Source organism: Ambystoma mexicanum, chromosome 5q, assembly GCF_040938575.1.
Source record: "Ambystoma mexicanum isolate Mex_15411 chromosome 5q, UKY_AmexF1_1, whole genome shotgun sequence".
In the NCBI taxonomy this organism is placed as follows: Eukaryota; Metazoa; Chordata; class Amphibia; order Caudata; family Ambystomatidae; genus Ambystoma; species Ambystoma mexicanum.
This window is the reverse complement of record NC_090933.1, coordinates 190,775,409-191,063,766: the sequence shown is the minus strand read 5'-3', so window position 1 is coordinate 191,063,766 and position 288,358 is coordinate 190,775,409. Positions and strand designations below refer to the sequence as shown.

Sequence of the window (288,358 nt, the reverse complement as noted above, 5' to 3'; positions counted from 1 at the left end):
CTACCTGAATCTTGACATACTTCCTATGTATTGCCAATATTTAAAAAGGGGATCATCAAAACCCATGCAATTATAGGCCGCTGATGATTCTGGATGCTGATCAAAAGTTATTCACAACTATCCTTCTAAAACATCTTGAGGAATGGGCAATTAAGGCTGATAGAATGAAGAAATTCCAGGTTGGTTTTCGAAAAAAATAAGGGAACCTCTATGAATGGTTACCTGATTAGAATACTGCAGGATGCTAATTGGTGTAAAAATAAGAAATGTGAACATATATTTGTGGCTTCTATGGACCTCCTTACAGCCTTTGATTCTGTGAATAGAAACTTATTATGGTATAAATTGGCAAGGCGAGGGATACCACAGAGTCTTTCGAAATTGTTAATTCTGTTGCATAGTGACTCATTCATTCAGATCAGATTAAATCATGAAGGCGCTGTATCACAGAAGATAGTTACTAATACAGGTTTACGTCATGGTTGCTTTTTGGCACCATGCCTTTTTAATTTAGATTTATCTGATCTAGATGAAATGCTTGCTCCTGTAAGTTTTGTCTCTTCAAGAATTGCTCCTTTTAGCTATTCTGGTATGCTTATGTGGATGTAAGTGTGCTATTTGACACTACAATTTGACACTACACCAATAGGCCTACAGAGAATTATATTAGCATTTGCTACATACGCTCAAAATAATTTCCTAACTGTGAACCCTGGCAAAAACGAAAATATTAGATTTTCTATCTAAAATCAATAAACAGGAATACTTTGCTTGGTGGTTGGGCTCTCAGAAATTGATAGCTGTGAAAGTATTATGTATTTGGGCTTTCCTATTTTTAATAAACCTGCAAGAGAACGTTTTAGAAATGTTATAGCTAAGGGCGATCGTTTTGCCACACCGATGCGGGTTATCAAAAAGAAGTATTGCATGTTTTCTATCCAGCCTTTGGTGTTATTTTATGTGGGTAAAGTAATTCCCAAAGTAAAGTTTGGACTGGAGATAATGCCCGTCTGGGTGGCTGAGAAGGTAGAGACACCTGATGCCTTGATTTGGAGGAAAGCCTTGAATCTCCCCAATTGTGTACCTATTTCTTTTATCCGTTATGAGTTGGGTTTTGTAAGGAACTCCTGGTGGCAACAGTAAAGACAAACACAAGTGATCACAGTTCAAGGGTGTTTATTAAACTGAATATGCAGGTTGTAAAAACACCTAATTTAAACCTAAAGCTAAAATGCGGCAAGCTACGACCATCAAATGAAAAGTAAGGCAGTCCTAGTGGTGTCTTGTCAAATAAAAAGGGCCTATACAAAAAAACCTATTGCCAATTCTTACAACTAAATACCAAAAAAAGTGTGGGATAGGATTCACAAGAAAAAAGTGTTCACAAATAATAAGTCAGGATGCGGTAGTCAGGGTCTCCCTTCCCCACGTTTTGAGCACGGGACAAGGTGGGACTGCAGAGCACAGCACACGCTCAAGCTTTCCCAGCATGAGCTAACCATTCCGCCTTCAGGTATCAGGACCTTCGACGATGGTTAAGTCTATTTTCTACAAAAAGTCTCTTGCCTCCGAGGATCTGATGTGTTCTAAAATAATAAACAAAAGTTCCTTTATGCTTGCATGTTAGGTGATGCCTTTTCACCCCTGGATCCCCCTCTTCCGAGCACAGATTCCTCTTGTTCATCAGCCTCCCGCTGTCAGGTTCACTATGGCTTTTCTTGTATTCACAAGTCTTAATGTATTTTTAAACAGTTCACTGTGGACATCCCTTTGCCAGGTTCACTGTATGAGACTTCAGACTTTGCCCCCTATTCATCGGCATCCCTCTGTCGGGTTCACTCTTGCCAACTTTTGCAATTCACAAAATGCTGGATTTACTTCCCTTAACTTTACCTTCACTTGCCAGTCAAAGACTTTTGACTGTACAGGGGATTTTGCTAGACCCCAGTATGACCACTTTTACCCAAGTCTCTTGCAGCATTTCCAAGGCCTTCTGCAAAACTGTAGTTCTTTGTACTTTTCTTCAATAAGCGTGTTTCGCTACTTTTGTTCAAACACAGTTCAGTTCCTTATAGATTCTCCCCTCGACAATGGCTGTGATGAAACGCTCGGCTTTGCTTTTCTTGTCTCTGGAGTCAAGGCCGGTGGCACGATGTCAAGCGTCTCCCCTCGGCTTGGTTATCAGTGGAGGAGGGCCTTGTGTACCATTGACATCTGCTGCAACACATGCTAGCTATTGTTTGCAGTCCTATGATTCCTTCTGTGGAGGTTTCACAGGCCTCGCTTGGAGAGGGCAAGGTTGCTTCTCTCCTTGTCACCATCTCGTACGCACCGTCTTTCTCCTCCGCTTGAACTGCCATGCTGAGTTGGCTCTCTCATTATGCGGTCTGCCTTGCTCGTATTGTGCTCTCATGCTCCACCTTTTATCTGTGGGGAAGGGAAAGGGCCATCAGGTGTGTGTGTGCGATTCTGGTCAATTGCCTGACTTTGCCTGACCCTGGCATTGGGGCATGTAAGATAAATGACTTTGGTGTTTGTCCATCGTCTTTCGCAATGGGTGAAAGTGTTTGTGCAAAAGAAGTGGGGGCAGTGTTTCTGAATATCCTCTGTGGTAGGATGGGGACAAGGTGTTTGAAGAAGGGGGATACCACGTCTCATCCATCGGTGTCCCACTTCCACTCCCCGTGGACCCCCCATCAAGGTGATCCTCCCTCACTGGAGCACCCTCAGGAACTGGATCCAATAGCAATGGCAATGTCCTGGCCACCTGGATGACAAATCCCCGGGTACACCTTAGTTACCACCAGTTAGGGAGACACCTTCAAGTTTCTCACATACCCTTCCCTCATGCGATGTAGCCACATTTGTTTCACTGGGGAACCGGGAAAGAAAATCTATATTTCCCTGATTTGCTTCTTTTTCGTTGTTCCACCGTGAAACAATAGGGTTGTAGGTTTAGAAACCATTGCATGGCCCGAGGGTTGGAGTCTTTGCGTTGGCTAATCCAAACTAGGAGTGAGTGTTCTGTAACAAGTGTGAGAGTAATTGTTTTCACGTCGGAACAGTTTTCGACTGGTGAATAATATGGGGTGTTGCAAACCTGGGACAGTAAGGCTCCTAACTCTGTAAGGGAGGAGGCATCCGTCTGTAAGACACTCTTTGGAGCAGTCGACTACCTTCAGGATTGGGTTCTGGCACAGAGTCTGTTTCAAGGTGTTATAACACAGACCATCTTCGTGTTTCCAATGAGGTTTCTGGGGTTCTGCATTCTTAAGTTTATCTGTTAGGTGGGCTGTTTTATCCGAAAAGTTGGGGATAAGCCTACAGCAATATCCTATTAACCTGAGAAAAGCTCTAAGATCTCCTTTGGTTTTGGGAGCTGGTGTATTGAAGACGGCTTTTACCTTCTCATGTTGGGGCTGTACACTTCCATTTCCTACGAAGAAGCCAAGATATTTTACGGCTGATTGGCCAATCAGCATTTAGCTGGATTAGCAGTTAGGCCAGCGTTTCTGAGGACTTTCATGATGGTATAAAGATGGACGAGATGGTCCTCCCAGTCTTACTATGAATGACGATATTGTCAATATACGCTCCACAAAAATCGAAACAGGGCTGTAAGATTTGATCCATGATGCTTTGGAAAGTGGCTGGCGCATAGTGTAGGCCAAAGGGAAGGACATTGGAACAATCCTAGAGGGGTTGAAAACACTGTCTGTTCCTTATCTGGCCCGCACACAGCAACTTGCTAGTACCATTTAGTTGTGTTGACTTCCTCGATCGATATCTGTTTTAAGGACTTCTGGGAGTCTGTACAGTTTTAAATGCACCAGTTTACCTTTGGGTGTCCTAATGTAGTGGTATGTACCCTTCGCTCTTCCTGGTTTTTCTGAGAATATATCAGGAAATGAGATCACTACATATTTGAGCTATTCATGTTGATGGATAGATAGCTCGGAAGGAATAAGTCGAAGTTATCTATGTCTTCGGGAACCAGACAGGTTATCACTTTGGCATGGGTGCCTGATGGGTGCTCCTTCCACTCTTTCAAGAGATTTACATAATACAAATTGACTTTTTTTTTCTGTCCGGTTGGCACAGGTTCACTTTCATTGTACCTCATAGGGTCTGTGCCATTTGGAGACAAGTTTGTTTTCTGAGGTGGGTAAGAGGTCCAGTACTTTCTGTCCTATGGAGAATGATCTTAAATTCACTTCCTTGTCATAAGTGGTCTTTTGTTGGCTCTGGACCTTTTCCACATGAGTACAAACTAAGTCTCGAACCAAGGTCATGTGTTCTCGCATTCTGGTGGCGGTTTGCGAGATGGGAAAGGGGGCCTCCTCTCGTTCTTCCCAGGTTTCCCAGAGAATGTCCAGGAAATCTCTGTGGTCTCTTCCATAGAGCAACTCAAAGGGAGAGAAACCTGTGGACGCCTGAGGGGTTCTCATCACTGCAAATAGGGCTCATGGGATCTTTCAGTCCCAGTCTTTCAAGTCCTTGTCCACCAATTTCTGAAAAATGAATTTTAGGGTTTTATTGAATCTTTCTACCAACCCATCCATCTGGGGATGCATACAGAAGTTCGTAAGGTGGTAATGTGGAGTTTCCTTCTTGACTTCGGCCATAAGCTTACTCATAAAATTCCAACCCTGATCTGTTAGTATTTAATTGGGAAAACCGACCATGCAGAAGCATGTTAGAAGATGTTTAAGGATCTGCTGGGTGGTACTGTTTTGCATTGGGAATGTCTTGGGGTCCAATTATGTCCATAACAATTCTAGAAAAGGGGACTTCTATGATCGGCAGCGGGTTGGGAGGGCCAGGTAATGGGATGCGAGTGCTGGTCTTTTGACATATTTCACACGTCTAATAAAAGTTGTTATATCGACGTGGATACCTGGCCAGTAGAACTTTCCACTAATATGCGCCTGGGTTTTAGATTGTCCTAAATACCCCCCTCAGTAACATGGGTATGTGCAGTCTCTAGTACAACCTTTCGGTGGCTCTTGGGTATTACCAATTGTGTTTTTACTAAACCTTGCATAGAGGTTTTCCTTCTATAAAGCAATCCTTGCTTTAAGAAGAAAAAGGGACTCTGCTTCTCTAAGCCTTCTGCTTCCGAAATTGCTTGCAGAAAAGCTTCAGTGAGAGTTGGATAATTTCACTGAGTGAAGGCTAGGTCAGGATAGTTAGTGGGTTCTTCTCCTTTCCTTTCTTCGATGTTAAGAGATTATCAGCTTCTGCAAAGCCTACGTTACCTCTCTCTGTTTTATCTGGTTCACTTTCTTTAAACTGCGGAAAAAGAGCGCTTTACAAAATTCCCTGGGTAATTTGATCCCCCCTACGTACCTCAAAAGGGATCTTACCATAATTTGTAAGAGAACCTTCACATCTCCTCGGAAGTCAGGATCAATAACGCCTGCTAAGACGTTGATCCCGAACTTCCGTGCTAGGCTAGATTTTGGGGCCAATCGAATGTAACACCCCAGAGGGGGTATCAAAACCAGGTCTGTAGGAATCATTCCTCTTTTCCCATGGGGGTATAACAGTCTCCCTACTGCTACAGATATCAAACCCTATTGATTCCTTGATGGCGATGGAAGGGTTAGCGGCTCTCTGACTAAGTTTTTGAAATTGTAGGGTTCCTCAATTAGTTTCAATTGAGTCACATCCCAATCCTGACCCCATATGTAAGGAACTCATGGTGGCAACAGTAAAAAGAGATACAAGTGATCACAATTCAAGGGTGTATATTAAACTGAATATGCAGGTCGGAATAATGCCTAATCTAAAGCGAAAGCTAAGATGGGAGCAAGCTACGACCATCGAATGAAAAGTAAGGCAGTCCTAGTAGAGGCTTGTCAAATAAAAAGGTCTATACTAAAAAACCTATTGCCAATACTTACAATTAAATACCAAAAAGAGTGTGGGATAGGATTCACAAGAAAGAAAGAAGTGTTCACAAATAATAAGTCAGGAGGCGGTAGTCAGCGTCTTCCTTCAACCAAGTTTTGAGCATGGGACAGGGTAGGACTCCGGAGCACAGCACACGCTCGAGCTTTCCCAACACGAGCTAACAGTTCTGCTCTTAGGACATTCAGTGGTTAAGTCTCTTGCCTCCAAGGATCTGCTGTGTTCAAAAATAATAAACAAAAGTTCCTTTCTGCTTGGACGTTGGGTGATGCCTTTTCACCTATAGATCGCCCTCTTCTGGTGCAGATCCATCTTGATCATCAGTCTCCCTCTGCCAGTTTCACTATGGCTTTTCTTGTATTCACAAGTCTTAATGTCTTTTTAAATAGTTCACTGTGGGCATCCCTCTACCGGGTTCACTCTTGTCAAGACACTGTATATCAGGACTTCAGACTTTGCCCCCTATTCATCAGTATCCCTCTGCCAGGTTCACTCTTGCCAACTTTTGCAATGCACAAAATGCGAGAATCGCTTCCCTTAACTTCACCTTCACTTGCTGGTCAAAGACTTTCGACTGGGGGATTTTGCTAGACCCCCGTATGACCACTTTAACCAAAGTCTCTTGCACCGTTCCCAAGGCCTTCTGGTAACAGTAGTATCAACCACAGGGTATTCGGCTAGAGTTTCTCAGGCAGACACCTCTGTGGTGCCCGATTCCCCTATAGCTGGATTTCCCCTCTAATATGGAAATAACAGTTCTTTGTACTTTTCTTCAATTAGCTGATTTCGCTACTTTTGTTCAAACACAGTTCAGTTTCTTATCAATTCTACCCTTGACGCACTGGCTGTGATGAACCGTTCGGCTTTGCTTTTCTTGTCTCTGCATGAAGGCGGGTACCACAATGTCAAGCGTCTCCCCTCGGCCTGGTTATCAGTGGAGGAGGGCATTGTGTCCCGTTGAAATTGCTGCAACACACGCTGGCTATTGTTTGGAGTCTTACGATTCCCTCTGTGGAGGTTTCACGGGCCTCTCTTGGAAAGGGCAAGGTCGCTCTTCTCCTTGTCGCCATCTTGGTTTGTGCCAGCTTTCTCCCATTCTTGAACTGCTGTGCTCAGTTAGCGCTCTCATAGTGCAGTCTACCTTGCTCTTATTGTGCTCTCGTGCTCCACATTTTATCCCTGTGGGGAATGGAAAGGGCTGTCAGGTGTGTGTGATTCTGGTCAATTGCCTAACCTTGCCTTACCCTGGTGTTGGTACATGTCAGGTAAATAGCTTTGGTGTTCATCTGTCGTCTTTCGCAATGGGAGAAAATGTTTGTGCTGAAAAGAGTGGTGGGGGCAGTGTTTCTGAATATCCTACGAGGTAGAAGGGGGAAAAAGTGTTGGAAGAAGAGGGATACCGCGTCTCAGCCATCAGTGTCCCACTTCTACTCCTAAGGACCCCACATCCAGATGATCCTCCCTCACTGGTCCAAACCCAGGAACTTGATCCAACAGTGATGGCCATATTCTAGCCATCTGGATGACTGATCCCTGGGGATTAGTTAGGGAGACACCTTAAGGATTCTCACAGTTTCAATTCACTTATTTCTATATTGTGTTGGAAAGTCATTTGTCTAATGTGGAAATGTCCATATCCGCCAAAAGAGTCTTTATGTATGGATAGGCGAATGTTGCTTGACAATGACTCGAATGAATCAATGCGTCTCCTATTCTCAACTTGAACATGCATTGTTGAAAAGTTGGGTCTCAATTTGGAGATGATTCCAAAAGCGCTTTAGGAGGCAGATTGATGTGAGACCATTGAAACAATGCATACGTATAGTGAATTGGACCATCTTATATTTGAGCATAAGAGCATTGGCTTCCTTCCAAAATACCTCAGTCTTTCACCGAATAGAAAAATTTGAGACATGTTTATGAATGTGATTTTGTCTCAATATCTTACACACAAGTGAGATTAAAGTGAGATGGGGTTTGATGAATCCTATTCTTTTAACATGTCGCTTTTGTAAGGTTGCTGATAGTGTAGAAACTTTGAAGCATATTGTGATTAGCTCTTCCTTGCATTTTAAGCGGATTAAATATTTTAGACATTTGAGTTTTAAGTTTAATTAGAGTGATTATGAAGCTTTGTGGTCACTCTTACCAAGCACTATTTGCACTTTTTTCAATTTGTAAATGCTGTCCAATTGAATTTCGGTGATGGTTTGAAATGATTTCTTTTGAATTTGTTTGTATTGATGAATTTTAATCTGGAAATGTTGTATATGGTTTAATGTGTTTTTCTTGTATAGGTTTGTGAAAAGTTCACATGTTGAACTGTAACACTATACAACAAGAGATCAGAGTCTTGGCTGTGGATGCGGTGGGGGGAAAACCTTTCTTGTATTCAGGAGGATGATCCTGGCCGTAGTGACCATGGTAGTGATAAATTGATGAAGTCTCAGGTCGCTCTCGAAGAGGACTTCAAGACTGAAAACTTGGGATGATGAAGAGAGGCTGTTGTGGGAAAGGAAATAGGAGATGGAGAAAGGGTGCTGGCATTGGAAGCTGGAAGAAAGATAGCTCCCACATTGGAGAAGTTTAGCATTAGGCAGCATAGAGCTATCCAGTATCAGACAGATGTGTGACAACCGATGATGCATTCAGAGATAGCCGGGGTGAAGGAGGGAAAGGATAAAAAGATTTGTGGGTCATCAGCAAAGTGGTGGCATTGAAAGCCAAAGGATTGGTTGAGTTTACAGAGAGAAGAGGTGTACAGAATGAAGAGGAGTGGTCATTCGAGTGATCTCTCAGCAAAATAAAAAACACTGGCATTGGCATGAGGATCAGGTTTTCCACCAGATGGAGAAGGAATGGTTAGAAAGGTAGGGGTGTTTGCAACCAATTAATGGCAGTGCCAATAAAACCAAGAGAGGGATGATCCATGATGTAAAATTCTGTAGAGCGATTGAGCAACATGAGGAGTGGTAAGAGTGGTGTGAAGTTTACAGCAAGTTGGAAACACGGAAAAGAGCAGTTTCAATGGAGTGATCACTCTGAAATCTGGATTGGAGGGGATTACAGTGTGAGCATAAGGCACACTCAAATATTTTGGAGAAGTGCAGCAGAATAAAGGCTGGTCTATGATAAGAGGGGTTCTTGGCATCAGCAGTGGGTTTATTTGGTATCAGAATGATAGTACCTATTTCATCGAAGGCTGAGAAGTTACCCAAGGAGAGGGATAGGTTGAAGAGGAAGGTGAGTTGAAGGTTACTAATTCTTTAATAATTTGTGGTGGGAGGAAATCGATGGAAGCACAGGGCGGGTTGGCTCAGAGGAAGATTGGTAGGAATTCAGTGGGACAGGCGGGGAAGAAACAGGATAGTGAGGAAAGGGTGGCAGTTGTTGGAAGTGGAGAAGGAGGTTGACTGAAAGAGAGAGGAGGGAGTGCAGAATATTGCATATTTTTTGCAAACTTCATTGAGAAGTACAATGCAAAGTCTTCAACAGAGATGGAAAAGGGTAGAGAATGATTCTTGGGGTAGGGGCATGGCCTGGAGGGTCATGGATAGATTGCGGCGGTGAGAGAAAAAAGAGGCTATAATGTTTGGATAGCATGTTTATCGTTGGTAAGAAGAGTAACAAAGTGCTTTTTCTGCCAGTGGCAGCGGTGGAGGAACATAGATGTCCTTAGCCATTGGATTGCCAGAAAGAGTCATGGTTGGGAGTGAAGGGGGGGTCGTGGAGATATGTTTGCCATGCCTTTGGGTAATTTCAGAAGGAGGGGAGGTAAGGGGATGATGAAATGGATGCGCAAGCAGTGAGAGGGAGATCGAGAGAGCAGAGTAGTTAAGAGTGGGTAATAGAAGAACAAGTTACTCACCCCTGGTAACTTTCTTTCAATTTGATGTTCCTCCCACATATTCCTCATCTTATGATAATTATCTCTCCAGCTTCAGCTGCTACAGAAAATCTTTAGATGGAGGGTGCTGTGTGCAGTGTCATTGTGTCGATGCCCCTCGAGGGTCTCCGTTCGACATCATCATCAGTATAAGCAGCACATGCATTGTCCGTTGGGTTCAGTTCTGTTTTCCCCCCTCATGAAGAGGAATTACCAGGCGTACCATAGACCGTAGTCTCACAGAAAGCATAAAGTATAATAACATGTAAATTGTATGGCCGGATAGGCTGGGAGTGTCGATGAGGAATACGTGGGAGGGACATCCAATCGAAAGAACGTTACCAGGGGGTAACTTGTTCTTCCAATGGATTGTGTCCTGCCACATATTCCTCATCTTAATATAGACTCCCAAAGCAGTAATAATGTGGAGGTGGGAGTACCAATGAAATAATCATGGACTGAATGAAGGATCGCTTTTGCAAATTGTCCTCCCTGATTGGAAGATGAATCCAGGCAGTAATGTTTTACGAAGGTACGGATAGACGAACAAATGGCCTCTGAACAAATATTGATTAGGATACCTCTTTGAAGAGCAGCAGAGGTTGCCATTCCCTTTGTAGAATGTGCCCTTAGGCCTTCCGGCAGGCCTTTGCCTGCTAATCTGTAGCATTCTCCAATAGCCAGGATGATCTATCTGGATATGGCTTGTTTAGTAATCGCAAGGCCATTTTGGGACCAGTATAGCAAATGAATAATTGGTCATCTTGGCGAAATTGAGCCATTCTGGATATATAAAAACAGAGCCGCTTTTGGGTCCAGTCAATGCAAACTTCCCTCTCTTTTCCTGGATGAGGAGATGGATAGAAAGTTGGTAATGTAATTTTTGGTGACAAGTGGAAGTCGGAAACTACCTTCAGTAAAAAGGAAGGTTTTACCTTAAGAATGACCTTGTCTTTATGGAATACCCTATGTGGGGGTTTGCAGGAAAGGGCCTGCAATTCATTTACCCTGCAGACTGACATTACAATAAGCAAAGCGGTTTGTAATGTCAAGAGCCTTGAAGGGTATGAGTGTAAAGGCTCAAAGGGAATATATGTTACAAACTTTAACACTAGATTAAGGTCCCATACAGGGACATTGAATTGGATTGGTGGATATACATTAGTAAGGCCTTTCAAGAATTGAACAATCAGATGGATCTTAAAACATGAATCCTCCTCAGAAGAACGCTTGAAAATGGAAGGCGCCGCTAGGTAACCCTTAATTGTTCCAATCTGGAGCCCCAGATTTGCCAAATGTAACAAAAAGGAAAGCACTGTAGGTGTGTCACATAGAACGGGATCCACATTCTTATCCCTGCACCAGTTGCTGAACTTGTTCCAATGGCAACGGTACAAAGATTTTCTTGCTGACCTTCTGGCTGAAAGCAAAATCACCATTAAGTTATCTGGGAGGTCCCAATCCTTGTATCTCAGCCTTTCAGAAACCATGTGTGAAGTGCGAGTGTCTTGACCGCAGGATGGAGAACCCGACCTTCCTCTTGCGAGAGAAGATCCTCTCTTTGTGGGAGATGTATTGGAGGGCAGATGGACACGTCCAGAAGGTCTGGGTACCATGTCCTCCTGGCCCAATCCGGGGCAATGAGGATCATGGGTTTCTCGAACTTTCTCAACCTCTGGATCACACGAGGAATGATGGGGACGGGAGGGAACACATACAGGAGTGGAAACTCCCAGTCCATCACAAACGCATCCCCTAGAGTTCCTCTTGGAGGATTTCTCTTGAGTAAAACAGTTTGCACTTCCGGTTGACAATGGACATGAACTGATCCACTTGAGGGTTCCCCAAAGGGTGAAGATCTCTTCAATGACTTCCTGAGCTAGTTCCCACTCGTGGGAGACTGCTCTGCCTGCTCAGAGTGTCCACCGCTGTGTTCTGTTCTCCGGCTCGGTGAACTGCTGAAAGAGATTCCTTCTTGAATTGCCCAGAACCAGAGCTACATTGCCTCTCTGCACAGTGGTATTGACCCTAGGCATCCTCTCGTGTTGAGGTAGTACATGGCCGCTGTGTTGTCCGTCATTACAGGGAAAGAATGTCCTGATAAAGACAGCACGAAGGCCTTAAGGGCTAGTCCGATTGCTGTCAGCTCCAAAAGGTTGATATGTAGTTTGGACTCTGATGGAGACCAATGACGGCCTATTGTCAGATCGTTGGTGTGGGCTTCCCCACCCCGTGAGTGAGACATCCATCACTACCGTTATCTCCGGCCATGGTTGCCAAAAACAGTCTCCCATGAGAATGTTGTCTTTGCAAGCCCACCACAGAAGGTCCTGAACAACTCGGTTCGGAAATTGCAGGTGGTCCCACATTCTGCCTGAGAACTGGGACTACCGAGTGCTGATGCAGGATGCAATGAGACCGAGCAACCTCAGAAAATCAAAGGCGAGAAGATGCTGGGCACTCTGGAATTTGGTAACCATCTGCAGAATGTGGTGGGCTTTCACCTCGGGTGGCGAGGTTTTCCCCAGGGAAGTATCCAGGACTGCCTCAATAAATTGGAGTCTTTGGGATGGTATCAAGTGAGACTTCTTGTAATTGAGGGAAAAGCCCAGTTTGTGAAGAGAGTAGCAGGATACGCTGAGATGTTCCTGGCCCTCTTCAGGTGAACAAGCCCTGATCAGCCAATCGTCTAGTTAGGGGTAGACGTGAATCACACCTCTCCTGAGACTTGCTGCCTCCACCGCCACCAACTTGGTGAAAACCATTGGGGAAGAGGTCAGCCCGAATGGCAGAACTTGAAATTGATAATGAGAACCGCAAACCTCAGGTACTTTCTGTGCTTGAGATGGATTGGCACATGAAAGTAAGCCTCCTGAAGGTCCAATGATACCAACCAATCCTGGAGTTGGAGATCCTGAAGTATTTGAGAAAGTATAACCATCTTGAACTTGTCCTTCATGAGGAACTTGTTCAAGTTTCTTAAGTCCAAGATGGGTCTTATTCCTCTGTTCTTTTTTGGGAATCAGAAAGTATGGGGAATACCAACCCTTGTTCCTTTCCACTACAGGTACATGTTCTATTGCACCTTTCTCTCGCAGGCTCAAAATTTCCTGCAAAAGGAGTGGATCCAGAATTTTGAAAGAGTTGTTCCCCGGCGGATGGTCTAGGGGCCTTTTTTGCAAGGGAAGGCAGTCATTTTGGGCCATAGATTCCAGTGCCCAAGCATCTGAAGTAATGCCCCACCATTCGTTCAGATGCTGAGTAAGTCTGCCTCCCACTGGGGTCTTGTGAGTCAAGGCTTCAGAGTGGTTTAGAGGCGGCTGAAGGTAAGGTTGCCGCTGTTTGGGCTGACTTAGAACCTCTACCTCGTCCACCACGAGGGAATTTTCTCTGACCTCTTTGACCTGCTTGCCCTCTTCCTCTTCCAAATGAGGAGCAGAATCGAAAGGACTTACCTCTCCAGAAAGATGAGCCTGAATAGGGTTGTTGAGGCTGTCTAATGGCAGCGCTAAGGGATTTAGCCGCCACCTATGAGGTCTGCAGCTTTTCCAAACTCTCATCCACCTTGCTACCAAACAGCCCAAGCCATCAAAGGGAATGTTGAGTAGTCAATCTTTCACATCTAGTGCAAACCCAGACTTCTTCAACCACACAAATCTGTAGAACACTGTGCTAGCCGCCATAGATCTGCTGAAGCTGTCCGCAGTATCCGAACCTGACTGGAGACATTCACCCATTGCGTCCTTACCATCCTGGATGATTTCCAGGAAGCTGTCTCTTGCCTCTCCTTCTGGGATGTGGTCAGCCGCCATAGCAACACAGTCCTACATGGTAAAGGTAAATATAGATAATGTGCAAGTCACATTTGTCGATTTCAATGCCATAATACCTGCAGTGAAAACCTTTCTTGCCCGCTCTCTTATCATCCCTGTCAGGAGGGAGGGATGAGTAAGCCGACTGCTTGGTAGATGTAGCAGCCTGAACCACCAAGGTTTCTGGTGTGGGATGCTTAGTGAGATACGGTGCTATTTGCAGCTCTTCGCTGCTCGTTCGCCACTTGCCACGAGGTCATGCCGCATCAGGCAGGTAAGGAATCAGACCATCCCCACCTGTATTCTAACCTCACCCCTGTTACCACCAGAAACCTCAAATTATGTGCTCGCATTCCTAAGTCCAACTTCTGCTGCTAGCCACTCGCAACAAGCACCCGCAATTTAACACTATGCTCCCGGACTCTACCACCCACTTGCTACAAAGATGCCACTCTACAGGCAATCAAGGCCAGAGCCTCCCGCACTACTTGCACAGACATTAGAGTCAACTCCTATTTATTTGCCAATGAAGCAACGCACCCCACTGTTAATCACACTGACTCAATATTAAATGTCACCCCATATGCGCCCACTGAAAATATGCCCCCCAATGCAAAATCTGTGTTAGGCAAATCTACCACCATTTTGAATGCTACTGTGCCAATTGCTACTGCACGTGTGTCCACCACCACTGAAAATGTTCCCTCCAATGCAAAATCTGTGTTAGGCAAATCTTCTACCACCATTTTGAATGCTACTGTGCCAATTGCTACTCCATGTGTGTCCACCACCACTGAAAATATGCCCCCCAATGCAAAATCTGTGTTAGGCAAATCTACCACCATTTTGAATGCTACTGTGCCAATTGCTACTCCATGTGTGTCCACCACCACTGAAAATGTGCCCCCCAATGCAAAATCTGTGTTAGGCAAATCTACCACAATTTTGAATGCTACTGTGCCAATTGCTACTCCATGTGTGTCCACCACCACTGAAAATGTGCCCCCCAATGCAAAATCTGTGTTAGGCAAATCGTCTACCACCATTTTGAATGCTACTGTGCCAATTGCTACTCCATGTGTGTCCACCACCACTGAAAATATGCCCCCCAATGCAAAATATGCGTTAGGCAAATCTTCTACCACCAGTTTGAATGCTCCTGTGCTAATTGCTACTCCATGTGTGTCCACCACCACTGAAAATATGCCCCCCAATGCAAAATCTGTGTTAGGCAAATCTTCTATCACCATTTTGAATGATACTGTACCAATTGCTACTACCAATTGCTACTCCATGTGTGTCCACCATCTCTCCCTCGCTCCCCTCTCCCCCCCTCTAGCTGTTACACAACCCTATCTCAAATGCGCCATGATCAACGCCAGGTCCATTAATGCCCACGCTCTGGACATCCATGACCTCATAATCTCCCATGATCTTTATCTGCTCATGATCTCAGAAACCTCGCTACATGAAGCCTCCGGTCCTGCACTCTCCCTTGCACTACCTCCGGCCTACTCCATCATGAGACAAGGTCGCCTCTCTAAAGGTGGAGGTGTAGCAATCATTGCCAGAGATTCTCTTTCCATTAGAACGATAGAGAAATCCCCGCACAACAACAGTGACTACCTCCAAGTCAAAATCAACCTTTCTCACCACTGTACCATTGCTGTTCACATTGTCTATCGCCCTCCAGGCCCAATAGGTGACTTTCAAGCCTCTCTCATCCACCTCGTTTCAGACAACCTTAAAAAGAACTCTAAAGCCGTTCTCCTTGGGGACGTCAATTTAGGCCTCCTTGACTGCAAGGACTCAGCAGCTAAATCCCTTGACTCAGCCCTCAAGGCACTAGGCTACAAAAACACCATATTCAGCCCTACCCATACCCAGGGACAAACTCTCGACTGGATTGCACAGCACAACTGTCCACTGACCATCACTGGTAACACGCCCACCCCGTGGTCTGACCACCATATCATCACCTTCAGCATCCCCACAACCAGCCCCTCTACCCCGGCACCCCAACCCTTGCCATCCTGCCTCGCAAGAAGCTCCCGTCGCCTTTCCTCCAAGGCCCAGCCTTCAGACCTCCTTTCTCCACAGACACAGAAATACTTGCAACAGCATATGACAGTGCCATCAAAGGAGCCATCAACTCCATTGCCCCACTGAAACCCCTCAAATCCAAACCCACCACCCACTCCAACTCCTGGTTCACCCCAGACCTTCTCAAACTCCTGCAACCAAAAAAAGGTTGCACGCACACAATGGCAAACATCCCACTCGGACAATGATAAGATGATCTTCAAAGCCCTCTCTACCAAATACAAAAACGCAATCACCCAAGCAAAGGCTAAATCCTTCTAATCCAGAATCTCGGAGGCCCAATCTAGCACGAAAGAAATCTTTGCTATCTTCAGGGAACTAGAGACGCCCACTCCCGCCCCCCAGAATTTCATCAAAGACAAAGCCTGGTGCGACGAAATACAAACTGCCATGCAAGCCAAACTGAACCCTCCAAAGAAAATATTAGCCACTAAACAAGCCATGCCTAACACACACATCCCTGTCCCCCCGCCAGCATCCGACCCCCCCAACCTTTCTCTTTCAAACCCATACAGCAAAAAGACATCAACATAATGAGGAATATCAAACCCTCTAACTGTAAAGGTGATGCATGCCCAGCCACCCTCATCAAGGAGGGTACTCTGCCCAGGGAAGAGGGCAGGAGCCCTCTCCCCCGCCCCGAAGCAGCCAGCAGCACAGACGAGGCCCACAGAGACCGCCTGACTAGGTCTGAGAGGCCTGCCTGACCTCTCCATGCCGGGCGCAGCGCGGCGCCAAAACGAGGCTGAGACCGCCTCTTAGCTCGAACGAGCATCCGCCGGCAGGCGGATTCGCCGGCCCTCACAAAGGCCACACTAAGGCCTGTTGGGTGCCCGTGCCTCCGCACTCCACATCATCTGCCCAGGGAAGAGGGCAGGAGCCCTCTCCCCCGCCCCGAAGCAGCCAGCAGCACAGACGAGGCCCACAGAGACCGCCTGACTAGGTCTGAGAGGCCTGCCTGACCTCTCCATGCCGGGCGCAGCGCGGCGCCAAAACGAGGCTGAGACCGCCTCTTAGCTCGAACGAGCATCCGCCGGCAGGCGGATTCGCCGGCCCTCACAAAGGCCACACTAAGGCCTGTTGGGTGCCCGTGCCTCCGCACTCCACATCATCTGCCCAGGGAAGAGGGCAGGAGCCCTCTCCCCCGCCCCGAAGCAGCCAGCAGCACAGACGAGGCCCACAGAGACCGCCTGACTAGGTCTGAGAGGCCTGCCTGACCTCTCCATGCCGGGCGCAGCGCGGCGCCAAAACGAGGCTGAGACCGCCTCTTAGCTCGAACGAGCATCCGCCGGCAGGCGGATTCGCCGGCCCTCACAAAGGCCACACTAAGGCCTGTTGGGTGCCTGTTCGGAGCCTAAGGAACCAGGGACCAGGAACTCTGCCCCTACCACTCCAGAGCCACCATGAGCAGGAGCTCCTTCCATCTACTGCTGGAGCAGTAGCCAGCCCTGCCTGACACCAGGTATGTCACGAGTCCCTAGCCGCAGCACGAGCGTGCGTCTTGAAGGCAACACGCGGCGGATTATTTAATAATATCCGCGCCGCTCAAGCGTGTGGCCTTCTCCAGCCAGGATCTTCCCCATTATTGCACTCAGAGTGCATCCAGCCACCAATTGAAGCCCCTAGGTCCACACCATTTAAAGATGGCTGACCGTCGCATCTTCAGCCCTCCACCCGGCCCCACAACCCTGCAAACATTGTGATTGGCCCCTCTCCTCTACTGGGAGCCTACCACAAGCCAGCAGGCTTCGAACCGGCCCACCTCGAAGGCACTGTACACGGTGCCTATCTCTAGCCTGTATACGCCATCGAGCATAGGGCTAGATCCCCTGCCCATCTCCTCTGGGGCAAGCATACTGCCCCTTAGAGCAACCTTTTTTCCACTGCTCCAGCCAGCAACCTGAACTGCTTCAAGCCTTCACTGAACCCTGTTTTTGCAGTACGGTCTAACACAAACTACTTTCACATTGTGTTGTGCCTTATGGTCGCTTAGAGACCACTGTGACATTGTGTTGTGCCTTATGGTCGCTTAGAGACCACTGTGACATTGTGTTGTGCCTTATGGTCGCTTAGAGACCACTGTGACATTGTGTTGTGCCTTAGGGTCGCTTAGAGACCACTGTGACATAGTGTTATGCCTTAAGGTCGCTTAGAGACCACTGTGACATTGTGTTGTGCCTTATGGTCGCTTAGAGACCACTGTGACATTGTGCTGTGCCTTATGGTCGCTTAGAGACCACTGTGACATTGTGTTGTGCCTTAGGGTCGCTTAGAGACCACTGTGACATTGTGTTGTGCCTTAGGGTCGCTTAGAGACCACTGTGACATAGTGTTATGCCTTAGGGTCGCTTAGAGACCACTGTGACATTGTGTTGTGCCTTATGGTCGCTTAGAGACCACTGTGACATTGTGTAGTGCCTCATGGTCGCTTAGAGTACACTGTGTATTAGCACTGTGTATTAGAACTGTGTATTAGCACTGTGTACTAGCATTTCTCTGATTCTCTGCGTTAGTACCCTCACTGCAGCACCATTGTGCACTTACATTGCGTACTAGCTTCTCTCTGATGATTTTGTGCGCCAGTTCCCTCTAAATTCAGATATGATAACCTGGACCTTCCTCATTATGTTCCCATTCTGCCTGGTCCCCCATGACACCCCTTGTACAGGGCCACACTTTCGCTTACACCCCAATGGCCTCAGCAGACTAGCCTGCCCCAGACATTATCCCATACCCTGCCCCACCCCCTTCCTACCCAACATCAACCCCTTCCAGCCTACCTCCTCCATCGACTCTCATCGCACAGCAGACACCTCCAGCCCCCAAGAAGCATCACAAACTACTCCCATCGGCCAATCCACTATCACGAACCTCACTACCAGCAAATCCTATCCCTGCTCAGGCTTATCGAGACTCACCCGACTCAGATCCAGAACACACACACCCGTATCCTTCCTCAATCTAGGCAACAAACAAAATATAACCTTAACCAAATCTGCCCCTTCCTGCACACGCCCTACACTTCCGTCAGACCAGATATCACACGGCCTGAACGCACCCTCCCCCCGCACCCACATCAAAAAATCATGCATCACCACCGAAACCATCAAAGGTGCACTCATCAATGCGAGATCTGTAGTCGCCCATGCCCTAGACATAGCCGACATTATTTCCTTCAATGATCTCGACTTCATAGCTATTACAGAGACCTGGCTCCACCCAGCGTCTGGCCCCTCTCTATCACTTGCTATACCCAATGACTATACCATCTACCGTGCAGACAGACAAACAGCTAAAGGTGGTGGAGTAGCCATTATTGCAAAAAGCTCCATCAACATAAGACACATACAAAACCAATCACTGCCATCAGCGGAACTACTCACCCTCAAACTATACACAACGCACACAAGCACTATCACCATCCACCTCATTTACAGACCGCCAGGCCCTATACTATCCTTTAATGACGACATAGCCCTTTTACTCTCTGACAATATCAAACCTAACTCTCGACTACTCATCCTAGGAGACTTTAATCTAGGTCTCAATGATGAGAAAGATGACAAAGCTCACACTGTCGCCAACACAATTTCAGAATTAGGACTCACCCACCATATCACACAACCCACACACAACAAAGGCTGCATCCTTGACTGGATAGCTGACCTCAACTGCAACACTACCATCCTTTCCAACACTCCATGCGCTTGGACTGATCACCACCTTATTACCTTCACCATCAACAAAGGCACTCAAACACCAGGGCCTTCCTCCAATGCCACACCCACACTCACAAGAAACAACAAAAATATCACACTAGAGAAACTCCTCCCGTTACTCCAACCCATCATCGACTTCTCACCCACCATGACCAACCCTACTGAACTAGTAGAGTTATACAACACAACTATCCTTAAGGCCATAAACACCATAGCACCACTCAAGCTTCGGAAAGCCAAACCACGAGCACACCTCAATTCTTGGTTCACCCCCAAACTAAAAACACTCCGCAAATCCAAAAGACAAGCTGAATTAGCATGGAAACATCTTACGCACTGGCATCGAACATCTATAAATCAGCCATCATCCAGTCTAAAAAAAACATGTACAATGAAAGAATCAGCAACGCCAAATCTAATACCAAAGAGCTCTTCAATATCCTGAGAGAACTCGAATCACCCTCCCCCACTCCAGACACTTGTAACAAAGACATCCACTGGTGCACGAGCATCCAGGAAGCACTCCTAGGCAAAATTGCCACACTACAAGCCAAAATCCTGACAAAGAAAGAAAGCCTCACCCTCACTGATAACATCACCCCCTCTACACACACCCACACCACCCCCCAAAATGATGACAATAACCTCTTTGAGTTTTCCACCATAACCATCAAAGAGGTTGAAGAAATAATCTACTCTCTTAAACCGTCCAAATGCCAAGGCGATACCTGCCCAGCCCCAGTCATTAAAGATGCAGCCAAACAACTTGCTCCCTTCATCACTTCCCTCATCAACTCATCTTTCACCTCCAACATAGTGCCCAACAACCTCAAGGACTCCTGGGTTCTTCCTTTACTTAAGAAGCCCACCCTTGACCCTAATGTCCCCACCAACTACAGACCCATTACGACCGTACCCTTCCTACTAAAAATCCTCGACAGAGCTGCCTATCTTCAGATACAGAACCACCTTGAGAAAAATAACTTACTAGGACTCAGACAATCAGGATTCCGCCCCAAACACGGCACTGAGACCGCCCTGATTGACCTTAAGATACAGATGGACAACATTAAAGACAATGGTAAACTAGCCATCCTTCTCCTTCTTGACTTATCGGCCGCCTTCGACCTGGTCAACCACGACATCCTCTGCAAACATCTATCCTCAGCAGCCAAATTTTCAGATAACGCCAACGCATGGATCCATTCCTTCCTTAACAACAGATCCATGAGAGTCTACGCACCCACAGCCTCTGCCATCCCAGCCCCAGTCACTTGCGGTGTCCCCCAGGGCTCCTGCGTCTCCCCCACTCTATATAATGTGTTCACGAAACCCCTCTTTGACATATTGGACCGCTTGGGTGTCATCTACACCAACTACGCAGATGACACCCAAATACTGATCCCTTTAACAGGCGACTACTCCACCGACCTCACTGCTCTCAACAACATTTATTCCATTATCCAAGAATGGATGGCCAAGCATGGCCTATGCCTCAATGACGACAAGACCGAACTTCTTCTCCTAGGTTCCCAACCAAGACTTAATAATCTCGACAAACTCTATCAAGCATTCACTATAGACGGCAATAACATCATCGACTCTAACAGCGTCAAAACCCTAGGAATCTACCTCGACTCCTCCCTCACACTGACAAGACAGATCAATTCCATATCATCAGCCACTGCTTACACCTGTAAACTCATCAATGCCAGCAGACCTTACCTCTCACCATCCAACTGCATCACCTTAGCCAGAGCGCTAGTCCTTTCCAAAGTTGACTACTGCAATGCGTTATACTTGGGAACCAGTCAGAAAAACATCAACAAACTACAAGTCATACAAAACAACGCCTTGCGAGCAGCCCTGAACATACCCAAACATGAACACATTTCGGACGCCAGACGCACCTGCCATTGGCTATCCATACCACAAAGAATTGAATATAAAACCATCTCACTCACACACAAATGCCTAGCTAACCAAGCACCCAGATACCTATCCGACAATCTCAATCACCACACCCCAGCGCGCCCTACCAGATCAGCTCAAACACATTGCTTAAATATCCCAAGATTTAAGCTCCAAAAAGCAGGTGGCTCCAGCTTCCCCGTGCTTGCCTCCAAACTTTGGAATTCACTTCCACTCGAGCTGAGATCAGAACCTTCCTTTCACAGATTTAGACACAACACCAAAATTTGGCTTCTATCCAAAGAAACGTAAACTGCCTAGCCCTACCTTACTAGCATGCACCAAGACTGTAAATTTGTAAATATGTAATCGGTTTGTACATTTCTGTTGTATTATTCTTGTTGTATTCATCGCAAGCGCCTGGATGCCCTAGGGCCAGGCGGCGCTATACAAATAATAAACTAAACTAAACTAAACGAAGCACTAGCTCCTTTCCTGACAGCCTTTGCCAATCCTTCCTTTGCCACAGGGAAAGTCCCCACCTCCCTCAAGGAAGCCTGTGTCCGCCCTCTATTAAAAAAAAACAACTCTTGATCCCACATCCCCTAACAACTATAGACCCATCACCACTGTCCCCTTCCTCCTCAAAATACTGGACAAAGCAGCCTATCTGCAGGTTCAGCATTTCATTGAAGAGAATAAACTCTTAGGTCTCCGACAATCTGGCTTCCGCCCCAAATACGGGACTGAAACTGCGCTACTTGACTTGAAAAACCAGATGGACGACGCCAGAGACATGGGCAAACCAGCACTTCTACTTCTCGACCTATCAGCTGCCTTCGACCTCGTAGACCATGACGTCCTATGCCACCACCTCTATGCCACCGCTAAATTCTCCCCTGAGGCCACAGCTTGGATCAGGTCCTTCCTACAAGACAGAACCATGCAAGTATTCTCTGACTTAGCCTCCGCCTCACCCACCATCATCCTCTGTGGTGTGCCCCAAGGCTCCTGCCTCTCCCCCACTCTCTACAACATCTTCACACGACCCCTCTTCCTCATCCTCGACGCCATGGGTATCTCCTAACCAACTACACTGACGATACCCAGATCCTCCTCACCCTCACTGGCAACTATGACACTGACTCACTGACCCTCAACGACCTCTACAACACCATCCAAGCCTGGATGGCAGACAATGGACTATGCCTCAACTCTGACAAGACTGAACTCCTCCTGGTAGGCTCCCCCGACATGCTAAAAAATCTAGACTCCCAATTCAGTCATTTCACCATTGACTCCATTAAAATACCTGTCTCAGACTCGGTCAAAACTCTTGGTGTCTACTTGGATTACAACCTCTCCATGGACAGACAAGTCAACGCAATAGCCTCCTCAGCTGCGTACCACGCCAAACTGATCAACGCAGTCAGGCCCTTCCTCTCCAAAGAGAATTGCACAAACATAGCCAGAGCAATCACCGGCTCCAGGCTAGATTACTGCAATGTACTCCAACAAAAACCTGGAAAGGCTACAAATCATACAGAACAATGCACTCCGCGCTGCCCAAGGTATCACGAAAAGAGAACACATCACTGAGGCCAGAGAACTAGCCCATTGGCTACCAATAAAGGAAAGAATCTTCTTCAAAGCTTTGACACTGGCATCCACCTGACCGCCCCGGTCTACCTCTCACAAAGAATCCACCCCGTCTCCTCCTCAAGGCCAACCAGGTCACCATATACCAACATGCTCTCTGTGCCACTAGTAAAAAGAGCCAGAGCTGGAGCATCCAGCTTCCCTTATCTCGCACCATCTCACTGGAATGCCCTACCTCCCACAATCCGAGGTGAGCTCTCCCTCATTGCATTCCAGAAAGCTATGAAAACCATCCTCTTCACAGAAGGTCTCTTGCAGCACCATGTTTGCCAATAAACTGCCTGTAATGTAATAACCAAAGATGCATGAGCTGTAATGACTAATCTGTTTGTAGCAATCATAATGTGCCAACAACTGCTACCAATCCTGTACCCCCTGTAACTAAGTTCCTGCAAGTAACAGCGCCACAATACCCCTGGGCTGTCTGCGCGCTATATAAATATAAATAAATAAATAAATACTCCGGGTCACTGCTGGATTTTCTGCACTTCCTCGCAAAGTTTTCCTTTACTGGAGCCGCAGTTTCTGGTGTCTGCCAATTTGCATAGACCCTTTTCTGTAATGCCATGTGAAAGGGCAAAATTGGGTTTTTCTGAGGACCCCGGTCCAAGATGTCCATCATGTCATTCTGCTCAAAAGATAGAGTAGGCCTACTCCATCCTAAAAATGGGATAACCTTTCCCATACATTTTCTATACGAGTCAGCATGCTCAGTTGGGTCTGGTTGGCCAAACTCTAACTCTGGCAAGGTATCCAACCCACTGGCTGACTGAAATCTGGACTTATCAGATATTAGTTCCTCTGGCACATTAGGGGTGCCAACTGTAGTCCAAAAGGTGGTGTATTGTCATTAGGAGGTGGTTCCTCCTCATATATGGCTGACAGAGACTTAAAATAGTCTTTTTTTGGTAAAGGTTTGTAAACCTTTTTGTGTACCACTACAGACTTCAACAATGTCGAAGTAGTAGTAGTTTTCGACGATGGCTTTGAAATCAGTGGCGATTTAGTCAGTGTCGACTTTGGTTTCGGCGTCGATGGCTCCGACGCAGACGGCAAAGGCGTCAAAGTCGTCGACTTCTTGTACTTCTTCGACGGAATCCTAGATGGGGAAGGTTCCTGACTCGTCGAAGCTTTCCATGATTTCTCGTCAGATCAAGAACTTTCTTGATGCAAAACCGGCTTCAAGCTCAGTTTTGAAGATTTAGTCTTCGACTTCCCTTTGTTGTCCTTATGCGGAGCCACTGGGGCATGGCTTTTCTGCTTGTCCTTCAAGGGGGTCGAGGCCACATTCTCAAAGATTCAAAGCATTTCACTATGAAATGCATCCCATCTGGCAGGGGAATCCGATTTCGTAGGACACCCCATTACCTCCATAGAGGAATCACTGGAGGTCGATGATGACCTATGACGCCTCTTCTTGGCCTTCTTCGAAGACGAAGAATGGTGTGATATAATTCTCGATCGAGACCGTTTTGATTTTTTCCCTTGGAAGGATCCCTCGACTCATCAGTCTTTTTTGATTTCTTCGAAGGTAACCTCCCCACCGCCAATTTACTTTTACGCTGCCAGAGAGCCTTCTCGGTCATCGCCTGACAGGAGCCACATTCGGAGGTACAGTGCCTGGAACCCAGGCACCACAGACATACACGGTGGGGGTCAGTGATTGAAATTTCCGACCCGCTGTGTTGGCATTTCTTAAAGCCCGACTTGGGCGTCAATGGTGTCGACGAAGAAGACATTTTTCAATCGAAAATCACAATTTCACTGAAGCGCGCCGTAATTCTCTTAAGTGTTAGCTCGGAAAAATGGAACTGAAGCCAACAGGCGTTGCGTGCGCAACCTATACTGATGATGTCGATTGTCAAACTGAGGTCCTCGAGGGACATCGACTCGTCGACACTGCCCACAGCGCCCTCTGTCAAAAAAAAAAATCCAAAGCAGCTGAAGCTGGAGAGATAATTATCATAAGATGAGGACACAATCCATTCAAAAGAGGTGATTGAGGGAGTTCCGTAGGGTGCGAGTAGGAAGATTATGCATGATCACAAAGTGTGGAGCCCAGTTACAGGTGATGAGCCTTCATCATGTTGGGTAGGTTAAAGTCACCCATTATGATGACAGGCACATCTGCATGGTATTTTTAAAATAGTAGATTGAGCTTGTAGAAGAATAGATAGCGGGTTCCAGGTAGACAGTAGATGTAGAGGTTTGTTAAGAGGGGCATGAGGGATAGGTTGGGCAGAGATTTATTCACTGAGCAAGGAATACATTCAGATGAAGGTGGTGGCCAGATGGTGAGTCTCTGATGAACATAAGGCCATTGCCACAGTTTTAACTGATGCCCAGATCCAGTCCTAGAGCCAAACATAAAGTAATATGTTCTAAAGGTTTTATTACACTAGTGCCAAATAATAATTGTAAGGTATCAGGATGTCAGCAAGCTCAAATGAACAAGGTGTCAGGATCATGGCAAAACCCAATAGACGAGGTTTCAGTATGATGGTTCAATTATCTGGGGGTAATGCGAGGGAAGGACCAGGATTTCTCAAGCAAAAGGGGTCAACATAAAACAGGTTTTCCCCCCTCTTGCTCCAACCAGGTTTATAGCAAGGTGCGCCCAATGTTCCAAAGATCCAAATGTCAGGTGCAAAGAAAAAGTTCCAGTTATCCTGCGGTGCAAAACCAACAAATCGTCCACAATGTTTTCCCTCCTGAAGGAGGGTATCTTTCCCCTACCAGGGGTTCTTGAGGCAAAGGTTGCCTCATTATGTGCCCATCTGTTGGTAGAGGAGGCGTCTCAGATTTGTTGTCCCATGGTTCTATAAGTAGACTTTTTATTTCCATGGTCCTCCAGTTTGCTGCCTTCTAAGGGGCTTCTCCCAGTCAATGTCCTCTCGTGTTAGCAAGGTCTGCCTGCAAGATTGGGCCAAACCTGGAAGCTTAGTGGTCAGGCACTTTCTGATGGAGTAGGGTGATGAAGCATGGCCATACTTCTAACACTCACTTCTCCACATCATTTGCGGGATCTTCTGTGCCCGGACTACTCCTGGGCATCCTCCCTGCCCCTAGGATAGCCACACTTACTCATGCCTTCACCCTCCTCTACACACACCCTTGGACTGACTGGATCCTAAAGAACGTATCCATCCTCTCTCCAGTAGTTTGGGTCTACCTGCTTTGTACAGGTGGTGTTAACATCTCCCCTTTCAACTGAATATATATAAAATGGTAGGTAGGTCAAGTCGTCCACTCTCCTGACCATCATTGTAGAAATCAGGATTAGATTGCCTTTATTAAAAGTAAAAAATTACATTAGACACTGCACACACATGGTTTGAGGTGGCATGGGAAATGAAGGGTGTGTTTATATTACACACACTCCATAAGTGCACAAGGCTATATTGTGAATAATGTGTTTAAATAAATGAAGAACATAGCTCCCTGATAAGAAGGAAAGCACAGTGTCAGATAAATATGTATTTCAAAATGGATACTCAAGTGCAAATGGGTTCCAGAACTATAAACCATGCAAGAGGTTTCAGATAAGCAAGAGGGACTGATGCACTTGGAGACAATTTTTGACACCTCGTAGTGAGATAATTAAGTTTGTTAGGTTAAAAATGGAATTGGCATAGAAATCAGACAAAATATGATGGTTAGGCAATGAATAGAAGCTTATATACATGTATCTATGTTCTTATGGAGAAGGGTACGAAGTGTATCATACAAACTAATTTGAAAGCATAGCTGTATTATTTTGGCACCATAAAATAAGAGGATATATATTTTCCAGTGGTGTTAAGTACCAAAAAACCTGGCATAAGCTCAGTAAACAGATAAGGTGCAGACACTGATTCATGAAGAATGTCCTTGGCAGGAGTTGAGTGCTTTCATAGTTGTGTCCAACCAAGTCTAAAATAGGCATATTAATTTCTTGCGTCAGAGAAAAGCTGTGGATGCAGTTCTGCTAAATGTGGAATTATTGTGTATGTGTGATAAGTTATCCAATGGTAATGAAGGGATGTTTGCCCTTTGACTAACTTGGCCTTTCAAAAGCCTACCATTTTACAAGGTGCTAATTTGCATACAAGTGTTGCATAATCTTGAAACGTCTATGAAGATAGGTTGGATGTAGACATGCATTTGAGTATGTTCTTTGTTGCTGATGATTAAAGACACATGCTCCCAGGCGTCTGTTTTTCCGGTCTCTGCCTGGGGGATGAGAGCATGAGAATCCATGGATGTCTGATGGAGGTGGGGAACCTCCCTATACAGTTTTGTAGTCACTGATTCTGTCGTTTTCTCTCCCCTTCACATCTCAACTCTCTTTCAGTTTCATGTTTTCCCTCATCCTGACAAATGTAATCTCCTCTTTCTCCTTTAATCTTCCCTTATAACAGAACTCTCTGCAACTCCAACTTTCCGCTTCAGAAAGGCATCTCCTGATTTCCTCTTCAAGATGGCATTACCCTTCTTCCTCTCAGAAACAATATCTTTCTCCTTCCTCTCACCAACAATGTCCTTCTCCTTTGACCCCAACTGACCCTCTTGCACCTATAAGGTTCTACCTCCTGCCTCTGTTATCTTTCACTGTCTCCTTGCTTATATTCTCTTTTCCCTGCACAATAGTCCTTTCATCAACTCTCCAGATGCATCCATTGTTTTTTTCTCAAAGGTAGAAGCCCTCTGCACCCATACACTCCCTCTGTCTCCCACACAAAGTCCCACACCTTCTCCAGTCCATCGTTCTCTAATTTCTCTCCCCAACAAGGCATCCCCTCCTCCATCTAAATGAAGGTTTTCTCCTATAGACTAAACTCTCGCTGTGCTTATTTCATCTCACCACACACCAGAATCTTGTTGCAAGGCTCCACATGCAGGCACTATGCACTCCAGGCTTCCACACTGGAGTTTTTCAGGCTCTGCTGTCTTCCTTCCAGCTCACCCTGGGACCGAAACTCTCTTGAGCTAGCTAGCTGGCTGGCTGCCAGTTTTCCCTCATCTTGGGTTGGTGCTCTTGGACAGTTGTTACACCTGCACTGTGTGGGGTGGGCTCTTCTGTGACTGGTTCAGGGTTGGGTGAGCTTATATGGACAGGGTCCAATGTTACATTAAGGCCTGCTGCAACATTGAGTTGTAGACAAGCTCTGTATGTGTAGGAAACCTCTTCCTCTCTCGCTGCTACCTCAATCCCCATGTACGGCTTCCCTCTGAGTCGCTCCACTTTCCCAGCATGTAAATCATTGATCAAAAAACCTTCAGGTAAGCGTGTAACTTATATGGATACTTTTGTGACTCCTTAGCCACAGGGATTTCACAATAGTGTAAATCCTGTAATATTCACAGGAGCAGGACAATGAATTGTGTTTACATTTGAACCCTTCTGTTCAACGCAAGCTGTTCATTATTGTTCTTGGGTCACTTTGTACCGAAGGATTGTGCGGGTAAGTGCAGGGGCTATTCTTTGTAATTAATGCCCTTCTACGTACTGGGACTGAGGAAATAAATGTATCTCCTGGTTCACTGGTGAGTGTTGAATGTTGCAAGATGGGTTTATTAAAAGGGAAAGGCTACTTTCTCTGTGTGGAAAGATTGAGCCTGGCTCTGCTCTCCTTGCTGAACAGCCTCACACTCTGCCACATAACCAGCCCGCAGCTGGCTCCCACCACTGCTTCCATGCCACCCGGCCATGGATACCTTCCAGCCTTTACCAGGTGCCATTACCAGTCCCTGCTCACCCAGCACAGCAGGCTGCCTGGTGACAGCTTCTCCATTCACTGCCCGAGATATTCTGCTCTCGCTGGGCAGCCCAGAGCCACCAGTCAGCCCAAGAATAATACAACCATGGGCTTATGCGCCACATGGTGCCCTTTGTCCACGGCGGACAGCCCCCATTTGTGACTTGCTTTCTCCTGCTGGCACATCCGCCAGCCCGCTGGGACACTGGCACCTCCTGCGTGGATGATGACCTGGAAGGCAGTGTCTCTCTAGCTGCTCCCTCCGCTGCAGCCCCTCCTTTAGGTAACTCTGGAGAACCAGCTTGTCACCCAAATTAAGTAGCCACATGGGTAAATGAAGATGCTACGCCCAGTTACATGTACGTTAGTTCCTGACATAACACTGGCCATCCACACACACCAGTCTCATGTTACAACTGACTCAGTACGCTCCTAATATTCAACCTTCCATGGTGACCTAACCACATTCCACTTAGCATGACTCACATCAGAAACGAGCTACAACAGAGTCCATCTGGACTCAAACCTAAACATGAAAAAACATGTGTTGCAAATCAAAGCCTCTTGTGCTTAAACGACAACATTAATTAGGCAGATCAAACCTTACCTATCACCTGCCTATGGTGGCCAGAGCCCTTGTGAACCCAGAGAATAGACTATTGTAATAGTCTCCTCATAGGCACCTCCCAAAAATTACTTGAATGTGCTACAGGTGGCCCAAAATGGGGCTGTTAGAGCAGTATGTGGACTGGTAAAAACTGACCATGTTACTCAGGCCCAGAGATCTTTACATTGGTTGCTTGTCCACCATCGCATCACTTACAAAATGCTAACATTAACACACAAATGTCTGGCAGGAAAAGCACCTATATACCTGATGAAGAGGCTACGGATGGTGTCTGGCCACATGTTCTCTTTGAACAAACAGCCTTGATAAATTATATCAGCCAAGGCCCAAACTTATGAACTTTGAAGGCTCTAGATTCGACACCTCTGCCCAAGCCTTTGGAATTCTATGCCACTGGAATTGAGAACTATACCAGGCTTCATAAGCTTAAAAAAAGCTATTAAAACCTTTCTCTTTAACTCCAAAGATTAGACTCCTTTTCTTGAATCTTCTGAATAACCCGGATTATCTGATGCTTCCTTATCTGTGACCCCGGCTCCCCGCTTTTATGTTTGTGTGTTCTGTCTCCTGTTATACGTGCGCACTAGCTTACGGGCATGATGGGCTCTATAAAAACAACTTAATAATAATAATAATAATGAATGCATGCATAATGCTGGAATGAAGCAACAATTACGTCATGCTTAAGGGGTGTGAGTGGAATGTTGAATTCATGCTACGGAGGAGTGTTCAACGTTCGTGTTGGCAAATTAGCCAGTAAGTGAATGGGTGAAGCGCTGGACACCACTGCTTCGACCACACCCCAATATCTTAATCTTCAAGATTAAAAAAGGCTTTTTTTATACTTTGGAAACTGCAGATATTTGATTGGTCTGAACATACATTATGATATTTGCAAAAACGTTTAAAAAGCCTTGCTATGGACGTCAGGGCAGCAGCAAAGGGTTGGCCCTCTACTGCCCTCCAAAAGAGGTACTATCATTATAGTGGAGACCAGCCTTCATTTCCATCGCCTACCCTCCCTGGTGATAAGCAGAGCTACTATGCCACTTGCAAGTCCTAAGTAAACAGATTTTTGAACAACGTTACAGTCCATTTGGGCGTTGTTTTGTGTTGGATCTGTGATGAGGCCACTGGGTCTCACTAGCTCATCACTCATGCTATCAAAAATGGAGAAAGACAAAGCTAAGTGTTGTAAATAAACAGTGCTTGATAAATTTTAAAAAAAACAGAATGTTTGCCAAACATAAATATTAAGAGTGTAAGGATGGCCAAAAGTGCTGGATAATATTCAGCTAGGAATTCATATCTAATGTGCAGAAATATGCTGTGGATACCCTAGTTGGGAACTTGTGACTATGGACTGCCCCCCATTGTTTTCAGGGGTTACTCAAGTCAAAGTCTGGTGTTCAAAGAGTCAAACACAACAGTCCTGAAAGTCCATAACAATTCCCCAAGATGCAATAAAAAGTCTTGCAGTGGTCAAACAAAAGTAGCTTACAAACTCTTTAAAGGTGGCCACTTCTCGCCTCCTGCTGCACACGTATGGAGGGTAGTTTGTGCCTCCAGCACTTGTCTTGTCAGAGGGATCACTCACTGCTGTGCTCCACAGCTCTCTGCCAGACTAGAGTTCCATGGTCAGCTAAGCCTTTGCCTCCTAGAAATGCTCCCAGTTTTTCACTCACGTTTTTTTGCTTGGCCAAAGATCTTGCTGCACTGGTGGCATTTAATGGAGAAGTATGGCAATGAACCTAACTGACCACTTCTTCCCTCAATACTTTCTCATGGGCATGCCTCCTAGCAGCTCTTCTTCCAGCACCCTTTGTTCCTTCCGCTATTCTACGCTCGTTTACTTCTTGGTCCCAAATGGTCTATATCGCAATCTCCGACTTCTCGATTTCACCTCACCCCTTAACCGCAGCACATTACAGTTTTTCTTGGGGACTGGGGGGAGGCTCAGGTCTGGCCTAGGTTTCCAATAGTCTGCTGCTTCCTTCTGGCAAGCTCTCCACAGGTCTGTCTTGCGCTTCTAGTCATGCTTCCCGGATTTAGGTCTCCAGGATCTGCTTTCCTCCAAAATTCTCTTCCAAGGACTGTCAACGGCTGCTTGGGCTGGCTGGCTATTATCTAATGGCAACTCTTCCCTGGGGTTTCATGGTAATTCCTTGAATCTGTGTAAAAGGGGTGGTGTTAACTTTTTTGAGCCATGTCTTCCTCGTCAGGTGGTATCTCAGGAAACTGGCCTAAAGTCATAAGGCTCAGTCATAATTTTGGATTTCATACTGGCTTCTGCACATGGTGTGATCACATTCACTCCGAGTCAAGGCAGCCAGTTTTCCCCCTGTACATATTGGCAAGTCCAGGATGTTTTCTATGTTCTTCTGGCATCCCTAAGTCTGGGGAAGTGTTTGTCACATTGGTTTCCCTTAATGAGGCTTTAGGAAAGAGAAATTGAAACAGCTTATCTCCTGCTACTGTGGTCGGCTCGGGACAAGAATGCTAAATACATATGAGCTATCAGGGTTAATTTTTTCTTCCTCAGAAGAGAGATCAATGGATACAATGTATTCCAGTGAGACGCGCTAGCTTTCATAATGTTTTTCCTCAACAGAGCCATTGGGGGAAATAAAATAGCCACAATGGTGCAGGCTGCAGAAATATCTCCTTAAAGGGACCTACATTTTGTCTATGTTAAGGGACTGGGTCTGAATTCGGAGCTTGCTTTCATGGGTATGCCTTCACAAGGGACTTTCTGGGCCCTCAGTCTCTCCAGGTGGACCGTTTAGTGGCACAGATCTGTACATACTCACCCTTAGAAGTGCTGCATCTTCGCTAACCTTCAAAACAAAAGTAAAACTCAACATGAGCACTCTACAGAACTACCATACTTCCTTAGCGGTTTGTGATTCTAATGCCCATACTTGGTGATTGTCATGACTTAGAGAAAGGCAAACAGCCACATCTTTCTTACCCAAGCATACACATTGTTGTCATGGGTCTTGGATGCAGAAGAGAGGTGTTTTGTGCCACCAGGTTGTATGTCTGGCAATTATAAATGGTACATTTTATTAATATTTTCTTTGCATCTTACTCACCCCCCCCACACCCTCCAACGCAACTAATTGTAATCAATATTGAGGATCATCATTTGTTGCCGGATGGTGATGAAAAGTTTGGTTGTTGCGTTTTTATAACTGTAGACATTTGGGAGATGTGTTTTTTCACATTTTAACGCCAAGCTGGGTTCAATGTTAATATGTGGTGGCATATTTTTTGAAGAGAGGGTCCCTGGAATGCACCTCTTGACCCCTACTATAAGCATGGCAGCCCGAACAGTCAGAGATGCAAGATGCCAGTCACATTTTGGACAGCCTCCAGGAGGGTCAGTCACAACTACATATGCAAAAAGATATTCTCTCACACAGCTATTCAAACCTTATCCAGCTAACGTCATCATGGATCCAGATGCCTCAATGGACATGATCGACTAATGACAAATATCCTGCATTGCTGATGTCATTAGAGACACCATGACATAGTAACGTTGGCCATGAAGCACAATCACATCCATGCACAAAGTTACACAGACACACATGTGCACACACGAAGAACATGCTTACACAGTTCTGTAGATAGACAACAGATATATATACACACTGTCAAAAGCTTTTATTATTTTTTCATTAGCCAAATGCAGAAACGCAGACATCCAAGGCAACAAGGGATGCAGAGCAAGCTTGCAGCAGCTTACTGCAACTAACCATATGCAACTACAGGATCGTATAAGGAACCTGGAAGAACCACAATACTACTAACCTATAAGAAGAATAGCACAATATAGACATATAGCATAACTATAGTAGAATTACATGAAGCCACAGCCTCAGGACGAGAGAAGAAGCAAAGCAGAATTAGGCTGCACGCGGCACCAGGCCAGGGCGCGCAGCCAAGGTCAGAGATGAGCAGCACATTCCTAAGCTCAGAGACAAGAAGCATCTGCAAAACAGCAGAATAAATCCTCACTAACTGCAGACCAGAAAGCTCAATTTTGCGCTCTTCACCCACATGGTGCAGGCATTTATCCATGGTGAGAAGAGGAGCAGTTACCAGCGAAACAGATGAAAAATGATACATATATTGTTTTACAACGTTGCAACCCTGCAGGCACTCTGAAAGGCAAAGTGGTAATACGGACAGCAACAATGGGAAGAGTCTTTCTCATCACCTTATGAAGGTGCCCTCAGCGTTGAGAAAAGAGCTGGGTCCCGGCCTTAGGGAGATCAGCTGTAGCCAATCAGGGAACACAAATCCAGGGGTGGAGAGGGCAAGAGCCAATGGTAGTCCTGCAGCCATGCAACAACGTGATAGATAGTTTTTGGGGGAAGGGTCAGGCAAGCAACCAGGCATGCATGGGCCAGTAGAATAACCTCTATATGGGTGAGTTATAGACGATACCACCCCAATCACCCAATCAGGCAGGCTCTTAGGTTTTGTGGGGGAAGAGCCCTGATTTGTGATGTCAGGATGGAACAAACGGCTCTGACACAGGCTCAGGAGCTGTGATTGGTGGAAAAAGCTTTCCCGTATGATCCCTGTCTGTTATGGAAAATAAAGGACAGTCTAACTTACCCTTGGCTGAGCCCTCCATTTGTATGCTGGGGGAGGGTTTGTTGGGCCCAGAGTGCTAAGAAAGGTGACTGCGTGGTCTGAACCCCAGTCCTCTCTGGCATACCATAGACATCTTTGCAAGAGAAGCATACAAAATCAGTGCCAAGGAGGCATGTTAAGTTTCAACACTGGTTTCTACAATGTTCTGGAATGTGTGCATTAAAGGAGGGAGGAGCGGGGGGCGGGATGTAGTTCCCAGCTTGTGTGCAGAACAATGTGTGTGCGTGTACAGTGGCAAGCTATGTAGCTTAGTTTAGTGCGTGCGACAGGGTGCAGGGCATGACCCCGTCCAGGGCATGACCCTGTCAGGAGGAGCATGGGACTCTGAATAATCTGGGACAGGGGTACTACACCTGGGTGCAAACCAGAGCCAGTCCTGTAGCAGAGGCAGAGGTGGGCTGGGTCCTTAAATGTGCCATAATTATTAATGTTAATACCACCCTCTGAATCCCATCCATGATGACTCCCAGTACTCTTTCTGGCAATTGGTTCTCTTTTTCTGTTTCAGAGCCAAAACTCCCAGAATGCACCTTTGGAGCAACAAAGAAAACCGAGACTTGAACCAAGGACATGGAATCCAGAACACAAATGGAATGGACTGGGACGTTTATTGGCAAACAGATGACAACAGATGCCAGACCTACCAACCCCAGGAAAATGGTGGGGCAACAAAGAGCCCTCATCAACCTGAATTTTAAACAGAATTCACCAATATATTTTTAAAGTTTTGTCACCTATGTAACCCAGCCCCTGAGGTAAAGCGAATGGGTCACTTGGGAGTGGTTTAGATTGTGAGGAGAGCGGTACCTGGTGTATGTAATGTGAGGAAGGTGTGGGGGTAAAAGGTGGGAAAAACTATAGAGAAAAGGGGAAAAATTGTGGAAGGGCATTAGAGAGAAAGTGTGAATGATAGAGAGTGTACGGTAGGAGGGTGTCGAGAGTGTGCAAGACTTAGTGGAAGTAGTGTGGGCGGAGTGAAGCAGAAAGGGTGAGGTAGTTGTAAGACATAAGTAAAGAGTGCAGAAGGATTAGGACATAGATAGGGGATTGTGTGGGAGAGTGGAGTGGGAGTGCAGAGAGTATAGGGATGTGGAGAGAGTAGAGCTGAAAAAGGAAAAGAAGGATAGGAAAGAAGAGAGTAGATACATAAACATCAGAGAGACAGAAGAGGGAGCGAGAGTGGGAAAATAATCAGAGGGAGTGAAACATAAACGAGAGAGGGTATAGTAAGATCCAGGAGAGGAGGGAAAAGGATCAAGTGAGAGAACAAACAGGCCAGGTTCTGTGCTACTGGCACAAACTAGACATTTTGAATTTGTGGGGGGGAACGGTTAGGGATGCCTTAGGAGTTGCAGAGGGTGTGAGACGAACCAAGAGTCTGCCTTTAGGCCTCCAAATATTGTCAGATCAGATGTTAAGATAGTAGGTGTTACCGATCCCCCGGAGGAAATTAGCCTGGGATTAGGGAAGCCCAGGTTAGGGTGGAGGGAGCCCACAGAAAATGAGAGCCTTGCGACCCTTGATGTGACCCCACCAAACCACGCATTTGCATCCGTTTAATCAAAACCCTTGAATCATCTACCCGTTTTTGTCGATTATTAAAGCCATCTTTAACAAGTAGTAGGTTTCATTTGGATTGAATGGTGGATGTTTTGCTGTGCATAACAATGAACCCTTATGGTCCTTTTAATCGAGGTAACACATCATACGATGGAGGGGATGCAGAATAACTCTTACACCAAATAATAAAACTGACTCAGGAAGTTGGCAAAATGTAGGTTTTATTCTCAATTGTCTAAAACAGGGAGTTACAACAGACGTTGCACAGCATAGTCTAAAAGCATCTCATAAAAAAAACTTCTTATATAACATAAATTCGTCATGTATGTGACGTCATACTATGTGGCAAACCAAGAAAACCTATGTGAGATTGTGCTTGGTCAAAGGGGAATATCTAAGCATACTTTCCTTAAGGGGTTGGATTGTGATTGGGTCTCAACTGTCAGGTGGACAACTTATGCCCACCCCAAGTCATCTTCAACAGTTATTAAGTACACTACACATCAATGGCTCTCAAACTATAAGGCCCTTCATTATATGGGCTTCTATAATTGGTCAGCACGCTTGTACCCCTTCTGGAACAATCGATACTAGCAGCACGTAAGCTGGTACCCCAGGTGCTGGTGGGTGGACTCGACTGTGCCTCCCCACCCAATTAGCCCACCATTGCTCATGCTGTCTGCCAGTCAGATCATCTTTGAACTTGGCCCTGCAAAGTATCACTGCTCCTCGGAATAGAAGAGAGTATAGGCACATTCTTATCGTAGCTCAGGTCTGAACATCCACTCCCATTTTCATCCTCAGCTCACGTGACTGAACACCGTATTCAACCTGGTTTGCAGCATTTAATTGTCTTGAATTAATAAACTTGGCACTCATGATGTTCTTTCCTCACACCAGAACAAGAGCGGATTCAGCTTTTCACGTCCACTGTTCTCCAAGGATGGATAACCAGTTCTCCATTTCTTGACACCAAGCCAGACAGCCTTTCTTGGTCTTGCTTCGAGCTCCAGCTAATTCTTTGCTGCGACACACACACACAGTTATCCATCCTTCTTTCTCCATGGGCTTGAGCTTACTAAAATTGTGACATCGAATATCCAGAATCTATATAATGGCGGCACTGCCTGCAGTCTATTCACTAAGTATAGCCAGCCTTTATTATTCCTTAGTCTACTTGCGTTGCTGCATCTGTACAGTTATAAAGCGGCTTGCATGTTCTGCAGTGCTTCTTCATACGTGCAATCTTCATTTCGCATTTGAAAGTCTTCTTCTCGATTCTTTACTTCGTCATCAGGTTCTATAAGGTCTATGCATTCTCTACTTCGGCCACTCTTCTCAGTGTGTCATGCTCATTTCTTGTGACGTCACCAGCTCCTCTCTCTTATTTTCATATTCCTTAGGGATCTCCTCCAAGAGACTCATCTCTATGGGGGTAAATCATAGAGGGTTTTCTCAATGGATACCTTGTATAGGCACCATTACTGGTGTTGCAATTTCCGGCTTCCAACATATAGGCAAGATGGGGGCAGGGCTTCCTGCAGAGGCATTCAGCTGCTCCTCTACAATTTGCAAGTAGAAGGGATTATCAGGGGCAAATAATCTGTAGGGCATTTTAATTCAATGTATGGCTGTGTTACAGTCGTGCTTTAGGCTGGCTACTCATTGTGGGCAAAGCATGGCAATCTCCCCAGTCGGAGCTTGTCTACTAAGGTTGTTTTTTTTTTTTTTTTTTTTTTAACAGCCTCTTTAAAATATTTTCCAGACCCGAAAAAAGAGGTTTGTTTGCTTTAGCTATGTGCGATAAAAGTCCTACAATAGGGACAAACATGGAAACAATGTAATAAACTGAGTAGTTACCCTTTAGTCTGTTTTAAAAGTCTGCAATTTGTTAGTCAGAGATTTGTGCACCCATTCAAGGAAAACTAGAATTTGTCCAAGGCAGCAGGCAGAAATATCCATAAGGGCAGTGAAGCAATGTCATTTATATTCAGATAGTTTGACACTTGTGTAATCAGAATGGTGGCATCCTTTCTAGTAGCAGCGTGGAAGGTTAGGCCGTAGGTTTCAATGGAGCACTGGGTCTTTATAAATACCCAGGCATTCCACCTCCTTTATTTAAGGAGACACATTGCTGGGACGGTTTGCAGCTTTGATACATTAAGAATAAAAGCCTGCAGTGGGTGGGGGATTGCTGAGCAGCTTACAAAACAGCTGCTTACTGCTGAACCTCACTATGGCCACTCCTTCCACTTGTAATATGCCCCGGTGAAAGTAGACGGCACAGACAGACAGTGATTGGGTGTACGAGAAACCAAAGCACCGTTGGGTGTAATCTGGAATGTATCATCCTAAGGAGAGGAGCGCTTTTAGATTCTGAGAGCTGAGGCACCCCGAAGAAGCCAAGAGTCGCTGGGCCCGCTTAGCAGTACAGAATAGGTGGACGGCAGCACACTTTTACAGAGCCAGAGCTCCTGGCAGTGCGCATCCACCCGGGGCTGAATGCGAGAGTGGACAGGTTGGGGCCTTGAGTGGAATGGCACCGTGGCATTCATGGATTATGGGCCATGGTCCATGAGACACAGCACGCTATCTGTAGCAGTAAGTGGCCTGCACGCTGAAACCTCCAGAGAGAGAGCTCAGGATTGCACGAAGACTCTCATGAAAAGCTGGAGTGCTTGAAAAAAACAGAGGCAGACCAATATTTTCTCATTAGATAAGACAGTACGATGGGGTACACAGCGCAATAAAGCAAATTAGAGCTTTGGCCGACATTGCTACTGGACGGGAACAGCAGAGGAAGAGGAGGAAATACATATACACCCCCTCCCGGTCATCCACTCTGCATTTGAATATGGTAAACGCTTAAGCATAATCAAGCGCAAGTAGTGGGAATTGTCAGTGAGATACACTGGGCAAAATGAGGTGCTTTGGGCTGCAAGTAATGTGCCGACCATGAAGAAGAGAGACGGAGGAGCCAAAAATGCAAGAGTAATATGGAGGCCCATACACAACAGTTTGCTAGATCCTAAGCCAAGACTGGTGCCACAGCTGGTGACGCTACCGCCCAACACGTACAGCATGCCCTGGACCTGCGCCAAATATTAAACAGCATGCAAACTAGATCCACCTCTGTTAATGACAAGCTAGATGACATAACTAATATAGGTTCCCTACGAGCCAAAACGGAGTAAGAAAGTAACAGGATAACTGAAGCAGAGTCTAGAAACAGCACTGCAGAAGACATCCATGAGCTACAAAACCAAATGGGCAAAATGACCAAGGGTCTGAAGATGGCCCTGCAGCAATGCGATGACTTGGATTCATGTTTGAGGCACAACAATATCCGTATTATCAGTCTACCCGAGAACATAGGCCAATGTACTTTGGAGGAACTAGTTGAACGGCTGCTCTTGTCAAATCCTGGGAGACCCTACTTTCTCCAGCACCTTCGTGGTGTAGAGGGCACATTGTACGCCTGTGACTAGAGCAAGGCCGGGAGCACCACAGAGACCCATCATAGCCAAACTGATGAACTACAGGGATAAGATCTTACAATTGGCACAAAAGAAGGGATCCCCACTGTAGGACACAAGTAAAATGCCTATTTATTTTCCTCCACCCTCCCCCCACCCCAACCCCAACCTCTCTACGGCAATACAGGTGGAACGGAGATCTTTCGTAACTTGCAAGAAGATACTGAGAGAAATGGCGGTCCAGTATGCTATGCTCTTTTCAGCCAGACTGCAGATAAACTACAAAGACAAACCTTTTTTCATAATACCTGAAGAAGCAGTGAATGTTGTCAAGGAGAATATACCCATCCCTAGCAGTGGGAAAGTGGAAGCGGAGAGGTAACAGGCTGCGGAAATTGTGGGAGGATGACTAGAGACTACACTAAGGCACTGGGGTTATCCTTATGTGAACTGACACGGTTGGGGGTGTCTAAAGAGAATGGTAATAATTTGTCATAATCCATATACAAACAGTGTTTGCTGTTGAGGGGCATTCACCAAATATTGATTGGTTAAGGATGCTTTTTATGAATGGGTGGGCAAGGTAACAAGTTGAGGATACATCAACGGCAGTGGTCTACCTCCATGCTAGGATGCTGGGTTTTGTTGTGGGTTGTTAATGTATTTAGTGAGATTAGATGGGATAATCACCCTGATTGGGAGGGGGATGCAGGTGGAGTGGAACGGGTGCCAGAGGGGTGAAAAGTTATCAAACATTCGCTTGGCAGACATGTTACACCTCATTGATAAACCTGTTAGCGCAGCAATGTAGAGCCAATGGAATGGGATTTTATTGGGGTTCCACCAGTACGCCACAAATGAATGACTGAGGTTAATATATGGATCTATGTGATCACTGCACCACCCATAATGTCGACTTTCAAAATGCTGACTGCCATTACGGTGAAGCGCAGTGATCACATAAATCACTGTGCCCCCATTCCCCTACCCGCCTCCCCCCAACCCTCTTACCTCTTTGGGTCACGCTTCTATGAGTGCCAGTGTTGCTCCTCCATCCCTGAGACATGAGTTCTCCCTCATCAACGTGGGTCAGAACTGCCGCCAGATTATGCTTTTTTCTTTTAAAACCCCTGCAACCCCCGACCCGCATTGCATGACTTACGGGGCTCTGGGGACACCTCTGCAACCCCTGCTCTCCTTAGGCAGTGTAATGAGGGTCAGGATTTTTGTTCTGCGCAACATACTAAGCTGGAGCTTGGGGAATACAACAAAGTCCCATAAAATTAGGTCATATGTGACTAGACATAGCATCAATATCCTCCTACTCCAAGAAACGTATGCTACTGGCATTGTAAATAACAACTTTGCCAAATCATGGGAAAGCAACCGATATTTCACAAGTTGCTCGACCCATTCCAGGGGGGTAGTTACCCTAATACATAAGTCATTAAAATGTACCCATTTGGATCAGCATATAGACCGGGAGGGGCGGTATGCAGTGGTACATTGCAAATGAATGGATACCGAACTGTTACTGGTAAACGCATACAGACCTAATGTGGATGACTCGTCATTTTACAACACAAATTAGTCTTTTGCCTGATTGAATTGTACCCACTGATACTGACCATATGTGGGGGGGCATGATCACTATACGGGATTTGCAGATGAATCGGATAGGTGCTGCACCGTGACCTCTATCCAGGGCAGTGAGTAACATTACCACAAACATGGAGACTAGAGCTATGCCACGTGTGGATAACACTGTACTCATTTGGCATGAGACTACATATACTAAGTACTCCACAGTACACAACATAGATTCTAGAATAGACTTGGTACTAATTGCACAGAAGCTAGTGTGTCTTGTACGCAATACTGAGATACAGCCACATGCCTACTCAGACCATTCACCCCTAAGAATGAAGAGGACATTGGGAGAGAAGCGTGGGTGACGAGTGGCGTGGAGGTTCAAGTCAGCAGCACTACAAGATACAGTGTTTAAAGCCAGCATTGAGGACCACATTCGAAAATACTTTGCAAAAAATGATAATGGTACAGTGCTGGTGGGGATGGTGTGGCAGGCCTACCTACGAGGCATAGCCACATCTACAGAAATGGGAGTCTTCAAAATGATCGGGAGGGGTATCGCTACCTCAGAAATCAAACTTAAGGCACTAGAACTTGAATGTACATAGAACCAAGGCGTGCCCTGCTGGGAGAATTGAAAATGGAGCTAGACCACTTTAGGGAATATGCAGATAAAGAAATCAAATACTTTGCAAAGCCCACTGCCGCTAGAAAGTATGGGGAACGCGAGCATTGGTTAGGGGACTGGCGTAAATGATGCGACTGGAGAGAGGACCAGACTACATTCTGTTTCTACGGGACTGGAAGGGTCATACGGCATAAGCACACAGAGATAAATGCCAGATTTAGGAAATGTTGAGGCAATACACATGGCTTGCGGGCATCTAAGGAAGAAGATGGCATGAATGCCCTGTTAGATGAGATTCCCACATCAGCACTGTTGAGTGCAGCTAGAGACCAAACCAATATCTCATTTATTGTGGAATAATTGTTAAGGCCATCAATGCCCTACCAAGGAATAAATTCCCTGGGCCAGACAGCCTTACTCGGGAATTCTAATAAGAATTTGGCACACTTCACGCTACGCATTTGTTGAGGGTATGGGAGGAGTCCCTCTGAAACACATCTGCCTGCCTCAATGCAGGAAGTGACTATAATGGTACTACTGAATCCAGGGAAGCCTAGTAAAGATTGTGGATCATATAGACCACTCACTCGTTAATACAAACAATAAAATCTATGCTAACCGATTACTCCTTCTGATGCCACTTGTGGTTCATCATGACCAAGCGTGCTTCCTTCCAGGCAAGTCAACGGTACTGAATATACAAGGATTATTTAATATGTCCAAAACCTCCCATGAGGTAGCTGCTGTGGCGGTCTCATCAGATGCGTAAAAAGCCTTCCACATGGTCTTGTAGGAATTTCTATTTGCAACACTAATGCAGTGCGGGCTTAGAAACCAAATCATAGATTTTATAACACTGCCATATGCAAACTATGCACCCAGGGTATTAGTTTATAGGACTGTATCCAACCCCTTTGCATTAGACTGGGTGGGGGAGGGGGTGGAGACACGTCAAGGATGCTCTCTAGCCCCTTCATTGTTTTCAATAGCCATACAATGTTTGGTTGATCTCATTAGCGCTACACACCGGTCATCGGATACACATTACCTGATCCCCAGAAACCATCTCATTGCAGATGACATACTTCTGTGTATAGAAAATCTGCAAGATCATTTGGATCCTATCATGGATATCACGCACTTTGGGGAATTCTCTGGTATTCCGATAAATGTGTATCCCCTGACGGGGAATACAGTGAGACCTCAAGGTGCATACCAACTGAAACAGATGCAAGACCATACCAATTACCTAGGAGTCACAGAGACCAGGAGTAGTGAATTACTAAATACATATAACTACAGACATATGCAGATTTGCTTAAAACTAAACTTGGCAAATAGACGCATATACTTCCGTCGTTGTCCATGGTATTACCCAAATGTTTGTATTTGTTTTTTAATCTACCTCTCAGGGCTGGGCAAGCAATTCAGGTGGTAAGCTAGTGTCCCACAGTTACCAAAATCCTGTGAAACCTTTGTCACAACCCTATGTGCTGTACATAAGGAGGATTTTACATCCATATTGCAGGCAGAGCAGTCAAGAGACTACATTTCCGTGTGCTTCACAAGCCTGCCGGGAGGAAAAGATTCACACGCGAGCCGCACCCAACGAACAGCACATGTGCGAGCCGCGCCCACGCTTCCCCGCTTGCTATTGCGGCTGCAGAGGAGAACGGACGTGTTTCCCAGAGCTCTGCCCAGGGCAAGCCTACGCGGGGCAATCCGCCCGCCTGCAACCTTCACAGGCCCCGCGTTAGCCTACAGATAAGTGTTCTTGATTATTCCGAGTGCGGAGAGAAAGACTAACGAAGCGGCTGAAGTTGCAATGCTTGCAGACATAGTTTTAGCGGTTAGACCGCAACGCATGGCCGTACATTAACCCGCATGCAGAGTGCATTTAGGGGTGACTGACTGAGTGCTAGTACGTCCCAAGCTACATTCCGGGTGAAGGAACCCGAAAAACTATTCCCGACTCTCCAACCGGGCAGGGCAGGAGGCAGGTGTGCGGAGACACGGGTGAAGATAACCCGACTCGCGCACATCAGCAGGTTCCACCCGCTCATTGTTTGGGGTGCAACTTTAGCATAAGAACAAGTTTGGCCCAGCACACGCTTATTATTCTTTTGGTATTTTCCAGCGGACCTCGCTACAGAACATTCGGGGACTTCCTGACCGTGCTAAGGAGAACACGACTACGACCCGCAGCCAAGTGCAATTCTGGTTCTTTACTAAAGTGTTCGTAGTCTTGCTACTAGGTGTTATGTAATGACACAAGGTGCTATGTAATGATACCAAGTATAGTGTAATCGCGCACTTTAGCATGCGCCATCAGTAACTGCATGAAGGTAATGCAGAGTAAGACCATGCTAATCTTACCCTGGTAAACACTCTTACCCTGGTGAACCAGTCAGTGGTTAGAGCTCCAAGTAAAAGCTCCTAAGGTGTGGTTTCAAGCTCCACCAAAAAGGCCTCCAAGTACTGAGCAACGTGTGACTGCTGTGAATGGTATGAGTGTGCGGTAAATTCACCACAAGAACTACAGTGGAGGCGGCAGGAGCTGAGGAGCATCTTTCCCTAACTTCCCCATACCCATCCATAACCTCTCCCTAACCCTTTTCCCGGTGATCCTACAACCCTCTACCCACCCCCTCTAAGGACCCTAACCCTTTTTCCCTGGCAGGTTGCGGTGGCCTGTGTTTCCAATTGGGTCCAGGTGCCAAGACCTTACGGGGAGGCAGGTGGTCGTGCTGCCTCTGCGCCAGACAAGTCTGAAGACGCCTCGACACTACCTTTATGGTCAGGCCGGACTTCCGTTACCAAAATACACAGGATGCTATTCCAGTTCATTTGGTACTCTGGGGCAATCCGAAAGAAATGGGAAGTCATTGAAAAGCCCCATCATAAATAGGGGGGCTTCATGGGACAAAATTTCAAGCTATCCTGGATGGCAGCACAGGCTAATTTTGCCTCTTACTGGTTTGGAATGAGGGATTCATGTCAAGCTGAAACAGGCTGCAGAAGGTAGGGCCGAATTGAATACACTCTTGGTGAGCCGGGATTATAGAGATGAGTGCCAATTCGACTCAGAGACAACACTCATGGCGTAGCAGAAAATATTTCAGAAGACAAATGTTCCGACCCCCTTTCATGAATGGCTGCCACTCTGGAGATTCAGGCATTCCCCCTACCTGGGACCAAGTGATTCGGTCAGAGTAGACTGGGGTATCACACAATCGGAGACATGTACTTAGAGGGGCAGTTTATAACTTTGCTGAGTTGGAAAAGGGAGCATAGATGCACACCCACTGAAAAATTGCAATACTATAGGCTAGAGGCTAAAGGCATTGCAATTCTCCCTCCTAGAACCAGCAGAGAATGAATGTGTGGCATGCATTTCAGACTCACATGGATGTCGACATATAGTGGCAACCCTATAGAAGATGTTATGTTAAAGGATTTTTATACCGCGCACTATCACCACCTGCGTGGTCCCTTGGCACTCTGGAAGATCTGCAAAGCAAGAGGATTGGGTATCAGGCGTAGGTTATTAGGACTGAGTGGGAAAAAAAGAGCAAGAGAGCTGTGATGTGCCGTTGGCAGCTTCAGTTCAGTTTACACCGTTCGCTGCGCGTCTGTGTGAATTTTCAGTCGGCAGCCCTCGTGTGCTGTTGTGCAAGGCTATGTGTGGTTTGTGTCATTGATGCAGTGCAGTGAAGTGCGTGCAGTTTCTTGTGCTGTAGGTGGTATGGTTGCGTTTAGTTTTGCGTTTGAGGGGTGCATGTAGAGCCATGAGTTTTTTTTGTGGGGTTGGTTAGTGGCGATACTTTAACTTACCTCCTCAGTTTTGTCCGCCTGTGGCTGATATCCCTGCCAATGTCATACTTTGTGGTGTGCTACAATTCCCATTCTATTTTCTGGTTGTTTAGTGGTGATCCTTTCTCGGCACCCGTGTTCAGACTAACTGATGCATACATCAGTTTTACCCCCTGGCATATCCCAGTGTGCAGCAACCAGCGCCTCCTTGAGCTCCCCGGGCCCTATGGTCTGTTTCGGTAGCCACTGTTGCCTCTTTGATTCTAATGCCCTCTGTCTGTGGTTCAAATAGTTTTGTCCCATTTCTCTCCTTTGTTTCTGGTATTGGCCGCTGTGGGAACAGGTGCACCTGGATCTTCCTCCCCTTAAGAGGCCTCTCTACTTCCCTTCACGTCGCTGTGGTCTGGCCTAGTCCCCTGTCTTTGGATATGTGTGTTCATCACATGGGGCGTGGGTGTTGCTCATTGGTTTTCGTCTTATTCTGAGTCGAAGAGCCAGGTTTTTATACTTTTTCTGAATTTTAGATGGTTCTTCATAGTTCGCATTTCTCTGCGGAGGGAGTTTAAAAGTTTAACGGCTAGGGAAGAGAAGGCTGATCCACCATGTTTTTCCTAGTGTACAGTTTACGTTCCAGGTGGATGTCTGCGCTGGATCAGAGTGTTCTGGTCAGCTGGTAAATGGTGATTTTTCATTTGCATGAATTCTGCTCTCTGGCCGTGGATTGCTCTACGGACATGGTTTTGAATGCAATTTGTTTTTTGGCAGAACCTTTAGCGCTGGAATAATGTGGTTCCTTCGTGAGAGTTTGAGGAATAGTCTGGCAGCTGCGTTCTGTATACGTTGCAGTTTCTTCAGTAAATAATCTGGCATTCTGAGCTATAGGTGGTTGGTGTAGTCTATCATGGACATGATGTGGGAGACGATCGCCAGTGTTTAGTGAATGAAGGAGAGCTAATGGTAGAATCATTTTGATCGTGTGTAGGTGGAAGAAATATTTTTTGATTATCGTGTTTACTTGTGGTTCTAAGGTTAGCTCGTTGTCCACTAGGAATCCAAGGTTGCCAATTTTGGATTATTGCAAAAAATAACAGATACCCCAGTTAAAATCAGAGATGGGCTACAGAGATGGGAATAGTGATCACAGATGAAGAATGGCATAAAATGTGAACTCTTACGCGCCAGGTATCGATTAACACTAGATTGAAGCTTATACCTTTTAAAATACTTAAATGACTCCACTCCAGGGAAGCTCAGTAAGATCTACCTGGAAAATGATGGATGTGGGACTGAAGAAGCCGGGTATATTAGAAATAAATAAACAAACATATACATATGTTATGGGAATGTCCCAGACTCACTAGGTTTTGGCTACAATTATGTGCTAAACAGGCAAATATAGGGGCTTCTCAAGTTCTGGTGGCATCTAAGGGATGTCTATTTGGCTTGAGGGGTAGGATACCAGAACAACAGAGAAGGTTTTTAAATGTGGGGTGGCTGGTGGTAAAATGATGCATTCTAAGGAAATGGAGGGGCCAAATAGCAATGTCAGGGGAGGAGTTGCTAAGGGAAACAGCGTGGGCAAACGACTCATAACACTACAGCCCGACATTTCTAGGCCAAAGGATATCTGGGCTGACCTCCGGAATTACTTATTACTCAGGGAGGAAGTCCATATGCTTCCTTAGGCTAGCTCATATGGAAGTCGCTAGTAGTGAATGGTGGGAAAATCTATGTGGGGCAATATGTTGTTCTGGAGGAGCAGAACATAGACAAAAAGTGTGTACCTTTAGAAATGTGGTTGTATGCAACATGAAAATGTATCACTGGAATAATTGTGATTTGTAGTTAATGCCAAGCTTATAAAGTGTAAAAATAAAAAGAAAAAAACTGAAGAAAAGATCAAATCTGAATAAAAGCCTGGGGTTCGGGCTGATGAGCTAACTGTGCCATGCTTATGGCCTCTCCTCAGTTTTACATTATTAATTTTAGTGTAGCATAATGTACCATTGGTTTGATCGGGTCGTGTGTAAAATGTTGATTTTATTTGTTAAACTGTAAATAAATCCAATCTCACTGTGGTGTGAGGTAGCAAAGCCAGGCGGGGAGGTCTTGATTTATTCCGTTGATGGGTTGAAAGCTTGGATGTTAATCTTTTGCGGGTGCTCCCACTTTAGGTTTTCGTTTCTGTAAAGAGTGATGAGTGTAGTGATGTGTTTGGAACAGATGCCAGGCTCGCGTGTGAGTGGAATTCTTACCAGGTTACTCACCGTAGTGACCACCTTAACTCCTAGTCCATAGTCCCCTTTCCTCCATACTTGTGGGACATCTCTCCATCCTATGGGATGGGACCGGAGCACTTTGTAAAAAGCATCCACATTTTGTTCAAAAATGTGTCCCTCCTCTCTTTCCTGCGTGGGGCCCAGCATGCGACTGTAACCCCGCCCACCTTGGCATCACCCCACACATCGCCCATCGGTCCTTTTCTATCACCAGGTCAAAGACCCATTAGCAATAACAGAGAAACCTTATTAGAGGGGACGGCGGGTGGGCATATGGAGGAATGGGACTATGGACTAGAAGTAAGGTGGTCACTACGGTGAGTAACCTGGTAATACTCCTACATCCCGTCCCCTTTCCTCCATACTTGTGGGAGATTCCCAAGCACTCCTTACAGGAACTACGGGTGGATGGAAATACCCCTTACTGAAACAGGTTCTTCAGCACAGCCTGACCAAACTGAGCGTCAGCTCTTGAGCTCATGTCGAGACAGTAATGCTTACAGAAAGCAGATGGGGAGGCCCAAGTAGCTGCCCTAGCGATGGACTCCCAGGGGACATATTTCTGAAAAGCAACCACGGCTGCCTTGCCCCGCACCAGGTGCGCATGGATACCCTTAGGAGGTTTCAGCCTTTGGACGGTGAAAGACTACGTGATGCAGGCGGCGATAAACCTGGAAATAGTTGCCTTAGACGCCGGCTTGCCCTGAGGGTTATCGAAGGTCACAAAAAGTTGAGAACTCCTAAGCTCGGAAGTCCTGCCTAGGTGGAACTTAAGAGCTCTTCCGACATCAAGACAGTGTAGAGCTCTTTCAGCCTCTGAGGCAGGGTTCGGAAAAAGACCGGAAGGGAGATGACTGATTCAGATGGAATTCAGTCACTACCTTCAGTAGAAAAGCCAGGTTTGTCCGAAGGACTACCTGGTCCTTGTGAAAGACCAAGAAAGGATGCTCCACCGACAATGCCTGGAGCTCACTCACTCTCCTTGCCGACGTAACGGCGACCAGAAAGGACACTTTCCAAGACATGTACTTGAGGTCTACCGTAGCCATTGGTTCAAAGGGTTTATGGCACAGCGCCATCAGGACTACATTTAGGTCCCATGGTGGGTGCGGATTACGAACCAGAGGGTGGAGGCGTGTCAAGCCAGCAAAATGCCTCTTCACCACTGGGTCAGTTAGAGAATAAGAACACAGGTCTGTAGAAAGGTAAGCGGAAACTGCTAATAAGTCCTGCATGACAGAACATGAACCCCTGACTCTGCTAGGGAGGACACGAAGGACAGCACCGTGTCAATCGTGGCCACCCTCAGATCCAACTTCTTCTCCAAACAGCAATGACAGAACCTGAGCCATTTACTCCTGTATTGAGATCTGGTCGAGGGTTTCCTGGCTGCCTGGATAATGCACATGTTATCCACAGACAAACTCAGATGCTCTAAAGACTTGAACTCAGGCACCATGCCGAAAAGCTGAGCGATTGTGGGGAGGGTTGCCACATCTGTTCCCCTTGATGAAGAAGATCGGGAGTTACTGGTAACCTGATCGGCGGATACACCGACAGGTGTTGAAGTTCTGAGAACCAAAACCTGGCCGGCCACCACAGGGCTATCAGTAGAAGGGAACAGTTCACCGAGTTCTTCAGCTTCCAAATTGCACGGTGAACTAGAAGCAGAGGCGGGAAGGCGTAAGCTCTCATGTTGTGCCACGGAATCTCAGAGCATCCCCCAGAGAGGAGGCTCCCAGCCCCCCTGTGGAGGCACACTGAGGAAGTTTCTTGTTCACCGCCGTGGCGAAGAGGTCCACCTCCGGTGTGCCCCAACGTGAGAAAATCCATGAGAGGACCTCCGCCTTCAACTCCCACTCGTAGCTGACCACTGTCCGCCGGCTGAGGGCATCCGCTGTGACATTCAGCTAGCCCAGGATGTGCACTGCAAGCAGCCAGACACCATGAAGCACGGCCCACTCCCAAATCTAGATGGACATTTCCATGAGGGGAGGGGGGGGGTTGGGGAGACTTCGTTCCCCCTTGCTTGTTTATGTAATACATTGATACCACATTGTCCGTTCTTATGCGGACCACCTTGTTGAAAATGAGTGGTCTGAACGCCCTGAGTGATAGGAAGATCGCCAGAAGCTCCAAATGATTTACGCGCAGGAGCTTGTGTTGAGGTGACCAGAGGTCCGAGACCTGAAGAAGATCTAACGTCGCACCCCACCCCAGGAGGGAGGAGTCCATCGTGATCATCACCATGGGGACCGGGTCCTGAAACCCCATGCCCCCAGACAGATTGCTGAGAGATGAGCACCAATCCAGGACCACTCATGGAATCCGGAATCATTATCCGCATGGAATCCGGATCCACTGCCTGACGCCATGAATTCCGAAGAGCCATCTGGGTCTGTCTCATTTTGAGACGAGTAAGCGGAAGAGCCAGTACACACAAGGCCATGAGGCCCAGAAGCCTCTGGAACCACCAGGCCGACATGCTCTCCGACTGCGCAAACATCTGACACGTGGCCAACAGATCCGCCATTCTGTCCCTGGTCAGATACACTCTACAGTCGATCGTGTTCCAACGAAAACCCAGGAAGATCAGGTCCTGTGAGACCGTCATGGAGGATTTCCGCCAGTTCACTGACAGCCCAAGATGGAACAGGAGCTGAAGGAGAGACTGGAGGTTGCCCGCTGCTGCCAACGGACAAGGGCTGCGTAAGAGCCAGTCATCCAAATAAGGATACACATGGATACCCTGGAGACGAAGATAGGCCGCAATCACCAACATCATCTTCGTGAAGACACACGGCGCAGAGCTAAGGCCAAAAGGAGCACTCGAAACTGGAAGTGCTCCTCTCCCAAAGAGAAGCGGAGGTATCACCTGTGTGGATTCCAAATCAGGATATGCATGTACGCATCCTGAAGATGCGCAACACTGAGCCAAATCGCCCATCTGCAAAGAGGAGCGTATCTGGCTGGGCGTGATCATCTTCAATTTCTCTTGGGGTAGGAAAAGATTGAACTGGGAAAGGTCTAGGATGGTGCGCAGGCCAGACTGGTTGGGTTTGGGCACCGTAAACAGCCGGGAGTAGAAGCCCTCCCCTCACTCTCCAAGGGGAACGGGTTCCACAGCTCTGAGGTCCAGAAGTTTCCTTGAGGGAGGGTGAGTCCAACAGCTGAAAATTAGGGTTGAGGGGTGGGGTAGGGGGTAAAGGTAAGCGGAAGCCCGCTCGAGCGACTGACAAGACCCATCTGTCTTCTGTGATGGTCTGCCACGCCTCTCAATGAGACGCAATGCGTCCTCCCATCGGGGTCTCGTGCGAGTGCGGAAAACCCTCATTTGGCAGGCTTATCGGTGGCGGTGCCACCTGAACCTGACGAGGCTGAGGAGCGGGAAAAAAACTGTATGTATTGTCTACGGCGGTTATTCCCGCAGGAGTATCCACTCTGCGAGATTTGCAGTCAAGGAAGCCCCTAAAACCAGAGGAAGGTCGACTTTGCGCCAACAGTCTCTGGTATTTGAAAGGAGCTTTAACCAGAACAGACAATGATTTAGCCGTCTGAGTGTTATCCTTGGTTTTGGTGAGCTCTACATCGGTAGAAGAATGTAAAAGCTCCTTACCAACGAATGGAAGGTCCAACACCTTGTCTTGCACTTACTTAGAAAATTTAGTGGCATGCAGCCACGCCTGCCGTGAGGTATCAACCCCAAGCATCAGGCCCCGGGGTCTACGTGATGAGCCGTAGCCTCCAGGAGATCCTGGGCCAAGACCCTGGCATCGGAAAGGCCTCCTTTGAAGTCTTCCAACTTCTCGACCGGGATGTGCTCCTCAAACTCGGACAGACGTTTCCACATCCGCATGTTAGCTCCCGCCAATATCAATTCGGCGTTGGCCTGCATGAACTGCAAGGTCGAGTTGGCGAAGATTTTCCTCCTGAGGGAGTCGAGGAGCTTGTCCTCCTTTCCCAGAACCCGAGTAGCCGTTGTGGAAGAGGATGCTGCAGGCCTGGACTGGAAAGTGGCCGCAGCCACCACTGTGGAGGAGGGAGGCGGACAAGATGACAGGGCCACCTCTTCCAAAGAATGCAGCCTGTACCTCGCGTCAATCTTTTTATTGCCAAAAAGTGCTGAGTGTGGCTTTTCCCAGACTCTTCGGACCTCAGCCAAAATGTCCTTCTGCAGGAACAGGCCGGTACGCTCCAAAGGAGACAGGGTGAACGCCCCAGAAAGCATGCCCTCCTGCGGAGCGGGTGCCTCGGGCACCGGAACATCTAAGAAACTCATCATGTCCAGTACCCGGTCATGAAAGCTTCTGATAGAGCGGGGAAGGTCCTCGTTGTCCTGATCGCCTTGAGGGTCACCTGACAGGTCAGGATCCTGCTGAGCCGTGTCAGGCACTGCCTTGTCCACTGGGGACAATGGAGGCAAAGGCGGGAGAGCAGGGGGGGGGGGAGACACCACGGGCAAGGGAGGCGCTGGCGGAACCACCGGAGGAACCTGTGGAGCCTGCGGCGCAGGTTGACATATTTCCTTGAAAAGCCCTTTGAAATATTCCCTCATGGGGTAGGTGCACATAAGCGCTTGAAATTTACCGAAAAAGGCATCCTCAGGAGATTGTTTCGGGACCTGAGGAGGCCTCTCATGAGGTGGACAAATCCAGGGACGACGGGGAAGGGTGCCACACTGGCCCCTCAACCGTATCCACATAAATCAAAGGAGCTGCCCCTGCGGGCATCGAAACATTGAGCGGAAGAGGCATCCAGGCGTTCCAATCATAAACCGGCCGCACAAGGGACCTTAGGTTCACCCAAGAGACCGAGCCCTACACCAGAAGCCGATGGCGTAGTTGTAGGGGTAGCACCTAAAATGGCCACTGTGGTCGTGGCGGGAATGGGCACCATTTTGTCCTCATCTGAGGGGGAACTAAGTGAGGCAGGGGTCCCTGTCGATGGATCAGGGGTCTTAATCTTAGCCTTGACATAAGGAACCTCGGCCGAGCCGGTACTATGAGGCCTGGAATGTTTTTGTGACATACCAACCGCCAACTGAGCCTTCGAAGGAAGGTCCTCGGCACTGCCAGTAAAAGAAGAACATTGCGTCTTTGCCCCCTCAACAGATCTGGTGTCACTACAAGAGCAGGAACGGTGAGCAATCGCTTTCACCGACAAAGCCTTGTCCGGCCTCTCAGAACTGTTGGTAGCTTTAGCCTCTGTACGAGGGACCTCAGACCCAGGCCCGGTAACAGCCTTATCTGCGCGGGCCTCGAACATCCGTTCAGTAACTACAAGCCCAGCCAAGGCCTCGGGGCGCACCCGGGTTTTGTTTTTGAGGGAAGCCGAGAGAGGCCTCATAGCGAACTCCGGTACGCCACGACACAGTAGAACTGGGTCTACAAGCAGCCCCCACAGGAGGGGCCTCGGAGGGTACTCCGGTGTTCACAGGCCCCTTACACAGACCCTCGGAGAAAACTCCGGTAGAATTATTAGCCCCAACGGGCACCTCAGGGCGAACCCCGGTAACAGAGCGATCAACACCCCTCCTGGACCGAGAGGAACCCGGGAACGTATCCCCCGGCCAGGGTGCTCTGAAAAGTAAAGAATTTACCAGGCGTTTTTTCTTGAACGCCTGAAAATGTGAAGGAGGAGTTTGTCGGAACATCTCCTCCCACCACTCCAACCGACGTTGAAGTGCCCCGACCGAAAGGGAGTTACAGTAAAAACAGGAGTCCCAACGGTGTTCCGGACCCAAACACTAAACAAAGAGGATGGGGATCCGCCCTCGCGAAGCGACAGTGACACAATGAACAATCTGGAAAGTCTAATTTGAAAGACAGACTAGTAAACGAACGCTAGCGAGAGCCAGAGAGGAAAAAAGGGAAGAAAATCTTCCGAGGATGCCAAGTGCGTCTGGCCCCGATCGAGCGGAGAAAAGGACTGATGGGCGATGCGTGGAGCGGAACCAAGGTGGGCTGGGTTATGGCCGCGTGCCGGGCCCCGCGCAGGAAAGAGAGGAGGGACATGGATGCTTTTTACAAAGTGCTCCGCTCCCGTCCCACAGGACAGAGAGATGTCCCACAAGTATGGAGGAAAGGGGACGGGACGTAGGAGTATGAATGAATACTGTGGCATAGAGCTCCAAGTTGGACTTTGTGTCAGCTGGTGTGTACCCATATGTTTGTTTTCCTCAGAACCTGCATCACAAATGATATTATTTCCCCTTTGTACCATGGATTCTCCCAACTTGAGTAGACAGAACATACATCACTGAACACATACAACATGCCAGCAGGATTCGGGTACAGCGTAGCACCAAATTCACTTGGTGGCCTAAGGTGTGCCCTTCCCTTGTATCATTAGCTGGTGCGGTTTAATGGGTGTGGACAAGGGACAACCATTTTTACTTAAAGGATTAGGAAATACTCCAAGGTCTACACTAGTTTTATCTACCACCTTCTCACTATGGTGGTTCCCAGACTATCAGAGGGCCCTTGGAACACTTTAAGGAATGGTCAGGACAACGTTTAAACCTCATCTCTCTCCCGCGCATGTTTGAAAAGAAAACATTGTGGCTTTAAACCCCTGTTCCAAGGGCTGTAATCGGGGGATAATGGCCCGGCAGCCCAAGTTAACAGCCCGAGCGAAGCGAGGGCCATTACCGAGGGCTCGGGGCCGTTACTAACCCTCCCTGCACCGAGTTCCAGCACTTGGAATGGTGGCTTAAGGATATTATCACCCCGGGCTACCAAAGCGGTAACCTGGGTTGCTAAAAAAAATTAAGTCTTTTCCAAGATTGCCACCATGGAAAGGGAAGAGGGGCTCAGTATGGATGCCCCTTTTCTCTTTCCATGGCGGCCTGCAGGAGTGAAGAGGAAGGAGTGGCGCAAGTACCGGCGCCACAGAAGAACAAGTTACTTACCAACTGGTAACGTTCTTTCGATTGGATGTTCCTCCAACATATTCCTCATTTTAGATGTATTCCATCCAGCTTTGCTGCTCTTCGGAAATTTCTTCGGCAGAGGGTGCCGTGCGTTGATGTCATCGAGTCGATGGTCCCTCGAAGGCCTCCGTCGAGGGTGACATCATCGGGTGTATAAGTAGCATGCGTGGCGCCCGTTGGCCTCAGTTCTGTTTTTCCCCCTTTTTATCTTTGATCTTGTACTGTGTAGATTGTGCCGGCAGACAGGTATGAGCCTTGCGAGATTTGAGATGGCAATAACCTGGAAAAATCTACAGAGGGGTATGCTGGGAGGGCGAGGAGGAATACGTTGGAGGAACATCCAATCGAAAGAACGTTACCAGTTGGTAAGTAACTTGTTCTTCGAATGGATTGTGTCCTCCAACGTATTCCTCATTTTAGATAGACTCCCAAAGCAGTATGGACAATTCCTCTGGAGGAGGGGGTAGATTTTTCGATACCCTTAGATGGCTGAGTATAGTACTGCTTTTCCAAAAGTTAGCTCCCTAGATTGGGAAGCATCCAGGTTATAGAATTTTGAGAAGGTGTGTAGCGAAGACCAAGTTGCTGCTTCGCAAATGGATCTTATTGGAACACCTCTTTGAAGGGCCGGGGAGGAGGCGATGCCTCTGGTGGAATGAGCCCTTAACCCTTCCGGAGGGTCTTTTTGAGCTAGTCTGTAGCATTCTGAAATGCAAAGCACAATCCAGCGTGAAATTGTCTGTATTGTCACCGATTGACCCAGTTTCCTTCCTGTGTAACCTATAAAAAGCTGGTTGTCCACTCTAAGTCTGGAAAGTCTAGAGATGTAAAAGCTTAAAGCTCTTTTCGGATCCAACCTGTGCAATCTTTCCTCCTCCTTCAAAGGATGGAGGATGGTGGGGGTAAGGGGGAGAATAGAATGCGGGTAAGACAATTTTCTGATTTAAGTGAAAATCAGATATTACTTTCGGTAAAAATGATGGTTTTACCCTCAACACAACTCTGTTCTTATGGAACACATTATAGGGTGGCCCAGAAGACAGTGCCTGCAATTCGCTCACTCTTCTTGCTGATGTTATAGCAACCAAGAAGGCTGTTTTCCACGTTAGTAATCTTAATGGACGCGTGTGCATAGGCTCAAAAGGAGCACACATTAAGAATTTTAGGACTAAATTTAGATCCCAGATCGGTACTTGAAATGGGTAAGGAGGAAACAGATTAGTGAGTCCTTTTAAGAATTGTATTATCAATGGAATTTTGAAGTAGGAGCATTCTTCCAACGAGCGCTTGAAAATGGAAAGCACCTCAAGGTAACCTTTTATTGTTCCAATATTCAGACCTCTATGTGCTAGGGTCAGAAGGAAAGATAATACTTCCGGAATAGAACGTAGAAAAGGATCGACATTTTTTTCTCTGCACCAGTTGCAAAACTTTTTCCAACGGCAACGGTATAGAGACTTTGTTGCTGGCCTTCTTGCCAAAAGCAACACCTCCATAACGTCATCTGGAAGGTTCCAATCCCTCTATCTCAGCCTTTCAGATACCAAGCATGAAGGTTCCGCGTTTTGACCTCTGGATGGAGAACCTGACCTTCCATTTGAGAGAGAGAAGGTTCTCTCTCTGAGGAAGACGTACTGGAGGGCAGATGGACATGTCTAGAAGGCCCGGGTACCACGTTCTCCTAGCCCAATCCGGGGCAATTAGGATCATGCGGCTCCGAAACCTTCTCAGCCTCCTGATGACTTGAGGAATGACGGGAATCGGAGGGAACGCGTACAATAGTGGGAAATTCCACTCCACCACGAACGCATCCCCCAGGGCTCCTCTCGGGGGAAATTCCCTTGAGCAATACCTTTTGCATTTTCTGTTTATTCCAGTTACAAACAGGTCTACTTGAGGGGTTCCCCAAAGGGCGAAGATCTCTTGAATGACTTTGTGAGCCAGTTCCCATTCGTGGGATACCGTGCTCTGTCTGCTCAGAGCATCTGCCGTCGTATTCTCCTCCCCGGCTAGATGAATTGCCGTTAAAGAGATTCCCTCCTGAGTCGCCCAATACCAGAGCTGCATTGCTTCTCTGCACAGGCGTAGTGACCCCACGCCTCCTCTTTTGTCTAGGTAGTGCATGGCAACTGTGTTGTCCATCATTATCAGGACATTCTTTCCCCTGACAGATAGCAGGAAGGCCTTCAGCGCTAGTCTGATTGCCCTCAGCTCTAAAAGGTTGATTTGTAGTTTGGACTCCGATGGAGACCAACGACCGCTGATTGTCAAATCGTTGGCATGAGCTCCCCACCACAGGAGTGAAGCGTCAGTCACTACTGTGATCTCGGTTCTCCTTTTAGGATGTTCTCTGTGCAGGTCCACCATAGAAGGTCTTGTATGACCTTGTTCCGAATCTGAAGAAGATCCATCATTTGACCCGAGAACTGGGACCACTGAGTCTTTAGGGCCCACTGAAGGGATCTCATCCTCAATCGTGCCTCCGTCACCAGAAAAATGCAGGATGCCATGAGGCCGAGAAACCTAAAAAAGTCGTAAGCCTGAAGATTTTGGGCATTTTGGAATTTGGAAACCATCTGAAGAATGTCTTGAGCCCTCGACTTGGGAGGCGAGCTCTTTCCCAGGGACGTGTCCAATACAGCTCCTATGCACTGAAGCTGTTGAGAAGGTGTCATCTGTGACTTCTTGAAATTGAGGGAGAAGCCCAGTTTGTGGAGGAAGTGGCAGGTGACTTTCAGATGATCCAGTGCTTGCTCGGCAGAGCGCGCTCTGATCAACCAATCATCCAGATAGGTGTAGACATGAATCCCCCCCTCTCCTGAGGTGCGCTGCCACCACTACCATTAACTTGGTGAAGACCCTTGGGGCAGAGGTCAACCCGAATGGCAGGACTGATGGTGTGAGTCGCCAACTACGAACCTCAGGTATTTTCTGTGTTTGAGATGAATCGGCACATGAAAATAAGCATCCTGGAGGTCCAATGACACCAACCAGTCCTGGAGTTGAAGGGCCTGAAGGATCTGAGAAAGGGTAACCATCATGAACTTGTCCTTCCTGAGGAACTTGTTCAAGTTTAAGTCCAAGATGGGCCTCAATCCTCCGTCCTTTTTGGGATCAAAAAATACGGGGAGTACCAACCCTTGTTCCTCTCCGCTGCAGGTACTGGTTCTATAGCACCTTTCTCCAGCAGGGTTATAACTTCCTGCTGTAGGAGCGGGTTTGAAAGTTTCAACGGGTGTCTCCCTGGTGGATTGCTTTGAGGTTGCTTTAGAAAAAGGAAGGCAATAGCCTTGGGCTATTATTTCTAGAGCCCAAACATCTGAAGTTATGGCTCGCCATTCTTGCATATTCTGTGACAGCCTGCCTCCTACAGGTGTTTTGTGGTTCAAGTCCTCAAAGTGGTTTTGTGGCGGATGTTGCAGCTGTTGATGACAAAGAGGCTGGAGCTGGCTTAGCACGTTTTCCTCGTCCACCACGAGTGGCCTTTCTTTGGCCCCTTTGACTGGCCATTCCTCTCGTCTTCCCGTATGAGGTGTAATAACGATAGGATCGTCCCCTCCATGATTGCCCTTGCGCACGAAAAGGCTGAGGTTGCCTAATAGCAGCTCCTAAGGATTTTGCCGCTGCTTTTGAGGTCTGCAACCCCTCAAGTCTCGCGTCCGCCTTGTTGCCAAAAAGGTGAGACCCGTCAAAAGGCATGTTCAGAAGGCGGTTCTGTACGTCCGGTGCAAAACCCGACTTCCGTAACCACGCAAACCTGCACATTACCGTGCTAGTGCCCATGGACCTGCTTACACTATCCGCAGTGTCCAATCCAGATTGAAGGGATTCCTGCATGGCCTCCTTTCCATCTCTAACGATGGCCAGAAACCCTTCCCTTTCTTCCCCTTCTGGTATGTGCTCCGCCACCATTGCGATGCACTCCCATAGAGTGTACGAAAATGTTGCCAAGGCACATTTGGAGTTGGCAGATTTTAATGCAATGCTCCTGGCTGAAAATACCTTTCGTGCCCAACCATCCACACGCTTATCGTCCCTGTCTGGAGGGATAGACGGGTACGCAAGTTTGTTGAAAGCTGTGGCTGCTTGTATGACCAAACTCTCGGGAGTTGGATGCTTTGACAGATAGCCGGGGTCACTACTGGCTGGGCGGTATTTTGATGCGAAGGGATTTATTTACCGGAGGAATAGAATCCGGAGTTTCCCAATTTTTGGCCACCCTGTTTCGTAAGGCTACATGAAAAGGTAGTACTGGGTCTTCAGGGGGACCATGGTCCAATATGTCTTAAATCGTCCTGGACGAATTGGGCTGGTGGTCTAGCCCATCCCAAGTAATCTACCACCTTGGTCATTAACTGACGGTAAGATGGACTGGCATGCTCTCCTGGATCTGGTCTACCGAAGTCATTCTCAGGAGAGGTGTCAATGCCACTTGCATTGTGTAAAGACTCCACCAAATCCCTCATTCTCCTTTCCTCTGAGATCAAGCATTCTTGGACATTTGGGGTGCCATACTCCAATCCAAAAGGTATATTTTCCTCCTCAGATCTCTCCTGTTCCTCAAAAATGGAGGTCAAGGATTTGAAAAACTGCTTCCTAGGGAGAGGCTTGAAAACCTTCTCTGGGAGAGGAGGAGGAAGAGGTGTAGTACCAGGCTCTGAAGGAATTACATGTTTAACTTTTTCCTTCTCTTTTTCTGGCTGCCCTGGCTTGGTTGGAGCATTTGGCACCGAGGGTTTCAGCGTCGATAAAGGCGTCGATGACATAGTGGTCGTCGACAGGATCTGCTTCGAGGGCGTCGAGGCGGCCGTCGACGGTTTCCCCTTCGAGGTGTGATAGGTCTAGGACGGCATAGGTGACCTTGAGCGGTCGACTCGACTCGAGCGTTTATCGCTCTGCGTCCTGGAAGGTTCCCTATCCTTCCTTTTACGATCAACCGGGTTCAAGGGCGCGCGAGTGTCGGAGCGATGACGCTCCCGGCCGGCTTCCGAAGAAGGCGCAGACCGAGGCTTTGCCTTCTCAAACACCTCAATCATTTTGACCCTGAATGCTTCCCACTCTTCGGTAGACTAATGTTTTGTGGGGCATTTCTTTTTCGGAGACTCGTCCGACGACGAGGTGGAGGGAGACCTATGGCGTCGTTTCTTTGACTTTTTCGACAAAGAGCGATGAGAATCGCTTCGGGATCTAGGTCGATGCCTTTCGCGTCAAGGAGATTTTTCCCCATGTGGTCTCGACTCTACGCTAGAGGCTTTTTGATCCTTCCGACCTACCTGTAGCTTTCCTCTCCTTTCTCGCAAGGCCTTCCCCGTCATCGCCTGACACTTCGAACAGGCCTCCATGTCGTGGCCTTCCGAGACACCACAAACACTTGCGGTGCGGGTCCGTGATCGACATTTTTGAGCCGCACGACTTGCATTTCTTAAAACCCGATCTCGGGGTCGTGGTCGATGACGAGGACATAATTACTTCTCGTTATATTATATTTCTTGACCGAACTCCGAAGCAACGTACTGCAGAAAAACAGAACTGAGGCCAACAGGTGCCGCGCATGCTACTTATACACCCGATGACATCACCCTCGACAGAGGCCTTCGAGGGACCATCGACTCAACGGCATCGACGCATGGCACCCTCTACCGAAAAAATTTCCGAAGAGCAGCAAAGCTGGATGGAATACATCTAAGATGAGGAATACGTTGGAGGACACAATCCATTCGAAATAAAGGTAAGTGGGGGGGTTGGAAGGGACACAAAAATAATATAACGGGACAGAGGGCTGGGGGGGAAAGATGGCGGCAGGGAGAGCCGGCCATCAGGTGGGAAGGAACGCAGGATTTCACCAGAGGTTTAAGCCCGCCTTCCTAGCCACATGATTGGCTGGCTCCCCCTGCTAGAGTGCTAATGCACCGTTAATACAGGAATCCAAACACCTGCAACCAGGCATGAGCTGATGCGGGCAAAACTAGGCCTCAATCATAGTGGATACTGTAGAGGCTGCAAAGCTTGGCCTGCAGACCTTGCAATCTACAGAGAAAACCTGACCCAGAGGAGACAGCAGCAGAACTAGGACATAGCTTATCTGTTCAGGACTGAGGCCAAAGACCTTGAGCCTGTGTCTGTGCTCTACTTTACTTGAGCTGCTAACTCAACCAAATTAGCACTTTGATATAAAGACCCTACTTTGAGATACAGCCCCTCAGTTACTACAGCATACATCAGAAGATGAGGAAGGGTGCTGGTGCATGGCACTTTGTGTGCCTTAATTGGAGTGATAATAGAACTAGGATTTAAGAATGGCACCTAAACATGGCCTACTTTACTTCCACCTGAATCCGTTCTGTCCAAACCTCTCACGCCCCCCTCCCTCCAAACTCCTCCCATGTGCCCTTCCTCCCCCATGTGCAACACTGGTAACCAAATTGGCAGTGTAGGATCGGCATGCACCAAAGGGGAGGTTACTGGTAGTTGTAGTCAGCCTCCCTTCTTTGCCATGGCGAAGAGGACAGATGCTTACCATTGCTTAGCTTGTTAAGAAAAAGGTGCAACAAACTCCTATAGTGAAAGCAGAGCCCAATGACAAAAAAGCCACACAAAATTAGCACATCAATCTGAATGTCTGAAGTGGATGGTTGGTCAACTTCAATAAAACATTTTTTTTTTGTATGTGTAACACACACACAACGAACTTCATTGTATATTGGCGTGGATGACATCAACGAAGGCAGATGATATAGATCAGAACAGTGCCCCCGAGAATACAACAGAAGGTTTTCAGTGCTCGGCGAAATTGCAAGAGAGTTTATTGTCCTAAGTTGTAGTGATAGAGAATTCCATAACATGGGACCAAAGACAGAATCTTCTGTCACCTCGAGATGTGTAAACTGAATAAGGAATGATCAGCAGATGACTGTCACTAGAGCGTAGTTGTCTCATCGGGTGATATGGCTGAAAAAGTATAGAGGAGCAATGCCATTTATGCATTTAAAGATGATACAGGCGGTCTTAAATTTAACGCAATCGGCAGTTGAAATCCAATGCAGCTCCCGACGATATAGGGACACATTAGCAGATTTATTTAGCTTGAATATCAGTCTAACAGCCGCATTTTGTGCTCTCTGGAGCCGCTGAAGCAGTTTGGAGGGAATGCCCAACAATTGACTATTGCAATAGTCAGAGTGGGAACTAGTTAATGCCCCTACCACAGATGTATGATCCTCTTTAGGTATATAAGGGAGTGCTTGACGTAGCATTCCCAAGACAAAATGGACTGCTTTGATCTTAGCTCCCACCTGTGCTTCACAACCAAGATCTTCTTGCCACATATAGCCCAGATTTTTGATTTTCGATACAAATTGTAAACTTTGCCCAACAATGTCAGGATAGGTAACTTCTTGGCAGCGGTCAGCAGGTGTTTAGGTCAGAATAATATAGGTTCGGTTTTAGCAGCATTAAGCTGTAGGTAGTTCTTAGACATCCAGCTGCTCACATCTGCCAGACACTAAAGCAGATTTAGAAGAAGGCCGTTTGCAAATCGTACTCTTTAGCTAGTCTCTGAGCACAAAAAACAGACGTTGCAAACATGGGCGGATTATCTACGATGGATAATTTTCACATGAAAAGAAATGACAGCACACATGTTGCATTTGTGGGTAAAAAGTGTTCCTTGGGCTGAGCAGAAGATTCCATCTCTGCCGAAAAAGAAGTTAGAACCAATCTCGCCTTTGAGCCTCTAACATTTTCTGTGGCAGTAAAATACCAATGCTTTCACCAGTGACTGTTCTGCAAAATCTGGGTTTCCTCACAAAAAGCAGTCGCAAAGGGTAGACCATTTCAAGCTGATTTTAAAGCCCCGTTTTGGTGCAAAATATTTCTGTCATGCCGTTATCCTTTCAATTTAAAAGGTAAGTCTGCACAAACGCCTACATTGGGCCTACCTCAGAGTTTCCCCAGCCTAATGCTGGGAATCAATGCTGGACCTTAAAGCACCAAAACCATTCCATTGCATACATTCTAGTCATTGTATACATTCTAAGAGGAGTGGTGTGGGGAGTTTCAAATCTAAAAGATTTGGTAGATGTGAATAGGACTATCCCAGGAAGCAGAGCATGGAAACCAATGGCAGGAAACACTCTCCTTGGGTGGCGCATTTTTAAAAACCATGGCTATTGCACGAGAAAGCAAATGTCAGAACTTCTCAGCAAGCAAAGCAAACCATCAAGCAAGTACATTCCATAGATACTGGGTAACAGAAAAAAAGCAACAAGACACTGGATGGGCGAGACTAGGTTTGGGTTTGTTGGGACAACCAATGGGTCATGCAGGTGGGAATTAAGCACATCACTGCCATTTCAGGTCCTCCAATTTGGTGAAGCCTTTTCAAATCCTTGCCCACATAAGGAAATCAACCGTACTTGCAATGGTAAAATGTCACAGATGGAAGAACTGTCCAAATATTTTGATTTGGTTGAAGCTCCTTGAAGGTCAACCTGAAAGTGACAATTCCATCCATGCATCGGGGGAAGTACTGGAGTGGATACAGAGCTACATGTGTTGTAAACGAGTGTGTGTGTATGCAATGCCCAATGATGTGCATTTGGTGATAGATGGGCCTGTCAAGATGTTTTAGATTGCAGTCACATCCAAATCAGCCACTCCACTTCAAAGAAGGTGGCTTTAGTTTCCTTCTCATTTGACATATTCCGTTTTATCGTACCAGGATTTGAGAAGGGCAAGTTCTCCCATATCAGTTTTCCAACTATGGATCATATTTTAATTTTCCTGAGGCTGCATAAACTTCTGGGCACAAACACATACATTGTGAGACCAACCAGAACAAACGGAGAGATGATCGCTTTAGAAACAAAAGTACTGATGCCAAAGGGAAGTGGCCCTTTGGAGGGGGGGAAGGAGACTGTGCCCTACCACAAGGGCAAGAGGCACTCCTTGATGAAAATATTCCTTCTCCACTTGATCATCAAGTATCAACACGACCAGCAACATTCTCTGTGCATCTATTAAAAAAAAGAGCAAATATATAATACTGTAAATAAATCCACACAAACTTATCTGGTTACATTATCTTCATTTATTTGTGTTGCGCAGTCAGTTTAATTATTAGACACGATAGTTTTATAACAAAAAAAATGACTGGGTACAGTATTTTAAATATCAACACTGAAGCGGTAACTGACAATTCTAAACTGCTACCATTCGAGCTGGCAGGGTGAAACGACTGTGTAGCACTACCACAAAATACACACTTGTCTAAGTCAGTTTAAGTCCACTGTCAACAGGCAAGTTGACACTGCATGCATGCTGTGGTACTGCTTCTTCGGAGAATTACTGGCGTGCCATCGTTTATAACAATTACTAATAACTTAACTGTGCTCCATTAGTTTAAATTAGGCAACTTAAAAAAAAAAAAACACAAAAAACCCAATTTCCACATAAAATGTTCACGGGGAGGATGGTAAACAATTCAGACAGCACAATCAAAAAAACAAAACAAAAAAACAAATCAATGTACATTGCAGACAAAGGAGCAAACAGAACAGATCCTCCATATTTCATTCAACATAAATACACAAAAGCATACTGTTCAGAAAATATTTTTTAAAAATGCTCCTTCTCCACTTGCAATAAAAAGGCATTTAGGATTAATGTATTCCCCGTATAAAATGTTTCTGCTTTTGGAATTGCATGTCCCTCACCTAAAACCAGATGCTATATCCCTTCAACAAAAGAGAAAATAAAAGTACTGATTCTAACATACACACAACCAGCGTTAATGCTCCAAGACTTCAGACACATGATGTTTGCAATAACAGTTTCAAAGCCACACTCTGCAATATTCATGCAAGCATTCAACATTCAAAATTAAAACGTTTTGAAGAGGGTGAACCGAACATTCTCAAGCAATGTTAACCAACAATCTATTGGTCGGTACTAATAATGCATCAAACTTGGAACCAATGCTGGGACTTGAGAGGCAAGCTCTGAAGCAGGAGTATTTCAAACGTTCATGGACCTTGCCCCACATTTTATCTGGGTCTTGGCGTTTATCCCGTTGGAGGCTACTACTTTTTCAGATCTATGTCGGAGCAGCCTCCAACAGGTGGGATTTTACTGTCATCATGCCATCATTTTCAACATAAAACGATCTATGAAATATGATTGAATTATCTGCCTGTTCTAACACCTGGCTTCCGCCTCACAGTCATCTCTTAGTTAACCTCACATGAATAACGGGCTTCTGCCACACGGCACAGAAGGCCCGACTTCTAGCACTGACCGTTGTCACTCTTAACCCTTTCAGTGCCACCAGCCGACTTTATATGTTGTAAACACATGGGTCTCATCATAGAATGTGCATAGCTTATATGTCCAGGTTGCTCGCTGGAATTGGCCCTTGCTCTGGGCCCCAGTCTGTGGCGACTGGGCAATAACTTGATAAAGAGTACCACATGTCTGAGCAAAGGTAAAGATTATGAAATGAATGGCACATCGAGTAGTCTTAGGTGTGTGCACCTAGGTGTCTTTGCAGATTTAGAAAAATAGACATAAATCGGAGTAAAGTTGGGGATGCATTTCCAGGAAACTTCCAAGGCCAGTGGCTGTTCTCTACACCCAAAATCCATGTGCCCACAAATATTAGCTTCTGTTCAGTCCAGGAAAGCAAAGCCCTTCAAGATGGAAAGCAGAAAAATAGACACTGAATCGTTGTGCAATAGGTTGAGCTAGTCCCTACTAGAACCAACATTGTGTTTGCTTCAACTCCCTACCTATCAGTAAAGTGATCAGACGCGAGACTCAGGTGGGCAAGGTTGAGTTGTCAAATGTCCAGCATCCTAAACAGAAAATCTTTGAATGCTGAAATCGAATATTTTACTTCCAAGCGCTTCAATTTGGTCACGTTTATAAGAGCATAACAGTTTACATGTGTGCTGTTTGAGATCTATATATTGCATCAGAATTTGGAGAAACGGGTGGCAACTTCGGTGCTGAACAAAATTCCAAGTGACAATGAGGTGTCCACAGTTCCATTAAACTATACAGCATTAACCTTAACATGAAAGTGAGCGTATCTGGGTTCAGCAATAAATCATGTGAACGGTGCCAACTAGATAATCGCACAATCCTTTATCCTAACACGCTTCCACAAACTGAAGTGTAGAAATGCAATCATGCAGATGGAAACTGAGAATAAATCCAAAGTGAAGGACCAATATTTGCTTATGGTTTACCTTGATCAAGAAAGCACTGTTCTACAGGAGTGCTGCATAACCCTTGTGGTCAAACCAGCAACCACGCTATTTCAAATACTACATTGCTAATATCCTGACTTGACAGGTAATGTTCGTTTAAAATCCGAAGTAGTCCTTTGTGGTGCGCTTAGCCTCTCAACAGTTCCCTTTCAGTGTAATGATATTCCTTCCTTTACGAGTACATCTGAGATGGTAAACAGTTCAGAGTTAGTATTTTAGTATTTGTATTTTATTTATAGAACTCCTTCACCAACGCGCACGAGCAGTACAATAAATCACAGTAATGATAAAAGATTTTCAAAATGGAAGATTTAGGGACGTAACAGAAGGAAGATGTGCTTTTAGGTGACAGGGAAATATGAAGGGGTGGGAGTGTATGGATATCAGGTGGGAGAGCATTCCAAGACATGAGGCCTAGAAGAGAGAAAGGGTGAAAACGTAAAGGCGCACAGGAGGTTTAGGGGTGGTAAGAAGATGAATAGTGTTGAGAGTGGAAAGAGCGTGAGGGAGAATAAGGTGAGATATGGGAAGCAAAATAAAGAGGAGCAAGGGCATTACATCACTTGAAAACTATACAAAGAAAATTAAATAGAAGGCTGGAGTCATAGGGAAGTTGAGAGGCAGAGCAAAGAGAAGATCTAATAGAAGATTGAGGTGAGGTGAAAGTAGAAAAAAGAAGTTGAATAGCAGAGTTAAATACCGAACGGAGGAGAGTGAAGTGTGAGGAGGGTAGACCAAAGAGTAAATTAGCGCAGTAATCAAGTCGAGGGGAAATAAAGAGGAGTTTAGCAGCATGAAACCAAAGATAAGGGTTAAACACATTTACAAGCTGAAGAATGCTATAATCCAACAAGAAATCCTCTGCAGGCATCCTGATGCAAAATACCAAACATTCCAAGAAGCACATTTATTAAACCCAATCCTCTATGGACGGCAATCAAGCTGATCAATGGCATTTAGAGGGGAAAAACAGTTACTTTGATAAAACCTGTTTCAAATCAAATGGTTACATTTTGAAAAAAGGACTAGCAGCAGCCATTTCCTGAAAAGGAGTGCAGGTAAAGTGAGAAAGATCACTACTGTGGAAGAACTGCAAATCAGAACGAGCGAGGGCAAAATGCTTTAGGATGACCTACAGCATATTTCGCTAACCAATGGTAGTGCAAGCTATGTTCCTGTACTGTAACAACAGTGAACAAAACTGGCAAGACTTGTAATGATTTATCAGAATAAATTGAGAATAAAACAAAATGCTCACATTGAAATAAAGTAACAGGAACCTTACCTATAATTAACCTTCTATCGGAGAATAAGCTCCTTTTAATGGTCAAGTATGCAATGTCGCTTAATTTCTATATAACTGCAGTAACTGTCGAACCACACTCAGTTACTGTACTGCAGTCACTAAAGACACAAGTTGCCATATCAAAGCAAAGAGTTCTGAGGAACTAAAATCTCCATTCAATTAGGACAGGAGATCCAGCACACAGTTTGCAATGCTTACAAGCACAATGATCCAGAATTAAAAAGCCTAGCAGGACGCTACTCATTATGCTAACCTTCTGAGAGCAATTCATGCCAAGAAAACATGGCTCCTTACCAAATTAGAATCCAGAGGATGCGCTCAAGCTTTGCTATTGACCACAAATCTGAAATGTATATGGCTGCACAGCTGATTTCTAAATCAACCCTTTTCACTGCTGGTACATCAATGCTTTCCTATGGAAATTAGGATGTATACATGCATCATTTTGCAACAGTTTGTTGCACTGGCAGAGACAAATTCCATGGACATGTTTTCAAATATAGGTGTGAGGTATCGTGGTTTGAAAACAGATGCTCTTGAAGGTTTGCATCATGCCCGCTAGCACACAAGAGCGTTTAAGTGTAGCTGTTGCAATACAGCAGGGGCTCAGGTATTAACCTTCCCGTGGCACCCTCAGGTGATGAGACCCCACAGTGTGTTGGTGTATCCTAGCAGAATATGGTGGCCAGAATGGGAGACAGAAAGAAACAGTGGAGCTGGCACCCCTACACAGCTTTTCAAACCGTGTGACCATTGCTCATTGGCTGCTCAGCCATGGTGCGACTTCAGAAGACAGCATGCTAGACCGAAGGAAAAGAGCGGGCCGATGTCCTAAACATACAAAAAAAAACAGGCAGGATAAAACAACTAGGAGACCTTTACTCGCAAGTGGCATCAATGGAGGGCAAGAGGCACAGGCTGCAAGTCACCACTTCTACTGTGGTGCACATACTTTGTAAGAAACAGGAGGAAAAGAGAAATCCGTTTTTCTGTCAGTATTATAGCACATCTGGCAAACAGAGCAAAGCGTTGACTGCTTCAGACCTACGAGAGGGACGAAGACGGCACTTCTCTCCATCTGGGATGACCTAAAGACCAACGCAGACTCCAACACAAAGTATTCACTGATAATTGACCTCTCACAACATCCTAATCAAGAGACTGGAATAAATAGGGATCTAAATCGTTCCCATCTGAAAGAACAGAAACAGTATGGATAAAACCATTCAAATTAGTGCTTCTTCCACTTACGCACAATCAAAAAGATCCTACCATTCCTCTCCTTTACGCACAAAACACTAGCCATCATTTCCAGGATAGACTATGCCAAAAGCCTATACCTCGGAATACCGGATATCTACTGAAGAAACTGCAACGCATACAGAACGCAGTGGCCAGACTCCTCAAACTCTTACGAAGAGACCACATCACTCCTGCCCTAAAGATACATTAGCTGCCAGTCAAAAAACAAATCACATTCAAAACAATGTGCATAACTCACACAGCAATCCACGACTAAGGAGCAGAATTCCTACTAAAGAAAACCACCATTTATCAGCCAAACAGAACACTCGGATCCAACAACAACATACGCCTGTAACCTAAACCGTACAGAAGGAAAAATGTTGGTGGATCAGCATTCTCTTGCCTAGTGGCAAAAACGTGCAACTCCCTCCCGAGAGAACTACGAAACAAGAAGGATCATCTAAAATTCCCAAAACTCCTAAAAACTTGACTCTTCAAAACACATGCTGACTCGGACGAAAACGAATGAGCAACATCTACGCCCCTCAGAGAGAACACACACATTGCAAAACGGAGGCCAAAGAATACAACGACAAGTGCAGGAAGGTGGAGAGACTTTCAAGTGGGAGGGAGGTTACCATTGAGGGCCTTAACGAAGACTAATGAGAGAGATGGGAGTGTCCTAGGTTGAACCACAGACAAAGGACATAAGAGTTGAAGGGGAAAGAGTGGCAACCAAACAGATAAACCATGGGGACCACGTAGCTCAAGGGCACAGGGAAGAGGTCACAGGACCCCTTCCCCTGCCCTACCCTCAAGGGGCCCAGGAAGGTGACGGCGGCTGCACACTAAGTTATGCCAGAGGCCAAAACGATGTAGGAATCCATTATTCGGGACGCAGGGTGGACGGGGGCTGGAGAAGGGATCACCACTAAATAGCCCTGCAGACCACCCACACAACTGCACAGAATAAAAGAGGGAGATCCCACCCACCCCGCCTCCAGAGCACACCACAATACATGACTCTGGCAGGAGTGCGTACCACAGGCGGCCAAAGCAGAAGAGGTACAATGGAGCGCCACCACGAACCAACCCACTAAAAATCTCATCCATCTGCCTACACCTCTCAAAATTCTAAACATAGCACAACAGCACATGACATATACTCACAGAAAAGAATCACACATACGGTCAACGAACAGCGTAAACCGAACTGAAGCTACCAACAGCACATCACAAAGCGAAAAATTCACATGTTCACACACACAAGTGGAGGCAGCCTATAATTTACTGGATTGGCTCAAAGCAAAGAGGGAATAATGGACCTACGCTTTGGAAGTACATTTGTCACGACTGGGTTTTTGCCTTGGTCACTTAAGGTGGGAGATGTTTCACTAGAAGAGTTAAGTTTCGCTGGAAATAAGATGCTGGATGTGTATGATCTGTAATGGTTTATATGTTAAGACTGGATACAAGCAAAATACACCCCCGCAGGCCGATTTCGATATAAAAAGCTAAAAGGTATTTTTTTTGTGCACTACAAACAACTTGGGTAACACCATCTGTCTAGTATCAAAGAGTTACGTTTTTCATAATTTCTTCCAAAATCACTTTCGTATATGACATGACGTTTCAATAAGATGTCAAAAGAAAACCTACCATAACAAAGATAGTCAACTGAAAAGAAAAAAGAAAAAGCCTAAAAAGTATAATCGTCTAAAAGATCACGTAGAAACAATGAGGGTACTGTGGACTGGAGGGGAGGGGGGGTAATTTCTTTATTATCATCATTATTTTTTTAAGGATTTGCTGCCACCAATATGCCACCGTGATGAAATGTAAAAAGCGTGGTTATTCTAGCCTCCTCTCACCCCACCGCCACAGGACATGTTGCCCTCTTGAATCATGGCCGCCACTGTCTGAAGTCAACCTCAGTGTCCGTCTCTTAAAATTAAAAATATTATACTTTCACATATTTTAGACAGATTGTTCACACAATTATTGCTCGCTATGGATCCCCAAGTGTTCACTTCACTGTTTCTTTCGAAAGCTTTTTAGAAAAAAAAATGTTAACCTCCATTCTCATTTTTCTACTACACTTGAAAAACCACTTTTCTAGTTTCTATGTTTAATCCCGTTCTGCACGAAGCTACCTATATAATTATTTGTATGGGCTTTTGAATGTGAAGCACGGAATGCTGGCTTTCTGGGCCTCTTTAGTAGCCTCCCCCACGTAGCCACATAATTTAGCTTATACTATATAGGTAGTCAAGTTGCAGGTTAGTTAGCTTTGTGCCAGGTGCCATATCAAACTCATTGAGTAAATAACTAACACACCGGGATAGGATGGCATGAGAGAAAAAAAGAATACAGGTGGTCTGCATCAGAGGAAATTAAACAAAATATATAAAAAGGAAAAAATGCAGGGGGAATGCCTGAAAGCGCCCTTCATTGAATATGATGGAATAAAAACTGCGGGAGTGATGTAGGTTTTCAAAAGGGACAAGGTCATCTTGCACAGTAGCAATTTAATTCCCCACCACACATCAGCATGACACAGGCACCAATGGGACATCACTAAGACAAGTCTTCCAACAAACATGGTTGCGCGTCTGCTGGCCCCCACACACGCCTTTCCTCCGATGGGTCGCAGTCCTGTGACCAAACTGCGAGTGCAAGTGAACGAGAGTGCAAATGAGTGCGAGTGAATCAGACTGGTTAAGCACACCCCCTTAAAGTGGAACTTGGAACGCTTTGTCAAAAAGAACACCACAGATGACAAGTTTGCACCCTCTTCGAAGAGAGCTTACCAACAAGGTTTACAGGTTCGAAGTCATACCTTGAAACGAGGCAGCATCGCGGTGGCCAGCAGGTTAGGCAGTGGGAAATGCTGCACAAATTCCTTGGCCTGTCGGAACATTGTTTCAATGCATTCCTGACATCTCTACCCAGCAAATCACGCCTAAAGTAAGTGGACGCAGTTAAAGACGTGATGTCATTTTTTTTGAGATTTTCTAACAGGGAGACGGAAGTAACACGAAAGGCTTTGTAACAGCTGGACAAGTTTTCAGTCATGTACACATTAGCCACGTGAAACCAAATCGGGGGCCGCACACAGGCACAAGAAGTGTCTGGGTTTCAGGCATTGCTTGGCATGTTTGCACACAGATATGTCAAAATAGGCTTCTTCCAACATGAATTGTGGATTGTTACTGCACACTTGTGTAGGGTGGGGTCAACTAAATAAAGCAAGGCTTTACCAGGTTGTTGCTACCTCATAAGTAGTGTATAAAAAGCGTATTCTTTTGTTTGAAATAAGCCAGTGGCTTGCAGAGTGCCATTTTGTCCACATAACCTTCAAGATAATGAAAGGGCAGATATTACGGAGGTACAAGTGTCCCATGTGATGGTACTAATGCCAGTAAAGGGACACCTCAACCACTGTTCATGGAAATAAGAAACTCTGAATAAAAGGGTTACACCAGTAGTGCGACATGTTAAGACATCCTATATGGTTGCACATGTCCATATATGATCTGTGGAAACATAAGGAGAAGTCGTGGGCTCCTCCAAACTGGTGCTTACAGAATGACGATTAATAGCAGATATGCACCACACATGCACCAACTACCTTATATTCATGCTGATAAAACACAACGCACACTCCTGGATAGCATTTGAGAGACGAGGCCCTGCATAACTCAAAACATGGAAGCCTGAGGGAATAGGACCTGCTCAGAGACTAGTGTTACTTTCCATCTAAAAAAGATGGAGCTGAAAGTGTACACAGACAATGTTCTCACAGTCAAGACAAACAACAACCGTGTGCAAAGTTGTGCGTGTATGACTCTATACAGACACACACATATATGTATATAGATACAAGCAGTCAACACCTTGAATCAGGAAGTAACTCTTGTGATGGTCGCTTGCGGTTTTATGGACGAACTGGGAAAACACCTTCAGCAACTGGAAGCAAATTCCCCCAGAGAGTTCAGGCACTGCATGCGATGTGTTGACAAGGAGGGCGAGATAGGTTGCCTCAGCAGGTGGATGCTGTCCTAGTTACAATTGCATTCTCCCACTGTGGGGTGCAAAATAAGCCGAAGTCTTTGGTGCCACTTCTAGGGTTCTGCAGCTCCTGAGCAGTCTGGATGGTTAGCATTTACCTAAACAAGCACAGGTGTGGAGAAGCTTTCGGTCCTGGGCGAAGCTCCGTTCCCAGTTCAGGGCTTTAGTGTTGAAATTGCCCCTAAGACACTGCACATCTCACCAACAATGCAAAAAAAAAAAAATAGGATATCCGCCGCCCCCTTCCTCCGTCAGTCGCAATTACCTCAGCTAAAAACACAGTTTCTTCATTTTCTTACTACCTGAAGCAGCAAAGAAACTTTGCATCAACCATGTCCAATAAAGTTCCATTAAACAACAAATGGATGCTTTCCACACATGCTAGGGAGTCTTGTAACCGTCTTCAAACGAAACACTCTCCCTGAAGGTAACATGATTTTAACAAGACATTTTTCAAAAAACGTACATTTTGATGTAACATTTTCAAATTCTACTGAAAGTTCCTGGTGCAACATCCTAGTCCTCCACTCCTCCCATCGTAATTGTGGAGCTTTCTCGGCACAGGGAAAGACTGCACCATCCTTGCCCCTGCCCTCTAAAGACATTTTTGCAGTAGGTCAGAGGCCATTTTTTTAAACCTAGCAAGTGTTATTTTACAAACACAGTTCAGAAAGTACTTTTTCAATTTTCAAACGCATGCAACAGCCCAAGGCGATGGGTGCAGGCTTGCTGGTGGAGATATAAGATGTGAAAGACCCCATTACGGGCAGTCTGGCTATGTCCATCTTCTATTCACCAAGTCATGCATTTAATGCCCGAGCCAGCAATTCAGCACTGAGCGAAGTTTAAAATTCACACACAGGTCCCTGCAACAACTGTTCAGTCTTCCAACCTGGTCAGCTTTCACCATAAGGCAGGAAATAAAGAAACTGAGTGGTGGCGCAGGAGCGAAAGGTGAATCCCTGCAATGAGAGGTACCCCGGTGTGTCCGTTCTTTAAGTGGTTTCTTCGGCAGGTGCCCGCCGCTGCCGAGCTGACTTGGGTCGAGGTTGTGACGGAGTAGATGGCGCCTCTTGCTCTGTTTCCGATTCGGACGGCTCATGTTCTGCCTGCAGAGCAACGGTGTCCCCTACAAGCTCCCTCAGGAACTTGAACTTGGACAAGAAGAGCTGCCACACCACATACCAACCTGTGGAGACAAAAGGAAAAACCACCAATGTTACTCTGTGGATCTTGAAAAGCAAATTCCTTTAGCTATATAGCTTGGTGAGACTCAACAGGCAGGAAGACAAAGACGTCAAGGCTTCCTAATGGTAGATCAGTAGCTAATGCACTGCTAGGACAGGTATGGATTGCAATTTACCTGGCACCGGTTCCATCCGCCAAATAAACCTGTTCACTAAGCCACTGCCTCCCTGTACAGACAGCATGCACACCATGTCCTTGGAAGATATTGCTGTTTCTAATGTACTTCCACCCACAGAATTATCACATTGTTACTTTGTCCATGAAAGGGATTCTTACGAAACAAATAATATCAATATTACAACTATAACAAACCTGACATAGCGGCGAGTAAAATAAGGTTTTCTGTGAAGGAGAACTGCCATTCAAGGTAGGGCAGTATTGTCGTTTGGATTAGTAGCTTGCAACATGATATTTAATACACTTTAGAGACCCATCTCTCATCTAGTAATCAAGGACTAATCACACGATTATGAAGTAACAAAGAAAACAAACTTCTTAGACTTTTTCATTGCATGCTGGAAGACCATCCTTCATGCAGGCTTTGACATGTTTAAATCAAATGGCACGACAGGAATGCTCAGTGTGCAAATGACGGCATCATAATTCCTGGTCGGATATCTCGGGGGGTTTCATTGCTCACCGTGATCAACAGCCACACGTCTAGCCATGCATTTCATCCGTCCGCAGATATCGTGGTATTAGTTGGTCATGTTTTTGGGAAGACCACACATTTGGTGATGTACGCATGCATAGTGCAGCTTTGTTTCTTTAAAGACGTTTCCAGAGCTAATGTACTACAAGTATGGTGCGGTTCCAGTGGCTCAGTTAGAATGCTCAAGGACTAAGAGGCTTTGCCATTTCCAGATACAGGTTTAAACTTATTTTGCACCATACTTGTGAATGCAATGTTAATTGTTATACAGGTAATCATTTCAATAATTAACTTGTTATATTTGTATTGGATTCGAGCTCTCGCCATATGAACGGCGAGGTGCTTTAAACACGTTGAATGAAAGAACAATTTATAACATCAAATCAGGGATTGATGCCATACAAAATGGAATAGGTCTGCTGTGATAGAATTGGAGAGGATTACTCTGATTAAACAAAACATGTACTTTAATTAACCTTTTTTTTCTGAATACTTAACACTGTGTAAGTAGTTCTATTATTTTATGTTATTTGGCATTTATATAGCGCTCTATATATCATTGGTATGACCTCAAAGATCTGGTAGGTTGAACGCCCCTGGGGACCGTCGTCCAGGTCAGTAGAGAGAATAAGGTGTTGTAGGGTTCTTGGGTGCGCCAAGTATGTGTGCAGCTGATGTAATTGCCTGATGGTAGCTGCGTCCTAGCAATAGGCGTGGTATTATTGATATCATCTGAATGTGTGCAGTCAGGCGGGTGGACACCAAGACTGGGTTCTGGCTGCGTTTGGCCTGCAGGACGCTTATGAGAGCAGCTAGGCCGGTTTGTCATGAGATATAGCTGCGTTTTATTAGTGTGATGAGGTGTTTATGGGGTAATGTTCGTATGTGAGCAGCTAGGCCGAAATTGACTGAGGGGTATAGCTGTACTCTAATTGAGCGATGGTGTAGAGTAGAGAGTAAGCATAGAGATATGGGGTTGAGAGTTTGGGTTGAGTTATGATCTAAACATAAGTAAGTAAATTACAGAACTATCTCATGCTGCATTTTCTAGTTGTGAGTCGAGCGAGTGAGAGCAATTCTAGTTGTGTGATGATTGCAAGTGAGTCACAGTGTTATCTCAGGGGTACTTCAAGATGCGAGTTAAAGTAGGTTTCTAGAAGTGAATCAATCTAACGAGAACAATTCATAAGTGTGTTAATAAATGCCAGTATCATCACAGCGTGCACCCTATAGATTTGAATCAATGTAACAAGACCAGTCCTAGGAGACTGGCACAGGCAGGCAACGCAGGCTAGTAAAATCACAGTACTATCACAGTGGGCACTTTCTAAGTTTGGTTCAATGCAATGCCGATAGTTTCTAACAAATTTCTAAGTGTGAGTCATGGTAAGTGCGAGTCATGCTAAGGCAAGGCAATGCAATGCTAACAATTTTGTAAGTGTTGGTCAATGCAGTGCTAACAATTTTCTAAGGGTGAGTCAATGCACATAGCAACTTCTGTGTGCAACGCACACTAGTATATTCACAGTACTAACACTGTGAGCACTTTCTAGGTTTGGTTCAATGCAATGCTAAAAAGTTTGAAAGTGTGTGACGCAGACTAGTAAATGTGACGCAGGCTAATGTTCACAATTCCAACTAAATGTGGCACTTGTTAGCATTCACAATTCTGTGTAGATGCAACACAGGCTAATGTTCAAAGTTCCAACCAAAAAATAAAAAAAAGAGAAAGACCCAGGTGTCACAATGCAGCAAGTTTCAGAATGTAATACAGTAGGCTTAGTTTTAAAGTGGACAAAGAAGGTTTGATATACCTGTACTTGAGAGTAAATTTATAAAAGGGTGATTGCTAGCGTTCAGTATTCCCTAAGAGATTGATGCAGGTGACATTCGACCTGGCAGGTATGTTGTGAGGTAAGAAATGTAGAGTGGCAGGGCTTTCTGGAGTAGAGTGATTGCCCTACTCCCCACCCATGCCACACTTTGGTCGTTGTTGGTTGACGGCTGGCCGCTGGCTTCCCTCGGTTGGAGCCGCCCTTTGCCTTTGGCCCTTAGCCGCAGGGGCTGCACTGGCAGAGGGCTGCCCTGGGAGGGTCAGTTATGAGCATCAGTCTGACCATTGGGAGGGGGCGGGCTCCTCCAGCACAAATGTTATTTAGACCAGTCATGGGCGGGCTGGGAGGCGGGAGGAGGGTGGAAGAAGGAAGTGGGAGCGGGCAACGGGATCAGAGCAACGAGGGGGGCACAAAGGGGATTGGGGCGCAAAATACTAGAAAACAGGCCCAGGGGGTCCAGCTATTAAGTACACTCACCTGCCTCGCCACGATGATAAGAATGGAAGCAGTGTCTCACTCCTGGGGTCCTTACAGATGGCGCCCAATTTTTTAGTTACCTCACCCCGCCACCATCTGGAGAGCACTTCTCCTGTGTGTACTAAGTTTTAACGAAAGCTTTAAAAAACAATCTCGCCCTCCAGTCTGGGAATCGACCTTACTCCTAGTCCAAAGTTCGCCTTGCTCCACACCCGAGGGACGTCCCGTCCATCTGGACGGGACACCAGAGCACCCCAAGCATCAAAAACAAATGTTTCGTCCCTCCACCTCCAAAATGAAAGGCAGTACCTACGCATCTTGGGTGGAGGGAACAAAGTGTAGACTTTGGTTCAGTTGGAATGGATAATTAGCAGGACATCAAGGGTTTCACATGCAGATCATGCAGGTTACAATTTGATTTGAACACTAAAAATATTATAGTTCTGTTTTAAAACTTGGAGAATAGGCAAACAGGACCACACGAGTATTAAGTCTGTTCTAATGCTAAGCCCAAATTGATAATAGAATTTGGACGAAGGGAAAAATGATGAAAAAGGTCCACGGTTACTAGAAATTGGTGCAAGATGGAGGAGGTACCAGTTCTGGGAAGACTACCTCATTGAAATGGGGAGAAAGCCATCTTCTCCTGGGAGCAAGCTTAACCAGAGGCGACCCGACCCGTCTTCACAACATAAGTGGCACCGCAAAAACAAAGTGGAATGGTGAGGCACCCAGTAGAGCAGGCCAGGACACTTACACATGACATGTGTAAGTGTCCTGGACATTAAAGTGATTTGATCACTTTAATGTCCTTTGGGACGCCCAGTTATCCTGCTTATGCAACATGATGTTCAGAGGCTTTGAACCTTCTTGCAGAACTAGGACCTGGGGCATCAAAAGGCCAAGGGGTACACATAGGATTGCTCCATTGCTGCTCTTCTGAACGCTGCTTTATTCCAGTGTCTCAGAAGCAGTCAGAAAGTAGTCTTTAGGGCCATCAGAAACAATGTGAGATTTACCCTCACGAGAAAGGGAAGAATCTGCACCCCACTTAACTTGCCCCCTCGCTCACCTACGGCACTGCTCACTAGAAGAGTCCCTTCCAGCACAGAGTGCTAGCAAACAGTCTTTGCATGCTCATCACATGTCGCCAGGCACTTAAGCATTGCCCACAAACATAAGCAACAGGTACCCCTCAACAACTCTGATGCCAGACTGAGCGCAAGGACTCTCAACCCAAGTTAAAAAATTTTTTTAAAAAAAAAGGAATTGTCCATAGGCCTATCTGTACATCAATGCAGATCATGGAAAGCAGCAAATACCACCAAGAGCCTTCGCTTTCTGCTTAGCGACTTAAGGAGGTAGGCACATTTCTTCAGAAGTCTACACACAAGCCTATGACACATTCTAGCTACAATCAACTTATTTGTTTAGCACCAAGGCCATCACAAGCGACACATAAAAAAATCACAAATGCACCAAATTCAAATACGTCCAAAATATACCTCTTCTTAATTTCACTAAACAGTCCAAATATTCATAGTTTAATGAACAGCACATGTCCATTTAAAATAGGAAAAATTCCTTCGAGATTTAGCCATACAAAATTGAGGAGACAAGAGGACCAAAAAGCACAAGCAACACGGTCTTTGTAGACTCCCCTACTGGATGACAATGAGCACCCAATACCTGCCTCCATGCCTTCCATTTAAAGGTCGCAATAGCAACAATCACAACCTCTTGCACTGGAGAGAACACACTAATGCTTCTTCCGAGTTATTGTGTCCTCCCTCAAAAGAGGTCCAAGCGTGGTCGGTCTGAATTTATAATAAAAAAAAATATTCATTAGAATAGAATGGAATAGAATAAAAAACAAGCATTGGCAAAGCAAAGTTTGGGATTTTGTGAAGGTATGGGATGGGCATGGATATGATAAAATTTGGCCATAAAATTGCAACAGCTATAACACGGAGTGATTAACTGGTCATATGATGGCAGTACCTTGCAAATGCTTATCCAATACCTCAAGCCAAAACTGAGGCGCACTATTAAATACATTTTTGTTACACAGCAGCCATTTAGAGCTGCAATTAAGCCATTAACTCTCAGCAGTCTGACATTGGCAGGCTAAAGTTTGATGTGGCTACTTGGAGAAAAGTAAAACGAACAAATCAAAACAAAAAAGTCTCAGGAGGTGGCAATGGCCATAGATGGGGATTAGCATGTCCATGGGCTGTCAACGAGTGGATGAATACCCAAACATCCACAGGCTGTGTAGCCCACCTCACAGGTCATCTCCCTCCTACCGCTGCACATCGGCAGGTACGACCTGCTATTTTACTGCTGATTTGTTTCCTTTTAACACACGTATGTGTGTGGGAGAGAGACTGGGAACCCTGCCTGTTTTTGTACGGCTGATGCTGTTGCAGCATTTAAAACGTTATTGTTGCTTTCCTTGTATTGCTGATCCTCGCGGCAGGAAAGTGCCTGGCTTCCTCAGCCGACGTAGCAGACATGCTTTGCGGTCTGTTTTTCATATCCTTTCACTTAGTGGGAGGGACTGAGTTGTTGCGATACATGCATTCATATAAATGACTTGCCTTGGAAGCTCAGCAGACAAGTGCAGTGGGCGAGGGCTCAGCATGCCAAAGTCTAGCCCATCTGTGCTCGTCCGTACGCAGGCTGTGCAAGGGCTGCACTCTGTGGACAATGCTCCTTACCCCAAAGCGGATGGCTATCTGGATCGTAATGCTTTGGTATCCCTGGCCCCTACTAAAACTTTAAGGCCGGTTGGTTTTCTCAAACATTTTAAACGTGCACCTAGTGCTGGGGCTCTCCATTGTTCTCTATTAAATACTCGCTCATTGGTAGCTCATGCTTTGGACTGTTATGACTTGGTCAATACTTCTCAACCTGACCTTCTGATCCCGACAGACCTGGCTCCGTGCTACGTCAGGTCCATCCATAATTCAAGCACTACCCTCCAAGTACGAACGTGTCCATATTGATCGCCCCTCTATTATTCTGGGAGTTTGGGGGTAATGAATAGGGATATTTTTAAAACTTCTTGCACTATGCCTGATCACTCCTTGAAAAACGTATTTGGTTATATCCCATTTGCACACTGTCTATTCTTGTGGTCTACAGACCCCCAGGCCCGGATAGTATCTTCTGTACAGAGTTTCCTGCTTTTGCGTCTCTACTCCAACTGAAATATTCCAATCTTCTGATTGTGGGAGATTTTAACCTCCCACTCAGCACAACTAGTGCCGGGCAGGTCTCTAATTTCTTGGCCCTCATGTCCGATCTTGGCTTCCCTGAGGTGGTCGTTGACTCTACCCATCAGCTGGGCAATGTTCTGGATTTTGTCTTTGCCCCGTAGGGTTCTACTACCATTCTCCCTTCTTTCCCAGTACTATGGACTGGCCTTTTTGTGGTGACCTTTCTTATTCCACTACTGGGCTCTACCTTGCCCTGCTGAGCCTTGGTTCTCCAATTAACTTAGGGACCACACACTTCTTTGCAGGCATTCGGAGAGGAAGTGAGAGTCCGCTATCAACTGGCTGATAAATCCTCCTTTCGTCTTATTACGGCATCCTACTAGAAGCCCATTATCTTTGTCAAACAATTCTTTTTCAGTCTGAAGGTGGAGGCTGCCATCAATCAGCCTAAAGCACTGTGACTTGGTTCACTCCCTTTCCTTTCCCGCCAAGGCAGGATCACTGGCTGTACCCGGTCAGGATCTCTGTAAATATTCCCCACCATTGTTTCTTTTTCAAGAAGATTGAGACTATTCGTCGGAATATTAACAACACTGTTGGGCAGTCTGCTACTTCTCTTCCTGCTTTCTCTGTTACATCTAATTCTACTTGGTCTTCTTTTCCCACCTTTTCTCATCATGATGTTCTTACTGCTCTTACTGTTCTTACTGCTATTCATAAGCTTAAAATGCTTCACCTCTTGATCCTATCCCTCTTGCCCTTCTCAAAGAGATTTCGGGGGATATTGACCAATTGATTACATCGACGGTCAATACTTCCTTTCTTTCTTTCTGGATATATCCCTAATGCTCTGAAGCATGCGTTAGTCATTCCCTTGCTTAAGAAGCCCTTTCTTGATCCCTCAGTGCTTTCAAACTTTTGTCTTATTTCACTTCTTCCCTTTCTTATGAAGCTGCTTGAGTCCGTCTCCCCTCTACTTTCTTCCTTTCTTGAATTTTCCGGTTTCTTCAACTGTTTTCAGTCTGGGTTCCGCCCTGTGAGAGGTAATGAGTTATCCTCACTTCTGTGACTGACTATCTTGTTTGTCTGGTTGATCAGGGTGGTGTTGGGGCACGGATTTCATTAGACCCATCTGCTGCCTTCGTAGTGTTGAGCACCCTACCCTGATCTCACGGGTAGCGGCTGCGGGCCTGCCGGGTCAGGTTCTGGCTTGGTTCTGTGCCTTCTTGGCGGACCACTTTTGTCTGTTTTTCTCTCTCCCTTCTGTTCTAACTCTGTCCCTTTATCCTGCAGAGTCCCACAGGGCTCTGCTCTCTCTCCCACTCTATTCAACATTTATATCAGGCTACGTCTCCGCCTTATCCAGTCCAATGGCTTCCGTAACTATTCCTATGCAGATAACACGCAAATCATGGTCCATCTTGACCTGCTGCTCGGCTTAGGGGCTGCCTTGTCGATTTGGGTTCCTGGATGGCCGCAAATTGCATGAAATTAAATGGTAATCAGATGGGAGGTTCTTGTTGGCGCCTCCAGCCCTCCATCTTTCTGATCTGTTGAATTTTGGCCTACCTCTCTGGGACCATTCCCCCTGCCAACCTCTTCTGTTAAAAATCTGGGTGTAAAAATCTCCTCCTCCCGGTCTATGTGCGATCAAGTTGCCCCAGTCTGTAAATATGGACATTTTAAGCTTAAAATCCTAGTGAAAGTCCACCCTTTTATTCCAGTTCAATTTCAGGCACCTGCTGTGGCTGCTCTTGTTCTCAGTAACATCGATTACTTTAATGCGCATTATCTTGGTCAGCCTGCCTATCTTACGCATCATCTTCAACTCCTTCACAATGCTGCAGCCAGGTATGTCCTTCGTCCCCCGTTTGGGGTCTATATGTTCCCCTTGCTTCGTCAGCTTCATTGGCTCTGTCGAGAAGCGTGTCCTCTAAGTCGCTCTGCATTGTACACCGAGCCTTTTATAAAAATTGCACTGAATATATGCAGACCAAATCCGGCCCTTATACTCCTCTGCAGCCACTCTACTCTCAATCTGCTCTCCTGATCCAGATTCCCCGGGTCAGACTCTCCCGTATGGGCGGTACTACATTCCCAGTTGCGACACCCAAGGCTTAGAACTCCCTTCCCTGTGAGCCACTTCTGAGCATCTTCCGTTTCGCTGATCCTTAAAAACCTTCCTGTTCTGAACTCTCCCTCTTTTTCTCTCTCCTTTCTGCTGGTGAGCGCCATGATGCCTTAGGGTGAACGTGCGCTATCCAAGTTCCATTAACATAACATAACCTGTATTCCAATGCATTAGTTTTGGCTTAATTGTGGCACTTAAGTGTTTAAACAGCAGCAACAACGAGGAAAGGAGGTGGCAAGGTAAGAAACAACATGCAAGAGAAGAGGCACATTTTCCTTTCAATCCTACTACACTCTGTTCAAAGGAGCAACTTGGTCTGAAGAAAGCAGATCACTTAGTGAAACCATAGATTGAAAACATTATGCAAGGTAGGCAGACCTTACTTGCCCATTCCCCATAGACCAACAGTGGCTTGCACGGGGACCGAAATAAGGATTTATTGAGCAGGTGGTAAAAGCGTCTGCTTGGTATCCAGCATCATTGAGTAAGCAGGAGCTACATATGGGAATTGATAAGATAGTGCCTCGTGAGTTGCAAATCTAACTCCACACAAGAGGCCATCTATAACCTTTTCCCATTAAGATTTCAAGGTCTTCTTCTAGATGTGTCCTATGTTCCTGTAAACACGTTCCCAAACGCCCAAGGCTAATGTTACACAGCTCTGAGTATGGTACTAATCGGCCTGGGGAATACAAAGTAACTCCAGTTAGCCGTTGGTGTCAAACTAACCAGGCTCTTGTAGGCAACAAGCAGTCAGTTAATAGCTCCTACAAAGCTCAAGCCCTGTCTTGCAGTTGAACAGTTTAGATGGACGCATTTTGATTTTACTTAAACTGGTCATACTAGGTTATCCCAAGTACAGAAGAACTTGCCCTCTGCAGTTTAAAAGCAGATGTCTGAGGAACAATAACTGTACAAAGTCTGAATTGCAGCCACATGCATTTATTTATTGGATATTTGTAAGGTGCCCATACAACAAATGGTGTTTCAAGGGGCCACAAGACAAAAAAAAAAAAAAAGAGGTGGGGGAAGACGAGGGAGAAATGTAACAATTACAGTCCTACTAGGACTAGTGAGAGTAACAAGAAGTGGGAGGGGGAGGGCGGAGAAGTGCTAGGGTGGGAAGGGAAGTGCTGGCTAAAGAGGAAAGAGTGCAAGTGAAAAGGGGGGAGTCGGGAAGAGCACCACAGGCACTAGGCAAATGCTAAGAGATGGCCAGGAGGGCAAGTGCCAGTGACTGCATGGGCTGCTGGGGGTGAGGGTCCACATGCTAAGTGCGAGGAGGGGGGTGGCCTGGGCAGGAGGGCGGTGGCCTGGGCAGGAGGGCCTGGTGCCCAGTAAATCTCAGAGGGAACACGGCAGCCAGTCACTGTAGCAGATAGGTGTGTTAGCAGGAGAGGGAAGGAAAAAGAGAAAAAGGAGGATCTTGAGAAGCTTCTGGAAGTTAAAGAAATCCAGCTCAAGAGAGGGGCAGAGACCCCATTCCAGAGGGAGGCCCTGCGGCGGAGAGAGAACTACTGAACACTGTCTGCTTAGAGAAGCATCTGATCTGCAGAGTGTTGGAGCTAGTAGACTGAAGGCCTCTAGCAGAGAGGTATTTAGGCAGAGAGAGTTGGGTGTAGCATTGTCCCAGGCCCCAGAAAGCCTTGCGGATGATGCAAAGGGTCTTGAACTTGATCCTAGCAGCAACCAGGAGTCAGTTGAGAGATTTTAGTACTGGAAAGATGCGGTCCCTGGGCATGAGGTGAAGTATAAATCCTGCAGTCCTATTCTGGATTACTTGAAGGTGGTTGAAGGGAGGATTGAGGAAGAGGCTGTTGCAGTAGTCCAGCCTAAAGAGGACCAGAGCTCTGGAGAAAGTTTCCGGGGAAATGAGACGAAAGGGAGTATGCCTTTGAGGAGGTGCAGCTGATAATGGGCCTTCTTGCAAAGGTCTGCAATATGAGGAGAAAAGGGGGGTGGTCGAAGATGACACCAATGTTTTTTGCCTCACAAGAAGGTGAGGTGAGGGGACCCATAGAGGGTGGCCAGAGGGTAGGAGGGAAGGACGGAGCTGGGGTCTCAATGAGAAGGATCTCAGTCTTATTGGCACCAAGGAAGATATGATTGACACCATGCCTGAACAGCAGTTTGACAGTCAGGGCTGAGAGAGGGGAGGAAGAGGAGGGAGTAGAGGGAAGCTTGAAGAAGAGCTGCATGTCATCTGCATAACCCTGGAAGTGAGGAGAGGAGGAGATCATGTGGGCCAGGGGGGAAAGCTAGATGTTGAAGTTCTACAGCGAGAAGATCGAGCCTTAAGGGACGTTGCAGGTGAAGAGTGTGATAGGGGAAGAGGAAAGGGCCCAGTTAACCCTGGAAAGGTCAGTCGGAGAGGAATGAGGTCAACCCGATCAGAGGATACCAAGGGAGATTTTTCAGGGTGGCATAATTGGCCATGTCCAAGGCAGAGGAAAGATGAAGAAGGATAAGAACTGATGGATAGTTGGAATCAAGATTTGCGAGTTAGTCTTCACAGGTGTTCGGTATAGCAGTTTCCGTGCCTCTGGCTGCTCTGAAGCCAGACTGGTAGTTGTGGAGACAACCAACAGATTCAGTGTGTTGATCAGTTGGGAGATGACTAGCTTTTCCAGGAGTTTGCTCAGAACGAGTGGCAATTGGCTGGTCAGGAGAGGTCGGCAGAGGGCTTTTTGTGGAAAGGATGCACATGGGAGTGCTTGAGGGGTAGCGGAAAGGAGCCAGTGGCAAAATGAGTGATTACAGAAATCACCCAAGGCTGGCGCAAGCGAGACAATGTTGTCCTTGATCGTTCTGGAGGAGCAGGGGAGCATCTGTTTTAAGGAGACTTTCATAGAGAGGACTTGTTTAGAGACCTCACCCGGTACTATGGATGAGAAAGAGGAGAGTAGGAGGGGAAGGGGCAGGGGGGTCAAGGGAGGCCCGAGAGCTCAGGAGGGAGCAGGTAAGGAGGTAAAGGACAGAGGACAGGATGTCCTGAGTTTTGGATAAGAAGTGGGAGGCCAGAGAAGTGCAGTGGGTCAGGGATGGCAGGGGAGAAGTGGAGACTGCAGTAGGATTGGAGAGTTCCTTGCAAATTTTAAACCGTTTGCCTGTGTTGTTAGTGGCACCCGAGATGCAGGCTTGGATATGGGCCCTCTTCTTCGACCAGATGGAGTCTGTATTGCCTTTGGAGCAGACAGCAGGCCAGTCTGTCAGAGGATGTGCCTGATGCCCGCCACTTTGGCTCAGCAACTCTGTACTTGCGTTTCAGAGCGACTAGGCTGAGTTATACTAGGTGTTGCATTTGGAGGCAGGCTTCATGCAGATCCTCATGAGAGGGGCAAGGATGTCCAGGGTGTTGGTGATATAGAGGTGAAGATTAGCAAGGCAAGAGTCAAGGTGGGAGCCCGTAGTAGGAGTGGGAATGAAAGTGTTGGCAAAAGCAGCAACTGACACGCTTCATCTGTCGAATGAAGGAGAAGGAGACTGGCAGTGCAGACACAGGCTTAGCCAGGGAACCTAGGAGATCCAGGTGAGAGGAGGGCATGGTCAGACCAGCAGAGAGGTGTAGTGAGAGGGTTGGTTGGAGATGGGGATGTCTGCTGAGATGAGAGCATCCAAGGTATGTCCGGCTGAGTGTGTCGGACCAGAGGGATGAATGGAAAATGAGAGAACGTTAGAGGCTGTGGAAGAGTCCAGTGGCCGAATCAGGAGATTCAAGGTGAATATTGAAGTCCCAGAGGAGAAGGAGGTGGAGGCAAGAAGAGAAAAGGTGAGGTCAGCCCACTCCGAGACGAAAAGGGAGACCGGACCAGGGGTCCTGTAGATGGTGGCAAGAGTCAACAAGAGGGTTGCAGAGACACCAAGCCTGAAGACGAGGCATTCGAAGGAAGAGTGGGTCTGAGTGGGAATGATAGTAGCAGGGACCAATTGAGGGAAGCTCAAGGACACTGCCTCCAGACTGGTTAGACCTGGGATTAGAGAGGATCATATAACCCCCAGGGAGGAGTGCGTCAAAAGCAGTGACAGAGCTGGCAGTGAAACACGTCTCAGTGGGAGTAAGAACGTCATGGTCAAAGTCTTCAAGAAGGAGAAAGATATCAGAAGAGTGTTTAACAGCAGAGCAAGAGTTGAGGATAGCTAGGTGAAGCTGGTTGCCACCTTTGAAGGTCTTCCGAGGAGTGGTAGAGGGGTGTGGTACGCCCGCCGGTGGTGGAGAAGGGGGTGGCAGATGCAGGAGAAGAGAGGATGTTAATGCGAGACCGGAAGAAGGAGGAAGGTTGGGCTGAGAGCCCTGGGCCATGACAGTGCCATTCTGATAGACATTAAAGATGCACATAGAGGATGAAAAGCCAGCCAAGAGTACTTCCCATCTGGTACCACCATCTATCAGCGATGAAGAGAAAGGGGAAGAGAACAGTGACCATGTAGCCCAGAGAGAGAGCAACAAAGAGGATGTCTGGGACAGTCTGCCTAGAAGAAGTATTGACGTAGGTGTCAGTGATGGGCAGGCCTGGATTGGAGACCAGGAGATCTTTTTTTTTTAACTTTCTCCTTCCAGGCTTTGAGAGAGAGAGGTAGGATAGGTGATATCCAAGCAGTTACAGTAAATAGGAGAGATGGAGAGCACCATGGAGGGAGAGAGCAGAGAGATGAAGAGGGAGAGAGAGACAGAGAAACTGCGATGCACAGAGAACTGCACAATGCACGACAAAATCACTAGGCAGCCTAGCAGCAAGACAGTTTCAGACAAGTCTGGCGTATGGGACGCCCCCATGTGGGTAGCTTGATGCATGGAGTATCTCCACTTATTAGATGCTTGGGATGCTTCACCCGTCCAAGAATCTAGATGCAGTGCTGCGCTCTGCTTGTTAACAGCAGCTATCCCAGGTAATATTGCGTCAAAACCACCACTGTTCATCGTGTTGGCTTTTCCACGTTGATGGCTCAATAGGTCTTCAAGATATCTAAATCTCTAACTAGTTTGTGTCAGTGGTCAAACAGATAATCGCACTGTGGAACCAGCATATCACCATTATCCAAGTATGCATAATTAAAGAGGAATTCAAGATTTCAAAGCTATAGCAATACTAATTTACTTTAGTATTTAGTAGAAAGAGCACAAGAATATACTTCTCCAGTGTTTTCTGTAAACTGGTACCATTTGTAACTCTCATTGCTCTGCTGTCATGGGCCGTCACCAACATGAATGGTTGCTATGGCGATGCAGGAAGCTTGAGGTGCGGCCTGTCCCAGGCGAGTACCTGCGTGCCCCATCCAAGATGGTGAGACAGATGGGACACACCAGTGCGAACGTGCATCACCAACAGTACAGCGCTTCCGTTTTCTGATTCAATATGTTCCTGGTTATGTATGGAGTAGACGGCCATGGAATCTTGTGTCGCATCACATCGCTAAAAAAGTACCGCCTTGTTTTGTTGTCATGCTAGTACCTTCCTACGTTGTTCCTATGTCCGCCTGCTTTTCCTGCTGCTCTCCTACTCCTTCATATGTCCTTCCCTAATCCTCTGCTCTCTTGTCCTGACTGTTCTTCCACATTCTGAATCTAAAGTCCTGGGCCTTCCCTGGTTAAAGTCCACTGCCATTCTTCCAGTTTGCCTCACCTGCATCTTTCCGTGGCTGCATCCAAATCGGAAGACCTCCATCTTCCATCATCCTGAAAGAGGCCTTTCCCCTGGGTTTTCCTCTGTTTGGAGATTCATTTCAGACATCACCTGGTTTTGTGGGTCTGTTGCGCGGGCACTGTGGTGTCGAGAGAGGGTTGCCCCCATCTTCAAGAGGCTTGACTACAACAGAGAAGTCGGGCAAGTCAGGTCGCTGAAACACCATGACAACACTCCAGGACCCAGGTGAGCTACGACCAAAGCATCAGTGAAATATAAAAGGTATATGACAATGCAAAATCTTGAAAGGAAGATACAGGGTGTGATAGCCCCAAAACGTGATGGTCTTTAAAAGATCGTATACAGAATACTATTTTTTTTAAAGAAACCAACTGCATTTTATCACTTGCACTGAGCATAGTTTTTAAATTCTGTTCAGTGCAGTCAGTGAGCTAGCTCAGCCTTTGTCCAACATTGGTGCGGAACTCCTTTCAATGGTTTGAGACCAAAGCATGCAAGGTAAGCTCCTCGTCGTTCCAATGTTAAAATAGGAGTGCAATTAACATGGGTAATTAACCATATTAAAAAGTTTAGAAGCTGGAGGACCATGACAGGAACCACTATGTAAAAATGTTTAACTGTCACATATGCAATAGAAAAATAAACGTCTTTCCATGACTGTCCAAGCATAAAACAGCCATTAAGGTGGACTAGAGTGACATTCGTTCAATCAATCACACCTGCACTAAGCCGCCTTCTCAAAATACAGAAAGGGCCACAAGAGAGACTCTTAGGTTGCTGCTAAACATTGTTCCCCACTAACTTTTTATTATAAACAGTGAACAGAGTATAAAGAATAACTATTTTGAATGTATTATTCTGCCTCCATTTCTATGATATACAACATGTTTCAACTTCTACTTGGTCTACTGTCCTCTATTTTGTAAGAATCAATGTGATACAACCACAAAGTTGCTTACAATTGTTATCAACACTGATTGTGGACATATTGAGTTTTACTGTGCCAGTGGTTATGTTCTATGCATCCATTTGTCATTGTTCAATTGCATTTCTCACAGTTCAGCTATCCAATGTCAGTATCCCTATTGGAGATCAATGTCATACATTAAGCCGTCATAACATACTCTTGGCTGGTTTCCCATCAGACTGAGCAAAGGCTACTGTAGGTGAAACAGACAGTTTAATCCGGAGGTCAATATTCCATAGGTCTAGTGCAATATTTGATGCTATTTTGCTTATCTGCAAATACAATTATCTAGTAGTGCTGGTGGATCCAATTTGTGTCATTTATTCAATCCAAGGAAAGGGTCATTGTGTATTGACAGAGAGAAAGAGCAAGAAAGAACACACAGTTGTGTATGTCTATATTGCCAGAAGTTCTACTTTTTCATCATCAATTTAAAATTCTGAGATGTCCATTGATCAATCCTCCCTTATAGTTGAGTTCAAAGTAGAATATACTACAAAATAAAAGCAACCTCAAAACCAAAAACGTAGATTTTTACATTTTCATTACAATGTCTAAGATACAAGAGACAACCGGAACGTCTTTTTGCACAGACGTAAAACTGTGTATTGTGTGTATTTTGTATTAATATCTCTGCCTAGTAGAGAGATACAATATTAACATTTTTATTTAGGTTTTGCTGACAACCGTTTGGCCGACATCCCCTCTGATTGCCCAATACTTTCGCAAATTCCCAATTCTGTTCCTCATCTTGCATAGAAACATGTATTCCGCCAGACAAACCGGTCTAGATGTGTGCATCATGAGTGTCGATTAGTTAAATTCTTTCCTTTGGGTATCAATATAATCACGGCCATGAACATCTTGCATCATTATAACGCGTTGCACAAAATGTATTTGCCAATAGTTTGCTGGTGTAATCAATGTATATTATAGTCTTGTCCATGTTCAATACATTTTGTAAGGAATATACCAGTATATGTGCTCCGTTATCCATTTCACCAGGGACATACCAGGGTGTGCAGTTAGGCATTTCACTTACAGTGATTACTGTAATCTCCATGCATTTCACCAATTGACGTGTTTGTAGTCTCTAGAAAGCAACAGATTTCTAACAACCACTTTCCATTTGTAAATATCGATTAGCATCATCAATAGGTTTATTTTTGTCCTGCAGGAAGAAACCGTTATGCTCCCTTTTATTTGATGTTGAAAAGTATCAAAATCCATAAGTGTAACCAATACGGTCAATACGTGATTCAAGTTCTCTCCATACTTCAATTTGAATGTAAAGCATCAAGGAACCATAGATACTTTTTCTTTTGTTCCGTTATCGGTTTACTTCTTATACCAAAAGGAGGACATTGCGATGGGCAGTGTTCCTCACAGAACATACAACAACCCCTAAGGGGTACAGGTATGTTGCTAGTGTTCGCTTTGTGCATATCCATGGGTATGGTTTATAGGCTTATTGCATATACAGATTACAGTGCATAGCAATTTGCCTTTTGCAATTGTCCGCATTGTTTGCCACTTCTTTTTTTCTTGTTCCAAATTAGTCTACCTTTATGCCCAATCAAATGCTACTTCCATATGGCAAAACACAAGGAGAACAGACATTAAATTGGTGTTTTTCAGGTGGAACATTATTTATTTTTTATTGAAACTTCAGTTCGGCTATCACAACTATTCAGTTATGAAGCCTGACTTTTGTAACAAATAACTCATCACACCTGAATTTCATCAACAGAATCAACTAACTCAACGGGTCAAGTCAAATACTCGATGTTCATATAAAACTAAAGTGTCAACATTACTCTTTAAGTCAAATGAATATAAAAGTACAAATCATAAAGGGAACGAGAGACAGTCACTCATCCAATTTTCACTGTCCATAATTACTTTTTGACCACTTTCATTATAATGGAGTCTACGTAGTTAACCACCGGACAGAATGGTTTTATATCATGCCCTGCAATCACACGTCCCCACCAATTTTCCATGTCATTGTCCTGGGGTGCGTACAACCCAAGATGATAAGTACGTTGAGTACTCAACCAAGGGCAGACTGGGACAAGATGTTGTATGATTAAATGTCACTAACAAAATTGACATATGTTGTCCATTATGTCTTTGCTCTTTCGTTGCCACATCATTTCTTTAGTATTCAATGCATTTAAACAAAACCTCAGGAATTGTTCACGATAATAACGGGAGGGACACTGTCAAGTATCTGCATTGTTTGTTCAGTTTGTGCGGTCTCGTTTCAGCCTTCAATGTTGATTGCATTTTATTGCGTTGTTCTGTGTTATATCGGCCTTTAGAAGATGGTTTGCCAAAATCATCTTCCATTCCACTAGCAAGTTTTTGCTACCTTCTTCAGAGTTTATTGCAAAGATTTTATATGCTGGATTAAAAGAGTTCTACACATTTTTCTCAGTGCACTTAGAGATTTCCAAATTACAGTTGTATGTAAGGAATTCAATGATAATTCATAGCGTATGGCTATCACTGAGACATAACATGGTAAACTTGGAACACGCCGCCAGAATTTTGCTTCAAGTGTGTGCCAGAACTGCGGGTCCAAGTTCCATCCTGCCTCTGCTCCAATGGTTATCGCAGGGACTACCGTTTGAGAATAGACTATGATGACAGGTATTAAACTGAATTTCCCATATTCTCTGTTGATCTTTGCACCTTGAATTCCAAATTGTGTCATACGGGCTGCTAAGTCCAGCCTCCAAAGATGCTTGTTTAGAGAATTGTTAAACATTACTCCAAGATAACGGATGCAATTTACTGAATTCAAGGATTCATTTCCAATTGAAAGCTTTGTCATTCCTTGTCCCAGACGACCCGATAACCATTATTTTAGTTTTTTCGACATTTAATTCCAGGTCGTTGGAATACAAGTACTCATGTAATTTCTTCAGTAGCCGTTGTAACCCAATCGGCATACGATCAATCAAAACAAGGTTGTCCACATACGTTATGCATTTAATTTGTGTGTTGTTAAGTTTGGGGTGAAAAACGGTGAACTTGATCCAAGTACTTGGGCAAGTCTGAAATGAAGAACTTAAATAGCTCGGCCGCCAATGGGCATCCTTGAACGCCTCGGTTAGTGGCAATTTTATTTGAAAGATCTCCTTCGGTATTTAGTTGAACCTGAATTGATGTCCCGGTATGAAGAGCTTGCACCGGTTCTAATATTGATGGCGGGCAATTCCAATGCATACATTTCTTCCAGAGCAATCCACAATTTATTTTATCGAAGGCTTGGCGCATGTCAAGTACAATTTCTTCTTTGCCTTTAAGGTTTCAAGCTTTAGTGTATTTAGGATAAGCAGGTTTACTTTAACTTCTACTCCTGTTGTGAAGCCAGTTTGGCGATATCACCTTGGCGTTACATGCCCAGTTGCCAGTTTATGACTGAGAAAAAGAGCCCAGGATCTTTCCAATTGTATCAAGTAGGGCAATTGGGCGATAGTTGGATCAGCCCGACTGCCCTTCTGGTATATTGGAACGACCATTGCCTCGTGCCACGATTCTGGTATTTGTTTTGTCATATAGATCATCGTAAACAAGGCCTCAATGAAGACTGCCCATTGTGGAGCATATTTTTTCAACATCACATTAGTAATTAGATCGGGGCCAGCAGCATGAGAGTTCTTTAACTTCTTGATGGCACTCTCAATTTCAGACGAAGCAATTTTAACCTCCCAGAGTACCTCCCTAGTCACTGAAAAACCACACAGTTCTTTTGCAGGTTTCCGGTATAGATGAGCAAAGTTTTTCTCCCATTTAGCACAGTCAATTTCATTTGAGATTGAAGCAGGACATCAGGCGTTTCCTGCATTCAAGATGGTCCATATTTGTCGAGTGTTTTTGGTCACCAGAGTTCATCATTTCCGCTGCACAATTTTGTTGAATAATGATTTTGTGGGATTTTAGCCAATTTCTGTACACTTGCTGCCTTTGTTTAATTTCCATTCTTACTTCTTCTGTAGTTTTAGCGGAACCAAGATTTTCTTTCAGCGGTCTTACATCCCGGCGCATAATTCTCTTTTCGGCTGAGAGGATGGTACTTGACATGTGCTTATGAGATACCCCCATTGATCGTGACGAAACTATGGACGTTTTGAAGAGTCTCACTAACGGGGCATAGTTGACTTGCTGTCCTTTATAATGTTTAGATGGCTTTTCACCCAGTTTTTGGATTTGCGCTCCATTTATTCGGAGCAGATTTCAACCCAGCATTTGCTGATAATGGAATTTCAAATCGTCGTGGTTTTACACATTCCATCATACAGGAGAAACGCAATAGGTCATGATCGCTGTTAGGCATTTTACACACATTCAGATTTATCGTCTTTTCGGCCAAGTTTCAGGATACCCAAAAATAGTTTAAGATTTGTTGTGAGTCTGCACGGTGCCAAGTAGATGTCGGCGGTTAGTCACCTTTGAAATTATCATTTGGCAATTGAGATTCATTAGGGCTGTCATCCAAGCCTGTCCACGGGTGGTGACCTCGTTCTCATTTAAGGGTACATTTAAATTTTGCTCTATGTCGAATTTAAACCATGTACAATTTAGATCACCACACCAGACGAGATGCATTTCTGAATGTTATTAGGGCATTGTCCATAAGGAGAGTGATTGCTTTTATAAAGGACGGAGTGCTGATTTTTTGAGGATTCCAATATCCATTAATAATCAGCAGATGTTGGCGCTCAGCCACTTCTGTATGCAGTGATTGTAGAATAATTCCCTGAATAAAGGGGTTTGGATTAAAGGTTTTCAATGTCGATTGGGATTTATTTTTACTAACATCAAAAGGCCTGAGTAAGGACGACCTTTTTGATTTTTCACTGCTGGATTCAAGTGAGTTACGAAGCCGCCTCTTGATGGAGCCTCACATAGCCACGTTTCTTGAAGGCAGATTACAATAACCTTTTGTAAGTCAATATCAAATTCATTAAATAAATGTGTGAACCCTCGTGTTCCAAGATAGGAACTCACACCAGGACTCACACACCTTAGGTCATAGCTATTTATGGTCTTGATGGGGGCCAAATGTAGGCCTTGCTTGCACAAGATTACAGCCTTTTTGTCCAGATTGACTTGCCCTCGTAGAGTCAGCAAGCGATTTGTGTAAATCACCACGTCTCTGAGTAGCATCTTTCTCACTTGAGGAAATTGTTATTGAGCCATTGTCACAATTCACAGAGTCCGAGGGTTGAAGCAGAATATCAAAAGCCAAACGCAAGCAGCTCTTCGGACTCTCGCATAATTGTACTGCGAACTGAAGCCGAGGCAATATGTAGAAGAACTTGGTTGACTGTGCGTTCTGTTGAATATTCAACAATCTTGATGTCGTCAGACACAATAGTCTGCAAAGATGAATACATTTAAATAACTTTATAACGTTATTTCGGTTCAAATTGACATCATTTTGGATGTTTTGAAGTCGTAGTTTCCCAATTTGTTTTGTTGGAGAGATTGTGGAATTTTGATGCACCCTTGAGATATAATGAACCTTTCTGATCTTTTGAGTTAAGGTGGCGTTTGGGTTCCATCTTGATGATTGCTCAGGATTCAAATTTATTGTCTCACGATTTCTCATGGTTGGCTTTTCACAGAGCCATGCTGGAGCTTGAGTGTCGGGCCTTTGATGGGTTGTCATTCTCATAGCCCTGGGTAAAGAAATTGAATTGTGCTGCGAGTTCATGAGCACTGATTTCAACATCCTCGATTGAATCTCCTTGGTGAGAATAGGTTAAGAGATCACAGAGATTTATTTCTGACACAGTGGTGGAACTTGCGACACTTCCAGTATCAGACTCGCTTCTTCTTTTGTTTGGCAACGGAGCTACGCGAGATTTTGTTATGACTCTCGGTGGTTTAGAAATCGTTGTTTTAGCCTCAATGGGTTTTGTTGTTTCCACTCTCTTAGAAAGCCTCAATTGCTTTGGTGAGGTTGATTTCTAATGAATTTCTTTACTTTGATTTTCTCTTTTGCTATACATGGTCGTTTTCCCTAATTTGCGAAAGTGATCTCTGAGGACTTCTCTGTATTCAAAGTTAAGGATACGCCCATCTGTGCGTTGGTTTGATTTTGTGGTATCCACAAAAATACCAAAACAATTGGCAAGGCATGGGGTAGGGAGTTTCACGGCTGCGTTTTAATTCGGTGTATTGGATTTTTCCGCAACCTGTTCGGGTTCTTCGTGTGCTTCCTTCTCACTTGATGTCTTATTGCAAGTCTCTTCTGAGGAAATTTGGTCAGCATCGATAGCCACAGTTTGAGACTGAACTACAAATTGCGGTACCGACAGGGAAGCATTTTTTTTGTGTTGCTGAATGTGGTCACTGAGACACCACAGAAGAAGCCGAGTCTCTGATCGCCTGATAAATTGGTCATCGTGGGAGGATGAAGCACGCCCCTAATAGATGGTTCACGTATCGTTGTAGAAATAACACAACCTTTATCTTTGTTTGCACTAATTAGCAACGATGCATTTTTGTAGGAGACTACTTCAGCATGGTGGGGCATCCATTTTAAGGCGTCCATTAGACCCTCCGACAGTCATTCTGGCAATGATGCCTTGCAGCTAAATCTGTCAAGCGCTCTTGCCAGCGTCTTGTTAGATCTGCCTCTCAGGAGATCTGGTTTTGGAGGAATTTATTGAAAGTTTCTACTTTTTCAATTTTTTCCATTAGGGTCGAGATGATAGCTGTCAGATCCATAAGCGCCTCATGAAGGGATTCATAGAGTTTGGTAAAAGGAATCATAGCCATTGAAGATGCATCAAGCAAGCAAGCAGATTTGGGTAGCAGCCGCCGCCGACAAACTTGCTTTGTGTGTTGAGGCAGCAGGGCCATCTAAGCCAGAGTGTGAGCTGGTTACCGTATCCTCGAGCAATGAGGGTTGCTCCCTCATTTGAATATTTACGCTATTAGCCAGGTGTGGCATTTTAGTTGTTGCTGAACAATTTCGCAGCATACTGGTCGACACTTGTGGTGTTGTAAGCTCCCAAGTACGATCTTCAGATTGTTCATGGGTGGATTTTTGTTTTGAACGGTGCCAACAGCACAGTCGGGTTTTGTGGACCTCGATGAGTGCACTTTAGACGCAACCAGCGTCATTGGATCATTTTGAGCTCGTTTCACGTAAGCTTCCAAGTGTTGTTGTTCAGATTGCTTTGGTAACAACGCTGAACATTTCCTATTGAGTAACCTTTGTTCATAGGATGCGATCAGCTTTTTCTTTGCCACCAGAAAGTCATTGTCTAGTTGGGCCATTAAACGCATTTCGCGTGATAATTTAGGCGAGCCGGTGTTATATATTTCAGCACCGACGTGGACATCGATCTCTTTGTAGGTAAAAGCGCTCCATTCAAGTTTGGTGGAGGTGCCTCGTTTTGTTCAAGTTGAACATCATTCTCGACTTGTTGTGTTGGCTGTGTCGTGTCCACATTTGTTAAGTTGCCTATTGCCTCAGACAGACCTATCCGTTTTCTATTTAAAGGTAAGTCGTTGTTGGGCACCAGTTTTTTTACCTCCATATTCATGCTCCGAGGCTCTTCCATCGGCGTTACTGGAGGAGGAAACAGCTCTGGCATTTCCAATGCTCTGGGGCATTTTTTTCCATTTGCGCCGAAGAATGGAGTGTCATTTCTGATAGTAGGATCAATTATGTTGCTCATGCCAGTTAAGCCATCCTGAGTTACAAGTGGATGTGTTTCATACACGTTGTCAGCCACATTTGTATTGGCAGCGCTTGTATTCAAGGCTTCGATCAACTCCACATCGGTAACATTGAATGGAGAGTAAAAAACTTCAGGGCTTGTTGCCAGGGGCCACATTTGGTCTGATGTTCTGTCATTTGAGCTAGGTGTTTGCGGCAGGTTTTGTGAGACAGCAGTCAAACCATTTAGTGATAAAAGGCCACTAAAGGACCAAAGCGGGCACCACTGCCACTTCAGTCACTTCAAGGGCTTCACTTTCGCCTTCATTTGCCGTGTTCTGTACGCTAGGGTTTAAGTTAGTAGCAGCAATATTTGTAGTTTGTATGCTACTTAAGCACAACGTGCGCTCAATCATTTTATTTACCTCAACATTCGTAGAATCAGGAGGAGTGATTGGAATTTTGAGGTTCCACACCCAAGTCAGATAAACCAGTCACTGCCTCCATACACCTGCTTACCTTTGTTGGGATTACATCCACAGGAGCTTTCAGAGCGGTCCAAGGATTTAGCATTCGACGATTCTGTAAAGTCTTACTTCTTGTTAGGGGGCCCGTATTTGCAGTCATCAGAGTAATGACTACCCGCCAGGCGCCCGGGGAACGTAGCGGACTGTGGCAGACTGACTGCTTCACGACTCCGCGTGGGTTTTCAGTTTTTATAGGCTCACCTCCTTGATTAAAAGGGACAGTAGCAAACCCTCGTCGCTGCAGCTCCTTAGCAAAGATGACACACAAAGATCTGCTGTTGCTGCAACTCAATATCAAAATAGGAAAAACAAACCGACCAGCACCTAAATATACCTGGCGCTTCGAAACATTATATATGGATATATTTTGAAGTCACAATGGCTGGTATGCCCATTTGAATGTATAGTGTCATGACATGTACGTGTGTTAGTCTGTCTTTATAACAAAGTGCAAGTTCATTCCTTGTACAGCTGGATCAGAATGCAATTTAGAGGATTGATTTAGTATCACACAAGAACGCAAGTAGCACATGTGTGACATTATGGCATGCTTTTTATATCCGTTATTCTTTTTAGAATAGTCTATTCACTGGAATTTTAAATGTGTATAAATTGACAATTAGAAGTGGAATGATAAAATGTCACAATTAAAAGTACAATTTAGTGTCATCAATACATATACAAAGTACACTACGCATCTAACTTTGCATTACTTCCATGGTCCTAGTGTAGCACAAGACTGACACAGGGGATCATTTACTATTACCCAGTGCATTAAAAAAAGGGAAAGTGTACATATAGCAGTCTTCGAAATATACAACTCATTCACAGTCGCTTTTTTAAAAAGATGTCTAATGTGTGTTTGAAATCAAGACTTTGCATTACCATCTTCAGGACATTTACCGTCAGTACTGACTGACAATGCTAAAAAATATTTGTTCATATCCAACAAAATAGAGGGCTAGGAAAAAGAACAGGGAAACACAAGCCATGCCACAAACAAGGATTGCTGGAAGTCAAACAATTGTGACTTGGAAATAACTAGTGCTACCTGAACAGTGACCCAATATTATCCTGGTGGATGCTGATGGGCAGTGACCAAACTTTGAGATCAACACTACTGCAGAGCCGTGGAAAGCAAAGAATGACCATTGCTACTCCACACCATACCCTACTCATCTACCACTATCAACAGAAGAGGCAGTGATATTCAGTGTGGATCAAGTCAGCAATCACCACTGTTAAAGTTGCAATATTCTATAATCATGTTCTCTGCTTCACAGACTGCATTGCAGCAACCCGATGTATTCCCGTTGGAATCCATAGAGGCAACCTCTGAATTAAATGATAAAGAATAAGGCCATCCCTCAAGTACAGCAAGTGTGGAAGGAAACCACCACCTTTGAAGCAGAAGCCACTCGATTGGCTGACAAGTGTCCTTTGTGGGAACCACAAACACAATATTTGACTACTGCTGGCTTGAAATTCTTAAAATGCAACACATTGACATGTGGTAATAGTTGTGTCAAACCTTTCATTCATTTTAAAAAAGACAAGTAGTTGGAATAAACCCGAACATTCAAGCACTGCAGTCTTTCTCTGGCTAGTCCTCTGCTCTTAGCATGGCCAAACGTGTTTCATCTCTCTCTCATTTCGTCTCGATCATCTCAACCTAAGCACCTACAAAAATCCCTCAACACAATTCTCTCCTCCTAAACCCTCCTCCACTCTCTGCCAACTAACCTGCTTCCTACTTTGCCTCAGAAATTTCTATCATACAAAATACCCTCACTTTGTATCTTGGTTCCCCCACCTATTCAATTTTCTCCACTGCCCCTACCCGCCTCTCCTTTTCTTTCTTTACCCTCACAAACCCAGATGGGATTCTTAACCTTCTCCCCAGGGTAAACCCTTCCCATGCTCCGACCCCTCTAGTCCCCCCCCCAAATCAACCCTATAGCCCCTCACAACTAGTCAAACTCACAGCTTCCAATGTTGCTACACTCCTTTCTTCCTTCTTCAGCACCCCTAGAACACAACACTTTACCAGTATCTCACAAGTCTGACTGTCATCCCAACCCTTAAGAAACCTGGCCCCAATCCTGGATCCCAACTGTCGTGCAAACTTCCTCCCCATCTCACTTCTACCTCACTATTCCAAAATTCCTGAGTGTGTGGTCTTCAACCGACTCACCAAGTTCCTTGATGCACACAACCACCGGGTTCTCTTCAATCAGGCATTCAACCACTGCACTCCACTGAAACAGCTCTACTCAATGTAAGCAACCACATCTCTTCTGCCGTCACACAAACCTTTCTACAGTTTTTAGTCTTCTTGACCCCTGTGCTACCTAGAATACCACACTGACCTTCTCTCAACCCCATCTCTCCTTGAAATCAGAAATAAGGCTTTAGCTTAGTTTGCTTTTTATTTCGCGCCCAGACTCCAGGTATCCTGGAACAACCTCGTCTCCCCACCCACACCGCTCACTGTTGGTGTTCCTCAATGATTTGTCTGGGTACTCTTCTCTGCAACCCTCTATACTTCTGCTCTTGTCGCTCCATCTCTCATTTTGGTATCTCATATCATCTCTTCCATGATGACAATCAAACCTTTCCCTCCCTATCTGATGAACTGCGATCTAAAATCTGTTTCTCTACGCCATCATATATTGGATGGCGACATACTCATTCATGCTCCATCAAAACTGAAGTCCTCTACTTAACACCCAAACAAAATATCTCTTCCTCTCCTTCCCTTCTCATTGCCTTCCCTATTCTGTGTCTACTCACAACCTAGGGGTTGTCTTTGACCCATCTCAACTTCTCATCTCCGCATCTGCAGGCCAGATTCAACCTCCTGAACATCAGAAAGATAAGTCATCTTCCCTTTCAAACTGCCAAACAGCCGATGATCTCATTAGTCCTTTCTTGAATGGACTACTGTCCAAGTCTCCTCTATGGCCTACCTGACTATGCTTTTTCACCTCTGGATAAAGTCCTCAATTTCGTGGTCTGCACACTTTGCAACCTTCCTCGCTTTTCGCTTTACTCCTTCATCCTCTGCCCATCGCCAGATCTGCTGGCTATCTATGAAACCGATCCAAGTAAGAACTCCTTCTCATCCTCTTTAAAACTATTCAGGCACTTGCCCTGCCCTACCCATCTTCCCCTCGTATACTACGGTCAACCTTGGCTCATCCCCTTGCCACTACTCAAGCACCCTGCACTCCCTCTCGTTTCCGCTTTCTCCCTTTCCTGACTCGACTAACTTTAGAATGCTCTTCCTCTCCATCCATGTACCATTCCTACTCTCCCTTCATTTAAATGCAACCTCAAAGCCGTCCTCCTTTCTGAAGAATCGATGGACTAGCACAGACGCTACTCGCATCACCCAGCTTGCATCTATCCCTCCCATCATGGCTAGAAGTGCTGGTCTTTTGGGAGAATTTGCGTTACAGTTTGGCACAAAATGAAAATAAAGTGCTTTTCACCAAACCAATCCTTGAACAAATGGAATTGGAGTTTACTGTGTTAGCAATGGAAACGGTGTTTTAGAACAGGTTTTCTTCCACGGAAAGACTCTGTGCCCAAGAGGATAGCTCTATTGAAATGTCCTCCCCAGTCAGCCATTGTAGCAAAACTAACAGCAGATCTAAATAAAAATAGTGTCATGGTGCTAGAAAATGTTTTTTATATTGTAACAATATCCGGTTTAAAAACTGCACTGCAACTTAAGTGAAAAGAAGACAATAGTTTTCCCATCTGTAATCAAGAATTGTGGTTTGCTCAAAACATTTCAATGTATGCATAAGAAATTAAGAATGTTAGGTGCTTACTGATAGCAGGTGGAGAGATAATGGTTGAATAATAAATGTTCTGGTATTATCTTTGCATGATGTGAATTGTACATAGAACTAGTAATTTAATATATGTGAAATCTAGTGGTCCAACTCGTACACTAATTTTTATTATGTTAAAAAGTATTTGAATTGATGAGTCCCACGTTCCCATTGAAAAGGTGTGCAACTTTCATTAGTATCAGTTTGCTAGAAAGGAATCCTTGAGCCACTATGTAGCACATTAAGGGTGCTCGATGTTTAGTAATATGAGAAGACATCACAATTCTAATGTGAATGGATTTCTTATAACCATTTCCAACTGTTCTAACTACATTTCAACATCTTGAAAATAACTTTCCAGATGGATATTTGAACAATCATTGGCCTTGGATAGTCTATAAATTTAAAACAAATTGAAAATATGATAATTTGAAGTAATAATATTGAAAGAGGTATGTGAAAAAAGGCAAAATTACATAAAAGCAACACTAGAGTAGAAATAATTTGTGATAAATAGTTGTGTGATTATTGTATGTGATGACCATCAGCTATGGGAAGCCAAAGAGCATGTATACACTTCAATGCCAACCATTCGGCCTTGAGGTCTCTTAATTGTCAAGGGGTGTACAAGTGGAATGGCAGTAGCAAACTCTTCTCATGGTTAGCGACTATGCCTCACACCCACCACTCCCTCTCTTCCACCATTCAGGTAACAGGGTGGAACTCGCATCTAATAATACCTCTGCATGCTGAAAAGCAAGACGCCTTTCAAATAAATGATTATGGTGACCATAATGTCTTTTCGTATCCTTCCTCATTATTATTAATTGGAATTTATTAAGCGCAACGGTCGCCCAAAGGCATCTTGGCGCTAGAGGAGAGACAGATATCCAAGGATAAAGAGAGGCCAGCAGAAGGAGAACTGATCTAAAAGAGAAAGGTTTTCACAGCTTTCCTTTATAGAAGATGGTAGCTTGTTCCAAACACTGGCCGCAGCTGCAGAGAAGGAATGGCCACCTAACCTGGCACGATTAAAGGATGGCACAACAAGCCGATCTGCCGACGCCGAGCGAAGCTGGCGACTAGGAAGATAATGGACAAACTTAGAAATCAGAAATTCTGTGTTATGACATAGGGCGTCATTTAAGTGTCAAGTTCATTGTTTGATGCTTATCTAACAATCTGAACGTTATTGCTTTCTTCTTGCACTAAGATGTAAGCAGCAGCTGCATGAAAGCCCTCCAAAGCACAGCATATATTACATATTTTCTATTTAGAAGGCTGTATTCTAAAGTAATTAGGAAGTTATAGTCTACTGAAATCTTACAAAAAAATATAATGGTTAACTTTTAATCATATTCAATAAATGTGTCCATTCGTTATTTTAAATGAAGTTTGTGATGGCAAATTTAAGTACCAAGATGAGTATGGGGGACGTGGAAGTATTGATGTAAAAGATGATCATGTGCAATAGAGATTGCCCACATGTGTTCTTTGCACTAACTGAAATTTGTAGGAAGGCATACTGAATTGTTTTCATTCTGTATAGTTCTTAGGCAAGGGATTAACAGACTAGGATATCATGATCCCACCATGGTCGGGTGTTACCTTCTCGGACATACAATTACTAAAGGTTTGAAGAAAGAAAACTGGAGTCCATATACAGCCATTGATGACAGTCAAAGATTCTCTCGAAAACGTGACCATAAAAATACAGTATTACCCAATTTATTCGAATAAAACTGGGTAAACGTGTTCAAACTTGGGTAGTACAGTTTGTTTGCATCCCAATATACGGAACATGCATGAGGAATGGGGCTGCAGGGGTGTCCCCCCCGCTCCATTAGTCTGGTATATTAGGCTTTGGGGGTTGCAGGGGTGTACCCCGTTTCCTTGACATGGGAAGCGGGGGACTCTAAGGGTGGGGGTCCTGCAGCGTCGGCTCCGGCCCACGTTTGAGGGACAGAACCGACGCTGGGGGGCAGTTGAATGAGTACTGGCGACCGGGTAGAAGTAGGGCAGGGGGAATTAATATAGGGCTGCTTCAGGGGAAGGGGATTGGGGTCGTTTGACTGAAGGTCAAACAGAGTTGCGGCGGAATAGATAATGATACATTCTGCTGCAAACTGTTTGGCTTCGGTGAAACAACCCAGATCTAAAAATACACAGAAGCTTAGCATGCAAGTGGACAACAAGTTGCAACCTAACTATTTAGAATAAGGGTTTTGTTTTCAAACAACTTTATTGCATTCTACGATGCTAAAGTTTCACATTCAGTTCTGTATTCACAAGAGCATTGAAGCAACATGGACGAGGCAAGTATGTTTAAAGTGAATGATTTATATCTAGTACTTGAACTAAAAGGTGTTGATAAATAAATGGTGCCGCCGCCACGATGACTCAAAGTAGGACACCGACAGGGCCCTACAGATAAGCCACCCGCTTTAGCTCCATAAAAACAGACCCATCGTCCCACAAAAAGTGTAAAAATACTCCAGCAAAACTGGAACAAAAGAGCACAAAGGAGAGTGCGCTGTTTTTATTTACATAGATCCGATATATTTTAATCAGTGGAAAGAGTAGATCATTGCACAGAAGGTGCTAAAATATTACTGAGCTGAAGAGTACCTTTTAGGGGGCAAGGGGGGAATGCATTGTTTTTTATTTGCATGAATTTCTAGGTGTAAAAGAGTGGATTACAAAATATGCTGTTAAAATGCATTTTTCCTCTGCTTAAAAATATCTCAATTAGGAACTGGAAATACGTTTTACTCCCAAACAAAAGAGGTACAGTCAACTTAAAAAATTGGGGGAAAAAAAACGTGCACTTAAAAACCTTATCTGGAGACCTGAGGAAAGTAAAATCAAGTGGAAAAACGATCTGACAGTGGGGTAGGTGGTGAGGGGCGGGCGACTGAAATATTGAGAGGATCAATCAGAAGACATGTTGCATGTGTGACGGTGAGTGGGTGTGCAGCATACTAAAGAAACATCCTTATGAACTATTTCTGCTAACCATATTATTGATTATGCCGACTTCTTTGCAATTCCAAAGCTCAAGGGTTATTTGAAGTGTCTGCCAAGTTTAACAGGGAAAGAAATAATGTGGGTGGTTTGATGTCCTGTCTCGAGGGGACGAAATGGAAGTCAAACAAGTACAGGATTTTCAGAAAGGATATTTCACTTCATAATCAGGTCAGCTGCAACCAAGCAAATGTTTCTTTATGGCAGCATTAAGAAACTCAACAGTGCTCCATTACAAACATTTAGCAAATTATACCGAAATTAATTTTGCGATTTGGCAGCCATCTGAAAGAAAGACTACAATTTGTAGCGACGCAACATGACGTTTTTAATTCAAACTCGGGGAGTTTGAGAGAAACGCCTGTGGAGCCAAGGGGTTTAGTTATTACAGAAATGGGAACTCTTCTCTGGAAGCAATCTTAATCAAGCACCCAGAAAGACAAAGCTCAGTATTAGGATTATCTGACAAGCTGAAAAAGCAGCCTGCAGTAGGTTCTGTGAGGGGTCAGGAATGAAAGCTTGGCACAAAGTTGTCGTGGTTTTTGTTAAAAAGACATTTATTAACTTAAAATTGGTTGGGAAAATGCCTCTCTGACCTTGTTCTAAAGAGGTATAACCAAAAACGAACAAACAGTTTTTGTCAGGATTTCAGAAATCAAAAGCCACCCTTGTGTCCAAAACTTCCTATTCTGACCCTCACACAACAAACAAAATAAAGTGAGAAGAGAAATGTCTTTAACCTGGTATTTGCAAAAGTGTTCAGAAATGAAAAAGTAACAGCTCCAACATAAAACTTCTCCAAAGTAACAGAACCCTGGTTCCAGAGGTTGTCCCCCTTACCCTGGATTATTTTTTTTTAAATAGGAGGCAATTGGGCCTCATTACAACTCTGGCGGTCTGCAATAAGTGCCGGTAGCAACGTACCAGCACCCTTTCCAGGCTGCCAGATTATGAGAATGCCTGCAGGAGCCGGTGCTGCGGGCAGGTCTGACCTGCCAGGAGAACCGGCCCCTGCAGGAATAGTTTTTAGAGAAGCACCGGCACCATTAGTAACGGTGCCAGTGTTTCCATGTCCCCATTCCCGTGGAGTCCAATGGTACTCCACAGGAGTGGGACTTACAGTTCCAGCCGCCTGACTTGCCGGGCCTTATATTGTAATATCCCGGTGACCCTGGGATATCAGGTGGCGGAAAACAGAGTTATGAGGTCAGTGGCACCTTTTTGTAATAGTTCTTTGTGTCTCCTTAGCCCACAACAGTTCTGCTGGGTACAAAACCGTTTAGCTTTGTGGTTTCCTTCTTTATAAAGTTTCTTCCTTGTTCAATAAAAGGCTGCCCTTTTCTTGGGACTTCTCTGTAGGTGTGCAATTTTACTGGTATACTGCCCTGCCAGGACTTCTTATTTTCATATGTGTTTCACAGTCTCTTTACACTCACAATTGTATTTTCTTTCCTTGCTTAGGGATTTCAAAAGCTTTCAATGTTCACATTAAATTTCCCCCATATCGACATTCCAAGCATTCATACATTGTTAGGGGTTGCATTAGTATTCTACCATTTAGGTTTATCAACAATCTTCTTATTGTTTCTATTTTCGTGGCATTCCAAAGTTCAAATCGTGTTAAGCGTGGTGGTCCCCACTTTGTTTGGGCTGAATCACCTGCTCTGCCAGGCGTCTTTAGTCCCTTTCATGCTTATGTGGCAGAGGTCTCCCGTTCACCTTCCACTCTGGATTGCCTCAACGTCTCGCCGCTTTCTCCCACGGCTCTGCTCCTGTATGCCTTTTCGCCTTCTGGATCCCGTAAGGGGAATGCTGTGTCCTCAAGCTGCCAAGTGCCCAGGAATCGTCTTGTGGTTCCTGGCATTTCTGTGACCACTGCTTGCTCTCAACAATTATTTTCCTCCTTGCTGGCGAGACCCCCTGCTTCGCTCACTGGTGCCTTCTCAAAACAACTAACACGCTCATTGAGCCATAGGCTTCTGTTGCTATGCATCCTCCTCGTCTCAGCACTTTGGTGGTTATGGGAATGGAGTCCACTGATATGCACAGTACTTGGAAAACCTCTCTCAATGATTCTATATGAAGGGGAGTTAGAACTGGCAAAGGTTTTCTTGAAGATTTGACCATGTAGGCCACAGATGGGAATCTGGGCTAAAGGATTTCAGAAAAAGGTTTCTCCATTGTTCCCTAAAGGGCGGGAAAAGACCCATGGGTAAAAGGGGGTCCTTCTCATGGGTAAATGGGGGTACCACACCTCACCCAATGAAGCCATGACATCTCCCCGGTGGCTGTCTCCTCCCATGTGATGCTCCCTCATACAGCCGCCCCCACAGTCATGATCAGGTAGCAGCTGCCGCCCCCTGGCCACATGGGAGGAGGTTACCGCTGGAGTGTGGGGTGGGAATCTGTGATGACTCCATTGGATTCACCACAGTTCTCTAAACTAAATGCAGTTTCAAGTATAAAGAGTACAGCCACTTAATGGTTCAACTTCTCAGGTTACAGGGATACAGCACCCAGGCGCTTCTTGGCCACACGTAGCACCCAGAGCGCTACTTGTAATCCAAACTGCAGGATCTTTACTGGCCAGATACTTGCAGATAGGGTATTCTAGAATCACAGTTCACCATTAAGACAAGGTGCTGATAGCACTCAGTGTAAGGACATGATGCCACTGCCCATCAGCAAGTGATGCTGCCCCCCCTTTTATCCTGCAACTAAGTGGGTTCCAGCACCCAGCACCCCACCCCAGTCCTTCCCACAGCTGTAGAGCCTTCTCCAAGTGACTGATGGCACTCGAGAACTTTTTCCCAGCAGGTCTTCAGTTCAGGCACCATCCTCTGACTTTCTAGCATTTTTGGTGCAGATGGCTCCCGTGGGCCTGCTTCTCCTGCGGCTCTCTTCATTCCTCCCAGTTGTCTCCTTATTTGCTCTCCTTTCCCCAATTCCAGGCTTTGCTGCATCATCTCTGAATCCCCTCCGGCAAAGCCGATGCTGCAGGGTACATATTCCAGTACTCTCCTCACAGAAAGTAGGAACATCTTTCTGCAGATCATGACATTTCCTAGAGACAACAGGGTACCAGTGTGCACATCTCAAGGTTCACACCTTACAAACTTAAGGGGCGCCACCTCGCCTTATACCAGTGGTCTTAAAACTCCTGACACCTACGGCACTGATGGCTTATTAGCCTCTTTCCTCGAGCACCTTATTGATCCATTATAATCCTCACCAATTGATCTATACAAGCACTACTGTCTTTATTAAACCAAACACAACTACTATATTTGCCTCACTGAATTGCATGCTCAGGCTCTCAATCGATCAGGGATTAAACACTCCAGCTTTGGTTCAAGTATTTTGACTATCCACTAATTTCTACATGGCACTAGCTCCAACTCATTATAGATCGGGCATGACATATAGATGTCGGAAGAAGTACCACTGAAAAGCCGTCATCTTAGTTTTTCAGTAACTTCTTTACTAACAAGATCAAGCCTTGAAGAGTTTTTACCCTCAAATATGGATCGGAACTCACCATTAATTAAATGGATTTCTGCACATACTGTGTTGAACAAGGAACACATGTTAAGCGACCAGGAACTCAATAAACCCCCCTCTGCCCCCTGCGGGGTCCTTTATCAAAATGAAGCATTAAGTGCCTACCATAACTTTTGAAGATTTATCCAAATGACCACATATGCCTTTATACACTCTCCTCTGTTCATTTTTTCAACAGAGCAAGACAGGATACTACATTCAATGTTCTACCACCAAACGTTCGTCCTGTTGAAGGCCACCCAATTCTAAGCACACTAGTACAGCTACAAGTGGCCGAAAAACACTTGTGTTTGCATCTTCTTCCTCAGTGTTTAAAGTCATTGTTACTGTTTACAGTTGTTTAAAATCAACCCGTTTCTTCAAACTAGATTGTATGATCCCCCAAGACTGTGGGACCCCTTTTTTTGTGTGTCTTGCACAATATGCATTGACATCAATTGTTTAATTCATTCACCACATATACAGTTGCTACACCTTTTGTCCTGTGTAATCTTTGATTTGTCACCATTTCATGTACCAAATTATCTCTGTTCGTTGATCACAAAAATTAATTAGTGAAACTTTATGAGAATGGCATCCAATATAAACTTCGTTGAGTGATTGGGTTTTGTGATCTTGTTTGGACGCCCTGTTCAACTGTGTTCTTCACTACTTAACCTACCTGGGTAGATCAGGGAACTGGCAGGAGCCCTATTGACGGTACTATACTAGTACAGCACGTGGCTGCAGCTTTTTCTCCTAAAGACAGAACTGTATTCAACCTCGCTGTACTCCCGAGAACCATCCTGGAGAATGTCAACATTGTATCATATACGGATGAACATTATCAAAGATTACTGGGCACTTCCACCACATTGAACACGGACCAAGGAGTCCTAGCACAAGGTCTCTCGACAGACTAACTCGAGACCATAAATCAGAAAAAGAAAGAAATTCATAAGAACCGAGATGCATGTAAAGTTCAGGGTTACAAGTAAGGAAAATTCCTCGAGTGTTCTCCGATAATCCCAAGTTCAAACAGAATTTCAGCGGAGGGAGAAATAAATGTAGCCGTGACTGGCTCATTCTGGTCATCGATATGGTGGACGAAGAGTGTAAAAAACAGGGAGAAGAGCTAATGGAAATAGGAGAAGCGTTTCCTTGAAAATCTCACCATCCAAGATGCCAAAAAAACCGACGAAAATATTGGAAGAAGAAATTGCTAAGTTCAAGTCCATCACCATCGACAGAAAAGTACAAAAATGTAAGAAAGACCTGCTGAACTATAGCGAGGAAAAGACATTCCCCTAATAGCAAAACACTTTCTACACTGACCAACAGAAGGGAAGCCTCAATAGGCAGAACAGAGATGTCACTTTCTCAAGTACACCTGCATTGTCTAGTGACAGTGATCCTGGCACCTAGGGAAACGCCAGTAACAACTCTGGGCCTAAACAGAATCCTTTTTTTCAAAAGGGAAGACAGCGGGGGCGACCCAAACGGAGACCACAACCAACAGGTCAACATATGAGGACTCGACAATGGTACATGAACCAATGAATGAATATAGAATCCCAATTTTCTATTTGTCCAGACATTCCATCACAGGAGCAGAACACAAATTATTAGGAAAAGGCTTATCATTTGTCCCGTCAACCAAGGCAAGGGTTTTAGAGGTAGAGCTGGAGTTGAAGAGGTTCTTCAGAAACACCAGGCTAAAATATGTATTTGAGGTGTACCTCCCGGAGCAACGTACCACTATACCTGTAGAGGGCAACAATGTCACTGAGCCCTGCATCAACAGGACAGGTTTGCAGACCAAGTTAGTCTTCAATCCCCCACCTCAAACGATTCCGGCAGAGTTTGACGTATTTGAGAAGTTGGTTACAACAAACATCTTGGTAACTTGAAGAACAGTAACTACTATCAAGATAACCCATTAAAAGAGGAGAGAATTACTCCAACTTCCCTTAACAACAACAAAGCAATTACCATCAAACCAGCCAACAAAGGCAGTGGCATTGTGCTCCTCAACAAAGTGGACTATGAAAGGAATGTCTTTGACTGCTCTCAGACACTGCGGCTTACCTGAAATTAACCATAATCCAGGGGTACAACTTCAAGATGAGAAAAAGCTGGACACGCCATGCAGATGAACAACGCTGGATTTGTTAGGAAGAAAGTCTTTATGAATAAAATACACCCCAGAATCCCAGCTTTCTATAGCCTCCCTAAGGTCCACAAAAATCCAACTAATCCACTGGGATGACCGAGGGTCTCGGCTAGTGATTCAATTCTTGAAAATCTGTCTCTTTACACAGATTATTTTTCAGAAACCATTTGTCAACAAAATGAAATCCTACATCCAAGACACCACTGAAACTCTTAACATCCTGAGTAACATCAACCTACCAGAAGACTGCATCCGAGCAACTCTTGATGTTGAGGCCCTATACACATCCATTCCGCAGCATTAAGGTCTGGAAGAGCTGAGAACCCTTTTAGACTCAAGGAAAGACAACCCGGCAGTACCAACTTGCATTATTCTGTAATGTGTCAGACTTGCTATGACAGAGAATGTATTCCTTTTCAAAGACCAAGTATACAAGCAGTCAAAGGGCGTAAGCATGGGGGCAACTTCGCCCCAGACGTGGCCAACTTATACATGGCCCAATATGAATTTGGCCATGTCTACTCCAATACCAACCCATTCAAGGATAACATACTGGTTTGGCGTCACTACATTAACAACGTCCTCTTGGTCTGGACTAGTTCCACTACAGACCTAGGCCAGTTAATTTCACCATCCAGTGGGATTGCCACTCAGTTGATTTTCTCGACCAACACATATATATATATATATATATATATATATATATATATATATCTGGTACCACACTCAAAACTGAATTGTTTCGCAAAGCAACCGACAGCAATAGCTTCTCCAGCTACCATCTGGTGGGTTTAAAATACAACCTCCCGTACAGACAGTTCCTCAGGTTTACGAGGCACTGCACAGACATGTCCAAATTTGCACAACATGCAGATAATTTGCAGCAAAGATTTACAGGGTTATCCCAAGAAAGCTATAAGTACTTTCCAGAAGAGCATTGAAGAGACTCGACTTGTTCGAAAAATACGTGAACTTTTAGAAAGACTGGTTTGTGTCACCACATACAGCCCTCGGAGCAACATGATCAAAAGCACCATTAATAAACACTGGCACTTAATCAAGAACGCAGGGAGCCTCGCAAAAGAAACGTTTTTTGCTTTTAAGAAAAACCGCAAGCTCAGACAAAGACTGGTGCACACCTACATCGAACCAATCAAAATACCAACAGCAGGAGCTTTGCGGGGGCTATCACCCGTATCGGGCCACTATAGTGGGCAATGCATGGCCTGCAATTTGAAGGACGCTAAGGAGTATAACATTCATTGGGAGTTACACCAACTGTAACAGCATGTTAGTCATCTATGTGATTGAGTGCCCCTGTGGTTTGCTCTACATCAGCAAAACGATTAGAGCGGTAAAATGCACATTTCTGAACACTGATCATGCATCATAAATGGGAATGCAGACAAACCCCTGGTTGAACACTACGCTACAAAGAGACACACCAACTCAGTTCTAAAGTGGTTTGTCCTCCAGATAATTACTCCACAAAAAGAGGGCGAAGATGTGAACAAACTGCCTACCAGACTGGAACAAAAATAGATGCATCATTTAAACACAGTGAAAAATGGCCTCAACCATATGGTGGAGTGGAGACATTTCATGGGGACATCATAAAACACTTACTCCCCATTTGTACGGTAAGGCACCATAGACAACATAGGCATGGGGTACTGCACCATCCCACGGTTACTAGTTCCAGTGATAACTACAAGCTCCTTAGATCATGCTGGATCTCTTCTGTGCTTTTTGTTGTTCTGTCCCCTATGTATTTTCTGTGAACAACTGCATATCAGCAATTGATTTCTGTATAAGGACACGATCAAAAGGTTTTCTGTAAAAAAATTAAAAAAATGTAAAAATGTATTTGTAAAAACATGTACTAATTTTGAATCACTACGTTTCCATCAAAAACGGTGTCTGGGGTCCATGTAATACAGCATCAACACATCAGTGGCCTTCAATATTCCATATTCACACACTGTTTAGACCGTCTCTCACTGGTCTTTCACTGAGATGAGGGGGCCCCGCGATAACATGTGAGGCAACTTTACTGGCACTTTATAGCCATTGATTATACACGCCCTTGTTTGTCTAGAGTTTCCCATTCCTTGGCGATTCAATAGCTATATTACTTTTGGCTGGCATAGAAACCAATCCAACATGGCCACCAGGCAGTCAGGAACCAATGTCAAAACAATGGACGCATTGTTCCTTTCTAATACAACTCTGAGTTAATGTCACAATCTCCATTAGGCATACAGCACTTGCTCACCTGATCACGGTGGCATTTCTGGATCTTCATGCAACAAGGTGAGATTGCGATTGCACATCGTCAATGATTTCTGATAATGCCAGTAACAGCTGTCACCATTAACGTGGGTGCTCTCCACACCATTTTTTACAGAATGCTACGGAACTGGTCGCCACCACACAACTTCTGGGTACCCTCTCGAACTTTAACACAGCACCACTGCATTCAGCAATTTTGCTTAGGAGCCACAGAACCCTGATGCTTCTATCGGGTTGGTAACTATGGCTGGTACATTTACCAGCAGCCACGCGGTGCAGCCGACACTAACGGCACCGATCTCCATGTAATAAAATGAGATCATGATTGCACATTGACCCCAATAATGATTTATGACAGCACCAGCAACAGCTTTTACCATTAATGTGGGTGCTCTCTGCACCATCTTTAATAGCAAGCTATATCCCCACTGTGGCCACAACACTACTTCTGGCACCTTTTTAACCTTGAACACGGCACCATTGCATCCTGCTAGATTGCTTGCGAGCCCTAGACCCCCTGATGCACCACCACGAACGGGGTCACATTTCTTGGGATGGTGGAAATGGCGAACACCATTACCAGCAGCCACGAGGTGCATCCGACACCTACGGCACCAATGGCTTATTATTAGCCTCTTTCTTCGGGCACCCTATTGATCCATTATTACCCTCCCCAATTGATCTAGACAAGCACTATTGTCCTTATTAAACCAAACATAACCACTATGTTTACTGAAGTGCATGCTCAGGCTCTGCTATTCACTAATTTCTACATGGCCCTGGCCCTAGCTCCGGCTTAATATAGATCGGGCATGACAGACGTCGGAACCACTCAAAAGTCATTATTTTTGTTTTTCAGTAACTTCTTTACAAAAAATATCAAGCCTTGAACAGTTTTTCCCCTTGAATCTTGATCGGAACCCACCATTAATTTTGAAATTGATTCCTACACATACCGTCTTGAACAAGCAACACACAGTAAACGACCACCAACTCAATAACTCCCCCGTCCCCTGGGGGGGCCTTTATCAAAATGAAGCATTAAGTGCCTACCATAACTTTTAAAGAATTATCCAAACAACCACATATGTCCTTATACACTCTCCTCTGTTCATTTTTCAGCAGAGCAAGAATGGATTCTACATTCAAACTAAAATTGTATAATCCCACAAGATTGTGTGGGAGCCCCCCTTTTTTTAATGTGTCTTGCACAATATGTATAGACAGCAATGTTGTTTTTCCAGTTCATATACCACTTGTAAAGTTGCTACACCGTTTGTACTGTGTAATTTTACCATTTCATGTACCAAATCATCTCTGTTCCTTGATCACTAAAATTAATTTGTGAAACTTTATGAGAGTGGCATCTGTTATAATCTTCCTTGAGTGAATGGGTTTTGTGATCTCGTCTTGACACCTACCTGGGTAGATCAGGGAACTGCCAGGAGCCTTATTGACAATACTAGCATTAGAGACTGGGCATCCTCTGCAGAGGATCAGTCCTGTACTTAATCTCTGAGCTCGGAGAATACAATGTACAGGCCAGGGTAAGGCCTGGATGAGGAGTGAGGCTCTGCATCTCCCAAACTTGACTGCTTCCACGTAGCTCACAGCTTTGGCAATCCCCGGGGATGCTAACTTTCCTGGGATGCAATCCCCTCCAAGTGGTCAGATCAAGTCAGTCAGGAAGCAGACTGTCACACCTGCGAAGACATTGCCTGAACAGCTTCATTAGCAGTCACGTGAAAAGGGAGTCAAGTCTGTAGTGCTTTCATTGCTGCATGAAGGAAAACATTGGTAGGTCCCTTTGCAGCGGCAAAGGAAAACTACTGGCTAAATCCATTGCATGACCAACAGCAGATGTATTCAACAAAGGGAATATCAGACTGGCAGAGGAGGTGGATCTCAAGCCTCAGGTTTAATAAAATGATAACACATACATGATCTGCAAGTGTATAGAGCGAGGAGGGTCTATTAATTCATCCACACAAAGACCCATTTCTTCAGTAAAGAGTGCAATTACATAGTTTCTTCATACAAGCCAATCTAGTGGGCAAAAATAATACATTTCAGTAAAGCCCCTGGTAACATAATTGCAGGGTGGGGAAATGCACGTTTTTAGGTTTGGAGTCACAAAGCAGCACCCACTGTAGCCAAGAAATGCGCCAAGTAAAAAGCAAGGCAGATATTCTTGAATGGGTATATCAATGCCAGTGCTTTGGTCATGTACGATTCCTCTCCAGGCTCTTGCCACACAGGCGCTGGTGGTGTAGGACACAATAGGACATTGCATTTGGTCATCCAGATTTAGAAGGGTTAGGTTTGGGAAACCAACAGAATGTGAATTGAAGCAACAAATCTATGGCTGATTATCTCATTAAGTTGATTCATATCTTGCCAATAGGGTGCGTAAGTGTTACAAGTTGACTTGCTGGGTGAATAAATCTTCCTTTTCATTACTTTCTCTAGACAGTTAATTATTGCCCTTGTATAACAGCCAATAATAGCAAAACATGCATTTGGAGATGGGCTGCATATTGGCGACACTGGAGGGACAAAGTCTTGTTCTCAGGAATTTTAGAAGGAATAATGTATGCACACCAAGGAAAGCAACTCATGTTTATGGTGTCTTTATTCAACAATTAACATTGCGTGTTTAAATAATGTCACTTCAAGTTGATTTTGCAGCATCCTAACTTGGTGTAGCCATGCAACTTCTTCCTTGGCATCCCTCTCAACGAAGAGATATACCTCACCTGGAATATATTTGCTTATTGTTCAGGACATGTCATTTAATTCTACTGGATGCAGTTGTGTACATCTATGTTTCTGTACATTGGAATTGCAATGGTTGAACCACCCATGACTAGTTCAATTGATTTGACATGGCTTATTGATTTATGGGAAACCAACAATGCTCTCTTCAACCGCTTGATAGAAGAATATTAACCCATGGGACTAACAGTCATGCTTAATTCCAGCACAGCAGACTTAACCCTTCAATGTTCCAAGGTCAACAAATGGAGTGCCATTAAATTGGGTAATATCAGCTATCATTATAGCACTTATGAGCTCAAAGAAACCAGCATAAACTGCTATATAGAAACAGGACCATATATACAGATACATGCAGAGAGACACACAGGATATTTGTTCTATGCTATTGAACAGAAAGTTAAGCATGATACTAGACCCCCGGCACTGGGCTCCATCTCATAACACAGATTATTTGGTATTGTGCCATTCAGCTGCTGAGGTGACATGTTTTGGGCAGGTACGCTCAACTATGCCCTCAAGCCCAATAATGGAAGTCACGTTTTAACAGACTCGGTTCACCATGCACTTGGTGTTCCATACTAAGTTAGTAAAGGAAATCTAGATAAGGGCATATTGCGCCCTGGGCCTAGCGAGATGCCACAACTCACGGATGTTTCCTAACCCAGCAGAAACAGGTGCATGGGTTGCTGTTCGTGCGGAGATGAGAATTGCCTGGTATTTTGGTGCGGGACTGTCCTTGAGAGCAGAATCAAACTGCCACACAAAAGGACATTTCCTCTTAGGTATGGCGCAAAGCTAAACCATGACAGTAGTAGGCTCCTGTGAGTGGGAACAATGCCATACTACAGGTTATTTTGCCTCAAGCATTCTCAACTCAGTAGGAGAGTCTCCCACGCCCGTGGTCAACAGGTCAACTGGAAGATCCACTAGCAAGAGCTACCCAAAGTAGACATGATGCCAGTTAGGTTTCACGGCTTCATAACCAGCCTCTGCCGTCACTGCTGGAAATTCAACTTGACCATTTGATTTCGATTGGATCCAGTTGCACACATGGGAATTTGTGCATCTCCTGAACAGCGTTGGAGAAAGTTTCAGTGGCGATTTTTCTGTCCCCCTTCAACTCCAACATCAACCCCACATATGCAATCAGCATTCCCAGAGCACCAGTCTTTACCTCCACCCCTGTCTTTTCCTCACTACTCAAAGCCCTTTACCTCACTCATTATTTTCTAAGTCTGCAACCTGCTACTACGTTGGTGTCCCCAAAGCATGTGACATTGCAAATATACAGACATTTAAAACTTAAATGGCGACATCAGAAAAACGCACAGACAAGCAATGTAGTTGGCAGTTAGGTAGGTAGGTGACAAAGTGGTTTCTTATGGCTTGTTTGGGTAAAATACATTTACTTATGGAAAAAGCAGATCTAATGAGTGATTTTTGGTTGTAGTCCACATTACTGCTAGGCAATTGACTTGCTGAGAAAGAAACACTCGTCAGTACATCTCGCGCAAGGATTCCCGACGGGACTATACATGTATTTTAATTGTAAGTTCTACACATAGCATTACTGGGCTTCAGTGATGGTCCCTGGGTTTGGGACCGTCTGGAAATTTGTATAGCATCTTCTTTCGTTTTTAACCTAATGCGGAATGTGAGCAGCGCTAGATTTGTTAGGTTTTTGGCGACGGTCCCTGGGTGTGGTACCATCTGTAATTTCATCCCAAATTCCCTTCTCTGTACCGGTGCGTCCCCGATAGCTCAATGGTTCATGTGTTTACCAGTAGCGAGACACAGGGTTCAAGCCGCCGCTCAGGCTCGCGCCAGAATTTGAAAACATTTTCATTTGGGGCATGCAAGGGAGCAATTTCTGCCTCTGTTCCTTGTTTTGGGATTGTATGTATTTATTGTATCTTGCGGGCATTGTGTTTCGTTCTTGGCATCCAAGCACGCAATAGTGCAATGATTGGAGTGTGGGTCTACCAGCAGCCAAGGCAATTGGTTCAAGACACTGTGGTGCTTGACTCTTAAAGGGCACACACGCAGCAGAGTGATGCAACTCTGCGGCAGTGCACATAATAAACGGGGCGAGCCACGGATCGCCAGTGTGACCGTGGAGCCCGGACAGAGCATTGTGTCTAATGTGCTCTGTATGCCGAGGGGGTGCACAGGGCCGGAGGGGTAAACCGGCAACCGTGGCGATGAGGTCACATGGTCGAGCCGACAGGCGAACCCACAGGGCTGAGGTGGTGAGATTTGAGGGCACTGTCTCTGGATTTCCATGCCATGGAGTCGGCGAGTTCTAAGCAGACAGCAGCCATTTTGTCTACACGGGGTGGCGAGGGTTGCGGCTCCCGTTGAGAGTGCTTCTGTGCCTCTCACATTAATTCTTTGCCCCCCACTTACACAGGGGGCAACTTTCTGTTGCTGTAACCTGCATTTGAAATGTTTTTGGACACATTTCTCTTCACGATAGTGGGGAGGAGAGGGGTGAGGACTAGGGAATGGTTTTTTTCCACATTCCCTTTGTCCCATCCAGCTCAATTTTTGGGAACTTGGGCCTGTGCACTGGTAAGGTTATTCCATATTCCTGACTGTTTGGGCACCAGTGGAGGGGCAATCACTACAGCAAGCCTGAGGGTGGAGTGTTGGCAAATATTTGCAGCGTCAATTTTTGGAAACTTTGGCCTGTGCGCTGGGGAGCACATTTCTGGCTGTTTGGACATTAGTGGAGGGGCAATCACTACAGCAAGGCCGAAGGGTGGAGTGTTGGCTAATAGGTTCACGCTCAATTTTGTTAGTGTATTCTGCCTGGAGGAGGGCCAACCTGAGTTGCGGCCCCAGCTTACACGTGCTGTGTTCGTACGCTCACCACCATGGGTGACCAGGAAGATGGTGAAGGACCCGAGGCGACGGCAGGACCAGTGACCCCAGTGGGTGCGCGTGCAACGAGACAGCAAGGGGCGCTTACCGATGCACGAGTTTGATATTTCTGGGGCCCTGTCGAACGTTGGACCGGGTGGAGGCTCTGATAAACCATCTGCACAGGTACTTCTGGGCCACGGGTGAGACTGATGAGGATAGCAAAGTGGCCACACTTCTATACTCGCAAAGAACAGCAGTGCACGAAATCGTTCAATCATTACAGCCAGTGGATGCATTATACACAGCAGCCAAGAATACGTTGTGCGAGCACTTTATGCCATTGGCCAACACAGACTATGAGCGTTTCGTCATGTGTAGCACCAAACAGAAAGATGAGAAGTCTCTGGACACATTCTATGGCCGCCTGCGCCGGATGTCTATGCCGTGTGTCTGGGAAAACCCACATACAGGGCTGTTAGTCTGGCAAGCTGAGAAAGCAGGTGCTGCGGGAACTGGGACTCACACTGCCCTGCATACTGGAGCTAGGCCGATGCCATGAGGTGTCCGAAGTAAGGGTGTCAAAAATCGATGCAGCCATTCGACCAGGGAAGACGGAGGCGGTATGGGCCATGGGCTGAGGTCAAGGAGGGAGAGGTGCCTGAGGGCCAAGTGGTGGCCAGAGTGACAGAGGTGACAGCTCTCTGGAGTCATGCCTCAAGTGCGGTTAGGATCTTCCGCACCTGGCAGAATGCCCTGCGCAAGGAACGACATGTGGACGCTGTGGGACGTTAGATCACAATGCTGGATGTGCAGGGCTCCGTTGCCAGTCGTGGTGCAGAGGGGACCAGTAAGGGCAGGCTTCTTTAGACAACAGCGCCCACCCAACGTCACCCAGGTAGATCAAGGGGAAGATGGCCTGACTCACAAAGAGGAGGATGAGGAGGAAAACCTCTTCATATCCAGCATCAGTTGACCTGTTCTTGGATCTCCTCAGACCCTCTTTCCTCCCCACTCTCCTCACCTGATTCGAAGTCTTCAGATTGTAGGTGGAGATGGGCCAGATAATCCTTCTCCCTTTTGTGCGAGGTGTGCCTGCCACGGGAGGAAGCCACAGTGAATGCTTATGAATTCAACAATCCTGAGGCTCCTTTTCCGTGATCAGGCCGTGTAGAAGGGAAAAAGCCAACCAAGGCGGGAAAAACCCTTCTGCGGAGTTGTTGAGCCGAGTAACACTGACTGAAGTCGGAGCTTGCCCCGGAAGCTTGATAATGATCGGATCCCAGGAAGTAGGTGAGCCAGAGGAAGCAAGCTGGAGCTGGCGAGCAGAGCCAACCAGAGCAAAAAGCCCAGAAAGAGAGACAGGTAAGGTGGAGAAAGGCGCTCGCCGCGGCGGAGGAGCGCCGAGCGAGTGAAAACAAGAGGGAGATTACCAGAGGTAGGAGGGGCCGGCAGCAGAACGGAGAGGGGAAAAGTCGGAACGCTACAGCAGCTAACCGAAGAGAAAGACACGGCTAAGGCAGGCCGCGAAGTAAGAGCACTAGCGTCTACACCCAAAGAGAGCTCTGTGACCAAGCAAGGGGTTGCAACGCGACGACCGCTGGGAGTGCGATGGCCAAGTACCTCCCAGCGGTCGCCATATTAGAAACCACTAGACCCGTACCAGACGTTGGAGGAAACATAACAGAAGAACAAGTGACTTTCTTACCTGGTAACGTTCTTTCGATGGGATGGTCCGACGACGTATTCCATATCTATGACAGGTAATGTCCACAGCTGTGCTGCTTCGGAAATACTTTGGCATCTGCGTCCTGCGTCGATGACGCCGATGCGCCGTCCCCGAGGACCTCCCCTGACGGCCGACGTCACCCGATGTGATAAGTAGGACGCAAGACGCCCATAGCCTAAGTTATAGTTTTTTCCCCAGAACGTGTGCCACCAGTTTTCTGCCAGTCAGACACACAAGGCCTTGCAGAGCGCAAGCTGCAATCACAAAATAAATTCTTCAGCGGGGAAGGCAGGGAGGGAGCGATATGGAATACGTCGTCGGACCATCCCATCGAAAGAACGTTACCAGGTAAGAAAGTAACTTGTTCTTCGAGGGGATTGGGTCCTCCGACGTATTCCATATCTATGACAGACTCCCAAAGCAGTACCAAGCAAGGAGGTGGGAAAGAATTTAGAAAACAATTTTAACATGCCCAATCAAATTGCGGAATAGAGAACTGCCTTGCCAAAGGCCAGATCTTGCTCTCTGATGGATTCAAGGGAATAGTGACGTACAAAAGTATGGACTGAAGCCCAAATGGCTGCATCGCAGATGTGACGAATAGGAACTCCCTCTGCAGGGCAGTAGACGCAGCCACTCCTCTGGTAGAATGGGCCCGCAAGCCAGCCGGAGGGTCCTTACCCGCCAAGCGGTAACACTCGGAGATAGCTAAAATAATCCAACGAGACAAAGTCTGTTTTGTCACAGCTTGTCCCAAACGCTTTCCAGCGTAACCAATGAAAAGTTGATCGTCCACTCTGACCCGGAACATGCGCGAAATATAAAAGCTCAATGCTCTCGGAGGATCAAGCCTATGGAGCCTCTCCTCTTCCTTACCAGGATGTGGAGGAGGATAGAAAGCCGGAAGAACAACCTTCTGGCTCAAATGAAATTCCGAAACCACCTTCGGAAGAAAAGAAGGACGAACTCCAAGGACAACCCTGTCCTTATGAAACACAGTGAAGGGTGGCTTAACTGAAAGTGCCTGGAAATCACACTGCGAGCGGAAGTAACCGCAACCAAAAACACAGTTTTCAGAGTTAACAGCCTCCAAGGGCAAGAATGTAAAGGCTCAAACGGAGCACCCATAAGAAACTTAAGAACAAGGTTCAAATCCCAACCTGGCACCAAAAAAGGTGACGAAGGGAACACATTAGTGAGCCCTTTCAAAAACTGCGAAATTAAAGGAATCTTAAAATAGGAACACTCTTCAGACGAGCGCTTAAATATGGACAGTGCCGCCAGGTAACCTTTAATGGTCCCCACTTGCAAGCCCCTGTGGGCCAAAGAAAGCAAAAAAGACAGAACCATGGGAATGTCACGTTCAAAAGGATCCACATTCTGAACTCTGCACGAGTCGCAGAACTTTTTCCATCGGCAACGGCACAGAGACTTTGTTGCCGGCTGCCTGGCCGAAAGCAACACCTCCATCACATCTTCAGGGAGGTCCCAATCCTTATACCTCAACCTTTCAGAAGCCAAGCGTGAAGATTGAGGGATCTGACCTCTGGATGGAGAACCGGACCCCCCTCCCGTGAGAGCAGATCGTCTCGGTAGGGAAAACGACGTGGAGGGCAGATGGACAAGTCTAGAATGTCCAGGTACCACGTCCTCCGGGCCCACGCCGGAGCAATGAGGATCATCCGGGAACCGAACCTCCGTAACCTCCGCAGCACTTGCGGGATGACGGGGACTGGAGGAAACGCGTACAGCAGTGGGAATGACCACTCCACCACGAACGCGTCTCCTAAGGCTCCTTTTGGAGGAAATTCCCGCTCGCACTTCCGGTTGACACTGGAGGCGAAGAGATCCACTTGAGGGGTCCCCCAAAGGGCGAAGATCTCCAGGAGAATCTCCTGAGCCAGCTCCCACTCGTGAGAGATCGAGCTCTGCCTGCTCAGAGTGTCCGCTGTCTCGTTGTCGTCTCCGGCCAGATGAACAGCCGAGATCGAAACTTCCTGCTGGATGGCCCAGAATTCGAGCTGCATCGCCTCCCTGCACAGCGGAAGTGACCCTGCCCCCACCTTTTTGGTGAGGTAGTGCATGGCCACCGTGTTGTCCGTTAGAATCAGGACACTCTTTCCGCGCACAGTCGGCAGAAAAGCCTTCAGGGCTAGCCTGACGGCCCTCAGCTCCAACAGATTGATATGGAGTCTGGACTCCGACGGAGACCAACGACCGCTGACTGTCGACTCGTTGGCATGAGCTCCCCATCCCGTGAGGGATGCGTCCGTCACGATCGTCACCTCCGGCCAGGGCAGCCAAAATGGGGCCCCCTTCATCAGATTGCCCTCGACGGCCCACCACAGAAGGTCCCGGGCTACCGAGGGCGGCACCTGAACAGGGTCCTACAGCCTGCCGGAGGACTGAGACAACTGGAGCTTGAGTGCCCACTGCAAAGATCTCATCTGCAGACGAGCTCTGGCACCAGAAGAATGCAGGATGCCATGAGGCCGAGCAGTCTCAAGAATACGGACGCTGGGAGATTCTGGGCAAGCTGAAACTTGTGCACCATCTGCTGAATGTGAAGAGCCCTCACCTGAGGAGGAAAACTGCCCCAGGGACGTGTCGAGCACTGCTCCGATGTACTGGAGCCGCTGCGTTGGTGTCAAATGGGACTTCTTTAAATTGAGGGAGAAGCCCAGCCTGTGAAGGGAGTGGAAGGTGACGGACAGATGATCCAGGACTTGCTCGGGAGAGCTCCCCCTGATCAACCAATCGTCCAGGTAGGGGTAGACGTGAATCCCCCCTTTCCTGAGATGCGCTGCCACCACCACCATGAGCTTGGTGAAAACCCTCGGGGCGGAGGTCAATCCGAACGGCAGGACCCGAAACTGAAAGTGCGAGTCGCCAACTGCGAACCTCAGGTACTTCTTGTGCTTGGGATGGATTGGCACATGGAAGTAAGCATCCTTGAGGTCGAGAGACAGCAACAAGTCCTGAAGTTGAAGGGCCTGGAGGACTTGAAAAAAGTCACCATCTTCAACTTGTCCTTCCTGAGGAGTTTGTTCAAACCGCGGAAGTCCATGATGGGTCTCAATCCCCTGTCTTCTTCGAAATCAAAAAATAATGGGAATACCATCCCTTGTTCCTCTCCGCTACAGGCACCAGTTCTATAGCGCCTTTCTCCAGCAGGGCTTGAATTTCCTGCGCAAGGAGCGGATCTGGACACTTCAAAGAGAGGCTCCCTGGTGGATTGTCGTGAGGCCTCTGCTGAAAAGGAAGACAGTAGCTGTGGATTATGATCTCCAGAACCCACACATCCGAAGTAATGGCTTGCCACTCTACAAGATGCTGCGCCAGCCTTCCCCCAACCGGCGAACCATGGGACCTGGCCTCATGACTGAGTGGTAGCGGCTGCGGTGTTGCCTGAGGGCAAAGAGGCAACTGCCTGAGCGGCCTTGGCACCTCGAGTACCTTTGTTTCCACCTCTGGCACTCTTACGATGGCCTCTTTGACTGCTAGCTCCCCTCGCTTTACTGAAGGACGAGTAATAGCGAAAGGAACCGCCCCTACATTGCTGTCCCCTAGGACAAAAAGGCAGAGGTTGGCGAACTGCAGCACCCAACGACTTCGCTGCAGCTTTGGAGGTCTGCAACCTCTCAAGGCTCTCGTCAGCCTTGCTGCCAAAAAGGTGTTCACCGTCAAAGGGCATGTTGAGGAGCCGGGACTGCACGTCAGGAGCGAGCCCAGACTTCGGCAACCATGCAAACCTGCGCATTACGGTGCTCGTCGCCATGGACCGGCTGACACAATCCGCCAAGTCCAAACCCGACTGAAAGGCCTCACACATGGCATCCTTGCCATCCTGAACCATAGCAAGGAAACCATCCCGTTCGTCCCCTTCGGGAATATGATCAGCCGCTAATGCAACACAGTTCCACAGAGTGTGGGTGAAACGAGACAAGGCACATTTGGAGTTGGCCGCCTGAACCGCCATACCCCCCGAAGAAAACACTTTCTTTGCCCAGCCGTCAAAACGTTTGTCATCCCTATCCGGAGGGATGGTAGGATACGACGCCTGCTTTGCCGGGGCCGTAGCCGCCTGCACCACCAAACTCTCCGGGGTGGGGTGCCTAGACAAGTAGCAGGGGTCGCTACTGGCTGGACGGTATTTTCACAACAAAGACTTGCCCACTGCCGGGAGACTCTCCGGAGCAGTCCAAGCCGTTGCCACCCTTCTCTGCAGAGCCATATGAAAAGGCAAAACTGGGTCAGTGGGTGGACCGAGATCAAGGATGTCCATGAGATCATCCTGAACGAACTCCCCTGGGGGAGCTGACCAACCCAAGTACTCGGTAACCCGAGACCTAAGGCGCCGATATGAAGAATCGGCATGAGTGCCAGGCTCCGGCCGACAAAACTCCACCTCCGGAGAGGTGTCCAGTCCACTGGCATCATGCAGCGACTGCCTCAGGTCATCAAACTGGCTATGGCCCGAGATAAGCTCATCTGGAACCGTAACCGTAACCAGGGCGCCATCAGAGCCTTCATCACCCTCAGAAATGTACTCCAGGCGGGGAGAGGAAGACCTCTGTGGACCAAAGCAGTGCCGGACCTTAGCCATAGCCTTTCTAGGGGCAAACCCTCGAAAGGCGTCGAGGGCGCCGAACGAGTCGGCGCCGGCGTCGACAGAAAAGGCGTTGAGGGCGCCGAACGAGTCGGCGCCGGCGTCGACAGAAAAGACGTCGAGCGAATCGGCGGCGATGTCAGCTGCAGCGCCACCGGCATCAGCGGCCTCGACAGTCCTCGAAGCCGGAGCTCCGAGCATGTCTCTCGACAACCTAGGCGCCGACGACCCCCTCGGAGGCGGAGCCTCGAGAGAAATCATCGATGACCTCGGCGCCACAGGCGTCGACGTCTTCTTCGAAGACGGCACAGGATCACACGGTCTCGAGCGCGTCGAGGACCGGGACCTGGCACGGGCATGGCGAGAACGGCTACCCTTGTCCGAGCGGGACCTCTCCCGCGAGACGTGCCGACCACTCGAGCCCGAAGGCGTACGAGCGGTGTCTCTCGACCGGTGCTGACCTACCCCACTTGGAGGTGCGGACGGACCGGTGCCCTGCGATTCCAGAATCGCTAGCATCTGCTTCCCGAAGGAAGCCCATTCCTCCGGTGTCGCTTGCATGGAGGGATAAGCGACCCGCCGACGGGCGGAGTCCTCGGAAGAGGACGGGGAAGGCGACCTATGCCGGCGCTTCCTGGAATGCCTCGAAGAGGCGCAGGAGTGGCGAGACCGACTCCTGGAAGGAGACCCACCGGACTTCCGACGATGACACGGAGAGTCGCCCCTCGAGTCATCCGTCGAAAGCCCCGCAGACCTCGACTTCCGGGGCTTAGACACCCGGCCTACCGACAGCTTCTTCTTGCGTTCCCGCAAGGCCTTTGCCGTGAGCGACTGGCAGTCGACACAGTCGTCTGTATCGTGGGCCTCCCCGAGGCACCAGAGGCAGGCGTTGTGTGAGTCCGTGACCGACATCTTGGACCCACAGTCCCCGCAGTTCTTGAAGCCCGGACGCGGGGTTGATGATGAGAAAGACATCGCCACGAACAGGTCTTCACAACAAACCAAACAGGTTCAACGAACCGAGAATTGAAAACAGCAAACTCCAACGAGTCGAGGCGTACCGAGATTCACGAAGCGAACACGTTCACGGAAAAAACGGAACTGAGGCTATGGGCGTCGTGCGTCCTACTTCTCACATCGGGTGACGTCGGCCATCGGAGGAGGTCCTCGGGGACGGCGCATCGACGTAGGACGCAGACGCCAAAGATTTTCCGAAGCAGCACAGCTGTGGACATTACCTGTCAGATATGGAATACGTCGGAGGACCCAATCCCCTCGAACTATCTGTTCTGTCTCCCGTAGTGGAGCCGCCACCGCGGATGTAACCGCCAGGCATGTCGGCGGATGACATCAGTGCGCTGCGCACCACCACGAGGCAGCCATGGTGTCCCGTAAAGGTCAATGAATCAAAAGGTACTTATGCTGGTGGACACTGGGGCATCAGTGAACATGATGCCATGGTGGTGCTGTCCATGCTGCAGAAGACAAGAGCGCAGATATTCACGTTGGCAGAGAGCTGCCCATTCCATTGGCGAGAGAGTTTGTGGCGAAGGTCGAACATGGAGGGACATCCATCAAAGCTCGGTTCTATGTGACGAGTGTCAGCAGCAACACTCTCCTGCGCTGTGCAGCTGCAGAAGCATTGGGCATCGTAAGCTTCACATATGCAGTGTATGTGGAGGATGTACCGGGGCTTCTCGCAAGTACAGCCAACTCTTTGAGGGGAATAGGCCGCATGGACGGCGAACCTGTGAGGCTGCATAACGATGAGTCCATAGAGCCGATTGAGCTAAAGCACTGTAGAGTCCCATTCCATCTGCGGGACCTGGTGGACAAGTAATTGGATAAACTGGTGGCACAGAACATCATTGAGAAGGTGGATGGGCCTACCCCATGGGTGTATCCTATAGTGATTGCACGGAAGCCGAAGCAACCTGACCCGGTGAGGATTGGTATTGATATGAGGCTCCCGAACAAGGCCATCAAGTGAGAGAGACATCCGACGCCCTCGATCAACAATATCATCGCGGAAGTGCTTGGGGCTTGGTTCTTTTCGACGCTTGACCTGCATGCAGGCTATCATCAGGTGGTGTTACACCCAGACTCGAGATACACCACCACTTTTACCATGAACCGGGGCCTGTACTGCTACAAGCGCCTTAGCTTTGGGTAGTCATCGGCTGCAGATGTGTTACAGAATATCATTTGTGGGGCCCTGGGGATCTCGAGGGTGTTCTCAAAATCAGCGATGACATTCTGGTGTTTGTAAAGATGGAGGCTAAACACATGGAACGGTTGCAGGCGATGGCCTTGCAGAAAGAAATGTGTGAATTCCTGAAAAGAAAAACAGAGCTTTTCAGATTCATATTCAAGGAAGGGGGTGCGTCACCTGACCCCCAGAAGGTCAAGGACATTGTGGAGGCAAGGCCCCCAGATAGTTTAACTGAAGTACAAAGCTTCCTGGGGATGGTCACCTTTTGTGGCCGTTTCATCTGGAACCTAGCCTCCAGGTCAGAGCCCCTGAGAAGCCTCACCAGGAAAGATGCGACGTGGCAGTGTGGCCCGCTAGAACAAGCTGCTTTTAATGATGTGCAAGGGGGACTGATCGCAGAAGACACCATGGTTGTTTTTCAATCAGTCTTCATGGTGGTGCACGCCAGCCAGTTTGGTCTGGGTGCAGTCCTTACTCAAACGGATGCACAAAGAGGTCAGAAGGAGAGGTCAGACCGATCGCCTATGTGAGCACGGCACTGTCGGAAACAGAGCAGCGCTACTCGCAGATTGAGCGGGAGGCCCTCGAGGTTCTTGTGGGGGTGTTGGCACTTTTGACTATATGTACGTGGAAGGCCGGTGACAGTGGTGACTGACTACAAGCCTCTGCTGCAGATTATGGCTGGCTAATCATCAAATCCCCCCCAGCCCTGATTGAAAGGTGGATGCTGGCACTCCTGCAGTGTGTGGTCTTTCTGGTATATCGGCCAGACAATAACAATGCAGCAGATTATCTGTCCAGGCATCCGAGGAGGCGGGGTGGATGAATGTGAAGACATCATTGGTGAGGATGCCGACGAGCATGTGCAGTTAATTGTGGAATCGGTGACTCCGAACTCAGTGCCGCTTCAAGAGTTGTAAAAGGCGGCGGCAGAGGACGAGTGTTTCTGGATACTGAAAGTGGCCCTTCAGCAAGGGTCATGGAAGCCGGTGGTGGACACCCTAGCACAAAGGACCCAAGAGGCGAGGTTGGCACTGGAACAGTTGTGGAGAGTGAAGGAGGAGCCATCATTTGTCGAGTTAGGGCTCTTACTCAGGGGGGACCGCATAGGGGTGCCGATGTGCAAGATCCCACAGGTCATTGAACTGGCGCACCAGGGTCATCAAGGGACACCGAAATTGAAAGCAAGGTTGCGCCAGAAAGTATGGTTCCCGGACCTTGAGAAACTTGTGGGAGTTTGTGTCGGCCTGTGTGTGGTGTCAGGCGGCTGCCCCGACACAGAGAGTGCCCCTCATTGAGACGATGCTCAGAGGCACAAGGCCCTGGAAGAGTGTGCATGTAGACTTGGGTCCATGGGCAGAGACACTCACTGCTTGGTGGCGCTGGATGAGTGGTCACGCTACCCCGAAGTCGAGTTCATCGAATCGGTGCCATTTGATAAAGTGGCTGTTGCCCTGAAAAAGATCTGTCACTCATGGGTTACCTCAGACTCTGTGTTCCGATAATGGACAGCCATTCCAGGGCGACAGCTTCGCTCAGTTGATGGAAGGGTATGGCATACAACATCGGAAAATCACACCAGTCTGGCCCTGTGCCAACGACAAGGCCAAGAGGTTCAGGAGGACCCTTAATAAAGGTGTTCAACATTGCTCATGGACAGGGCCACTGCCGACAACGGGTGCTATACCAGTTTGAGGGAGCATAGGGCCAACCCTCGTGAGTCGACTGGAGTGGCACCAGTGGAAGCAATGTTTTTCCTCCCCACCACCCCTCCAGCACTATCTGAAATGTCGTCAGGCCTAGTACGATAGTCGCTTGTTTTGTTCCTCCCCTCCCTTTCTGCACCCCTCTCCCTCACCTTTTGTTTTTCTCCGGCTCTATCAGAAATATTGTCAGGCCTAGTACTGTAGTCGCCTGTCTGTTTCCATTTCCTCCCCACTCTCCCCCTCCCTTCCTTATCTATGTCTTAGCTCTTGCACTATCTGAAATGTCGTCAGGCCGAGTACGATAGTCGCTTGTTTTGTTCCTCCCCTCCCTTTCTGCACCCCTCTCCCTCACCTTTTGTTTTTCTCCGGCTCTATCAGAAATATTGTCAGGCCTAGTACTGTAGTCGCCTGTCTGTTTCCATTTCCTCCCCACTCTCCCCCTCCCTTCCTTATCTATGTCTTAGCTCTTGCACTATCTGAAATGTCGTCAGGCCGAGTACGATAGTTAATTTCACATCCTTACTGTTGATGGCCTGTAAAAATGTGGTCGTTTTTTCCCCTTGTTCCCTCCCTTGCCTTGAAGCACTTTGAAACACATTGTGTATAGGCGCTATATAAATAAACTATCATATCATATCATATAACTCTGTAGCATTTCTTGCATTCTGGCGGTCTCCGTGGTGTACGAGGGCAATACATAGTGCTCATATATGGATGGTTGTGAGTTTGAACCCATCCTAAGATGACTCATGTCGATATCTGCTAATATTTATTGAAAATGGGCACAGGGCTGTCATGTTTTTTTATTTTCGGCACCATAAAAAAAAATTAATTGCCTAGGCTTTGTAACAAATCAACTGCGTTTGGCACATAAATTAGGGTATTTCAAATCCCAGGCCACCACGTTGTAATGATAAATCAGTATTGTGTGAAAGGAGAGGTGCTCAATCTAAGCATATCTATTGTGTGTGCACTATGTAGACAAAGGGTGGCCCAATGCTATTTAATAGTTGGGTGTATGTCATGGAGAGCTTGACTTATAATGGTGTCTTTGCTATTGCTCTTAGAGGTATTGTCTGGACAACGCTTTAAGCAAGGCTTTTCACATCCACGCCACAGTGTCAGGCTTTCAGTCAGTTTTTTTTTCATGTCATATCAATGTTTTCAGCAGAAGTTTAAAATACCCATTTATTTTCTCTAAATTTTAATAGAAGACTTGCTGATAAGTGACCGTTTTGGAGATGTCTTGCGAAATGCAGATTTATGGACAACCGGTATCTTCTAGAACTTGGTACCCCAACCATCAACACATTTTACTGATATGGTTTCTTTTATTTACTTGTGTTAAACCCACATAGGAATTTGGTTATGGGGGTTCAGCACACGCCAGCATTTTTGGCATGCGCCTTCTAGTTACAGGTTTGATTTTGTGGTTATTATCTATGAATGCACAGGATTGGGGTTTACAACAAATGAGCAGGTTGCCAGCCCTTAACAGGACACAGCAGTCATACTATTAGCCTAAACAAAATGATCAGATCTGCAAACTTGTGTCATTTTTCCCCTCAATACAGACCAAAAAGTGGAAAGTTTAGTGGCTGATCAGAGTGAACTATTAAACGAGTATAGGTAGGCCCAGACTACCAGACTACTGTGTGACTCCAAAGAGTACAGACATATTGTGCAAATAATTCTCTGCTCGAACAGACACGGACAACCCCCAGTACCGACTGAGGACAACTCCTTATGTGGAGAAGCTACCATGGCACCTGGATGAGGGACGTGGGTAGAGTGGAACACAGGAGACGCACACGGAGACTGGGTCAACAACCCACCCTAAACCCACCCAACACCCGCACTCGCCCCTTAGTTGCAACCAGGTACCACAGTGTTGTGGAACTGTCGGGATATTGGCAATCACCACACTAGCTGAGTTGTGGACATTAGCAGGTGCACTAGCAGTATGAGCGCGAAGGGAAGTCAGGCAGGGCTGCGTGGGAGGCTGGAGGAGGAGGGGGCCTGATGTTAAAGGGACCTTGAAGGCCGGACTGACCCAGATCAGGACAGAGGTGAAGAGGCGCACCCAAACCCCACCTGGAAAATTACAGAAGCCCAGTGCCTCAACTCAGGATAAAGATGCCAACTAACCAATTGCAGTAACAATTTCTCCCTCTGCATACACCTCTCAAACTCCAAACCAAACACAACCACAAACCTACAGCACAACAAACCACACAAACCTCACTACATTGCAACAACAAAACAAAAAAAAAAAAAACGCACATAGACTCGCACAACAGTACACGACGACTACCGGCCGCAAACACCCCAGGCCCAGCCAACTGACCCACCGGGCTGAGGCCACCAACAGCACATCACTGGTCTCTTGCACTTTTCCAGCTTCCTCCCACTTACCCCCCCTTCCCTCTTTCAGAGCCGCCAGAGCACCAGGGGACCACTCCGGTGGGGATAGTGCGCGGTACAAATGTCCTTCAACATTAACATTAACGTTGATTCAAGTATATATGTCTCTCTAAGCTAACTAAGTAATAATGCTTAAAGGCAGAAAGTGGAATCCCCTTATGCATTGGAATCTACTGGATGATGGTATCTGAACATCTGCTTTAAACAGGAAAAACAATTTGTTGAAGAAGTGTGAATGGAAATGTATTAATGCCATTATGGAAACATTGGTAGTGTACTATGGAGTGCCACCTACTGTACTTGGCATTGCCGATGGTGGTTATATGTGCAAGGTTTTGGATTATACATGGTCCTACTGATGCTGAAATGGGAGGAGCGTAAGATGCAAGCTCTTATATATGTGGTTTGGCACAAATGCCACACAGCCATCCAATGCTGGGAGGATTGAAAAAGAATGAGGACAATAGGCTCTAGATTATGTGGAAACCATTTTAAGCCCACTTTAAGGTCTAGCAAACTATCTGCAGGTCGTGAATGTGGTGCCGGACACACCAAAAGGGTTTTGTCAAGTCTGCTCGGGATGCACTAGGCTCGATTAGTATTGGATGACGGCGGTCTGAGAACAGAGAGGGCGCAGTATTCTACTTGGCCATTAGGAAAGGACAAACTTTCTTGCCCACTACCAGTCTACCTCTGAATATACAACAAAGGAGGACTCCAACTGAAGGCAAAAAAATAGGAGGTATATATGAGCCTCTGAAGGCCATGCAGATCTGGACATTCCCAAGGTTAGTTAAATTTATATCTTTGAGTTTTATTTACGATACATTGATGTTCACTTAAACGCAGAGACAAACCTAGTGAATTTTTTGTCTTTTTCAAATTTGTTTAGGAAATAAGAAAAAACACAATTTACATCACCTGAAGAAGAGGTCAAGATAACCTCGAAATGCGTAGTGGATGAACAACATGTGATTGTGTTAAAACATTTTGATGTATTGGTTGAATTGATAATATTTACAAACTCAGACATTTTTGCTGGATGTTTTTTGAAATTCAATATTTTTTGTAAGGTCCATCTGCTTTTCTGTTTTGAAGGAAGACGTTTTTTTTGGTTTTGTGTGAATGAATGATGTAATTCAAGATATTTTGATAAATTGTATGAATTTGGAATACAATTGACGGATAAAAAGATATATACTGTGTATCTCTCCCTTCTAGAAACTTTACATTTAAAATGTAGAAATATTTTCTATATCTTTATTTTATAACCAAGAAGAGATTTTTCGCGATCAGAGTGACCAGGGTCTTGTCCCAGAGGCTTCTGGGGCCTAAGTTCAATTGGTATTTAGTTCTCTCTTTGACAGTAGCGAGAGTATAACCTGGAGCACCGTGAAACTATTGAATAATTGAATTCTTAATTTTAGAATTTAAAGTGAACATTGTCTCTGTCACGCAGTAGTGCACCGTTATTTCTTGTTTTGAAGGTCTGAGAACACCCAGATGCAGGCGTGGCAGCTGTGGGTTGTTGGTCGCGTTAGGGGTGGCACTCGGGAACTTGGCATAGGGTGATCAAGTTTTCAGGCCACCGTCAGCATTTGTTACGGTCCACTTTTGGTGATGGTAGGCCTACCTCTACGAGTTACTAAACGCAATGGCACATTGAAGTGTACTGTTTGTGTGCCCGGGTCAGCGGAGCATTCATTGAAGGCATGTGACAATTTACTGCACAGTTTTGAACAAATATTGTTACAGCCCACACAAGGAAGTTGCAGATTGTGTTGGCCAGTCATCTACTCACTTTGTGGTTTTAAGTTACTTTGCCAAACAAATTCACCATCTAGTTAATTTTCTGGCACCATCATTTCCTAGGGAAATCCCAGGGTCTAGATACAAGACCAGGACTTGTGGTTTTATAAACTGTATTTTCATTATGCTTTAGTACAGCGTTATAGTGGAGCAATTCCACTAATGGGCTGCTACTTATTAATGAGAGGGGTTTGCCTGTATTTTCCCAAATGTTCATCTTAAGGAATAGACTCCTCGAATAATGGGACCCCAGTCAGTGCATTAAATGCTTTCTCATTTAAGGGGTGACAATGCTACATGTGGCTTTAGTACTAGAGGTAGTAGCTCCGATTGCATTTACAGAATTGGATCTTGCAAGGTTAGGATGGGCAATGTTCTCATGTAGTTTCTCTTCCAAGGTTACGATGGGCGATGTTCCCATGTAGTTTCCCTGGTCTGTGTAATATTGAGTGCACTTTGATGGTGTAATTGACAATAATAAGGTGCAACAATTTTAAGCTTGAGGGGTTTTACTATTTGGGTCTAAACAGAGGGTAAAGTTATTTGCCCAATCGCTGGATCCATTTTAGGCTAACATAGCACTGCAGTTCTCTTCTAGGTACGGGGCATTGACTTCACAGCCAAACATGCCTTCACTACTGAACTAATGCAGTGATCATCTGCAGCTGGGCTCATACCCAGAAGTTGATGGATTGGGTCCCATTTAATAGCACTGCAGGATGGACCAATCTGTCTGTAAATAAATGGACCTATAAGATGTATGGGTTACTCCAATAGAGGGATCAATAACTAGCAGATCCCGGTGCATGACTCTGCAGTTTTGGGTGTAGTGATGGTCCGAATGGAAGATAAATAAGTATATGCATTCATTGCTGCCATCTGTTATGGGCTACAATGTCTGGTTGGAGAGCTAGCTATCTCGGAGATCTGCAGTTGGTTGAATGTTATACATTTCAGGATTTCCTCCTATGAATGGGTTGGGAAACCCCTTTAGTTGGGAACATAAGCTGTGGCCAATTCAAACCTACATCTAGTCTTCTTGGTCATTTGGAAGGTAGCACCTTCCAGCAGGTATCCGATTTATTTGTTAACCAAGACTAAAGCATCCCCTGGGTATCAGGTTGCTGTGGCTGTCAAACTAAATGGGCTTGCATTAGCTAGGATAACCAGATTCGAACCCTCTTCTTGCTGTGGTACATGGATGATGGACTTGTTTGGGAGATCTAGGTTTATTAGGAATGTTAAATACCGTCTTGTGGTGAAGAGCTTAGGGGGGACCCGTTTGTTTTATTCATGGATTATCCATGGTGTACGTTTTCAAATGTATTTACTATTCTCTTTTCTGTCTTGAATGCGGCTGAAGGTTTGAGTGTATAAAGTTTGGTTAACTTTCTGTACCATGATAGCAAAACAGTTGGGTGCTTTGCAGGCACAATGGTTATAGTCATTTGTTAGAACTGTGACTAGGTGCTTATCCTGGGCATTGCCGGGCCATAAGTGTGCAACCATGAGCCTATCGAGCAATTGGGTAAGAGGATCATGAGGAACATGGGTATGAATCATTTGTCAACTAAGCGACACGTGAACAGCATTTTAAGGTTAAGGTACGGCAACATGTTTGTAGCTAAAAATGCAGAGTTAACAGTGAGGCACTAAGAGTAGTGCTCTTGAGTGGAGTTCTGAGATATGATTTTTTGGTGAGTGTTACAACAGCGTATACATATTATGACCCATGCATTTGTTGCCCAGCGGGTGTCAATAGTATTGATTTGCGCCTCCTGTTGTATTCTCAGTGTGGTTGACGAAGGTGAAACATACGGTGGGACTCACGTTTTGTGAGTATGTCTATTGGGGAATGGAACACTGACGCATTCTAGCACCCATCTAGGGCATCATTTCACAGTAATTGATCAAAGTTCTGCTTTTGCCACCATGCTAAGGTATCAGGGTTTTTCTGTTATGCCTTTTCGAGCCCCGCCTGGTTTTGTAGCATTTATAAATCCTACTAGCTCAGTCGACCTAATCTTGTTGCCATTTGTTCTTCTGCCTTTAACGTTTCCTACCTGCACAAGGACACGCCATGTGGCTTCTGACTGCACATTGATTTCTAAGGGCTGTGGCAGATGGGCTGTGGTTGGTGATGAGTTTGCTACCCGGGTTGTGGGTTGAGGGCTCCACTCTCAGCCAAGCTGGCCAAGCTGGCAGGGACGGTGGCTCCCTTGGGTTGCCCATTGGTTGAAATGTAGCCCAGGCTTGGGCATTTGACTGTCTGGCTGGACATTGACATTTTGATTTTGCAATTAACCCTGGAACATTTACGAAGGCCTAGCGTTTGGGGGGGGGGGGGGTTGGTGGGGGCTGTGGTCAGTAGCCCAAACAGCACTGTTGCGCTGTTGACTGGGACCTACACAATGGATTATATGTAAGGTTCGGACCATGATCAATATGATGAACTAACAGGCACTATGAATTTGCGAAGTGGGTTGTGGATCCACTTGTGTCCAATAATCCAAGCAGATGAGGGACAGTGGGGTTGGTCCCTCAGGTTGCCCATTGAGTGGATTTTTAGCCAAGGCTTGTGCATTTAGGCCGTCCGACTGGACATTGGATTTTCTGCAATTAACCGTTGGAGAGCTCAGACAGCCCGTAGGCCAATTAGGCAGCTGTCGGGTCAGCAGGGCTGCTAGGGTTAAGGTCATGGTGACCGATGATGAACATTTTTGTGCAGGTAATGTTTGTAGAATAAAAACTGCATAGTTAAAAACAATAATTAAAAAAAAAAATTTAAAAAAAAAAGATAAAAAGTTACTGGAATTGCTCTTTCAGTGCTCCTCCCACACCCCTCCCTTGCAGGCATCTCACGGATATGTAGGCTTTCCTTTTCTGCAATTTAAAAAATCCATGGATTACATTTCAGGGTAATGGGAAATGTCCCGGTATAAAGCAACATAACATTTTTGAGTCTCAGCCCTGGTTTCAATTTTTCATTTGTTTGGGAAGACATTCAGAATGCTCCCTCCAGCACCCTCCTCATCTGCTTATTCGCCTTTGATCTACACCCACATAGCTTTCACAGCCCATAGAATAAGCATTGGCAATGCCAACAGTTTTGGTATTAACTGCTGTTCTTTGCATTTACAGGTACTATGGTGCAATCAGGAGAGTGTAACGCTTTAAAGGAGGATGCGATAAGAGGCGCGGGTGTGCAAGAGAATGAGACGGTAGAAGAATAGAGAAAGGGAATAAACTATTGAGAGAGGGTGCCATCGATGATGAGCAACAGGAAATATGAAAGAGCGGGTAAGAAATAAAGCGAGAGTATGAGGAAGGAGAAAAGGGTAGAGAGTGTGGGTGGGGTGGGTGGATTGCAGAGAGGTGGGTGGGGGTGGAGAGTGGGATAGGGTGGTGGGTGGGGATAGAGAGTATGGGAGGTCAGATAGGGTAGAGCGAGCAGGGATAGGGTGGCTGAGGGTAGAGAGAGCAGCAGTATGGTGGGTGATGGGGTAGAGAGTGGGGGTAGGGTGGTTGGGGTAGAGAGTGAAGATAGTGTGGGAGTAGAGTGGGTGGGGGTAGAGAGTGGGGGTTGGGTGAGTGTAGAGAGTGGAGCTATTAGACAGGCAATTGCCATGCACTACTATCATATGTTGTGGTACTGACAACATGTACTTCCATGTACAAAGAAAAATATAAATATCACAAGTCATTTGTAATTCTTTTGTTCATAAATCAATCTATCCATTGACAAAAATCTAGAACATGTCAAATTAACCTTATAAAAGTTATGCCAAAACTCGTGTTTAAAAAACAGAGATATTTTTGAGAAAGCATAAACAAAAACACGTTTCCCCTCTATCGCTTCACAGTAGGCGTTTTAAGGGTTCCACTTCAGAGTTCTTATTGCACAGACGATAAATCCTAATTTCCTGGTTAACATGGGCCCAGGCACCCCACGGTTCTCTGGTTTCCAATGTATTGAATTGTATTCTTCTTTCTTAATTCTTTTAGGGAAAATTATTTTATAGGGTTGGAACCAGGAGACAACTGTTAGCGTTTAAAATTCTCTGCATCCCCATCCGCCCCGCACCTCAGTTTATATCGAGCAGCCAGGTTTGGAACGTGGAAGTCAACCAGTTTAGTTGTAAATATTCAAACTTTTGATAAAAGTTGTTCTGTTCCTGCCACATACCAGTTAAAAAGTTGTAGTGCCAATATGTACCCATGTTTCATCACATGCCGTGTGTCAGTGGCACTAGATAGAGTCTGTCTCAACGCTCGTTGAAAGCTTTTTTGTATGTAGCAGGATCAACATGGTTAATAGTTCCAGTCAATACCCCACATATTTTTTCCCACCGATTGTAGCTGCATATACTATTAAAGGCAGTCAAATAGTCCAAAAATGCCATGCCATGAAGAGTGGTGGACTACTCCACACAGTCGTTTTCGCCACAAGTGTATTTAGGGAGCAGCCATTATGTGAAGCCAATAGTCCAGTATGCCACTGCCAGCAAATGTCTACCCCATGCCTACCCAAAAGCCGAAACTGTTGGCTTTGCCAATGCGTGTTAAACTTTGTCTGCAAAGGCCCAAGAGGCCGATTAACTCGTACACATCCTGAGGGGTAGTCAGAGATTGCAACATACCAACAGAAAGAAGTCGTCAACCAGAAGAGACATAAAGGCACTAGAAGAACAAGAGAGACGAAGCAGGGAAAGACACACAGGGCCGGAAGAAAGATTTTAAGGCACCTCCTGTATATCGTGATATTATTTTGACGAAGTGGTTGTTTCGAAGCCTAAAAAGGACATTGCCAGTTGAATAATTGCAGCCTTATGGTACCTAGTCTGCTCTTGATTGTTGGGCCATGAGAATATGGATTATTCTGTGGAACATACATGATGTGCAGAACATGATCATTAGCGTCTTTAGTGCTCCTTGTTCGAGAATGTGGGAAAGAAAGAATAGCTGGCGAAAGAAACCATATATGGACAGAGGAGAAAGAAAATGAAAGTAGCAATGCACCAAGAAATTAAGCTTGAAAGGCGTTAGTCATGACAAAAAAGCTCTCGCGCAACCCCCAGGGACAACCCTTGACCCTGCTCTTTCCCTACTGCTCTGTGGGGATAGGAACAGGGCTGTCGCAAGCATAGAAATGGCGAGTAAGTGATCTTTCGCTGCTAAGGAGAGTTGCAGTGGTGCGCGGGACAGCACCAAGGAGAAGGGGGCACCAAGGAGAAGGGGGCACCAAGGAGAAGGGGGCACCAAGGAGAAGGGGGCACCAAGGAGAAGGGGGCACCAAGGAGGTGATGGCGGGCAGTGGCGAGCAAGGGCGGAGGCAGGTAAGATACTGAGAAGGAGGTGGGGCTCCAGCACACAGGAGAGGCAGCCTACAACGAAGCGCTCCAGAGACAGAGGTAGACGGGCAGAAATGTGCGAGTAGAGAAATGCACTGTGCAGGAAAAAGACACCAACACAAACAAAGTGAGATGGAAAGAGAATAGGCAGGCAACAGCCTCACAAAGACAAACGCTTCTAGAATACACTCCCAAGAGATTTAATCCACAAGATACTTGAGATGCAGAGGCAGAAAAGTCACGAGGGACAGCGCCACAGAGCCTCCAAAGTAGAAGAGACATGAAGAAGCGATTGTCTGTGTGGCAGCACACACGGAGCCAACCAGCCGCTATGATAGGAGTTTGACAGCCCAGGCGCCAATCCATATAGCAGCATGTGCTCCGTGTGGAAATTATGCTTTTGTCCCCTTCAACAAAATAAAAAAAGCTTGCTACCAAAAGTAGCCCAAAATAGCCCAATTAGGCAAATCACTATGAAGCTGGAAAATTGAGAAGTCGGTTTGACTTGCTTCTTTAAAAAAACTGCTGATTGGAGCAAATCTTGTTAGGGAGCTCCTCATTGGATAGTGGAGGAGTTTGTAAAAAATACATTTTAGTGAATTGGCCATTTCATGTTGTGGCGTTGCTATGCCAACCAGATTCTGGAGTTCAGATCTCCCCCCAACCCCCACCCTAATGGTTTTGGCAAATTTGCGGCTTTCGCCACAAAAAAAACTGTCCAAAACCAAAAACTTCCATTAAGGCTTAAAGCGCCTTTTTCTTCAGATCATGAGGGAGAAAATAGCCTGGGGGCGGGGAGGTGGTGAGGAAGCGCAGGTGGGGGCAGAAGGGTGTAAGACAAAGTTTGAGAGCGCCCATGGCAAATTGCCTGAAATTCCCATCTTTACATGTAGGGAAAGCGAGCCACCAGGGCCACTACCTGATGTTGGAGGAGGGATCGCGCCAGTTCACTGCTACCCCACCATACGCATGGTACATTAAATCCCAAGGCAACCCAATCAGACTGAACGGTGGGACTTCAACTATCAGGGTGCCCTGAAACAGTCTGGAACCGGAATCGGAGACTTTTTTATGAGAGGGCAAAAGGGGCACTTGCCCAGGGCCCCCGCCTTAGAGGGGGCCCACAAGGCTGCCTGATCTAAAGAAGTAAGATTCCTTTGTTCACCAGACTTAAGTAGAACACATCAGAATATTGTATTGCATGGTGCTGAGGCTCTAAACCTATTTGCCTGTCTGTTTTGGCAAGTACATTCTGCCTCAATCAATTCATCATGTATTGCCTTCTGTGTTCACTGTGGTATATATAGTTTGTGTGTTCCTTGCGGCACAACTCCTGTAGCATTCTATCCTTCCTGCAGGAATTATGTTGATCATGTGCAATAGCCACATTTGAAATGCATACTGGTAAACCGAGTGCCACAATGGTTCAGAAGTTAGCTCAGTGTGTTAAGCACTCATTGCAGTGATATGTGTTCCTATGCAAGATTAGAATAGCACATTTCTATAAGGCTGGCTGTGCCTTTCCTATGTCTGAAGTTCATAAACCTACCTCCATATGTACTTGGTGTCTTGCAGCACAACAGGTGCTATTATCAGCCAAATACATGCACCAGATAGGGGTTGCCATAAAAACAAACATGTCATCCTTATGGTGAAGGTCTAGAAATTTGTTTTTTTCAAATGGGGTGTTGTAAAACCAAGGCAATCCCCCCCAACGATCACTATAAACTGTTAGTCCAAGAGATGAATAAGTATCAGAATTTGGAACCAAGGCATTCATGCTTGTATCCAGGCTTTGCCAGCAGACAATACAGTGATCCTGATCAATCATCTTATATCTAGTACATTATTATACTGTCTTCTGTGAAGTTTGCCTCCTTGCATGCTGGTGGCATCGTTTAGCCCATTAATTGATCTTTCTTCTTATGTAGGCCATTTGAGTGGAAGGGGTTGTAGACAGAAGGGAGCGGACCAGATGGTGAAGGACTTGGGCAAGCATATTTTAAAGTCTGCTCATTTGACACAAAAAAGTGCTTTGCATTTTTGTAAAAGTCAAAGGTTTTTCTGCATGTTTATAAATGACAATTTGAAAAGCCAGTGTTTTGTAAGTATGTAAAGCTTTAAAATACAAAAGTCCAACCCAGAATCAATCTGTTAAATCACACTGATTCGTATGCTGGTACTTATATACGTCTCTTGATGATGGAGAGAATGAATCTAGAATCATTCTGCGTTACACCCTTCTATAGTAGTGTTTTTTTTTTATTTAGTTGCAAGCAACTTTTCAAATTAGTATACAAAATACATACCAATGCAATTGATATATTATACAAAGTACATACAAAAATAAAATTCCTATGTTACTCAACACAATAGATCCAATATACAGTTAAAGGGATGGTCTAGTAAAAATGTTTATTTAAAAAATAGATAGGCAACATAAAAAAATACTAGCATTCTCTGTTTTAAAACTTCCTATGTAAAATTTTGAGCTATTCAAGCTCAAAATTCGCAAAAGCAAGCACATGGGCGCATCCATTTTGTGAAATGGAGGCCCTCCTGTGCTAGCTTTTGCTTTTGCGGCACTAATGAAGGAAAAGCCAGACAGCTGTAGTAAACAAAAGCTACCGCTGGGTGGCTTTCTCTTCATTAGTGCTGTAGGCGGAGGACGGGGACGGGGACCGGAGACCAGAGCAGGAAAGCTGCAGCTGAATCTCGGTAAGTGCTATTTTTTTTTTTTTTTTTAAATAAGCACTAGCTGCGGTTTTTTTTCTACGTTTTCCGGGCTGGAGGAGCCCGGAAAACTTCGAAATAAAACTGCAGCTTTAAAAACGTTGTATTTATGTTTGCGGTCGCTTTTGAAGCGACCGCAAACATAAATACAACGTTATTGTGTTGGAAAACGCTGCGTTTTTTCTTTCCTAGTTTCTCAGGCTCCTCCGGCTCGGAGGAGACTGAGAAACTCGGAAAGAAAAACCGCAGCGTTTTCCCACAACCGCGTTGTTTCTGCCTGAATCTGCTTTCCCATTTGGGGTTCTCGGGCTCCCCACGGGGAGCCCGAGAGCCCCAAATGGGAAAGCAGATTCAGGCAGAAACAACGCGGCATTGCGGAAAACAAGCGCGTTGTTTCTGCCTGAATCTGCTTTCCCATTTGGGGCTCTCGGGCTCCCCACGGGGAGCCCGAGAGCCCCAAATGGGAAATCAGCTGTAGGTAGAAACACTACGCGGCATGTAAACATAACCGCGTTGTGTTTCTGCCTGCTGTGGCTTTCACTTTGGGTCTCCGGTGCTCCCTGGGAGCACCGGAGACCCAAAGTGATAGCCACAGCAGGCAGAAACACACGCGGTTATGTTGGAAAACGCTGCGTTTTCCAACACAATAACGTTGTATTTATGTTTGCGGTCGCTTCAAAAGCGACCGCAAACATAAATACAATGTTTTTAAAGCTGCGGTTTTATTTCTAAGTTTTCCGGGCTCCTCCAGCCCGGAAAACTTAGAAAAAAAAACGCAGCTAGTGCTTATTTAAAAAAAAAAAAAAATAGCACTTACCGAGATTCAGCTGCAGCTTTCCTGCTCTGGTCTGCGGTCCCCGTCCTCCGCCTATAGCACTAATGAAGGAAAAGCCACCCAGCGGTAGCTTTTGTTTACTACAGCTGGCTGGCTTTTCCTTCATTAGTGCTGCAAAAGCAAAAGCCAGCACAGGAGGGTCTCCATTTCACAAAATGGATGCGCCCATGTGCTTGCTTTTGCGAATTTTGAGCTTGAATAGCTCAAAATTTTACATAGGAAGTTTTAAAACGGAGAATGCTAGTATTTTTTTTTTTATGTTGCCTATCTATTTTTTAAATAAAATTTTTTACTAGACCATCCCTTTAAAGCAAAATAAATCCTCTTAAGAAGGAGAACAGACTAAGTATTAATTGCCACGCCAGTGTAGCCTAGACTAGTCGGACCTCAACCAATCTTGGCACATACTCATTTTACATTTCCTTTACACATGGCAATATTATTCGTAAAAATTGGAATAGGGCAATCTGAACACTCATGCGCACATTTGTAAAAAAACATTTGCCAAATTTGGTCACTCTCCCACTCTGTGTGAAGCAAGAACACGTTATTAAAACACCTCGCTCGCACTTCATTTAAGGCATTACATTCCACCACCAGATGTTGTAGTGTTTCCCTTTTTTGTACCGATAGACAATATCTGCAATAATTTTGGCTGCTCGTCAACAATTTCCTTTTGCAAAGCACCTCACGCGTACTCCATGGATTTAACCTGAATCTTAAATAATCAGAACGGACCTTTGGAGACAGGTACTTTAGTAAATCTGGCGCTGTTAAACCATACCGCTTTATCCCAAACAACCAAATGCTGAAATCATTATATTGGGTACACCTTGACAGGTTCCTAGCCCAATCAGCTTGATACATTTTCAGTTTAGCTCGTGCGGGATTCAGGATTAACAGATCTAAAGAATTATCTGCTCCTGCCAAACTATTCACAACATCATTGCTCCATATTCTTGGGAAGGCTTTACCTGGTTTAAACAGAGTGTGGCCTAATGTTTCTAGAATGTTCCCACTCTTTAGCTCCACCAAGCATTTGCGGAAAAAGTCACTGTCTCCAGCGTGCCTGCGCATAAAGGGAGACCAAACCAAGCTCATAGCGTAGAATGGGTATCGGGGCACACTTGGGGAGGACAAGGACCTGCTTCCAGTATGTTGCTTCTAAGGCATCCCAATATTGCTGTTTCCCCAGATGTCTTCCCTCTGAGCCATATAGGGTGATTGGAATCAACTTCATTTTTATAAAATAATATGTTATGTTTCAGTGAGAATTTCCCGAATTTATAAATCAAAATACGGGACTAGAAAATTAGTTGCTGAAGTTTGTTCCATGCTATAGCCTCCACATCACTCCAGGCCTGTCGGTATTTAATAGTGACCCCAAGATATTTGTATTGTGTGACATTTAGTAACTTGACGTCCTGCAAGACCCGGCCCGCATGCGCCCACCACCAGGGCTTGTTATACAACTTAGGGTTTGGGATTTCAAAGTATTGATGACCAAATTATTAGCCACCACAAAGGCTCCCAATCGAGACAACATGCGTTGGAGGCCATGCGGGGTCTGAGATAACAAGACTAGATTGTCCGCATATAACAAATACAGGATTTCTTATGAGCCTAACTTTGGGGCATCGTTGTTACAATTCATAAATTCTTGGCCCAGATCTATAATGTAAAAGTTGAATAGAAATGCGGCCAGAGCACAACCCTGCTTTACAGCCCGTTTCGTTGGAATTTCAGGAGAGAGCTTGCCGTCGATGGTGATCCGCACTCTCAGATGTTTCAGAGAGGAACCAAATTATTAAGGCCAAGAGCGACGGCGGGCACTCGTATGCTTCCAGTTTTTGATACAACAATGTTCTATCAACTGTGTCAAAGGCAGCTCTAAAATCTATGAACGCCATATATAGTGGCTGCCTTTGTTTAGTCTGCTGAGCCTGGATCATGTTCAAAGCAATTATATTTGGCACCGTTCCAAGACCCTTCACAAATCCGGATTGTAAGGGGTCCTGTAGATTTTTAGACTTCACCCATGACTGTAGCTTTCCTAAGATTAGCCGACAGTACAATTTACCAGAAACATCCAGTAAAGAGATTGGTCTAAAGCTACTAGGAGCTTGCCTGTCCCCCTTTTTGTAGATTGGAATGGTAATTGCTTGTGTAAATGACCTAGATAGAGTCTGTGTTCTATTTATAAGCGAAAATATTTTGAACAAAAATTGATGCCCATAAATCCGGATGTTCTTTAAGAGTGTAATTGGATAGCCCATCAGGGCCACTAGCTTTACTTAATTAACACTGCGAGTAGTCCTAAAGAATATCTGATAACTCAAACTGCAAGTGAAAGTCCAACGCATACCGCCAGACTTCTTAGGTAGAGGAGGTCACAGTTAAGGCATACAAGGAGGTAAAGTACACCACCCAAGCGTGGGTAGGAACTGCACTGGCTTGAAAAGCTAATTGAGGAGCGACAACCGCATGATCACTGACGACATTTTCGCGATGTTTTTTTGCTGGTCAGGATCTTTAACATATTATCACCATCTTCTTGGTACAAGACTGCGTGATTATTTTTGGACCAGTTCCTATAGGTAGTTTTTAATTTAGTAGCTAACTGATTTCGCATGTGGGCACGTTCTTTTTGTGCTTGTCTCAAATCCGCACGAAGTTGTGTTTTCTTTGCTTTAACTGCTCTATCGAACCCATGAAGGTGGTGAGTAGGGTTCATGGACTTGTGTTTTTGCTGCTGGAACACTAGGAAAACCTCAGATTGGACACGGTCGCATTCTCAGGCTGTAAATCCATATCTGATAGCCCTAATCTTAACAATCGTTCGAGCTGATATACTTCTGACTCAGACCATCAGAGTTTATTCCCTCTCACATTCACCACACAACACCCTTTCATGGATGCAATGTTAGAGCGACTAAGCATTGTGCGGTCAGCCCACTTTGCTACCAGGAAGTTATGATCACTCGCCGCAGATTTCACAACCTCAAAACTCGATATTACAGACCACAGGCCCTCATTCACGTAAATGTAATCTATGATTGAGTTATTTTCCCCTTTTTGCCATGTTGGAGCTGGGGGGGATGTCAGATTCGAAGGCCCCATTAAGAACCACCAGGCCCCTCGCTTTAACCAATAAGGACCAACTTCGCAATAAATAGAGATTTAGATTATTACCTAACTCAGTCAGGCAATTTAGATCCAAGTCGCCTGCCAGCACCAAACCTCTCACATTTGGCGCCACCGCTATCAGGTCTAGAATTGAGTTTAAATCATGAAAAAACCTCTCATCCGACATGGCAATTGGGTTCCAGTAGACGTTGCATACCAGATATCCCCAGCCATAACTTTCACCAACAGCATATATTTATTGGGCATCGACTACAGTTCAGAGGCCAAGTCTCTGCCCATTTTCACTGCCGTCACTAGCCCTGAGGTTGGACGTCCCAATACCGTTTTTTCAGCTGGATTTAAGTACACATCATGATTATCCCAGGTGGGAACCGTGGTCAGACATGCCTCTTGCAAGAGCACTATGTCACTACTGTTCAACACACAATGGTCATTATTTAGGAGATGGGTGAACCCCCTAGTATTCCAACTTGATATTGTTACAAGGTTCCCTCCCTCCCTCCCTCCCTCTCCTCACATTAGTCGTGGGAACTGAGTCGCTCAGAACTTCCAGCAATCTTCATGATCTGGGGGATCCGTGCTCTGTTACTACCAACAAAGCGACCCATTTGCAAGCTCTCTTGAGATCTTAATTTATTTAAGTTAGGAGTTGGGTTTGACTCTGTATACAGAGCGAAGCCCAATTTATTGAGCTCCAGTTTGGCCTGCCATATTACATTTTGAATTACTCGAGACTTTATCCAGATTCTTAAAGCGTTTAGCTGGTCTTTCACTGTGAACTCCACTAGCGCCAAGTCTGAGGATACAATGTCCCCTAATAGTGGAATCTCAGAAAATATAGCCATCACTGCATGTCTCTTTAAATCGTATTGTGTAGATGGCGGACTCTTACAGGCAAGCACCAGTGAATAAGGCGCAGGCAGTTGTCTAAATGGCGCTTTATAAGCCTTCCCTGGCCCGTGTACAGATTGAACAGACTGGGACGATGCAGATCTTTGAATACTTGGCGCTTGTATCTTATTTAAGGCGCTCTCTATTAAAGTCATAATGGCGTCTGACAGCCTTTTCTTTTTGGGCACATTGTTCTTGATTTTGAACCTGGCCTATTAAGGGTACCACTTGGGGCTGAATAAAATTTGTGTTCACTTCAACCCCTTTTCTATGGCTTAGATCAGTTACGGATACATTACGAGAGTCCCTGTTCTGGGTCGCCACAGGGATATCCAATCTGTCACCACACACCCTCAATTTAGGCTCATACACATCTGGACAAGATGACTTATGCAAAGGGGAAAGCAAGCCGGCCATGTAGGCATCCACAGCCTTCCGTATTTCTGCTCTCTGCACCTCCAAGTGCGCTTCCGCTGTTTTAGGAGCATTACCTTGTAGAGCAGGGGCCTCTTTTGGAGTAACTTGCTCTAGATTTTCAACAGAGTTATCATCACTACAATTTTGATTTGAAGATAGAGCTTCTACTAGTTCCTCCAATGGTGGGTACTCCAAAGCATGAGCAGGAACAAATTTAAGGGACTCATTTTGTTTCCCTTGGGCCAACTCTTGGTATTTTTGCTTAATCACCTGCAATGCAGATGGAACATTTTGTTTCGGGACAGAGATAACCTTGAAGAACTGTTTCACTGAGGATTTGCCAATCTTTTTTGGCATTTGCTGGTTTTTAGGTAGTTTTTTAGTCCCACTTGAGTTACTTTTTTTAACCAATTTTCTCAGCTGTAAAGGAGCCAATAATGCCTTATTCGGGCTTACCCCATTGGATTGCTCAGCTGTGGGTGCTGCTGCAGCTACACTTGGACACTTGCACTCACGACTCACCTGGGACTGTGTGCCAGCTCCCACTTCGTAGATAATTTCCTTAAAACAAGGTACCACTGATTTAACTACCTGTAATTCCTTGTCAACTTGTGTATTTTTTTCCAGGGGATACTTCTTAATAACAGCCCCCTCAGTTTGGGACCCCACAGTGACCATACACACTCTCACCTCCCCTGTCAAAGTTCTTTTGTCCAACCCCCTAGGCGTATTACCAACCCTCCACCCTTGCCAGAATATGATTTTTTCCAGGCACCGGTCTTGGATGGCTAACTTCTGTTCACAGACTGCCACAGATTTGACCAGACTTGACAACGCTAGGTTCATAGCTTGTAATGTAATTCCCAGCATGCCATCAGACTGTTGGATAATGACTGAGGTATTTGCGCTATGGTTGTTAGTTATTAGCTTTGGTGGGGAGGACGCCTCACTGGATAGTGAGGAAGGTTCACACATACTGCTTTCCAAAAACATTATTGGGGAAGCAGACACATTTTCCAGTAGCAGGTTATTTGAAAACACAGTCGTTAGCATCAAGGTCAATGACGACCACATCAGCAGCTCCCTTTACTTTCCCATATGTAGCAGCCTGGGATTAGCCCTGTAAGAGGTACAGATTCTAACATGGCCGTATCGGAAAGCGAGCCCTCCGCTCTAGGGCTCCTTAACACAGGTATCATAACAGACTTGTGAGCTTTGGTATTATTACATTAATTCACGACTCTTATATCAGCAGCCATATTTTCCAAGCATAACATTCCTATTTCAAGCATAACATTCCTATTTCATTGCGAAATGCTGACATGTTAACAGATTGGGCACGAAAAGCAGACAGAGCCATTACAGAATTTGCGGATATCCGCTTTGCCCTGCGGGGTAGACTTCAAGCCCCCTTACATGAGATGCTGATTTCACTTTCCCTTCCCGCACCATATTTTCACTTTTGAAAGGGCTACGTGCCGGCATGCCAGATTTCAGCGTTAAGCGTGACATTGCTCAATATGACAGTATTAGGCCACAGAATACCATACACACTCAAATACCAGCCCGCCTCGCTGAAGAGGCAAAGGGGCACTTCCAAGGTACTTCCCGCAGGTGCGCGCGGCACGCTCTCTTTTGAACGTTTCCCTTACAGGGGGCGTGGTTAACTGCTTCATTGTTGTATTACATTAAAGTCCAGGAAAAAAGTTCGTAACAAAAAGTCACTGCAGACTCCACGAGCAGCCGTCCAGGCAAAGAGGAACTTCCAGGTTACTTCCCACAGGTGCATGCAGCAAATCGTGGTAGCCCCAAAAAATGCAGTCTATTGCACTTCCATCAAAAGCTGGTACTGTCTGCCTTGCTAGGCTCTCCACCCTAGTGCCTATGGTAACACCATAGACGAACGAATAAGTGAGGGTGTGTACTTATATGGTGCCAGTTTGCCAAACCTGCACCTAACCCCGGGATCAAGGGCCGTGCCCACAAGTCTCCCAGGTGTAGCCTTCAAGTATTTATCACTATTGCACGTTACTGCTTATGCATAACACCGGGATAAAAACAATGCCCACAGTCTCCCAGGTGCGGCGATCAAGTGGCACATTTAAGTTTCACAGGCACTGCATGATAAGGCCAGAGCATATATGCAAGAGTTAAGGGCAATGTGGGCTTGTCGGGGCAAGAGTCTTTTGTATGTCACCACCCTGGCAACCCAATAGGTTGTGAGCTGCGCTGGGCTGTCCCCCCCTCCCCGTTCACCCACAAAATGCGTTTCACGCAGGCCACTCCTTCCAGTGAGTGAAGGCACTCTGCCTTCTACACCCGTATGATGGATTTACGGTAGCAGGGGGGGTAGCCAGTTGAAGTCCTTGATAAGGAGGTGCCTGGCCGCCAAGGCCACTTGCCGTCTCCGCGGTCCACCACGGGCCACAGCGGACCGCAGCAGTCCTCGCTGATCCCCAGTCCTTGCAGATCCTCGTTGCAGCTAGAGGAAAGGACATTGTCTCGCACTATGTTACGTGCCGCGTAGTGACAGACTAACGCTGTGTGTGAGAATCAAGCCGCACTGATACTGAGTCAGCCGCCTCCGATTCAGATTCCCAAAGTGTGTTGAGGCGACCAAAGTATTTTGTTTTTAGAAATGGTCCTGTTTGGTAATGTGCTGTGTGTACATTTCAAGTTTGTTTTTATAAAATGAGATTATTTTAGTTCATGGTAAGAACTGGTAATGAAAGTGTTCAAATGCAGAAATTGCAGGGCTGGTGCAAATCCCAGATTCACCCCTAAAGCAGTTTGTGCAACGCTGGGCATCTAATTTAATCTTGTATTGCCTAGCCTCTCGAAATTGCTAGTCCCTAAACCTTTCAGAATTATCAGCCCTTCAGAGAGATTTCCTTCATGGTATGATCTTTAAAACAGCCTCACTCATGGTTTCACTGGCTAGAGTGTTGCTTTCACTATAACAGTGAGTGTTGATCAATTGCACACCACAGGCACTTTAATTGTTTGATCTCTAATGGCAACACTATTTGAAAACCATGCCCCACTTATAATCTCAGTCTGTCTGCATACTGACACCTTCCTGGTAGTTTCTAATCTGCATCCGCTATCCATGCTATGGTATGTGTAGCTTTCTCCTTCCTACCAATTGGTCTGCTCTATCCATGCTTGAGCACATTTGTATTCTGTGAGGCAGCACATGCGAGTTATCTGTCTATTCTGGGTTACATGTTCCTTTTACATACAGTCCTGCATTACTACTACAGGCTGCATACCTTTCTGGATTCCATTGATAAAAAGTCTCCTGTATCTAAGCTAAAACAGAAGTAACCTCTTCGTAGACTGATAATGTTGGCCTGTCTGATTAGAGCAAGAATGAAAAGGGTAAGGGGACTTAAAAGGGAGTAAACATCCTTATTTTAATTCTGGGAGGCAGCAGATAAACCTATGGGTTGTGATTGCGGTGGGGGGGGGGCAGATATTCTTGATCACTTAATTCCTTTGGTTTTGTGGAAGGGGGCCCCAAAGATGTCCGTGCCCAGGGCCCCAAAAGTGCTTAAAATGGTACGACCGGAATATCAAACATGTGAGAAGCAAATAATGAATAGTAAATCTGTTGTGGACCCCCCATAAAAGGATGTTCCACCTTCTTACTGTGAGAGAACTTGGAAGAAAGATTATTGCAGACCTCACACTCCAGCGCGTATAAAGTAAGGCGTTAAGAAATCAGTGTGGTGCAGAGTCCGCAGGGCACCCTGGAGCCGAGGCTTGTTTGCACAATGAATCCAAGATGGCAGTGCAGATTCCTTTTAAGCCTTGCTGAGGTCAGGCGAGACCCTCAGGCAATTAACCAATATGAAACCATGGCTAATAAAAAAAAATACTCATGAGGAAAACTAAGAAAATAACCAATTCACAAGAAGCATATAGCGATTGGGAATCACCTGAGGGAATAACCAGTCAGAGAATACCATAGAAAACATTCCCCAGGCCAAAGAGTATAGAAGGTGTTAGGGAGAATTCTCATTTATGGCCAATTTCCCTCACCTAGTGAGTCCCTCAGCGGCTTTGCTGGATTTCTGGAGTCTATTTTGTCCACCTGGTAAAGAGTGTGAGCCTTTTCCCCATTCTTACATGTGTTTTTGCAATGTGTATTTCTACTTTGTGTGTGATCTTGGGCTCTGGAGCCACACCACTCCATGAGCCCGAATTTTGTGTGTGTGACAGCACCTTCAGTGCAGTGACACAGGGTTGTCTTTTAGACTTCCCACTGACTCCATTTTTCTGGGGCTGACTACTGTCCCCCAGAAACATGTAAAGTTGCCATTAACTTTATATAGTCAGTTTAAACTACAGACCCAGTACACCCCATCTTGCACAGAATATTGATAAGGGTCAATTCCTACCCCTTTTTGTCTGTGCCTTTTGGAGCTTTGTTTTGCTCTCTTAACATTTAGACTTGGCTGGTGGCAGTGGTATCTACCCTAACATTTCTACCGCGATTATACCATATGAACGTGGTACTGTTTTAGGCTATTGTATTAGCCTCAAACTTAAACCCGCTTGACCAAATACTTTATTTTGGCTCCGGTCGGGTTTAGTCGCCATTTCTTTTTGTTAAAATCCTTCTTGTGTTTTACTTTTCACGTCAAACCAGGTTTGCCTTCTTTGCTCGCAAACCTTTGGCAGGCTTCTATCCAGAAGCCCTCCTTTGGCGTCTGGGTGTCTAGGTGAATGTGAGGGAAGGGTTTAGACACCCCCTGCACAGGGTCTCCTTGGAGACCCAAGTTGCACTTTGTGTCGATTGGCTGAGGTGGTTGTCCGGGACGGACAACCCCCCCCTGCTGAGTGATTGACAGCCAGGCTGTGTGAATGGGGGATTTTTGGCATAAAAGGCAGGACTCTTGGGCTGGAAGTCAGAGTCGCCACTGGAACTGCAAGAACTGAAGAGAAGCGGAGAAGAAGATGGCTGCTGCAACTCTCGAGTCCCGGTGAAGCCCTGCTGCAGTCCTGAGCTATCTACCCTTCAATGACAGAAGATCCAGTCTGGAGTCTTCTTCCCTTAAGCCTTGTGGGATCAACCAGCTCACCTTCCACAGCCAGAGGATCCTCTTCTTGGTCAAAATCACGGCACACAGCTGTAGTGGTCCGGATAGCCATCTGAAGAGCCTCTCCTGTTTTAAAGGAGCGCACCTTTTATTCACCGTTGCTTCGCTGCTGCTGGCCTCATCCATGGGTAGTGCAGATCGCTCCAGACGTCGTCCTTGTCCCCGTGACTGAAGCTCCAGCAACCGTGAGTCTGCAGGAACTACCAGGAACAACTTCCGTGGCACCAGCTTTCTTCAATGAATAAGGTACTGTGACCGACTTCTAGGAATTGGGTTGAATCCTTCTTCCTCACCAAAGGCTTGTCCTTTTCTTCCTTCCCTCTTATAACTTTTGCTTCCCTTTGTGACAATATCCAAGTACTCCTGGCAATCTCGAATCGTGAACTGTTCTAACCATGTGATCATCGGCAATAGGACCCCTGTTACATGTGACACTGGCGCAAGCTTATTGACTTTTATCTACTAGTTAGAAGGTGCCCTCTGATTCTATCCGCCTTGAGAAAAGTATTGCCTAGGACTTTTATCCCCAATTCTCTTGTGTTAATTCATATGCTAAGTGTGTTTTGACTTCGGTTACATTTCTTCCGCGGGTAAGCTCATCTTTCGTAAGACCGAACTGTCATTACTGTCAAAAAGTGATTGCGTATGTACTCACGGTAACGTCTTTGTTTTACAACACCGGTCTGCCAAATCCCAATGTACTTACCTTGAATTGTTCTGCACAAGGGGAATTGGTTGTGAGAATTATATTTGAAGTGTGGTTTTATTTTAATAAGAGGCAAGTGTTTTGTGAACAAATGGTTTAAAAATAAATGTACTTATATTTTTTTCATCAGTAACCTTGAGGCAGTGTTTGCTCGAGTCACAGCAATTGTAGTCCTTTGTGTAATCTACTACTGCTCATTTGCTCTTGAGATAAGTCTGGCTGCTCAGCCATTGATACCACTCTTTCTGTGTAGTACAGGCTTGTACCAAAGGTGAAATTGTATTACCACTTGTAGTCTTAATTGTGTGCAGTGGTCCCTAAGGGTACTGCATATGATTCTGCCCCACAGAAGGGGCTGGAGAAGCGCAGTGGGAGAGGAGAATCCTGGACGAAAGGAAGCCAGAACACAATACAGCTTGGAGAAAGGCTGTGCTCACCTGATGACTGGGAGACTCCAGACTGGAAGCAGTCCGGGCCTGGAGGCTGTGGAAGGCAAAGCTGACCAAAGTGCTGTGAGAGCACCTCCCAAACCCATTGAGGAAATTGGAAAGCCAGAGATTGAGGCTATCCACAAGCGACCCCAAGGTAACAGGGAGACAAATAGTAACTGCCTGAAAATAACCCTAATTTGGAGAGTGGATGTGGAGGGGCATGGGGGGATTAAACAAGAGTGCGAGAGCCCCTCTACTGAAGACAAACAGTGCAAATAAGCTGTTCCATGGAATGTCTTCCACTCAGGAGGGTCTACAGCCACGTTTTAGCTCACTGCACCTTTCACAGAGGGAAAATAGATCCAACCCTCACCCGCTCACCCCAGTTCGGATGCGGGTGGGGGAGGGGCGGGGGGGGGGGGGGGGGCGGGGAACTGCCCATTATTGCTGTTGTGAATCTTGATAAAACCACATGGTCCAGGAGGGGCCTGTAATGAATGCAGATAGCTACGGTCAAAGAGGGATCAGTTGGTAATCCTTACGAAACCTGGATCTGAGAGAGACCGCTATAAACCTAGAGAAATGCCAGGCAAGAAAAAGCATACAGGGGATTGGTGCCAAACAGAGGAAAAGCCCAGAGGAGGGAGAACTACAAAGCCGGACACTTGGGCGAGGCTTTGAGACACAATGTGAAAACGGAGAGGCCTGAAGGAGACCGACTGAGTAACTGCTTCAAGAACCTCTCCAGACGTATACTTCCGTTTTGTGACATTAGACTAGGGTTGGACTTGTATAGAGTAGGTGCTGAACTTTTGCTTTGAGTCAAACTCTGGAGCACTTGTGTTATTAGTTGGTTAGCAAGGAGGCTAATAGACCTGTGAAGAGTAGGTGTTGGAACTTTCTGCTGACCATCCAGTCTGAAAGTTTACTATGAAGAATAGCGCATCTCATGGAGAAACAAGGACTCTTTAAGGTACGTACTCTGTGTTTGAAGCAGAACCAGCTTAAGGAGCAGCTGCAAGAAACCCATTATTATATTCCCTGCAGACTGTTCCATTTAGATTATGTGCAGTTCTTCCACCCTAGAGGCTGTAGTTGTTGATTGAATCCCTTCACATCTTTAATCTACTAATACTACTATTGTATTCACGCAACAGAAGTCAGAGTGACATGTGGCCTTGCCCAGCCTACCCCTACAGAGACAGAGAGAAGCAGGCACATCTATATTGGCATTCAGACAGGGCAGTTTCAAGGCAATATAGTGCCACCGGCAAACCAGTAAAATATCCCCCGCCCTACCGGTGTGTGTACACCTTACTCCCATGCTGCAAACATGTCCTACATGTAATCCCTCCCAGAATCGGACACAAGACAGGTGGACGCATCTTGTCTAGGGTACCAACCTGGTAGCAAGTTTAGCTTCCACAGTTACAGGCCCCAAGAGCTGGTGTTGGGAGCTAGCAAAACAAAAGAGGTGATGGCTGGTAAGATCAGTTGCACAGATTGAATACCCACTCAAAGGCCAAGCTCCAGGCAGATCACTGCAACTCAAAAAACCCTGTAGTATATCAATCAACACACCCTTCCCTTAAGAAAGGCGATGGGCAACAAATGATTGTGCCATGAGCGAGAGAGGGAACAATTCAATCTGTGTGCACACCACACAAATGATAAACATTTGAAAAAACACTGTAGTCCATTAAACTGCATAAGATTATGTTGTAGTGCAGAATGAGTCATTGTGGGCTGGGAAATGTCCTGACACTTTTTAGACACTTGCCAACCAGACCCGATTAACCTAAAATAATTCAGTGTGGAAAATGTTATCAGGAGCTCCTGAGAACCAACTCGAAAATCAAGATGATTCATTGTTAAATAGGGCAGAGTTCTTACACTTACACAGAGGGCGCATGACCACCAAATAGACAATTTGTCAGGCAAAGAACCAGCCCAAGATGGAGTAGAAGGAAACAAAGATCAAAACAGAGGTGGGAATTTCTAGATTTCACCAGGAATTACATTATTGTTATGAGACAACAGTAGTGCTGTTAAATAGGCAAACCATCAAAATTGAGGCACTTGATTTCTGTAACAAATTCTTTGGCCAAAGCCATGTCCAAAATCAATAAGTGTCCAGGTCTGTCACTAGTTCGGCACTTCCCTTTCTATCCCCCCCAAACCACTCCCCACCACCCTTCACTCGCACGATTGCATTATATAAAGCTAGATAGAGATCTATATCTTTGTATTGCTTCCACATATGTATTGCTTCCACATACTTTTCTAGTCTCTGCTTTCTTGCCTGATCCAATCCTCCTTCCTTTCTCACTGTTCTCAACCATGCCTCTAATACATCACTTTTCTCCTCCGTCCCTTTATTTCCCCTTTGTCTTTCCTTGTTCTGTTCCCATCTATTCTGTTAACCCATTACCCACTCCTGATCTCCTCTAGTTTTTAAACCACATTCTCTCTACCCTTCGCACCCCCCCAACCCTAATGCTTTTTGTGAACTATTTCCATGGCTACATCTCAAGTTTTCTTGGTCTTCATCCCACTCCTTTTTGGTTCCCTTTAACCACACTTTCTTAAATTCTGCCACCTTTATCTCAATCAATTTCTTTCCCGCTCTGCTTTCCTTTTGCAGTTAAACCACCTGATTTTATTTGTTCTCCCCCCAACCCCTTCTGCTTTTACTTAAGCAAAACTGGATTTCTCCTCTTAAGCTTTCTTCCCCCCCCCCCCAATCACATCCCCAGGCTCCCTTTTACTGCATTCATATACAATTTATTTCAGTTTGGGTTATTAGGTGGTGCATGAACCACATTTATGCTGAAACAATTGCATAGCGTACAGATAGGGAGAAATAGCATACAAGGAGGGACAAAGCTTGTGTTTGGTTATTTGACCAAACACTGACAGCCCATGGCCATGCTAATCCATATGGTCATTTCCACTCAGTTGTTGCCCCTCCATGCCCAAAAACCTGCCTCATGTGAACTCTGAGTGCAACGTTTGATGGTAAGGCTTGATTAAAGTGAGCTCAAAGTGCCTGCCAGTGTTGTTTCAAAGCAGTCTTCTGAGAATTAATGACTTAGTTGGAACTGTAAACCTGCCAATGGTGTAATAAAAATGGCTTAACCAGGTCTGTCTTCAATCACTCCATTTCTAAGCACTATGAGTGTCCTTCACTGAAGTCCTGTTAAAAACAAGCATTGGCAAAGCCAACAGTTTTGGCTTGTGTATAACCTTTAGGCATTTGCCAGGCACTGCTATTCGATACCTAGGTACTCTCACTATTTTCTCACCCACTACCATCAATGGGCAGTTAATATCACTATGGAAGTGCCTGCAATACCTTTCCCATGCCTTCACAAAATCCCAAACTGTTGGAAATGCCAATGCTGGTCTCCGTTTATTCCCCTTTCCCATTCTACATATTCTTTGCCCTTCCTTCTTGGGACACTAACCTCATCCTATCTTATTTTCCCTCATTCTCGCACAAATGTCCTAGTGCACTGTAACCCCTGACCCCATCAAAAGTTTGCCACCCTTGAGTCTGATCTGGATTTTGTGTTCATAGTCACTCCAGTTTTTATTTGTTTGCAGGTTTTGAGGGGGTGGGCTAATGATCACACCTTGCAAAAGGATGGCAAAGCCACCACCCTCTCAAAGTTGAAGGTTAAGGGTTAAGACTGACAGGGCAGTATCAATATTCGGGGAATTTAATAAAAAATGATGAAGAAAGGCAGCTCTGGGCAGATGCCCACTTTGCCCGGCCTGAGGCAGGGAGCGAAAAAGGCCTTATTTGAACTCGAAGTTGTACTGTACTCAATTTGCACCTATAGTCTTGACAAACTTTATTTGGGTAATGAAGCTATTTGCACTTTATTGAGCATTTGCACAGTCAGAATTTGATGTACAATTGATATCATGAAGTCTCTTTATATGCGTCTTTATGGATTTTATGTGATGCTTTGATTAACTAAATATACCCTCGGTTCCTACCAGTTTTGGATGTTTACTGGAAATAACAGAGGGATGTCTCCCCGAGTTGTAAATCATATTTCCATTGCAAATGTACTCCATTTTCGTTATATGCTATGAAGAGTGCGATTGTAATGAGGGAGTGGAAAAAAAGAGGAAGAGAGCGAGACAAGAAGAAATGATTGCCGGGTGCATTGCGGTCTTCACACATATGCCAAGTTTGCATAGCAAATACCAAGTTACTATCATTTCAAGCCAGGAACTACTATAAAGCACCATATATTTATACCCAATGCAGGGATTCACACCATGCCAAGCACTCACATGTTGAGATCTAAAATGATATGCCCGGTATCGCCACGAAATGGCAGGTCACATTGTATACAAGGGGAACCAATGATCTAACATTTGCACCAATTCTAAAAATGTAGCAAATGCACTTGGCATTTATGTTCCTGCTTAATTGATACGGAACAGAGAAAATGCAGTCAGATGATAAAACAAAGTGAACTGGCCATAGAAGTGCAATTTCTGAATGAGTGAGAGGCATGTTCAAAAGCGTTGGCAGATGTAGCCTCTTGCTCGCTGTCATGTTTAAATAGGATGTCCTTTCAAAGGGTAGATAACTGCACTGGCAGCCCAAGAACATTTCAAACCGTCTGAAAGTGAATAGAACAAAAAGACTGCCTCCATTTAAAGACTTTGAAACTAGAGACTGGTTTGTAAATACTAAAGACAACGTCCAAAACTTTGGAGGGCCACAACTTGTAAAAGAGGATGTGCAAACTTCATAGGAATACAGCAGGACACAAACTGTATTGAAATCCTCTGAGCGTTATGTTCCAAGTACAGAGAATATTAATTGTTATTGGAAAATTGGGTTAGGACTGCTCAGATATGACTATGCCTATGAATATTGGCCATATCATTCCCTCGTTGTCTACGCTACTGAATAGCAATGAGCGACTTGTAATAAAGGTAAAATAACATGGTCATAGGACCATGATAACAGACCATAGAGAGGAGGGCTCCAAGTCCAAAATAGAGTTGAGCAGTTGGAATTGGCTGCCATCAATCCTCCAAACAATACTTTGTCACTAAAAAAGAGGGTCTAGGAGAAATTACAGACCAGTATAGTTTAGTAGCATTCCAGGAAACCTGGACCACTGACTCATTTTGATGGTCGTAATACCATAGGAATGTTCGCCACCAAAGGAAATCAGGGAGTCCAAAGGATGGGGAGCTATTGATTAGTGTCAAAAACAATTAGGCTATTGAAAAGATGAAAATCCCTTAGGACTACATACTGACAGGATTTGTAAAGGGCTGCCATGTTGGGGAAACAAACAAAAAAAACTAAATTATTAACATCTGTGATCCTCCAGGATTAAATAAGCATGATAAACAAAGGCAGTTGGAGGTTTATCGAATATCACTGAAACACAGATCGTGGTGTTGGGCGATTTCAATGCTCAAATCGCCCCACAAGATCAGGAGATGGATGAGATTCAATCTGTAACATTAGAACCATCAACTTAAATAAAGACTCATCTAATAATAAAAAGGGAAGAATTAGTATAAGGTGATGAGTGTGTATGCAATGTAGATGGCTTAATGGCAGATGCTGAGGAGATATTCCAGGATAGATCACAAGAGTGACAGATACCTCTGCATCCACTGTTGACTATTGCTTTAAACACGTTAACATCTTCCTCTACTTCAAAGACTTGGAGAACAAGTACAGGGAGGAAAGCGACCACTTCCCACTGTTAGGTTCTGACATTCCTGACATGCAAAAGTCCAATTGGATCAAATTGGTGACATCAATATCAACACATCACATCAACTGGAACCCTACTAATCTGGAAAGGGCAAACTCACTTATTAACAATGTGTAGAGTTACTGCAGGAATTAAGTGATCTAGCCAATTGGACTAGCAAATCAACCACGAGATAGAAAAATTCCCATTAATTTATGAGGACTTGGACATACAGTGGTGATATGTATACATGGAAATAGAGAAATGTCCAATGGGAGAGGAAAAATAATAAGCTACATCATAATGTTGATATAAAAATATTGGTTGCCAAACTCATCTATACATTAATGTAAGCGTGTAAGATCCCATAGAGATACATAGGGCTAGTAAAAATGTATGTTAAATGTCAAATATGGTTAAGGTCTCTTCTGAAAGAAGCTAGAAAGATGGCAACTCTTGATCAAGGTGAGGAAGACAAAATGCATGTAAATTATGGAGCCTGGCTGGGAAAGGGGAACAAATAATGCCACCAAACGTATTGGGGCCATTTCTAAAGACAAGCGCCGAGAATTTATTACTGGCGCCGTTAGTACTTTTCCCTACTAGAAGATCTGAGATTTCTAGAGTAAATCATAATTGGCATTACCAACTGTCTGCTGAAATATTATATTGATCAATAACAAATTATTCCAGAACACCTGTCCCAGATGGTAAAAGTGAAGCACTAAAACCAAATCCCACTATGTGCGGCACTATCCTGCATCAATTGTTCTGCTGTATCATTATCACCAATAACCTCCCTTTGAGTCGGATACAGAGCATCATAGTCCCAGTGTACAAGAGGCACCCCAGGAAGGGCCCGCAGAGTTATCAGATTCTAGCAATGCTCGATGCTCCAGCTAAAATATTTGCTAGAGGAACTTCATAACTAGATAATGCTTAAGCAGATTTTGCCAATTGATCATATTCGGCTTTAGGAAAGGATCCTCTACCTTAACAATTTAGCACTGATCGCAATGCTAGAACTGTCATGGAAGAAATATGGGCAGTCAGTGTATGTTGCCTATATTGACTATAGCTCAGAGTTTGATACCGTGAACCAAGAAGGTCTCTGGCAGAAATTAACTGAACTAGTTATACCATTAGGTCTCTCGAGTAAGATAATGGCTCTCGAGTAAGATAATGGCTCTCCATCGCAACACTGCAGTTAAAATCAGAACAAGCATGATTGCTACGCTAACAGATACAGTAGCAATATCTAGAGTATTAAAGCAGGGCTGCAACTTTATTTCTCACTGCAACAAGAACATATGATAAAATGTACCCTTCCCAGCTAGGTAAGACTTTTACAGTTGTTGGGATCGGCAGATGACCTTACTCCTAAAGGACTCCAACATCAGCTCCATCTCCTAAACACTCTCCGGAAAATATTAGAATTAACATTTTAAAAAAGAACATTATGACCTTTCACCCTGGAAAAAGGAATTCAAGAGTTAATTATGTATGGAAATTGAAAGACATTTATAGTGTGCAACACATTCAACAATTATATCTAGGCATCCTTATAGACCATGGACTAAACTGGCAATGGCAATGAATGGCAAATCAATAAAATCACCAACACTTTCCCAACAATATAGTGGATACTCTCTCTTCCGCAGTGACCATTTAAAATGCGAAGCTAGTCCCGAGACTATTGTATGGAGCTAGGATATAGATCCGAGAATGATCTGTGCAAACTAGAACGTTTTGTCTCCGATGCCTCAAAATCTACCAGAATATACACAGAGTGAATTGGGAATCTGCTCAAGACAAATTAATCTAGCCTGGAAGATGATTAACTCTGAACCGAACGCTTCATTGAAAAGGATAGCTAAGGGGCAAAGTGCTTGCCTTGGAAGCAAGATGACATGGAGCAACACAGGTTTGATCCCCGGGTCCATGCTTGGAAACCTCTAGGTATTAAGCAAGTTATAAATAATCAATTATAAAGTACCAGCCTGTGAATACGATACGAGTAGTAGGAACAAGCATATGAGGGAAGGTAAGGCCACATGCCCTTAAACATTGAACCAAATAGGACGCCAGAAAAGACATTTGATCTAGGGATTAAGCGTGCCATTGAGTCACTGGATTGGGAACTAAATCTGGTGACAGGAGTCATAGTGGAGATTATTTGCATATACTCCCTTGCTTTACTATACTCCAAGATATCGAACAATGTAGTCGCCACATAAGCAGAGAGCATATGAGGCTGAAATTCAACAATGCAGATTGCCATGGACCCAATGGGGCCAGTACAAACTCACAATATATGAGGCCCGGGCCATGTAAATATATGATAGAACCACCCGTTAGCCATATGTCCACCAAGATCTTCCATTGTGGGAAGGAGAACCATTGTGCGTAAGTTTCATAAAATGAGATGATACATCTAACTAAATACGTGCTTGTTATCAAGAATCTACTTAATGAATTTACGAGTTCATAAATTGAACTAAAGCCAAGCATTAAGAGTAACCTTTTATGTCTATGTGTACGTCTTGGACTTTTTTATATATAGATATATTATATGAATTTATTTATTATTCTTTTTTACTATCTGTATTCTCCTTTTTTTATGCATAAAAAGTAATTGACTGTATACCCTGATTGGGTTTCCGGGGGAAATACTTCCACGCTCTGAAGTCCGCAGTTTTACAGTTCTTATGGGCGGGCAAGCTGGCCAAAATAGCCTGGGACAAACTAACAGCGCCTATACATGAGGGAGGTCTAGCACTACCCGAATTTGAGACCTATTACAACATAGCTCAGGTGGGATTTATTGGGTACTTGTACGCACTGCAAGGGGACAAAAGGTACGTAGCGGTGGAAAGGGCGATAGCAGCATCTAACCTACTACGGTCAATCATACTAACCGCACCGGATAGAACACAACAGACACGAAACCTGGTAGATGTGACCTGCAAAGCCTGGACTCGAATAAAGCATAGACAGAGAGGGGAGGTCCTTTACTCGCCCCCAACTCCCAGTAACGCATACATCGGGGATCCCCATTACAGGCGAGACAAGATTTGTGACCATGGTGAAGAGACTGGGGGTCACACTTCAGCAAACTCTTCCCCGAGGGGAGGTTTAGAACACTGGAAGGGTTGAGAGAGAGGGGCGTGGTCGGCTCTGCACATATTTCTATATTACAGGCTAAAGATGAGTTTGCGCGAGGTGTTCACCAATCAACCACAGGTCTCCGACATACTGGATAGACTGCTCCGGGGCACTATAGGCTGCATGGTGCCGTCAGGATTATACTCTATGTGCATACAATTCAAAGCTGTAGCTGGACCCTCACCACGGGAAAAATGGGAAAGAACTTTAGGTCGGTTAATTCCAGAAAAAGTGTGCAAATATTGTTGCGAGATGACCAGAAAGGGGGCTATCAATGCACTGATTCACTTTAAATACATACATCAGTTTTACTACAAACCAGTCAAACTGAAGGAATACTTTCCGGATGCCCAGGGGAAATGTAATAGATGTAACACGGAGCGGGCAGACTTCCTCCATATGGCCTGGAGCTGCCCGATCATACAACAATACTGGGAAGAGGTGTTCTACACGATCAGTGGCATAACGGGCCGAACGATAAATACAGAGCCATTAATAGGCTTGCTAGGCTACACTAAAGAGGGCCCCAAATGCACCAGGAAACTGGTTGGTCTACTCCTCATACTGGCTAAGAGATGGGTGGCAATGCAGTGGGGGGGGAAATGGAGCCCTAAAACCTTGCAATGGAGGGCGAATATATTGTACTGTAGTGATATGGAAAATGGGTGGAGGTCACTAACTGAAGGCCGATGCAATGATGGAGGTATGTGGGACGCACACACACTTTTTAATTCAACAACCTGAAGGCGAGGAAACTTTCACCCGAAACCGAACCATGAGAGGCAGGATCAGGATGCAATGTGATTAAAGTGCATATTAGATAGGGTGCAAATTCTGGTAAATGTTTACCATTTAAGAAGGCCAATTCATCTGCTCTAACGTGCAATGTAAATACAATTAAGGACACATAGAACACGATGCATTATGTACAATGATGGGGTGTACCAGGGGTTGAGGGGGGGGGGGGGGGGTAACAGGGGTTTGTTGTCCCAGTGCCAGATGCTTGTTTTTTCTAAAAATGCAAATAAAAATAAATTTTTTTAAAAAAAGTCATTGACTGTACTATACATTAAAAACAAAAAAAAAAAAATGTACATATATTTAATCTCAATGGCTATTTGCAGAGGCTTAATTTTACACAAAATAATGTAAGATGTAAAGTTATAGGAACCATCAACTGAAATTCCACTATATTATGCCACACCTGTAATTCACTTTAAACCACACAGAGTTTAAAATGAACATGCCCAAACATGATGTTGATTAAGCTGAAGGGGAACTTAAAACCGTTCGAAGATTTGCATTCCCAAAAGCCTAGCAATTCACAATAAAAAAATTATAATAATCATGAGGCCTGGCGATAGCGGCTGAATCAGTTTACTAAGGGAACAACTAACCACTGCCTAGTACTAGCTTAATGGGTTTGGGCTGTGGACTTCAAAGGCGACTTGTCATGTCCATCAAGCATAGGCTCAATAAAAAAAAGTCAGTGTGTGGCAGTTGTTTTATTTCATGAGAAGCTAAAGATATTCTGCCTGGACACATATTGCCATCATGAAGGAGTATCCATGAGATTTATCAATACTATTCTATATAGGACGAAGACAACATTTCTTCACTTTCAAGCTGGATAGGAAAATGCATGTTACCTGTTAAAACCCAAATATTTAATCATTCAAAAAGATCTCAAAAAGATCTCAACTCTGTGATGCAAGGCGGGATTAACACAAAACAAATTGCATTTTGTAGCTAGAAGTTATATCTACCAAACCATGAAAACATTTCATAAAGGGTGTCAGTCACAAACATTAGGAGGTAAATGGGAAATGCACATACATCCTCCAAATGTTATCACAGCATGATCATTCTTGCATGCGATGGTGTGCCGCTCTAAAGAATGATATTAGTTTCATTAACCATGCATGTTCATATCCAAAGTAAGGGCCCAAAAAATTAAATGTCATTTTTAGTAGGGGTGATTTTACCCCCTTTTCATTGTCATAAGCCTGGCGAAAATCACACCTCTACCACAAGATCTGAGAGGAGTTACAATATAGATTTGCCTATTGAATGAGAAGGATGGAATATGGGGATACAGATGTAAGATGATGGAAACAACTGGCTGAAGGGAGCAAAGCCGAAATCTATAGGAGAATGAATTTCCTGCCAGACAGCAGAAAAGGACCTTGCGAAGATAGCACCTCTAGATGAGGGTCCATGCACGTTCCCCGGTAATGAAAAGTCCACATTTGAAATGTAAGAGAATTTCCAAAATAACCCAGGTTGCTCATCGTGTGTGGCCCATGGAAATACTGGCGAATAGATGTATTTAATCAAGGGGAATTTTATTGTGACGGGTATAGTCCTAAGTATTACACCCTGTATCTCCCATGCACTGAATGCAACACGGGATGTCATTTTATTGAAACCCAATGGATTCATTATTGGGATGCGCAATTTAAAACTGAATGCATGTGGTGCAATGTTAATGAAGAATTGTTGAAAATTAAACCACCATTAAATAGAATCCTTGGTTCACCCTGACAGAGCCACGCAGGCTATAATGTTGCAAAATATTAATGCCTAATGGGAGATGCAGCAATAAGTGGCTGTGGGAAGTCTAGTTAATAATTCGATATAGAATTCATTATACCCATAGAGAATCATGCAAAGTAGCAAACCCCTGCAACACGTTGTTTGAAATGCACAGGCAGACTGTATTGGGACATGACGAGGGTGCTCTAAAATGTTACCTTTTACTGGAGAAGGTTGCTTATCCAACCCTAAAAATTGTAGCACTGTAGGCAAGTGAGTAGACTGAAAGCAGTGTACACATATGTATTTAAAGAAATATATATCTACCCATGGTTTTACAAGGGTACTGAATAGAATGGATGTTTGTTTTCAAATATTATATATTAAAAGTAATTTCTCAGATACCACACGTCTCTTCATACAGGAGGAAAAACAAGTATTCAGAAAAGTGGTTTGAAATGGTTCCATTTAAACATGCATACACGGACCACGAAGCAGCAGTGTTGGCATTGAAGTAAAATTGTATTGCTGAGATGCAATGATTGAAGCAGTATTTAGAATGCCTAGTGTCTTTAGAGTATCATATCTAGAAGGGATTGTGGGTGTGAATGCGTGTGTGTGGACCATCTACAAGATTTGTGCAGGCAGGATAAATCGTGTTATTGGATCAATCGTTTTGGTATTAACTTTCTGGCAATTTGTTTGTTTTGAAGTCCGTACCCCTTTTGGCCTCGGAGGGCAGCACTTCAGGATGTGGAATTGAAGTTTTATTCCAAGCCTTTTGCCGACTCTGCTGCGCCACTGCCCGAGTTGAATGCATCTGGGTAGGTGTGGAGAAAAGAGACCAGTGCCTTCTTGGTACAGTCCGCATGCCACAAAACCCCAAAAGGTAGGCAGTTGCAGGCAGCACTTATCCACACTCATAGCCATGTAACAGATGCCTACCAAGTGCAGATGTGTGAAACACTGTATTGTTCTCCTGCACCCCAGTGCGGCTTATAGTATGGAGAGGTGCCAGGTATTCCTCACTGTTCAGGCCTCCTCTACCCCCAGCGATTCCACCTCTTCACAAGGTTAATGACATCTGGCAGGTTCAGAGTGAATTACAACCAATCCTGCATCTTGTGGTTCAGCAGCCACATAAAGACCGCTTCCCAACACAAAATCCTGTAGCACTGACAGGGAGTCTCAGTCGCTGCTAGTCACATGGTTCGTTCGGCTCCATCATCACAAGGCCAGAAAAGACATCTGCATCCAGGGACCACCTCCAACTTGAAATCTGTGTAGTTTGTTCATTTAAAATACCTGTGGGCTTCCACTGAGTCCAGAGTGTTAAAACGCTTGTATTCTTCATTGCAAAGAATAAAATGACATGCTTGTTCCTGGGCAAGGTTACTCAAGGTTTTCCCCAGGGTTTTATTTGAGACTACTTGCTTTCATTTTAGGAACATTCAAAGGCGCGAAGGGATGGTGGTGGAGTAATTAATGTGGCTACAGCGGGCTCCTCTTCAATTCACAAATAATGCACTTTTTAAACTTTTGATGCCCCCGATATTCGATTGTGTTGATTTTCACGTGCAATATTATACGATTTCTGGAATAGTCTCCAGTGGTAGAACGGCTAAATAAGAGGATGAATGGTCCTCTGATGCCAGCGCTGCCTCCATAGCTGTGTGCCTAGGATGAAACTCGTTTAGAGGCACCAGCGCACTGGTTGCCTGCCTTTTTGACAGTCTATGAAAAGAATAATTTGGTGATTTGCAACGAGCTTCAAGTAAATGTAATTATGTGTCATGTTACCCATTCATGGTGCTTGGTTTACCTACCTTGGATGAAGGGCTGAGTTGCTTGACCGGGGTTTTGGGTCCTCAAGGGGACTCTCTCCTTTCAAGCACAGCATGCCTCCCAATCTTTTGCAGGAAGCAAAAGCAGTTAAGCGCATGGAGCAGGAAGGGGTCACTGCAATGGGTGGCACCCGAAAGAATTCTAGCCTGGGCAAAGGGATTTCCCAGGGGCACAGCGACTTTGTAACAGGCTCTCCCTACGGGCAGTCCAATGTTTTTCATCCAGCTTTGGGCAGATCTCAGACAGCTATGCATCGGATCTGTTGGTAGAATGACTCTCCATAATGCATTCAATGCAAACCACTAGCTGAACGTCATCAGCATGTATCTGGAGTTTTAAATTAAAAAGTGTCAAGCAGTGCTCTGGATAAGATTTTGAGGTGGTAGTATTTTACTCCCTATTTTTAAACTTTGAGAGTAAATGTGATTTTAAGAGAGTAAAAATGACTTTTCTCCTGCAAGAGAGTAAAATGTATGACATCCAGCCTACGTGTGCAAAAACTGTATGGAAATCATTACTATGGGGCAGTTTTCTGCATTGTGACAGAATACACCTTTCATTATTTCTCTATGGTCTGGCCATTTGATCTCTTGCATATAATTTAAATGTTGAATTCTAAAAAACCTAGCCAATTGCACAGCAAAGCAACATGAATTGTATTGTGTGTTTTGAGGTTCGATAGCAGAATTGTCTTTTGATGTTTAACGAAAGTCCTCATTTCTTGGAGCCATTACTACCTAATGGTATGCCGATGTTAAGATACAACAGTGCAGAGAGGCAAGGACTCCATGCTAAATTCTATCTAATATAATGGTCAAATGCTTATTTATATAGCGCTTTTGGCAAAGCGCTGTACAGAGAACATGTTCATCAGAATTATCACCAAACCAAAGTCGGTACTCCTTTATCAACCTCGAAAGGATAAGAGGCTGAGTTGGCCTTGCCAGGATTCAAACCTGCAACCTACAGATCATACACAGATTGCAGCAACGAGTGCTCAACCGGCTGAGCTATCTTATTGGCCACCATCCTTCAGAGGTTGGTTAACTGAGGATCGACTGAGGTACAATAATAGCAGTACCTAGATGTTGGACAAACCATTTATGAAGCGCTACATAAAGTTATATATCTATCTGGATTATCACAGGGCCAGGTTTTGCTGAGTTACTATTTCAATTACCAATGTAACTTTCATTTGTTAATTTTTTTTTTAACAGCGCTTACACTTCCTGGAGAGTCAGGTTTTGGATGTTTTAATTGTAGTCTTGAAGATTTGAGAGGCTAGAACACCCTGAGCAAAGACTCTGCTGCCACTGACCATTTTTAGTAATGTACCCCATTGACTGCACAGTTGAATGGATGTAAACTAGACTGTACATAGTCATCTTTTTACACACTCCTTATAAATATAGTGTAACTAAGTGTAAAAATGATTTGCCTCCGCATGATTATGCACACAGCACCGAACTCTGAAAAATACAAATTGTGCAATACTGGTTTGCTTTCACTGGAAAAAACGCATAATTTGTTACAAAATATTCTCAATTGCAACTTAGTTTTCCATCTTATTATACAGTCCTAAAATTCAAGGACAATAAATATGCAGAGTGCTCCTGTTGCTCCATGAGCATGAACACAGCAGAAGCTGAATGGAAAGAAACCATTCCTTTTATCACAGTGTGCAGTTTCTTTTTTTTTTTTTAAAGTCTTCAGAGAAATCCATTCTGTTTCAGAGGTGGCTTGCAATGACATCAATTTAGATAAAAATCAAAAGAAGCCTTTTGGTTTCGGTCAAGTAACCTGACCTTTGCACTGCCCTCTGCTCTAAACCTATGTGTAAATGTATACAGGAAAATAATAAATCCGTCATATTTATAAGATTTTCATGTAGTACGCACATTATCTGGAAGCCTGGTGTCAAGGGTAGCTAACATTACTTTGCATTCTGGTACTTGCAGTTTTCACTTTCAGAAAGAAAAAATAAAGCAACATAAAGCTATACAATCATACATTTGTTTGATAAATGTGTATTAATCGATGACATTTGTCCACTATATAAACCCTCCCTATGGAAGAGTGTGTTATTTTAGCAATTTAAAGCCAAAAAGTAACATACATTTGTAACAAGTATAGATAAAGAGGTATGAGGTCAAGTGTCTAACGTCCAGACTGGGCCGAATTCTTGGCTTCCCATCTTAACTAAAGTTTTTGATCCTTTAAAATCATTTTATTTCACTATATCAGGTCATATAATTGAAACACCTTGTGGGGTTTATACTATAGGAGTTGGGGGGACGGGCAGTATACCAGGCATGCAAAGCTTTCTTCCTACTCACAAGAAAAGCATCCTGCAGCCTAAAATGTGGATAGCACCCAAAGACTCCTTAGGATATTGGTTGTGCTTGCTTAGTGTTGCTAATCATTCAGGCATGGGTTTTTTGCTGCAGCACCCCAGTTTTACTTTTGGAGTCAAGTCAGATGCTGTTGGATAGCTCTGCCAATTACTTCTCTGGCTGCTTCACCGCTAACGGACACACATGAAGATGTGGGAAAAGGAGTGCCTAAGGCAAACAGCAACAGTGTGACCAAAGCATTTGCTTAAGAAATTAATGGATTATGTGGATCGAGCCTGTGTCACATTTTGGTACCCTCTATTTTTGTGAGCTGGGCTTAACATTTTATCCTTAGGTTGTGGGGAGGGTAAGTTGAAACATGGCGGGAGAGGGTCATGTGGGTTTGCATCTTTGGGGTGATTTTAGATTTCTTTGCATTAACAAGGAGCTGCCATGCTGCAGAGACGAAGGCAGCACTGCTCATAGGGGAGCAGAGAGGATGTGGTGGGTGCAGGGAAGAACAGAGGTGGGCATGGAGCGATGTGGGATACAACAAGAAGATGTAGGTCAAGAGGAAAAGAAAATCTATTATTTCGGCAAGTATGGGAAGTCAATGATGCATGGGTGCACCCATTTTCTATTACTGGCTTTGTGTGAATAATGGAAAGTGGCTGCACCAGATTCTTAAAACTTAGGTAAATTCAGGATTTTGACAGCTGATGGGAGTGTGTTTCAGATATTGCTGTAGCATGAACATTACAGTATTCTGTGTACACAGTTTTAGATCTCTCATAACACACACTGGGGCATGAATCCTATTTAAGGGCTTTAAGTTCCTGAGAGTATGCTATACAGAGCACTCCCACATTCAGAACCTGGAGGATAAAGAGCAGACATGCTGGGATCCCTTCAAACAGGCACAGACAGTGTCAACGGGGGGGGGGGGTGACCAAGGGAGCTGCGTTGCTGCTACCAGATCACTAAAGGTATAAACGGTGTGGGCCTTCTAGGGTGGTGTGCGAGGTCACCAATTAAATACCAATGCCCGTTGTTCTATCACAAAATTACTTTTTCGTATGTGAGGGACCATGTACTTTGACCTTCACCTAGGAATGCTGAATTCTGCGTACCTCTGCAGTGTGTTCTTTTATGCTAACTCGTGGGTCATCTTTTATAACACAGTCAGGGACCTAAATGGAGTTCGAGACTAAACTAAGAAAAAGTCTCACTTGTCGTGACAAATTTTGGCCACCTAACAGACTTTTCTCTAGCAATGGGTCCTGGCCTGCATTTGTATGTGGTAATAACAGAACAAGAATATCCAAGATTCTGCCAGCCCAACAGGAGGGACTTGCTCCCACACATTAATCGAACATAGTGGCGTACCAGGACGGCACAGAAGGGCCATCTTTTCCCTTCTAATTGGACCCAGCTACTGTCCTAAATGAAGACATAGCTCTGTGGTACGCAAGTTAATATGTATAAAAATCTTTTACACACGTGTAATACCTTGTTTGAAGTCACATAATTTTGATATACGCCTTTTTTTGTTTCTAGTTTTCTTTGTACATTTTTAACCTAACGCACATGTTCAATGCAGGTCACATAATTCGTACTCGCGTGTGAAAGAGAAAACACAGCAGAATTTCTTCAGTGGTAGAGGGGTGGCACTACCACAGCACTTGAAAGATGGAACACATTACTTAGCGATAACTATTGTTCTCCAACATGGGTCTGGCATGGATGCACATGTATTTTTCCTTTAAACCAATCACTGTCCTCTGGGTCATACTGCCCCCATTCAATGACAGTCCTCTCCCTAAGCCCCTCCTCAGATTTTGTAAGACCGTAAAGTGGCAGTATGACCAGAAAAGCCGCAGAGGGGACAGAAGCAGGGCTTGCATGTGAATTCATGCCAGACCCATGCTGGAGAACAATAGATACAGTTAAGTATCTTGTTCCTTCTCCAGCAGGGCATCTGGCATGAATTCACATGCTCACGAGTACATAGCAGTACAACATTACACAACTACAGGAGGAGGCACGGCTCAACAGAAGCAATCAACTCTTACCTCGATCAGACTCACCTCAATCGAAAAGGTTGCATAGCACTGCTTGGCTGACTCTGGACCCCTCCCTGGAATCCCGGTCGATGCAGTAGAACCTCGTGGAGGTGTGCATGGACCTCCATGCTGCAGCCCTGCAGATGTCCAGCAGGGGTACACCAGCCAGGAACGCTGTCGTCTCAGCAATCAGTCTGGTGGAGTGGGCTCTCGGGCGGCCGGGCAGCGGTCGGCTCGCCAACCGATGGCAGTGCATGATGCAGCCGGAGAGCCACCTTGAGATGGAAGCCTTGGACATGGCCTTCCCGTGGTTCACAGGACCAAAGTTCAGTCTTTTGAAAACTCTTTGTGCGTGCCACGTAGAACTTCAGGGCACGAGCAATGTCCAGCGAGTGCAAGGCCCTTTCAGCCGGTTCCGAAGGTTTCGTGGAAAAAAATGGGTAACATCAGAGGTTAATTGAGATGGAATTCCGACTGAACCTTCGGCATGCAAGAGGGGTGCGTCTGCAGCACAACCCTCGATTTGTGGAAAGTCAGCTGCTTGCAGGATAGGGCCTGTATCTCACCCACCCTCCTGGCGGAGGTGATGGCCACCAGGAAAGCCGTTTCCCACGAGAAGAACGAGAGGGGCCTGATGCATAGGCTCAAAAGGGCATCGTCAGCACCATGTTAAGTTTTCACCTCGGGGCAGGAGCCTTCACCGGTGGGAAAGAAGTCCTTTGAGTAATTACTTGACGAGTCGATGAGGCCAAAGAGAAGACCTTCCTGGAGACCTGGTGTAGCGGGAGAATAGCCACCAGATGTACCTTGATCGAGGCATGCGCCAGTCCGGCTTTGGCCAAGGATAGCAAATACGGAAGAATCTGCGGGGCTGTGATCCTCAGAGAGGTAATCCTCTGCTACCGTCTCCACGTAGCGAAACCTAGGACCATAGTACTTTTAAGTCGACGATGCCCTGGTGAGGACCTCCCTGCAGTCTGCAGGCAACTCCTATCCTCCAAACTCTGGGGCTGCAGGAGTCAAGCCCTCAGGTTGAACGATCCTGGGTCTTAATGCAGGATTGCACCTCTTTCTCTGATGAGAAATAAATCCAGGACCACTGGTAGCTTGATCGGAGGCGACACTGACTGGCTGAGAAGGTCCGGGTACCAGGTCTGCCTCAGCCACGCCCCGCCAACGAGTATCATCCTGCATTGACACCGAGTGTATTGATAACTTGTGGCAGGAGAGGGAACAGAGGAAAAGTGCACAGAAAAACCCCATCGCACAGTAAGGAGAGTGTCCCCAGGCTCTTCGGTTGGTGGAATCTGCTGGCGAACCCTTGGCATTTGGAGTTTGCTGCCTTCACAGAAAGATCAATCTGGGGCCTGCCGCACTTGGCAAAGATGTGGTATAGCAGGAGTGCAATTTCCTGCTGAGGAAATTTGCAATGGTGTTCTTGACTCCAGCTAGGTGAAGACGGACGAGGAACATTTCCTGTCCAAAGGCCCAGCGCTTCCCTGGAGAGTCCAAGGGATTGAGTGCCCCCTTCTTTCCTAATGTAAACATTGTGGTGGTGTTGTCCGTGAAGATCCTCACCACCTTGCCCTTCAGAGGGAAGGAATGACACTGCCCGTAGCTTCAGGACGTCGATATGGAGATCCTTCTCCTCTGGCAGCCACAGGCCTCTGGCGTGCAGAGGACTTGTGTGGGCTATAGAGCCTTCCAGAGAGGCGTCAATGGTGATCGTTTCCTGGAATGGAGGTTTCTGAAACCATGCCCCGGGTAATGGAAGCAGACGCCCCACCACCTCATCGCCCAACGGAAGTCGTCCAGAGTAATCTTGTCCACGGAGATTCCATAAACTTGTACCCAGCAAGCGTCAAGGAACTCCTGAAGAGTTTGCATCTATAGCCTGCAGAGCCAGATGCGGTAGATGATACCGAGCAATGACTTTGTCTGCACCATGGCCATCTTCATCAACAACAGCCGCTGCACTTTCCCCTGAATGGCTGCTAGTCTCTCTGAGGGTGATGCTAGGCAGGACACTATATGGCATCTGGCCCCCAGGAACAGCGCGTTCTGCGATGGTGTCAAGCAGGACTTTGGATAATTGATGGAGAATCCCAGATCCATCAGCAGCTTGACAGCCGCCTCCATGTGTCCGACGGCCAACCCTCGTGAGCAGGCCGGATGACCCAGTCAACTAGGTATGGGTATACGTGAATCCCCTGTAGACGCAGATGGGCCGTCACTGGTGCCAGGCACTTTGCGAACACTCTGGGGGCCGACGTCAAGCTGAAAGGTACTGCCTTGAACTGGTAGTGATGTCCCTGCACTACGAAGCATAGCAACATCCAGTGTTTTCTGTAAATGGGGAAGTGGAAGTAGGCATCATCCAGGTGCAGTGACGTCAAGAAACACACTGTTTCCAGTTGGCTGAGCATGTGCCTCAATGGGACACTCCTGAATTTCTGAGACTTGAGGTACTTGTTCAGACTTCACAGGTCTAGAATCAGCCTCCAGCCCCAGTCGTCTTTCTTACCAAGTAGTATCTGGAATAGACTCCAGAGCCCCAGAATCGCTGGGGAACTAGCTCTATTGCCCCCCCCCCCTTGGTAGAATGACCCATACATCCTCCAAGAGCTGAGGGATGTGCTGCTCCTGACGTGCCACCGGAAGATCTGTGGATACCTGTGCTGAAATTCCAGGGCATGTCCTTGGACGTGAGCGAACCTAGTTAGCTGGCCTCCCACCGGGGTGCACGGGTGGAGGCCCGACGTCTTGGCTGGTTCAGGCTGGTTTCGGGCTGACGCCCTGGCCTGGTGGTGACAGCGAGGCTGTCCTACCCTACCGTAGGCCTGGGAACAGCCTTTGTGGGCTTCCTGAGTCGTAGATGTGGAAGGCTGATGGTACGAAGAGGAGAAACCTGTTGAAGACCTGCCCAACTTTCCTCTGCAGGAGCTAAAGGAAGAGTGGTGCTGCTGGAGGGTGCCCAGGAAACGGGCCGTCTCTGTATCCGCCTTGATGGCCTGCAGGGACTGGTCAAAGACCTTCCCAAAAAGGTGATCTCCGTCGAAAGGCATGTCCAGCACCTTCGTTTGGACCTCCTGGCCAAAATTTGTGGCCTTCAACCAGCCTTGGTGAAGGCAGACACTGTTCCCCCCCCCCCCCCCCATCTTCCGGAAACCACGTGTCGGCAACATCCAGCGCCACTAATGGCATGATCCGATGCTACCTCTCCCTCTTGGAAGAGGCCAATTGCCTACATCCTCTTATCATCCGGGAGGAACTCCAAAATCATACCCAGCTTGCACCACAGCTCCCTGTCGTACCTGGCTAGAATCGCCAGTGCGTTGGCTGCCGCGGTGTAAATCACTTTCCTCCCTATAGCGTCCATATTCTTACCCTTGCTGTCCTGCGGGACTGAAGACAAGGACGGATTAGATAACCATTTCCTTGTGGCTGCTGTAACCACTGAATCCGCTGCTGGTTGCAACCTCAGGCATATGGGTGCGGATTCCGGTACCCGGTACTTCTTCTCCAGCCTATCCTCTTGGCCTCATGCCTCTGGTACAGGAAACCCTCCTTCCTGGTTTCTTCTGGCACAAGCTGAAACAGCTCAGAGGCTCTTACGATCATGGAATGGAACCACCCCACTGCGTCCGGTGGGGACGCCCAAGGCTGTGGGGATCCGCTGCCTGCTCCCACGATAATGTCGTTGTGGCCGTATCTGTCCCCGTACAAGTGTCTGGACCTGTTGGGGCAAAGGGGGCAGGGGGGGTCACGGACACGGCGGTGAAGGTTGAAACTGAGGCATCGGAAGGCGCTTCCTCTTCATCAATGGCTGTTCAGGGGCCTGAAGAACCATTGCAACAGGCCCTTGTGGCACCCTCTTCTGGATCTCCGACACCAGATTGTGTAGGGTGGACAGGATGTCCAGAGATACATCCCTCGGCTGAGCGGGCATGATTGGAACACTAGGCCATGCGCTGTCGTCGTCGTCTTCCTCCACGCCCTTGTGGACCATGTGTAAGGACTTGTCCGTGGATGAAACTTCGATGGCTTGCAACACTGCCTTGGGCTGGTCCAGGGCCTCCTAGCCACCTCCCACCCCCTTTCTTCCACCCGAGGGGTCAGAGCCAGCTCAGAGATGGCATTCTCTTCTCCAGAATGCCAGCAGACTTCACCACAGGCACTGCAGCGAATTACCACCTCAGAGGCAGAGAAACCACCAGCTCTATCGTGGATCAAGACTTCTCCTGAGCCAATTGGGCTTTCTTGTGCAGTTTGGCAGTCTTCTCCTCCGTCCCTGGCTTCTCTGGCTTCTCCCGCAACTTAGCCTGGTTGGACGAATTCCTTTTCGAGGAGGAGCTCGCTGGCTGGCAATGGATGAGGATGGTGATGTTGATCACGCCCTGCCCATCGCGGCGACTCCGATGGAACCGGACTTGTGATGCTTGGCCTTTTCTTGGGCCCCCACATCTGATGTGCCCTCAAAGGACTTAGAAGCCCGCTCCTCGGCCCGGTCGGTGCTGTGTGAGGCATGACCCTGCTTGGAGCACGGGGCAGAGGCCTTGGCGTTGGCATTCAGCCACGCCACCAATCTACTGTGCCAATCCTTAGTCTTCTTCTTGGAGAAGTTGAGGCAGATCTCGCACTCTCCGGATGAAGACAGAGGCATTGCAGGTGCTTGTCCTCCACAAAAACATTTCGTAGCCCGCACTTGGTGCAGGTCTTGAACAGGGATCTTCCTTCCTTCCTTCTCCTCCGTCATGGTCGGAGGGCGCAAAGTAGGCCAGATGGCCTTCTGTAAACTTCGACGAAACCTGGACGATCTTTGCCCTTGAGGGGTGCTGAAATTCACCGACAATGGATCCAAGGAGTCGGCAGATGGAGAGAAGAGCGCACAGGCTCTTTCCAAACAAAACTAGAACCTTTCTCGGCAAAGAAAAACATGAAAAAAAATGTAGAAGTAGCTCGCAGAGCAAATTCAAGGGCTCCCAACACTGAAGCTTGCAGTTAACATCTGAAGATAGCCAGAGGAGGTGGCTCAGGGAGAGGACCATCGTTGGATGGGGGCAGTATGAACTAGAGGACCGCGATTGGTTTAAAGGAGAAATACAGTTTGTAAGAGAAATTGTCATTTCTTTTACCAATGATTCCCAGTCTGACAGGGAATATTCATGAGCATGTGAATCCATGCCAGACCCCATGCTGGAGAAACTGCTTTTTTAGAAAACGTACAGTTTTCCATAGAGATCAGTATACCCTTTCTTAAAGGGATCAAGTGACTAACTTGGTGTCTGGCAGTCCCCCGGGTGATACGACATCTAATCCAGACTCCTACCCTGGACCATTTTCATAATTTTGGTGAAATCGAATTTCCATCCAAAGATGCATAATCAAGCAATATTTCTGGAGCGGGGGGGGGGGGGACATTGTCATTCCCGGTAATGCCCCACTCAAGGGTAATATTGCTATTAGTATCCGGCACGATGTACTGGATAGAAAATATTTAAAATATTTTTTAAATGCATTTTATATTGAGAAAGGACATAGTTGTTTCTCAACCCAACATTTGTTTTGTTAAATGGCCGCCATGGATCCGGAGAAGGGACTAAAAAGTCCCTTCTCCCTTTCTGATAGTGAAAGAAAATAAACAAGATGGCCACCATGGAACAGGGAGAAGGGACTACACTTAGTCCCTTTTCCCTATCCATGGTGGCCATTGCCAGGTCGGTGATGCGCCATGAACACTATTATTGCCAGGTCGGTGATGCGCCATGAACACTATTGTTCCTGCCCCAGGAGACTGACAGAAAAGCACAGGTAATTGGGGCAGGGGCTGGGGGGGGGGAAGAGATGTGGAAAAAAGGGGCGGGGAAAGGTACATGGGGAGCATGCACTTAACAGTGATCTGGTGGGGAAGAGGGCAGCCTCCAGCTCTGAGGAGGCTCGGAGAAGGGGCTATACTGTGTGGTAAAGCCCCTGTTCTGAGCTCCCTTGTTGGCTGGGGGATCTAAGCCATGATGAGTACTAATAAGCCAGAATTAGCTGCCTTTTAAATTGACTTAATTGCAGCATATTAGTTTGGAAATAAAACTGCAACTCCTACAATCTAAGAGGTTTCAAGTGCTAATTTTAACGTCAGCAAGTGACGGATTATAGTCCGTATTCTTCCTAATGCATTAATACTAAACAAACTGGTTCTGCCTGCTTGCAAAATACAAAACAAGTGGAATTAACCACGAGCCAACCAAAACACAAATAACGGATTTGAAATTAGAATGGTCGTTGTTATAGACGACGCAAAAATAAAGCCACCAACTCAAGAGCAAGGCTTTATTTAAATAGCATAAACTGAACTAATGTAAGCCTAGCCATAGGCAATTCTTGAAGGCATGGCACAGTGGCATTAAATGATCTGCCCAGGATTCCACATTGTCATTAAATGGTGATGCTCGGATTAGAGTCATGTCCAATTGGGGTGCTTGACCACAGTTTCCCAGCTCTGGTTGTACAAACATTTAAGAAAATGTGGCTTTTAAAAACAAAAATTGTATTCGTTTTTGGGGGACGACATGCCCTGTACACAAAATCACATGGTAAACCCATGGCTTGGGGCTAGTTAGACCAGCCCAGGCAGACCTTTAGAGGCAGCAGCCTATTGACAGTTTTCCAGAAACTTGCTGCGCCAGTCCATGGATGCTTTATATTACCTCTTCCCTATAGAAACATGTGTTTTTATCTGTCTGTGTGGTGCTGTGCTGAGTTTTACAAAGAGCCAACCTACCGATGAAGCAACAGAGTGCTGTACAAAAAGGGGTTAAAGTACCAATTTACAATACTACGGATATAATTAGGAGAAAGGGTACATTTTAAAGGATGCAGTGAATGGGTCAAAGGGTTAGGAAGGCAAAAGGTTGACTCTGTGTTGAATAATTTGTTGGTAGATCTGCAACTGTGCTCCCTAAACTATGTCCCGATCAGACCTTCCTAACTTCTGTTTGAATCCCTTAGTCTGCATCAGCAATTCCCCCGTTGCCTTCTGCTGCTATAGACGAGAGAGACAGCGAGAGCAAGAGAAACGTTTCACCCAACCCAAAAACTCCAAAAAGGTGACAAGTCATTAGGTTTGGCGACATCTTCCCACTGACCAGATAAAGTATTGTATCTATCACCTTAAAAGACCTTCCTCGCCACCACTGTTGGGCTCTTACCAAATCGCTCAGCACAGTGGAAAGTCGTCAGTGTTCCCCTGCCAAGCCACCCTACCTTCGGTCTCAAATGGTCTCTCTCCCTCCAGCCTGTTTAGGAACTTTCTCCCCCCTCAGCCCGCTTCCCCCTCCAAAGCTCCAACCCCTTGGTGTATCACCCAGGTAATGACAGGGGGACCTCTTCTCCACCTATGGGATTCTGTTCGGTGTCTTCTTCAAAGTGGAACACCCGTCAAGACCCTGTGGGTATTTTCACTTTTTTTACATTTTAATCTTTTGTGCAGGTTGAACAGTCAAGTTGCCAGTGACTTCCCAGGTATAAAAGTCACATAAAAGTCATTCGCTCCATGACAGAAGCCAGTTCTGCACAAGAACCTGGCACACTTACTGGTCAAGAGTGAATTACCACTCAACACTAACTAGTGGCGGGTACAAATTTGGAGGCCTGCTACTAGTCTTTCATCCCCAGGTGTGCTGCATGCACTCATTGAATTGGGCCCCCGCAGCTTTCCCCACTGCATCAATCAATTTCTACCAGAATCAATGGTTTGAATCACAGATGCAAGAAGGCTGTTACATGCTCCCGCATTTTTCCTAACATTTTCTTTGTCAATCCGGCAGAAGACCCCAAAGGAACTCAATCCTCCCAGATTGTCCTGCCTTTCTAGGACAACGTTTACCAGCTTTAGAATGCAACTCGGTATTTAAATTGTGCGTTTCTCTACAAGACACCACACATATTATAGTGAATTACTTTGTTTTGCAATGCATTTTAGTTGGACATTATTAGGAGACAAATAGCCAACAAAAAGCACATACTGAATTGGAGATTCCGCTGGGACAGGAAAGGAACATGCCCTTGCATCTCGTGAGTGGCTCGAACCACATCAGCACAGGTCTCGCACTTATTGAATGGGGGATTCTACTAGATCAAATCACATCAGCACAGGTCTCGCACTTATTGAATGGGGGATTCTACTAGATCAAATCACATCAGCACAGGTCTCACACTTATTGAATGGGGGATTCCACTAGATCAAATCACATCAGCACAGGTCTCACACTTATTGAATGGGGGATTCCACTAGATCAAATCACATCAGCACAGGTCTCGCACTTGTTGAATGGGGGATTCCACTAGATCAAATCACATCAGCACAGGTCTCACACTTATTGAATGAGGGATTCCACTAGATCAAATCACATCAGCACAGGTCTCACACTTATTGAATGGGGGATTCCACTAGGACAGGGACAGAACAAGCCCCGACATCTCATGACTAGCTCTGGCCACATCAGCCCAGGTCTCGCACAAGTAGAGAATTGGCCACTTCAGACTGCAAATATCCGAGTTCAGGGAAATTACGTGTGCATTATACATCATCATAGGGCTGGGCGATATATCGAGTTTTGGAGATATATCGATATATATTTTCAAAACCGATATAAGAGGACAAGATTGCTAAAATTGAAATGCATAAATTACATAGATTACAATTTTTTATTAGCACTTTGATATTTACACTGCTGTGTGTATTCTCTAGCAGGTAGACAAACCCTGTATTCGCACTTTGTTGATCAATGTTTTATAAATAAAAGGGGTCTGACATCTTGCATGTAGTTGGCGACCTACAACTGAGCATTTAACCCACAAACAATATCGAGATCGTATATCGCCATTCAGCCCAATATTCGAGATAGGACCTCATGTATACATCATGGGCCGGGAGGATAGCTCAGGGGCAATGCGTTTGTCTTGGAAGCAAGACAACAGAGAGCACCCCAAGTTCGAGACCCACACTTAGAAACTGGTCTTCGGTATTCAGCGTGTTATAAAAGATTAATTAATGTAGTACAAGCAGTTGGCAGCTGTTTCTCTCGGGTTAAATATCCACTGCACCCCCAAGTCACAATTTCCTGTAGATGAGCATTTTTTTTGTTGTGGTAGAAAGGGGGCAGACTATCAAAGAGCATGACCTTTTTGGGAAAATGCCTTCCAAGTCAGAAGCCCCCTTCTTAACAGGCAGTTCGCGAAAGCTTGTTTGTCTTCGGCTATTGCATTTCAAGTCACGTGAGCGAAGAGCACACAATGAGTTCTGGATGTCCTGCACTCCAAACGCGATCAACAAGGCTGCTCGGACAAACTGATCTCGCTCTCCTAAGTTTATAGCAAAGGCAAACACAGGACACAATGTGTGGAAACTTACGAAAGAAGCTCAAACAAAACCTTAAAAAACACCAATAAAGCACGGTCACAAACGAACATGAGCCAAAGCAAATTCAACTAGTAGCAAACAAATGAATTGTCCAAAGACATTTCTGGGTGTACACACCGTCACAGCAAGGGATGTATACAACCCTCGCGCTAGTTTCAACAAGCTTTATTCTTATGTCAGGACAGGTTGGATAACGGCCCATGGGGCGAGGGAAGGAGAAGGATAGCTTCCTTTGCAGTACTGTGCAAACCGTGCAGGGACGGAATTAACAACCACAGAATGATAACAATTCCCTAGCTTGCTAAACCTGGCATCGTCTTCCCTGGGAAAACCCCTCCATGTCTTTCATGTGGGTAATCTCACCCCCATGACTTTGCCATCAAGAATAAAAAAGGTAGGAAGAACTCCCCCATGGCTATGGGAAAAGTATGGAAAGCACAAGAGGCAAAAGCTAGACGTAGCAGTATGAAGATGGTGGATTAACAAATACAAGTGAAATATTCTATTCTAAGGGGTACCTGGTGTCCAAGTTGGATTCTCAATTGTGAAGCAGGAACCCATGGTTACCTCCGTCAGTTCACACTGTTAGAATTTTTAAAGCACCCCAGCACACTTCTTTGTTGGCCTGGACAGTGGTTTCTTTGGATCACTGATCACCTTCCTGGGCTTTGACGTTTTAGGGGATGGCATGAAAAGAACAGACTCCGAAAGAATGTGCTGCCCTCATCCTCCTTGACCTCTCCGCAGCATTTGACACAATTGACCACCCCACTCGCCCAGACAGACTAAACTCTTCTAGGCATCAGGGACACCGCCCTAAAATGGATCTCTCTCCAACCTCTCAGAAATCACCTTCCTCCGCGGCCCCTCACGGGGTACCACAGGGAGCATCCTCCTCCCCCTCCTCCTCTTGAACATCTACCCAAGACCCCTGCCTGTACTCATCCGCTCCCAGAACCTCGTCCACTACAAACTACACGGACGACACCCAGATAATTTGCAAGATGACCAATTTCCCAGACCTCGACTGCAGCCTCACGGATATCGACCAGTGGATCACAGCCAACCATTTCCTGTTCGATCCTGGCAAAACCTAAATCCGGATTTGCAACAAGAATGCACTCCACACCCAACCCACCCGCTGGCCGCCCTCTCTAGGACCTCCTCCTGCATCATCCACCTCAGTAAAGAACCTGGAATGCACCCTCACCTCGGACCTTCCACTCTCACCACAACAATGACATTTCCAGACCATGCCACCTCTGCATTTCTCAGGCAAATCTTCCCCAGCTCTCCTTCCCCAAAGAAACTCTGCAATCCTTGCCATCATCCTCTGCCGCCTAGATTACGCCAACTCCCTCTACCTAGGAACCCCTGCCTTCCAGATTAGAAAGCTCCAACAGATCCAAACAGATACAGCAAGTCTCTTCCTGGCTCTCTCCCTCCACCCCCAGCGAGAACACATATCCCTTGCACTCAGGATGCTCCACTGGCTCTGAAATTAGCCGACAGGCCACCTTCAAAACCATTTGTATCACACACTGTGCCCTCCACAAGAAAGATCCTGAATTCCTACATTACAAACACTCTCTACATTCATACAGAAACCTCAGATCTAGTTCTGCCCACCTCCTGGCCGTCTCCTTTCAATTTCAGCAGTTTTGGAGGATCATCCTCCTCCGTCCAAGCTCCCACAATCTGGATCTCCCTCCCTCTTGATCTACGCCTCCTAGAGGACCACTTTGCATTCAGAAAGGCCCTGAATAGCAGGCTATTCCCTCCCGCAACCCGACCCCCCCCCCAATCTACAACTACACTTTGATACCTATACCAGGACACCTTACATATCCACCCTGGCCTTGATTAATTTGTGACGGAGAACTCCCGCTTCAACGACTCACCCAGGGAAGCCTTCCCAAGCAGAGTTGGGGCATGAGGTAAAGGACAGCCCCATTCCCAGTTTGCTCCTAGTTAAAACCCGACAGAACAACCTACAACGACAATCGGGTAAGGTGATATGGGCTCTTTAACTGCCCATTGTACTGCCATCACACTTGCATCCATCACTCAGCAAATGTTTTTACAGCAAGTGTTTGAATCCGGTTGCACTTACCACATAGGGAATTTTCTGAATCTTGATTTTTTTTGTTAGGGAGAATTCTCTTATAAGGCTAATTTCCCAAACCTAGTGAGTCACCCAGCAGCTTTGCTGGATTTTTGGGGTTTGTTTTTTTCTCCTGCTAAGAGTGAGACTCTTTTCCTCCCACTCTTAGACATGATTTGAGGTATGTCTTTGACTTGTTATGTGCTTATGGGCTATGGGGTTTCTTTTTACTCCATAGGGTATCATCTGTTTTTCTGTATGTGTGGTACGCAGCACCCTCAGTGCCGTACCACAGGGGTGTCACAATGACCCCCAAACAGACTCTATACCCTGGGACTGAATACTGTCTCCCAGGGTATGTAAAGTCACCATTGGCTTTACTAGTCCAAAATTGTGAACAGAACCAGTACAAACCATCATATTGTGGAAGTACTGGTAAGGGGTAATTCGATTGCCCCAGGGTCTGTTTTCGAGGGGGCACTGTCCCGTCCCCCCTCATCCGAGTTTCTGTCTGGTGGCAGTGGTTACCACGCGAAATATTCCACGGGAATATTCTCTATGGGATTTTCCCATTCATTTTAAACGCACCACTTTTTGGTGCAATGTTACAGATACCGCCGGTTTATTTAATATTAAATCACCGGTTGGATCTTTTTGCCAGATCTCTATTCTAAAATGGCGTTTGTGTCCGTCTCTGTAACTCTGACCAAGGTCGATCCCTTTGTTCCACTATTTTGGCAGGCTTCTCCACAAAAGCCCTCCAAGTTGTGCCACTGTCTGCGTTCCATAGGAGGGGTGGAGGGGGGGGGAGGGAATAGGCACCCTGGACTGCGTTGCCTTAGCAACCCAAATCGTACTCTACTCTGATTGGCCCAGTGGTGAGCCGCCTGGCTCACCACAGCATGTGCGATTGACAGCTAGGCTGATGAATGGGGGGGGGTTTCTGCATAAAAGCAGGGCCTTTGGGACTGGAACTTCAGAAGTCGCCACAGGACCCAAGAATCCGAAGAGGGACGAAGCTGAGCCATCTGCAATGACAACACCACCGGTGAAGCCCTGCTGCAGCTACCTCACCACTTTCCCGACGACAAGAGAAGATCTTCTGCTGGACGAGTCTTCTTCCTCTGAGCTGGTGGGACCAACCAGTTCACCCTTTTTGCCTTCCAAAGACGGCCCTTGGTTGAATCGCCCGTGCCAAGCACCCCGACGGCCGGATAGCCAAGCTCACCACTTTTGACTGCGAATAAAAGTTCTGCACCTTTTAAATCGGGAACTCCGCAGCTGGTTTCATCCCTGTGCAGTGCAACGACTCCACGTTTCCTCCTCGATGAGATTTTCTCTTCCCCTGGTCGGAACCACGAACTTCAACCACTGCCAGGAACAACTGCCCCGCTGGAGCTTCCTTTCTCTTAAGGTACTGTGTCCTGCCTAGCCTCCCCTTTCTACAGATTGCTAAAGGTGACCCTTAAATCCTTGGCTTCTAAACTGGGTTGGCTTCAGGCCTTCTAACTATATCTTTTGACACACCCCAACGTCTTTTGAACACTCTGCAAGGGATTTCAGTGCACTTTAAACCGTGTGATCCTGGGCACATTTCGCTTTGCTCCATTTAAAGTGGGCCTGGCCTATGAACTTTGGCTCTACAGTATAACCTGCCTTTCTCCCCTTGCTTTGAACTCTTAATTAAAAGTGTTGGGAACTGTTTTATTCTTATGCTCTGCCTTTTTCTCTCCCTTTAACTACACTATTGGAGTGCCATCTAGGTTAAGCGCTCACTTCTGTCTTAACAAATAGTTGTGCTTTAACCCTGACTTGTCTGATAGTTATCAAGGGAGGTGTGTATACTTGCCGGACTGTGTTTTTGATTACTTTTCATTGAGAGTGCAAGTGTATTACCTAAAGTGTGTTTTTAATAAATAACTATATACTTACAAAGCTCTGGTCAGTGTTTGTTTGCTCTACTGTGTTTTGTCCCTATTGTGTATACTATGCATACTGCCTTACTCTTCTTGAGAGAAGTCTGACTGCTCAGCCACAGCTACCAGGTAAATCTGGGTGGTGCAGACTGCTACCAATTGGGTTTACTGCTGCTCCTGTAGTCTTCATCTTTTTGCAGTGTTCCCCAAGGGAACTGCACAGGATTCTGCCTAACACTTTTCAAACAGCGAGTGCTTTGAATATAGTCGCACCATTGCACAACATATATTTTAACTCTAGGGCCTTTAGCACTCAGCTGCTATTTTTGATCTAGGGGCTTTTAGCACACAGCGCATATTTTGAGTCTAGGTTTTCTTTTAGCACAGAGGGAATTTCTGACTATGTGGATTTGCACACAGTATTTGTACTGATACTAAATGCATCCATTGCACAGTCTATTGACTCACATACAGCAATTCTTTTGAATCCTGGTGCACTGAACACCCAGCGATTGTTCACAATCTAGGTGGCCATTTACTCAGTAGTACATACAGCTAGAGCACAGCTTCTTCATTGTTATTAGGCGAATGTAGAATTTAGTCTATGATAAGGATTCTATGTGAACCAATAATCTATCCTTTGCCTTGACTAAGAGTTTGAAGCCAGTTAAGGAATCTAGAAAACGTGCACATTGTATCCCATCTTAAATCCAAGCACTTGTAGAATGTAGCCACTGATTCAACCTGTAGGACATAGAGTGTCAAAGCTAGGTAACTGTCAGAATTAACCAAGTGCATTGAACCATTTCGCACTCCATGACCATGGAACACTAGTCTAAGGCACAGTCTCTGACCTGCACACATCTGCCATCATACACCCCTGCCATAAGAACGGAGCTTGTCTTCACAACACCAATTCTATTAGGTAGCTGCACACATAATGGACTATGCCGCTTCTGCATAACCTCTATAGACTTCCTCTCACTACCCATCCACATGCCTGCTCAACATGGGTAGCTAACAGGGATTTGGCCACCCCTTCGTATTAGCCAATATGCACGCATGCATTCTAGCACCTCCTCAAACTACCCATACCTGGCTCGGGTCCCCGTGGGCATTCAACCTACAGCACGTTGGGACCATTCTAATGGTGAAATGTGCTATATAAATGACGTACTTCCAATACTACTACTATCTAACAAACAACTACCAGTCAGACCTTACCATTTCCCCATAGGGGATACCCAAGAAGAAATACCAGCAGGAATTTCAAGCTCCCCACGCAAGTGTGTTTCTGTCTGAAGTTCCTCTCAGGAACGGGTTGCCCTCCTGGTCAGGGGCAAACTACAGGTTCTGGTTTCTCCTTTGCAGAGGAGTGTACACAACAGGCCCGGGTTTCTCTCTCAGTAGACTGTAAAAGTCCTTAGTTCTGATGGAGTAACTCCTCTCTCCCTACATCATCACCAACTCTCTGAATTGCTGCCCTAACTCCCTCGAAGTGGCTCTCCTTCCGATTGATGCTTTTCATACTGTCTTGGGGTTTTTGTGGAATAAGGTCTGTGACAGGTTTCATCATTGTTTCAGTGGCTCCAGGTCCCAGGATTAGATACTGGTTCCTTGTTGTTCCTCCCACACTCGTTTCTTTGATTTTCATTATAAAACAGGACTTCTGCATCTGATGGATTGAATGTTGTGGTGTAAGGAAGCCACTACCATTTTAGAATTCAGGCTAACCCGTTATAGCATCAGTCAGCTGTGCAGGCTGGCTCCCTGAACTGATGGTGACCACCCCCTTGCCCGTCACAGCTTTTGGTGACCTGTATGAGAGCAGCCCACTCCCGGCTCTTTTTTGCAAGCTACCACTGACTTCTGCCTCGCCGCTCATGTTCATCCGCCAGGTTTACCAATCCTTTGGACTCCTGGTTAGAACTTCTCTTTCACTGTAAATGGGCTCCCGTAATAGAAGCTGCAGCCAACTATACCAGTTCCAGAGTTCGCTACAAACACATACTCACGCGGATGCTGCAGTTTCTGATTTTCAATGCCATATATCAGTTGGGGCTCGAAGGTTAAGAACCCTGCATTTCTCTTTGTCCAATAAATCATGGGATCCAAAGGTAAAAGGGACTCCCTGGATGCAAAGTTTCAGGGTTACCCGATAGTGGGGGTTGGCTGGACAGACTTTGGATCCTCCATATACAACCACCAGATGTGAAACACTTAGATGGTTGCTTAAATTTACCCCCAGAGTCCCACAGCCGCCCTACATTTGATACAGTCACTGCTGCACTGATCCGCCCATAACCTCTTTAGGCTTAGAAACATGTTGACCATTACAACTTACTCCACAAGCTTCATCACTGCAAAGGCGTTTCTGATAAGCTTTCAATGTGGCCCTCCTATTCCTTAAATACAGACAATGAGTCCGGGTCAGGGCCCAGTCAAGACACCCCCTACCACCACCCCCAGAATATCATCAATGGTACGTCTATCACCTAGTGCCTCTCAGTACATTTACTGGCCACAGTTCTCCCTTTTCTGTTGCAGGACTCAAGCTACCAGAGTGCAACTGGCAGCAACTAAGAAAACACGGACCAGAGCTGGTATAACAGAATCAAGCACAGCTCAGGAATGTACTTTGAATTTCCATGCCAAACAGAAATGAAACACTGAGCACCCGACCTGCCAACCCCAGACGGATCCCAGGCAAAAGCTGGGCAACAGTAAATAAACTGCAATTGAGGAGAGACTACATGGAGGAGAGACAGAAATCCTCCTGGCTGCTAACACATCATCAGAGTTTTAACAAAAATGTGATAAAAAAAAGGGGGGGGGATGGGTTTACAGTTAAAAAAAAAGAAAAATGTTCAGGCCTCTCAACTGTGCAACTAAGCTTTTGCAGAAAAGACAGGAACAGATTGGTCCTACAGTCAGACGAGTGCTGCAGTCAATGTAGGCAGCGCTTGTGGGGGGAGCCTGCAGGACTACAGTATAAAAGGAGACGGAAGGAGAGACGGAGTGATAGGGTTGCAGGGGCGAGTCAGAACTAGTGAGGGCCGAGTGACCAGGTGGAGGGAGGACGGACGGAGAGGTGGAATACTGGAGAGTTGATGGTAGAATTGGAGCAGAGTGCAGGTCAGAGAGTGCTAACAGGGTGGGGATGGGTGTATCTGAGGGGCTGTGTAAAAGGTGTGAAAGATAGAGGAGAGAAAGTGTAGAGGGAATAAGAGTTAAAGTGGGAGCAAGTATGTGGTGGGAGGGGGTGGAGAGTGCACAGCCGTAGTGGGAGTAGAGGTGTGGGAGTAGTGGCTGGGAAGGGAGGGAAAGGGGAGAGGTAGTAAGATAAGGGAGAGCAGTTAAGGGAGCGGCTGAGGACGAGACTAAACCAGAGCATTTGAGATGTCCCTTTTACCATTAAGCCCCATTGAGAACCCTGGGAAGTTTTAGGTTATGGCATCTACAGGGAGCCAGATAAATAAGATTGCTACCTTTAAGCCCTCATTACCCGCTAGACATAGATAGGTGTTACCGTTTGCTAGTGAGGAATCCTGGGATTTAGGGACGCCTGGGCTAGGAAGGAAACACCCATTTGTGTATTTTAACATCTCTTCCCAGACCAGTGCATTACACTGAACAGCTGCCCATCTTAAAATTCAAAAACCTGAACATCCCAATAAGAAGTTACATTTTTGTTTTAAATTGAAAACTATTGGCGATTCCGCAAATTCCTGAATCCATTTGTGACCAGAGGAGGGAGAGAGAGACAGAGAGAGAGACACACGAGTCAGTCTCTACATAATTCTAGCAGTGCACTGACAACACCAACAGAATTTGTCTTGTCAACACAGACTAGGTAGATGTCATTTAAAGAACGTAATCTTGATGGATGAAGTAGTGTTGGGCCACAGGATCCGAGCAACTTAGGAGAGAGCTAAGTAAATGGGATTTCAAGATGTTCTGATGGTTTCAGAGAGGAAAGCTCACCGATTCCTGCGAGGAGGTGGTATGAAAGACTACATAACAGCAGCGTTGGGAGTGGGGTGACCACGCTGGATTGTCCGAGTGCTGGGTGAAACATCCGAGGGCTTTTCTTGGAGAGCGGAGGAAGCTGGTGATGAGAGTTTGACACAGTTGCCTGATCGATCCCTCATTGTGGGTCTAGCTTATTTCATTCTTAGAAGTAACTACACTAGTCTGGAGCGACCCACACACAAGCAGACATAGCCAGACAAGGTATCAGTCACTACAGAGCTGGGACGATGCAGGCCCTTACCGGAGCAAGGCAAGTTGGGTTGCGGGAGAGGCATTGTGTCAGGCCTGTGAAAGTGGACCTGTAGAAGAGTAAGTAAGTGGGTGGCAGAGAAGCAATAGGAATGGGTTGTAATCTAAACAATGTTCGAGGGCATGTTACAGTGATTGCCAGCAGTCTGGGCATCATCAACTCATAATCAACTCCCTCCCCACTTGAGTAAATCAATTTCTGTCATTTTTCCATGCCAGAATTGCTTTCGGGGCATCTGATGGGAGACTAGTGTTCCTGTGCTGGCGCACACAACTCTGCTTACTGATGTGCATTAGGAGGGACACAAACTTGTACTGTGTGGACTATGTAGCAGTGATGTGCCTCCCAACCCTCCTTACTGGCTTGTATTTGCTGATGGCACAAGTGGTCCTCGTTGGTATCCCCGTGTTGGGACACAACCCTTCTTATCCTTCCATATGATTATCACATGGCTACTCCCCTTAAGAGGTTTACGCTTTCCCAATTTTGGCTTTGGCCATTAAAGTTTGTTTAAACTTTTATTTGAGCTATTGCAGCAATATGAGCCTTCTTGGCTAGGCAACATTTTGATATTGCTCCTAGGACTGTTTCACAATGTATAGCTTCTCCACCCTAACTTTGGGCACACGTTTTGCTCTGCTATGTTCTCACTAGTAGGTTGCTTTACAAATGCACTACTGCTCCCCAGAATGACCTTTACTCCCAGATTTGTGAACACTGCCATCTCCGGTAAGCCTTCGAGAGCACGGCACCTTGGATCTTCTTTTCTTTGTGATCCTCTTGCCGACATATTTTCTCGTCACTGGTCCTTTGCCTTAACAGTTTGGGAACTACTTTGTTTGGCATCCCAAGCACCATTGCCAAGCTGGTTCGCAACTGTTTCAAGAGGGTGGCAAGTGACAGCCCAAACCTCCATCCAATTAATTTAAGAGGGTTTGAGGCGGATGGAGTCTGGACAGTGGTGTGGAAAATGCCAACAGAATGACCAAGATGCAGGGGTTCATCAAGCTGCCCATGTACGCCCACCCTACACAAAGCCTATTGCCTATTCCCTGCTCGGACCTGGAAAGAGACTGCATCTTTCATGAGTTCCAGATTTTGAAGTAGGAGTATTTTTGAAAGTTGGGAGTAAAATGATTCATTTTAAAGGAGTCAAAAAATTGAAAAGTAATTTCCATTCCTAATGGAATCCTTTTATAAGAGTCAAAATGTTTCAACTATAAAACAGAAATTTGATTTCTTTGCACCTAGTTTTTCATGCACATTAAAAGATACACGTTTATCTCTTCAAATCAGGCAGTAATAATAGTGGTTTCTTCCGGTGGCACTATGTAGACTACTGGTCTAAATATATCTATGGAGTTGTGTGGGTAAAAGAAGGGGGCACAAGCACTTTGTGTTTCCAATCTTTTTTGTATTCCCCATTTTTGTTTTTCAGAGTATTTGCCTATTTTTAGGGCGTAAAAGTGGTCGATACACCCCTTATCTGTAGAACTAGCAAGGCGTGAAAAAAGGGGGCTTTTTACTTTATATTTGGTACTACTTTATTTTGCCTACTTTCTCAAAAGGCACATATATATATGATACATTACTCACCGTAATCGTATTTCTGATGCTTGTATCTGCTTAGATTCACATGCTGTGCATAGGCCGACATCTAGTGGAAGCTGCAGAGTATTACAGTTTGTTTTTCGAAACTCGAAAATGGGCGTCGACACAGGGCGTGCCAGTAATACTATCCCTAGTGTGACGTCCACTGTACCCAAGATCCCTCACGCGTCTAGGATCCTCAGATTGTATTTTTTCTGACATGAGGTAGCATGAGGAGTAGTGCGAGTACAGATAATCCAAGCAGATAGACAGAAAGGTAAGACTACAAGCAATCATGCGCCTTCTCTCGGAGGGGAGGAAGGGTGGGTCGCATGTGAATCTAAGCAGATACAAGCATCAGAAATACGATTACGGTGAGTAATGTATCCCTTCTGAGGCTTGTGGAATCTGCTTAGATCACATGCTGTGCATAGATTAGCGAGCAGTACCAGAAGGAGGTGGGATGTGAGAAGGGTCATGAGCAAATAAGTGTCTTAGAACCGCTTGTCCCACTTGTGTATCTGCCTTGGAATGGGTGTCAATGCAGTAATGCTGAGTAAAAGTGTGAATAGAGCTCCAAGTAGCTGCTTTGCAAATGGTGTCAAGGGGTACATTTGCAATGAAAGCCAGAGTGGCCCCAATGCCTCTAGTAGAGTGGGCCCTTGGCGTAAAAGGCAGAGTCTTTTCAGAGAGTGAGTAACACAGCTGGATACAGTTAATAATCCACTTCGAGATGGCACCTTTAGAGACGCGATCCCCCTCTCTGCCTGTAGCTACGGAGACAAACAGTTGATCTGTTTTCCTTAGCGGTCTTGTTTTATTTTGTAAGAGGATTCAATTCAGCACTACAGCCAAGTTAACGCCTAGTCTAGAATACTGAATGAAAACCCTTATTGATATATCTTTAGGTCCAGTTCATGCGTTCTGGATGACTACCCTTGTATAACACCCCTCTCTTGGAATCCCCCTGACCCCACTGAGCCAAGAAGTAATTCTGTTTTGCAAGTTTAAAAGGTTTATTTGATAAATTAAAATATATATCACACTTTTTAATAAATATAATTGAATATCACACTTAATCTGATATGGTAAATATTAACAACGGAGAATCTGGCACTAGCACACTTCTTTAATCACTAATGAGTTGACATGAAATGGATAAGGTAGCACACTGGTAAATAGGAACAAAAGTATAATGTGGTAGAGGATGCTTTATGTAGGCTCAGGTGGATGCAATATTCAATGAATGCAGTACAGAAAATACGCAATATGATTTCAACCAAACAATGTAATCACTTTTCTCTGGCTACTCCCCTCCCCCCCTTGATGCAAGGCAAGGAAATGGAAGGAAAACACACAGTTCTCAGAAATGCAATCAACTGTAATTCAGTTCAATCCAGCAAGCTTAAACAGAAGTTTGAAAACACAGGCAAATGCTTTGATAGGTGCTAGCAATGAATGAGAAATATGCTGGAAACGCTCTTAATTCCCTTTTAGAGGTTCAGGATGAGTGGTATCTAGTTAATATTAGTCCAGGCTCACACTAGCAATGATGCCGGGATAGTTAGCAGGTTAAACGAATTTCTGGCAAATGAAATCAGGCAGCAGCAGTTTTTTTACATGTGAAGAAATTGCAAATCGCGGCAAAATTCGCGGATGCGCCGAGCGCTATTACAAAGGAACCGCAAGGACTATCTCTACCGTTTTGGGGTCCTAGGAAAGCCTGGGATCTCAGCTTCCAAATGAAAGTTATTGCAAGTCTCTAGCCCAAACGGTTGCGGAGATATGAGTAATTTAGTAAAGGTCGTTTTTGGTTTTGTAAATTTTAAACGCACACTTTTTCAAAATGACAAATTTTACTAGAAATGACAGGTGACAGATAGGAGGCAGTTCTACTTAGGTTAAATAGATTGAATTAGATGAATTTAAACTAAGAGATGTGTTCTGAGTTTTGCTAAGTACTCACAAGAGATTTTGAACAGGAAAGCGACTTGGTCACGATCTTCAGTCTGGTCAGGTCTTTCCGGATTCTGCTCACAGCGCCTGGTCTGGTCTCGGCTAGGCACAGCACTGCTTTCTCTCTGGTCTGGTCTCTGCTAGGCACAGCACTGCTTTCTCTCTGGTCTGGTCTCTGCTCTGGATAGATTGAAGTCTCTAGTTTGGCTTTCTGGAGTTTGATGGAGGTAAGTATGGATTTTTCCGGCAGGGCTTCCAGCGGCAGATGAAATTGAATGTCTCTATGTGTCCTGACTCTCTGCTTTTATCTGTTTCTTGAGAATGGGTGTGTGTGTTGCATCACTAGACTTGCCCCTCTCATTCGTCATTGGTCAGGCTTCCATTCCTCCGCTTGATTGGCAAACTGAACTGTGAGTCAGATTGATGTCATTTTATGATCTCTTGAAACAACCTCCCTTATCATCTGTGCACCCAAATATATATATGATCAAAATCCATACTTCAGAGTTACACAGTTGTTTGAAATTACATATACATGGTGTGGCTGAATTTAGCCATGTCTATGTCCAAATCTGCTCATTCTCGGAGCTTGCATTCAAAGAGTGTACATAATTGACTTTTTAACTGCTTTTTCAATTTCCGACATGGACCCAACTTTACATACATGTGTGCAGGGGGTAGGGACATTAACTGATGAAGTTTCAGATTTTTAACATGCACACATTTAGAGTAATATCCACTTTTCCGCTAAAACCCCCCTGAACATACCACCGGTTCCTACCACGTCTTAAACTGTGGGCAGAAAAATCACAAGAATTATGGTATCATTTATAAAATTTTCACATGTCCGCACTATGAATTATCCCCCTTTTTATAAAACCATATCCTTGCTGCAGGGGTGTGTCTTTTCAGGTCACATGGTACAGAAACCAGTCTTTCCAGTTTCTGCCAAGCCAGCTTGCTTCTCACAGGCAGTGCCCCTCCCAGCTTCTCCAGGAGGAAGCCACTTTTTACGACGTCTGTAATAAAAACCTTTGCCTGAGTGGAGAGGGCTTTGTTCACTCTCTGGCAGAGCACAGGAAATTCAATTATCAGATAGATGGCATATCCTTAGTGCGGGCAGCAAAAGGAACATTGGCCTGGGAACATAGTTGTGACTCAAGTTTCACTCCTGATGGGATCCGTTGCTAGGCAAAATCAAGTTCCTTAAGCCAGACCTTCAGCTAACTTTTTGTTGCTTTTAAAATAACTTGTAATTTTACACATGCAGCTAGAATGCTGATTCTAAGTGCAAAACTATGACATTTCAACAGTTACAAAGGCATGTGACACCAAACATAGGTCACTCATTTAATTTAACATTTTCGATTTTGGTGGTTTTAAATCCAGTTGCAGTTAGGCTTAAGCTGCTGACTCCATAGCATTTTTGTTATAAGCATTGTTTTTGGGCTCTTCATTTCCCAGATTTTGTAGGCACACAAAACTCCATTCTGCCAAATGTCTGCTGGTGTTCAGTGAATATTTTGCACATGTTGCAAGGTTTGAAATAGGCATTTTGCTTGCCTTCAGAAAAACACACAGTGGGTTTTAAAACGCCGGCTTTTGGATAGTGGCGAGTACTGGTACTGCACCCATTTTTGGGATTTTCTTGGATTAATGCATTCTAAACAGGAATGGTTCTTACATGGTAGTAAATCCTTGCTTAACATTGTTTTGATGGGGCTCCTTACAGTAAGATGGTTATGTGGAACCCCACAAAAAGGGTTGAATCTTTAAAGTGGTCCAATGAGTCACGATTTCAGCAACTTTTTGACATCAGTAAAAGTGGATTTTGTTAACAAAGACCTTTCTTTACCCTGGTGGGTGGCAAGTTAGGTAACCATTTTGGTGTGCGCACAACTGCGCAGCTTTCCTGGATTTCGGCGCACATGTGGGTTTTCCGCCATCTTGAATTTCCTAAGCCCACAGCACCAAATGTTGTAGCAGGGTAGCTTAAACGTGGGTCAGGACACCCTACAAGCCCCCCCACGTGACTGCACTTTGAGTTTGGGTCGATGGGGAGTCGCGTGCCCAAGGGTTTTGACCCACGCACCGGTCTGTCCGCATAATCTTCTTCCTCTTCTGTAGATGGCACAGTTCAGCATCTTCTTCTCCATCCGGTCAGATCGATCAGTTCTCCTCGCCGGTCCTGATGGGAAGATTGGGCGGTACCCCGGGCCCGTTGTGTCTTTGCTCCCGGTCTCCGGATCGTCCTTCTTGGTCATCCTTCATGGTTTCATCTCTCCTAGGATGATAAAGGAAGAGCGGCAATATCTACTCAGACGATTTTTTTTTTCTACCACTGTTGAGATAGTGGGGCAGCATATGCATTTCATCGTAACGAAATATTACATTCTTATTTTGAAAAAAAAAAACAGCATCACTAGAGACAGTTTCATGTAAATCACAATATTTTAGAGACTAGATGTGGTAGGTTTTATGATTGGAACTGAATTAGTCTGATACAGTACCCGCTAGGATTCCAGAGGATTCCTCCAGTTGTTGCAGAGTGTGCCTGGGATGGCAACATTTCAACTGGTTTATGTGGACCCACTTGTCTTCCCCCTCTGCCGAACCACCTTTGGGGATGCGGATCTTGTAGGCCACAGGGGAGATCTTATCGACGATCTCAAAGGGTCCCTTCCATGTAGGCAAAAATTTGCGCTGCTTGGCCTGGTTCCTTTGGAAGTTGTATAGATAGACCCGGTCTCCCACCCGATATTCCTTCCTGGAAGTTTTCAGGTCATAATGGGTCTTCATGCTATCAGTCGATCTTTCTAGATTCCGCTGAGCATAAGCAAAAGCATGTTGGAGGTGTTTCCTTAAATTCTCTACATACTCATGAGTAGTGGAGGCATTTATCAGTGTCTGCTCTTGGGTCCTGTAGAGCAAATGCTGCGGAAGCACCATCTTGCGCCCAGTCATCAACTCAAATGGTGACATTTTGGTTGCAGATGAAGGGGTAGATCTGATGGCCATTAGGACCAGAGGTAATCGGATATCCCAACTTGGCCCAGAATCTGCCACAAACTTCTTTAATATGCTCACAATTGTCCGGTTATATCTCTCTACTGCCCCAGAAGAAGCTGGTCTATAAGCAATATGCAGCTTTCTCTTGACCCCCAGTATCTCCCACATCTTTGTCATTACTTCACTGGTGAAGTGGCTACCTCTGTCTGACTCAATCCTTTGAGGTAGACCAAAACGGGAAAAGATGTGGTTAATCATCAAGGCCGCTGCAGTTTCTGCCTTGCAATTTGGGGCTGGGAGACATTCCACCCACTTGGTAAACAAGCATGTCACGGTCAACATGTACTTATTCCCCCTAGCCGAGCGAATCACAGGGCCTACAAAGTCGATTTGTAAATCTGACCATGGCAGTGTCATTCCCCTCTTTTGTAAAGGCGCCCGGTGTGTGAGGGATGATGGCTGAAATTGTGCACACACAAGGCAACCCTTCAGGTACTGGTCGAGGTCCTGCCCCATGTGTGGCCAGTATGCAACCTCTCTTAAGATTTCCAATGTTGTGTGAAACCCCCTATGACCGGCAGTGGCCGCATCATGGGCGTGACTTAACATCAGGCTTCGGAATGAGGTAGGAACCACCCACTGATCGTGGCCAGCTTTGGATTTCCTTACCAACAAACCGTCTTGGATCCGGAACATTTTGGGACATTTCATCAACACTCTTAGGTCCTCTTTCCCAATGTAATCGGTATCCGTCAGGGGAAAGTTCTCAGGGTCCTCAAGGTGCTGGTAAAATTTACCAATTATTGGATCCCCCTTCTGAGCAGTAATCAAATCAGCATCAGGGGTCTCCTTACTCCATTGTGCAATTGAGAGGTCGTTGTGAGCATTTGTCTGGGACCTAGTGATGGCAGTGACCTGGATTTCCCCCAACAGGGACTCAATCTCAATTAGATCCCCTTGGATGGCCCCGGTTTTGGCCAGCTGATCAGCTAAGTCATTTCCAGTTTTGTCTGGTCCCTCTACTTTGGAATGACCCTTGATCTTCTTCCAATAGATGGTCATCCCATTCGAGGTGACCAGATCATCAATGTTTTGGATCAACTTCCCATGTTTCAAGGGTTTGTTGTTAGCACATACCATGCCTCTGGTCTTCCAATTAACCAGGTGCTCCACGAACCCGTTCCGTACATAATCCGAATCTGTGATTATGACCAGTTCGTGGAGTTGATGCTGGACAGCAGTGAGGATGGCCTGATGCACAGCCATCAATTCTGCCACCTGACTACTTCGGGGACCAATTTTGTATCCAGCGGAGGGTTCTGGGGACTCATTCACCCATGCATTCCCTACGCCGGCCACCAGTTCTTTCTCCCCGTTGTTGTCGACATGGTAAGAGCATCCATCCACATACACAGTGGGCATTCCCTCACACTTGTCTTCTTCAAAGACTTTGTGGGGGGAATTAAGGTATGCCTCCATGTTGTCCTTTATTTTTAGACTTTCGTCCTCGAGACAGTTTTCTCTGGCACAATCATGCAAGTCAGCCAGACCTTGCGCGAGGGGACTCTTCTTGTTTTGGCCATATCTGACCTCCACAGGAAAGCCTTGCATTGACAGAATCCAGGAAGTAATTCGGGAATTACTCACATTTCCGGCCCGGATTCTGTCACTTTGGAGATATTGCAGAGGCTGGTGTGGAGTCTCCACTATGATGTGTTCCCCCTGGATAAACGGGCGGTAATTCTTCAATGCCCACACCGTTGCCAGGAGTGCCTTCTCACAATCGTTGAATTTTTCCTCCACAGAGGATAAAGTTTTGCTCGCATAGGAGATTACTTTATTGACCTTGTCATGCTTTTGATATAATACTGCCGTCAAGCACGTATTAGAGAACCCCGTCTCCAGGAAGAACTCCTTGTTTCTGACAGGGTAAGCTAGGCAAGGCGCTTGTGAGAGGCTTCTTTTGAGTTGTTTTCCTGCCTCGGCTTGTTCTGGACCCCATTCCCACTTGACCCCCCCCTTCAGGAGATGAATCAGGGGTCTGGTGATCTCTGCGTAGCCCTCAATGAACTTTCTGCTGTAATTAGTCAGTCCAAGGAGGCTCCTTAGTTCCCGCAGAGTTGTGGGGTCTTTCAGTTTCTGAAGTGCTTCCACTTTCTTTTCCTGGGGACAGAGACCCTGAGGAGTAATCTCATGCCCCAAGAAATTAACACGGGTTCTACACCACTGTGCTTTCTGAAAGGAAAGTTTTGCTCCGGCGGCCCTCAACTGTGTCAGAACATAACGGATCTCTGCTATGTGTTCCTCCACAGATGAACTTTTGATGAGGACATCATCTACATAAGCCAGGTTACCCCTCGTACCCAGGTCGGGCATGGCCTTATGTAGGAAAATATTGAACTCATTACCGGAGTTAAGGTATCCGAAGGGAGTCCGGGTCCATGTGTACTGCTGGCCCCCAAAGGTAAAAGCCAGCTTGTATTGGTCCTCCCTACTGACAGGCACGGTCCAGTATCCATTGGTCAGGTCTATTGCAGTGAATACCTGTGACCCCTGAATCTGGGCCAGCCCTTGGTCAATGTAGGGAAGAGGCCATCGGGAAGTGTGGACCCGTTTGTTGAGCTCCCTGAGGTCAGCGCAGAGTCTCCACTGGCCGTTTGGCTTCAATATTCCCAGCACCGGATTATTGAAGGTGCTGTGGACTGGACGGATTATTCCCCGGGACTCAAGGTTCTTAATTATTTCAGTAAGGGACTCCATTGATGCGAGAGGCAAGCGATATTGCTTCACAAACACTGGAGTCATGCCAGGGTCCGTGGGGATTGTTGTTGTGTGGATGTCAGTGCGACCACAGTCATATGAGTCTACCGCAAAGAGATCTTGGAAATCCAAGAAAACTTGTTTCAACTTTTGCTTTTGTTCCAGAGTCACACAGGCATCAGCTAGGTTGACTCTCTCTTCCACCATCTGCCTGAAGCCTGGGAAGACTTCTGGTTTGGCTATCTCCGCTGCCTCCTCCAGCTGGGTGGAGAAGTCCCTGGTCAGAGTGCTGATTTGGACCGGAGGCTTCAGGTCGGAAAGGCAGCCCTCATGGACCTGGAAAATCACCTCATCCCTCCTGAAGTCACAGGTCACATCTTCCTTACCATAGGGGCAGGAAGTGTACACCAGGAAGTTCCCCCCATGCCGGGTAAAAATCCTGTCTGGTGTTGCGTTGTCATCACTGTCACTGTCAAAACAGTCCTTGGGGATGGGTCCTAACAGTTCATTTACAAGATCAATGGAGAAATGTCGGTCATCAACCGCCATTCCAATAATGGTGCCTGCGGCTAGAGTAATACTCTTTAAGTCGCTGTTATCCACCTCTATTAGAATGGGGTCATGTTCTATGTTGACTAATGGAGTCGGGTTTACCCCCAACCCTTGCTGTTGGAGAGAAGCATTTAGATGTATGTAAGCATCAGGGTTTTTCAACTCTTGTCCCCTTTTAACTTTCACTTCCAGGGAGAATTGTCGGGTCCTTTCTGGGATGGTGACTTCCTCTTTAACCTGAATTTCAACTGCATAAGGTAGCAATTGAGCTGACCTAAATGCTTTTTCTGGATCATCAAAGCCCATGGGATTATCCGCTAATCGGGACCAAGCTTTGAAGTTTATTAGGTCCAAACTAATGGCAAAGCGATTGAGAATGTCACTGCCTAAGTAAAAGGCGGCAGTGACGTCTCGCACGACCCAACAATTATGGACTATGCTCTTGTTGCCAATGGAGATTTTGAGCATACACCTGCTTGGCAGGAGATGTTTGGAGTCAGGTGCTTCCAGGTCCATTTCCCATTTGTCTATCAGTTTGAAGGTGGGAATGGCTGGATCTTTTGGGAGTTGGCGGAACATGGCTTCGCTGATGAAGCTCTTACCGTTGTTCACACACACTCGAGCGAGAACAGAGTCCTTCCCATCATTTAACTGAACAGGGATGAACAACTGCTCTCCAATTTGCTGAATATCAGCCAGGCTTTGAGCTGATTTCACATCTTTCTGGACTATAGGAGTGGGGGTTTCTGATTGTGGATTAGTATAGAATTTCAGAGTGTTTCCTTCCAGCGTGGAATACCACTTTAGACTGGAAGGAAGGTTGATTTTCAGAAATAGAGAGGACCCCCCATCACCAGTCTGTTGTCCTACTGCTATTACCGTCACGTCTGGAATTTGGTTGTTCTGGAAGTGAAATTCTACTTGGTCAGATTTTTGTTCAACCATGTGGCATGTGCCGTTTAAACTAACATGGTTGACACTCTGTTTTAATTTTATGGGTCGGCTAGTCTGAGTCCCGAGGACCTTGTTTACGCAATCTAGTAGGGGTGACAACCTTCTCAGGAGGTCATTCCCTAGTAAACAAGGGGTGCCCTCTGGGGTCACAACTATGACCGGGTGTTTCAACTTATGTCGCCCGATCTTAATGTCCAAGTCTGCCGTCCCCTCGACGGGAATTTCCTTCCCGTCAAAGTTCTGCAGTTGTCCAGGAAGAGAGGTGAGAGGAATTTGGTAATTCTCTCCCCTTCCTGCATTCAGTTCGTCAAAGGCCCTTCTGGACAGAAGGGTAGCTTGAGATCCAGTGTCCACCAGTGCTGAGATTGTACCCTGCCCCTGTACTTGTACCGGGGCATAATATCTTCCCTCCTTCTCCTCAAGGGGGCACAGATAATGTACATTTTTGGACAACTGGTGGGCTAATTTTCTGGTTTTGGACATCGCTAGCGAGGAGATTTGGGCAGAATTCTGTGGAGAGTCTTGGGAATCTGAAAGAAAAAATTTGCAACTGGAGATCAGAGCCATTGTGGGTTCCCCTGGCTCCGTTTCTGGGCCGCCCCCCCCTTTTTGGAGGCAGTCGCCAGGATGGGTTTGAACCAGGGGATTTTCTTGCTGTTGGTTCTGGGATGAGATGGTGGGCGGCGGTAGCTCAGTCTCCACATCTCCCCAGTCTGGATTTGCATCCCTAGGGACCCATTTTTCTTTGGGAGGAGTTCCCCCCCTCTCTGAAGGAGAAGATCCTTTTCCCAGGATCCTCTGAGGATCCCTCTCCCTCAAATTGGAAGATCTGTACCTCCTCCTCAAACTGAGTCTGTTTGGGTCTTTTGTTTCTCCTACCCCCCCTCTGCTCCTTAGGAGGCAGACTTTCAGGGGCAAGAGATTTTGTTTCCGGTTCCTGGGTTTCCAGGGGCTGTTTACAAGTGAGGAAGGAAGCTTCCTCCAAGGCTTTACACCCCCCTTCCCTTTGTGCCTCCTCCCTGGGAACCGGTGATTTATCGGGGTGCTGCCCCCGTCATTGTTCTGGAGCACCAGGTCCAGAGTTGGGTGCGTTCTGCGCCGGCATGCTGATCTGAGGGTTCTGCTGTGCCCTCAGTATATGACCCATATCCCGCGCCATGTTTTGAACCTGGCGCTCTAACTGGGAAACCCGCTCAGGCTGATACGGGGCCCTGTTTTCTCCCCTGGGCTGATCCCGGGAAGGGTAGCTGTCCCTCCTCTGGTAGTACCCCTGGTTGGGAAGATTTTGGTACCCCTCCACCCTTGGCCTCCCCTCTCCCGGATTCAGTGGTCTGGGCTCAGGGAATTGAGGAAAGAAGGATGGATGATTTTGGGGTTGGAAGTCGGGTGGATATCTGGGGAAAAAGTTCTGCCCAGGGTTTGGTAAATTTCTGCCCTCCTGTGGGAAGTTTGGAGGGAAGTTCCCTGGGTTAGGTGCTTGGCTGGATCCCCCCCCTTGGGCTGGAGGAGTCCACACATAACCCAGGATGGGTCTGTTACCTTTGTAGCGAGGACTTACATAGTCAGGAGAGCGAGGGACCCCATTTGTGGGGCTGCCTCCCTGGCTCCCTGTCTGCGACTGGCCCGAGGACCTTCTGGGCCTAGCATTATTAGGTGCAGGTAGGTTTTTAGGCCCCCCCATCTCCAAATCCAAAACGGGGGTGACCTTTACCTCTGCCACCTTGGCAGCAGCAGGGGTGCTGTTGGCTTTGGGGTTTTTCTGGGCATTGCTTTTATTTTCTATGGGCTTCTGCACCTCATAGATGCGGGTAGCCTGTTCAATGACCCAGTCTAAAGATCTTTTCTCGTGAAAATCCCTCACGAGCTGGGTCATGATATATTTGGGCAAGGCATGGAAAAACGTGTTTATAAATTCACGGCTATCCGTGCGCACCCTTCTTGTGGTCTGTGCAAAAGCCCGCTTTAACTCCTGCACAAATTCTTGTGGGGCCTGATCCTCCCCACATTGCAAATTGTAGGCTGCCTTGCGAGCCTCTTGAGGATTTCTGTGAACAGAAAAATGTTTCAGGATGGCCGCCTTATAGGTGGACCATCTTAAATGATTTTGGTCCTCCAGCCCCGCAAAGAAACTGGAGTATTCCGGGGAGAAGGTCCACTTTACATATTGAATGCAGCTTTGGCTGTCCTTCAAATGGAAAGTCTCCATCATTTGTTCAAACAACTCTAAGTGCTCCCAAACAGAATACTTAGCGTTCTTATGGTAAGGCGTGATGACGCTCCTGATCGCCTTAATCTGCTTTAAGGGGTCCTTGAGCAAGGCCCTTTTTGCCTTATTGGCCTTTTTGGTTCGGGTAACCCTTGTCCATTCTTCGTCGGACTCAGAGGCACTGCTCCCAGAGGTTCCCGTCTGTTCTTCCAGGTTTTCCCGGATTCTGCGAGCCTGGGAATGGCTGGCAGAATGTGGGGACCTGGTCTCCTGTGTCCTGCGCAGTTCAGAGGAGTCTTCAGATTCCTCCTTGCTGTCAGGATTTGATGGGTACCCCCTCCACTGACCTAACTGGGCAGAGGTTTTCAGGATGCCCTTAATGGGCCTACTCTCCTGGGGTTCCCCACTGAACTGTATTGTACTTGGGTGCCCATACCCGGATGCCCACCCCTCCATTCCTGGATGGTACTGGCCTATGAGCCCCATGCTTCTGGCTGGATAGTAATCTGCCATCCCTGTGGCCCTGTGCTCATGTGCGCCAGGGGACATGGGGGTGGCAGAGTCCAGGGACTGAGAGGTATGAGGGCCTCTGGTACTAGGGCTCCTGAGGTTATGCTCCGGAGTTTCCATTTCCCAGCGAACCTCATCTCTATCCGCCCCTGCTCCCTGTTGCAATGCAAGAGCCTGCATTTGTGCCTTCAGTTCCTCAGTTAAGGCCTTACTCGACTCTATCAGTCTCTCCTGCATCGCTACCTGCTGTTGGAGCCTATCATTGTGTTGACAGAGGGCCTCATTTTCCCTCTGTGCTTCCTGGTTGGTCCTGGAGAACTGGGCCAGTCTTTGCTGCAGGAGGGTTACCTCCTGAGCTGTGTCCCTATTGGCCTGCTCCTTTCTTGCTAGAGCATCCTCCACCCTCCTGGTGTGCTCTAGCAAGTTCTGGTTTTCTTTTTGGAGGTCACCCAGTCCCTGGTGGGCCAGGTGATTTTCTTCCATTTTCCTTTTTAAATGGCAGACTTCCTGGCCTAAGGCGTCTCTTTCCTGACTAAGAGCCTGCATTTGTGCCGCCAGGTCGTCCCTTCGCCTTTGGAAGGCACCAGCTTTCTGGCGCTCCTGATCAAACTCTGCCTGGGTATCCAGGTCTTTCAGGATCAGTTTATTGCTCTCCTCTTTCTCTCTGTCTAGTTGGATTTGCAGGGTGGCTACCTGCTCTGTGCATGCCCTGTTGAAATTGATCTGTTGCTCCAGCTTTTTCTGGCTCTGCAGTAAGGAGTCCAAACTGTCTTGGTGCTCCTTCTGCAGGGCCAGAAATCTAGTATCCTGTTCTGACTTTTCCTTTTGCAGCACATCCATATCCTCCTTTATTTTAGTAATGTACAGTCTGCTGTCATTTTCTGACTCCTGGCTCCTCTGCAGCCTCTGCTCAGAAGAGTCCAGATCAGATTGGACCTTCTGTAATGCCATCTGTTGCCTATTTGCCAGATTTTGGCTTTCAGCACATCTATCCTGCATGTCTCCCATATATAGGTACAGGTATGCTGCTATCCTGGCGATCTTATTGTGTTCCTCTTTGGCTTTAGGAGCCATATATAGTTCACTCAGGGCCACATGTAAGGGACCCTGATCTCTATATATATCTGACCCTGTTTCAGTGACCTGTTGTGTGATGGCCTGCAACCACACATCCTGGCCCTGTTCGGTCCATTCACCTCTCACAAATAGCTTATGCAAGAGGTGCTCTCTGGCTATTTTCATGTCTACTAAGGTCGTCATTCTAGAGATTGGTCTCTGTCCTGACTTACAGAAGTTAGTATTTTATTTTTGCAGAACAGAACTTTTCTTGGAGTGTCCCTTTTGAGGAATGCTTCACAGCGTAATGCAGCGTGGTGATCCGACCGGGTGTATGTATCCCGTCAGTTAGCACACTGTATTAAGCTGCACAACTGGTAAATCTAACCCAACGTCTCGGCTCGAGCCCCCACTTTGTAAGAGGATTCAATTCAGCACTACAGCCAAGTTAACGCCTAGTCTAGAATACTGAATGAAAACCCTTATTGATATATCTTTAGGTCCAGTTCATGCGTTCTGGATGACTACCCTTGTATAACACCCCTCTCTTGGAATCCCCCTGACCCCACTGAGCCAAGAAGTAATTCTGTTTTGCAAGTTTAAAAGGTTTATTTGATAAATTAAAATATATATCACACTTTTTAATAAATATAATTGAATATCACACTTAATCTGATATGGTAAATATTAACAACGGAGAATCTGGCACTAGCACACTTCTTTAATCACTAATGAGTTGACATGAAATGGATAAGGTAGCACACTGGTAAATAGGAACAAAAGTATAATGTGGTAGAGGATGCTTTATGTAGGCTCAGGTGGATGCAATATTCAATGAATGCAGTACAGAAAATACGCAATATGATTTCAACCAAACAATGTAATCACTTTTCTCTGGCTACTCCCCTCCCCCCCTTGATGCAAGGCAAGGAAATGGAAGGAAAACACACAGTTCTCAGAAATGCAATCAACTGTAATTCAGTTCAATCCAGCAAGCTTAAACAGAAGTTTGAAAACACAGGCAAATGCTTTGATAGGTGCTAGCAATGAATGAGAAATATGCTGGAAACGCTCTTAATTCCCTTTTAGAGGTTCAGGATGAGTGGTATCTAGTTAATATTAGTCCAGGCTCACACTAGCAATGATGCCGGGATAGTTAGCAGGTTAAACGAATTTCTGGCAAATGAAATCAGGCAGCAGCAGTTTTTTTACATGTGAAGAAATTGCAAATCGCGGCAAAATTCGCGGATGCGCCGAGCGCTATTACAAAGGAACCGCAAGGACTATCTCTACCGTTTTGGGGTCCTAGGAAAGCCTGGGATCTCAGCTTCCAAATGAAAGTTATTGCAAGTCTCTAGCCCAAACGGTTGCGGAGATATGAGTAATTTAGTAAAGGTCGTTTTTGGTTTTGTAAATTTTAAACGCACACTTTTTCAAAATGACAAATTTTACTAGAAATGACAGGTGACAGATAGGAGGCAGTTCTACTTAGGTTAAATAGATTGAATTAGATGAATTTAAACTAAGAGATGTGTTCTGAGTTTTGCTAAGTACTCACAAGAGATTTTGAACAGGAAAGCGACTTGGTCACGATCTTCAGTCTGGTCAGGTCTTTCCGGATTCTGCTCACAGCGCCTGGTCTGGTCTCGGCTAGGCACAGCACTGCTTTCTCTCTGGTCTGGTCTCTGCTAGGCACAGCACTGCTTTCTCTCTGGTCTGGTCTCTGCTAGGCACAGCACTGCTTTCTCTCTGGTCTGGTCTCTGCTCTGGATAGATTGAAGTCTCTAGTTTGGCTTTCTGGAGTTTGATGGAGGTAAGTATGGATTTTTCCGGCAGGGCTTCCAGCGGCAGATGAAATTGAATGTCTCTATGTGTCCTGACTCTCTGCTTTTATCTGTTTCTTGAGAATGGGTGTGTGTGTTGCATCACTAGACTTGCCCCTCTCATTCGTCATTGGTCAGGCTTCCATTCCTCCGCTTGATTGGCAAACTGAACTGTGAGTCAGATTGATGTCATTTTATGATCTCTTGAAACAACCTCCCTTATCATCTGTGCACCCAAATATATATATGATCAAAATCCATACTTCAGAGTTACACAGTTGTTTGAAATTACATATACATGGTGTGGCTGAATTTAGCCATGTCTATGTCCAAATCTGCTCATTCTCGGAGCTTGCATTCAAAGAGTGTACATAATTGACTTTTTAACTGCTTTTTCAATTTCCGACATGGACCCAACTTTACATACATGTGTGCAGGGGGTAGGGACATTAACTGATGAAGTTTCAGATTTTTAACATGCACACATTTAGAGTAATATCCACTTTTCCGCTAAAACCCCCCTGAACATACCACCGGTTCCTACCACGTCTTAAACTGTGGGCAGAAAAATCACAAGAATTATGGTATCATTTATAAAATTTTCACATGTCCGCACTATGAATTATCCCCCTTTTTATAAAACCATATCCTTGCTGCAGGGGTGTGTCTTTTCAGGTCACATGGTACAGAAACCAGTCTTTCCAGTTTCTGCCAAGCCAGCTTGCTTCTCACAGGCAGTGCCCCTCCCAGCTTCTCCAGGAGGAAGCCACTTTTTACGACGTCTGTAATAAAAACCTTTGCCTGAGTGGAGAGGGCTTTGTTCACTCTCTGGCAGAGCACAGGAAATTCAATTATCAGATAGATGGCATATCCTTAGTGCGGGCAGCAAAAGGAACATTGGCCTGGGAACATAGTTGTGACTCAAGTTTCACTCCTGATGGGATCCGTTGCTAGGCAAAATCAAGTTCCTTAAGCCAGACCTTCAGCTAACTTTTTGTTGCTTTTAAAATAACTTGTAATTTTACACATGCAGCTAGAATGCTGATTCTAAGTGCAAAACTATGACATTTCAACAGTTACAAAGGCATGTGACACCAAACATAGGTCACTCATTTAATTTAACATTTTCGATTTTGGTGGTTTTAAATCCAGTTGCAGTTAGGCTTAAGCTGCTGACTCCATAGCATTTTTGTTATAAGCATTGTTTTTGGGCTCTTCATTTCCCAGATTTTGTAGGCACACAAAACTCCATTCTGCCAAATGTCTGCTGGTGTTCAGTGAATATTTTGCACATGTTGCAAGGTTTGAAATAGGCATTTTGCTTGCCTTCAGAAAAACACACAGTGGGTTTTAAAACGCCGGCTTTTGGATAGTGGTGAGTACTGGTACTGCACCCATTTTTGGGATTTTCTTGGATTAATGCATTCTAAACAGGAATGGTTCTTACATGGTAGTAAATCCTTGCTTAACATTGTTTTGATGGGGCTCCTTACAGTAAGATGGTTATGTGGAACCCCACAAAAAGGGTTGAATCTTTAAAGTGGTCCAATGAGTCACGATTTCAGCAACTTTTTGACATCAGTAAAAGTGGATTTTGTTAACAAAGACCTTTCTTTACCCTGGTGGGTGGCAAGTTAGGTAACCATTTTGGTGTGCGCACAACTGCGCAGCTTTCCTGGATTTCGGCGCACATGTGGGTTTTCCGCCATCTTGAATTTCCTAAGCCCACAGCACCAAATGTTGTAGCAGGGTAGCTTAAACGTGGGTCAGGACACCCTACAATTTACATAGTAGAGGACCGCCCTACGCACATCTAGGGTGTGTAGTTTCACCTCAGCCGAGCTTTGCGGGTTCTGGAAGAAAGCCGGAAGCTCGATGGACTGGTTTACATGCAATTTTGATATAAATTTAGGTGAGAACCTAGGGTGTGTGCGTAAAACAAGTTTGTCTTTATGGATAGTAAAGAAGGGATCCTGCACTGACAGAGCCTGAATTTCACGGACCCTTCTTATAGAAGTAATAGCTACTAAGAAGGCCGTTTTATAAGTCAGGTGTTTGAGACTGCTTTTATGCATGGGTTCGAAAGGGGGGCCCATGAGCTTGCCTAGCACCACATTAAGGTCCCACCCTGGTGGTGGGTTAGAAATAGGAGGGTGGAGTCTCTTTACTCCTTCCATAAAGGCTTTAACTACTGGTACTTTCCACCACGACACCTTGCTATGGGAAGTGGTGTAAGCCAAGAGGGCTGCCAGGTGTACTTTCAGTGAGTTAAAAACCAATCCTGCATCTAGCAGGTGGAGCATGTATGTAACAATAGTGGAAGGAGTGCAATCAACTGGGTTGATTGGTCTACTCTGGCACCAGATAACAAACCTCTTCCACTTGTCAAAGTAACAGTGCCTTATGTTTGGTTTCCTAGATTCCTTTAGGATGTCCATACACCTCTGTGGCAAATTGAGGTGTCCAAACTCTATGACCTCAGGAGCCATGCTGCCAGGTTCATTGAGTTGGGTTGCTGGTGCACTGTTTGACCTTGGTGCTGGAACAGTAGGTTGTACCAGGCTGGAAGTTTGATGGGCTCGCACACCGCCATCCTGCGTAGGTGTGGGAACCAGGGTTGTCTTGCCCACATGGGAGCAACTAGGACGAGCGTCATCGATTCCCTGTTCGTCTTGTTCACCACTTTCCTGATGAGAGGAGTTGGTGGAAAAGCGTACGCAAACATCCCTGACCAGTTCATCCACAGGGCGTTCCCCTGGGAGTCTGGTTGGGGGAACCTGGATGCAAATCCTGGGCATTGTCTGTTTTCGCTTGTGGCAAATAAGTCTATAGTGGGGAAACCCCACTGAGAGAAGAGATCTTCTACGACCTCTCTGTGAAGAACCCATTCGTGTTCCTCTGGGAGGGAGTCTCTGCTCAGAGCATCCGCTAGGGAATTGAGCTCCCCTGGAACATGTTGTGATGACAGGAAGATGTTCCGTCTGAGTGCCCATATCCAGATTTTCTGGGCAAGCTTGGACAGATTTGGCGAGCGAGTCCCTCCTTGCTTGTTCAGGTAGAACATGGCTGTAGTGCTGTCCGTCTGGATTTGCACTGACAGGTTTAGTAGGTGGGGCTCGAACGCCTGAAGCGCTCTGAATACTGCCAGAAGCTCTAGCTGGTTGATGTGGTTCTTGGCCACTGAGTGAGACCAGAGACCCTGAGCTGTGTGGTGCAGATGGTGAGCTCCCCACCCCATCAGACATGCATCTGTAGTGACTACTGCCTGTACTTCGGGATCGTAAAAGGGTTTCCCCTGTGCGAGATTTTCTCTTGTCCACTAGTGAAGGCTTTGTACCAGTGTTGGCGAAACGACCACTAGATCGTCCCACTGACCACTTGCCTGAGACCACTGTTTCGCCAACCATTCCTGCATGGGACGCAGGCGCGCGTGGGGGACCAGGTAAATGCATGACGCCATCATGCCCAGTAAACGCATTGCTTTGCGTACAGTTATTTGTTGACCGGACTGATAATGCGGAATTTGCAGTAGTATATTCCAAATTCTTTCTTCTGAAGGAAAGCTCAACCCCTCCTGGGTATCCAGGATTGCTCCTAGGAATTGTTTTGAGGTGCTTGGCACCAGGCTTGACTTCTTCTCGTTGATTGAGAAGCCTAACTGGTGGAGGAGGTCGATAGTCCTTTGAATGTTTGTCCTGCAAATTCCTGGGGTTTCCCCCGTTATGAGCCAGTCATCCAGATAAGGGTACACTGGGATTGCCTCCCTGCGTAGGTGTGCAGCCGCCACCGCCAGTACCTTGGTGATTACCCTTGGTGCTGAAGCTATCCCAAAGGGCAGTACCTTGAATTGGTAGTGCCGACTGTCCACCTTGAAGAGCAAGTACTTTCTGTGCGCTGGGAACATGGAAATATGAAAATAAGCATCTTTCATATCCAAGGTTGCCATGTATTCTCCCTTTTTTAGGAGGGGATTACCTCTTGTAGCGTGGTCGTACGAAATTTTTGGGGCTTGACATACTTGTTGGGAGGCCGTAAGTCCAATACTGGGCGCATTGTCAAGTCTTTCTTTGGCACAAGGAAGTAAGTTGAATAAATACCCTTGTTTACCTGGTGTCCCGGGCGAGTTCCATCGCGTCCTTTTGTAGAAGAATGGCGATCTCCTCGAGGAGAATCTTCTGATGTTCTAAGGAGTGTACTCTTTGTCGTGGAGGATGGTTCCGGGGACGCTGCAGTAGCTCTATACAATATCCCGTGGATACTGTTGACAGCACCCATCTGTCTGATGTGATCCCTTCCCAAGCCTGGGTGAAGTTTGAAATGCGTCCCCCTACTTGGGTTGCGTGAGAAGGGACCCTGAACTGAGCATCACTGCTTTGGTGGAGGCGTGCCGCCTCCCTTGCTGGGGCTGCCTCTGCCTTTACCACGACCTCTCCTATTACCTCTGCCGTAACCCTGGGTAGACTGTTGGTTGTTGTTCCACTGTGCACCCTGCCCCTGGGAATAGTTAGATCCTCTCTGGGAATTTTGGCCGAGTGGGCGACGAAAATTACTATTCCCTCTCTGGTTAGGGGGTTTATTGGTTAACTGACCAAGGGATTTGAGTGTCTCGTATTCGTCCTTGGCATTTTTCAGTGCGTCTTGGACCGCCTTACCAAACAACAGATCGGCTTCCACCGGTTTGTCTAACAATGATGCCCGAGTTTCTGCCTTAAAACCAGACTGCCGTAACCACGCATGTCTCTTGATAACAGTACCTTCTGCTATCAATCTGCCTGAATTGTCCGCCGTGTCGAAGATTGCTTTCAAAATGCAACCAGACACGGCTCTACCCTCTGTGGAAATCCGAGCTAATTGGCCCTTTAACGGTTCAGGAGCAGAGGCTATGAGAACCGCAACTTCTTCCCACTGATGGCAGTTGTAGCTGGCCAACAGGGTGGTGGAGTTAGCAATCCTTGCTTGATAGGCGGACGTTGAGGCTACCTTCCTGCCGAAACCGTATAGTTTTTTGCTCTCCTTGTCGGGAGGAGCTTCTGACGAAGACAAGGGTGTTCCAGCCCTCTTACGAGTGTTGGTGACAACTAGGGAGTCTGGTTTCAGATGTCCTTTTATATAGAGAGGGTCAGACTGAGCTGCCCTGAAAAGTTTTTCAACCCTGGGATTGACTGCTCTGGTGAGGTTTGGGTTCACCAGGGACGGATCTATTCTCTGCTGAATGGATTTAAGGATAGGGATGGTCTGGGCAACAGGCCTCCTTTCTACCACTAACTCTTCTGCGAAGTCCCTTTCCTCTTGTACACCGTGGGTGTCAATGTGGAAATGTTCTGCTGCGCGAGCGAGAACCTCGTTTAGGAGGGGTTGGTTATCGACCGGGGAGTCGGTAACCGGGGCTTCGTTTTCTACCGGGGAATCTACTCTGTATGTTTCCAGGTCATCCTCTTCTTCTTCCTGGTCCTCATCATCCCCATAGTAGCCCGTCCCGGTTTGCTCTTCTATCATACCAAATTCTTGGTCTCCACAAAAGGAAGCCTCTCCTTGATACCGTGAGTATGGTGTTGCGTAAGGTTGTACCTCGAAGGGTTCAGACCTCATCGGGTTTTCAAACTGGGCCTTCTTACTCGGGGGGGATAGGATCAGTAGAGCCTGAGGGTGTGGCCCCTTGTGGATCATACGAGAGGAAATGTTCTGGATTTTTATCATAAAAATCAGCCAAAGAAGACATTCTTGACATGACCCTATCTATGTCTTCACTGGACCATTTTTTGGAACTGGGAATGACCCTCTCATCAAGTCTATGGGATTTATTTTGAGTAGCTTTGCTGGTTGTGGACCTATCAGCAGACCTTGGTCTGTCAGTTTGTTTAGGGGGGGTGGAGTGTTTCACAGGTGTGGAAGAATGTACAGGTAGTTTCTTCTGCTGTTTTCCCCCCTCCCCGTGCGTAGAAAAATGTTTTCCCTGTCCCTTAGTGGCTCCGGAGTTTGACGCCTGGCGTCGAGGATCGGGAGAGGTGTCCCTGTCCTTTGAGCGTGGGGCCTTGCTGGCTTTAATTGCGGGCTCTGCCTCCTGGAGCGCGGCCTGGGGGTGGAAGTCGTCTTCGTCTTCCGACGATCGAACTTCTGTTAGCCTAGGGAGCGAGGCACTCTTGGCAAGAGTGGACGATTGCCTGGAGTCATGCGGCGATCTTGATCGAGAGCGCCCAGAGGACACCGAATCGGACCGTTCTGTCTGTGCCTCTTTCCGAGAACTCGACGTCGTCGAGTCTCGGTTGGACTTAGTGTGTGTAGTATGTGAAGCGCTTGTGTCGCCGGGGGTCTTCCCCATAGCCGCCCTGCCGGACGACCTTCCGAGGTCAGGGACCTGCGCTCGGCTGTCTTTCGACGCCGTAATGCCCTCGCCGTCCGAAAGTACGGCGTCGCTGCCATCGCTGAAGGCACCCTCCGCTGCCATGGCTGCCTGCCTGGCGTGGTGGGCCCAACGCTTCGTCAAACGGTCCTTAAGTGTCTTAGGTTTAAACCTACTACACGCTCTGCAGTTCGCTTCGGGGTGGTCCCTCGGCAAGCAGAGATTGCACGTGGCGTGCCTGTCGACCCAAGGGTATTTGCGGTTGCACTTGGGGCAGAATTGAAAAGGGGTACCCTCCATACGCACCTTGAGGCAGCGGGCTGTTAAGCGTAGGAAATGTATAAGGTGTACCTATATACCAAGAGTGTAGAGTATGTACCACCCCCCACTCTCCCTACTTGCAGGGCCGAGGCCAGCGGCCTACCAGGCACGGGCCAAGGCCAGCGGCCTTCCGAGGCCCAAATCCGTCGTGCAGCAGCCGACAGTCAATTTCTTCTCCAGCCGGCGTCGAGTGTCGAAGTTCGACGTTGGGGTGGGGAAGGATGTCAATAGATTATTATTTTAAATTTTAGCAAAAGTATGGCTAAGGCCAGGGGACTCGCAAAATGCTTCCGACCAGTATGGCGGAAAAAAACAATCTGAGGATCCTAGACGCGTGAGGGATCTTGGGTACAGTGGACGTCACACTAGGGATAGTATTACTGGCACGCTCTGTGTCGACGCCCATTTTCGAGTTTCGAAAAACAAACTGTAATACTCTGCAGCTTCCACTAGATGTCGGCCTATGCACAGCATGTGATCTAAGCAGATTCCACAAGCCTCAGAAATATATATACATATACACTTAATATGTACCAAGCCTCTGGGGCTCAGATTTCCCATTCAGCTCATATATGCAGTGTCCACATTTCTCTCCTCTGCTACATTGCCTTATTTAGACTAAGCACCATTGCTCATTTGCAACCTTTGACTACTATAGCATAGTAACACATGAAAGTGTAAGAGGTGCCAACATGTAGCCACTGTATTATCTCATGTATTATCAACGGCTGGGCCAAGTCTACACACTAGGTCGTTTGGGTCGGTCTAGGCCAATTATACCGAAAATAAATGGTTGCAATGACCACAAGTTCTAAAAATGCTACCACCAAAGGTTCGAACACCAAAAGTTCGAATTTTTGGTGGTAGAATTGTAAAAAACAAAAAGCGGGGGCTGCAGGGGTGTCCCCTGCAACCCCCCGCTCACTATATTTTATGGTATAGTGAGCGGAAGCTGCGGGGGACAACCACGCAGCCTTCTGTTAGCAAAAAAAAAAGAAATAAAAAAAAAAAAAAAGAAAAGGACCCGCCAGCGCCGGTTCACCATCACAGAAGTGAAAGGGAACTGGCGCTGCAGGAACCCAGCGTGAAGATGAAGGTAAGTGGGGTTTATGTTGGGGGGTGTAATGGGTGTGTGAGTTTGTATGTGTGTTTGCATAAGAAAGGTGCAAACCTTTGGTAGTTCGCACCTTTCTCATGCAAACGTTTTGCCCACGGTACTTTCAGCCGTGGGCAAATCACTGCAAATCATTTGGGACAGTACGAATTTTTTTGGGGAAAATTCAGTTTTTTTTAAGGTTTTGGCTTGTGACATTAATAAAACAGTACAACCACGAAAACGAACACTGATGCAAACACAATCTTTCCCCCCTCCCCCTCCCTGCCCTTCCCCCTCTCTTGCCCCCCCTTCTCCCCCTCCCTCTTCCCCACCATGGATCTTAGAATAACAATTACGGAAAAGGTCCAACACAATATGTTATGATACATTTGCAAGCAAAGGGTAGTTCTTATACTGACGCTCGAGACCTGGGGCCCAGTACTCCGGAGTTGAGACGAATGTCCCTTTAAGCCCCCCTGATCCTTGAGGCAGGGTCCTCCGAGGCCGGTATTCAAGTCCAGCGGTCTATCCAAAGTGTTCCATAGTCCTCAAGCTGCTCTCCTGTATTTGACGAAGAAGGGGAGCCATAAGCCCTCAATATTGGTCTTAGCTTCATCGATTAGGTGGGTTAGGAATTCCATGTTGTATATAGCGCAAAGTTTGGTGACCCCTTCCCCTGGAGGTCGGGCTGCCTTCCATTTTTGGGCCCAACAACATCTAGCAGCCACTAACATGACCTGTAGCATGTGGTCATGAGTTACTTTCAGGCCTCCCTCTACTTCAATGCCAAATTAACCATGGGGAATAGGGTTCTTTCAATTCCATCCACCTCCTTTATCCAGGACCTCGCTCCAATAGTTTTGCACCACATGACATTCCCACCAGATATGAACATAGTCTCACCCCCTTTTTAGTATGGCATTTCCAGCAGTGTGGGTCATACCCCTTCCTCATCCTGGCTATCCTCTGCGGGGGTCAATGCCATCTGTGGATCAATTTCAGGGCCTGGTGGCGATATTGGGGCGCAGCTGTTGAACGATTGGCTTGTCTGAACATTTTAGTCCATCTCCTGTCCGTGATGGGCGTACCTAGATCTTTTCCCCATTGTACCTGGGCGGGAAGGGGATCCCTCGGGGTGGACAACAACAGGCCATAGAGCCTAGATATCACACCTTTGGTTCCCTTATATGTAATCAAGAGTTTCTCGAAGTCTGTTAGGTCCCTCTTAAGAGTGTCCCCCCAGCTGTTCTCAGTAAGGGCCCCTTTCAGTTGCAGATATCGAAAAGGGGAGAGGTTGTTCAGACCCAGAAGGTCCTTCAGATATCCTAGGGGCATAAATGTTCCATCAACCCAAAGCTGTCCCGCCCTACTAAGACCCGCTTCATACCATTGTTGGAAGGCTAGTGGTTTATCAATTCTGTGCATGAGTGGGGGGCCCAAGATGCAGCTTAGGGGCGAGGGCCATGTCGTGATCAATCTAAAGTAACCCCCTTCTTTCCATAGTGACCACAACACCCCCGTGACTGGGTGGGTTAGGATTCTCCTCCGAATGCGTGCTTTGGGGACCCATAGCCATTCGTCCAGTGTAACCGGGGAGAAAAGCACACTGTCCAGAGCTACTCACTGTTTCCTTGGGCCCATCACAAAGTGGTCAACCAGGATTCGCAATTGAGACGCCTTATAATATGTGTCTGGGAAATTCACTCCACCCTCATCTTTGGGCCTTGTAAATACATCATAAGCGATTCTATGGGACTTGCCTGCCCAGAGGTATTGCAGGAGGGCACCCCTAACCTCAGGAAGGAATGACTTGGGTATTTGGAACAAGTACAAACATTTAGGGAGAATCACCATTTGAATTGAATTGAGGCATGCCATCCATGACAGACCGGCTTTTGCCCATCGTTCCATCTCTTTTGATTGCCGACCACAGGGGTGGGTAGTTGGCGGCGAAAAGATCGGCTAGGTTTGGCGGTACCTGAATCCCCAGATGACAGAGTCCCTCTGTCTGTTTACAGAATGGGAGGCCCTCAATATATTGCCTCTCCACCTCATTGAGCTGTCCTGCCACAAATGCGACCAACTTCCCTAGGTTTACCTTATAACCCGCGAGGGCCCCATATCGTTCCAAACTATTCAATACCTCGGGGACAGATTGGGATGGGTTGGTAAGATAAAGCAACACATCAGCAGCAAATAGGCTCATCTTACAGTTAATTTCTTAACACCTTTAATTATTCTGTTCCCCCTAATCGCTATGGCCCAAGGTTCCATCACTAATGCGTATATGCGAGGGGATAGAGGGCACCCCTATCTCGTGCCCCTTTCCAGTGGAAACGTTGCTGATTCACCACCATTGACCACCACCCTTGCTGAGGGGTCAGAGTAGAGGGCAGCGCTCATCCCGCGCCACCTAGGCCCCATCCCCAGGGATGACAAAACCCCCTCCATAAAGGACCAATGCACCCTGTCGAACGCCTTCTCCGCATCCAGGGATAGGAGAAGAGCGCCCTCCGTTCCGACTTCCCTTGAACTTAATATGTGTATGGTTTTGCGCATGCTGTCAGACCCTGGTCTGTTTAGCACAAAACCTACTTGGTCCAGGTGGACCAGTCGGGGGAGACCCTTCTCCAGGCGCGTTGCCAGAATCCTGGTAAAGATCTTTGCATCAACATTCAGGAGAGAAATGGGCCTATAAGAACCACATTCTGCCAGGTCCTTGCCAGGCTTTGGTATCACCGTGATCATGGCCTGTAGGAATGTCGGTGGGATGGTCTCCGCGGTCCTAATTTGGGTAAATAACTTGGTCAACAGTTGTACCAGCACCGATGGATACTGCTTAAAGAAGGTTCCATGTAATAATGTCGCCACAAAAATCTCGGCATGCAAAAATATCGCCGAAAAATGGCCGTTTTTTTGTGGCGACATTATTGCATGGAACATGCGGGGGACACCCCTGCAACCCCCAAACTTTTTTTTTTCGGCCCCTGTCCCCATATATATGGTCACCCATATAATATCGCCACAACCTTTTCCCAGCGATATTTACAGCGACAAAAATATATATGGGGATAATATTACCCGATGCCTTAAAGCAGTCTGCTGTGTATCCATCCCCGTGGGGTCTTACCCACCTTTTGCCGTTTAATAGCCCCCTCCACCTCTTCCTCAGATATTTCCCTTTCCAGGGCCTCCCTCTCTGGTTCTGTGAGCTTGGGAAGAGGGTGATCTTCGAGGTATCTCCAGATCTGATCTGGGGATTGACCTTCCTGTTTAGCGTACAGTTCCATATAAAACCCCACAAAGGACTCCGTTATGTGTTCAGTTTTTGTTCGAGTGTTGCCCGCTTTGTCCCTCATGCCCTCAACCCGTCTGTCAGCTCCATTTCCCCTCAGCCTGTGTGCCAAAAGGGTCCCGACTTTGCCTCCCTTCTCATAATATCTCTGCTTAGTGTACCTCATTTTTTTGACCACTTCTCCAATTAAGACTGTGTGTAGGGCTTGGCTTTTTTTCTCTCATTTCACCCAAGAGATTTTCACGATTTAGATCCCCCCCCCCCTTACCGAGCCAAGCCCTCACGGCTCTTAGGTCCTCGCGGAGCTTGGATTCTATTAATGCCCTTTCGCATTTCCTCCTCAAGCCCTCTGCGCTAAGGAGACCCCGGAAGGTGGCCTTTGCCGCCTCCCAAACTGTGACCATTGGTGTTTCACCTGTGTCGTTTGTTACACAACAGGCTTCTATTTCTTTCCATGAGAATTCTTTGAACACTGGTCCCTCATGAGGGTGTTATTACAGTGCCACCTGTATGACTTCGGGGTGCCTTGCAGTCGCCAGTCCATGACGAGGAGCTCATGGTCCGACCAGGTGACTGACTCAACTGCTGGAATTCCAATCTCACCTCCTCCTTCCTCTGATACCAATATGTAGTCAATTATTGTGTATGTTTGGTGCGGGGGAGAAAAGAATGTGTACCCCCCGGTAGTTTGCCAACATTTTTGCCATACATCCACCCAGTAGTATTCTCGTAGGAGATCTCATGATGAGGTTGTACTTTGTGGGTTCCTTTGGCCCTACCCCTTTAGCAGACTGCCAATCTAATCGGGGGTCCACGATAAGGTTAAAATCTCCACCCAAGATCATTGCTCCCTCCGCCCATTCGTCCATGACCCTAAGTATTCTACAGATGAATTTGACCCGACCAACATTGGGTGCGTACAGGGTGGCCAGTGGGAAACGCATGCCCTGGGAGAGCCCCTTGATCCCAAGAAATCTACCTCCAAGGCCCCTTTTTGTCTCAACCTCAGAGAAATGCATTGATTTCCCAAGGAGAATACCCACTCGCTCCTTCTTGGACGATTTGTGTGAGACCCAAAAGTTCCTACCCATCTCCTTCCCCTTTATCGTCGACTCGGCCCCCCTCCTGTAGTGTGTTTCTTGTAGGAAGAGGACTAGCAGTTTTTGTTTGCAGAACATGTTGCTTGTGAGAGAGCGCTAGTTCTGTGAATTTAGGCCCTTAACGTTGAGCGTACCGATCCGGCCTTCAACCATGATTTGTCGCTACCCAAGCCCTTTAGGATTCCATTGTGGTCCCCCAGATCCATTCTTCGTTTTGCCAGCAGATCCATGGCATGGTGTTCCCATTGCCCCTTTCCCTCCCCGTCCCCGTCCTCTGTTCCCTACCTTCCTTACCCATTTTGCAAGGCTTTCTTCTCTGTCTCCCAAAACTCATTGGGGTTAGTCAACGAACCACCAGGGATACTACCCTGGTCCCAGAAAACTCAGTGGTGCAGGACATTCACTCCAGTCTTCCGCTCAGGAACATTTCCCAATTTCAGTTAACATCGGAGTCCCTGTGAGGGACCCCCCGGCCCAAGTTCCCTTCCCCTCGCCCATAACAGACAATCAATATGCCTGCCCCCGCACACCAGCTTTCGGCGTGGGTCAAGAAGCTCCCTCCAGTCCTGGAGGCTGCGTGTGAATATCTCAAGATACATAACTTCTCAAGCCTCCTGTCGGGTGGCGCCCCCACTTCGTAATGTGCCCATGGCATTTCCTTCGTATTCATGGGGGTCGTCCACGGCCTGCCGGAGGATGCCTAGTTTTCTGGCATTTCTGAGTGCCTTTCACCTTGAGCTTCCCCTGGGTTAGGTCAAGTCCCTGTGGAGCCTGGCTGAGGTCCCCTTCACCCCCACTCTGTTCTCTGGATGTTCCTGGGGGGGTCCCTCACCAACTCATTGATGGCTCTCAGGATGTCCTCCTCCGTTACAAGCTGTTGCTTCTCCCCTTGCCACTCGAATCCTAAATGGAATGGCTGCCCCAACGATAGCGGACCCCCCCTTCTCCTGCAGCAATCGGGTGATGGCTGCGCATTTTTTCCTCATCTGCAGTGTGAGGGCAGAAAGGTCCTTAAAGGTTGCCACCCTGGAGTTTCCATATTGTATATCCCTCAAGTTCTTCGCCCTTTCCAGTATCCTGGCTTTAGCTCTATAGTAGTGGCATCTCGCCAGCACCGAACGTGGGCCCCTTCCACCACCACCCACCCGATGGATCCTGTCAATCAGGACAGTCTCTCCAAAGTCAGTTCATAGGACGATCCTGATGAGGTCCTGTACCTTGCCCTCTAGGCCCGCCTGGGTCTCCACCTCCGCCAGGCCGAAGCTCCATAGGTTGCTTCTCCTTTCACGGTTTTCCATGTCGTCGTCCTTGAGGCGGAGTTCCTCTTCTCAGCGTTGCATCTCCTTGAACCTTACCTCCATCTGTGTTTCTAGGAGGTTTGTGGATGCTTGATTGTTTTCCACCCCCTCCAATCGGTCCTCCAGCGTGGAGACCTTGGCCGTGAGGTCAGCCAACTTGGCCCCCAGGTCTGTTCTCATCCCCCCCGTATTTCGTCGAGGATTGTCTGGATGTTGCTCTGCATGGTGTTCATGTCCGCGGCCGGGGCCGAGGGGTCCCCATTTCCATCTCTCGATCTCCTGTGGTGAATTGGTATTTCGCTAGGGTCTCCTTCCAACTTATGGGTGCTTCTCCCCCTAGATTTCTGTGGCCTCCTGGCGTACCCAGTAGCGTCTACCCAGGGCCAAGGTTTGCTCCCCCACCGCCGCTGCAGCCCATGTGCTCCTTTTCATTATGGGCAAGTCCTTGAGGGCCATTTCACGTGCTCAGGGTTCCCACCGTCTGCCGGACTCTTCTTTGCAACTGCCCCTCCGTGGTGCCTCTTCCGTCTTCCAGGGCTAATCACCAATGGTGCGCTGGGCTCAGGTCAGCACCCAGGCGGAGTTCCAGTGTCTTTTTTGACACACCACTCGGGATCCCAGGTAGTTCCCTGCTTGCTCCCAAGAGTCCGGGATCCGGAGTCTCCATTAACCCTGCCTGCCTCCAATATGCCTCCCCAGTGTGGTAAGGAGGGGCAGTGTCCCTGGGAGGCGGCGCACGTAGCCCCTCCTGTGGATTATTGCTGTTCCCAGTTGGGCCACAACAGGTGTACGGGTCCAGGCGGGGAACTGCTGGGGGTTGGGGGGGGGGGGGTGTTCCCCTAGGTGCTTACCCGGACCCAGGGGTCTGCAAGGGTGCTCGGGCCACCACCCAGTAGTAGGGCAATGCGGTGGAATTGGGTCCCCCCGTTCCAGGGTTCCCCGTGTAGCCTCACGCTGGGAAGTCAAGCTTCGGCACTCCCCACATTGCTGGGGTGCTTTCCCCCATTGGCTCTCATTGTAGGGCTTAGGTGGGCAAAGGAGGGGGGGCCCGGGAGCGTTCCCGCGTCGGCCCAGGCCTGCAGAGGAATCCCCTGGGGGGCAGGGTTCCACCAGCAGCCCTCCGAAGAGCCGCCCCACCCGGACTCCCGCACCCTCAGAGTATCCAGGCCGATCTCTCCAGGTGTCCCACGTTATGGGGCCGAAGCAGGGAGGGGACGGGGGAGGGGCCCGGGCGCGCTCCCGCGTCGGCCCAGGCAAGCAAAGAAATCCGCTGGTGAGGGCGAAGGGGAGAAGGCAGTGCCGCCGGCGCTCATGGGTCGCTGGGTCCCAGGTGTGTATGGGGCTGCACTGCGTGTCAGCTCGTCGTCCCTTTCGTGCCGCCTCGGCACCCGTGGTGGTCTCTGGCCGGTGTCTTCGGGGAGGCCTGGCTCCGCCGCGGGGTATCCCAGCAGGATCGTCATCAGCGCGACAGGCAGCCCGGGCGGAGCACAACTCCTCCCCTTCAGGGCAGCGGGCCGCTCGGTGCTCCTTGGCTTGCGTTCGCCGCAGGGCCGGATGGGGGAGCACCAGAGTCCACCATTGAGTATCTCCGGGCCGGGGGCACCTCCAATTGTCATTCAAACGCTATTGGACTGCTCACCAGTTCCGAGATCTAAGTTTCATAAATTGGAGATGGTTACGTTCCTTTTTTCTGCATTTCTCTGCAGGTATCCCGGGGCCTTATGGGGAGCTTGTGGATCAGGCTGCCATCTTGCCTGCGCCCACTTAATTCCACATCTCCTTATATAGCAGATCACACTGAACTCCTTTGTGTGAGGGTTCTTTCCCACGTCAAAGAGTCCAGCCGGTTCAGGGTCTTCCTTACTCCTGTATACATATATTTTACTAGGATTTGAGAACCTACTCCCAATAATTGCGCTACACTTTACACATACCTCCCAACAATGATCATTCAATCTCAATCTCCGTGAGATATGGCACATGGAAGATAGTGTTTATCCTTTTCCCACCAACCCATTTTCCTTTTGTTCTCCCAGCATTCACCTGTGCATGGTCCATTCTTGGTACAGACACTTCTGATGTGCCAAGCCAACTGAAAGATTATCCTTCGGGTTTGTGGGAGGGGTGTTGAAAAGCAGTCTCAAGCACATCACAGACTGATGTGCTAACGCCAGTACCACACTATCCATGTACTAGAAACTGCCACCGCACACACACAAAAAATGAAAATGATAACCCGGTATTACGAGCAGTTCTTCCCCCGCCCCATTATCAACATGGGTTGATAGACGACAAACAAATGCACAATGTACCCTTGCTAGCACAGGCCCCTTTTCACTTTAACCTTTACATGTGTTCGTCTACTTGTCTGTATTCTACTCTAGCTAATTTATGCTCACTTTCCCACTTCCCCTATTCACCCCTGCAGACCTGGTCCGGTTTACTATGGGCAGGGGCCACAATATCCCAACATCCAGACATGGCTCTGTACTGTAAAACCATTACAGTGAGGATGGACATAATACAGAATCTTATTAAAACAAAATATTTGTATACAATACCTCCAATGTAAGGTAGGCACTTGTCATTATTTTTTATACCTACCCATTCCCTTCCCAGGGTCCTTCCTGGCCCTCTTCTCACTGTGCTTTAAAGCAGATATTCTTGTATGTTGCATGCCACAAAACACTAATATATGTTCGGGCCACGTGTGCAGACACATGGCCTGCACTAATAAAGGTGCCAAGCGATCTCCCGTTCGGCAGTTGGAGTAAGACACTAAAGCTGTGTCCATGTGTATGTGTATGTTCAGGCGCCACGTCCAGTGCGTGCAATGGGCCCACCGAGCCACCACACCAGCTGGGGCATCAGCATAATGCCGGTGACCAGAGACCCCGGTCCCCCATAATAGAGAGCAACACCTAAACTAAAATTAGGAACACAAAACTACTCAACCCACCACATTAAGCTTTACAGTCTCCCACAATTAAGGAGAGAAATATAATTTTGCAAGGAGATACCAGAAATTGTCTCAAGTATGATAATTAAATGAGCGAGAGCAATTGGGGCGACAATTCAAAAAGAGCACTGCGCAGCAACTAAAAGCAATTCCAATGGCAAGCAAAGGCAAAGATGGATACCAGGTAGGATTTGTCAATAAAACAACCGCGATCATAGCCCGACCTGCCACTTGGCCTTAAGGAGAAAGAGGGATGAAGCTATGAACCAGCACTAGTACCTGATACAAGAATGCATAACAAGAGCATGCAGCATTAACCAAGAGGACAAATAAAGTCATGTCGGACATATGCAGGCTTTAGCTATTCCCATCCGTTCAGAAAAGAACCCAAACTGGTGTTGATGGCCAGCACAAGAAAAAAGAAAAAAAAAAAAGGAGAACATGCACCATGAAAAGGAATAAGAGGCAAAGTAGATGTGCCCGAAGAAACTGGAAAAAGGATGGGAGGAGCAATAAATAGCTTGGCAAAACTAAAAAAAATAATAACAAATGCAAATAATTATTTGGATAGAACAAAAAGAAAATATTGCAAAAAATGAAAGATTACTTATAATTCAAAGAGATCGTCTTCGTTTGCAAGGCAAACTGCACATACTGAGAAACAGAGCTTATTAAAGAGAGCAAACATTGAGCAATACACGGTTTGGCAACAGAACAAAGGTAAAGCTTATTTAGGAGAGGTGTTATCTGAAAACATCCACCGCAGCACAATTTACAATATTACAGGAAAAGCAAGAAAGTGGACGAAAACACTAACATTTTTGCTGCCTGTTCAGAACTTACTAAATACATTTCTGGCCCCAGCTGATGGGTGCATGCAAGACTGAACAATACTTCTTTTATGTATGTATTAAGATCAGTTGCATACGTTGGTGAAGCTTCAGATATCTGTGCCCTTTGTAAAGAAGTAAATGTCTGTGTTTGGGAGTAATAAGAATAATAAAGCATGAACCTAAGTGGGAAACGGAGTACTGTAGACAGGAGGCGCACAGGGGGGTTACAAGTAGTGTGCAGAGGAAGCTGAGGCGGTGCAATGGGTGCGGGAGCTGGAGGAAGATTGAAGTAGGGTTGCGTGGAGCACTGGCAACTGTCAAAATATGCGTTGAAGAGTAGGGTCTTCAAGGCCTTCCTTCATTGAAGGATGGAGGGGGGGAGGAGGTGGGGGGTCAGTTTTATCTGCATTAGAAATGTGTTCCAGAGTCGGGGTGTGCCGCAGGAAGAGGCTCATTTCCCTATTTTCCCACCTCTTAAGTTCTTTGTTTCCAGCCTGGTGTGGTCATGGCTTCAGGCGGTGCACTGGCCTCTAGAGGTGGTAAATTCCTAGGTCACGGAGAGTGGCGTTTTGGTTGGGACGGATTTCAAGGTGATGCAAGCAGTCTTAAACATCGTGTGTGCTTGAAAGTGTAGCCAGTCCAGCTCTTTGGGGATGGACGTGATGCGTCAACTTTATAGCTCCGCAATGAGCTATGCTGGACAGTTTTCAGAAGGGCCCTAGTGTAATTTGGGATTCCTACAAGAAGGATGTCACAATTCAGATGGGGAATGACATGGGCCTGAACAACTATTCAAACTCTGGGCAGGTAGACAGGCTCGACTTTGTGGTGGTGTGCATCCTGGGAACATTCTTATTGGGTCCTTCTTGATGATGTGCGTTTTGAACGTGAGGCCTCAATCCAAAGCAAAGCCAAGAAATGTTGTACTGGGTGAGAGGTCAGGTATCAATTCAACAAGCTTTTGGTCAGTCAGCCAATTCTTGAATTGGGCATACTTGGCTGGGTTACAACATAAGCAAATGAAGTTGGTCTTCGTCAGATTGAGCTTTAGGTAGACACTTGACATCGAGCCATTTCTTAGTGTCTGACAGTGCTGAAGTCAATGGATATCACTGATGCAACAGACCTTTAGGTAAAGCTGAGCTTCGGTGGCATACTTGGCTATCATAGGGTCAGTTCTGGCGAGGAGTTCCCCACAGGAACATAAAGAGGTTGTAGATGACAGGGGAGAGCATGGAGCCTTTTTGGAACTCTTCAGGTCAATGGATATCTGTTGGGCTGTATATGGACAAGTTGGTCTCTGTTGGCGAGGTAGGAGTGTAACCACAGCAGGACGGCCCCATAGAAGACCGAGCACACAGCGAAGATGTTGTGGAAGGCTTCATTGTCAACAGTACTAAAAGGCGGCAAAGGTGGCAGTCTGCATTTAATCATGGTCGCAAACCATATCGAATGTCCAGCAGGAGATTATGTGGTGTGGTTATTTTGACAACAGGTTCTCTGTCACTTTGCGGATGAAGGTTAGATGCGCTATAGGTCAAGAGCCGACTAGGCTAAGGGAGTCATTTTTCAGCAAGAAGGGGTGAGAGCTGCGTCATTCCAGAGCATCTTGGAAGGTACTATGTGCGACGATCCAAGGAAGATGTTGTGAAGTGTGTGAAAGCATCAATCAACTGTTAGGAACTTCACAGCAGGAGGTTGCCTCTGTATGTGCTGGGTTTGTGGGCTGCGAGAGTATTGGTTATGCATTTTGCTGTAATGTGCCTGAACTCGACCCATCTAGATCAGTTCTGAGCACGTATGGTTGTGACGTGTGGAATTTCTGGATCAATGTGTGTTGCTTTATGCTGTCTAGCTTGTCTGTGAAGAGGTTGTTGATAGTGACATTTGCCTGTGGTTTGAGGTTTTGCTGGATAACGCAGGGTAGGAGGGAGCATGGTTAATGCCTTGCTTCAGAGCTTGCAAGATCACTCTGCTCTTGTTGGATTCTTCCATGATGACTAGATGAAATTGTTTGCTGTCGAGTTTCTATGTGTGATGTGGAGGGCTTACGTTTGTTGAGTCAAATTTACAGTCACAGAGGTTGACAGATTAGATGAGTTTCCAGAGCATTGGTGAGCACAGGGTGGGAGAGAAGGAATTCTATGAAGGTGTGCATGTTCGCTCCTTGATGGTGACTGACGCTGCCTCATTCATGACTACCTACCAAATAATTTCAGGATGATGAAAGCTGGCCTGATACGTCTGGACTGGCTTACATTATCTTAAACTATACCAGAAGCAGAGGTTTGGCAGAAGACATCCCAGAGGCAAGTCTCCCCCCTACCTCAGGTGTACTGGCACCTGGTAAGGTGGTCACCATAGCCCATGTGCTTTTCTCAATAGTCAGAACCACTTTAATTTCTTCCAAAACTCTTATCCTTAGTAAAGCATTTCACAGGTATTCTAAAAGGGCTAGATTAACAGATGCCAAAAATCATCCCTTCTTCCCCAGCTGCCTATACACAAGGCTAACTGCAAGACATGGTGGCAGGGCCCACACATATAAAGGCCAGTGTACAATCTACATGCGAGTTGTTAATCAACCCACATCTCAATGAGGACCACCCAACACTTTAAAAGGAACTTCATAACAATTCAGCCCAGATTATTTACATCTGAAAGACGGTGGGCATTCTATAACCTTGTTTCCCAGTCTCCCTGAAATGGCTAAAAACATATTTCAGCACTATGCAAAAACTCAATAAATGAATGGACTAGGATTGGTTATTGGACACCATGGACACCATACAATTCTGTGATGTCACAATAGTCTCAGTGATGAATGCATGACGACTGAAACCTTGCCTACCGGTAAACACTAATTGGGCAGTGCATTTTTTTTTTAGGAGAAAGTAAAGGAGCACTCTGGTAGGCCAACACAACAAGTGGAACAATAGTTGGTTTCAACCATCGATTTTCAGGACACAACCAATCTCACCAAAAGTTGTCGGGGGCAGGGGTGTCCGAACTATATTATATTGCATGCATCTGGGTTCACTTCCTTAATAGGTGCATCCAACAACACGGCTGAACTCCAACCCTTCCGCAGTCCCCACCTCACCTCTTCCTTCCCAGTCCCTCTGCAAAGCACTGGCCACACACACTTCAAAAACTCAGGACATCCTGAGCACCCTCGCCTCCCTTTATTCGTGCCCCTTCCGCGCCCCCCCCACCTCCTTTGGCATCCCATTCCCCATATGCCCTTCTCTCCATCTGATGAGGTCACTAGAGTTGTCCGCTCTATGAAGCTCTCCCCCGAACAGGTCACACCCTGTTCTTCCAGAACTATGAAGGACAATATTGGCTCTTTTGCCCCTGTGCTTGCTGATTTTTGCAATCACTCTTTTCTACTGGGCCTTTCCGCCCCCCTTCCCTCAAGGACTCTCTTGTGCGCCCCTCCTGAAAAAGGTACGACGTTCTTTCGTCACGGGAGGTTTTTCAATGATATTTTATTTTTTTTAAAAACCATCACATTTTTTAGAAAATGGGGGGTTGGGAGGGGAACCGCCATAAAACAAAATATTTTATGGGTTTTTCCGAGAAAATAAATCGCGGTTAAAAGCCCTGCGAAAAAACATCCCGTAATGAAATGACATGGAACCCTGAAAAAAAAAACCTTCTGCAGACCCGTTTTGTCTGGCTAACTACCGCCCCATCTCGATCACCCGCTTCCTTGGGAAACTCTTGGAGAAGCTGGTCTTCCCCCAACTGACCCAGCATACTGAGCTTGTTGGTTGCCTACACAACCATCAATCTGTATTCCGAACATCCAGAGGCACGGAAACTGCTCTTCTGAACAGCCATGAGGACCTGCTTGCATCTCTTGATTCAAACACTCCTGCCGTTCTCATTCTACTTCATCTCTCCTCTGCAGTTGACATGGTCAACCACTCCATCCTTATAAAACATATCCTCAATACCCTAGGTATCTTGGACTCTGGACTGGCTGATCTACTTCCTCAATGACTGACCCTCCCAAGTTATCCTGGGCTTTTTCTCCTCTCCAACCTCCATCTCCACCTGTGGCATCCCCCGGGGCTCCAACCTCTCGCACGGACTCTTTAATATCTATCTTGCTCCACTTGCACACCCAATTTCCACCATCATCCCTTACTTCCAGTGTTATGCGGATGACAACTCATCTTCTCCTTACTACCGCCATCATTCCTGACTGCCAATCTTCCATCCAGTTCTGGTGTGCTTCCAATGATCTCTGCCTCAATGCCAGCAAGACTGAGATGCTTCCCACTGGAACTCCTGTGCCCCCTTTTTTCCCTCACTCGGCCACCCTCTATGGGTTCTCCCCCTTCTCATTCATCTGGAGCCAAAAACCTTGGAGTCCTCTTCAACTCCTCGCTTTCCTTCCTCACTCACATCCAGGACGTTGCCAAGAAGGCCAACTCCCCTCCTCAGAGGAATCCTTCCTTTCCTCACTTTCCCCCAAAGCTCATGGTCTCTAGAGCTTTGGTACCCTCTAGGCTTGACTACTGCAACAGCCTCTTCCTTAACCTACACTCTTCCTCTAATTCAGTATAGATTTGCAAGACCTATCCGTGGCCTCAAGCCCAGGGACCGCATCTCTCCAGCCCTAAAAACTCTCCACTGGCTCCAGATTGCTGAAAAGATCAAATTCAAATCCCTCTGCATCATCCATAAGGCTATCTGGGCCCAAAGACCACACTATCTACAACTGGCTCTCACTAAATACTCTCCCTCCAGATCATTCCGTTCCTCCGGCATCAACTCTCCGTGTGTCAATCGTTTCGCTAAACAGCAAGCTGGTGGCCGATCTCTTTCCTCAGCTGGCTCCCTCCTTTGGAACAGCCTCCTACATACTCTTAGTTTTGAGCCGGATCTCCTCAAATTACGGAAGCTTGTCAAATCTCATTTTCACCCCCTCCCTCCTTTGCTAAACCCCAAAATTGCTGAGATTGGTGACCAGGGACCTTATGTGTCCAACTGGGTCCTGGCCTCCGCCAACTCCAAGCACTTGCCTGGGGCGCCCGTTGGACAGTGCTATGACTGGCCTGCATTTATGTACTGGCAGTTGACCACTCTTACCTAGTGATCTCTGGCAGTCACTTAACATCTGCTTGCAACTTACTCCCTAGCACTTCCCTCTCTGTTACTACTAGCACCTCCCTTAACCCTTCTCTTTCTCTGCACTTGCATGCTCTGAATACTCACAAGGCCTAGTAGGACCGCCTCTCCCTTTCATTGTTATATTTGCCTTTCACTCCCATGTTCCCTCCCTGTCGCCCTGTGGACGCTTTGAAACACAATTTACTTGATGTAGAAGCTCCTTACAAATGCACAATAAATAGGGATCCGAATCTTCCTCTGTATCAATGCTTTGAATGCACACTCAGGCAGTACTAGCCATTGGCTTGGAGTAGGAAATGGGTTTCTAATAAAAAGAAGAATTTGGGTGGTGAGTGACTATGACCCACTAGTACTAGAAATTCCCCCTCAGTTATATGGCACCCAGCTCTTTGTGTTTCGGTCCAGGGTTATGGCTGCCTGACTTCTTTCAGCTTACGGGCAGATGGTACCCAGTTTGCCATTCCCAGATACAGTGCCCAGCACACTTCATAGCAGTCCCATGCCTTTCAGCATTCTTAGGCTCTCCAAATCCCGGAGTAACATTTTAGGAAGGGCTGAATCCTCACATGGTATCATGGCATCTCACAGACCGAGAACAATGTACGCTTTAATACTACTCCTGCCATGTACCCTAGGTATACAAGAACAGGTATTTGGAAAAACGAAGAGGATACTTCACCATAGCCCAGATGTTCAGAGACTAGGTTGTGGTGTTCGGAGCATGGAAAAAAGGCAGACTGTGACTCACACCCTGTACCATCTCCAGGTAGCACACAGCTCTGGTGCTCAGCCCTCATAGTCCAGCTTTCCCAGAGTCCCCTACACCCAATAGAACCAAGTCAGGCACCCAACGTAAGCACAGTCCTATGACAGGGTTCTGGGACATTGCAAGAGGGCCAGCACTTGGATGAGGTGCTTTCTTTATGTGATCCTCATAGTCCACAACCAGAACCAATGGAGTAAGGTGTGTGGAAGAGGGACACATCTGTCCAATTGAAGAGTGTAGTCAGTCCTTTAACTTTTCAACCAGTCTGGAGCAAATAAAAGCATGTGTCAACATACGGCTAATGCATATAGCACAAACTGCACACATGGAAATGCTGCACACATTGAAATGCTACAGCTTTCCACCTGTAGCAGGCAGAAAATCAAAGGCATTTGCTATAGTTTGCTGTCCCAGTTGGGGAGTACGAAAGTATTTAGTGTGAGCCCTAGGAGGAGGTTACAATTTAGAGTGCAAGCTCAGAGAATGGAATGCCTATTCAGTGAATATAACTGGCTCACACTGATAAAAAGAGGCGTCACACATTGTTCTTAAGGGATTTTACAATGAACTGTCATCTGTGAAGATGCATCGTCTCCACACCTTGTACTTTTGCTTAGAATGCATGTGCATCCATTTGATAATTAGTTGAACCCTTTCAATATTATTGGGACTACATGTTTGCTCATCTTTGTGCAATGTAGCCTTTTTGTCTACTACGTTCTTAATTTAGCTGTGTACAATGGAGGTACAATGACATGGTCTAGCCATCCTTTTGGAGGTGTCCTGCCAGTCCTCCATCTATTCCACTTGGTGCTCTTTCTAAGGCAGGTCAGGTGAGATACACAGACCCATTTCATTAAGGTGAGAGATCCCTATACAAAGCAAAGCTGCAGACACATTTACCTACTACTCTCTGCAAAAGAGCTCATGTTGTGTAACCCTGTTTGGAATCAGCAGCCCCAAAGGAGGACGCCTGGTAAGGCCGAGCAATGACACACTTGACCCGTTCAGGGTAATTTAACATCTTTTCAGGAAATGGTTTCGACTAAACTACAGTATCTAGGGCTCCCTCTAGACTCGAGGCTACGAGGAGGAGATTAACAGTGTAATTAATGGGTCAACACAAAGTTGGGCTCTCACCAGATGTCCAACACCTTTTGGAGTTAAATATTCAAATCAACATTCTTGACCTATTCTCATCATGCCAATGTCCCACCTTGCACCACTTGCACCACTTGCACCTTGCAAATATTTGGCCAACAAAAGTTCTCAAAAGCTAATCTTTAATTGTCCAGCCACAAGCTAATAAAGCAAACCAAACTTCTGGGAAGAGTCTTCGAGGGCCTTTTCACAGTCTTGACTCCTGCTTTCATCGTCTCTATGAAGGCCTCTCATGGTCGTCTGGTTCCTTATATCAGGTTCCTTCTCTGAGGCTTTCCCACAGCCTTGGTCATCTTCAAATGGTAGTCGACCTTTCACAACACTGTGTACCTCAGGCTTTGCCAGACCTTGGGTTTCACTGGCTGCCGCAAGAGACCTTTCCTAGACCAGGAGTTAATTTTTTTTTACAGTAGTCTCTCTCAACTCTGGTATTTCATTAACTTTCACCAAAGCGGCTCATCCAGACCTTCATTTTGCTTTCATTTCAAGGGGTATTTATCTCCCTCACCCCCAACAATCTTCAGACGGATGATAGTATGTCACCCTCCTTTTGGTCTTGGTTCAAAAATCTCCTTTCTTCCTCCCTGGCACAGAACCATATGCTTGGTCCGCTACGCTCGCTGCCTTTGCCCTCTCCAGAGTAGATACTGCAGGCTAGTTATGGCTTGGACCATCCCTTCCCAGGTAGCAGGGTCCCAGTGTATCCTGGGACAGGTTTAATGCTGTGAGGAATCAAGAGTAAGACTCAGACACAGTAACAAGTCTCAGAAAGCTTTTATTATAAAAATAAGAAGAGAGATTGGGGAAATCCTATCGATTCCTAAGGGGTATCCCTGCCTCAAATGAATGTCTGTTAGGGTGTAAAAATCTAAAGAGATCTCTGTCCTGTGTCCAAAAATCCTAAACTGAACCTCTCACACTGAACTCAATCTAATGTGAAAATTGAATGCATTAGCTGAGCCTCTGCTGCTTCCTTCCAAAGTTTCAAAGTCTCTTACAGTGAAGAAAAGGGGATAAAGTTCAATTAGAAAATGGGTCTTCCTAGGATTTCTCTTGTTATCCAAAATGTCAGTTTCTAATACTTTACCATCCCAACAAGGATGGCTTTTCCCTTGGGTTTATCTTCAGCCGCAAGGCACCATCTCTGTGACTGTCTGGATTGTCACAATGTCCCCTTATTTATATTTCACATATTCAAGGGGAATAGTTCTCCAGTTGGATTTTGTTTTGTTTACATACATATTCACAATGTCACTTACATATATAATCACAATCCCCAAGGAGGATGGTTCTTTCCTTGGGTTTTCTCCGTTTACAAAAATATATCACAGTTCTTTCTTTGGACCACATATATCCTTTACAGAAAGGCATATGGCTCTTCCCTTATGATCCACAAAACAAAGTGGGGGGGTGGGGAGGGTGATCTTTGCCCCCATTTTCTAAGCTTTCTACAATTTCTGGGAGGGGGAGGGGTTTGAGTTTTCTCCCCCAATTCATCAATCCATGGTTTGCACTCCTCCCAGGACTTTCACTTTACTACTTGGGTGTGAATCTCAGACCTGCTGTGTGCCTGGTTCACTCTCCTGCCAAGGTTTTCTAATTCACTTAATATTTGCCTGCAAATACCAGGTTTACTTTCTTCATTTGCACTTCGATTTTGCATGCAGGTAATTATATTTCTTATACTTCAGGCTACCGACCCTTCTCCAGTTAACTAATGTCTCAATTATCTTACAAGTGTTTCTCTTCGGTGCTACTGGTATGCAGTATTCAGCCTGAAGTACCTCAGTATCCTGTTCTCGTTCCCTGAGCTTACTGGTTGCCTTTGGCAGCTTTGGCGTCCCTTGTATCTCTCTGGTTCCTCTCCAGTCCGTCTGCTGACCGGGCGCGCCTCTCGTCTCGGTTCCTGCCTGGTCTTCTCCTTTGCTTAGCAGTTTCTGCTAACAATTCCCAGCCAGACTTCTCTGGATGCAGTCTTCTTGCTTCGGACTGCTTCACTTCCTCCAGTGTCCCAACCAGAAGTGGGAGGCTTGAGACTCCTCTTCCGCTCAGGTGTTCTGCTTTTGAATGGCCCAGCACTCGTTAATAGTTTGCAACGACTAGGCTGTGGCATTGCTTTGCTGCTCTTCATTACTCCACCCCCTTCCTCGTTTCAGTGTTGTAAAAAGGGGGGAGAGGGGTGGAGTACTTAAGTTCCAGTACTGGTGGTTGTTAATGGGAGAGGAATGTATGAGCTCCAGCACAATGTCTTAATGTTAACAAAGGAACGGGAATGTCCACAAGTCCCTACACTTGGTGTCTCAGTATCATAAAAGGGGGAGGATGGACATAAGTCCCAGTATATGTTAACATCCTCCCTCGACTAAGAGATGGGGTTTCTTGCGTCTAAGCATATTAGCTCCTCTATTCCTCTTTTTCATCTTCGTGGTAAAGGGGGAAGACAGTCCCATAAGTTTCGGGACCAATAAGTAATGGGGATTCTTTACCTACACCAAAATATGCTATATAGGGATATAGAAAAGACAAATATTTGTCATCAAGGAATCCAGGCAAAGAATTATTTTGGTCCAACGTTCTACCTCTACCTCCCTGGAGTTTGCCCTGCCCCCCCCCCTTAAGTGGTCCTCCCGCAGATAGCCCACCCCAGGGTCAGAGTCAGGTAGCTTCTGCCTTTCCCTCGCCACGAAAGAGAAGCTTCCCTCCAGGGAAGCAGTGACGACATCGCTAGATTTCTCACAATGCATGACTCCCCCCTTTCCACTCCATTATAGTGATTCCTGGGAATGTGCACTTGTTCTGGCCCTTCCAGTAGGCAGGGTTGCAGCCCACAAATCATACATGTGTGCCAATTCAACCTTTAGAATATCTTGTTTAATGCCCAGCAAATGCATCTTACATTTGAATGTTAAACTTGTAGGTGAAAGAAAACACTGACCCAGGGTTCCGTGTAAGTCCCCAAGCACAGGTCAAGGCCCACAAGCCGACATTGTGTTAGGACAGGAACTATTGAAATGGCAACTTGTTGGTTTAAAGCTTGTGCTCTGTACACCCAACTGGCACTTTAAAAGCCTACATGAAGAGCGTTACATCTGGTAGCAACAGTGGAAATGTAGCATTCTACAAGTTGTGCTGCAAAGCCAAATGCACCACAAGATTTTTCTAAAGTAAATTACATTCCCTTGGGATTTCAATCTTCAATGCACTCGTCCCTCCTCGGTTTTGTTATACTGCAGGCTCTCAATTACACAGGGAGAGGAAGATGAGTGCCATTAAATGAAACCACGTGCCCGAATAACCGGATGGAGAAGCATGCGCATCAAATCTTACTTAACACTATAGTACTAAAAGGATGAATGAGTGAAATCACCTCATGCCAGATTACCTTAAGCGACATGGTTCATGGCAAACCTCTTACCGTAATGATCAGGTGTTAGATTTCACTGGTAGTTAGAAAAGAGATCACTACCTCCTATGCCCAATAGGCTCTACGGGTACAACGATGTGCAGAGGAGACAGTGACCTCGCGAGTCAGTGGCCAACGTAGGTTTCCCTCTCACTTTCCCCCTAATCAACGCCATTTCTAATAGTAATTATTTATTTGTACAGCGCTTAAACACAAGTGAAGTGCTCAAAGGCTATCAAGGTGGGAACGGTGCAAGGAGACAGTAGTCATTATTGGGCCTTGAAGTTTCTGATGATCTAACAAAAAATTAACTAGCGTTCTAGGCCCGACAGCCGTTCTCCTAGTGCAAGTGCATGAAGTGTTTCAGGCGCAACCAAACTAGGGAGGGGAGACAAAGGGGGACAGGACAGAATTTACAGCCTAGAAAATTAAGGTCATGCAAGTGTACAGATGGAAGTGAGGGGGAGAGTGAAGTGGGCGGGAATTTTGGGAACGTTGATAAGTTGGAAGTAGTTTTTCTGTTCAAAAATGCATTTCTCCATGCAGCAACTTTGTACCACCAATACAGTGAAATATAACAACTAGCGAAATTAAATCACAGGAAAGCTCTCTGTGATAACTCTGTTTACATATGGTTTTCAAAAGAAATCAGTCTGCCATGTTAAAGGTTAAACCTAATAGTATAGTTCTTGAAATTCATAACATTCATTGTATTTGTATCAGTCAATTAAATTCGCTTTACTCAATCAGGTGATCAAAACATGCCTCAAAACATGCACTTGCCACTAACCTTTGGCGAGTGTGAACTGAGGGAGAAGGAAGAACGTTTATGCCTGGCTAGTAAGCTTACAACATTTGTACTCCCGGTTTAAATGTAACAGTACACATTAATCTCCTCATTCCTGTCATCTCGATCTAATGAGAAGGGTCAATGAATCAGAGCGATTTGTACGAATAACAGCAAATGCGCTGTTCCACGACTTTACATCTTGATCAAATGAAGCTTTGTGTTCTAGAAGTTACTGAACAATCCACTACACACATTTCCCAACATATTTTAGGACTGGTGCAATTATATAAACCAACTCCAGTCCTACAATATTTGAGAAAATTGTGGGATAGTGGGTTAAAAAAAATATATTGCATGCCCCTCAATGTTTTCTTCAGTGATAAAATCAGTGGATACCCAATCCACAAGTGAACAGAGCATTCGGAAAACAATGGGACAAAGTAAACCATTTGGAGTTGATAGAAGCTCCTTATTGGAATTGGATGGCATGAATGAGGGGATTTATATTTATATGCGTTATTAAACTCGAGAGTACTGAGCGTTGTGGTGCTGTAAAAAAAGAGACATACACACAATGAATATTTTCTCATAAGCTTTACAATAAGGTTCAAGTTTTAACCTTCAATATGGCAGAACGGTTCTCTAGGTTTATTTTGATAAAACTTTAGAAAAAGTCATAGAAACTGAAATATGGAGCATTTGTGCTCCTAGGTTTTTTGTTGCATTTCACTAGCAGTTCTATTCAGTAATCTCGCAGTAAAACGTTTCTGAACAGACATCAGTCCCATGTTTTAATGAAGAAAAAAAAAGCACTTATAATAAAAGTGCCACAGAACGGACTAAAAGGTAAAAATCCATCTTTGCCAATGACAACATCCCCTGCAGCTAAATGTAACGTATGGTTAAACAATAGCACGCACGCATCACCCATGCACTAATTTAACCGTTTGATTGAAGATCTTTACCTCCTAATGATGGGGTCCGTCCCCAAAACGCGTTGAGAACCGATCATTTGCTTTTTAACTATCTGGAGTGGTTGTTTAAATTGGAACTAAAACAACGAGGAGAGCACTACTATATGGTACTTGCATTGAAAGAAGCTCCCAGAGGCAAGGAGTCAAAGAAGAAAAGAGGTTGGGGTTTTGCTACGCTGGGGCTGAAGCTTTTCACTATTAACTGTGAGGTGCAAACCCAACCTTTTTAATTCAATATTCCACGTTTGACAACATACTTGGTGAATACTCAGTTTCCAAAAGCATAAGAAACAAAGCATGTATTTCTTTGTTGTGAAATGTATTATGTATTACGTTGGAAAGAAGTGGACGAAGTCAGTAGTTCATACGAAACAAAAACTACCAAAACAGAGGGAAGAAATATGCGATACTTTTAAAGTTGAATGTGAGAAGTGTGACGAATCCAGGATATTCGTCTTTTCTCCCCTAGGGGGAAGCTGGCTCTTTTCAGGCTAAGGATGGGAGCCCGCTCAGCCAAACCCTCTCTAGGGGTTTGGGCAAGTGGGACCTAATTGGGGACAAGGATTCCCATTCCAACAAGGAAATCCCTGCACGGAAAATGCTATCTAACTACATGGATCATAAAAAAACACGGTTGTTACATCGGTTTTGAATACTCCTATTTTGAAACCAAAACAGTGACACTTCTTCGATCTCTTTGCCTTCACATGCTGAACACAGCCCGAATGCCCTGGTCAACAAAGGACACAGTTCCATTTATCCCAGTGAGGTGTATAAGAAGACGACGGATTGTAAAGTAAAGAGAGACTCCTACCGAGGGAGGAGAACCGCTACGCAGAGGTGAGCCTCTGCATCATGGACGTCCTGGAGGGGCACAACAACACTGTGCTGCAGAGCCAGCGGCAGTAAGGAGTGCAAGCAAAAGGCGAACCGAACACCTTCAAGTTGGTGTTCGACCCAAACGAAAAGCCCAGGTAGGAATATGAACAGGGACTGGGAGACACCCGCCCAGTCTGGCAGCACGGCCATAAAGAAGTGGCGGTTGCCTGGAAGGCCAGCAACAGACAGCCCAGACCATCCGAAAGAGCCCGGATCCCCGAGCTCTGTGGTAAAGCCGATGAGGATTCGGGAGCCTGAAGAACCCAACAGAGACTAAACTGATACAAGGTACAAACATTTTGTGTATTGACGATGAAAGCCATCTATGTTACAGGAGCCTGAGAAACCCAAGAATGCAAATATCCTATGAAAAGCTTCTTAAAACTGATCAAACAATTTGAATAACGGCTATGAAAGCGGTTCCATGTCTTAAAATTGCGGCAAAAATAGCTGTGAATACTAAATATTGCTGCAAAAATGCTGTGGTTTTGCTGCCACAATCATGTAAAGGATGCGGGGGACACCCCCGCAATCCCCAGACCCATTTAAGGAGAGCGGGGGACACCCCCACTCCCTTTAAATGGCATAATGGGGTACACCTTTACCGGGTCAAACCACTGCATTTTTGCCACAATTATTTTTACCAGCGATATTTTTGCCACGAATTTTATTATCTGATGCCTATAAAAGCTACTAAGGTTACAAGAGCCAGAGAAACCAGAGAGTACAAACACCCTATGAAAAGGTGACAGAGTGATACGAACAAATTGAATAACGACTACAAAGACTACTAAGGGTATAAGAGCCTGAGCAATCAGACTGTGCTAACTCCCCATGAAAGGGGGAGTGAGAATAAGAAATATTGTGAGAAGCCGCTGGAAAAGCTCTCCAGGTTACGGAAGCATGACAAACCCGAGAATTAAAAAAAAAAAAAAATAAAAAAAAACCTATGACAAGGGAACAAAAGTGGCATCAAGAATTCTCATATTCACAAAATTAGGATGGTTCCCGTGTCCTTTTTTACACTATGTCAAGTATTGATCATACTATACTGCCCCGAAAGTTCTCCGAACCAGAGATTGGCAGGGCGGCAACAAGTAGAGTGGTCCTCATCATGGCATTAGGAAACAAGGCTAGGTCTGACCCTTCAACTTCTATTTCTGCAACCGTCTGACTGCGCGAATATCCCAGAATTCGTTCCCCTGTCAATACCCATACCACTCTCTGCAAATAGATATCAAGTGCCATCTTCCTTGGAAGAAAATCTACAGACTATCATCGACTATCATCATCATCCGGCTCATCTGAACAGTCGGCATGTGTGGTTTTGAATACTTTAGGAAGTGGGCTTACCAACAATTTTTGTTGTTTCTTGGAATGTAGCCGGTTATAAATCAAATTTGATAATGAGGAAATAAGATCTGATCATCTTCTGTTTGATATTATCATGCTTCAAGAAACCTGAGCTACAAGGAAAATGAAGTTAGATGGTTTTATAATGTTTCAAGTGTCTGCTACCAAAAAGGCTAGAGGCTACAAATATTGGAGCCTGGCCATAGTAGTGAAGTCTATCATTGCCTCATTTGTCAAAGTAGTTCCATCAAATTCCGATTTTGTACAATTCCCCATTTTGTGAGGATAAGAGAACACCCATTGTTTGTGTAATTGTTGTAAAAGGCCAGCCAAATAAAATTCCCACCAACCTTTTTTCTTTCTTTTTTTTAGATGTGATATTATCGGTAGTCTCACTGATCCCTCAATTAATGGCCCCGATTGGATAATCTTGGCAGGGATTTTAATACCATGATAGGGCAAGGACTGGGTATGGACACGTTTGATGACAGTGAGAACTTAGCTCGTTATGAGTTCACAGATTCTCAGATGTATCCGATCGCTCTTAAACTATTTTCTCACCTACAAGGTTGGGGATTGAGATCAATTAATGGGAGACATGACAATGACCGTCATTTCATGGTCACATGAGGGAAAAAAAAAATATTTTTGTTTATCAATTTCAAAATGGAAATGTCCTCTAGATTTTAGAGTGTTATCAAACTTGTATAGCGACCACAGTTCCATTTTTCTGCAGGTACGGTGGCCTATTTTAAACACTACTTTTTCCGACCCTGGAAATGTAACATTGGCTTCTTTGGAGAATTTAATTCGATGGAATGAGGCTACGGTCTTGTTAATGCAGGAAAGGATTGAGAGATTGAATTACCAAGCAATTATGTCTGTTCTTGACTACTATGCCAAGGCAGATGTGGCCTTCAGGTACCATTCTATTTTCATGTTTCAGGTATGTTTTCAGACACCACTCAGGTAGATGTAATCTATCAACAAATGGTTCATGGTATGGTTAGAGTTGTCACAAGGCAAAGACACTACTAATCTCTCTATTAAAAATGCCCAGTAGTAGCAAATCACAGATAACACAAGCAAGAACCGAGTTTAAACAAACCTTTGCCAACCGGAAATCAGTGTTAGTCATTGAGGCTTGGGATGAACTCTCAAGGGCAGATGAATTTGGGACTTGGTGAATCACAGTCCTGGGCATGTGCCAGGCCACAATACAATTGTTACAAATGTTCCTGGATCGGCCTGCGTGTACCATTTTGGAAGCTTCTACAAGGCAAAGCCTTTGAGGGTCAATGAATCAATTTCCCCCTATGGAACCCTTGTTAGAAGTCTTAGGTCCAAATATATTGCTGTGGATTTATTGAAAAAATGTACAGGTTCTCTGGGCACCCCCAATTACCCTAGTTATTAATGCATTCTTGGAACACTTTTCTGAACTGTGGAAATCTGCTATTATTTTTCCAATTTATAAGGGTCCAAAGGAATTGTCCAATTCTTACATGCCTATCACTCTTCTTAACTCACAGTTCAAAGTCTTTGAAAGGGCTATTTTGGGTAAAATGCAAGATTGGGCAACTAGTGTGATGTACTCAAAACTCTTACTGGGGTCCGACAGGGACTAGGAATCAGTGACCAGGTACTGAATTTGTATTTGGTGGTTGCGAATTCACTGCAGCTAAAAAGAGAGAGCATCTGCCTTGCCTTTATGAACGTCATCAAGAGTGCATTCAACAAAGTTAAAAGGAATACACTTTGCAGTGCTTGAGGGAACTTAGTTGTCCAGACAGCATAATTAATATACTTATTTTTATTAATCATAACCTAATGGCCTGTGTAAGAAGTGGCAGTAAAGGCACCCTTTCGAAACTGCAATGAGACAGCGTTGTGTTATGGCTTCGGTTCCATTTTCATGCAAGCCCAATGTCCTGCACGTTGGTAATTATCAATTTCAATCTTGGCTTATGTGGATGACACTGTGCTTTGGGACTTGAGATTAAGGTCTCAAAATCGGCTCTGATGAACCACCATTCTAAAAAGGCATGTTGCATCCCCTTTCTTTGTAGAAGATGAGAAGTTAAATCAAATAGAATCATACAACTCTATGGGTGTGACTTTTACCTCTTCCATTGTGGGCATCAGGCACTGTACTAAGCAATCGTCTAGCAGGTTTTAAGTTATGGGAGAGGTTTTCAATTTTGCCCAATCCTGCAAGTGTTGCCCAATTGAAACAATGCTAAAGATATACATGACTAAAGTAATCTGTGTAGCCAAATATTGAATGGGGATATGCTAACCAGTCTTATTTACAGGTCAATGAGAATACATTTTTGAAGCAACTACTGGGATAGCCTATATCATCTGCGACGTATGCATTACATCAGGAGCTTGGTCTAGTGTATTTAGAGGTTGAGCTTGTTATGGAGTCAATGTGCCTCATTACGGGTCGGGCAGTTCAGAAATAACGGAGTCCTGCCGGCGGGAGGTGGCGTTCCAGCCAGGTCTGACCTGGCGGGTTTAACACCGCCCGCCTGCAGGCAGACGTGGAAACACCAGCACCATCACGAGATAGTGCCGGTGTTTCCACTTCCCCATTGAGTCCTACTGGACTCAATGGGAATGGGAATTTACCGAATTCCACCTCCGGAATTCCCAGGACACCAGGGTCGTAATGCCCTGGTAATTCCGGGAGTCACGGAGGCGGAATGGTAATACGAGTCTGGCGGTAACCGAGCCGGAAAAACCGTCTGGTTGCCGCAGGACTCGTAATGAGGCCCAATGTATTTGTGGCTATGAATCTGAGGTAATGTGACTGCCATTTTGACAACTTAGCTCATTAGTTGCCTGTTGGCATCTGGACAATATTATGGCTATTCCCTGGTTCAGGCACATTAAAAAGCTTCCAAATACAATAGACGAGGAATTTGTATTGACTAATCCCGCCACCATTGATATGAATTTGCATGTTTCTATAGGAACAGACTTCAGGAGACAATGGCTGCGCTCATAGTGCAAAAGGAACTTTAAAATTATTTGAGATTGTCAAAGTATGTCATGTTAAATTGTCTAGTGCTGCACACCATTAGTATGGTCTCCTGGCGCTCTGTTGGCCCTGCAAGAGAAAGGGTTGGGTAGGTTAGTGGAAGTAGAGGAAGTAGGATAGAAATTGTGCTTTTCTGTTTGCAAAAATCAATTTTTAACCCGCTTCTAATGCGGGTCAGGTTACTAGGTGTGTTTTGGGTGTGTGTCTCAAAAAAAAAAAAAAAAAATGGTGCCTTAGAACTAGCGCTCAGTTTAATGTGTTACCTTTAAGGGCAGCGACTGCCATGCAGGCTGATCCCTAGATCAGCTAACATTACTTGTTAATTGTGTAATGGTAGTCATGTAGATTTGCTGTGTTTCTTGTACTCTGTACAATCCGCAAACGTACCTTGATTTCATTACTGCAGAAATTTAATTTTAGACTATATCGAAATGTAATGTATATCCAGGCCTCCAGATAAGGTGCGCACTAGGACTTTTTATGCATGAAAATCTTGTAAACACAATAGCTTTATTATTTTCCTGTGTACATTTACACACAGGTTTAGCGCAGAGGGCAGTGCAAAGGTCAGGTTACTTGGCAGAAACGAGAAGGCTTCTTTTGATTTTTATCTGCATGGATGTAATTGCAAGCCACATCTGAAACAGCATGTATTTCTCTGAAGCCTTTCAAAATAACACTGATGAAAGGAATGGCTTCTATCCATTCAGATTCAGAAACACTGTGCATATCTTTCTAGAATTTTATGATTGTTTAAATAATAAGATGGAAAACTAAGTTACAATTGAGAATTAATATTTAGTAGCAAATTATGCTTTTTTAACGGTGAAAGCAAACAAGTATTGCATAATTGTATTTCTAAGAGTTAAGGTGCTATGTGCATAATCATGCGGAGGCAGATCATTTTTACACTTGCAATTTAATTTAAACATAAAAACAGTGTGTAAAATGATGACTAAATGACAGTTTACAGTCAATAGGGTACATTACTATAAATGGTCAGTGGCAGCAGAGCAGTGGTCGAAGTGTACAAAAGAAGTAGTGGAACTATGTTCCCTACTATCCTGAAACCCCATCGCCACGGACCCTAGCACGCACAATACAAACCCCAAAAAAACATGCGCCTGCTGTTTATGGGAACGCTCAGTGCAGTGCACTGAAAGTGAACGTTTTAACTTCTTCCTACACTTTTGTTTTAAAACGGAACCATGCCGGAACGGTTTCTTTTTAAAATGAAAGTATAGGAACAGTACAACTTAATTAAAAGAAGCAGAGGAGCACTGTTCCCGACCGCTCCCGCCCACTTCGACCACTGCAGCAGAGTCTTTACTCGAGTGTGAGTGATTGTCATAACACCAATCACAGGTGTTCTATCCTCTCAAATCTTCAAGACTACAATTAAAACATCCAAAACCTAACTCTCCGGAAAGTGCAAGCGCTGTTCAAAAACAAACAAAGGAAAGTTACATTGGTAATTGAAATAGAAACTTAGCAAAACCTGTCCCTGTGATAATCCACATAGGTATTTAACTTTATATAGCACTTCATCTAACATCTAGGTACTGTGATTATTATACCTCAGTCAATACTCAGTTAACCGACCTCTGAAGGATGTTAGCCAAGATGATAGCTCAGCCGGTTGAGTACTCGCTGCTGCAATCTGTGCATGATCTGAAGGTGGCAGGTTCGAATCCCAGCAAGGCCAACTCAGCCTTTCATCTTTTTGAGGTCGATAAAGGAGTACAGACTTTGGTTTGGTGATAATTGTGATACATATGTTCCATGTAAAGCACTTTGCCGAAAGCGCTATATAAATAACCATTTGACCATTAGATATGGAATTTAGCATGGAGTCCGTGCCTCTCTGCACTGTTGTATCATAACACTGGTATACCATTAGGTAGTAATAACTCCAGGAAATTAGGACTTTCATTAAACATCAAAAGACAATTCTGCTATCGAACCTCAAAAACACACAATACAATTAATGTTTGCTTTACTATGTAATTGGCTAGGTTTTTGTGTTTTCAACATTTAAATATATATACAGAGGAGATCAAATGGCCAGACCTTAGAGAAATAATGAAAGGTGTATTCTGTCACAATGCAGAAAGCTGCTGCATAGTAATGATTTCCATATAGTTTTTGCACACGTCGGCTGGATGTTGCATACATTTTACACTCTTGCAAAGGGGAAAAGTCATTTTTACTCTTAAAATCAAATTTACGCTCAAAGTTTAAAAATAGGGAGTAAATACTCCCACCTTCAAAATCTTATCTGGAGCACTGTGTATATATATAGATCATTCTTTTTTTCGCCGATTCACCCTTTGTCATATGACGCTCTCATATTTAAGGGTGGCGATAGCATAAGAAAGAAGCACCCATCCAATTTTCAATTGGTACTCGGTGATATAAGCACTATCAGATTTTACAAGTCATATCCAAAATGTTATCTAGAAAGCTGTACCCTAGCTATGTTTATATTATTTATTTTATTGTGTACTATACAAGAGTTATTAACTATAAGCAAAATGTTATCCTGAGCTATGATTGTCTCCATTTCAGAGATTTTTCATTTGTTGTAATGCATACTATGTACATTATTGAAATTTCTGTTTTTGATCTGTTCAAGGTTTTACCTAAATATATATTGATTGACAAATATGAATAAGCGATTATTTTAGATTATGAAAGCTTGCCAAGAGCTATAACAATAACAAACTCCCCCAAAGGAAGGGTCATTTCTTTGACACACAAATATATTTATAATCCAGACAGTATTTTAGCTACTGCAGGGCACACTTTTTGGGGACTTCAAATGTAGGAACATCTCATTCAAAGAAAAGATGCAGAGCAACGTGCCACGTTAAAAACAAACATTTAAGCTGCGGCCTGGCCAGTGCACAGAATTTGAAGAAAAAAAAACTACAGAAAATGTGCAATAATGTCATGTCCCTTCAATTGCCATGGCCTGAGACAAGCCTTTCCAAGAACAAAGAAAGCAGTATGCAATTTTAATAAAATGGGGAACTGGTATCTGAAGAGAAATCACAGCATTTTAAAGTGATGGAGAAAAACGAATTTCCATTTTCTTCTGCCGTTTGTGTTTATTTTCCTTTATAGAAATCAAGAGTCATGGTTATGAAACGAACAGACGTAGAAAATGTGGACCTTTGATGGGAGTTTGACAAGCAAATACAATGGATACATTCCCATATTAGATCAAAAGGTCAAATCTAGGGGGGGGGGGAAACAGGAACATGTATATTAAAAAGCAGAAATTGTGAATGGGACAAAATTACAATTAAGCCAAGACTTAATTCTGACACCTGGTAGTCTGTTCAATTCACCAGGCCCAGCAAAGCAACAGAATTGATCTGCCTTGCCCTGTCAAGGAACTGTATTTTCTTTGAAGAATTTGAGCCATAAAGATTACGATGGTCCTGCAACTGGGTAATTCGGATAAAGAACTTGCAATTCATTATAAGGGAGCTTCTTTATGACTTGCAACTGTGAGTGGGGGGGCTTTTTTCACCAGTGGGTCTGTTCTCTCCAATCTGCTATTTCAATCTACCAGGCCTTATGAAAGAAAGGATTGTAACACTTGGAGAAAAAGAATAATTTATTGCAGATTTACCAGGCCCTGGAAACCCCCAGAAACCCCAATCTACAAAAAAAACAACTGGAGTCGTAAATACCTTTAGCTCTAAACTAACAGAAATAGTCCACAGATGCACAGTTAGCAGACCTAAATGCAGATGCCCGTAATGTTTTGTATAATAAAAATGTAAATGCTGTATTGGAGTTATATTTCCTTGAACAAATGTTGCAGTTATAATTTCTTGTGTGAAATGTTCAGCTCGAGATGCTCCATATAGTGGTATAAAAAAAAACTAGATCTGGGTGAGGTTCTTGTTATTGTGCAAATGTGTATTTTGTTGCACTGAAAAAATCCCACGCCAGTGATACATATGGCTATGCATCCGGAGTGACAAGCATGTTGCTTTGAGAAGGAAAAATACATTTGTATATACCCATTTGTATGGCCTCAATACGCTTTGTGGTTGGAAAGCCCTTGGGACTAAAGTCCATGTATGGGAGATTCTGAGAGTTGTTTAAGATGTGTGTGTGCGCATTCTGCCAGGTTAGGACTTCGGGGTGTTGGCTGGGCTCCAGTAGGCAGCCCCCAAGGTCAGCTACGTGGGTGGGTGCGGTTGAATGGTGAGTGCTAGTGCAGGAGATTCAATGTGTGCCCAGCTAGACCGAGTTCCTATTTGCAGGTAGGTTGTTGCTATATACTAGTGGCAGGGGTGTTGAGGTACGTCAGTAGTTTTAGTGGACAGTTAAGCAAGCTGCTAGACCAGATTTGCATAAGCATGTATGCATTCTAGAGTGCATTGATGGGAAGCCGAGCCTGCAGCATGTGTTGACAGACGTGTGCGAGTTATATATAGTCTCGGACAGATTTTTGTTTGGTGTCGTTTTCTTTGGTCTCTCAAGGTAAGTGGTTGTTTGAGTGCATCTTTGCTGGTATTAGCATACTACCTTTGTGGAGGAGTTGGCTAGTGCCCTTCTTTAAATAATGGTGAGCATAAATATGTAAGTTATTAACCATTTGTGGTATCATGATGAAGATTGTGATTCATTTCATAGAGAGAGAAATCTGGCGAGACGATTAGTAAAGTGGTCATGTGCGTTTCATTTACTATTTCAGAATGTTACAATGTTTAATGCAAGAAATCTAAGATGACATCACATCAAATGGGAGGGAAACTATGTGTAGAAGTTACTTCCATCAGACGACCCCCTTCAGTAACATGCCCAATGACAGTGGAGGCGTATCATACATTTACCAACTAGATGGGAGAAATTATACACACCACAAAAATGAGTGGTTTTTGTTCTGAAAAGGTCCAACACACAATAGGGGCTCACTCAATAACTCAAGAGGAAGAAGAACGGATAACAGGAAGAAGGAATACATTGCTGTCATTTTGAACCATTTTGGATTACTGCCAGAGCCCTGTATGTAAGGCCCAGTGGGAGTTAAAGTACCAGGCCTTCTTCATAGGTAGAGACAGCAGATAGACGGTGGATGAAAGCTGATCCAATCTTGCTGACTGATGCTCACCTGTTCATAGAGGTGGAGAATTGAACCTGTCCATCAGAGGGTGCCCACCCGTTTGCGAGACAGCCAAAAGAAATTCATATGGAGTATGATATAAAGGGGAAATTATCTTGAGAGGATTGATACTATAAAAAAGGAATTTGATTAAATCCTGGCCCTGTTATTTTTCAGTACGGAGGGGTGTGAATATATAAATTGAATGTGCATCCCAAGAAATTAGGAAACATTTCAGAATTGTATGGGCTTCTGGAAAAATATACATTCGATAGAATAGGTTCATGGTGTGAATTCGTGCTCTGTGTAATAGCGTCTAGCACAGAAGAATCATCAGGGGAGCTAAATGGATACCTCACTGTGTAAATACCTAGAAAAATTATATAATTGAATCAGTTCTTGGGTATAGCATCAAGTAGAAAATTGTTGTTAATGAGAAGTTGTTCCAGATAAAATGTAAAGGGTGAGTCATCACTACTCATTTCCATGTTTTAGGTTGCCAATTGAAAGTGAGAAAGGCACGCTTTTGCACTAATTAAATAGAAACATAACTGAATGGAATATAGCCTGCATACATGTTGAACATACATTTTCATTTCTCCAAGCCATTTACACACACGCACGCACACAAAGGTCCAGTAGTTTGTTGCAATTGAGTTTTTAGAATACTGTTGAAATTCTGACAGGTCTATTGAGTAAGGGGGTGATATCTGTTTGCAATAAAGGGAAAGAGAATTGGATAGACGGAAAAGTTTTAAATAAATATGTGTTTTGTTTTAAGAAATGAAAGTCTTATCCTGGTCCCTCATGCAATTTTAATCAATGGTGCATGCGCACCCAGGTTAAACAAAACATAAGAGGTGATGGGTGCATTAGAAAAGTCTCTATTTCAATAACTGTAGCATTGAAAACTGAGGTAGTTGAGGGGACTAGCATATTGGTTATTTTTCATCATTGGCATTTCATGGAAGCATACATTCTTTATCTAAATTGATTTGATTATGTCCATTTTATTAATAAACAGACCTTTTGTGCAGCCCTGTGCGTTTCTTGTCCCAAAAGGGGAGGGAGGCTGCAAGGAAGCCATGCTGTTAAGTTGGGGGGCCCAGATTTATAGGAGGAAAAATTGTGCGCGCCTGGTTTGGAGTGGGTGGGAAGTTCCCTTGAATTAGATGTCTCCCGATTAAAACATCCTAGAGAAATGAAAAATAAAAGGTCAAAGAAAGTATTTTTTCTAAACCTAAATGTAACAAGTTCTGTTTTGGTCATTTTGGATAATATTCCAAAAATGTGGTATGCTACAGGTTCTGTGGCAGTTCTTGGATTCGGAAGAGCCACATCAATTAGTGCTTTTGAGATTGAGATTATAAACAAAGCCAAAAGTGCAGCAAAACAGTTTTGAACAATGCTTTATTGAACACAAACCTGTATGTCAATTTGAGAATTCTCTTGCAAATTTCCCCCATTGCCCATGCCTACTTGAAGTAAGGCACTAGTTTATGAATGAACAATTTAGGCTGCTTATTTTGGGGGGGATTATTAGCACTGCGGGCGGAAACTAGAGGTGGGCTTAAATTATTTTTTTTTTAAAAAGTGGTGGTGGAACAAAGAAAACAGTGAAGCAGGATAAAACAGCTTAAGACAGCAAATTGTGAACATGGTCAAATTAACCTCTGTAGATCAAATTAAACACATGCAGGTCAGGGCAACCAAGATTTAGGTTGGGATGAACAAATCCAGAGAAGTGTGAAGAGCAAGAGAAGAACAACAACTACAGGGGCAGGGAGTAGCAATGATAAATCCAATAGGGACAGTGACAAAATACAGCAGCAGTTTCAGGCTTAGAGCAAAAGCTCAAGCAGGCAACAAAATGTAGGAAAGGACAACGAAAAGCTTGAAGGGGAAAGCAATGTCCAGACCAGATTAATAGATACAGGAAGCATAGCACGTCCAGGAGGTTAACAGCCAATTCCAAATGGAAACAGTTCCAGGAGGAACCAAGATCTAGAACCATAAAGGAGCAAGTGGTTCCCAGAAGGGTGAAACTACACAGTCCGTGGATGTAATCCAAATAGCAGATGCTACAGATGCTAATGGGGACAGAAACTACAGATTTACCACCACAAACACATTGGGGAGGTATTTTATGGTATTTAGTTTGAAAGGATATTTTACTAAACTGACTTCAATGGGAATGGGAGTTCTTGATCTAACTTGGGGCCGTAGGAAGCGTTAATGTACCAGGGGGCAAAGGTGGAGAGGGTGCACCCCAAAACCAGAATACAGGATCAGCCTTTAGACCTTGAGCACTATACAAATACCCATCCCCTCTGTCTGCAACATATTACTTGAAAAGCTCAGAGGTAGTCTATTATTTTTAGAAAAATACCCAAGCTGCTGGGCTTGATCTGCCAACAATGGCGGCGCACCCAAGTTATAGATCTAAGCGAAACAGTCCTTGTTTATCTGAGGTAGGTCAGCCCACGCGAGGTTGAGGTTGCCAAGGTCTTTTCTGAGAGCGACCAAAGGCAATTGCTTGAATGATGCGACTGCTGATGTACTTCGTTTCCAATGTCAAAGAGGACTGGCAGGAGACCCTGTGAATAAACAGTCCAGAAAGGAAATGAAGGGACAGGGCTAAGCAGTGGGTGGGGCTTAGGTCATGTGACCTAGATCCACTTGTGCCAGCTCACCAATTACAAAACAAAAGAGGATGGAAGACTGCTTAAATAGAGGAGGGGAGTAAGGAGGGAGAGATCAAAACAAGAAGGCACCAAACGGTGGGGCAGGAGTAATTTTCCAGCCTTATGACTTATGTAGCCTGAACACCATGGACGCTTGATTCCAAGCCATCTTCAGCAACTCTCCACTTCAATAGCCTCACTTCTCGTTGCTGTGTTGCGGGTGTCTAACTTGGCAGGAGACTGCCATAAGTTACAAGATGCCAGAAAAGGACATCCAGGATTCCAAGGGTAAAATGTCCAAACAATTAGGGCTGACACAGTGACATGTGCTTCACTCAGGGGCGCAGTAGTGCACTCTACTTGGGATGCTCTTACAAACTGTGGATGCGGGTTCCTTCAAAGAGCCATAATAGCAGTGCAGAGCAGCCTCCACTGGAACCAGGCGAGGATGTTCCTAAGGCAGGGCTTCGTCGGACAGGGGTCCGTTTTCGGGAGCAGTGGGGGGAAAAGGAGAGTGTCCAAAAACTTGCCTAGGTACTGTTGCTTTACTTATCCACTGGTCCCTACCACTTCAAGTAATAGGGATCAGGTTAAAAGCAACTAGCGAGCCAGTGAGACAGGAAGGAAGTTGTGTGTAAAGCAAGAGCAGAGGATACCTGCGCACCATGCCTTAAGTTATGCGATTGGGGGAGTGGGGGCTGTCACGTCGCGACATGGCCAACTTCACCCCTTCCACTTTGTTATGAGGGTGGGCCACACTTTGGGCCCAAGTTACTCAGGAAGTGACGTTAGGCTAGGGATGGGGCAGGACGAGGGAGGGCACAGGGCTTCAGCAGTTAGCCATTGGTTGAATAAAGACATTCTTACTTGTGCCTTGTCTGCACGTATCATTGGCGAGAGCCTGCGCTTGATGAGGGACAAGTCCTTCATGACCCTGGGCAGGGTCTGTACAAGTTCACATTGGAGAGGAGGTTCGTACCTGAACTCACGCCACACCGCACCCACCACAGTCGCACCAGGGCGCAAGCCACAAGGAGTGGCGCATGTGGGCCCGGAGCACTTGCCGTGCTCCAGATAGAATGCTGACTCGGAGGGTGCCATCAGGCACGCTACACGTGCCTCGGTGCACTCCAGCCCTCCCCCTGGGACCCACAGGTACGACGGAGAAGGTCGGAAGCTAGCCAGAGGCCCTGCATCATTCATGGCACGCCCCAGGAGCTTGCTGCACACACCCATCCCTCACCAGCACTCCCAAGAAAAGAGGGAGAAGAAAGCAAATACCAGAGGCCCGGCACCTTTACAAGTGGCACCACAATTCAGCCCGGCTCCTGATGCCACATTCAAGAAACCAGGCCCCTCCCAAAAATCAAACAAGCCTTTGGCATGACAGAACGCACACCAGGGGGCACACATAGCCCAGTGAGGCTCACAGAGAGGGGAAACTCACCCACTGCACGAACACAGGGAGCAAAAGGGAGCTTCCCACCACCACACCACCAGCCTTCAACGCTCCCAGAGCAGCCATGCAGCAAGCCATGTCTGAAGAGGAGGCCTCGTCCACGTCAGGGGTTGGGTCATCAGGTCAAGTCCCCCACTCGGGCAGAGGCTCCCAGATACTATACCTACCTCATGCGTTTGATATAAGAGACACTAGCAACCTGGGCCTCAAATGGGAAACCTGGCTACATAAAATACTACGTGGGGTTCCACAGGGCTCAAGGATGACACCAGACTTGAAAACACGCTATCCATGGCAGTGGGACCGGCCATAAGAGACATTGCAGGGCAATTAATCAACCTTGACACTGCATCCTACCAAGACCTTCACACCAAATTATCGGAATACGCCCCACACAAATGTTGATTATGAAAGACATGTCTTTCACACAACATGACAGGAGAAGGGGGAAATCCCTAGATAACTTTGTGACGCGGCTGAGAAATTAGAATGAAACTGAAACACCGCAAATTCCATCTGTATTCCAACAAAGAGGCGCTATGGTCTCGGGTGATAGCCGGATGTGACTCCCAGGCGTTGGAAAAAGCTCCTGCAGAAACAGCGGTCGCTAGAAAAAATCCTCGCCCTAGCACGCATGGAAGCAGCAGTGGAATCCCAATTAGACAGCCTAATTAAAGTCACCCTACACCCAAAGACCATAGACCAGGGTGCTGTCAACAAGCTTTTCATGACACCGAACCTACTGCCCAAACTCACAGATGCTACATGCTACAGATGCGGATACGTATGCCGCTACACGGGTGAATGCCCCCACCTTAGGGCAAAAATGTGTTGCATGTGGTGGCGACGAGCACTTTAGGGCAGTGCGCAAGAATGCGCCCCTCTACCCTACCAGCCGAAGAAACCTTAGGGAATGAAGGAAGGCAGCACCAAATAGCCCCTGCGAAGGCGGACCAGACACTGACCAAAAATGGCAGCGGTGAGACGAGCGCAACCACAAGAAAACACTCACGAGAAGATTACAAGCCGTCCAATGGCTCCAGGCGCAGGTGCTACGTCGGTTACATAGAAATGAAGTCGCCCTCCAGCAGCGAATCGCCTTTGTTTGGTGATAACCAGTGGAAAAGGGATGTGTGGGACCTAAATAACAGTGCTGCAACCAAGCACAGCCCCGTCCTGACCATACAAGTCAATGACACGCCACTGGACTTTCTAATTGACACTGATGCCATGGTAAACATAATCCGTGAGGAGGCATACAATACACTCACGAAGGTAGGCAAGCTCAAAAAGTCCATCGTCGACATCTACCCGTATGGCTCCACCACGCCACTGCCATGCAAAGGCGTCATTTCCGCTGTGTGCACGCACAAGGCCCACATAGCCAAGATCCAGTTAAACGTCCTCAAGACAGAGGTGAACAGCGGCTGTATACTCAGCTTTAAGACCGCAGTGGACATGGGCCTAGTACACTTCCTGTAGCAGCTGATGGCTCACAAGTACTTTGCACGGCCTGAAGAAATCGAGTAGACCTTCCCAAACCTATTGAAAGGACTATGGAAGATGAAAAATCGCAAGTCCATCTTCACATCAACCTAGGTGAAACCCATCGCTCAGCACTACAGGGGCATACCAATCAATATACAAAGACATGTAAAGGAGGAGATCAACAAACTCCCAGAAGAGGTGGCCGTGGACTTCTTTGGACCGCTGCGCAATGGAATGTATGTAGTGGTGCTCATTGAAGAACACTCTTGTTTCCCGGATGAACATCTAATTGACTCTACAGCAGTGACATGCGTCATACCAGCATTAGACTGAATGCTATCAACCTATGGGGTACCAAATGTAATAAAATTTAAAAAAAAATAATTATAAAAATCAGACAATGGGCCCCCATTCACGAGCCACGACTAACTTTGCACGGTACATGGGGTTCCAACACTGCAAGATCACACTGCGGCGGCCTCAGGACAATGGGATTGTCAAATGGTTTATGGCCAACATCAAGAGAACCCTACCGACAGCCAACCTAGTCAACAAACGTTCGAGCAGGCGCAATGCCAACTCCTACGGCAATACCGCCACACGCCGTACAGTACCACAGGTGTCGGCACATCCAACCTTATGTTTCGTTGAGTCGTAAGAACGAGATTACCTGAGGCCCCAGTTCCAACACAGACCGCCTCCTTGGGAAAACAGGTCAAGGTCCGGGACCAGGAATAGAAGGAAAGAATGAAGGAGAGAGCCGACACACAGCGAGGAGCAAAGGAGTGTGAAATAGAACCAGGAGATCAAGTGGTGGTGTGCCAGCAGAAACCAAGAAAGGAAGACCGGACATTTGCCCCGGAAAGGCTATTGGTGACCAGCAAAAAGGGCACTATGGTAACCGCTAGTGGAGATCACCAGCACTCCATAACCAGGAACTTCTCCCAATTCAAGAGACTCCTGGGCATCGTGATTTTGAGATGGTAACAGTCACAGTACAGACGGATCGTTTTCCGACGACCCCTACCAAGGAGATGGGGAACAATCAGAAGGGGAGGAATGCTGTGGAGGAGAATGGACCCCCGTCCAAGACCTCCCTTGCCCCAAGAGGCTGCATAAAACCTCACAATCTAACTGAGGAAATGGGGTGAAAGCACGGGTGACGCTCCATGGTAAAAAGGGGAGAGATGTCACGTTGTGACGTGGCAGACCTTACTCCTCCCATGTGGTTACGTGGGTGGGCCCCACATTGGGCAAGGTTACTGATGAAGTGGTGTTGGGCTTGGGAGGGGGGCGTGACGAGGGAGGGCACGGGGTTTCTGCAGTTTGTTGATTGAATAAAGACGTTCTAACCTGTTCCGTGTCTGCGCATATCATTAATGAGGGATGAGTCCTGCATGACCCTGGGCAGGGTCTGTACAAGTTCAGAGCGGCGAGGTGAGCGTAGCCCCATCTACTAACATCCAACCCCCGCCCCCTTTTGAAGACCAAACACACATAACACAGTCATGCTGTTCTGGAAACAGTAAGCAGAGGGAAGAAGCATATGCTTCAATGATCTAGTAGCCGTCTCTGCACACCGCCCCACTCAGAATTCTATAGAGTAGGGTGCACTTTTTATTTTGACACTCTTACAATTGGCTGAAGAGAGCCTGACTACAACTTCATCTTTCAAGAGGTAAGATATGAATCTATGGAAAAACCGAGGGCATTGTGAGATCTAAGAGCAATCATGCGATAGCAGAGGCAGTGGTGCAATTTATCTAGCAGCGATAGAAGCAACATGCCTGATCTCACAGCACGTTATGGCCACAAGAGAGCACAGTGGCGGAGTGAAGTACACGGTCGTCTTTTGGAACAAAAATGTAATTTTATGATGATGAGTCATTGTGGAGTACTGTGTAAGCTCAGAGGCTAAAGTAGCCAGGATCTAAAGGGTAGGACGTTCCCTTACTTTCCAGGGCAGTCCTTCATAGTTTCCTTACTTTATGCGACCGAGAATACCATTCCAGGGCAGCAACTTTAAAACAAAACAAAAAATGTGTTTTAATCTTCATCCCGATAGGGGACTTGCCATTGAGCTGCTGCAGATATCAAGCCAGTGCAACATCACACTGAACCATTTCTTTACAAGCTTCCATAGACTACGTGGGATCCAAAACCCATTAACAGGCAGCCAAAAAGTACTGCGTTAACGAAAGGGGGTGTATATATATATATCTGGGCATGTTCTTTAAGAAGTGCGAATGGTGGAGGCTGCATAAAAAGGTGCATGCGGAGGGCGACAATGACACAATAATGGTGGTAATTTAAATGCCTTTTCTTTCGCGTTTTCTTCAGTCTTGCCAGAACTATTGTATAACACAATGTTGCAGGGAGGAGTGGAGGAAAGGAAGGACCAAGGTATCCGGTTTGAATGGAGGTGGCGGGGGTGACAGTGGGTATGGGCGAGTGGGCGAAAAAGGGGGCTGGGCAGAGGGAACATCGTTCCACTACTTTTTCTACACCTTGACCACTGCGTAAGCTGTATACAGCTACAATTGTACTGTACACAATGAAATTACAAAACAATTGCAATTTGTATGTGTTGTAAACATTTTCTGCATAGTGCGTTCTGAGATTACCGCAATGTACAAACGGACTGAAAATAGTCGGAAAACAAATTATTTTTCTTTAAAGGCATTCTGAATTCTGATCATCTTCCTACTTCAGATGGTTAAAAAGTCACATAAAGTGGTAGAAGCTCTTTATTTAATTGTTTTTTTATAACGCGCTTAATACCGTACCAGAGTTCGGTTTCTAAGCGCGGATGCGAGATTCGAACCTCCCTTGCTCTGCATGGTCTTGCTTCCAAGACCAGCGCATTGCCCCTGATATCCTCTGTCCAATTTAATAACAATGCATATTTAGCACACTCAACAAACTGAATGGTTTCTTTGTACACAGTGGCCTACCTATCCCATGACTGAACAGTCTTGTTATTCACGATTGCATGTCTTTATATTGTATCATCCAGCTGGTATGCATCTAATTGCCAACACAAGCACAAATGCACAGACAGAATAATGCTCCAATTGCCCTCTCCTAGGTATGCTTTACGTCCCAAATCAGATAGCAGGGTGTGGGTGGGATCAGGCAATTATGCGTTAGTCATTAATGCAGGTGAATCTTGCCAGCCGCCTCCGGTTCAAGAAGGAACACTGGAATGAAGGACATTCTTCACTTAGGGTTTGGTGTCATGTGCTGCCCCACCAGCACAGTCAATTTGTAAGGGGTAATCATTTATAACCAATTTAATTGAGGTGCAAGGAAGTAAACAGATTGCCTCTTCTCTGCCAGCTCAACTAACGCCACTGTCACTCAAACAGTGGAAGAGAGAAGACGGTAGAAGCATAGGCTACATAACTTAGCTTGAAATCCATCACATGTGAAGCAAGCATGACAACCGATTCAGAGAGGATGTGCCAGGAGGCAAGGTCTGAACACTAGTATGTGATGTGACGAATCCAGGGAATTCGTTCCCTCTCCTAAAGGGGAAGCCACCCCCTTTGGGACTAGGCTAGGGAGGTGAGCCCACTAAGCCCAACACCTCCCAGGGAGCAGGGCAAGTGGGATCCCACTGGGAATAGCCCCCCCCCTACCCTTAGGGACCAGCATCTCTAAATAGGAATATACACTATCCTCCCTTATCCCAGGAATCAGCTAGCTTTCTGGGTTACATTAGAGTTAACTTACATAATGACTTACCACTTCACACTTGACACACAAATGGCTAGTTTTGTTTCTGACATCTTTCAAGTGCCGTCTGGAAAATGGGCAGAAAGTCCATCCCCTCGTTGTCTGGAAGGTAAGAGACCTATCAGCAGTGAACCAGAGAGAGAGAGTAGCCGGAGAAGCAACAGACACAAGCCACACTCGCAAAGCCGCGATGGAAGAGACCTCCTCCTGGGAGGAGTCACAGAATGAGGCAAGCACACTCCCAGCGTAGCGGTCCAAACCAGACGCAAGTCTGCGGAATGTTTGGTTCCATGCCGAGATGCGGATCACAGTAGCCTGGGCCCAGAGGTTTTCCAGCAGCTGGGAACACCCAAGCAGAATAGCACCATGACAAATCGATGTTGAAATCCCGCAGGAAGGCAGCGGGAAGAGGGTCAGTTCCAACACACAGGGAACAGACGGGAGACGCAGGAGCTAAGAAACCATGTTGACCGACCTCAACACAGACCAGGAGGAAAGAGAAGGTACACCACAGTCATTTCTGGGAAGCAGGTGGAGGGCAGGGTGCAAGCAACCAGACCCCAAGACGGGTATAGAGACCCAAATCCAGGATGGGTTGATGGAAACAATAATGGAGAGCAGTGTGAAACCCAAGATCCCAGGGAGGGGTAAAACCCAAAAAGCAGCAAGGTGTGGAAATCATCACGAGGTTCCCTGGAGAGTAACCAGAGAAGAAAGACTGATCAGGGCTTAAGAGCCAGGAGGTTCCCAAAGTGGTAGAAGGACCGAGAATAAAGCAAAATCCCTGGCTGCCCAGGGAGAAAGTGAGACTAACCAAGGACTGATATGTAATCCCAGGAGGGGGAAATTGGAAGAGAGATTTGCTGGTGTCTTGAGTGAACTGTGCATTGGGCGAGAAGCATTTTCTTCTGATAGAGACATTACAGTGGGGTCAGAAACTAGCCACCATTCCATCATTGGGGTAGAAGACCCTTATAATATTGGTTTAGTGGTAGGGAGGGCAATCAGCTTAGGATACGTTTTCTGAACAGGGAACTTGGATTATTTTTGTAGGACATCCTGAAGAGCACCCTTTCGCAGCGTTTAGAAGTATAGGGATATGATAGGTTTTTGTGTTCAAATAAAAAAAAAAAAAAAAAAAAAAAAAACATTACCCAAAATCTTGTCAGTCTCCAGATTCGGCCTTACCACAGCACAGCACCCTAAAAGGCTATTTGCCCCGCAGACACCGCTTTGGCAAGAAACACCTTCCATACTACAACTGCCTGAAGGCCCAACATGGCACCAGGCTGGCACTTACACTTATAAAATTCCATTTAAAGAAGAACAGGGGTCGTCAATGCTTTCCTGGCTGTTGGCATGGATAACTTTGACTTCAGAATTCTGACCCTACATGTTTGGGCTTTCCCTGAGCAGATATAAAACATGTTGCCTGGTGTTAGGGCAAATTTAGCTATCCGCTAATTTACCTCTATATTTATGAACGCCGCACATTTTTTGCTTCAGCATCCTGACCTGACTTGCCAGTGGAGCACAGCTTTCAGCTGCACTTTCACTCATCTTTATAGGGAGACTGACACATCCTTCAGGCTGTCAGTACTGAGAAACTTTGTTTCTCTTAGTCTTTCGACTTTGTCGTCACTTTTGGTAACATTTTATAATTGCGCAAAGTACATTACTGTACCATGCAATGGGGTCCTTGTGTTTTCGGGCTCTAGTCATCCACAAAGGATTTTTTGGTGATTGGACAATGTGCCGAGGAGCGGACTCGTGGCAGCAGAAACTTTTTCATGTAATTTTATAACTTTTTGCCGAGCCATACCGTGGCTTGGCTCAAGACCGTGGCTAGTGTCCATCATGGCCGTGCCACAAGGTCTTTTGTCTCCTCCTTTGGCCATTTTGTCAGTAGGTCTTCCCCCTGGTTTTTGTGATCTGAGAATTCCTTATTTAGGCATGCAGTTGCCTGAGAAAGCCACGTCTTTCACAGGCTACTGCAGGTCACGTGTGCAGGGACCCAGGAAGTGGGCTGGGACTGTCTGGTCCAAATCCACACTACTGGTGCCAGGATATCTGGTGCACACAAGGGCAGGCAAGCCGCAATGGTCCCCAAATGGACCACTACTGGCGTGAATGAGTGGGGCAGATCTTATTGGCCGACTGGGTGCGAGCACTCACCAGACTTGTGAATATGAGGAGGGCTCCAGAAGGTAGACCCGCAAATCAGCAACAAGTCTGAATCGACCTGTAGACAGAGCCAAGTATCCAGAAGAGCACAGCAGACCAAAGGACTATCCAGAACCGCGCAGAAGAAGGTTGGCACCCTGAATCAGCTGTTATCCCGGTAGAACCCTGCTTTGTGCTCGATCTACGAAGACCTGTGAAGGTGCTTGAACCTCTTGTAGTGGTGGGACTAATCAGTCATGATGCCTCCTGGTTGCCCTGCAAAAGAGATTGTTCTGAAGTGTCCCTGTGCCATCCATTGGACTGTCCAGCTCAAACCTTGGCGCCCGTGCAGGAGCATTGGCTCAGGTTTTTCCTCGAACCTTTGACGAATCCTAGCTTCCACTGAAAAGCACCTTCTTACAAATGTCATCGTCCGAGAAGCGTGCGTCAGATCACGATAGTTGGGTGCCCCTGCGTCACTGTGCAACAGTGACAGTCACTGAAGGCAGTTTTCCTGCGTTCCTTCTGGTGCCCCGAGACAAGCTGCATTTGTGTTTCCTTTGTTCTTCAACCATAATGATATATACAGCTCCTGGTGTAAACCGGACCAGCATCTGCAACACCTGTGCACTTTGAAGCCAAATCAAGTGCGGGAAATCGTACCTCTGGCGACCCCATCTAGACCTGCCAAGTTTGGACCCGAACCGAGCTAAGGGCATAGAGTACTGAAACCACGTACTCTTGGACCCTTGTTCATCAACTGTATTTTACACACACAGGATCTGCGGTCCTCTCACTGGCTTGGGTAGCCTCTGCTTCCTAAAGTCCTCAGAAAGTTGAGATTAGCTTTGTTCATCGCAGCAGATCCTCCCCGGCACTTGGAACCTGTTTTCACCCTTCAGAATCCTGTCTCTAGCTTTGCCATCTCCTTAGAAATGTCTGTTGTGACTTCACGCACGACCAAGCGCTTTTACACGCACATCGAACATTGAGCACAAGGCTCCATTCATCGTAGGGCTGGACGTATGAAGTTAGGGTTGTCTGTTGCTGAAGTGTGTCTATGCTGTAAAGTTTACCTGTCCTTTTCCCTTACAGGTTTTGGTGGGATTCGGCAACTTTACGGCATTGACCAAAGTGACTGTATATATTTTACAAAGTGTGAGTAGTAATTTTACTGTGCATTTCAATATTCACTTGCGTTTATTCTTGGGCCTAATACATTGTATATTTTCCTATACTACTGTCTAAGGTTAATTTTTGGTGTCCAACTGTGTGTGCTCATCAAAGACCTCAGATCACCTACACTCTTCTTTTGACTTAGCCTTGACTGCTCTCCAAGCTACCGTGAATTTGGTCTGGCTATCTTCCCAGAATTGCTTCCTGTTTCACCAACAAGGCTGGCCTTCGAAACATCTGTTCACCAGAGCAGAGTTTAGAAATACATTCCAACACATGATAGTTGGCTCTAGTCTGGATTGGGATTTCATCTTGTTGCCGCCCTACCCTGCATACCAGAGTGTGCTTGCCCACCTAACCCTCAACTTTTGCCTGCACATACCAACTTTCTCTCTATGTTGGACTGTGAATACTTTTTTTTTCCCATAAGTTTATGGTTTTCAAATTATTCAAGGTACAAAACAACAAAGTATGCCTTCCTCCGTTACAATCACAGCAGTTACAATCATTGTCATATTTTGTTTATTGCATATTCATGTACCCTCAATGTTCTGCCCAACATAACTAAAAACTACTTCACACTAGAGCGCAGACAACTGGATTTCAATTTGTGTATCAGAGTGTTTGGGGTGCGTGTGCACAAAGTCTATGCCTAGAGGTCCGCTACCATTTTCTAGGGTTAGTTTAGTTTATTATTTGTAACGCGCAGCTAACCCTGAGGTAACTGGGCGCTTGAACTTGTGACATAGTTACAGATGCATACATAAAGAGTACATCGGACAGCAGTGCTTCACGACTATAGGTTACAGGTTAGTCGGCTTGCATATTAATACAAGCAAGTGCACTGATATGTTTGTGATTACATTTTGGTCTACAGTGCAGGATAATAAAAAGGAAACGTTAATACAGCGTAAGGAATCTTTAGGTACATAGGTTTCAGCAGAGGAGGATCGTGGAGCACCCAGCACATAAAATGCAGGCATACCTTTCACTCTCAAGTCTATCTTGTCATACTGTGTTGTGTTCAGGGCGGCCCGTCATCTGATGGTGGAAACACTGCCAGCAGTAGGCTCTCCCATGCAGCAAACTGGTCTGACCGACCATCGTCTACCCCCTCCACTAGCACCTGCCCAAGCCCTCATCTCTGTTAGGCTCCAGTGTTCAAAGTCCCTCTGCCATTGTTTATACACAGGTCCACGTGTACACTTCCAGGACATTCTGCTTTGCCAGTGAGTGGCCAAGTCCATAAATTCAATATGTGTTTGAATTTGGCAGTCTGGGATATACACTCAGGAGGCATTCTAAAGGGGCCCACTCAAATCTAATGATTCCCACGTCGCTACAAAACCTCTCGTTGCGCGATACATATTTGACAAAAGACAAGGCCTCCTCCCACTGTACAGCAGTAATCTGTCCCCCTACCTCCCACTTGCCCTTCAGTTTGTCATGCATATTTTTGTTCACCCCTCCAATGCATTCAAATATGCGAGTGGTTGGCTTAATTACATCTTCCAACTGGTACAATAATGACAATAGCGCATCTTCTGCCGGTTCCTCCGATAGCCCTCCCCAGTTTTGCTTAGCTATTCTACGCAACCCTTACACAACACAGAAATTGCCCTCCCGGTAGCACATCTTCCTTTACTAGATCATCCAGCTCTTTAAACTGCCCATTACTACATATCTCCCCATGTGTATACCCCATGTCTTTTCCAGACTCTAGCTTCCCCCAGTTCTGCATGGTTAGTACTGGCATATGCGGCCACTCGAGCATGCCAAGCATATGGGTACAACAACCGTGTAACCATCAATGCCCTATTCCACACCGGCCTGCCTAGTTGCAGTAGCAGACATTGGGACATCATGCCCGTCACCGGAGCCCAGATACATTCCTTAAGCCTACTCGGTCACACCACCTGCCTTAGCAAACCTGTTTCCGCAGTTGCCCCATCCGCGAACCACAGTGCCACAAATCATAGCTGCGATGCCAAATGGTACATTTCGAATTGTGGTAATTGTGCTCCCCCTCTCGGTACGGTGAGTATAACATATTGAGAGCTTTCCTACTGTGACCGCTTCCCCACAAGAAGTCTCTCAGTATCCCCCCCCCCAGCTGTCGGAAAATAGTAACAGACATTAGAGAACGCATACAGAAGTCTTGGGAGAATTACCATCTTCGTTGCAGACACCCTTCCCATAACAGAGCGGTAAGCATGCCCAGAACTTCATGGAGCGATGTATACCATCCAATGCTCATACTGTCTTATAACTATGACTTGTCCCTCGGGTTATGCGCCATTTGTACCCCCAAATAACAAAACTTGCACAGTTCCCATTTCAGCCCCAATTCTGGAAGATCCAGCCCCCCCCCCCACTCAGTCCAGCCAGAGGCCAGAGGAAAAACACAACTTTTCTCTACTAAACTTAATCCCAGTCAGCCTAGCAAAGTCATCCAGGACCTCCATAATAAGGCGGATGTTATGCGCTGGTTCGCAAAGGTGCAGGTTCTAATGCCAAGATGTAAAGCATCAGCGACAGAGGGCACCCTTGCCGTGTGCCTCTATGGATGTCCCACAGCCCCGGAATACACTTCCCAGATTTCAACCTAGCCAACGGACTAGTGTAAAGCAACTTGACCCAGCATATGAATGGCTCTCCAAACGCAAACCTCTGTAGCACTGCAAACACCCATTCCCAATAGACTGAGTCAAAAGCTTTTATAGCATCCAGAGAAGCCACCAGCAGATGTTCCGGGCAACCATTAGTGCGATCTATCACATGCTGTAACCTACGTAGATTTAATGATGTGCTAAAACTTGGGATTCGCTTTCTATATTGCTGCTAATTGCTGTGTTTTAATCATATTAATTTTATAATATATTATTTTAGTTTATTCGCCTTGTGATTTTTATTCTTGTTCCCCATAGCATTTTTAGTGGCATCACCATCGTTAGAAACTTTCTGGTCATTCTTGTTGTTTAAGTGCGATTTAAAACAGAAGCTTTCTAGCATTCTGCACGCACTTGTGGATGAAAACTACACTACCCAGAACCCCTTATAGTTTTCTGCCCTATTTCTCACTAAACCCAACGAGAAGTGCCGGGGCGAAAGCATCAAGCCAGTCTGTGCCGGTCCGATCTCCAAGTTTTCAACCATGGGACTCCATGAAGTCTTTGCATCCATAGCCGCAGCCCGAAATATCTTCAGCGACCGTGCAGCTCTCATCACAGAAACGGTTCTGGTAGGTTCTTTTTTCCCCCACTTGCAGACGCGACATGTTTTCGTGCGCATTTAACAACGTTGCCTTCATCTCCGCCCCTGTTGTCCCAGGAGGCTAACAGAGAAACCATGCCTGCAGCTGCCATCTCGATTCCCTCCCAGGCCCTGAGGTCCTTTGAGGGCCCTTGGAGATCTTGCTCAGTCTGCCTCGGTGAACATGTGCCCACATTCTCCGATGGCAGTGAATGGAACCTCCCCACAGGCAACCTTCATACGCCCGCTCTCACCAGTATCCAATCTACGCTGCATGCTCTTGAACACCCAATCGCGGATCAAGCATGACCACGAGGTCACAGACTACATTGAACATGATAATTTAGACATATGTGCCCTGACTGAAACATGGGGCACTAGCGCCTCCGGTCCATCCCTCAACTTCTCCATACCAGAGGGATACGCTATGGTACGACAGGCCAGATTAGAGGGGAGAGGTGGCAGGGTTGCTTTTATTTTTAAAAATGTTCTGTCCATCTGGGAAGGACAAATTATTGACGGTATTGAGTCTCTACATATTGAAGTGGTCATGAATGCAGAATCCACAGTGAACCCATTATTGATATATCGTCCGCCTTCGATGACTGCCAACATTACTGTGACCCTTTTTAATTACTTGCTACTCTTGTTAAAGCCCAATTTGTACTTTATTCTCCTCAAAGATTTTAATTACTGGCTTGGCCATATGAAGGACCCTCTAGCGGCTGAACTAGCAGTCTCTGTCTGACCTTGGTTTCATACAACAAATGCATGCCCCTACTCATCTTCTGGGCCACACCTTAGATAGTGGCTAACATCACCTGTCAAGATACAAAGATCTAACCTTGCCCATGGTCCGATCATGCCTTTGTGCATTTCTCCATTAGAGTCGTTTTTGCCCCCCTAAAAGAAAGAACAAGGCACCCGGCGCCATTCTGATCCGTAACCAGAAACAACTTTACTTTGGATAAAATAGAACCTCTAATCGACCACGCAATCAACTTTGCGGATTCGGTCCCCCTTCAAGACATGTCTAGCACCTTAACAGCAAATTTGGACCGTATTGCCAACATTCTTGCCCCCCTGAAACCTAAAAAAACTCTTGGGGGGGAAAAACAAAGTAAACCATGGTTTTCGAAGGAGCTCCAAAAACAAATCTCTGACCCTGAAGTCGTTCCATTACTGGAAAGCCAATCCCATTTCAACCTCCATGGCAGCCTATAAAACAGCCGCTAAAACATAAAACTGCGATAGTGGTAGCCAAGAAAAACTACCACTATTTCAGAATTTAAAATGCAAACTCTGACGTTAAGGAACTCTTTAAAAATTTTGAAAGAGCATGAGAATCTCCCCCACCCCCCCAGTCGCAGGCACTCTCACTAACAAAGGATGCAAACTGGGGTCAACAACTTCAAAATGGAATGGATAATAATAATTTTGCGCTCTGAAACACTTGTGTATGAGCGCGATAGAAATAAAATATCAATAATAAATGTTCAGGCCTCAAGAGAGGACATAGCTCTAATAAAAAGAGGTCCTATCATTAGCCCCATGTCTCAATGCCCATAAGTCCCGTACCAGAAGCTCTTCGATACCCCAATTTAATTTCTACTCGATATCGGAGGTGGAATTGAAGAACGTGGTCGAGCAATTAAAGACAACCAGGTGCAAGGGTGACCCCTGTTCTTCCTCGATTATTAAATCATGTCCTCCTGCGCTCTTAAAGGTAATTTGTAAATTTGGGAATGTCTCCCTACTCGAGGGATACATCACAGATGACCTTAAAATAAGCCTGCGTTATACTCATCCTGAAAAAACCGGGGTTGGTTGTGGATAACCCTCTGAATTACAGACCCATAACAAATAATTTTTTGGTAAAGATTTTAGATCAGGTCGCCTATAGCCAGATCTTGCAGCATCTGAACCAGCTCCCTATATTGACCTGTTCCCAGTCAGGATTCAGACATGGGTTCAGTACTGAGACCTCCCTATTGGAGCGTATAGACCAAGGACTAACTTCCCTCCTAGTCTCCCTGGACTAGTCGGCTGTGTTTGACTTGGTTGACCATTCCATCCTGGAGGCCAACTTCTCCCCTTCCGTGGTGCTATGGATTAGCTCTTTCTTGGAAAATAGGCAAAGCAGGGTTTGTCTTGGGGAGGCAGAGGTTGTACTCATCCCTGTGCTTTTCGGGGTGCCGCAGGGGGCAAGCACTTCCCCTGTCTCTATAACATCTTCATGGCCCCATTCTTCACCTTGCTGGACCAGGAAAGGGACATGTTCTCAAATTATGCAGACAACACTGTGTGTCGTCCTGTTAACAGGCGTGCACGCACAGGGCGAACACAGGATGAACAGGAGCTTAACAGAATTTTTACCCTGATTGAGAACTGGAGAACGTGCAATAGCCTTGCCTTGAACAAAGGGAAAACTGAATTGATGATCGTGGGCCATTCTGAGACCTTAGCCAAATTGGATCTTGCCTACAATTCCTTCATGTTAGGGGAGGTGAAAATCATCCCTCAACCGAAATTAAAAATCCTGGGCGTGGTTTTGGACCAGCTGTTTAACACGAGGGCTCATGTGGGCAGTACGGTCTCGGCAGCTGTTTTATGTGAAACTATTGTGGCATCTTAGACCATTTATTTCCCAGGCAAATGCGGAATCCGTAGCCAGAGCTATTATCGGGGCAAAGATCGACTACTGCAGCAGCCTTTTGGTCTGTCTTTGTAAGACTGACTCCAAGTTGTAAAAAAAATGGAGCAGTTGGAGAGGTCATCGGCTTATCCCACGCGATCACGTCTCTGACGCCAGACACTCCTTGCACTGGCCTGGTGATCACCTTCAAATGTAGACTTGGCCTAATGCCATCCTACCTGCAAGACCACATTATAGAGAAGGTTAATGGCAGGTCTATAAGGTCCAGTAATCAAAATTACTGGTTTCTCCCACGCTGTAGAATGAAGAAGGTTGACAACGGATCCTTCTTCATCGCTGCTCCCAAGTCGTGAACCTACTTCCGCCGGCACTAAGAGGCCAGTCCTCCGGAGGCCTTTAAGAAAGGTCTGAAGACCTGGCTGTTCTACTGAATTATTTTCATGGACACGGATAAGGTCTCTTAACTTACCCAGCAGGTGACATGTACTTCGCTGTTTTATGTTTGTTCGCCTTTGGCTGTAACCCCATGCCTATTACTGTTGCCCCTGTGATTGCTGCTGGTAACGCTATGCCTACTACTGTTGCCCCTGTGATTGCTGCTGGCAGCCCTATGCCTACTATTGTTGCCCCTGTGATTGTTGCTGGTGCCCCCATATGTGCTTCCACTGCTGCTAGATGGGTCCCTAGACCTACTAGCATACCTCTAAGCGCCACAATTCATGCAGAGTGCTGTCACCTCTGTCCCCCCTAAATATTCATCCATTAAGGCTACTCCGGCCCCCTTAGCCATGCTCAGGTGCGCTCTCACTAATGCACGATCACTCCCTGCCCATGCGCTAGACATCCATGACCACCTCTGCAACTCCAACCTGGACCTACTAAACATTAGCAAGACATGGCTCCATGAAGCCTCAGGGTCTGCTCTTGCCCTTGCCTTACCTGAAGGGTACACTATCTTCAGACAAGATCGTGGTGCACAGAAAGGAGGGGGTGTAGCACTGATCGCTAAGCAGTCCATCCCCATCAGGAGAATTCAAGGGGACCTATGCCATAACTGCAACTACATGCTTGTTAAGATTAACCCGTCACTTAACCGCACTATCACCCTCCATATCACATACCGCTCTCCTGGGCCGGTCACCGAGTTCCAAGAGGGCCTCCTTCATGCCCTTGCTGACAACCTAAAAAAATCCACCACGTCCATCCTATTGGGAGATATGAACCTCGGCCTAAATGACCCTGCTGACAGGCATGCAGCTTCTCTCAACAATTCCCTCTCCATACTGTGCTTCAAACAAGTGGTGACAGAACCCACCCACAACAAAGGACAAAGCTTGGACTGGATATCGCATCACAACTGCCCCCCTTTTATCTCACCCATCACTCCCATTCCATGGTCCGATCACTCCGCCATCCATTGTGACCTTAACATTGCTAAAGCACCCATTGCCCCACTCACCCAGAGAAAAGCCAAGATCGCCAAACATACCAGCTTGTGGTTCACTCCTGAACTCCTCGAATTACGCACCAAAAAAAAAAAAAAAAAAAAAAAAAAAGGACAGCCTTTGCAGCATGGATGGCCAAACCGAGTGACACCACTAAACTGAACTTCAAAAACATCGCCAAACAATATAAAACTGCCATCATCGCAGCCAAAGCCAATTTCTTCAACTCTAGGATATCCAACATTAAATCAGGATCTGGGGAAATCTTTGCGATCTTCAAAGAACTGGAAGCACCCGCACCCACCCGACCCTCCCTAACCAAGAACAAGGACTGGTGTAACAAGATCCAAGAAGCTATGCTCAACAAACTGAACGCCCTACAAGACAAAATCATCAGCCACCAAAAAGCAAACAACTATGCAACCTACACCTGGATTCCCCAGCTGAAATCCCAGTCTGTTCATTCGAAGAGATGAAGGAACAGGACGCCCAAGCAATCCTCAACTCCATGAAGCCATCAAACTGTAAGGGTGATTCCGGTCCAGCTGTGCTCATCAAATACAGCGCACCCACCCTTGCGCCTTTCATCACAGCATTCATCAACGCCTCCTTCCAATCCGACAGAGTCCCTTCCTGTCTCAAAGAAGCCTGGGTGCCGTCCACTGCTGAAAAAAACCACACTGGACCCTAAAATCCCAGGAAACTACAGACCTATAACAATGGTCCCTTTCCTGCTAAAGATTCTGGATAAGACAGCCTACTCATCACCTACTAGGCCTCCGACAGTCAGGCTTTCGTCCTAACCACGGAACAGAAACGGTATTTTGGACCTTAAAAACCAGATAGACAACCTCAGAGATGTAGGCAAACCTGCAGTCATGCTACTCATAGACTGATCAGCGGCCTTCGACTTGGTTGACCATGACACGCTAGGTCACCACTTTCCACAGCCGCCAACTTTTTACTAAATGCCACTGCCTGGATCTCATCCTTCCTTCAAAAAAGAGCAATGAAGGTCTCCTCGGACCAAGCCAGTGCGCAGCCGGAACTAATCAAATGTGGATTTCCACAAGGATCTCTAAAACTTATTCACGAGGTTGCTATTCAACTATCTGGACTCCTTCGGCATCACATACACCAACTATGCTGATGATACACAGGTCCTAATCCCCCTTTCAGGAGATCATGAGGCTGACCAGAAAACCCTCGACACTATCTAAGCCACAATCCAAACTTGGATGGCCGAAAATTGGTTGTATCTTGATAGTGAAAAAACAGAACTCCTACTCATCGGCTTGCCAGAAACACTCAGGATTGACAACACCCCCCATCATTGTATCACAGGCAGCCAAAACTCTTTGAGAGTGTACCTAGACTCCAACCTCACCATGGTTAGGCAAGTTAACGCTGCATCGGCCCATCACTCAAAACTAATCACGGCAGCAAGACCGTTCCTAACGCAACAAAACTGCCTTACCATCTCCCGAGCAATTATCGGGTCCTGACTCGACTATTGCAGCACACTTCTGTTAGGCACCTCTGCGAGAAACATCAGGAAACTCCAGGCGGTACAAAACAATGCCCTTAAAGCAGCCACGGGCATCACTAGAAGAGACCACATTTCGGCCACGAGAAAATCTGTTCACTGGCTCACCATCAAGGAGCGTATCATTTTCCAAGTCTCTGGCACTAACCCACAAATGTCTCCATGACTCTGCACCCAGTTACCTCTCTCAGAGATTCACCCTACCTCTCACCAACAGCAGACCCACCAGAACAATCTACACCAACAGTTTAGCCATTCCCAAAAGCCTCAGGGATCGTGCAGGGGGGGTGGGGGGGATTTAGAGGGCAGGGACAATCAAGCTTCACAGTCATTGCGGCCACCAACAGGAACCTGCTACCTCCCCATCCCCACCAAACCCCCACTCAGGAGCATTGAGTCACATACAGCTGTCAGGAAAGCTATCAAAACAATGTTTGTGTAGAATCACTGCCAATCGCCCAGCCATATCATATGTACAATATGTGATAAAATGTATTACTGTACACTTCTAGATACATGCTCACTCTGTAACTAAGCTTTCTCTACTACTCACGTAACCAAGACTTCCATTGTATGTATCCTTGAGTATGATTGTATTCTCTAAGGCACTCGCTACATGTATCCTATTCAATGCCTTCTGTACACGTAGCTAAAACATCTTCTTGAAACAGCGCCTCGATGCCTCTGGGCTGTAGGCGCTTTACAAATACAAAAATAAATTAAAAAATAAATGCCCCAGGGTCCATGGCTGAGCATTACAAATAATTAAATAAAAACTTTTTTTTTAAAAACTATTTTTTTTAAAAGGGGTTGTACCCAGTCTGGTCCGGGTGTATTATAGTAGATATCACCTTGCGTGCCAATACAGTCGTAAGAATCTTAAGCAGCATAGTTTAGTAGGGCCAGTGGCCAGCGGTTTCCCTGGCTTTAGTATCGGCGCCACCCAAGTTTCCCTCATTCTCAGCAGGAGAATTCCCTCATCATAGGCCTCCTCATACACCTTCAATAGTGGCTCTGCCAACAACAAGCTTTATAACCTTATAGAAATGAATGGCAATCCGTCTCTCCCAGGGGCCTTACTTGAAGCCAATGTTTCAAACGCACCTTTCACCTCCTCAATTGAAATAGGCTGATCTAATTCCCTTGCCTGCTCATCTGACATGCGCAGAAGCTTAATCTGTTCAAGCACCATTTACATCTCCTCCTGTGACACCGGCTGATTGGGACTATACAGTTGTTCGTACAAAAAACTATTTGAAAATGTCATTAATAACCATTTATGACCGCCCCTTGGGGCCCCACTTCCATCCTGGAGCAGTGTTGTCATTCTCCTAGGGTGTTCCTGCTTACACAGCCAGGCCAACATTCTCCCAGATTTGTCTCCCTCTTTGTGCGTCAGTTCCAACTTCACCTTGTAGTTAAATTTCGACAACCCGCCCTAGGCCCGCTCACAATTTAAGGGATCATCAGCAAGTTCAAGTTCCGACTCCCCAGCTCCATGGGACTGGGATTCTAATCTCAGGTTACTAGTCTTTGCATCTAAAACATTTCTATTGGAAGACTGATGGAAAAGGTTTTGTTGGAAAATTTTCGGTGGAAACACTGGATACCTAATCTCGTAACCTTCTCCTCCAATGCCTCCAGTTCCCTCGTCAATTGCCTACGTATCCCTCCTGTCTTAGAAATGTTCGACCCCAACCACCACCTTCAGCGCCTCCCACACAGTTCCCCAACTGTTTACACTCCCAACATTCACCTCCATGTACTGGTCTATAGTTTCCATCAGGGAATCTGCGAAAACCCTGTCCTCCAACGCCTGCACCGGGAATCTCCAAGTCAGTACCGGGGGCCTGTGACCTCCAGCTTCCCATATTACCAGCAGGGGAGAATGATCTGGTACTGCATATACAGCACCAATATATTCTCCCAAACTCTCAGCCCCTACAAATATATAGTCGAGTCGTGTATACAGAGCATGGGGGTTGAGTAGAATGAATATCCCCCCCGACTCCAGGGTACAGTTCCTGCCATACATCCGCTAGTGTCAAATCTAACAGGACTGCCTTTAAGGCCACTGTAGCCCCCGATGGCCCTCCACGAAGGGGCAATGATCTATCCAGAAGGGTATCACGCACACAATTAAAATCCCCGCCCCCCAAAAACATCAGATCTCTCTTTGTAACCAGCTTGTTGCCAACTTTCTTAACATGCGTCGGGATTCCAGTTTTGGGGAAATACCGGGTTCCCTATACAGATGACTTTGTGTCTTATATATTCAAACAGTATGACATACATTCCCTCACTGTCTAGTGTTACTTCCAACACATGCAACGGTACCGATGAGTCTATGTCATGACCCTTGCCCCTGGCCCTCACTGGCAAGTCAGCCTTCCAGTTAGGGTCAGGTCAAAGGCCTTAAAACCTCATCCAAGAATCTCTTGGAGTCCGTCCTGGCGCCTTTGGTGCCAGGCTCATAACCATCATGAAGACAAACATTAGAATGGGACCAATTACTTGGGACTATTTAACTTGGGGGTGGAGGGCGGGGGTTCAGCCAACATGGAGGCACACACATAGCTCAGTTACAAGGAACTGTCTAGTCTTTTGGGGGCGGCAGGCCTGGGACTACTTTACCTGAACTACTTTGGGTGTGGCAGACCTGGGACTATTTTACCTGGACTACTTTACCTGAGACTATTTAAACCACACCCAAACAGCAGAACATGCTTTGCGTTATTCTGCTGTGGGCAGCGCAACGCTCACCGTGTCTAGTTATTTGATGCCAGTTTACCTGAAACCAAGGACCTGCAGAGAGAGAAAGAACACTACGAATCTTACCTGGAACAGTATCCCGTCTTCAATCCACCACTGACTTCAGTTCCACTCACCTGAAGGTACGAACTCCATCATCCGGCACCACATGCATTCTGGAATACCATAACCTGGAAAGAGGAGAAAGAAAGACAGCATTAGTAGCGTTTACTCACATTTCCTCCCGAATGAAGAAAGCCACACAATTCTTACCTGGGTAGTCATCTCCTGGTCAGTATCACTGCTGGAACATTACGGCACTCGGCGAGGAACATCGCAACCTGCAAGGAGAGAAAAGACACAGGTTAGCAATATAAAAGGCGAAACAGCGCAGTGCATCGCACATTACTCACCGGACAGCATCGCACACACCGCGCTTTCGCCTGCCGGCCCATGCTCATCTTCAAACTGCATGACAACACCAAAATACCTTTCCATACCTAAAAGGAAAGAAGCAAGACATTATTTGAACTAAGAGAAACATAACAACTGCATATAAAGACTGTAAAGCAGCAAACCTACGGAGTCTCAGCAGGCCTGGATTCCTACAGGGGGCTTGCACCAGTGAAGTAACTTGGTCGCTGCTCGCCTTCCACATCTACACGCCCCTGCCACTAGGAGCAGGATGGAGAATCCACCTCTTACAATATTAAGGTGAGGAGAAGGCCCAAGGGGGAGGAAGGAGTTGAGGCCAAAGGAGGTGGGAAAACAAAGACAATCGGGTATTGAATCCAGCTCTCCTATATTGCAGACCCATCTTTAACCAGAAGCCTTACCAAGGGACCGGGAGAGGGTTCGAGAGTGCAAATCATCCAACCAGGGCTGGGTGGCGTCCCCGTGGATACCAGGTGAGCCTACCAGTCTACCCATATAAGGACCCCTCTTACGAACTGGGAATACAGGGGGAACCATATCCTACCCCACCCCACCTGGGCAATAGTAGTTCTTGACCCTCAGGAAGCAGATGAGTCTCCTGTAATAGGGCCTCAAACACCCGTTTCCACCTGAGATCGAACCGCACTCTATTCCTTTTTATATACGGCCCCAGTCCCCCAACATTCCATGATAACATATTGAATCTGGGCATGGTAACTTGTGACAGTCGCCTCCCCTCCTGCGAACAGGCCCGATTCCCATGGCCTCAGTGTAGGGGTGGAACATTGGGACTCCCCATCCATTCCTGTACCCTACAATTGGTAATTCCTCTACATCTTCCTGATATCGCTGCGCCATTCACACCCTGGTCTCTAGTTATCTTGAGCTCAAAACCAACACCAACCAAAACAACCCCTTGAACGTCAAGGGTAAACAATACCCAAAACCAAGTCCCGTTCGAGCAGACCTGTAACTTCTGGGTTACACCCAGACATGGGGTACGGGGTTCTAAGCCCCCAACCAACTGACCTAGCCAAACACCTGTTAGGGGTTGTCTTCACACCATCTAGTGGTGCCATTGCCCTGCAAAAAACACATTAGCAACTGCAGAATTGTGCCAGTTATATAGCATTAATCTGCCGTTTCCACCCTTGCCGCATTGTTGTGGTCTAGCCACATGTTTGCCGCAGCTGGGGTTTCAAGAAAGTGTGCCTTTCCCCCATAGAAGATCTTCAGCCTACCCGGAAACATCAGCATATATTTGATGCCCAGTCTCCTGAGTTGCGCCTTGACAGGGATAAAGGAATTTCGCCTTTGCTGCACCAGAGGTGTATAGTCTGGGTATATGGCAACTTTTGAGTCCCCCCTCTTTATGGTTCTGCCTTCTCTGGAAAAGCAGAACACTACTTCGAGATGATATGGCATTTATAATGCGTCTATACCCAAAAGTGTTTCAAGGCGCGAGACCTCTTAAGTTTAATATTCTCGCTATTACCGGTCAAGGTGCGAGCCCGGTGGGGGGGGGGTTCCATTGTAGGAACCTACCCGCCCTCTCCACTGCAAAGCCCTGTGACAGCTTCTCAGATACAATTTCCTGCAGCAATAAAGTTTCAACATAGTCTGTCGGGTCTCGGCCCTCGATTCTCTCCGACAGCCCCAGTAGCCCAACATTGTTTCTTCGTGACCTCCATTCTGCTTCCTCAATCCTGGCTTCCAGCGAGGCATTTTTAATTTCCAATTTCCGTAGTTTCGCCGTGTGATCTTCCAACACAGGGGCTAATTCCTTCAGTGTTGACTCCGTGGTAGTCACACTTTCTGCCAGTAAATGGACATCTTGACAGACGAGTTGTACGTCTATGCCCACTGCCTCAATTTTACCCTTTAAGGACGTTTTTAGGTCCAGTGTTGCACCTAGTATCTTTGACTCCTGCAGGTCTTCCTGCGTCTCCCCATCTTCTTCGGCTGTCATCTCCGTCTCGGGCATCACTTGCGGGGGCCTTCACCTACATCAAGAAGGAGTCCATAATCAACCCCTTCCGTTTGTTCTTTGATGGGGCATTGCGGTCTTAGTCACACAGTTCGCTGCTGTTCACTCTCCTCTTGTCTCGCCACACCTATATATTTCGCCACTCAGGTCCCCCTATGGCTTCTCTCTCCAACTGCGTATCCATAAGTCTAAATTACAGGGCAGTCGCCTATGCCTCCGCCTCCTAGTCCAGCCTTCAATTTACAATGCATTTAGTGACAAGTTCTATACATAGGACTCACATAGGCGGCGGTGCCTCAAGAGCGCTTCCAGTAAGTTTTGCACCCCCTTCTCTAGGCAGCCCCCCCTCCTCTCCGATGGTGTCTGTGGTGGGTACCTACTGCAAGGCAACGCTGGCACTGTATCCCTGCTGTTTTAAAACAATGACAGCGCCACAGCCCTGTCCAAAATGCACTTCTTGACAGCAACCCTAGGGCCATATCCACTGTCAGAGCTATGCCGAGAGCACTGCGCTGGTCATGCTCTCCTCTCTCCCCTGCCAGCAACTCTGAAAGCTGTGCGTGTGTCCGTATCTCCTCAGGGTTCCCTTCTCAGACCCGCCATCCATCTGCGGACTGCTGCCTCCCTTCTCCGTCCTTTCCTGTTGCCCCTCACTGCCACGCTGTGCTCCTCACCACTGTCAGGTGCCACTCTCCAGTGCCACTCACCCGCGGTCCGGGGTAGCCAGCTTCTCGGCTATCGAAAGTTCAGTCCCAATCTCGATCAACACTGTGGGGGCTGCGCAGCTGCTGGCTCAGCGATTTCTTTCCTCCAGTCAGCGGTATTGTGCCGTCTCCTCCTGCTCCTGTTGAGCCCACTTCCAAACTCGCAGCAATTCCGCCGCTGGTGGCCATATCAGCTGGGACTCGGCGAGTTGCGCACAACCTGACATTTTGGCGCGTCGTTCTCCTCCGATCTCGGTCAGCAGTGCGGGCTCTCAAGGCAACGTTTCTCCTCCAACTTCACCAGTTTGTTGTCTCGGGTATCCCACACCGTCCTGTCTTTCAGGACTGCACACAAACGTCTTGGTCTGCAGTAACATTATCTGCTTAGAGGATCCCTGCAGGAGCTGGCGCAAGACAAGTCTGGACTACATGGGCCCAGACCACGCCCCCTCATGGACTGAATACTTGCTTCTGGTTTTGCATGCAAAATTCCAACCTTGCCTCCATACAAGACTCACGCTTTCCTACAACATTGCTAACTCAGTTGGTCAGTTACTGCTGCGTGCAACTTACATATCCCTGGGCTTCTCCTGCCCTTTCCTTCTTACATTTATCCCTTATGCCCCGGTAACTTGGACCATCTTGCTTACGCAGCCACTCTTTCCTGCATTATCCTGATCCTACCAAAGACCCACCCCATAGGGCCCCTTTCTGGATCTGCGTCCATCTCGCCTGGCTCTTATTACTCAGGACTCTTTCGAATTTCGCCAGATTTTCTAGGACTGGAGTTGTAATAGTAAATTATACCCTCTTAGAATATTTAGAGGAATGGCTGTCATGAGGGTGAGTAGTGCTAGGAGCAATGAAGATTATCAGCAAGTAACCCCCAAATTCCCGACACATCACTCACACATCGCCCGCCAAGTGATCGTCCTAATATGGCAGCGGAAATCCTGCTGCTGCGTACGCCTCGGATATTTTCCAAAGAATCCACCTGCCAATCGATGAACTAAAGCAGTCCTTTTGAATCAGAGCCCCCAGGTAAGGAACAGGTTATCTCAATGCCCGAATAGTGAAGTGCCATCTATATAGGTCAAAACTGCCCTCCTGAAGTCTAACATTTGCCTCCTCAGGCTATGAGGGATTCTGAAAAAAAAGGAAGAAATCAGGTCCGCCTGAGACTGATGATACTTAGGCAGAACCTTGGGTAGAAAACCTGAGTCACAGTAAATCTAGGACAATCTGAAGAAAAGGGGGGGGGCTTACTGAGGATGGTGCCAATTAACCCCATTCTATATCCCAAAAGTGACGGACACTAGAAAGACCACTTCCATGGTCAAACATTTAAACTATTGCGTCAAGGGGCTGAAATAGCAGATGCTGAGGCATATTCAGGACTAATAGTAAAACGTATACTCGCACACCTGTTGGAGTATGTGGATGTGGCTGCCAGAAACTTAAGGATTTTATGGACAATGAAGGATAGCATATCAGCCCAATCTGCTCCTAAAGAGACTAAACTAAAATTCAAAACCCTTCTGTAATAAATGAAAACTAACAGAGCGGAGCAATCTACAGGATGTGCATCATGCTTCTCCCACCAGCTACAACATTTCCAATGCCTCCAATAAAATGTTTGCAAAGTGAGCCTCCTAGCATTTGTGACTATTGCAGCTACGTATGGGGTCAGACCCTGTTTCTTCCAGTCCCTGCTTCTGCCACCACTGCTTTTCAGTCCACAGCTGCCGCCCCACTGTGATACCAAGTTGCCTTTGTTCCCTGTGGGATTGAAGGCTGGGGCTGGAGACCCGTGCAATGGGAATATTGAACAGTTGCCATATCCAGAAGCTGTGTCTCGGAAGTACCTGGGTTACTAGAATCACACTAGACTCTTAAGCACTCATCTCCCATAACATCTGGGAAGACGAGACAGGGGAGGAGAGGTGTATAATATCCACTTTGGCCCCTCTGTTATCCTGGCATCTAAACCCCTGCCCTTTGGGAAAGGGGTCTGGAGAAGTACCCGACAGCATTGGCATTAGTGGAGAGGCAAATGTCATCTATTGGACACCCAACCCTCCTGGATATCTTCTGGAATGTAAACTGGTTTAGTTCCCAGGAAGAGGAAGGACACTCTGCTCAGATGATATGCACTGGCATTGTCCAGGTCTCTGATGTGAATGGCTTTGAGAGACAAATATTGGATTCTGCTCATTCATCTCTCTCTCTCCTGCCACTAAGTCCAGCAATCTGGAGCGAGAGGCCCTCCCCCTTCCGTTCCCCCCCCCCCCTCAAGTTATTCACAAATGCCATGGCTGAGGTGTTGACCATTCTCACAACCACCCATTTCCCTTGGATGCTCACAGAGAAGGCTAAGAGAGCCCCGGGCTGACCGATAGGACCTGCATCACTTTTGGCTTATCCACCTTCCTTGTATCTGCAGCTCACCAAATGTCGTACCTCAACCCAGATGGTCTTCCCTCCCCGCCTCTGCACTAGAATACTGCACTGTGGCATTGACTTTGTTAGACCATCTGCAGTCTCTCCTTTAGCCATGCTCCCTTGATCAACAAGGTGCCCTGGAGGACATACCTTTGGTGCCCCGCAGCCAAAGTGATGCCAAGGAAAACACCAAGGCTGCCTCTCAAAGCCCAGCAGCGAGAAAATGGATTATTATAGCGTGATGCCTAGCAGCACACCAGGAGCCCTGCGGTTATTTTTAATGTTTAACAAACAATTTAAGTGCTCCCTATCATGGATCCTGGGACCTCACAAACTACTGGGACAAGGAAGAGTAACATGGAAATAATGACCTGCTACTACCATGTTGTGGTGTATGTGGGAAAGAAAAAGTGTTTTTACTGTAGTTCTGCAGGAGTTACTGGTGTGAGCAGTCTGCTGGAGCCGACAGTCTTTCTTTCGTTGCTGCTGTTGGAAATGGGAAGGACTTACATCCCCACTCTTCGCGGTATGCATGCGGTGTGCACAGTGTGCTTAGTGCAGTTCTGCAGGAGTTACTGGTGTGAGCAGTCTGCTGGAGCGGACAGTCTTTCTTTCATTGCTGCTGGTGGAAGTGGGAAGGACTTATAATCCCCACTCCTTGCGGTACGCGTGCAGTCCAGTGGCGAGACTGTGGGTTGGACCTGACCCGCGGATACTAAGGGTCGATTTTGCCAGCGTTCTTCCAACATATCTATGATGTCCAGCACTCCTGGTAAGGTTTTATGCTGTCCGTTTGACTGCCTTGACTGCTCTAGAATCCAACTGTTAAAATGTGTACTACACGTCAGCATCATGATTTATGGCTGGAAGGCACATTTATTCACTGAGGAGTGGTTCGGCAGTCCCAGAACCTAGTAATATTTTGGGGGTGCCCTTCATCAGTCTCACGTGTTTCTGAAAGTTCAGTTTTTAATATGGAGTCAAGCAGTCTGTTTATTCTCCGTGATTAGGATGGGAATGCGGGGGATCCCATGTCAAAAGAGAACTTATTTACCTTTTTAAGAAACAATTTGAGGATGTGTGAAGTTGATGCACCTGTGCAAGTCCATGCAACGTCTAATTTCACTCTGCTGTCATCCCTGGGCAGGACCTCTAAGCGGTGTTTGAGGCAATCCCATTCAAGATTTTAAAAATTAACGACTTTTTCCAAAATCTGGTACCAGCACGGAAAATAGACCTAGCATTAATACATGCACTGTGGCTGCCCTGGAATTCTCACATGTTAACGATCAGAGTCTTGTAGACTTTGCAGAGGACAATGATGACTTTGATGGAAACTCCATCTGTGTCTCCACAGAGTCTTCTAAGGGTGCTCTCCTGCTGGTGGATGTGGATTTTGCTTCGATTTATAATATTGACGTTGACGTAGCTTATGGTGTTGATGTCGCTGTGGCAGGTTCTCTGCTGGATAACACCCCTCCCTTGGATTTTCTCGCTGCGAGACCACCTTATGGAGGCTCCCTGTCTGAACTAAAAGGCTTGCTGTCTAGTGATGAGGCCTCTTCGATAACAGACATAGGTAACATCACTGATGCTCCATTACATCACACACTACAGGCCCTAGATAAATGGATAAAACTATTCTCACCAACTGAATCTGCTTTGAATTCGGTTTTGAGTGATTTTGTGTCAATGTATAACATTAGGGACGAGGTTTCGGCACATACTTTGATGCTTAACGAAATTAATACTAAGGTTGAACCCCGCGTTAATGCTTACCCACGTCCTCGGGCAGGGAAGGTCCCAGTCTTTGTTTCTGAACAACTGAATGGGCCAGCAAATTGTGTTAACTCTGTTGCTCCTGACTCTTTAGATCACCTTACTATTATTTAAGCTGTGGCTGAGTCGTTGGCAGCCGATACGGGTGTGGGTTCCGATGGTGAGGTTGTTGCATCAATTATATATGTTCCTATTCAGATGACCATGCCGGTACCTGTAGGCTCATCTCGGGTATGCAGGAAATATACAAAAAGGTCAGGTAAGCAGCCTAAGAAGTTGAAGAACTTGAAGTCTAAGACAGTTAATTGTGCTTTTCTAAGGACATTTTTAAGTAACCTCACAATTGGGGAGGCTATTTCTCAGCAGAAACGTACCCCCTCAGTTCAGTGTGTCACGCAAATTGGTGGAGTAAATGTCGCCGGTATGTCGCAAGACTTGGACGTGGTTGAGGCGATGGACTGATGGCGGCTCATCAGATACGATGATTCCTAGATGTATTGCTTAGAATGGTGTGCAAACAGCTTATAGCTCACAAGTGGTTTTGCAAAAAGGTGCTGACTTAATAGTAATTTTACATCAGTCGCAACACAAATTGACTTACAGGGACCCAGTGATGCTCCAGAATTCAGACTGGAGGGTGATGCATCCACTGGCCGGCATTCCTCGTTTTCTAGATCTGTGTTTAATAGTAACGCTAACTCCAAGTATGTGGGGTCGTTCCCCCGTTGCTGCTCCCCTGAACGCTGCTGGGGTGTTTTTCGCTGCAGCATCCTCTACGTTGGCCCCTTCAGAAAGTAATCAGGGACGCAATTTATTGGATAAACCTGCCAGAATGGAAAACTGTAAACCCCCATGTGAGATGGACACTAATCGTTCTACTGACAAAAGAATGGCTGCAGCTCTGCAAGAGTCTGGCCCATTGTCTGAAAAGGATAATGTGCTGGGTAATCATGGGTGTTCAGTATTCTGAGGGGTGCACAGAGAAGGGATGTGACACTGAAGGGCCCCAGTTACGTGGACGATTTGCTTAACTCTTCGTGTGGTTTGACGAAATTGCCTATGAGATGGGAGAGATTTGTCGAATGTTTCGGGAAGAAAAGGAGTTATGTCTGAACAGATCTGGTGTTTTAGTGATCTTTGAGGAGATCTTATAACTAAGCATGATCTCGACCAGGCACACATCGACAATAGAATTATGTGACCCTCAAAGATTTGACGTTTGTGGCATACACCTGGGATTGAGACTATTTTTGTTACCATTATGAAGGAATCTGGGGCATTGAGACACTTGGGTTTTGAGATTACTGGATATGTCAACAGTGCTGGTGCAGGTCTAATCTTAGATTCCACTGATCCTGGGGGAAAAGATATTTTGGTATCTAGTAATAACGGTGGAGTTGCCACCAGGAGAGTGGAATTCCCACAACATGTCTCTAATGTTAAGACTCCTGCTGACAACTGGTCATGGTTGACGCGCACCATCCAAGGTACAACAAAGACCATGGGAGGCACCAAATGCCTTTAGTGGCAATGCCTCTTTCAAATCTGTTTCATGGAACATGAGAGGTCACGGTCATTTATTTACGAATGTGGAAGCCATGAATCTCTTAAGGGACAATACTTTGACATTCTTGCAGGAAATATGCTTAACGTTGTGCCCTGCTTTTGATGGCTACACTGTTTTTGTAGAACCAGCTAAGAGATCACTTAACGGTTGCCCTTCCGGAGGCCTGTTAGCAACTAAGACATGTAGTGGTTTTTGAGCTAAACATCTGTACTCAGTTATTGAGGGTGTACAGTTTGCAGAAGTTACTTTGGGTTTTGCTTTGGAGATATAAATATATATTGGCATGTTGGGGTTAAGGACCTGGACACTCTTGTCGGAATGTCAAAATCTCTCTATGTTTTGGGTCGGTTTTTGCCGGCTGGCGATCTCAACTCTTCTTGTTCTCTGATCTCTCAAAGGTTCAATTTTTTGGAATTGATCTTACAATTTTTAAACACTCAGCTCAAAGATCAATTTGGGGCTAAATGGGCTATTGCAATGGCATCCCTTCGTTTGTATATGACCAATGGGGCTTCCTGAGCTGTGCTACTTGGCACAGAGGTGTCTACGTTAGACTATTTCTTGTTGGATGAAGTGTTATTTAATGTATGCTCTAAAATGACTATTTTGTCAACCGATGACCACCACATTATATTAGATTTTAAATTTGAACTGGGTTGTGTGGATAAAAGTGGGCCTGTTTTGTTATCTTGTAATAGTGCCAAAAACCGCATAAAGTGGAATAATTGGACAACAGAACAAAAATTTTAAAAAGAAGAAGGAAAAAAGTGTCAGTTAAGGTTTCTACTTAAAGAAAAAAAACACAAAAAGGCTAATAAATAATAAAACAGGATATGGGAGGGGGCACAGGAAGCCAACACATCCTGCTGAATTATTCCATTCAATACTGCTCGTGTTTCGAGCTCACAGATAGCTGGCACACCCTCGGGGGGCGGGGGTGGGAGGGGCGCTAAATCGCAAACATTACATTGTCGCATGTACATTCTAAACATTGTGAGGTGTAGATGAAACTTCAGAATACAATTTCAGAGGATTGCCAAAGAAAAATCTAACAGTTTAAACCATAGCTATACATAAAACAGGAATGCCGAGAAGGGGCATTTCAATTAGGAAAACACCGCACAGATCGAATACTTAAAAGCTGCGTTTGGGGAGTCCATGCTACCCAATGAACACATTAATGACAAAGAACTAACTTCTCAAATTATTTCCACAACATCGGGCTCAATGTTGAAAGACAAGTTGGTCAACACGTTACAATATTCACTGACGCCTGCTTTCAAGTGATATCACAGCATCACTGGAATGCTTTATGGGGGGCAGCGGATTTATTCGTGGGTATTTATAATGAGCCTATACACACAGTGTTTCAAGGCGCATAGGGTTGTCAAAGATATTGTGGGAAAAGCCTGGCATGCCAGAAAACTGTGAAAACTACACTAAATTAAAGTTGATAATTAAGTGGGTTTCTCATCACTTACACATCTTTTCCACAAAGCAGCTCAACAGCTTTTTGAGGGCTCGGATTAAGACAACCAGGTGCATATTTAACCAACAAAAGAAATGACCCGGGGTTGGGGCAAGAGAGACCACTGGACACCAGGTGCGAGAGAAATTTGAGGTGCAATTAAATCCCCAGATTTAGAGCAACATTCAAACGTCACGCTCCTCAAGAAAATCTAACCTCTATTTCTATATGTCTTACAATTAACAGATGCTCTTATCTAAACGACAGCTCTGTTTTGGATTGTGCATTCTGGCATCAGTAACAATGTGTCCTCTGCCACTCACCGCAGAGCATGAAGAGCAAGACGCATAGCAGGGTGGCCACGATCACCAGCACGGTCAGTCCCACGCTCTGCCACATCGTACGGCCGCGCACTGAGGTTATGCGTGAAAAGGGCACACTACCACTGCAGGTAGCGGCATCACGCGTCGACTGCTGAGTGCTGACCTACTCCGATCTCAGCAGCCAGGTTGTTGCCGGGGCTGCGATTCTGTTCCCCTCCCGACTCTGACGTGCTTCTGTGGCAACGAAACGTCACTGCAGCTTGGTTGGAGGTGTACAGTCGCCTCCACAGCCAGAAGAACTAGACCGCTGTGAGGAAGTAAAAGTCGCTGAAACAAAAAAAGGACCAATGATATTAGCGCTGCCATTTTAAGAGGGTAAACATATGTGACATTCTTAATCTCATTGTGTGAAAGTTGTAGAGCCAGCACTTTCAAAGAAACTCCTTAATATGGGGCAAGTATCAGCAAACATGCCAACATTATTCATTCCATTTGGCAGACACTAGTCCAGTCCTGGTTTTAAATTTGCATTCTGGCTATATAATGGGAAAATCTAGTACTCCAAGCCCCACAAAAGAAATAGTAGTCTATCTCCTCCCAAATAGGATGGATAATGTTAGCATGTGTATAGAAGTGAGTGGGCCCTGTAACGTCACCTGGGTTCACCTGACCAGGGGACCCACACGGCTGCACGCTGAGCACTGTCACATGACCGCCGTTGATGTAGGCGCATACTTGCCAACACTCCCGATTCAGGTGGGAGACTCAATTTTTCAATAAAAAGTTGTGCCATTTTTTACCGTCTCCTGCCTAAAATAATTATAACTCCAATGAAATCCTATGGGAAAAATACATTCTCCTGATTTCTGTCGAGAAATCTCCCTCTCGGGGGCTCACGAATGTTGGCATGTCTGTAGGCGTGCAAATAAAGTTCGTTCTTTGCCATCCATAACCTGAGTGGTTGGCTTTATTGCAACAGGCGCCTATAAGCCTGCACGCTCCACCCCAGAGTAAAGTTCTGATATTGGTGACTAGGATGAGAATCACTGCCGCCACCCGCGCACACTGCCAGTGCAGCACAGTGCACCTGCTGCGCTTGGAGGAAGCCTCCACCCTTGCCGACTGGCAGCACGCCGGCTCTTGAAAAAGGCGGGCCCTCTGCCATCTCAGCACTCACTGGCACCGCTGAACAAGGGAGTGTCAGCGCGGCGTTCTCCCCAAAGGAAGGAGACCGAACCAGCCAGCAGGGGGGCCTGCCTGCTGTCAACTTCATGTCAAGGTATGAGAACACAGTGATCCCCAGGGATGTGGTCAGTAGCCCAGCTGACAGTGAACACACTTCACGTCAAGCGACAGAAGCAGGTACAGTGAGCCCCAGATAGCAGGTCCCACGCAGTTAACCCACAGCAGGACCCAGCCACCATGGGCGGATACTCACTCCCAAGTGAACCATTAAGGGTCGGTCACCCCAACACGCTGCCAGCAGCATGTATGACCCAGCGCAAGGCCAGGACCAGGCTATGCTGATGCAAAAAGGGAGGCACACATTCCCATTACCATCTCTGCTCCCATTCGATACCACAGATACCACAAGCCTAGGACCAAAATGGACTAGGTGGATGAAGGAGTTCAATGCCTATCTTGATGCCATCGACCCACAACAAGATAAACGCATCATAGGGCTACTCACCCTCACGGCGGGCCCAGAAGTGCGAGACATTATTTTTGAGCTGCCAGAAGATGTCAAATACAAATACGAAGACCGTAAGAAAATACTGAACAAATACTTTGCAATACATAGAAACGTTGATTACGAGAGACACGTGTTCCAGTGAGAGCATAGACAAGTTTGTAACGTGCCTCAATTCCAAGGTCAAACACTGTGAATTCCATCTTTACTCCAATGAGGAGGCCATCAAGCCACAAGTCATTGCAGGGTGTGAATCCATTCCCCTAAAAAAGAAATTGCTGCAAGTGCCACACACGCTAGCTGAAATCCTTGTCCTAGGAAGAACAGCCTCGGCACTGGATCTTTAAATATCCACCCTGAGCAAAACTCATATCTCCTCAGCACCTACCATCAAAGAATAAACCATAAACAAACTCATGGTACACCAACACTCCACACAAGACATCCGACAGAAGAAACAACAGTGTATTCGATGCGGTTACAATCTTCCATATGACGGATCCTGCCCGGCCATCGGCCAGATATATTCTGCTTGTGTGGGTGAAGATCACTTCTGCACAATGTTCCGAAACCCCAAAGCCTCCAGGACCAACCCAACGGACCAAAAATCGCACGACACAAGTCTCCGCTCCAGCATTACTGAGAAGAAAGGACCAGGTTCTCAGAGAGACGGCACCACAAAGAGAGACGGCACGACTGGACAAAAAGGCTCCATCACTGGACAGCTGCCGTAACGGAAAGAGGCGGATTCACCATCTGCACACAAACACACCACCCACGAGTGAATCGGAATCCCAGTCCAGCACAGACCAGAGGAAGCGAGGATACCTGTACGCCCTGGGCAACCCTGCTGCCACAGAACATAGCCCCGCGTTACCCTTAACAATCCAAAGAAAAGACTTCGACTTCCTTGTTGACTCAGGGGCTACGATCAACGCAATGCTGCAATGTGAATACCGAAAACTCGAACAAGGCCCCAAACTGAAGAAAGTCTGTGTAGCAATCTATGCATATGGGGCAAAAGAACCACTCCCATACCTAGGTGCCTTAACAACCTCCTATCGACACAAAGACGAGCAGGACCGCATGCTCATCCACGTCCTTGCCACGGGAGTCATTAGCGGATGTGTGCTGAGTTTCAAATCGGCCGTTCAGAGGGGACTCATCGACATACTGTATCAAATAATGGCAGACAAATACATCTCGCCTGCCGCCAATATAGTGGCAAATCTTGCCAAACTCTTCAAAGGGGTCGCAAAACTAAAAGGGCTTAGGATCCGGCTGCACATAGACCAGACAGTAAAGCCGATAGTACAAAACTTCTGCAGCATCCCGTTCAACATTCAACACCTGGTGGAAAAGGAACTTGTTGACACTGACATAATAGAGCCAACGTCGGGACAGACTCCATGGGTCTCACCAGTGGTTCAAGTGCCAAAAAAGGGACCAGAAGGACAAATAAGACTGTGTGTGGACATGCATGTGCCATCAATCCACCCGCATCACTGATATGATGCATCTACTCAACAGAACTAAAGTCTTCTCACGTCTAGACTTAAACAAAGGATACCACAAAATTGAACTCATTAAAGAATCACGATACATCACAACCTTCACCACCCAGCTGGGATTGTTGCGCTATAAATGCCTGAATTTTGTAATATCTTCAGCTGCAGAGATATTCCCAGAAGAGATCTGCAAAATCATCTGCCATATACTGCACTGTATTACCTACAGCGATGATATCTTAACATTCGGACCATCCCAGGAAGCCCACGATGCCACAATGATCAAAGTCTGCGCAGCACTCAACGATGCAAACCTGACTCTTAACAAGGATAAGTTATGTTATGTTAAAGGTACTTATATAGCGCACCGTCACCAACGGAATTGGTCCCCAGGCGCTCTGGAGGATATGTAAAGAAGAAGATGGGATGGTTTAGTAAGGTGAAGAGGGAGTAGGATAGTGAGAGGAGTGGTGTACTGGTGGCAGCTTGAACTCGGTAGACACCGGGTGCGGAGCTTTGGTGCAAGTGTTGGATCGGTGTCAGTCCACGTGGGCTGTTGGTGCGGCTTATGTGTTGTTGCAGTGTGGTGAAGTACGTGCAGCTTGTTGTGTGGGAGATGGTTGTGTGAGTTTTTTTGAGTGAGATAAGTATGCAAAGAGTTTGAGCTTATATTGGTTAGTGGGTTATATGACATTTAACATGCTAACATTCACAGTTCTGTCCAGGCATAGTACTTGCTGCTCTACATATTTCTGTCTCCGTGTGGCACTCGCTAACCTTCATATTAATTATCTAGATATGGGATAGTGTTCTCAATTCTAAGTGTGGCATATGCTAACATTCAAGTTCCGTCTGGTTGTGGCATAGGCTAAGATTTACAATCCTATCTAGATGCGATGCAGGCCAGAGTTAGGAATTCCATCTAAGTGTGGCACATGCTAACATTTACAGTTTCATTGAAGTATGGCGCATGCTATCATTCGCAATCCTATCTAGGTGTGGCGCAGGCTAATCTGCTTAATTCTAAGTGTGGCACATGCAGCATTCAAGTTCCATCTAGGTGCGGCATAGGTGCACATTTAACAAGACCACACTCAAATTCTTTGGACACATCTTTTTCAGAAAAAAGAATCCAGCCAGACCCAGGCAAGATCTGAGCGTTAACAGAAGCCCCTCGCCCGAAGAACATTGCACAAGTGAGATCCTTCCTGGGCCTGGCAAGTTACTGTACCCGCTACCTGCCAAATTTTGCCACCACAAGTGCCCCTCTGTGGCCACCTTTTCGAGTGGGGACCGACACATCAGAAGGCCTTTGAGAAAATCCAGAGGGACATCGCCGCAGCCGCCTGAATGTCCCACTTCGACACCAACGTGTACACTGAAGTGACAGTAAACGCGAGCCACGTAGGCCTCAGAGCAATTCTTGCCCAGCATTCAGGGAGTGACCATGCACAGAGATGGATAGTTTTGATTGCCAGCAAGAGCTTCATCAAAGGCAGAACAGAGGTACTCACAGGCTGAGAAAGAAGCCCTAGAAGTTGTCTGGCTGTGCAAGCATTTCCACTTGTTTCTATAGGCAAACCCTTCACCATCATCACAGACCACCAGGCCATGGTCACCATTTACGGAAACCCATCCGCTCAAATGTAGCCCAGGATAACGAGATAGGGATTCCGCCTGCAAGAGTATAACAACATCATCATTCACAAGCCTGGAAAAGATGAGAATCCAGTAGACTTCCTCTACCGTCACCACCCTGTAGACATCAGACCCCAGACATCAAGCAACCGTGTGGATTGATACATCAATTACATCATTCACCATGCAGTGCCACAAGCCATTGTGATGGTAGAATTCACAAGGTGCACCATAGAAGACGCAGCCCTAGCCCTCACTACCTCTTGCATCCTGAATGGATGGTGGAATTCAGCCGAGGCATCGATACAGAACAACCAGACACTTGATGGACCCCTGTTCAAGTCCCTTGCAAGGAAATCCCACCCCTACCTCCTATATGTTGGAAGTCAGAGACTGTGTTATGTTTGACACAAGCATTTGTGCCAATTCCACAGCGAGTTTTTGAAAAAAACAAATCCACAGAGTAAACCCTATAAAATGTATCCTCAAAGAGATGATAATCTGTGGGAGGAACTCACTGAAGGAATATGAAAAAGAGTGAAAGAGGAGCCAGTGACATCACAAGATATAAGCGTGACGCACTGAGAATACTGGCTGAATAGAATGTATGGATCTTGTGGAAACTGATGACGAAGTTAAGAATCGAGTAAACTTTAATATGCCGAAAAGAAGATTGCATGCATGCAAAGTGCTGTAGGAAACCGCAAGTAGATTAAGTAATCTTAGAAGCTGGCTATATGTAGTGAATAGACTGCAGGCAAAGCTGCCATGGATAGAAACTGGACATCGGTGTCATGAATTTAGTAAACCAGGACCCATGGAGAGGAAAGGCTGAGAACTGTGTCGCAACAAGAATAAGCTGAGGTTGTGGAAACGAATGGCAAGGCTGATGGCCTGGTATCAAAGCTGAAGCAGCCAAGGTCGGCTATCTAGTCTTGAAGGCAGTGAACGTGCAAAGCTGAATCATCCCTTGTTAAGGTGCAAAGAAAGAACACTAAGTGTGTGGAGTTTTATTCATTTAAGACATGTAAATGCTGCAAAATGGACCAAATCGTAGTCTCCTGTCACGTGAGCCAAGGATGCAAACAGAGTTAAGCATGTAGTCCTAGAGCAACGATAGTGAGTGCTCACACTCACTTATATTCTCAGAGACAAGAATACTTTGCAAGGCCAAGTTCAAAGACAATCTTCATGGCAGAAGGCCATAGAAGGGGCGGTATTGACAAGCGGAGAAGGATTGGGAATGCAGGAAGCAATGGGTACATCACAGGAGAGTAGCTTGCGCCAGTGGACCAAGGTGTATATGGGTTTGTGCCACGAGGCTGAGAACTGTGTCGCAACAAGAATAAGCTGAGGTTGTGGAAACGAATGGCAAGGCTGATGGCCTGGTATAAAAGCTGAAGCAGCCAAGGTCGGCTATCTAGCCTTGAAGGCAGTGAACGTGCAAAGCTGAATCATCCCTTGTTAAGGTGCAAAGAAAGAACACTAAGTGTGTGGAGTTTTATTCATTTAAGACATTTAAATGCTGCAAAATGGACCAAATCGTAGTCTCCTGTCACGTGAGCCAAGGATGCAAACAGAGTTAAGCATGTAGTCCTAGAGCAACGATAGTGAGTGCTCACACTCACTTATATTCTCAGAGACAAGAATACTTTGCAAGGCCAAGTTCAAAGACAATCTTCATGGCAGAAGGCATGGGTGATGAGAGATGTTGGGCTAATTGGGTGGTGAGGTAAAGTCAAGTCTACCTCCTGGAACCTGTGTCTGAGCTTAAGTGCTGCTAAGGGAATTGAATGTTCCAGACATGGCACGCGAGTGCCAACCAATTATAGAGGGCCATATAATGAAGGGCCTTATAGTTTGACGACCAATGATAAACTGTGTACTTAATAGCGTTGAAGTTGAAATGTTTTAGACAAAGGCATAAGATGTCCACCTGACAGTAGACAGCCAATCACAATTCCAGCCCTTATAGAAAGTATACTTAGATGTTCCCCTTGAATATATCACAATCCCTTGTAGGTTTTTCTTATTTGCCATGTAGTATGATGTCACGTCTGACGTATATTTTGCACATGAGGATGTTTTTATGAGAAATACGCTGAGAGCTCGAGCGAACATCAGTTGATGTCCATTGTAACTCCCTCTTTTAGATAATTGTTAATAAAACAGCAACTTTGCCATCTTCCCAAATTGGTTCGATTATTTGGTGTCAGAGTTATTCTGCATCCCATCCATTGCATGCACGATATCCAAAGGGCCATATGGTCATGTGGTAGCAGAGTATGGTTGGAAAAGATCCAAACTAGCTTGTCTCCAGATTTTCAGACAATCAGACATCCTCCGCCATTAGCCGGAAGATCGCAGGGTTCCCTGTGGAGAGCGGCCGATAGAAATAAACTTGCAAGAAAAAACTAGATGGTTTGGCAGGTCCCCCTTTGACGAAATCCCTGCCCGGTTTCTACAGGTGCTGTGCGGACGGAAAGCAAAGTGGTCGGATTGGAGGAGGAGTCGATACCGAAGGCCTCAAGTCGATTAACGAACAAATGGTAAGTAGACAAAGGGGAATGGCAAAAGAAGAGGCTGGGATTGTGATAATTTTGAAGTAACAGGAAATATTGTGTGAAGGAAAGGTAGTGCCTAGAGTCCTGGCTCAAGGGAGTTTTAGAAGGAGACGTTTCAAATCCCAACAGGGGTAGAGCAGAAACATATAACGCCTGAATAGGTTTACGTAAGGTGATGTCTCAAACCCTGTACAGGGTATAAAGTAAAGGCGAGAGAGACAAAGGTGATCACTGTCTGTGTTTATTAATGTGTAATGTCGACCTCTGTATGTTGTTTGTTGAGTAAAAATATCGAAGAGCGATAGAAGTTGTGAAGTCATTGAAAAAGTTGAGGAGCAATAGTGATTAAGCATAGCAAAGTGGTTGGTACCAATCAAAAGTTAGGGACAGATAATTAAGAAATTAGAGGTTTGATCAGCGATTGATGGTGCATGCTCATATTTGTTGTTTTAAAGGCATTGAAAAAGTGGTGATTTAAGCAAAAGTACAAAGGGTATTTCATAAGTTTGGTAAATATTGACTTGTCATTATGGGAGATGCTCCTCTGATGCACTTATGTAAAACATTACCAAAGCATATGCCCAAGCTCAAACAGTATAGTGCAGAATGGGTGAAAGGCACAGCAGATACAATGTTCATGCCATGGCCACAAGGGGGATCATTGTCAAAAGCGGTATTGAAACACATGACCACATACTTGCACGCTGCGTACACGGGGCAATAATTAGAGAAAAGATTAGTGATTTTAGACCTCTGGAAAATGTATCAAGAAGAAAGGAAAGACTCTTCAACTGAGGAGTGGATGCTTAGTCAGCGAAATGAGGAAGATGTTGAGCCTTCAGATCTCCTTACCTGGTTGAAGTGAAAGGCGCTAGCACAGAAGAAATAGGGTTGTACCCTTTGAAGGAGTTGAAAGCAGGAACAGGGTATAGTAATCCGGTATACAAACCCACAGTTTACAGTAGTGACGATAGTCTAGAGGAGAATAAGAGAAAAGAAGAGATCTATCAGATCATGCAAAACAAAGAAAAAAGGAGTGAGCAATCAAAATTGTCAACATAAATAAACAGGGAAATTAAGAGATGAAAAGGAGAGAAGGATAGAGCTGACGAGATAGCGCTCGTGCAGAACAAATGCATTGGAGGACAGATCTTACTTAAAATTGGGAAGAGCATTGAGGAAGTTAGCTTAAGAGAAGACAAGGACGAACAAGAAAGAAAGGATAAAGAACTAGAGAAGAGATTGAGGGAAGATGAGTAAGAAAGGAAGAGCAGAGCGCGACGAGAACAGATACAACAGGAAGAGCAAGAGAGAAAAGAAGAACAGGCAGAAGAACAAAGAAAGTATGATAATAGACAGACAGTGATAGAAGTAAGAGATAGACAGGAAAGGTAGAAAGAAGAGGAGGAAGCGCAAAGACGAAGGGATAAAAGATTACAGAGACGAAGGGAAGAAGAGGAAAGAAGGGAAGGAATAAGGAGAGGGGAAGAACAAAGATAAGAGAAAGAAAGAATTAGAAGGAATGTGAGAAAGTAAAGAGAGATAAATGAAGAAGTGGAACAAAAGAGGAGGCAACAAGGTCTGGATACCATTCTCACTCGTAACGAACCAATAGGGCGAGGCCCAGAAATATGATGGGATAGAATAGAAGAGTTCCTTCTGAAAGGTTTGATGCAGAAATCGTCTGAGAAAGGATTGATAAGGTCTATCAATAGTTGAAACGAAATAGCGAGTATGAAACTCGAGGGAACGATGATCGATCTCTAATGCCTTCGTGATCACGAAGAGAGGAGGGAAGCTTGTTCAGTGATGAACGTCAAGCATCGCCTTTAAGTAGATTCAATCTGGATAAGGTTAAAGGGATAATAGTCACACTAGTTGGGGATAAGACATGTCAGATGAGGAAAGAGATAATACAATCAATAAAGGGGGGTACTGCTACACCTGGTTGGCTCTGGAAAGGTTATATTATTTAGAACCTAATTGGTCTAACCACTTATTTATGTAAAGCTCAAAGTCGATATGTTCACTATGTTCAATGCCAGAAGAACACACACAGACCAAAAAAGGTTGTCATGTTTTTGCTCATATATTATGTTGAAGAATAAACATCAATGTTAAAATACTAAGACTCAAACATAGAAAAGCATATAACAGTTTGTGACAATTGCCATATCTTATATGCAAAACATAAAATTGATGCTAGGGAAGAGGTCAAATACACAAATTCCATAACAAGAAAATCAGAAAACGTGACAAAGAAACTTGTTGAGAAAGATTAGAAAAGGAAAATATTGTGAAAGTAAACCCCAAGAGATAATCTATGTGAACTAGACGGTCCCAGGAAGAAAGAACATACAAATAAACTGAAATATTGAAGAATAATATTTAATCAAAGAAAGTCACTCAAATATTGGCTTGTAGACATTGTATGATTAATCCAGAAATCAATGGTCAATCAATAATCAATGTTGAGTTTATATTGATAGAAAATGTCAAACAAATCCTAATGAAATGAAAAGACAAATAAAATGATTCTGTACGACTTTTTAAATGCGATGGACAATGAAATTGTTAAAAACAATAGGGCTATGTCCAAAGAAAAGGGGCAGGGTTAACATATAGCCTAACGTGAAAATGACATCAGTGCCCTCAAAGAAATCGCGTTTTGGTGGTGATGTGGGTGAAGATTCTCATGGCCGCCTTCATCAGGGCATTGGGTGAAAGGACCCTGTGGACATAAAAGCTAAATATTGGTCCATGTAGGTTTTCTGGCATACATAGAACATACCCAAAATGTATATAAAAAAAAAAATTAGGGATAGACTAATAGTAGGATCCGACTTTGGGGCAGGGTTTACGCGGTTTCCCTTATTGGCCTCAGATGGACAAGGATAATTTAAGGTGTAAGCTCCCGAGTTTGTCTTCGGGTGCTGGGAAAATGGATAGAAAAAATGACAGGAGGAAATACATTGACCATAGAGGAC

General features: G+C 45.9%; 1 protein-coding gene across 1 annotated transcript; it reads right to left on the bottom strand.

Annotated features, from left to right (window-relative positions):
• Window positions 1-63,379: 63,379 nt before the first annotated feature.
• SMIM13 (small integral membrane protein 13) lies at window positions 63,380-278,238 on the bottom strand. The gene is made up of 2 exons (XM_069620715.1): window positions 277,972-278,238; window positions 63,380-73,392 (listed from the first exon to the last, which is right to left on the bottom strand). Exons 1-2 carry the CDS (start codon window positions 278,045-278,047, stop codon window positions 73,199-73,201), a joined length of 270 nt encoding a protein of 89 aa, XP_069476816.1. The 5' UTR covers window positions 278,048-278,238; the 3' UTR covers window positions 63,380-73,198.
• Window positions 278,239-288,358: the final 10,120 nt, after the last annotated feature.

Coding starts and splice junctions, on each gene's coding strand:
- SMIM13 (XM_069620715.1), bottom strand. CDS start 278,047: ATGTGGCAGAGCGTGGGACTGACCGTGCTGGTGATCGTGGCCACCCTG. Junction 73,393..277,971: donor CTTGCTCTTCATGCTCTGCG/GTGAGTGGCAGA, acceptor TTGTCTCCACAG/GTTGGTATGTGGTGTGGCAG.